Source organism: Cetorhinus maximus, chromosome 26 (assembly GCF_964194155.1).
Source record: "Cetorhinus maximus chromosome 26, sCetMax3.hap1.1, whole genome shotgun sequence".
Classification (NCBI taxonomy): domain Eukaryota; kingdom Metazoa; phylum Chordata; class Chondrichthyes; order Lamniformes; family Cetorhinidae; genus Cetorhinus; species Cetorhinus maximus.
Window position 1 is genome coordinate 5,841,705 of NC_135904.1, and position 288,358 is coordinate 6,130,062.

Sequence of the window (288,358 nt, forward strand, 5' to 3'; positions counted from 1 at the left end):
GGAGTAGAAGATTTCCATTTTAAGCAGTCGGTGTCAGTATCGAGCACACTCAGCTCAGGTACAGAGTGAGCTCCCTCAGCGCCGCTCTCCCAAGCTGGGGCACAGCACACTTTAGATGCAAAGTAAAGCTCCCTTGACACTGTCCCACTAAGTACAGCGCAAGGTTACTCTACCGTGCCCCAACGACATTTCTCAAATCTCAGATCGGCCCCCCTCGCGCTATACCAGCTGGTCCTGTGGCCACTCCGAATGACTGTCGATTAAGGGTACGGTTGTCATAGTAACTGGCTTGGGGCAGTCCAGACTCCCATTTTTGCCCTCAAGCTGGCTGTTGGCAGTGGGGTTGGGGTGGAGATCGCCTGTTTCCCCCCCGACTCTGGACCTTATGCTTCACCTAATGGAGAAAAAGCATTTGCTTGTGTCCACGCTTCAATTCACTCTCGGGATGTGAGCATTGCTGAAAGCCTCTAATTTATTGGCCATTCCTAGTTACCCTGGAGAAGGTGGTGGTGAGCCATCTTGAACTGCTGCAGTCCATGTGTTGAAGGTACACTCAGTGCCGATTGGTTCAAAATTCTGAAACTCCTGACCTATGACAATAAAGGAAGAGTGATATATTTCCAAGTCAGGATGGTGTGTGACTTGGGAGGTGACATGGGAGCTGATGGTGTTCCCATGCACTTGTCCTTCTAGGTGAAGGTAGTCACAGCTGAAGAAATTTATCTAATGCCTTGAACAAAATGAAATATCCCAAATTATATCACAAATAAGTGCGAAGAGAACAAAGGCCAGGCCAGGGTGACATTAGGTGCCTGGGAGTTTTGTCAAAGAGATGCATTTTCAGAGAAGGAAGTGGAAAGATTGAGGGAGAGTATTCCAGGCAGTAGGATTGAAGCTGCTGAAGGGTGTCTCAGCAATGGGAGGAGAGGGGGGAGGGGACATAGGAACAGAACATTCAGGAGGGGATGTGGAAACTCCAAAGAAAAGGAGGAACACGAGACAGGAAAGGATTCTGAATATTGTCATTGGAGGGCGGGCAGTTGATTCAAATTGGAAAGGACAGGATGATCGATGAGCAGGATGGGTTACAAACACAGGGCAAGTCGGAGTTTATGGAACATGGAGGGTGGGAGACTGTTGAGTCTGGAAGTGACAAAGGCAAGCACAAGAGTCCCATCAGTACTGGGATTCTGGAGGGAAATTATGCAATGGTCTAGGTGATAGGATATGGGGTTGAGAAACACAATTTGGGAATCAAACAAGATTGTCAACCAACCTAGACAATGATTGGGAGATAGGGTATTAATATTAGGCAGCTGAAGACAATGGCCCAAATGGCAGGCAGTTGGTATCAGGTAACTCAGTTGGTGCCCCTCCATCTTGAGGGGAAGATGTGGGCATACCAAGAGATGGCAAATGTGGGGGATTTGGTGGGATCAAAGACAGTAAAGGCAGAGATAGGAGGAGCTGTTAAGCAGGTCAATAGGGGGGCAGACATGAAGGGCAACAAAATTGGGCATTTGAGAGTCAGGTTGCGAAGGAAGTTGAGTCTTTTGAACGGATGGACAGTGAGGATAGAGTCAAGCTGCACCATCCCAAATAGAAGCTGCTTAGTAATGTGGAAGATGACTCTGTGACACTGCACAATGATAAGGGCCTAAAATACTGTGTTTAGTAAAAGGAACAATGATTGGATTTTGCAGTCAGAGGCAAATGAACTAGAGCACCCATTCATTCAACTGACACTCGTCCACAGACTTTCTGTGGGATTTTGCACTGGAACTTGCTATGATTGGAAAGTTATTTTCAGCTCAGTGTCCTCAATACAGAATCAGAGGACCCGTGTGAACAGGGCTAGTGACTCCCTGACCAATCAGACTAAAAAAATGAGGCGGGCAGAGACTGAACCAGGAAGTGTCAGAGTATTTAATGTTAAGTCATGTACAGAAAGTGAAATAACGAGAGAAAGATAGGAATGAGGGAGAGAAAAAGACAAAGAAAAATAACAGTAACTTTATTAAAATCACCAACAATTGTTGAAGGAATGAAACTCCACATTTGTAAAAATTAATTTTCAATGCCAGAGAGCTCACTTGGCAGTAATTAAGACTTATTGTGCTGTTAAAAACTTTACTTACAATGGAATGGACAAGCTTTCTAGTAAACTTAATCTGGAGTTATGAAGTTCGTACAGCAACATCATGGCTTCCCACATATCATACAGTACAGTTTGTAGACAAGGAGGGATACTCAAAACAGCAATGTTCTGATTTCCACGTTTAACTGTACACCTGTAGTCACAAGAAGTTGCTATCCAATCTGCTCCATAATAATTGAGTGCTGTTAGCTCAATTATTACTACCACAAAATCCTGTCCATTATAGATCAGTGATACAGCGTGGTGGGTTGTGGGGGGGCAGGTGTACCACACCATTCTATTTTCACTGCTTTCTGTCATCCAATCACTCCTGACATATGTGAGGGAGGGGAAAGACACAAGGGTTACATCTAAAAGTCTTCGCATTCCATGCCCATATCTGGTTAGCTCACAGCTACTTTAAGTAACCTTCCTGGTAGAATTGAGGAAAGGTGTGACCCATCCACAATAATGAAATGTACCTGAGCTTGAAGTAAACTGTTTAACTGGGAAAGGACAGCTGCTCTCTTTACCCAGTCTGGTCTATATTTAATAAAAGTTTTTCAGGAAAGATGAATGCTTTGGGCAATTAACAATGGGCGATAAATGCTGGCCTTGGCAGCAACATTCAGATCCCATGAAAAAGAGGACCAAAAGACCCAAGTCCATGATAGAGCCTGGTGTCTGGATAAAGTGTATTGAAGACTACGGTGGGTCCTCTCTCTCAATGGAAGTGCAGGAACAGAATATGGTGAGATTATGAAAGGATTTTCTGCTGTCGAAAGTACACTTGAGTCGGTGTATTTTTAGATCACTGACTTGATCCCTGATACTGTAGCCATCTCAGCCACCAGTTTGACTGATGGGGTAGTATTTATAGAACCCATTACTCAGGGTGTAAATTGCACCAAGAATTATGCTGAGCCTGTGGCCCCTGAAACTAGAGGCTTCTTATTTCACTGGCACAGAAACAACTGTACAACAGGGAATTGGAAAGAACCACGCAATCAACAGGCACTTCAACTATGTAAACCTGCTCTTCATTTGAAACTTTTCCTTGGATTGAGTTCTTCCCTCAATGTTCTTATGTATCAGTTGTGGCTTGCCGGGTAGAACTCTTCTCCCCGCCCCTCCACCAGGAGGTTGTGATTTTGAGTCCCTCTGCATGAGTCTCGCACACATAATGCAGTCTGACACTTAAGTGCAGTGTCGAGGGAATGCTGCACTGTCGAAGGTGCCTTCTTTCAGATGAAATGTTAAAGCAAAGCCCTGAAGTAGAAGTTAGAAAAAAAATCCCACAGCACTATTTCAAAGAACAGCAGTGGAATTCTACCTGGTGTCCTGTCCAATATTTATCCCTCAACCAATATCACAGACATTATCTGGGCATCATCACATTGCTTTGTGGAAATTGGCTGCTGCACTGCCCACAACTTTCATGACTGTAAAGCACTTTGACATGTTGAAACGTGAAAGGCACTATATAAATGCAAGTTTTTTTTTTGTTATTTAATGGGAGCCTTTTATTGTTCCACTCCTCCTCTCCTGAGGATGTTGACTCTTTGGGAGTTGGGGGGAGGTACAGTTCTATCTGCGTAAAGGTACTCAAAAGTAGCTCACTCAAAAGGCTCTTCTTCCCATGTTGAGGATATTAGATCTTGTGACCAGTCAACATCCATCCTGCTCTGCTCCGACATCCACATTTTCAGGCTGGCTCCTTTCATGAGCAGTCAGCTCACCACCACCTTCTCAAGGGCAACTAGGGATGGGCAATAAAAATGCTGGCCCAGCCAGCGAAGCCCACACCCCGGGAATGAATTTTAAAAAAGAACCCCTTGGGTGGTTTCTTTCTCTTATTAAAGCAATAATGACTTCAATTGATGTACTGCCTTTAATGCAACAAAATGGCCCAAACAGCTGCACAGGAGAAATTATTAAACAAAACCTAACATCAAGGGGCATGGGGAGATATCAATTGACCAAAAGCTCGGTCAAATTGGTAGCTTTTAAGGAGGCTCTGAAATGAGAGGCAGAGGGGTATGGGGGGTGGAATTCCAGCGCATAGGGTTCAGGCAGCTGAGGGCACAACGACCAATGGAGAAGCAATTTAAATGGATGCACAAGAGGCCAGAATTAGAGGACACAGATATCTGGGAGGGTTGTGGGAGGTTAGAGAGATTTGGAGGCAGTAACCCAAGGTCAGTCGTAACATGCCTATGATGTCCTGGCTCAGATCAGTTAAGTCAGAACAGGTCAGCGATCAAACCTGGCACCTTTCCCCTCTGGGTGTCTAGCCACTCGGAATATTGTGGGAATCTGTGGAATCCACTTCACATGAGATTTGCAGCTGTCAACTCATGCCTCTAAACTGAGAAACAAACTCTCCTTTCTATCACACTCTGCAAAGTTTGCCTCGTAAAGCCTGAAATGCGATCTTCCTGTGACTATGATACCTTGGCTATTTTAATGTATTCATCATTCTGTAGAACCAAGCTTACATTTGCTGTGCTCAATGTGTCTGGGCTGCCACATAACGTGAGGCAACTCTGCCCTCTGCTGTTCAGCACATGTGACATCTGGCAAAAATGGTGCCCATATGCTTTAATCCAATGGGAGGGAATGTGGTATTAACTCCTGATTTTTCCTCATTTTCTCTCCTTGCCCAGCATCTGCACTCAACATTCTAACAAGAGTTCTGGAGCGTGATCGAATTCTGCACATTAAACGCGGTTTTACCTCTTAGCAGTAAACTCCCAAACCTCAGTAAAATCAGTGCAAGTAAAGGTGTGGTGCTTCCTCTGAAGCATCTGAGGGGAAAATTTCGACCATTCAGACCCCGCAAGTAACTTTGCCAGTTTGGGGATGGGGGTTGATAATGACAAGGTTGATTATTGAAGCCCTCCTCAATCCCGCTGCTTTATTCAATGCATTAACCTCATCATTCTCCATCAGTGCCACTCCTTCTGTCCAGCTCAGTGAGATTGCCCTAGCAGGGTTCCATTCTTATCCAGCTGCAGCCAGAGCAGCAACCATCATCGTTCTTTCCCTAATTCCACACCGTCACCTCTGGCTCCATCAAGAATCTATCATTGACCACCCACCACCCCTATTATTGACATTTCTTTAATTCCAGCCTCTTGTGCTCCTACTCCTTATCTGGCAATGTTGTTCTCGTTGAGTATCCCCTCTCTAAACCTTCTACCTCTTTTTTTCAAAATTAATCTCCGATTTGGGATTACCTCTCAATCTCATTCCCTGGCTTGGCATCAGTTTTCCATGCTTTTTGTTAAGCATTCTGCAGCAGTCATTATAATGGAAGGGATTCATCACCTCCCAGTGACAACTAGGAATGTGCAATTGATGCAGCATTTAAACCTTCTCCCGCCATAAACAGCTCGCCTAAAATTGGCTCCTGGTCCAACACCACCTCAATTTTAAGAATTCTCACCCTCATTTTCAAACCTCTCCATGGCCTCACTCCTCCCTTTCTCTGTAACCTTCTCCAGCCTAACAACCCTCTTAAGATCACCGTGCCCCTCCAATTCTGAGCTCTTGAACATCCCCACATTTAATCGCTTCATCATTCGTGGCTGTGCTTTCAGATGCCTATTGCCCTAAAGTCTGGAAGTCCCTTCCTAAATCTCTTCACATCTCTCTCATCTTTTAAGACGCTTCTTTGGAATCTACCTCTTTGTTCAAGCTTTTAGTCATCATGTGGCTTGGTGTCAAATTTTGTTTGGTAGTGTAGCTGTGAAGTGCCCCAGACTGTTAAAGGTGCTATATAAATGTAAGTTGTTGATGTCAGCATTATCCCATAAATTGAAGTCCCACCAATTCACACACTAAACGTTAAAACATAGCAAAACTGACAACTCCACAATAATAATTAAACAGCAGATTGTTAAGGTGTAGGAAAATTTAATACGTACTATAAACAAAGTATTTACACCAAAATGCACTAACAGTGGCCTTTTCACAAATATAAATTAATATTTACTTTATTTTTAAAGTCATTTTAAAAAGTCCACAAGTTTTACAGAAACTCTGTACCGACCCTCTTAGCAAAACAAAAATTATGTGGGACTATTGGCAGCGTATTTCCTTTTATCTTCTTCCATCACTGACATCCTCTTCATTGTTGCTGTCTCTAGAATTTGAGGCAAGAGCCATTTAAAAAAGATCTTTTAAAAAAAAATTTAAAATTGGGGAATATATTTTGGCTACAGCTTCACCATATCTGATGCATGGAGGCAATATTTGGAAGGGTGACAGCAGCCTGTCACTCACATGGGAGATCTGAAGAAATCAAGGCCAGGAGGCTAGAGAAAGACAACGAAACTCTGCCCTACAGAATGTCTTGGAATTTTTCAGCAATAAAAATTATTAGAAGTTAGTTGCACTTGCGTGCTCGTGCGTGTATCTGTTATACCAAAAACACGGTACGGCTCTCAACAACTCATGACAATGGCACTGAGAGAAGGCTAACAAAATTCAGCTGAGGTTTGCCATTGAGTTTTCCTCATCACTGATGAGTTTTCTTCAGAAGCAGCTTCACAAGTGCTCTTATTCCTGGTCCTTGTTGGCATGAACTGGCATGAGTGCTCACTGTTACAAGTCCCTTGGTAGAAAAGCTTTATTCACGAACTGCTCAGCAAGGTAGGGGGGGGTCCATGAATTTTTTTTCCCCCCATGCACCAGACCACTGGGAGCATCTTCATCTCTGCCACTTAGAAGGTTCATCACACACCCATGATTTCGTACAACTTGCCCAGTGCCACCAGCCACGTTTTTGTTGGCTATTGTAACCGTAGATTTTCCACAGAGTCCTAAATGTAAACCTCAACTCTCGTCAGGTCCTTGACCCACAATTCTTGCATTGAAAAAAGGGAAAAATCAACACAATTATAGAAGTGCCTTATGGATCATTATAAACCAAGCCAACAGGCAACAAATACACACTTCCCAACTCTCATTATTCATGTATGAAGCTCTATCTAGATTCAGAATGTTGGCTCTCACAAACCTGGACTATTCTGAACTAATATTGGCCCTAGGCAACAGTGGCGCATATATAAAGGCTCAGCATAGTTGCTCTTCCTGTGTCTCTGGACTCACCATTCATAGCCTGCTTGGCGGTAAGGTATTGCCTGAGCTAGGATTCAGTGCTGTTTTGTCATCTCCAGTAAAATGTGGGAATTATATCAGGAGAGAGCATTAGTCTAGCTTCTATACAGAAAGCAGAATGGCCCAGTTAATGGAACTGTTCAGCAGCTCCACCCCACCCCAAGTGTTTCTTTTCAAACCTCCTCTTCCTGTGGTGAAGTGCCCAACCCAGGGTGACACAATTAAAATCAGGAGCTCACCGTTAAGGAGGATTGAGGTCACAAACTCATGTCTTGTCACACTCAGTTAGCGTGCTCCAGGCCTGAGAATGGTCCTGAAACAAGACCTTCAGGGGTCTTGTGGCCTACAGCAGTAAATTGTTGAGTGACACACCGGTCCATATGCACAGCACATTTTAGCATTAGGTACGGTACAGCAAAGTGACAGAACTGTACAATTAAATCAGCAACATGTCCACACTGCCGTGTTGAAGGGATGTGACATTATGAAATGTGCCAATCTGTAACCGAGATGGAGAAATACTAGGGGCTTTGAGAGAGCTGGGGTTTCCACTGGACTTGTCACCTGGGCAAAACAGTGGAGAAGGGAAAGACAGAGAAGTGGGGAGTTTAAATAACAGGTCACACAGAGACCAATGAACAGATCAGGTCTCTATGAGCACACCATTCAGAAGGGGGGACAATTCCTTCAGCCCTCCTGTGCCCCAAAATCAGTATTTCGTTGAGTTTTTGAAATTGCTCATTTAATAATTCAGACAACCAGGGGGAAAACACCGTAACAGGTCCACTGTGAAGTCAAATGCCTTCTGGTTCAGTATACCAGACATATAGAAGGCTGCACCATTAAAGAACTGTGAATGTTTTTTTTTTAATGTATTTGTTCATGGGATGCAGACATCGCTGGCAAGGACAACATTTGTTGCCCATCCCTAATTGCCCTCAAGAAAATGGTGGCGAGTTGCCAACTTGAACCACTGTTGCTTAACTCCTGTCAAGACTGCCCAGTCAGGTTGCCCCTTCCGTTAACAGGGCAATCCCTCATTAGCAGATTCCGTGAACCGTAAAGTGAGTTCACACTGAGTGTTAACGTTGTGCAGTGGAGGCTGATGTGGAGCCCCTTCCCCCACAAACTGACCCCTTTTATTCGAGGAGCAAGTAGCAACTGTGACACTCGCTGTCGTGTTCAACGCGGAACCCTACCTTTGGGGCCCCAAGACCGTTGAAGGACTGGCTGGAATTTTGGCAAAACACGAGCCGTACAATTGTCCATATTCAGCTTTTTAAAAAAATTAAATTCCGTGGGAATTTTAAATTATGATTTAATTCAAGTCATATCTGCAGAGGAGGCATTTCATTGTTTACAGTGCGATTTGGGGAGATCCAGTTTCATGCACCTTAAGTTTGCACATTTTATTCAATCTTTGATTATTCAGGTCTGAGTGATTTGTTCCTGTTATTTGGTATCACAAATAATGCAGCTTTGGAGGAGAGACAAGGGAACATGGAGCACACTGAACATCACCAAGTGCAGCTGAAAATGTGCGTGTGGGAGCAAGAGTCCAGAGCCTGTTCAGTGCATCAATATATGGGTGAGTTAATAAACACCAATTGGAAATCAGTTTTTTTTAAATAAACTGGAGTTCTTAGGAACTCCAAAAAGGGATTTTTAAAAATATGATAAATTTAGTTGGGCTGATCTAAGTAGAATGCCCACAGCCATGATCGTGGGCAAGAGAGTTGGTTGGTGACTGGGTGCATGTGCGCCTAGGCACAGATGTGCATGCTGCGTGAGTGCATGCATAGGTGGGTGTGGGTGTGTATGCAGGTGAGCGCAGCTGGATTGAAAGGGGGAAGGGGAGGGTGGAAGGTGTGTGAGGGAGACGAAGGGCCACATTCTCCATAACTTGAAACACAAAGGAACACCGCTCCGGATACCCTTCAGCCAGCTCTGCGTCCAACAACTCTGAGGGATGCTGAAACCCAAACACTGATGATCGGCTGCCTTTACACCTATGGCACAGTCATTGGGAGACCTTTTCTCTGGTAAAACAGAGCCTAGCTTCCCACTCTGGTTAAGCATTCCTCCCTCTTTCTCCACTATTTTAGATTTTTTTTTTAAACGTACAAACTATCACTCCCCGCCCCCCACCCAGCTTGTCAAACATAGGCTGGAACAAGGTTATAAAAAAATAGGTCATTTTACTTGAGGGTTGACCGATCCACAATATCCAAGGTTGAAGGAAGCTTTGGGCAGACAAGGCGAGGGGAAGCAAACAGAACAAAGTGCTTACATTGTGACCAAGTGCGACACATAGCTTCTAAAATGCAGATCGTGAAGACTGGCCGTTAGAATCAAGATACTGATATTTTCTTTCGTAATTCTTGTGTTTGTAAAGTCCTAATACTTTTGCTGCAAAATGACAACACTATATTCTAAAGACAGATTCCAGGAATCGGAACAAGGCGCATTTGTACTGAACACAAAGTGCTAATCCCCTGACCACTCTGCTTTACCGTTCCGTCCCTTCTAGTCAGACACTAAACACGCGTCTATGGAAGAATTTCAGACAATCCCATTTCCCTTTTTTTTTGGTATTTCTCGGGCAAGTTACGGTAGTGCTAGAAGACAGGGAACACGTCCAGCTACCCCCACCTCTGCCTCAACACTGGTACCGCTCTCTATATATTAGCATGGAACTGCAAATTAGTTCCTCTGCTGAATTTGGAACACTATTTAGAAAAAGAATTGACCTGCCCAACACTACTCAGCACAGAGAGAGTATTCATCACGCACATTTAGGATAAAACATAGAAATATTTTGGCAGAGACCATGAACAGACAAAGCTGACAGGAGATATGACATCTTTTGCGAATTGCACTCTCTGCTGACGTCCTATTTGGGACAGTCCTTTAACGCGTCATCAAAATCACTGGCTGCAAAGCAGCTGCCGTCATCTTCCAAAAGCCCAATCTTTTCCCCTCCCTCTCTGACCAACGAGGTTTTCAGAACGAACACGTATGCACGAATTGGATCTCTGTGCCGACGCCATCTTTATTTTAAAGAAAGGTTCAAAATTGCGAGCGTTCGTGTCCAAGCAGCAGAAATCTCTCCTCATTCTTCCTCTCTAATTTGCTTCACATTCATTGTGCAATCGATATCACAGCGCAGTCGTTCAACTTTTCGTGTGTGGTGAGAATAGGGAAAGTGGGTTTTTAAATTTATGAAATGGAGAACTGTAGAGCAGTTTCCCATTTTCCTCAGAACGGACTCTACGTTTTCCTTACGTTCCAGTTATAGTCAGGAGTATTCTTGTGTTCCAGTGAGCGGTCCAGAGGGGACCTATGCTCAAGAGGGGATTTCGAATCATGTGGCGATTTCTGAGAGAGCGGTGAACGATGGTCTGCTGTGGGTGCCTTGTGCTCCATTGGCTTTTCAAGGTGAAAGGGTCTATAGTGTTCAGAAGGTCCCTGGCTGTGGTAGGCCCCAGGGGGTCTGTGATCGGGCAATCTCCGGAAGTCTGGTTGGTGGCCCAAACTGTGGTGGTCCTGAGGTCTAAACTCGTCGGACCTGCGTCGTTTCAGATCTTGGTGACGCCTGGAAGAAAACAAAGGAAGGCTTAAGTGACTGAAGCTAATTTGTCCAAAATTGTTCCAAGTGTATTCATAAAGATAGCTGTCATATTCTAGACTGTCACAGCAGAAGGGAGAGGAATGCTGCTGACGCCCTAAAAATGATATTTCAGAGGCTGCAGCAAATGTGCAGACAGAAAGACTAATGAGGAAGCGCTGGAAATGGCTGAAGAAGAGGAAATTAGTGCATAACATCAAAGAGAGAATGCTTCGGTCACATCATTAGAGCAGATGGTAGACAGAGACACGTACTGGAGGGGGAGGTCGACAGAAAACGTAGGATAGGGAAGCTGAGGAGAAAATGGATGACGGATATAATGGGCTGGATACAGCTGAGGCAGGCGGAATGTGTAAGGGCAGCACAGGCCAGAGAGGGGTGAAGATTCACAACAGTCAACCTTCCCAGAAGACGACTCCAACAATCGAATGAAATGAATGTGCAGGAGCAAAGGAGATCGGCAAACACAGTAAAATATCATTCAAATAAGGAGAGAGAAGTAATTACTGATCAGTTAGTTTAACATCCGTGGCAGTGACCTAGAACAGTAATTATACTCTGAATAACAGGAGGCCCAGTGCTGTGGAACAGCAAAGGGATTAGTGAATATAAATTCACAGGATGTTAAAGAACTGTAGAAAAAGTGAATGAGATTCGAGGTTTACCTCAAGGGCTGTAGAATATAAAAGCGAGGAGGATAATGGCGAGTCTGTATCAAGCTTTAAGACTTGTTAGAATGCTTTGTGGGACTATTAAGTGCCACACAATCAGATGTACACTGAGGCTTTAGGTACAGTTTAGCACAGATTCACTAGGTTGCTGGCTGGTATGAGGAAATACAAATATAAAGAAGGATTGAAAAATTGGAGCCTTTTTGTTACAACTGAGGTGCTTGAAATTATGATTGAATGGGCACAAAACAGATAAAATCAATCTGAATTACGCAGATAACCTTGGCTGGCAGAGTTTGCATCGTCAGAGGTATCAGTGCCCGGTTCAAATAGTAAAGCTTTTGAGTTGCTTTTTCCCCCCCATTTATCATGCCATCATATTGTGGCACTACCTCAAAGCCACAAATAGTTACTTTGCTTTGACAAGTTTCACCAGAGTCGCGACTGCTACTGAGTAAGCAACAAATGAAAGGCACCTGTCATAGTAATCCCGGTGACCTCGGTGGTCTCGCTCGTTGCCATACTGGTTGTATGGTCTCTTGCGGTGAATGTTATTTGGCCGATAATTGCCAGAGTTCCTGTGGGGATCTCCGCGCGGCCTCCGGTCCCCAAAGTGATGGTCCTTATATCTGTGTTGGTCGTATGGGTGATGCCGGTCAGGTCCCCACTGCTGGTTATTGTTACTGTAGTTGTACATCCGATCTCTCTGTCGGTCTCCCCGATCTACACAGAGGAGGGACAAGAAAATTCTCACCTCAGTAGAAGCAATTTGGTAGATCTCATTAACCCGGTGATGCTCACATGACAGCCCCTAGGCTACTTTGGCTCCACACCTTCCCCCTCACCTGTGACAAACCTGCTGCTCCCTGTCCAGGAAATCAAGCAGAGTCTGAGGCAGTGTGCTGACCAGGTCAGGATTCAGTGTTGCTTCCTCTCCTTCTCACGCTTTCAGAATCACAGAATCGTTAACAGCACAGAAAAAGGCACTTCGGCCCATCAAGTCTCTGCCAGTCAAACAAGTACCTAACTATTCTAATCCCATATTCCAGCACTAGGCCCATAGTCTTGTATGCCATAGCATTGCAGGTGCACATCCAAATACTTCTTAAATGTTATGAGGGTTTCTGCCTCTACCACCCTTTCAGGCAGTGAGTTCCAGATTCCCACCACCCTCTGGGTGAAAAAATTCTTCCTCGCATCCCCTCTAAACCTCCTGCCTCATACCTTAAATCTATGCCCCCTGGTTATTGATCCCTCCACTAAGGGGAAAAGTTCCTTCCTGTCTACCCTATCTATGCCCCTCATAATTTTATACATCTCAATCATGTCTCCCCTCAATCTCCTCTGCTCCAGGGAAAATAACCCCAGTCTATCCAATCTCTCCTCATAACTAAAACTCTCCAGCCCAGGCAACATCCTGGTAAATCTCCTCTGCACTCTCTCTAGTGCAATCACATCCTTCCAATAATGCGGATTCCAGAACTGCACGCAATACTCTAGCTGTGGCCTAAGCAGCGTTTTATACAGTTCCAGCATAACCTCCCTGCTCTTGTATTCTATGCCTCAGCTAATAAAGGCAAGTATCTCATATGCCTTCCCCATCATCTGCGCTGGCTCTCTGAAGGAACTTTACCTAGAGCCGCTTCCCCGCCTCCTCCCCATAACCCTGATATCAATCTGATTCCCTCTTGAATGCCTCAATTGAACCTGCCTCTACCACACACTCAGCACGTCTTGTGCCATCACTGTCTGTGCTCTCCTGCAGGCTTACGGGTGAAACCACAGATCCTGCACCAAAAAAAAGATATTCATGTTTGAAGAACTGTTTAAACAGAAAACTGTTTGAATTTTTGTCTCCACAATTGACCCTTTAATACCAAAAAAGGTACAGGGCTTTCCAGTGAGAGAAAGCAATGGAAAGACATCACATAGAAAAGGATACCCCAGCTTCCACATAGCAAGCGAAAAGGACCCAATAAAAACCAGATGTTTTGTTTTTCCTGTGTTTTTGAGGAAGCTGATAAAAGGTTTCCAACACTGCAGCAAGTCTAGGCTGAATAGGATGCACACAAGACTGGAGCTGCGCGGATGGAGGAGTCTGTTGCCAGAGCACCACTGATCCCTACCTGTGTTGTTGAAAGGCCGCTTGTTGAGCTGATTGTAGGGCTCCCGGTGATGGCCATGCATTTGCTGCTGATGATGGGGTGGAAGGAGGTGAGGAGCATGGGGCCCATGCTGCGCATGTGACTGAGAATTCATGGAATCACGACTCGAACCCGAGGGCTCCGGTTTAAACTGACGTTTGCTCTCGGAATTATTCTCCTTCTTCTTCTGTTCCTCCTAAACAAAGTGGCATTTTGAAGAAGAACATCAGAGCTGCATAAGCTCAGTGAGGAAGAAATCATTTGTTTCCCCCCTTTCTCAACCTGACATTGCCCACCTCCTGCAGAAAAAGCTGAATTGGTCTGGCAGAAAGCTTCATGAGCACCCTCTATCATGCCTCGGTAGCTGACCTGCATGTATTACTCCACCCCAGTGGCTGCTGCTGGACTATTTGACTCTGTGGGGCATCACAATGAAGCCTGATCCCACTTTTACCTAGCGTCCATATGTCATTATTAGGAAGGGGAAAACACGGCCAGTTCTTCACTTACGAGATAAAGGACATTGAACTAAACTGCTGCGTCCATTAAAGCTGCCTTGGGTGAAATCAGCTAAATCGACAAAAACTAAAGATAGACTTTTCCATTCACTCTCATCGAGAGCACTACAGTCTCACTAATGTACATTCATCTGCATTTCTTGGTAAGTACACCGGCTCTTAAAATCCACTTCAATGCTTGGCCAATGCTGACACAGTTATCTGTAATGAGAGCTTTATATTTCACTCCAGCACCTGTCCTGAACAGTAAAAGAGAAGAATTCCGGTGCACCAAGTCCAAATATGAGAGATTCTACTATTCCTAAAAATTCCTGGTCTCCCCACATCCCAAGTCAGCTCAACTCCTCCTGACAGGGGGTGGAGGGAGGTAGGGCAGGACTACACACGTCAATATCATTCCTAACTAGTACTGTTCTCAGGAAGCCCATGGGATCCCATGTAGAGGAAGGGCAAGTGAATGTGAGATTAACCGGGATATCATTACCTCTTCCTGGGATCGCCTCTTCTGCGCTAGCTTGTACAGTTTGTGCAATTTTCTGGCATCAAATTCGGTGAACTTGGAGACAAAAATCCAGAGATTTCTGTGGGAAAAGCAGGAAAATATTTTAGTAAAATAAATTGTGCCACGTCCTGGGTTTAGAACGGGCTTGCATTATATTTAAACGGAGAGCCCGAGGTGAACGACTGAGGTCCTCTGTGCAGATCCCCAGGAAGACGAAGAGTAGGAGAAAAGATTAAAGGTACAAGCTCAAGTTTGGGTTCTAAAAGGCTGTCAAACGGGGGCTGATTTTGCTCTCGAGCTGAGCAGGCAGATAGAGCTTCGGTTTAACCTGCCTAAAATAATCGGTAGCAGGGTTAAAGGGGAGCTGATTAAAGGAGAATCTTTTCACCGAGTGGGACTGGAACTCTCTGCCTGGAAGGGTGAAACCCTTATTCCGTTTGAAAGGTACTTGGGATATGCACTTGAACTACAATGCTACATACCAGGAAAGTGGGATTACGCTGGCTAGCTCTTTTTCAGCCAGCACAGAAACGTCGGGCCCAAAGCGCCTCCTTCTGTGGCTTAAATTTCTAAGATTCTACAACTTCATCTGAAAGGCTGTAACTCTGACAATGTAGCAGTCCTTCAAAACTGCACTGGATTCTTAGCAGGGATTACAAGCTACAGTTGGGCTTGAACTCATGATATTCCTTTTAACGTAAGTAACCTATCCCTGCTGTCTGTGTAACAGGTAACTTACAGTAATTCACTGACAAGACTAGAATTTTTACACCTGAGATTACACAGAATCACGATCTGGAGATTTACAATCAGAAAACAAGCAGCAATCCACAAATCTATTTAAATACAGAGCCCAGGTCTCGTTTATAATAACATGCACATTTTTGCCCAACTTTTAGACCACAAAAGTTAAGCAAATCTCACTCTAATTAAGTAAGGCTTGATAGGTCAAGGGGTGATTTTAAAAACACAGGCATTAAACCGTACCTTCTCCAGATCTTGACATGCTCAGAGTCTGTGTACGCTTTAAGGCACTCACTAATTCGGTCACCAATCTTCAGCAGGCAGCTGCGAGTGTGCTGGAGCTGCTCCTTCTCAGACAGCCCATCTTCTGGCTTGTCCAGCTGCTTCAGAGCTTTCTTCACCGGCCTCATTCGTTCCTTGCACTGGTGGAGAAAGGTTGAAGAATATTCCTTCAAAGATGCTTCATGGAAGTGAAGGCGCCATTCAGCCTTGCAAGTTTAAAACCAATCACCTCAAAACCTCACTGTGCCCCTGTTCTCTTGGAAGTTCTGACTCAAACGGTGCCTCACTAAAGTGGCCATCATCCATTCAGCATGAGATGTAACTGTATGAAGGGGTTATCTCATGGAGTTGAGCTCCATCTCGGCCTTACACTCTGATATGCTCACTTCCCAGCCAAGGCTGTTGGATGTTAAGTGGACACAAATCCTTTTCTTGACAGTTGGTTTATTACCAGAATGCAACATTACATGTCTGCCTTCTACTGACGAACCCAGTGTCCTGGCAGCCTCTCTTTATAAGTGCTCTAAGTGCTTAATTGAGGAGGTCTTGTGACACAGTGGGTGGCATCCCTACCTCTGGGCCAGAAGCTCCAGGTTCAAGTCCCACTTCAGGACTCGATGGCCAAGGAATGTGGCCAAACAGGCTGAACGTCAGCCTGTAACTCCTTCCAATACACCTGATGGCAGGCAGTAAGGGCAGGAGAGTTTCCTGGTCAGCCATACTGCAGAAGGCAATGGCAAAACCACTGCAGTCATTTGCCAAGCATAATCATGGACCAAACTAATAGAAGTCCATGGTCACCAACACCCTCTTAAGGCATTGCACCTGGAGGAGGAGGAAGTACTTAATTAAACAATGCCTTTCACTTTTGTATCTTAACAATGTAATTAACATTCCATTAATACTAGATAGGGATCAGGAACAGGAATCCTAGCAGATTTCTTCTTAGTCTAGGGCACTAAAACCAACCACATCTACCTGGGAGTGTCCAACGGGATAGTGCAGGAGTTTAACTCAGTATTTAACATGAGCTGACAAGTGTTTGACGTGACAGTGCAGAGGGAGCTTTAAGCTGTATCTAACCTGAGATTTGTCAGAATGAAGGATGTGTTAACATCAAAGAAACTGAATCTCAGGAAAAGAATGCTGAGGTGCTACATTTTTCATCTATGTTATATGCCTCAGAGACATGAACAACAAAGAGACTATTGATAAGCCGAATGCATTTGAGATGTGGACATAAAGGAGGAAATTCTGCATATCCTACACACACAGACAGAAAGACTAATGAGGCAGTGCTGGAAATAGCTGGAGAAAAGAGGAAATTAATGCATAACCATCAATGACAAACTTCAATCACATCATTAGAGCAGACAGTGGACAGACAATTTTTGGAGGACAGGATCGACAGAAAACACATGAGAGGGAAGCACAGGAGAAAATGGATAACAGATATAATGGACTGGATGCAATTAAGCTACGCAGAATGTGGTAAAGGGAGCACAGGGCAGACAGAAGCGGAGATTCATGGCAGTTCACCTTCCGGGAAGATGACACCACCAGCGTGTCAACAAACCTAAAGTGGCAGAGCTTCCATTCACTACCATTAATCTTCTTCATGTATTAATCAACACAACATTCATAAAATCCCAAACGTTTCCAGGTTAATTCACGTAACTCTGTTTATTCTTGCTTTCCTTCTTCAAAGATAACTTTAAAATAGTAACAAATATCTCTTGTATACAGCTTCTCCCTTCATTCTGCTATTGTTACTTACAATACTGAATGTTTCCTGGTCCAACTCATCCTCGCCTTCCTCTCCAATCGGCACTGGGTCATTGCCTGCTGTAATATGGACTGGACCCTTGGACACAGACTTCCGAATCCTGTCCTTAGCATCAGACTTCATCTGTTTAGAAGACAAGGTGAGAAAATACTGCTCAAAAAGTGAAGCCTTCTATCTAAGCTAACACAAAGCAAAATACTGTGGATGCTGGAACTCTGCATTAAGAAGAAATGCTGGAAACACACAGGTCAGGCAGCATCTGTGGAAAGGGAAACATTTCAGTTCAAGTGGAAGTTCATTAATCTGAAGGGTTGACTATTTTACTCTTCACAGATGCTGCCTAATTTTCTGTGTTTCTCCAGCATTTTCAGTTTTTATCCAAGCCAACAATACAGAAAAGTAGGAACAGGCAGTGATTCCAGAGAATGAGTCTGAGTGTGTCAGAGGTTTGATGAGTTAAGAGTCCACCCTCCTTCAGACTGACCAAAGATGCTGGTCTAGAACCCTTTTTCCAAAGAGGCCATGTGCTCTAAATCTAATCTCTGTACAGGAGTATCTGTGGATCCCCTTTACACGTCAGAAAAATGTCAATGAGGCAAATTTCTGTCGAGATAGTCCAGCAGTTAGGTTTTCAAAGCTATTAGTTTGACTGTTTTGTATTCTCTTCCAAACCACCCCCACCTCCAGCAGGGGAGGCAGTGGCGTAGTAGTATTGTCATTAGATTGGTAATCCAGAGACCAAGGGCAATGCTCTGGGGACCTGGGTTTCAAATCCCACCACAGCAGATGGTGGAATTTGAGTTCAATAAAAATCTGGAATTAAAAGTCTAATGATGACCATGAAACCATTGTCGATTGTTGTAAAAACCCAACTGGTTCACTAATGTCCTTTAGGGAAGGAAATCTGCTGTTGACTCTTAAATGCTCTTAAGGGCAATGGGATGGGCAATAAATGCTGGCCCAGCAAAAGAAACAACACAAACAGGGATCGATAATTCTTCTGACCAGGTCAGTCAGGCGCTGTTTTGTTCGCATGAATATTGCAGAGTGTTTGCGACCTGCAAATTAAAGTCACCAGCCTGAGTCTGCACTTTGTATGTGGGGAAAATTCCACAGCAGCAGTGTCTGCGGTCCTCAGACAACAACTTACGATGTATAAATAGCACCTTTAACATAAAATGTCCCAAGGCCCCTCAAAGGAGTTTGTTAAAAAAAACAAAATGAGACCGAGCCACAAAAGGAGATATTAAGGCAGGTGATCAAAAGTTTGATCAAAGAGTTAAGTTTTTAAGGAGTGCCTTAAAAGGAGGTAGAGAGGTATAGGGAGGGAATTCCAGAGCTTAAGGGCCAGGCAACTGAAGGCGTAGCCACCAATGGTGGAGCATTTAAAACTGGCCAGAATCAGAGGAGTGCAGATATCGCGGAGACCTTACATCACAACAGTGACTAAACTTAAAAGTACCTCATTGGCTGTAATATACACTGGGGAGTTTTGAGCTTGTGAAGGGGGCTCTATAAATAAACTATCAAGCCAATGTCTCTCAGTACCTTGTCCTTCTTTGTCTTGGTCTTTTTTTTCCCTTTCTGTCCATCTTTCTCCTTCTTGGGATCACCCTTCTCCTTGTTTTCCTTGTTGTCTTTCTTCTTCAGCTTCTTCTTCACAGGAGCTCGGTCCAAGCCACCGTCCTGCGAGGAGAGCAAAGCACCCCATCCTTAAAAATCAAACTTTAAGAGGTCGTTAAGAACACTGCCCTGATGTTTGGTAGCCAACATCGTCACAGCTTCGTTTATAGAGTCATAACTGCACAGGGGGTGGCCATTCAGCCCATCAAGTCCACACTGGCTGTCTGTAGAGAAATTAATTTAGTCCATCAACCGCCCGCTCTGTCCCTTTCGCGTTTATTTCCTTCAACTGCTCATCCAATTTCCATTTGAAATGATTAATCATCTCTGCATCCACCACACATGTAGACAGTGGGGTCCAGGAGAAGTTCTTTTTTAATTCAGCGAGTAAATATAATTTGGAAGGCAGTGCCCGGAAGAAAGAAGGAGCAGATTCAAAGTTAACTTTTAAAAGGAACTGAATGAACACCTTGACAAAATTTCAGAGCTATGGGGTAAGAGCAAGGGGAATGGGCCTAACTAATAGAATAAATATAATTTTAAAAAATAAAATAACAATAATGAACAAAATCTGGATTATAAAGCTAGTCCCTGTAATGATGACCATGCAAATTGTCGTAAAAACTCATCTGGTTTGCCAATGTCCTGTCGGGAAGGAAATCAGCCATCCTTACCTGGCCTGGCCTATATGCGACACCAGAACCACAGCAATATGGTTGACTCTTAACTGCTCTGAAATGGCCAAGCAAAGCCAATCAGTTCAAGGGCAATTAGGGCTGGGCAACAAATGCTGGCCTTGCCAGCGACACCCAATCCCATAAAAGAATAGATTTTTAAAAACCGGATAACTTTTTCTAATAATTGGCACAGGCTTGATGAGCCAAATGGTTGCCTTCTGTGCTGTATAATTCTATAACATTGGACCAGAAGTAGAATGCTGTGCCCATTCATGCCCAATCTACTTAAGATAAGATAGCAAGGCAGTGGATTAGGCTTGAAGGAGGCACAGTGAAGAGAATTCTTGATTTAACATCATCGAACTAAAGATCACTGGGTCAAAATCCTGGAAATCGTTAGGTAACAACACCGTAGGAGCGCTTTCACCGTACGGAATGCTAGGTTCAACAAGGCAGCAGCTTCTTTAGGGTAATAATACTGACCCTGTTAGCAACGCCCATATCCTGAGAATGAAGTTTTAAAAAAATCAATTTGCAATGCAAAGAAGGTACAGTCTTGGAAATACTGAAGAGAACGAGCTGATATGCATGGATTCAGCAGGGAGGAGTGTGGGCTTTGTATAACATCAGTACAGGAGAAGGAGCAGTGACTGAAAGTCAAATGTCACACAAGTTAATATTTTCGGTGGCGGGAACACCCAACTAGGGGATCAACGGATCAGTGCGGAATGGAAATCAATAATAGACTAACTCGACATGGACTCTGCAAGGAATGAGATCAAAGAGCTGAATGGCCTATTCTCATTCGATTTTCCTGCATATCTGCTTCACAAAACAGGAAGGTAAAACTGTCCATTGGTCTTGGAGAAACACAGGTTGGTAAATCGCCATGATAAAGTTTTCCAGCTACATCTTTCTCACCAGTCAACTTCAAGAGGAAGCCTCCATATGAGCACAGAAACCCCACAACTCACCTTCATCTCTCCGTCCTCTTCGGAGGCATTGTCCGAATGCCGAGGGGACGTAATGTCATTGCCGCTTTCGTCCTTCAGCCTGGGTGCCTTATTCTCTTTCTTCACTCTCGGTTTCCTTTTCTTTGGTTTTGTCTATTTGTCAAGAAAGTAACTTTTAAAATACTGGAGGCAAAAGTGTGAGTAAGTTTCCACAGGGGGCTTTCTGACTGCCTGGTAAGTGAATGTGTAAAATTAACTCCCAAAAATAACCAGTGTGGTTATTTTAGTAAATTAGTAAATTTCTGCTTCAGGGCAGAAACCCTCTCTGATGCACTTTACATTTGTGCATCAGCTTGGCTTAATTGGCAGCAGAGTCATGTTTCGGCAAGGAGATTGTGGGTTTAAGCTCCGCTCCACAACGGATGCAAGGAACTAGGTTGACACTTCACTGCAGTACTGAGGGACCGCTATATGATTGCAAGTGTCAGACTTCGAACATAGATGTTAAATCAAAGCCCTCATCATCATCTACCAGTGTTTCGGTGAATGTTGTTAATCCTTTGGCACTATTTGAAAGACCAAGGAATTAGCCCACTGACCTCCCAACATCCACTAATCCCTCAAAGAAGATTAATTGACTAATCTCTTTTGTGTTTGTGGGATCTTGTGTGTTTGCAAACACATCAGCCAGTGCACTTCAAAGAAATACATACAAAGCCCTTTGAGATGTTTGAGGTAATGACAAGGTCCCATATAAATGTAGATCTTATTTTTCTTCATAAGCTCTGTACAGGGAGGGTAACCCACATAAAATTTACATCACAGAAACAGACTATTTTCCCCACCTGGTCTATGCTGGTGTTTATGCTCCACACAAATCTCCTTCCACAGTGCAGCATATCTTTCTATTCCTTTCCACCTCATGTACTTATCTAGCTTCCCCCCCGCCACCAGCTAAATGCATCTATGCTATTTGCCTCATCTACACCATGCGGTAGTGAATCTGTACATTCAGGGAATTTAAACACCCTCTTTTCCAAGTGCTGCTTCACATCTATTTAACTAACCTCCTCTTCCTGCTTCAAAGCATCCTTCTTGATCATGTCTTTCTTCAGGAGCTTAATCAGATAATCAGCTCGCGACTGGAGGTGCTTGGCTTGTGGTTTTCTGTCAGGATCATCTGGGAGAATCTGAAGGAATTACAACACCCAAGATGTTCAGTCAGTTACAGCTCAAACCACAGGACAGAGATATACCAATAAAAACAATCTTTGCAGTTTTTTTTATAAAGAATATCATGTGTTCCATGCTCTGCACCTACGGACATTTTAATTCCAGTTTAGATATTATTCAGCTCCCATGGTCACTAGTTTTCAACTCTGGGTATAGCTCCCAGGTAAGTGGACCAAGATATCACAATAGCAATATATGTATTTAATTTACAAGTACCCAGTGTCTTTCAAACATTCTCGCAAAGCACTACACTTGCAGTAGAAATCCTCGGTCTTTTGAAAGTTTACATGTAGCTCGACAGCAGTCTCACTGAGAAGGGGTAGTGGGCTTTGCACCCTCACCACAAATACACTGATTTCCAAACAAAACTATGCTCCTGTGGGAAGGCAGAGAGTGGAAAATCAGGGGCATGGGCACCTCCGTGAGGCATCAGTGCTTTCAAATGGTCTGAGTAGGCACAGCACCAGGGGAGGTCTGTTAACAGTTCATATCCCAACGCCCCCAAATACTTTTCTCATTACTTTGTGTTTATTTGGAGGGGATGTTAATGCTGGGGAGTGGAACACTTGCCCATTTCAGTCAACCAATTATCAACATCAAGCATTCCCCAAGTTAGTTACAGCACAGGTTGGATGCTGAGTAAAGCTCCTCCAACCCTATGACACAGATGAATACACACTTCCGGTGCAGCATGGTTCCACTTTCCATGCCATCCATCTTGAGGCTTCTCTGGACAGCAGTGCCAACTGGGTGCTGTTGGTTCATGTTGAGTTTGGTCAAATTTATTTCACACAGGACCCTAGCAGCCAGCAAATAGGAGACTACCCAAAACCCCCACGTCAGTCTGAGCAGATTCTGCATTGTGTTCCCGAGGTAAAAATCCAGTGTTTAAACCCCTACATCATCTGGAGGCTGATAAAACTACCTTAATGGGGGAGATGCCGTGTAGGAACAGATGTTTAATTGGTGCCCTTTCCAATTAAGCCTGGATACAAAGCAAGCTGCAGAATTATTAAATGGAACATTGAATGGCCTACCTTATTGGTAAGGTGTAGATCTGGGTCCATTTTTATCTGCTCCCAGTTGCTATAGCCACACTCATAAATCCCTATCAGCAAATTGGAATCCTCCTCCACACCCCAATCTGTATCGAAATGCACAGCCTTCGCGTGGCAGGGTAAGCGGTACCTACACAGCAGGAACAGCAGGTAAATCACTGCACTTCTCGGAGATAAAATATAAACTGACCTCGGGTATGCAATGCCCATTTAAATGCGTCAAAGCTAACAGGTCATTTCAGATTGTGGGCCGTCCACCTCTGTAAGAACGCTTACTCAATGCATGAAACAGATTATGAGAAGACAGTTAAAAATGCCGATAAACGGATAACTGAGGGCAAAGTTGACCACTCTCTTTCCTCATCTCATTCCAAAAGGCACCGATTCCTTGCTGGGATGTAGTTCCATAGGCGCCAGCTACCTTCTGGCGCCTCAACCACCCGTGTAGAAGCTTCAAAATTTAAATGTTCACACGTTGGGTCTGGCTACAGGTTAGTGTCACAGCTGATCCCAAACCTACGCTCACCCAGCTTCTACATAATTTTACCCTGAAGTTGGGGTGGGTGCTCACTATATAGCTGGCAGCAATGGGAACACTGCATTATTCCCAATCCCTCAAACCCAGGGGCACAGTGGCCAACTCTGCTAACAAACAATGCCTTGAGATCAGCAATATCGGCACATACTGGCTATCAAAAGATAGCAGTTGCCAAATTAACACTGGGCACATTAGCCTGCTTCAATCTATTTTATACAATAAAATACAGTAACGTTTCTACTCTCTCACACTTATTTGCCATACGGCGTCACCCTCAGAATTCCGTGAGACATTTACAAAAAAATACAAAGACAGTCAATTGGGATCTACAAAGAAACTTGCTGGGAGCAGGAACTAGCAAACCCAAACATCTGGAGCACCTTAATTTCCCTCACAAGTCAGAATTTTAAATGTGTGCGCAATTAAATTCTGAATAACCACAGCCAGTGCTTATTTAACAGGGGTTAGTCACCATGGATTTAAAGAGATGTGAGTTTCACCTCAGCAGCAGAACAATGCATTGTACACCACATGCTTCTATCTTTATTACACCAAAATATACTGACAGTTAACGTCATAGAAAATCCACTGACAGAAAAATAAATGCCTCAATTATCTCGGGACCGCAAATGATCAAACTCACTTTTTTCTTTCCTCAGGGTTGATGGGAATGGCTTTATGCAAAGCCTCAAACTCGTCTTCGTGAATGAGAATCGATTTGACATTGACCTGGACACCAGAAACCTTGATAGTTGGTCCCCTCTTTTTCCCAGGACCCTTTCCTGCAGCATAATGAGTCCAAAGTACAGTGTATGAGCAGCAGTTAGAGAAACTGACACCAGCCATGTGGCTCCCCTCCCAAGCCCATTGATTATGCTATTGAAATAAGTTGCTTTGGACACAGTCTCTCTCGATTTAACTGGAGATTATTAAAAACCATGCATATCGTGTGAATGTTTTGCAAGCATCTTTCGCAATTTCCGAAATATTTTAATGTACACTCTAACTCACAATGAGCTAGTTCAAAAGTGAACTGCAAAAATTCCACATAAATAGAGTGAGCCACACTCCCAAATAATAAATGTGCTGGTCACAGTTAGGATCTGTATGTAGGAAATGGTTAAGCTTGGATAACTCAAAATGAGCAAAATGCAATATGGTGAATGCCTCAGGATGGCTAAGGTTAAGGACAAACTGGCTCAAAAATGTAACAATAAGTTCAGTGAGTAAACAGGCTACAGCGACCTGCAAACACGGGAACTGAAATCATCCAGAACAGATAGAATCAGAATAAGAGAAGCAAAGACAACAGCTGAGATGCAGTCGTACACAATTACATTCAGCTATGCTTCTTTCTTGCTAATCTGTATGAATATGAATGATTTGTAACACATATTCAGTCCCAATGCTGCGAATTGCCAAGACAGGTATAATTTGCATGTCCCCAATGGGGCTTATACTTGAGTATACAGACATATAGCTTGCCTGTAGTCTGTGTGGCATTAAGTATCAAGAAATAGCGAGATTATTAATCTTATGATAACTAGGGTAGTTTTGTCCACATGGAACTGACCAAACTTACTTTATGCAGGACCCCTATAGCTGTTGACCCTCATCACTCCTGAGGGATGCATGACATGTTGAGAATTCAGAAGTAAAGTCGGATGAAGGCAGGAAACTTTCAACGTTTTCTACACCCTCCCCCACCTCCTGAATTTTGCTGAGATCAGCTTTACAGTGGGACCCCCCCAACGTGGTTCCTCAGACTATATGCATCAACATTCCTGCGAATCACAGAAGCTGGAAGGTGGGAGCAGCGAGCAGACTAAACACACAGAACAGGCAATGAGAGCTCAGGGTCCAGTACTCACCCTCCAGCCCAGGGTTTTCTTTTAGCTGCTCTTCAAACTCCTTGAGGGCCATCACACAGCCGTTATGTATGAGTTCACCCAATCGCTGGAGGTCTGCGATGGACTTGTCCACCAGCTCTGCATCACGAGCAATACCCTCGAGCCTCGAAAAAGACAAAAACCAAATTTCATTTTTCTTAAACATCACTAAATTATATTAAAATACGATTATATTAACATGTTTTTTAAAAAATTAGAATGCCCACTCCAGCAATGTCTCAATGGACATACAGGTCAGTAACACACCTGAGCTACTCGGGTTAATTCATGGTCTGTACTGAGTTAGCAAATTTCAGTCAGAGCAGCGGTTGCTACAGTTGGCCTCAGTGCCACAGAAAAGTTGCAGCCCAGAAAGAGGCCATTCAGCCCATCATGTCTGTGCCAGCCAATAAAGAGAAAATTAAAAAAACACTTGCTGCCTATTTTAATCCCACCTTCCAGCACCTGGTCTGTAGCCTTGCAGGTTACAGCACTTTAATTGCAGATCCAGGATCCTTTTAAAATGAGATGAGTGTTTCTGCCTCCACCACCAAACCAGACAGTGAATTTCAAACACCCACCACCCTCTGGATGGAGAGGCTTTTTTCCCTCACGTTCCCCTCCCCCCAGTAACTGACCTCTGCTAGGGGGAACAGGGCTTCCCTATCTAATCTATCTAGGCCCCTATGTTTTTTATCCCTCCCTCACACTCCCTGCCCAGCAACAAAGCTTTGCATTAGGCCTGTAATATTATACGTTAGTTTTCCATCCATTTTTCTCCCTGTCTCTCCTGAAGGAGGGGAAACAGGACATCCTGACTATCTAGGCCCCTTGTAATCTTGTACACCTTAATGAGGCCACCCCTCAGCCTCCTCAATTCCCAGGAAAAGAACCCCAGCCTATCCAATCTTTCCTCAAGCCCTGGCAGTATTTCGGCAAATCTTCTCTGTACTCTCTCCAGGGCAATTATGTCCTTCCTGTAATGATGCCCCTCTCAGTCAAACACTGTCAACACACTCAGGTCTGGATTCACACAGGTAATAGCCACAGGGATGGGGTATGAGGGGGCAGCTGCTTCGCACAGGATTCTTACCCTCAGCACACAGCCGAGTCCTTCAGGAGAGACAGGGAGGAACATGGATGGAAAAGCCATGTATAAATATTACAGGCCTAATGCAAAGCTTTGTTGCTGGGCAGAGAGCGTGAGGGAGGGAGGATAACACGGGGCAGGATTTTCCCATCGTCGGGAGGGCCCGGGAGCGGCTGTGTAAAGGACCACCGCCCGCGATCGGGCCCCGACTGCGATTTCACGCTGGCTGCCTAATTCACGGCCAGTCAGTGTGAAAGGCGCTCCGAAACGCTCAGTGCTGCTGGGGTGGGGGCAGAAGTCTGCGCATGCACATGGGAGCGTGCACTGACAGCTCCCTGAGGCCAGTGGGAACCGATGATTTGGACAAAGGAAAATGAAGGTTTAATAATTGATATAAACATGTCCCCACGTGTGACTCAGTCACATGTTTAAAATGAAGTGGAAATTTTTTTTTGGAGTCTTGTGCTTACCGTCGGAAACTGTGGATGAGGCTTCGTAAAAAATGCGAAGGCCACCTGGCCTTTTTACCCACCCACCAACCGAACGGCTGAGTGGGCAGCAAAAAATACAACTTAATTAATACTTTAAGGGCCTCTTAACTGTCGGCGGGGGCGCTGTCGACTCTCGCACCCACCCACCGACTGAAAGGTCACAAGAGCGCGCGATGATGTTGGGACGCTCGCCCAAATCATTGCGCGAGATTTTATGCCCGATCAGGTCAGGCGCCCGTCCACCTCACGGACGTAAAATCCTGCCCATGAGATAATTAAGGTACAGGACTGCACAGAATGGAGCCTTACCTTTCAAGAGGAGCGCCAAACTTCTTATAGCTCTTGATAAACCTGCAAGGAAAGGGTAAGAAGTGAAATGGAATTAACTTCCGTCAAATCTCTTTATTTTTCTTGATTTCCTAACACTAATTAAGCACTTTCCAAATCTCCAGGGTCTATTAAATTCAAACAGGGACATGTGGTAAGCTTGGCAGGGCAGCTATCCCTGGCCTCGTCCACTGCAACAACACCACCTACCTCCTGATTTCGGCATCTGTGAAGCCATCCACCATGTCTCTCCGGACTGTCCGTGGACGGCCTCTCCGCTTCGGTCGCTTCTCCTCGTCATCGCTTTCCTCCGTTTCGCTCTCTGACCCCGATGACCTCTGTCGCCTTCGTCGTGATCCAGCATCTGAATCGCTGCCATTTGCCTGAGCCTAAAACCATCAGTAGTGTTACGTTAGACAGGAGCTGCTTTCTCTCCTTCCCCTTTCTGAAGGTGTCGACTCCCTCATCAAGTTTCAATGTCAGAGGCGTCCCTTCAGTTCCGCACGCTCAAGTGAACGTTCTTCACTTCTGAGTGATAAAGCTCTTCAACCACAGAGCGGGCATGAGGAAGACTGATTGTCTTCACACAGCGTGCACAAATGTAGAGTTGCAAAAGGAATCGTGCAGCACTGATCAGAAATGGGGAAACGGTCCAACTTACTCCACCACAATCAAAAGGGTGCTTCAGCCAATCCCAGCTCCAATACAACTGGGCATCAACCACGGCAGCACAGGCTGTGGGCCGAATATGGGGCCTAGGTGGCTTTAGGATGCAGAGGAAGAGGCGTCACCCCTGAGGTTAACAGGGGGCATACTGGAAATGTCACTGGACTAGTAATCCAGGAGCCCAGGCTAATGTTCTGGGTACGAGGGTTCAACTCCCACTACGACAGCTGGTGGAATTTAAATTAAAAATTGAAAAGCTAGTCTCAGTAATGGTGACCATGAAGCCATTGTCGATTGTTGTAAAAACCCATCTGGTTCACTAATGTCCTTTAGGGAAGGAAATCTGCCGTCCTTACCTGGTCTGGCCTTGCTGTGACTCCAGACCCACAGGCAATGTGGTTGACTATTAACTGCCCTCTGCAATGGTCAGTTCAAGGGCAATTAGGGATGGGCAACAAATGCTGGCCTTGCCAGCGACACCTGCATCCCATGAAAGAATAAAGAACCATAACCAGTTTCACTTTTAGATATGAGAGAGAGAGGCCAGCCCATGGCGGAGAAATTAAACAACTACTTTGAGTCTGTCCTCACAGAGGAAGTTACAAAATACCTTCCAGGAATACTAGAGAACAAAGGGACTAGAGGGAATGAGGAACTGAAAAAAAATCAGTATTAATAAAAAAGTAGTACTGGAGAAATTAACGGCACAGAAAGTCAATAAATCCCCTGGACCTGACCTACACCCCAGAGCGTTGAAAGAGGTGGCTATAGTGGATGCATTGGTGGTCAAGTTTCAAAATTCTACAGATTCTGGAACGGTGCCTACAGTTTGGAAGGAAACAAATGTAACCCCATTATTTAAGAAAGGAGAGAGAGAGAGAAAACGGTGAACTACAGGCCTGTTAGCCTGATATCAGCAGCAGGGAAAATACTAGAATCTATTATAAAGGATGTGATAACTGAGCACTTAGAAAGTAATGGAAGGATTGGGCAGACTCAACATGGATTTATGAAAAGGAAATCATGCTTGGACAAACCTGTTATGAGTTTTTTGAAGAGAGAACTAGCAGAACAGATAAGGGGGAACCCAGTGGATGTGGTGTCTCAGAAGTCTTTCAATAAGATCCCACAAAGGTGGTTAGTCAACAAAATTAGAGCACATGGGATTGGGGGTAATATACTGGCATGAATTGAGAATCGGTTAATGGACAGAAAACAGAGAGTAGGAATAAGTGGGTCACTGGCAGGCTATGACTAGTGGGGTAGCTCAAAGATCAGTGCTTGGGCCCCAGCGATTCACAATTTATATCAATGCTTTGGACATGGGACCAAATATAATATTTCCAAATTTGCTGATGACACAAAACTAGGTGGGAATGAGTTGTGAGGAGGATGCAAAGTGGCTTCAAGGGGATTTAGACAGGCTAAATGAGCAGGCAAGAACATGGTAGATGGAATGCAATGTGGAAAAATGTGAAGGTATCCACTTTGGTAGGAAAAACAGAAATGGTGAGAGATTGGGAAGTGTTGATATCCAAAGGGACCTGAGTGTCCATGTTCATAAGTCACTGAAACATGTAGGTGCAGCAAGCAACTAAGACGACAAATGGTATGTTGGCCTTTATTGCAAGAGGATTTGAGTACAGGAGTAAAAGAGCTTGCTGCAATTGTATACAACCTTGGTGAGATCGCACCTGGAGTATTGTGTATAATTCTGGTCTCCTTACCCAAGGGTATACTTGCCATAGGAGGAGTGCAATGAAGGTTCACCAGACTAATCCCTGGGATGACGGGATTGTCCTGTGATGAGAAACTGGGCTATATTCTCTAAGGATGAAAGGTGGATGAAAGGTGAACTCATTGAAACATACAAAATTCTTACAGGAGTCGACTGGGTAGATGAAGGAAGATTTTTTTCCTTTGGTTTTGTGGGATGGGGGGGTCTATAACCTGGGGACACAGTCTCAGAATAAGAGATAGGTCATTTAGGACTGAGCTGAGGAGGAATTTCTTCATTCAGAGGGTGGTGAATCTTTGGAATTCTCTACCCAGCGGGTTTTGGAGGCTCAGTCATTGAATATATTCAAGACAGAGAGCAACAGATTTCTAGATAATAAAGATATCAAGGGATATGTGGATAGTGTGGAAAAATGGCATTGAAGTAGAAAATCGGCCATGATCTAGTTGAATGGCAGAACAGGCTGGAGGGGCTGAACAACATCAAAAATAAATGCTCTTATTTCCTATTTATAGTGAAACATTGTAAGAATACACCTCCCAACTCAACCTCAGCAGTTTCAGTGTCTCTTTACATGTGCTCAAGTGAAAGCCCTCCACCTGTATACAGCTAAACACAATAAATACACAATGATCATGAGGGAAGGAAATACTCCATCATGGGCTGCAGCTCTCTTCCCAGCTGTTCCAATTTGCCTCAAATTTCTAATTAGCGTTGACTCTACACTTGCATTCCACATGTGCGACTATCAAGGTGAAAGGAAAAAGGAGAAACACCAAACAGAATAGTAAAATCAGATTTCAATCCTCTTATTCTAGAGAATGAAACACACTTGACACACACTCACTCTTCCCCGATGGACACACTTTACCTTTTTAGTTGAACTTCTGCTCCTTGGAAGCATGTAAATTTCTTCCAGTTCTTTCTGCCGGGCCTCCTCTTCAATCTTTTTCCACTGGTCCTCTGGGATGATATCATCCCATTCCTTAATCTGCTTCTCATCCACTTCGGGTTCGTTCTCCTCCATTGTGGTGAAGTTCGCCACCTGAAGTGAGAGACAAGAAACAGCGAGGTTATACTTTTCAGCCAACACGGGCAAGAGTTCCCGCCCCGTCACAACGTGGTGCCACCTCGTTTAAGTGTGCCCACATGAAGGAGGCAGCCTGCTCATGACAGATTGAAGGCTGGAAACATCTATTAAACTCCTCAATGTGCAACATCAATACACCATTCCAATGAGTTCACAGTACTTCACCAATCGTACCTTGAACTGGGACAGCAGTTCATCTGTCGGACTCACAGACTGTTCATTCTCTCGCGTTTCTGCGAGGCGCAGGATCTCTTCAATATCCATTTCCTGAAAGTGGAGATGTATTTTTACTAGCCAACTACTGATTTGAGTCAGTCACAACAGGATGTGTTGAAAATAACCTCCCATCCGTCTCTGAAGACATTGACTGGGGATTTTACAGATGCTAGGCACTTGGTCATAGCCATTTTCATCTATGCGCTTGGACAATGAGTTTCAGCAAGGTGGAACTTGGTCCTGTCCTTCCCCCAAGTCTACTCAACATGCACTTTCTTGAGTCAATGGATAGCAACCAGGAACAGGAACTCTGACTCGCAATCCCCCGCACCCCCCACCCAAGCCCAGGGGTGCAGGGACCAACTGTAGCACCTTTACCACCTCCCCAAGTGACAGCCTAAGTCAGCACAATCTCAGATCGAACCTGGTGTCATCCCGGTTTGAATGGCTCCATGCTACACTAGGCAGTGCAACATTGCCAACTGAACCATGGAAGAAACTTCAAATAAACCCAAACCTTGTTATGAAACGGCCCAGTAACAATTATATAATTTTGAGTGTAGGATTATACAGCCCAGTAGGCCACTTGACCCATCGCACCTGTGCCTTTCAAGGAGCTATCCACTTAATCCCACTACCTTGCTCTTTCCCCATAACCCTGCCAAATTTTCCTAATTATTTATCCAATTCCCTTTTAAAGTTACTATTGAATCTGGTTCCACCGCCCTTTCAGGCAGAGAGTTCCAGACCATCATAATTCGAAAAGAGTTCTGATTGCCTCTCTGGCTCTTTTGTCAATTATCTTAAATCTGTGTCCACTGGTTACTAACCTTCCTGCCAGTGGAAACAGCTTTTCCTTATTTGCTCGATCAAAACCCTTTGTACAATTTGCAGCATCTCTAATTAGTATGTCAAAATGCACATCTGTTTATTCTCTAATGTGAAAATAAGTGCCCATTTCATTTTTGTTAGATGTTTATAAATGAAATAACAACATCAAAAATAAATGTTAAAGCTCCAGAATTCTTGAAGTTTTTTTTCAATAACTGGGAACACTGACTGAGTCTGGATCTCTGCAGTACCTGTGGCTCAGACTCCTCGCCCTCCGGCTCTTTGAAGAGTTCCTCAGCTCCAAACTTTAAGATTGCTGTAAGTTCTTCCTTGTTGAACGGCGTCGAGCTAAAAACACAATCAGTAGTCAGTTCAATAATCAGAGCTAGGTCTATTCTCTACGGTACGATCATCGCATTAACAGGCAGTCGCTTTGAGAAGTCTGAGGTGTTCATCTAAAATGCATGGATTTTCCCGAAAGCGGTGGCTCCTTGCCTAGGAATGGTTCCTGAGAAGCTGGGCTCCCTCCAGCATCTCATTCAAGGGAACATTATGTACATACAAGACTTACAAGCAGGAACAGGAGTAGGCCATTCGACCCCTCGAGCCTGCTCTGCCATGCAGTGAGATCATGGCTGGCCTGATTGTGGCCTCAATTCCACTTTCCTGTCTACCCCCTATACTGGGGGGGGGCTAGTGGTGGTGGACTTATGGCCAATGGTCCAGATACGGCCTGTTGCTCAATTTCATTCAGCCCACAGCAAGATTTTTAAAAATACAGACCTATGACAGTAGTGTCTTCACAATAGCTTTTATCATCATCGTTACGAATTTGCTTTGGAGAAAAGCATCAGCTAAATTACTATAATAATATTTAACAATATAATATTCAAATTCAGCCATCACATTAAAACACAGGTGAGTTGAACATTTTTGTATTCTCTCTAAAAAAAATTAAGATCATTTTTGGGCCTGTGCGGCCTGCGACTGATTTTGTCTATGTGTCAATGGCCTGTAATAAGAAAAAGGCTCCCCAGCCCTGCCCTAAACCCTTTGATTCCCTTGTCAATCAAGAATCTAACTAACTCTGCCTTAAAAACATTCAATGACCTTGCCTCCACAACTCTCTGGGGAGGAGAGTCCCACAGACTCACGCTCCTCTGTGGGATAGTTATGAAAAGCCTTTTCAACTGCAGGGGACAGCACTGGCAATACCAATTCCAACCCCAATTCTTTCTGTACTTGGATGTCCATGCCTTCACTTTCCAGCTTGGGGGGGGGTCACCGAACAGTCAGGAGCCCCGGACATTTCTACACTAATTCGTTGAAGCCAATTGTAAAGTCTCCTCTGTGGTCTTAGCTGAGTGAGGCAAATGCAGCATGAACCAAGGCATCAACCTGGGACCTTCACGGTCTCTCTGGCCATACCGCCACTTGCAGCTCTGTCTGGATGATGGGCCATCAGCACCTGGAGCAAAGTTTGGATGGTGGCGCGAGGCAGGAAGGGAGAGGGAAATAAGGAGCGTTAAAGCTGACGTTGCTTACTGCGAGGGACGAGCAGAGCTGTCCAGCACTGTCCGCCCAGTAGTGTCCATCCTCTGGATCACGAGATGATCTAGGACCATCTTTTTTTTGGCACGTTCAATGATGTCCTCTTCCACAGTCCCTTTTGTAACCAGGCGGTAAATATTAACCTGAAATACCAAAATTGAAATAGTGTAAACTAGTCAAAGCTGTAGACAGCAATGATATTCATAGTTTAACAGCCTCTGTGGGTAAAGGGGGAATAAAGCAGTCAGAAGTCCAGCTCTTGGTTACCATCCAGTGTAGGAAGTGTGAGTTTACCCATGTGTGTTTGAGCTTACATTGTCTCTTTTAACAAATAAAGGTCAGCATTGGAAGACTAATATCAAAATTATTTCCCTTTTGCCCCTTTTTGATAAGACTCCTTTCCAGAAAATCCCCACCCTTGCTTGAATCAGGTCTGTGGACACCATTTGATCTCTAGTGCTTGGTTACTCTTCGCGTGCTAGCCTAGATGGTGACCGGCAGCAATTAAACCTGAAAATACTCAGCATGTCTGACAGCATCTGTGGAGAGAGAAACAGAATTAATGTTTCAGAGTTATGAAGAAAGGTCTTTAACCTGAAACACTCATTTTTCTCTCTCTCCACAGATGCTGCCGGACATGCTGAGTTATTTTCTGTTTTTCAGATTTCCAGCATCCTGCAGTATTTTGGCTTTTGTTTTGGTGTCTGGCCACATGCTGGTTGGTCGTGCTGAACCCGATCTTGGTCTTACTTGACAACTGTATACACAAATGTGGTGCAGGTCTGTGTGCAGGCACAGACAGCAGGGGCTATTGTGAGGTAATTAAGGGCAGGGACTCTCCTGATCTTCCTCCTCCATAACCCAGGGGCACTGAGGTCAATTCAGGTGCCCAAGTGGAAAAAACCCCAACTATTTTAGTGCAGTTCAGGGATCGAATGGACGATCGATTGGTCTTAATGACCTCAATAGCACGAATTTACACATTATTCATGGGGAAGTATTTACAAGTTAAACTTCATTTCATGAATATAAAATAAAGCATAAATTAAAGCAAGAAATAATCAAATGTAATAAGCTGAAAACCAAGTCAACATGTAAATCGCTACAAGACAATTGTTCCTCAACTGGATCTTAGCAACTCCACTCCAACCCCAGGAGACTGTTTGGACGTGGGGTTGGGCAGGATGGGCCCCCATCCTTTTCACATGCTCATTCCAATAAACCCCAACTATACTCCTGCATCTCCCTTTGTAATAGCCCACTGAGCTGGAATAAGGAACAAGGAAGACAGAAAGATAAACGTTATGAGCTGGAAACGTTAAGAAATAAATATATTCCCTTCACAATGAAACACTTGTGCAAAGGGTCCAGAGAGGGGGTATCTTACAGCAATAGGTTTCTTTGGTCCAAGGAGGTTACCCTGGTTCATGTCTGCCCCCAAATCAGGTCAGGCATAATAGTGATATGTTTAAGGGCTGAGAGAGTTACCCCAAGTCCCAATGATTAAAGATGGGAATTTTAATCTAAAGAGTTAATATGACAAAGCAAATCCACAATATTATCTTTTTCTTCATTACTTTAAACTGGAGTAAAATAGTTGGGTCAAGAAGCTTGTGAACCAAACAATTCAAGAAAAGTGGTTCAATCGCCAATATGCACAGTTGAAGCAGTCGCCACTCCAATCTCCCTTCCCACTCCAAGCCCAGCATACAAACTGACCTGCTTCTTCTGGCCTATCCTATGAGCTCGAGCCTGAGCCTGCAAGTCATTCTGAGGATTCCAGTCAGAGTCAAAGATAATCACAGTGTCAGCTGAGGCCAGGTTAATCCCAAGTCCCCCTGCTCTCGTAGAGAGGAGGAAGCAGAAGTCCTGAAAACAGAGATGGACAACAAATCAAAAACTATCCCACACAGAGGAATTTTTTTTAACACAGTGAGTTATGATAATCTGAAATACATGGCGGAAAAGGGTAGTAGAATACAACTGAGTAGTACCTTCCAAAAGGAAGCTGGATAAGTGCTTGAAGATGGTAAATTTGCAGGGCTTTGGGGGACAGCAGGGGAATGGAACTAATTGGACAACTCTTTCCAAATGCGGAACAGGTTCAATGGGCTGAATGGCCTCCTTCAGTGCTGCATCATTCTATGAATTTACAAGTCCGAGGGCTCATCATGCTTGGCATTTTCTTCTCCTGAGAATTGGGCGGAAGGGCTCAGGCCTGTAGCGCTGAATACCACTCGGGTTGAAAAGCAGGAGGCGAGCTGGGAAAGTGTGAATCAGCGGCGCCCAGATACAAACCCTACAGGAGATGGGCAAAACTGGGCACCTCCCCTGAGAAATTCACAAATTTGAGGAAGTTGGGAAAGAATACATCAGATCAGGGATTGAAGAGGTAACCCCTCTGGTCTGTGCGGCCTCAGTAACACACGGAGTTAGGATGCAGGAAAGAGGAAGGAGTGTGGGTGCTTCTCAAAGATCATAAAAGGAACAAGGGAGGAAATTTGAGATGAACAATGGACTCTATTATTGCTAAAAGAGAGACAAGGGCAGAATTTAAATAAAATAATTCAATATCAGTTTAGATTTTTTTTTTAAAGAGCCTTTCAGGAAGAAAAACAATTGAGCAAATGAAAGAAGCAACTTCTAGGGCAGGAAGCCAGCTGTGTAGCATAAGTGCCACGTCCTGCAATGTGAGGCTGTGCCAGGCTGCCCGATAGCAAATCAACCCTCCTGACTCAAATTTCCTTCCTGTGAATTCTTGACTCAAAGCAAGAACTGCATGTACTGTCCTCCCTGTCAACCATACCCATACAGGACTAAGCACAAGCAAACATCACTGAGAAATACTGCTGGCAACTCAGCCCATTCCTTCAGTCTATGCAGTGAGGTCCCTGCTGAAAAATATCTGATCAAGAACAGCTAGTGAAACAAAAAATTAAGAGGAGATAAGTGCTAAACTGTGTGACAGATGTGATATTTGTTGTAAGTTCCTAAGACCCGGCCTTGTGCATGTATGGTATAAATGATAGATAAAACAGGGGCAGAGGGGAATTAAGGTGACCAGCCAGGAACGAAAGATTTGGAGAAGGATTCAGCCTCAAACTGGGATGAAACAAGCAAAGCTTTACTGAGCAATCTCAGGAAGAGTGAGGGATTACTGATCTAGCCCAGGATAAGGGGGGTTACTACACAATCTCAGAACGAGCAAGGGTTTCCTTAACAATTCAAGGAGGAGTCATGGTTTACCGAACATTCCCAGGATGAACGAGGGTTTATGAAACAAGCCCAGAATAATCAACTACATAATTTTTAAGTGGTGTCATTTATTTTTTTTAAAAAAAAGATTCGTAGATCTGGTACTGCCAGATGTTTAAATCAATACTTCCTTACCTCAGATCCTTCTGCGTTGAAGTGGTCCAAAGCCTGCTTTCTTAATTCCCCTTTTATAGACCCATCTAAACGCTGCAACAGGGTAAAACAGAAACATCTTAAACGTGTGTTTAAAGATCAGCCATAAATTCTGAAGTGCAGATTTCTCATCTATTTTTATTCTGTTACTTGGTCCAAAAATAATCCTGCTTTAAGGGACTGTGCTTAGTCAACAGCTACTGAAGAGTGTGCGTCATTGACCCACCTCACACAGACGAGTCGCCAGACCAGTCACATAGATACCCACAAAATTTGGCCGACAATATAGCTTTGCTGTCTACAAGTAATATTCGTGCCGTACAAGTGCCAGGCAATGGCCATCTCCAACAAGAGAGAATCTAACCACCACTCCATGACATTCAATGGCACTACCATCGCTAAATCCCCCACTATCAACATCCTGGGGGTTATCATTGACCAGAAACTGAACTGGGTTAGCCATATAAACACTGTGGCTACAACAGCAGGTCAGAAGCTAGGAATCCTGTGGTGAGTAACTCACCTCCTGACTCCCCAAAGCCTGTCCACCATCTACAAAGGCACAAGTCAGGAGTGTGATGGAATACTTTCCACTTGCCTGAATGAGTGCAGCTTCAACAACACTCAAGAAGCTTGAGACCAACCAGAAAAAAGCAGCTCATTTGATTGACATTCCTTCCACAAACATTCACTCCCTCCACTATTAACAAACAGTAGCAGCAGTGTGTATCATCGACAAGATACCAGAAATTCACCAAGGCTCCTTAGGCAGCACCTTCCAAATCCACAGCTGCTACCATCTAGAAGGACAAGGCACATGGGAACACCACCACCTGAAAGTTCCCCTCTAAGTCACTCATCATCCTGACTTGGAAATATATCATCGTTTCTTCACTGTCGCTGGGTCAAAATCCTGGAACTCCCTCCCTAACAGCACTGTGGGTGTACCTACACCACATGGACTGCAGTGGTTTGAGAAGGCAGCTCACCACCATCTTCTCAAGGGCAAGTGAGGATGGGCAATAAATGCTGGCCTAGCCAGTGATTCCCCCAATCCGTAAGTGAATAATAAAAAAGGTATTCTCCATAAACCTGCAGCCATAAGCTTTATCATTAAAGTGATACCGGGAAGAGAGAACTGTGTGGTTGGGTGGGCTCATCTTTGACTTTTTGCCTTTGAGACCCAAGTTCAAATGAGCCCAGATTGATAGGATATAAGCCTTCTCTACAAAAGTTCAAGATGGAATGAGTTTCAGCAGCTTAATCCACCTCCCAGTGCACATGACCCTCAGAGTCAGGACAGCTCTGTGTTAACAGGTGAGAAAATAAGAGAGCAACAGGTAAATGGTACTTAATCAGTGTTTGCTTTGGACTTGAATTTTAAAAACTCAACTGTGTCCCACAAGAGCACCACCAGTGGATCTCCTGTTGCTTGTCGGCAAGTCAGGGTGAAAAGCAAATTTATATCAGAAAACACTAATGATGCTGTAGGTATAGAGAGAGGAACCTGCAACTTTAAGGGTGCAGCTACAGGCGTGACAGTGTCACAGGATGCTGATGTCCAAGCAGGGACCCTGCACCATAACAAGAACAAATTTGGCGCATTACATTTGTGGGAGGTTCCTGCGTACAATTTGTGCAATAATGTTTTCTACGTTACAATGGTCACTACACTTCAAAAGAGCTTCAGTGCTTGGCAAGCACTTTGGAGACATCCAGAGGTATAAATGTCAATTCTATCTTCCTATCGAAGTCTATGCTTCCAGGATAGCTGGTGTGGCAAATGGAAAAATGTCTCAATTGCAATAAAGATCTTCCGATGTACACCTGAAGGACATTAACATGACAATGTCGAGGGAGCTTCCAACTCTTGACAGGTACCTGGTGTGATTGGTTCTGACACGGGGGTTGATGGGGGTCTCAGGTTCTGGCTGGAGAGCCAGCGGCAGTGCCGGGTCATCTCTTTTAGGTAAGGCCCTCTGCATCATGTTCCACTCAGGCACTTGGCAAGCCAGCAGTAGGCCTTTGCCTGCAATCAAGGACCCTGGGGGGTTGGAAGTCCCGTCTGCTGCGCACTGCCAGCAGTAGGACATAAATGCAGGCTAGCACTACTATTCAAAGTTAAAAAAGATAATGTAAACCAGGAATTGGCAGTTCAATGAGACCAAACCTGGCATTTAAAAGTCTGTGGTTTGGCGGAGAATGAGCAGAATTAGGGAACTGGAGTTTCAGAGTACCAAAACATACCAATTAGGGAGAGAAGACCACTCGGCCCCTCGAGCCTGCTCCGCCATTCAACGAGCTGTATTGAACTGCGGCACTACCGGGGAGGCGATGCCGGACCCCGGTACAACACCAATCCAAGGCCGAGGACTGTCACTGGATCCCAGGCCAGAGGTGTGATGTCGGGATCGGGGGGGGGGGGGGGGGGACTTTGGCAGCAAGGGCAGCCCTCAGCAGGAACCTCCCCATCCCAATGCAAGGTCCCTTGAACAGACACTGAATGCCTTTGAATGAGGGGCCACCCCTGGGAGCTTGCGAACTCCGCATGGGTTTGCTTGTCCTGCTCCGTTCACAGCGAGTCCCCTGCCAGTGGTGGCAGGATGAGCCCCTTAAGTGGGCATTTAGGGGCTTCAGTTGGCAGTGGGGGCAGGAAGGCTGTCCACTGGCCTTCCTACCACAGCTTTACCGGAGTGCAGGCAGGAAATGGTGGGATCCTCAGCCATCACCCTCGTATCTGATTAAACGTCTCCCCCGCCACCAAACCTGCCACGAGGGGGCACAAGGCTCCATCCTAGGTGTGTAAAACAAAGTGTTCCATTACCCGGTGACAACATCCCTCATCTTGACAAGCCATGAAGAGCAATCAGTAGTGAATTGCAAATTGAAAAAAAATCTGGAGAAGTTCTATTGGCCAAAAATAACACAATCCTAAATCGTCTGTCAAACTCTGAATTGCTCAATATCTTGTTCACATTCCATAATCCTCCATCGAGCTCACCTGGAATGGATAGTGTTTAATGGTCAAGTATTCAGCAAGGATATCCAACATTCGGACCATCTGAGAGAAGATAAGCACTCGGTTTCCTCTCTCTCGAAGCCTGGACATCAGCTTATCCAGCAGAATCAGCTTGCCGCTGCTCTTGATCAGGTTCTGCAATAAATTGAAGCAGGAAAATGCTTGGTGTTGAGAAGCTGATAAATTTGTCCCACGCTTTAACATTTTTCCTCTTACCCATTTAATACAGGGGTGGGGGATGTGGGGCAGATGATTGCATGGGTGCTGAGTGCGGCCCAACTGTAAATATATAATAACTACAAAGAACAAGTTTATGAATTTGATACATTCAAGTGTTATGGAGAAAGTTTTCACCCTCAACTACAGAAAAACAGAAGGCTATTGATCCCCACCAGCCTGTTCTGCCATCCAATTGTATCACAGTTGATCCCCATCTTAATTCCACCTATCTGTCTTAGTTGCAGTAAGTGATATTTATAGAAATCTAAAAAAAAATCAAGTGGCCACATTTGAAGATATCCAGTCATGACAGTTTTTATCAGTTCCACTGTAGTTTAATACAGTATTCGTAAACTGAATACGTTTGATTTTTTTATTGAGAAGAATATAAATGCAGGCCAGCACTACTATTCAAAGCTAAAAAGATCATGTAAACCAGGAATTGGCAGTTCAATGAGGCCAAACCTGGCTTTTGAAAGTCTGTGGATTGGAGGAGAATGAGCAGAATTAGGGAACTGGAGTTTCAGAGTACTGAAACATGCCAATTAGGGAGAGTAGACCACTCGGCCCCTCGAGCCTGCTCCGCCATTCAACGAGATCATGGTCGATCTGATTGTAACTCCAGTCCGCATTCTCGCCGACCCCCGATGACCTTTCATCCCCTTGCTCATCAAGAATCTATCCAGCTCTGCCTTAAAAAATGTTCAAAGACTTTGCTTCCACCGTCTTCTGTGGAAGAGAGTTCCAAAGACTCACTACCCTCAGAAAACATTTTTCCTCATCTGTCTTAAATGAGTGACTCCTTATTTTTAAACAGTGACCCCCTAGAAACCCAGGAAAGAATGAGGTGGAGCAGATGATGCTGCAGTGTGTCCTGATTTGCGTTAGGGGATTACACAGGTAAGAGGAAACTGGAGAAGGACAAGAATAATTAGAAATGAGAGGGGGATGTGGTATTTCTATAGCACCTTTCACAACCTCAGGGCGTTTTGCAGACAACAAAATACTTTTGAAGTGCAGTCACTGTTGTAATGTAGGAAATGTAGCATCCAATTTGAACATCGCAAACCCCCACAAACAGCAATATCATAATGACTAGATAATCTGTTTTATTATGTTGATTAAGGAGCAAACATTGGCCAGGACACTGGGAGGAACTCCCCAAACTCTTGTTCAAAACAGTGCCAATACCTCCACCTTATAGGCGGCAGGGAGCCTTTGTTTAAGCAAAGGTGACACCTCCAAAAGTACAGCACTCCCTCAGTACTGCCTGGAGTATACACCTGGATTTTTTTCTGCTCAAGTGCTATCAACTAAACCACGGCAGACACATTTACCTTAGTCATGTTCATAAATTAGAGACAGAACCGTCTTGCTGGAGTGGAGGTAGGGTGGGGGGAGAGAGCTGGCTGGATACTAGTGATGAGGAGGAAGAAGTGAGATAAAAGTATTTGGATTGGACAGAAAACAAGAATGGAAGAAACAATTTCAGTGAAAGAAATATGACATTTATTGTGGTTGATGGTACCTCCAGGTGATAACCAGGAGGGCTGAGGGTAAATTCAATGATAATGTAATAAGCAACATTGCCTATGTTTAGGTTCACTTTTCTGAGACACCCACATTTAAAAGGTATTGTGTGTGATTCAATACATTGGGAACAAAGATTTCTGAAAAAAAAAAGCTTCATCCACCTGCAACACTTCCTGGCTTGTCAGGTTCTCATTGTCCTCGCACGGTTTGACCAAGTAACAGTGATTGCAGCATTTCTTCAGCTCCATCATGATGTTGAGGAAGCTCGATGAAGACCCCCTGGTTCCCTTGGTGAGCGCTTTGTAATTTCGCGTCAATATCCACCTATATCGAGAGAGATCATGAGTACTCAGCACTCAGCCCTGATTTAACTGCAGCATAAGTACCCCAATACCACGCACTGTAGCCTCGCCATAACCAACATGGTTACAAGGAAAAAAAGGACCAACCGATGCACCGAGTCCACTCCATCCAGAGCTCATGCATGATTAATCTGTCATGGGCTCTTCCTCACCTTCTGGATACCTTCCCCTGCCCACCAGGGGAACAAAAAAATCAAGCAATTCCGTTACCCTCAACCCTACTTTCAGCAGAAATAGATACAGCTCCCCCTTTTTTATTCATTCATGGGGCGTAAGCGTCGCTGGCTAGGCCAGCATTTATTGCCCATCACTAATGGCCCTGGAGAAGGTGATGGTGCGCTGCCCTCTTGAACTGCAGTAGTCCATGTGGTGTAGGTACACCCACAGTGCTGTTGGTACACCCACAGCGCTGTTAGGGAGTTCCAGGATTTTGACCCAGCGACAGTGAAGGGACAGCGATGTATTTCCAAGTCAGTATGGTGAGTGGCTTGGAGGGGAACTTCCAGGTGGTGGTGCTCCCATGTATTTGCTGCCCTTGCTCTTCTAGATGGTAGTGGTCGTGGGTTTGGAAGGGCCATCTAAGGAGTCTTGGTGAGTTCCTGCAGTGCATCTTGTAGATGGCACCCACTGCTGCCACTGTGCGTTGATGGTGGAGGGAGTGTATGTTTGTGGATGGGGTGCCAATCAAGCAGGCTGCTTTGTCCTGGATGGTGTCAAGCTTAAGTGTTGCTGGAGCTGCACTCATCCAGGCAAGTGGAGAGTATTCCATCACACCTCTGACTTGTGCCATGTAGATGGTGGACAGGCTTTGGGGAGTCAGAAGGTGAGTTAGTTGCTGCTTAATTCCTGGCCTCTGACCTGCTCTTGTAGCCAGAGTATTTATGTGACTAGACCAATTCAGTTTCTGGTCAATAGTAACACCCAGGATGTTGATAGTGGGGATTCAGTGATGGTAATGCCATCGAATGTCACGGGGCAATGGTTAGATTCTCTCCTGTTGGAGATGGTCATTGCCTGGCACTTGTGTGGCGCAAATGTTATTTGCCACTTGTCAACCCAAGCCTGGATATTGTCAGGGTCATAACTCATTGGGACACGGACTGCTTCAGTGTCTGAGTCTTGAATTGTGCTGAACATTGTGCAATCATCAACCAACATCCCCCCTTTCTCAACTTATGATGGAAGGAACGTCATTGATGAAGCAGCTGAAGGATGGTTGGGCTGAGGACACTACCCTGAGGAACTCCTGCAGTGATGTCCTGGATCTGAGATGACTGACCTACAACAACTACAAACATCTTTCTTTGTGCTAGGTATGACTCCAACCAGCGGAGAGTTTTCTTCCTGATTCCCACTGACCCGTTTTTCTAGCGCTCCTTGATGCCACACTCAGTCAAATGCTGCCCTGATGTTAAGGGCAGTCACTCTCACGTCACCCCGGGAGTTCTGTTCTTTTGTCCATGTTTGAACCAAGGCTGTAATGAAGCCAGGAGCTGAGTGACCCTGGCGGAACCCAAACTGAGCAATGAACAGGTTATTGCTAAGCAAGTGCCGCTTGATAGCACTGTTGATGACTCATTCCATCATATTACTGATGATTGAGAGTAGACTGGTGGGCAGTAGTTGGCCGAATTCCATTTGACCTGCTTTTTGCGTACAGGACATACCTGGGCAATTTTCCACATAGCCGGGTAGATGCCAGTGTTGTAGCTGTACTGGAACAAGTCGGCTAGGGGTGCAGTAAATTCTGGAGCACGTCTTCAATGCTATTACCAGAATATTGCCAGGGCCCATAGCCTTTGCAGTATCTAGCGCCTTTAGCCATTTCTTGATATCACATGGAGTGAATCGAATTGATTGAAGACTGGCATCAGTGATGCTGGGTCATCCACTTGGCATTCTGGCTGAAGGTTGTTGCAAATGCCTTATCATTTATACTGATGTGTTGATCAAGCCATGATCAAGCTAATGGGAATCGCAGGCTTATGCACTGTCAAACACCATACCTACGTTCCACACATGGTGCAGGGTTTCCTTCCCTAAAGGACATTAGTGAACAGAAGGGTTTTTTATTGAATCCAAATTTCACCATCTGCCGTGGTGGGATTCAAACCCGGGCATTACCCTGGTCCAGCGACAATACCACTATGCCACCACCTCCCCTTTTAACCTATTAACTTATCTTATAAGACATCACATACATCCACTATCTTGTGTAATTGCTCATCTCACTCAACACTGAATTTTGTACTCATGTCCTAGTTAAGTGGTTTTCCATTCCTGCAGTCACCTCTGGTATCCCCCAAGGATCTCTCCTTGGCCCCTGTCTATTTCTCATCTACATGCTCCCACTCAGTGATGGTGTTCGAAAATGCGGAATCAGTTTCTACATGCATGCTACAGCTCTACCTCACTTCTACTTCTCTGATCCCTCCATGACCTCCAATCGGTCAGACCGCTTCCTTCACATCCAGGACTGGATGAACAGAAATTTCCTCCAATTGATTACTGGGAAGACAGGAGCCACTGCATTTTGTCCTGGTCACAAACGTCATTCTTTCGCTACAGACTCCTTTCCCTGGCAATTGTCTAAGCGTGAACAAGACTATTCACAACCTTGGTGTTATATTTGACAGAGATGAGCTTTGGATCACATATCTGCACCACAATTCAGGTGCCTATTTCAGCCTCCATAGCATCGCCCAGCTCTGCCCCTGCTGTAGCTAATCTGCTGCTGAAACCATCATTCACGCCTTTGTTACCTCTTGACTTGACTATTCCAATCACTGTTGGATGGTCTCAATAGGTCAATCCTTTACAAACTTAATTGAAGCCATTCAAAACTCTGTTGCCTATGTCCTATCTCAAATCTTGCCCTGCTTAATCATCTCCCCAGGTCAGATGACCTCATCCTAATACCTCAAGAACACATGAAATAGGAGGAGTAGACCACATGGCCTGTCAAGCCTGCTCCATCATTCAATACGATCATGACTCATCATGGATCTCAACTCCACTTTCCTGCCCTCTCCACATTTCTCTTGATTCCGAGAGATCAAAAATCTGTCTATCCGAGCCTTAAATGCATTCAGTGACGGAGCATCCACAACCCTCTGGGTTAGAGAATTCCAAAGATCCACAATCCTTTGAGTGAAGTAATTTCTCCTCATCTCAGTCCCTAAATTTCTCATTTTCTTGATAATGTTCATGTAAGGCACCTTGGGAAGTTTTAAGTTAAAGATGCTTTCTGTTCTTCCAGTCAAATGAACTTAGGCTCTCGAGCCTCTGTTTACATTACAGGCCCGAGGTTTGGAACTACTGTGGTCAGTCTTCTCCAAGCACCTCTCGATACATTTATTCTTTTGCAAGGTGATAGAAACTAGACAAGGTGCAGGTTATATCGTAGACAGATTTATAATGATCACAAGTACTCTTCCCCATGCACTCACAAGGTGCTGACCTGTTTGAATCTTGTTTACCAATTTAGTGATGCTGATGGCTGTGTTGGGATCTCACCCAATGTGCTTTGGGTAGAATGCGAACAGAGCACAGCACAAAACTGTCATGACAAAGCCGTGACCAGTACCTGAATCATCAAGAATGAGAGCCAAACACAGAGCCACAGCATCACAAATACAAAATTTTCTGGCCTAAAGACTTGCTATTGTAATGACATTGAGGCCTTATAAGAACATAACAAAAGGGAGCGGTAGACCATTCAGCCCCTTGAGCTTGCTCTGCCTTTCAATAAGATAATGGCTGATCTGATCGTGGCCTCAACTCCACTTCCCTACCTGACCCCATAATCCTCGACTCCCTTATGGATCAAGAATCAGACAATGACCCAGCCTCCACTGCTCTCTGGGGTAGAGAATTCCAAAGATTAACGACAATGTTTCATCAACCTCCTTCACAACTCGAGGTTGCAAAAATGCAGATTGTTGCAGTGTAATTAAGGTGACAGTTTAGGAGAGGACATCCTATTCATTATCTGGTTCCTGTCCTCCATAAATTAGTGATTGCAGGAGCAGAATCCAGATGCTTATTAAATGATTCAGTAATCAATTTTATTTTGGATGAATGACCGGTCATGGACTCAATATTGAGGCTAGAAAAAAATTGCCAAAATATCATTACGCTGATGCTTCATTGGGTAGCACCAGGAAGTTATAATCGCTGCTCTCTGCCGACTTAACTGGTCTCAGCAGCAGCAGTTGTCCTCAACACTAAATGTCAGGGAGGGGGAGCAAAATCAGCTAGTTATTCCACTCTAGGGTATGGATAAAAGATGAATCAAGATATGGCTTATCTGTGATGTCCTCCAGGGTAAAATAGCCCTCAAGCATTTACTGCCTACGCTCAAATCAGCAGAATGGGCAATATAAAGAAGTGTCCAACATGTGGAAACTGCATAAATTAGCAGGGAAGAGTAGAGGGATGAAAAAAAAGACAAAATTCATTTTACGAGACCATCATCAAACCCTGGACTTCCACCTATTCGTGATCTCCTCAGCTATTCCCACATCATCAGCTGAGCTCTTACTTATAATACTGCTTCTGTGAGGCTGACATTTCCACCCTTAGGATCTGTTCAACTTTGGCAGGAAGAGATTTTTCAACGTCCTTCTTTACTCTGCGCAGCAGGAAGGGCTCCAACACCCTGTGGAGACTTTGGAAACCATTTTCTCTTCCTTTCCCATGTTCCTCTTCAAAGTCCTCCCAGGAATCAAACCTAGAGAAAGAAAATTCAGATGCCAACCATATGTCTTATTGCAGAAAGAAATATGTCCTCACACAGCACTGTCAACCATGCAGCATGCCTTCAGTGCTACACTTCAGAATCGGCCCACGATCTGCGGTGCATGTCCTAGGGCTTAACAAATCACTGAATCCCAGGAGGCGGCCATTTGGCCCATCATGCCTGTGCCAGCTCTGTGACAGAACTATCCCATTAATCCCACTCCCCATTCCCTTTCTCTGTAACCCTGCAGACTTTCCCAGAGAATGCACAATGAAGGGCATTGGGATGTAATTTGTATCCCAGGGTTGCTCAGCATCTGTTCTGCTCATGCCATGCGCTAGGCCAAGTTATTTAGGCTTGATACAAACATTATTAACGACACATCCAATTACATCTGGCTAAAGGGGTAAGAAATCTGTCTAACTTCACACTCCTGACTGCTAATGAGCAACATCAGCTACAAAGTACAGACGAGGGCATGAATGAATTTGGTCATTAAAATTCCTGATACTATTCACTGTATAGGTGCATATAGGAAAGAGACTGCATGTAGCAGGTGATGAAGGGCAGCGTGTACCTGTGGAGCAGTTCTCAGTGTCAATGTGGTTAGGCTAATGGGGATAGGCAGGGGTGTTTGCAGAGGGCGGAGGTTAATTAAACCTAGTTGCAAGCCTTAATCTAAGAGTATATTTGTTTCTACTCAAGAAGTTGGCTTACTTTTCAGGCATAATGAAGTGCAGGAGTGACCAGAGCTCTTTCAGGGAGTTCTGCAGTGGTGTCCCTGTTATCAGTAGCCGATGGTTGGATCTGAAGTCAATCAGAGTTCGGTACAAGAGGGAGTCATCATTCTTCAATCGATGAGCTTCGTCCACTCCCAGGAAAGCCCAGTTTATGTTCCCCAAAACATTCTGACAGGGAAGAAAAACAGTCTTAGTAACTATTGATGAGGGAAGTTTCAGCACAAATGGAAGCCATTCAGCGAATGGGGTCTGTGCCTCTGTGGTCGAGTTTTCCATTCTAACCTCAGTACTTTGCTCTTCCCCCATAACCTTTGATGATTTTCTTCTTCCAGCATGTATCTGATTCTTGCTTAAAGCTTACAACCAACTCAGCTTCAACAGCCATTTGTGGTAAAACATTCCATAAACTTCATAAATCTTGGAGCGAAAATATTCTTTTCAACCGCTCCCTCTGTGCCAATTCTGAAATTACCCCCCTTGGTTACCAATTCAGTTTCTTCGCAAAGTCGTCAAATTCCCAGTCACTGTCTGTGGGTTTATTACCTTATCTTTCAGCAGAATTTCGTATGTCGTTATCAGCACGTTAAACTTCAGCCTCCTTGTCTCAGGATGTAACCAGTCATATTCCCGGATCTGTAACAGAAAGTTTTAATTAGCTCTGTGCCTGAGGCTAACAGTCACTGGTGGTCATGCAATGATATTTATCAATAGGCCCAGAGTCCTAGTCCTTGTACGAGTGTGCCCACTAACCAAATACTTGTTATACAGCACACGATAGGGAATGCCCTTCAGCCATTAGTAGCCCTTACCACGTCAGGCTCTACCCGCTCCTCGGAAAAAGCCCAGTTAGCTCCTTGATCACTCAAATGATTAAGGCAGGGAGTAACTGAACCACAGGGAACTGAAAGATCCCAGGTCTGTTATCTGATCTCAGCAAAGCAAGCAGAAAGCAACGTTACAATTTTTCTCAAAACTCCTTGGGGTGGGGGGTGGGGGGAGGGATTGGGGTCAGGGAAAAACTGGCTCATGCTCCCAAATCCTGATCACTATCCAGTGAGAGGAGACAACGGGAAGGGCAAAATGGCATTTGACTGTGTGCAGTCTTCATTTTCGAATAGTTGCTTAGAAGTGGAATAACATTTAGACAATTATCCTAGCGTGAACATAGTAATCCATAGAATCACATTCCAAACTGGTAACTGAATAACATCCAGATTGCATGGAAATGTAGCTGAGCTGGAGTACTAAAAGGCACAATGAGCCCACTGATCTGCAGGAGAAAAACAAATCATGTTTGCAAAAAGGCTTTTGAGAGACGACACCACCCAAGGCATTGGCCAGTTTCTCAGATGCTGATTAGCCCGCAGGGTATTTTCCGCATTTGACACAATTTCCAATTCCCACTGTTCCCGGATCTCCGCCAAGTGTTTGTCAGCAAGGTACCACACTAACCGTATTGCGGCTCATGACATCGCCAATGTAGACAACCACATTCATGCTGGGCTCCCAGATGTCGAACTCTCGCTGCCAGGAGGTGAGGGTGGACAACGGGACAACCAGTAGGAAGGGGCCATAGAGCTGATGCTGATTGAACAAGTTTGAGAGGAATGAGATGGTTTGGATTGTTTTACCCAAACCCATTTCGTCAGCCAGAATCACACTGTTACACCTGGGAGGGGGAGGGGGAGGGCAGTGAAAAGAGACAAAATGCAAACAGTGAACTTCCTGAGCCAAAGAAAGTGTGACAAGAGTCAAGAAATTAACTATTTAAACACCAAAAGTACTTACACACCAACTTGCAAGTATATAACTGCTTTGCCATAACAAAACATTCCAAGGTGCTTCACAGGGGGCATTACAAAACAAAATGTGACACCGAGGCACATAAGATGATATATGGGCAGGTAAGTCACAGTCATTTTCGGCACAGTAAGGGGTCATTCAGACCATCATGTCCAAAATCTTGGTCAAAGAGATAGGTTTTAAAGTATGTCTTTAAGGAGAAAGTGAGGCAAAGAGGTGGAGAAGTTTAGGGGGAGAACTGTAGATTAGGGTGCAGGCAGCCGAAGGCATGGGCACCAAAGGTGAATTGATTAAAACTGGGGATGCTCAGAGGCCAGAATTGGAGGAGCACAGATATTTCAGAGGGCTGTGGGGCTGGAAGTTTAAAAGATTTTGGGGGTTGGGGGGCGCGGGGTGGTGTGCGTGTGTGTGCATGAAGAGTTTTGAAAACTAGGATGAGAATTTTAAAATCAAGGTGTTGCTTAGTTGAGAGCCAGTGCAGGTTAGTAAGCACAGGGGTGATAGGTGAATGGGATTTGGTATGAATTAGGTCATGAGCAGCAGAGCTTTGGACGGTTTCATGTTTATGGAGGGTAGAATGTGAGGGGCAAGCCAGGAACACACTGGAATAGTCATATCTGTGCTTCTGTTACCAGACAAGGGTTTCAGCATGAAATGAAGGGGCAAGGTCAAGTAACGTTGTGGGCGGAAATAGGTGGTCTTAGCGGCAGCCCGGAGATGTGGTTGAAGGCACATCTCTAGTCAAATATGACTCAGAGGTTGCTAACAGTCTGGCTCAGCCTTATGCAGTTACTAGGCAGAGGGATGAAGCTGGTGGTGAGCGAGCAGAATTGATGGTGGGTCCGAAGACAATGGCTTCAATCTTCCTAATATTTAATTGGAGGAAATTTCTGATCATCCATTACTGGATGTAAGACAAGCAGCCTGACAAGTTAGAGATGGCGGAGGGGGCAGGAGAGTTAACGGTGAGGTAAAACTCAAGTGCTGTCAGCGTACATGAGGAAAACTATGCTGTGTTTTTGGATGATATTGCTGACAGTCAGCATGTAGATGAGAATGGGGAGGACCACCAAGTATAGATCTTTGGGGGACTCCAGATGGAATTGCACAGGAATGGAAAGAAAAGTCACTGATGGCCATTTTCTGGCTACAATTAAATAGCTAAGAATGGAAGCAGTTGAGTGCAGTCCTACCCAACTGGACAATGGTGGAGAATTTAATCATGAACTCTTTATTGCAGTAGTTTCAATTAAGTATACAACTTTATCTTTTTTTAAAATCCCAATGAATCACAAACTAATTACCTCTTTTAATCAACCTGTTTTGTTTTTAAAATGCATGTGGAAGGGCTGTAAGAGAAGGGTAACAACTCTCACAGATGGACTTAACACACTGTTCTGGAGTTGCTTCACCCAGCTCTGACCTGCGACTCCAAGTAGCTGTTAGGCATGCGACAATGGCCACGCCCCAGTGAAACACTTCGAGGCGTCAGAACCAGGTGAAGGTAACCATCAGGTCTCCTACCCTCGGCAACTTGGGCATTTGTCTACGCCGGCAGGCAAAGATGGATTCCGGCAGGCAAGCGGAGGAGACCCTTGTAGGTCCAACCATCCTGAAGACAGTTCAGCACCGTGTTGTGGAATGCGTAGAGCTCGACAAGACACAGAAGACACACTTCAGGTCATGCACTGCATTCAGATCTATCTCCAGCCATCTAAAGTTGCCTTGCCACTGGACCAAGGTAGGTCAGGACAAAACAGTGAGGCCGATGATACAACAGCTCTCTGTCACTATAATCTAATTCATGTGCAAATGTTCATCATCTTACTCTCATCATCTGTTTTCAAAATAAGGTTGGTTGTGAAAAATAGCAATACGCCTAGTTTCCACCCCACTGGGTTTGAATTCCACCAAGTCCTTGCCACAGGGGATGAGTGTTTGAGAATTATCTGTTATCATCAAAACACCATTTTTCATCTCCTGAAGCAGCTGACTCTTGGTGGGATCCACAGGTCTCTTGTACCTCACCCTCAAAGTGGTCATTTTCTATGTGTATGCCAATCAATGAGTATTGATGACCTACGACCGTGGGAGGCATGACAACTGATGCCCATCCTGTCCGCAACCAAAGTCCATGCATTTTCCAGCTGGGGTCACTGGACAATGATCGTGGATACCTCATCCCCTCCTTAACCCAAGGACATCGGTTGGCCAGCTGTAAACCCTGAAGTGTTGCCCAGCTGAAATAAATTCAATCCAATTCGTTGCAAACACATGAATTATATCCAAATCCATACTTGCACCAGGAGTGAGCGAGCCAGTTCAGGCCCTCAAGTTGGTAATCCCTCAATTCCAAGCCGTCACTGCCAATGTAGGAAGGCTGCTTTTTCATGGCAACGAACCTAGGTCTCTGTTTCAGCACCTGGAAAAGATGAATTGAATTTCCATTTATTTCTTAATACATGAACAAGCAAAGCCCCTTGTGACTAGGCAGAAAATACAAAACAGTCAGTGAATGGATCATTTGATAGACTCGCACAGCAAACGAAGCATATACCCGTGGGATATCTGACTTGCCTCAAGGCATATACCTTGTCAACACAAAAATAAGTACCGTACCACTCATGCTTTTGTAATTATTTTGGCAGGCACACAAAAACAGTGTAATAAAGAGCAGGGGAATCAAACATTTGGAACTATTACTTCAGCAAGCAAGTGGTAAACCTAGGCTCCCTAGGGAGAAGGTGAAAGGCAAAATAAGATTTTGGAATGCAATACAGGAATAATTTGAGACTTAACATACGGTGAGTGTAGTAAGAACAGGTAGGTTTAGATCTATGTCTCCCAAAGTGGGCTACCCTCACCTTGTGTCAAGCACTGCTGTAAACTAATTGATAGAGATTGATCACCATGATTAGTCAACAACCCTACTGTTATTTTATCATGTAACAACGAGGCTGGCAGGAGGTGAGCTAGACCAGAAAATATGACATTTTCCTACATTCTTAACTATTTATATTGGGAAAGAGAAGGCGGAGGGCAGATGTGTAAAATGAGTTAGAGCTTTGATAAAGCGAATGGAGCAATTCTCCTCTGGCAGGCAAAGAGTTATCAATTAGAAATTGTCAGAGAGTGAGGGAAGGGGTTAGGAGAAATCTCTTCACAGAGAGCTTTGTCTCAGGGAGCAGATGAGGCATTGATGATTGTATCCTTTAAGGAACAGTAGATAAAATATTTGAAGTAGAACATACAAGGCTATGCAAAGAGTGCAGGATAAAGAACATAGTGTTGGACTGCTCTAGAAGACCTACACAGATACAATGGGTTGAATATCTATCTTTCTGAGGTGTAATCTGCTGCTTCTTGAAGGACACTCTATCGCCAAGGACACTTACTGATTAAGCAACAATTAACCAAACTAGATACAAAGCTGTGGTGTACTGAAAAGTGCCATCAGCTCAACTGATGGTCGAGGAAGCTCTCAGCCTGCGCTAGCAGATTTTAACCAGTGTTGATGGGAGAGATTCTACTGAAAGCTTCAGTGTTTCTGGATGAAGGAGGGGTAAATTCAGCCGACATTCAATTGCTACTAAATGACCCCTCCCACCTCAAACGTGCCTATGTGGACTTTGGGGGTAGAGCTCTGTGGTGATGCCTCTGTGTCTACTGAAAGGCACCATTCTGTGGATACTTATTCACCTGACACCTGTGCAACAAGTCAATGGCATCAAGAAAGGAGTGAAGAAAATTACTAAAAAGCTGTTACAATGCACGTCATCAGAAACACCACAAGTTACATTTCCATTTTCTGAATCAAAGAACCATCTATTTACATCTAGCGTCACAAAGCTGATTCGAACCCTCATTGTCTTGTATGTTCACCCACTACTTAGCATCAATGTGCAATTTCACTCCGCTAAAACAGGGTGAGGTGTGGAAATACATTAATAACAATCCGCGTCATTTCAAGCTGGATACATTAAATTGTGCAAAAATAGCTCAGAACTAGTGCAATATTGCACAACAACTGGGAAACAAATCGTGTAAAAGTGCATCACTATCAGCACAATTGCAATACTAGGGGTAGCCCAATCTGTAACACTCACCTCTCAGGCAGACAGGTGCGTGTTCACCCACCAATGGGAACTTAAGTAAGTAATCTGGTCTGACACACCAATGGAGCACTAAGGGGGTGCTGCACTGTCAAAGGTGCCAGGCTATGTTATTTGGATGATATGTGAACTGAGTCATCATCTGATGGAGGTAAAAGATCCTGTGGCACTTTTTTCAAAACAAACCTGTGGAGTTCTCCGGCTAATATGGAATAATAGGAGAACAGAAAACGCAGGAAATACTTAACAGGCTGGGCAGCATCTGTGGAGAGGGAAACAGTGTTAATGTTTCAGGTCAATGGCCTGAAATCAACTTGCTAAGTATTCCCAGCATTTTCTGTTTTTATTTTAGATTCTCAGCATCTGCCATATTCTGCTTCTGCATTAGAGGCCTCCAGTTATCCTGGCCAACATTTAACGTATAACTGGTCATACATCTCGTTACGCTTACAGGGACTTGCTATATGCAAATCAGCTACTACATGTGCCGAAGTAACAGAAGCTGATAAAGTAATTCATTGATTGATGAGCATCCGACAATTGAGAGAAGTACCTCGTAAATACAAGTCTCTTTAATCGGCTTTAGATTCATTTCCACTTCACCAGCAAAACCCTCCCCTTGTGACAGTTACATTGCTTTTGGGGAAGTGGCAATGTTAAACTGGGCAAAGTGCATTCAGATCTTGGATTTTATCCTTCTAATGCTGAACATCCAGTGTGCAAATGAATCATGCAAAGCAGGTAACTCCCTGGCTCGCCTCTGGTTTGTGCTGAGTTTGCCGACCTCAACCAAGACAGCAGTTGAGGTGTGACAACTGATCAAGCCTCGAAGGCTCTGAGCGAGAAAAAGGAAAGACAGAAAGAAAAGACAAATGTTTTCACTCCCAACGGGTATCCAGTAATTCCAGCTGAAAGCTGCCAGTATATGTAGACTCTGGATGAGAACTTGACGGGGTGCAGTTGTGCTTCCCAACCAAGTCGAATAGCCTGATCCAACACACCATCTACGTTCATGCAAGGGAATGTGTTATTTACTGGAGTGGAATAAGGGCGTTTGCGGCTCCGACATCCATATTCAAGAATCAACGCCTGGAAAGGAGCTGGGTGTAGAATTTGGGGATACTGTGGTTAATATTGTGTCCTACATTTGCACTAATTAAAAATTCCACTTGCTCTTCCATCTCATCTCAAACAGCGAACATACAACTTGTGAGTGAAAACCAGCCAAGTTTTTAAGTGTAATGTATTTGGGAAAAAAAAATCACATTTAACACAAACGTGGTACCTTCGCATATGACAATCACCTTGCAGTCTTTCGAGGGAATAGTTTTGGAATTGTGGCGGTTATGGAAGGCATCAATGCACGCCTGGAACTTTCTGGAAATAAGCGCTCCATCCTCCCAGCTGCAGTCCACGTATGGCAAACCCATCCACTTACACAGGTAGTCGGGCTGGCCAGAGGATGATGTTTTGTGGCTGGAATGTGCTATAGCATAAGGGGCAAATATGAGTCACTACCTTAGTGCTAACATGCACCTTACTGTAAACAGCTACCAATTTTTAAAAAATGCATCATCTGGTTGTGGACATTGCTGGCAAGGCCAGCATTTACTGCCCATCTTTAGTTGCACTGATACAACTGTCCGGCTCGCTAGGCTACTGCAGAGGATAGGTTAAAAGCCAACTACGTTGGTGTGGACTGGAGTCACATCTAGGCCAGGTAAGGGTTTCCATCCCTAAAATGCATTAGTGAACCAGTTGCCATTTTTTAAACTTGCTAATCAGACAGTTTCAAGGTCACTTTTACGAATGTCAGCACTTTAATTTCATGTATTTTAAACAAAATTCAAATTCACTAACTGGCACAGTGGGATTTAAGCTCATGTTGTCTAGATTATTTGTGCAGGCCTGTGCAATGACTAGTCCTGGAATGTAACTGCTATAATATGAAGCATTGCGTTCATTTTCCCCAGTGCTAAGTAGTTTAATTCTCTGCTCAGTGTGCTTAACCCTACAGATCATCGCCATGTCTACAATATTAGCATGGGTAAGTGACAATTGTTTATTAATTGTGATTAGTTGTAGGCAGGTGGGCATCAACTGGGGATTCAATGTGCCCCTATATATAGGCACAGACTGGAAGTGTGGTTGTTGGGTTAGGAGGCTCTTGCTTGGAGTCTGTAATTGCGTAAATAAATGCTTGCAGAAGTGTGTAAAGATGGGCTCTCGTTACATCCTTCACCAGCTGGCTTTCTGGAATATAACAGTAAGGGAGGGAATACTAGTGAGCCAGGATCTCTCTGCCAATTGCCATCTAGTCACCCTCTGCTAGAAAGTGCACACATGGATGGCGGGTGAGAATAGAATCAACCTCAGCTATGGTGCTTCCTCTCCCCGGTCATATGGACTGCTGACTTTCAAGGTCCAGGTTCACTCATGCAGTATGACCACCTGGGCAAGTTAACAGGGAATCTTGAAATGGAATACCATGCAATGTTTAATATTGTGATGCACAGAACAGCAGTCAAGAGCAATTCAGGTGGTCGCCAAGCTGAAGGGCACATGTCCCTGCCCCAGGTCTGATACCAGGGCATTAATGGAAGAAAATGCTGAATTTAAAATGAAAACTAATACATCCCTGGCTGATAGCCAACACGTTTGTATGCTTAGATATTAATGTTGTTAAAAAGGTTCTCTTTAAACAATGTAAAATCAATTTACATTCTTCTTTATCCAGAGAGTGGTTAGAACGTGGAATGCTACCAAATGGAGCAGTTGAAGTGAGTTGATATATCTAGCTTCACCTTAAAGGTGGCTAAGTCCACGAAGGAGAAATAAATAGCAGGCTGGGTAGAATGGTCTGTTTCTTTGCCACAAAGGACTGAGTTTAATGCTATGCTTTTGTCAGTATGTAACTAAAACAAGCTTAAGCCACTGAGGTTAGTGAGGTTTCTAAACACATGATTCATTAATTTCTTCTTCTGACTTGCAAAATGCTCTCGGTTAGTGCTTGTAAATAGAGACCTTCACACCCTACCTGTAGTCTAAAGCAGTGCCTCACAATGTCAGCATACCTTTGTCATGTATAGAAATTGGTCTTTGAACTGTCCAACTGTCTTACACAGTAAATAATCCCAGATGCCAACACGAGCCAGATACAAAGGACTGAAAGAGTGTACATGTCATGCACCCAGCACAGAATTATTAAGGGACACAAGAATTGAGACAGAGAAACCACCAATGGGATATGGTTTACATCCAAAGAGTTTCAGAAAATACTTACATGGGAATTCAGAGTGACTGGATGAAGATTTACTGGTCTTCATAGCTGAGGAGAAAATAAATTGTTATTCGGTACAGGCTGACTCAACACACTTAAAGCTTCGTTCAACAGACAGTCAAATTAATTCAGAAAACTTGGAAGGTCATTGTTACATCATTGGTGTTCACTATTTTTAGAATGGTTTTGAAAAAACATTTCAATACAACTAATGAGGTATTCTTAGACAAGGAATTATTTGGAATAGCAGCCCCTTGTTCCATTCATAAATTACTTCTACATAGACAGCACACACTGACAGCAGGAGTGCTTGTTTTACTCATGACAACTATTATGAAAAGGCGGCAGCCTCCAAGTCTTTGCCAACATACGTAGCTCAAATCTTTCTGGGTTCAGCGGCCAGAAGGTTGAAGTCCTAATAAAACAGCAGCTCTATTCGTTCAATGAGGGTGGATACTGTAAAATGCGCAGCATACTCAGGAGTCAAGATCTGTAATTAAGGGTTGATTGCCCCAGCCTTGGCCGCTGTGTAAAACAACCTAGTAGACGTCAACAAATGAGACCCCCACATATGCCCTGGGAAGATAGATTGGTACCAGGGATGAGGGACTTCAGTTACGTGCACAGGCAGGAGAAGCTGGGACTGTTCTCCTCAGAGCAGAGAAGGCTAAGAGAAAATTTAATGGAAGTGTTCAAAATCAGGACAGGTTTTTATAAGTAAATAAGGAGAAACTATTTCCGATGGCAGAAGGGTTAGTGACCAGAGGGCACAGATTTAAGGTAACTTATTAAAGAGGTGACATTAGGACATTTTTTTTTTGCACAGCGAACTATTGTGATCTGGAATCCACTGCTGGAAAGGAGGAAGTAGATTTAATGAATTGGACAAATACCTGAAGGGGAAATAAAACTTACAGGGCTATGGGGTAAAAACAAATGATTGGAACTTGCTGGATAGCTCTTGCAAAGAGCTGGCACAGGCACAATGGGCCAAACAGCCTCCTTCTGACAGCAGTGAAATTGCATTTTATTGTTTACAGATATCAGAAATACTGTCACGCATAACATTATATGCAAAACTCAAAATGAATCAACTCATGCATAGAAACAGCTATACAGATTATTGGCTTGGAGCGTTTTAAAGAATTTTTTTTTGGTAAACAGCACAAACAATGAGTATTCTGTTGGCTACAACGCTAAAGTTCTTGGAACTCTTGCCTGGAATCTAATTTCAGTCTTGCCTGGATCACTGAGAGGAGCAGGAACAGGTTGAGTAAATACCACAGCACATTATGGTTTGGAAATGTGCAAGTTGGCATGGAGCAAACTGGCAAAGAATGGGTGTTCTAACCGAGGTGGTTTGGCAGCTTTAGCTGTGGACCCATTTTGCTGACCTCAGCATGGGAGTGGGGTTGGAGGGTGGGAGTGGGAAAGAGAGAGAGGAAAAAAGAAAAGAAATGAGCTACTACAAATAATGTCGGAGAACCATTTAAAGCAGCCTCAATAAGGAAAGAATATTAAAACAATTTAAAAGCAGGTATGTTCCCATCTGTTTAGAAAATCAGAGCGAGAATACACAATGAACACATAGTTCGAGACACAGTGTATTTTGGGTTTGTCCCGGAACCATTCTGTATTTCCCGCTCTCTGTGCAATCAGCTTCACCGAAATTCGAAAGGACAAACTTAATGAGCCAATTTCAAGTTTGACATAGGTTAATAATCAAAACAAGTTAAATCCGAAGCTAAGTTTTCTGGAATCGGCAATTCTTTTGCATCCTAGAGAAGTCTAACCTCAAACTGGAGTCCTTGCCCCATCCACCCCTGCCCCATTCCTTGCCCAAAAGCAATTGTGTGTGGTGGGTGCAGCTCCGTGGGCACCTCATTGTCCTGGTACCTAAACACTCATTCTTCAGATGAGCCTATCGATGAGCAAGCAATTTGACTGTGGAGACATCTCAACTCAATTCATCTGGATCCTCAACCTGGTGCACATGCATTTCTCAGGTCACTATAGTGCAGAAAGAGGCAATCCTGCCTATTTTTTTTAAACCATTTGTAACCCAGGATGCTGAGGTCAACAGACATTCCTACCGCTTTCCCAGCAAACTTACAAAAGGCAGGAAAGGATTCTGGAACTTTGCATTTTGTACGGTTGTTATACTTATAAAGTCACTGAGAAACTTTAACGCCAGTCTCCAACCAGTGGCTCCTTTTCGTCTGCATGACAATTGTGGTCTCAGAGATTAATAAATTGTGTTATCCAGGCCATGACTGCATCTCTACATCTCCAGGGAATAATTTGTTTGATGAATTTAAACCACAAAACAGAGAGCTTCTTTTCATATAAAAGATTAAAAGTCCAGATCATTTGTAAATAGCACTTAACTTTTCAAAACCATAAAATAAAGATGCTGAGCACAAACTTTGTATAATTGTACTTCCTTTCTGACTTACTTCCAATTTGGATTATTGAAAAAACACTTCCAACAACTTTAACAGTCTAATTATTCCTTTTGATATTCAAAAATACAGAGCTCATTCCTTACCAATCACTCTCTCTACGATCTGGTATTGCTTATTGAGGTCAAAAGCCATTTCCTGCTGACAGTTGTAATACTCTATATCTTCTGGAGACGCTTTGGCCAGCCTGAAATTAAGAACACAGAATAACTCACAGGCGACCTTCAGGTGTAACAGGTTCACAACTGAGAGGATACCAGAACTGCTTTGATGCTAAGACTTTTTGATGTGACTCTTAATGTTTGTCTCATTTCATTAGCTGGTAAATGGAATCTGATCCAATCTTCAGGCATCAGTACAGACACCACCCCCCCCCCCCACCCCCACCCACCCCCGCCCCCCCCCAAAGTACAAGCATCCCAAATTCACTTGCCAATGAAAAACGGTCTCTGAGCGGTCAGTATCTGCCTTATTTGCCCTTAAACAAAACAGCTGTCAGACAGACCTTCCAGCTGAATTGTTGGTCATGGAGGTGATTAATTGTTAAGAAGGTTTTAAACAAACAACAGTCCAGAACTGCACACAAGTATTCTCCGCCATCAGCTTTACATTTTCTCCTTTAATAATTAAACAGTGACCTACAAGCTGGATCTTAGTTGCTGATCTCTCACACACAGAAAATGACTGCCGCTGAAGCACGAATTCACAAGATCTCAGCGTTACTGCTGCCATTCAGATTTCAGCCAAAAGTGAGCCAATGGAATTTTGTACAATGCCCGCTTCCACACTGAGAAGGACTCTAGCGCAGTTCTAGACGATGCCCTTCCAAAATCTGGATGCATCTGTGGAATGCCTTTCACGATGTGGCATCTCAGTTAACCCGGAGACACGGTTAAGGAGACTTTCATCCCATCAGTGCAGGTTCTGGAACTCAAATCTGGAATCCAAAGATCAAATCAAGCTCAGCGAGCACAGCAACCAGTCCTAAATGACATTTGACTTCAAATCAATGTTAAAGCCATTCTGAGTACACTACAATTTGCACATCCTTATGTGGCAAAAAAATGGAAGTCTATCTGCTCTGACGATGGAGCTCCACTACACCAGTTGCGATTTAATGAGAGCGCCATGCATTACCACTGGTTTACTTCTTCCTCCTTTTTGATGAAGTTCTCTAATTTCTTCAGTCCTTTCACTTTCTGCTGTCTCAACGACTCTTCACTCTCCCAGGTGTTGTGGATGTATGACCAGCCCTTCCACTTGATCAGATAATGCACCTCCTTCTCGTCCTTCTCCAGATCAAAGTCTGCCCCTGGATTCCCATCAGCCTCCACTGCATAGATTGTGGTTGGGGCTCCGACAACTGCCAATGGGGGAAAAAAGAAATGCAGTAAAACCGAATCCAAACCACCATCTCCTCCAAAAGGCTCAACTACTAAACGTGTCATGGTACAGACGTCCCGGTGGTGGTGGTGGGGGATGTGAAGGTATAGGTGAGCGTGTGAGAGTGAGACCAGGGGATGGGGGTTGGGTCAGGGCAGGTGGGATTGGGAAGGGGTAAGAGAGGAGAGAGGAAGATGCACAAAATTTTCCTTCTGCCAATAGACCAAGTGATGCTAGTTTGTATAAAAACAGTACATGTAACCATACACAGCAAGTCAATCAACATCAGAAAGACTAGGTTAATGATTTCAGTGGACGCTTGACTGGCACTGATTTATCATGCAAACTACTAATCTCTCTTTCTACAGCCTATTACTTATTTCTAAATTTTTCAGATTTCCAGCAGAGTGTTTTTTTTATTTATCTTGTGCCCTGGGGAAACAGAAATCCTACTTCTATATTCAGGAGATCTTAGCAGTTTTCTATTTCCAGTCCAAAGTTTCCATAATCCTTAAGTAGCCAGAAGAGAAACCTATCATTTCAAAGACATTTTAGATTCAGAAACAGGGGCTTTTTCTTCTGCCAGCTGGGGCGATTAACAGGGAGGGATGGCACGTGCCATTCTGCACTCATCTCACCTCCTTTTTTCCAAATGCGGGATTCAATCACTTTCTCAATGGTTTCACTGTCATCATTCTCCTCCCGTGCTGGCTCTCCTGTAACTTCGATGAGATCATCTGAATCAGTCTCAAAATCATCATCTTCTTTATAACTGAAAACATAATGATAGTCAGATTATGACAAGCCATCCTCTGCCTCCCTTGGGACTGCAAATTAATCCTTTCCAAACCCAGTCAGGGGTTGCTGCACAGTTCCCATGGTTATCTCCCCTCATCGCCGATTTCAGGAAATGGGGGAGGGTGAAACACAAGAGGGCAATTACAATTCTCAGATTAGCATGGTAAATAGAATGCCGAGGAATGTGAATGTAGGAACTGAACAAATGTCAAATGAGAGGCCAGCCAATTGTCCAGGCTCAAATCCAAGCATAATGAGGTGTGCCAGTAAGGTCTAGTCAAGAGAAATCCAGAAGGATCCTCAAGACGGCAAGAAGCAAAGACCAGCTGAGGCTCAGACCCAGACTCTGCAAGCACCTGGAATAAGAGGAATAAAACTTTGAATCCTTTAAATAGGTTGCTCACCATGCATGGGATTTGTAAATTTAAAACTTCCTTTCCATTTATTTTCTTTTATTAACCTTTCTCCCTCAAAAGGTGGATTGATGCATTTCTACCAGGAGCAGCAGCCCTTTAGTGCCGTGCCCAGCTAGCCAATTTTGGACACATCTATTTTACAATTGGAAGGACAAAGGCATGGAAGATCGTAATGACCAACCTCAACCCCAATCTCATCCAAGACAAAAACGGCAGACATGAAATGGTTCAGATAAGGTATATCCAGAATGCTAGACAAGATAAGGTGCTACACAAATATTATTAAAATTTAAAACAGGGTAAGATACGCATTAATAATACATGGAGACAGTGGCAATGTCACTGGGCTAGTAATCCAAAGACCCAGGCTAATGTTCTGGGCACATGGGCTCAAAACACACCAAGATGGAATTTAAATTCAATTAATAAATCTGGAATATAAACCTGGACTCAGTTATGGTGCCCATGGCAATGATCACCAATTGTTGTAAAAACCCATCTGGTTCACTAATGCTCTTTAGGGGAGGAAATCTGCCATCCTTACCCAGTCTGGCTTACATGTGACTCCGGACACACAGCAATGTGGTTGACTCTTAACTACCTAAAATGGCCTAGCAAGCAACTCAGTTTAAGGGCAATGAGGAATGGGCAACAAATGCTGGCCTTGCCAATGATGCCCACATACCATGAAAGAATTCTTAAAAAATTACAATAGGAAACTCCTGACACCAGGAAGTCAGAATGATTTGCACAATGGAGCCATAGGCTGATAGCTACACTGGTATAACAAAGGAAGCATGCTGAACATTCATATACTACTAATCCACAGTGTAATTACAAGGCTACAGATTGTACAGGAGTTCTAAGCATGACTGGGACACCTAGGATCTGTGATAAGGATGGCACCATTGAGGTATATGGGGTTTTCTTGCCCTTGACTTGTCTCGTGTTACCATCTACAAATGCACTGCAGGAACTCACCGAGGCTCCTTAGACAGCACCTTCCAGATCAACTACCACTACCACCTAGAAGGACAAGGGCAGCAGACACATGGGAACACCACCGCCTGCAAGTTCCCCTTCAAGCCACTTACCATCCTGACTTTGAAATATATTGGCCGTTACTTCACTTTTGCTAGGTCAAAATCCTGGAACTCCCTCCCTTACAGCACTGTAGGTGTATCTACACCACATGGACTGCAATAGTTCAAGAGACAGCTCACCATCACCTTCTCAAAGGCAATTAGGAATAGGCAATAAATGCTGGGCTACACCCATATCCCATGAATAAAAAAAACAAAAAAATCCATTCCTCATCTATACCTCAGGCAAAATTCAATTTCACAGCACCGACCCCTTAAGGTGACAAACTCAGTTCAGAGTGAGGTTTTCAAAGGCTTAAAGAAGGACTTTCAGACAAAGTCTCAGGCTCCACACTAACCTCACATTTTTTGTCACACACTTGCGTGTCTGTCGTTTGGGAGTGTCGTCGTCATCATCATCATCAGAAGAATCCCTTCTCCTTTTCTTTCCCCTCCGAGTTCTCTGTCTTTTAACTTGAGTCCTGGCTGGTGGTCTAGAGAAATTACAATCGTCAATAGGTAAGAAGAGATTTCTAAGCAATGAGTACTACTAACAAAGAGACAGTCTACCAGTGGAGTGTGATCTCAGGGTCAATCATGTCCTTTGTTTGCAGGTTGGTCTGTGGTTCCAGCACCAAGTAAAACCAACTTTCTGGACTGCTGGTGGACCCGTCTCTTTAGTGGTGCTGCTGGAAGGGTTCCTTTCCCGACCAAAACCCAACATCTTTTTTAAAAAGAGGAATCAAAGAGAGGGGTGCTCGATAAAGCATAATTAAAGCCCATGGGATTAAAAAGGGCAGTGAATTTTGTGCTCATGCAATTAGCTATAGGACAGAGAGCAGATAGTACTGGTGACAGGCTGTTTATCAGTCTGGATGAAGTTTACAGGGGGATTCCCCAGGGGTCAGTGTTGGGACCATCGCCTTTGGAGCAGGTGTAGGCCCCTCAAGCCTGCTCCACCAGTCAATGTACACTGATCCCTGGACTGGGGTGTTCAGGATATAATTCTGCAGATGACAAAACTCAGTAATGTAGTGAACAGTAAAGAGGATAAAAACAGACTCCCAGAGGACGCAGACAGACTGATGAAATATGTATAGGCACATGGCAGAGAAATGTTTCTTTTTTTTTGTTCTTGGGGTGTGGGTATCGCAGGCAAGGCCAGCATCAGGTGGCGGTGGTGAGCTGCCTTCTTGAACCACTGCAGTCCATGTGGTGTAGGTACATCCACAGTGCTGTTGGGGAAGGAGTACCAGGGTTCTGACCCAGCGACAGTGAAGGAACAGCGATATAATTCTACGTCAAGAGGTGCTGAAGTAGGAGATCAGCCATGGTCTCACTGAATGGTGGAGCCTACTCCTGCTCCTATTTCTTATGTTCTTATGGAGGAGAACTTGCAGGTGGAGGACTGAAGTGATTCATTTTAGTAGGATGAATCAGGAGTTGCAATATTAACTGTACAGTATAATTTTAAAAGCGGCACAAGAACAGAGAAACCATGGGGTGTATATACCCAAGCCTTTGAAGTCAGCGGGGACAAGTTGAGAAGGTTGTTAAAAAGGCATCACAATCTGGGGTTCAATAGAGGCACAGAGTGCAACAGCAAGGAAGTTATGTCAAACCTTTATAAAACACTGGTTAGGCCGCTGCTATTGTGGGCACCACATTTTAGGAAGGATGTCAGGGCTTTAGAGGATGGAGAGGTGATTTACTAGAATGGTGCCAGGAATGCAGGACTTCAGTTACGTGGAGAAACCAGCAAAACTGAATATTCTCCATATAGTACAGAAGGTTACGTGGAGATTTAATGGAGCTATTCAAAATCATGACTGGTTTTTGACAGAGTAAATAAGGAGAAACTGTTTCAGAGGCGGAAAGGTTAGTAACCAGAGGACATAGGTTTTAAGGTGATTGGCAAAAGAACCAGGAGGGAACACAAAGGAAAAAACATGTAGCGAGTTGTGATCTGGAAGGTACTGCCTAAAAGGATGGTGGAAGCAGATTCACTAACAGCTTTTAAAAAGGAAATGGATAAATAACTTGAAGGGAGAGAACCTGTAAGGCTAAGGATGAAGAACAGTGGAGTGAGATGAACTGGGTTGCTTTTCCAAAGAGCTGGCACAGGCATTAAGAGCTAAATGGCCTCCTTCCGTAATGGTTCGTGCTATGACTCTAAGTGAGAGGGTACAAGACAGGAAGTGTAAGCGAATGGATGAGAGCCCACAGTACTTTGCACCACAACTATTTGAATTGGTTAAGTAAATGTACAGACCACAAAGTTCCGATGGTTTCAATTTTAAAAATAAATCTAAGGTCTGATGTGAGGAAGCCATTTAATTTTAAGGCACCAACAGTTTTAAATTTAATTATGTACAGCAAAGATTTCCAAGTCAATAGCAGTCAAAAGCAACCTGAAGATGAGGAAAGTCTCCAACGACTATTTTTAGCTTAAAAAGACTGGAATTTTTATAAGGAATGTTTACAGGTGGTTACAAGCTGTGAATTGAAGTACAGCTGTCCTAGAGGAGTTCATAGCAACAGGCACGATAAAGACACTGCCCCCATCTCACCTCCTGGTAACTGGTCGACGGGCTCTGACTCTTCTTTCAGGTTCACTTTCAGCACTGCTAGCTGCCTCTTCTTCCTCCTCTTCATCCTCTTCTTCCTCCTCTTCCTCCTCCTCTTCTTTATCCTCCTCCTCCTCCTCTTCATTGTCAGATACTACATTTTTCCAACTGACACACAAATGGAATTAGACATTTAGTTCGATCGGAAAACAGGCACAATGGTGCAAAGATGACACGACATCAGTTAAAATTAAAAATATCCCAGTCACTATTGTGCCCACCTAGCACTGGAAGGGAAACTACACCCACAGTTTGCAGTTAGCACAGCTACACGTTGACAGTGACCCCATTCCATGTTTGCTTGGTTCATCATGCAAATAATTATAACAATCTGTTTCACTGCTAATGCAGCAACATGAAAAGAAACATTAAAGGAATAGGAATGAGGGGAAATGCTGGAAAAACAAGGCAGGTCAGTCAATGCCCAAGAGAAATGCTTCAATATTTTCCCTCGTTTCAAATGTTGACTTTGCTGTGTGTTTCTGTAATTTTCTGTCTACATTCCAAATTACCGTCATACTGCACAATTCCTTTAAAATCTCCTCTTGCAGGTGAGAAACCACAGTACAGCTTTGGGAAGGACAGCATAGAATTGGAAGGTGTAAAAGCATTTTTAATTGGTTCCTGGGGAATTTGAGCCAGCAGTGGTTTGCTTTAACCCACTTAACATCTTGCAACAGCGATAGCAACACATTGCACACTCTTGGATAAGACAAAAAAAGGGTTTTAATCTTGCCTAAAGTCATACTGCTGAATTTTACATTCAGTTTGCAAGGGAGAAGAGTGGGTCTGAGACTAGTATTTTATACTTAAATAAGGGTAACTATGTGGGTTACTGGGCTACAGGATAGGTCAACAGAGAAGAAGTGGCAGACACTTAAGGGGATATTTCAGAATATTCAGAGTAAGTAATTCCTACTATAAAGTAAAATTCTAAGGGGAGGACCCACCTTCCATAGTTAACTAAAGAAGTTAAGGAAAAACTTAAGGAAAAAGCATATAACTGCACAAAAATGAGTGACAGGTCAGATGATTGGTCAGAGTATAAAGAACAGCAGAGAATGACCAAAAGGTTAATCAGGAGAAAGAAATTATGAGTACGAGAGGGAGCTAGGTAGAAATGTAAAATCAGACAGCAAGATTTTCCACTGGTATTTAAAAAGGAAAAATGTAAACTGAATGTTGGTCCTCTGGAGAGTGGCAATGAGGAGTGTTAATAGTAGATAATAAGGGAATAGCAGGTGAAATGAACAAATCAGGTGGTGGAGGGGAAGTTGGTGAAATTACAATCACTAGGGAAGTGGTACTGAGCAAACTGATGGAGCTGTGGGCTGCACAAGTCTCCAGGTCCTGATGGACTTCATCCTAGGGTCTTAAAGGTGTTGGCTGAGGTAGTGGATGCGTTGGTGTTAATTTTCCTAAATTCACTAGATTCTAGAAAGGTTCCATCAGACTAGAAAGTAGTAAACATAACCCTTCTATTCAAGAGAGAGGCAGAAAACAGGAAACCATAGGCCAGTTAGTTTGACGTCTGTCATGGGAAGGTGTTAGAATTGATCATCAGGAGGTTATAGCTGGGCATTTAGAAAAGCTGAGGGTAATCGGGAAGAGTCAACATGGTTTTGTGAAAGGGAAATCATGTTTAATCAATTGATTGAGCTCTTTAAAGGAATAACATGCACTGTGGATAAAGGGGAGCCTGCAGACGTACTGTACTTGGATTTCCAGGAGGCATTTGATAAGGTGCCACATCAAGGTAATTTCAGAAAATAAAAGCTCATGGTATAGGAGTTAACACATTAGCCTGGATAGGCGATTGGCTGGCTGGCAGAAAACAGAGTATGCATAAATGGGTCTTTTTCTGATTGGCAAGATGTGACGAGTGGGGCCTCAACATTTTAACAAATTATAGCTATGGCTTAGATGAGGGGAGCGAAGGCATGGTAGCTAAATTGCAGATGACACAAAGATAGGTAGGAAAGTATATTGTGAAGAGGACATAAGGAGGCTGCAAACAGATATAGATAAGTTGAGTGAGTGGGCAAAAATCTGGCAGATGGAGTATAATGTGGGAAAATGTGAAGTTGTTCACTTTGGCAGGAATAATAAAAAAGCAGTGTTACTTAAACGGAGAACATCTGCAGAATTTCAAGGTGTAGTGGGATCTAGGTGTTCTAGTGCACGAGTCACAAAAAGTTAGGCCCCAGGTACAGCAAGTAATAAAGAAGGCTAATGGAATGCAATTCCTTATTATGAGAGGAATTGAACATAAAAATAAGAATGTTATGATTCAGTCGTACAGGGTATTGGTAAGACCACATCTCGAATAGTGTGTGCAGTTTTGGTCTCCTTATTTAAGGAAGGATGTAAATGCGTTGGAGACAGTTCAGAGGTGGTTTACTAGATTTATACCTGGAATGAGCGGTCTTATGAGGAAAGGTTGCACAGACAGAGCTCGTTTCCACTGGAGTTTAGAACAGTGAGAGGAGACTTGAATAAAATATAAAAGATCCTGAACAGTCTCGAAAAGGTGGATGTGGAAAGGATGTTTCCTCTTGTGGATGCTGCCCAGAACTAGAGGGCACTGTTTTAAAATTAGGGGTCACCCTTTTTAGGACAGAGATGAGGAGAATCTTTTCTCTGAGGGTTGAGACACTTTGGAACACTCTGCCTTAGAAGGCAGGGTTACTGAATATTTTTAAGGCGAAGGTGGATAAATTCTTGTTAGGCAAGGGAATCAAAGGTTATCAGGGGCAAATGGGAATGTGGTGGAATCCAAAATACAAACAGATCAGCCATGATCTTATTGAATGGCGGAGCAGGCTTGAAGGGGCTGAATGGCCTACTTCTGTTCCTATTTCTTCTGTCCGTATAATGCCTAAGCCAAAATGCCCTTCTTTATAGATCGTTCAGCGCCAGGAAAATCAGGAAAAAAGTCAGCTGGAAGCAGAGCCTACTGCAGCACTGCCCCTTGCATTTTACAATGGGCAGATGATGCACAAGTTTGTATCCAGGACTTGCCATGCTTAGCTCCCAATATTAGACCAATGTCATAAGGTAATAGCCATCCCAGAAACTTTCTTGAATACAGCTCTTAATGCCTGATTCCTGAACAGCAGCTGGGAGCATATCACCTAACCTCTGCTGAGTGACAGTGCAAATAGGAAGATGTAAGGGAGCGTGACACTACACCTAACCTCTGCTAAACTGAATCTCAGAGGTTGATGGGACGATATATAGGGAGCCTCCTCTCTTCATCTAACCCATCCTGTGCTTGACCTGAAAGCACTTGATGCAGACCCTAGCTGCCTATAATTAAAAATGCCCCATTCTACAGAATCAACAGTCCCTACCAAAATCTAACACACACAAATTAAAAATTAATGCATGACCTAAGCACTCAATGAAATCATATACACTCTGCACAAGACATCAGCAAGCACATATCTGAAACACAAAACATAGGGGAGGCAGTGGCATAGTGGTATTGTCATTGGACTGGTATTCCAGAGACCCAGGGTAATGCTCTGGGGACCCGAGTATGAATCCCACCACGGCAGATGGTGAAATTTGACTTTTAAAAAAAAATTGGAATTAAAAGTCTGATGATGACCATGAAACCATTGTCGATTGTTTTAATGTCCTTTAGGGAAGGAAATCTGCTGTCCTTACCTGGTCTGGCCTACATGTGACTCCAGACCCACAGCAATGTGGTTGACTCTTAAATGCCTGATTGAGGGCAATTATGGATGGGCAATAAATGCTGGCCCAGCATCGCCCGCTTCCCATGAACAAATTTTTTTAAAAAAAGACTCACTTTGTGGCTCTTCTTCTCCCTCGTCGCCTTGGAGTCTCATTCTCAGAGTTTTCACTGCTCTGTTTTAAAAGAAAAAGTTTTACATTGAGTCTTTCAGCCCATTTTCTTCTTCCACTCATATACACAATCTCCCAAGACCAGCCCCAACTATTGTCTCAGCAAATCTCAAGCACTGCATACATCAATTAAACAGATTAACTTTTTGCTACCGTCGGGCATGCTTGTAGGGGTGTTGCACCTGTAATACACTGGTCCCTCCCACATCCAATCACTCCTATTCCAGCTAGGTACACTGCCAAACTTGTCCATCAATATTATGTACCATTTGCAAATTACTGGCTCTTGCTTAACTCTGCTCCATTTTCTTTCCCCTCTCATCACCCTCCGCCACCCACTCACCCCACCACCCCCCCACCCCCCGTCTCACTTCCCACCATTTCAGGTTTCTACACACTCCAAGCCACTCTGTTGACACATAAGGAGTCTCATTCCAGCAGCAACACTGTTTCCTGATTAACAACACTTCACAGGAATCAGTCACGAATTGGAGCAACATGGTGTGAAGGGGAAGGGAAAACCCAAAGAGGTGAAACAGAGGAAAATCAAATCATGGTGGGGCGGGTGGAGTAAAAGATTTGTTCAGTTCACCTACTACTGGAGAGTATCTTAGGTTAGAAGTTATCCGACTCCACAGTGATCATGTCTCCTTTGAACAATTGCCTTACACATATTGCATATGCTGTGACATTAAAACTTATGACTGAAGTTTTCACAGATAATTTTGCAGAACTGCTGCATTCTGATTGTAAATCCTACTGCTCCCTACAGCTTGTTTTAAAAAAAAATCTTACAATCCAACTCAGTTTTAAGTCAGTCTGTCTGCTTCCAACTCATAAGTTGATAGATTTTTTAAAAAAAAACTTTACCAACAAGCAACTCTCCCCACGATTGGGAATAAACTCTTCAGTCATTGATTCAGGCAGGTCAGGTGAACTTGACATGGGATGAGCCCTCAGAAAATTACTTAAGAATTCGACCAACTACTTCGCTGAAAGGCAGACTGTAAAAGAAGCAGATCTGTGCAGAACGGTAAACTACATAACAGTGACTGCACTTCAAAAGTAATTTGGTGCATAGGAAGCTCTTTGGGATTCCCTGAGGTGCTAAATAAATGCCACAAAGAAAATGAGGCAAGCATTAAACAGATTGGATCCAGAGATCCATGTGTCAATGAGGCAAATTGGCACTTATCAATAAAAGATATTAAAGTTATTAGTGTCCCATACATTTCACAGTGAGGAGGAGCTTCAGAGTAGAACTGTATTACTAAGCATAAGATGTTTCTTGTCTTCCATTAAGAGATTTCACTCACTTCCCTTGGACATGTTCCATTTATGACTCACTCGAACAACTAGTCACCCACCAAAGGATGACTTGCATAATGCCTTGAATGCTGTACTTACTGGAAGAGGGGAGTAGGAGGAGAAGGAGAATTGTAAACTTGCTGGTGGATTAGTATATCTTCAAATGAGAAACCATAGTGAAATCTGTGTTTAATTATCTGATTCAGGAATGATCAACATGGGTTAAGAACCAACTTCAGCTGCTCTTTGTCTCAACACACAAAATAAAGTTCACTATGACAGTTCAATTATCTGTATTACACAATGTCAATTCTATTGTAGAGGCTGGAGGTCTAAGGCTTGATCTCCGCCTGTGTTGAGGAAGTGGATCTTAATCAGGGCAATCAAATGGCCTCAGCACCTTCCTCCGCTAAGAAAAAGGGGGAAGATAAGTCAGCCAGGCTTCTAGCAGTCAAAGCACACATGGTCTAACTCTACGCAAATAATATGGCTGCTCTGGGGATAAATCAGAGGACGCAATGCCAATGCCTGTGAAACAGTTTCCAGCTGCGAAAGGCAGCTACATGAAGAGGTGTGGAGGTGATGATGGGAGGGACGGGGCAGGGGGAGAAAGGAAGAAATTCAATCACCTGCCATGGGAAGAATAGGTAGAAACCGAAGCATTAGGGTACAAGTCTAAGGGCACATTATTGCCGTAGTTGCTGACTTAGCATAAAAAATTTACATTGGCATTCTACACCAATAATGTAGCATAATACTTTCATTTGCTACGACATATCAGGAAAAACCCGGACCATTTTAAACATTGCTGCAGGTACAGAACCTTCACAGAAATGTTGGGAATGATTATGTGCTGCCATTATGAAGGTGGTCACTGAATGCTTGGTTTTAAATACTTATTTTCTCCACTACTCACCTCAGGTCCAGCGTTAAGTCGAGCCGGTTCCTGTCTGCTGCGGTTTGACCTCCTAACCCCATAAACATCTGGATATTCTTCCCACATCTGCAATATAAACAGACCATCATAAGGCCTGCACCCTCCCACCACTTTAATTATACTAGAATTTAATAGAAAAATTAAAAACATGCCTTAATTAGAATATTAACAAAACACGGTTTAAAGTAGGATTTTTAAAATTGGTTTTGAGAAATTCCTATTTAAAACTATTTATATCTTCAAGTAAAACAGTTCTACTATGAAAACAAAGGATCGACACCAACTGTGGTGTGTACTGATGTGCTTCTGGGATCCGAATAACTTTAAGAAAATCCACAGAATGATACACTGGACAAATTCTTAAATATTATACCAACACCAGTGAGGTATAGGAAAAATTGCCCAAAAGTTATTAAGTTTTAACACTGTGTTTTAAACTCAGAAAATCATTACCATCACGAGTACTTCATTCAGCTATGATGCAGCTCAATGTACCCTCTCCATACACAATCCAAGTTTGGGTGATCAAAATTTGTAACTGTATCAGCAGCTGGTCACAGTATAAAACTATCACTCCTGCTGTTACATTTTACTGACAGACTAGCTTGTGATGAGTAGGAAATCACTACTGCATGAAAATTTCACAGCTCCTCCACCACTACTTCTCTGAAATCCTAGTGATGGCACTGGGACATATCACTGATCCAGAAACAAGAGGAGGAAGCTCAACAAGGGTATCCACTCCAAATATTCCTGAGGCTATTTCCTGTTTTAAAAACATGCAATCTTAGCTTGGTTATCAGTCAGGCACACATCAGTGTTGAACCCCTTTTATTAACCCTTCTCTCCGTCAGGGTCAAACCTTCAGAGAAACCGACTGATTTCATGTTATTAAATGTGAAACGTGGAGAATTGCTAAAGCTTCTCTTCGCATTGCAAATAACAAGAATTTCATACTAGGAAAAGCACACCAGCCGAATGAAAACTCCTCCTTTCACAGCTAACCAAAGTCGACATTGCCTGTGATTGCTCATGCCAGCTTTCGGAGGCAGGGGTTTGTATTCCACACTTGGTGAAGGGTCAAAGGCCAAGTGCAGCAGCACCAAAATTGAACAGAGTAGACGGTGATTGTAGTTGGGTGACACCAAACTTGGGTTTCAATATTAGAAGCAAAGACTGAGCAAACCAGTTCCACTGGAGAAGGAGGAGAATCAACCCATCTTGTTCCCATTAACACTTAATGTGAGTGAAGTGCAACATACACGTATCATAATAACATTGGAAAAAGTCACCAAGACTAAGATGGTACACTTTCTTTTGAAGAAGATGGCTGAGGTTATTTAGGGGGTGAATCATTCTTTAGAAAGCTCAGCCCCACAAGGTGATATTTTTCTACCATCACCAACTTTACAAAGAACACAAGAGCCGGGCAGAATATTAATTGGTCATTTACCTGTATGCTGTTGGGAGAATATTATTGGTATAGAACAACTGTGTTTGAGAATTGCTGAAAAAGGAGACATGTCAAAGCTTTTTGTCTTGCACTCATCAGGACACTATGCAAGAATACCAATATAAGGGGCAAAACAACAATTTATACTGTATGAGCAACAGGTGAAGCTAGCTGTTTCAAGCTGCTACTGTGCAGTAGCAACACAAGTGGCATTCACCATCAACAGGATGCTACCATCAAGGCAAAAAGACGTTCTGCCTATCACATAAATGATTACTGTGGTATATGAATTTCAGTGCCAACATGATGCCAGGTTTGTAGGCCGTACATCCCAAAGACTGGCAGATCATATGGAGCAGCATGTCCCAGCTGCTGTTCACAATGGGCAAGGTACAGAGCATACCCAGCCAGGCAGTGCTTGCAAAATTCAAAATAGTGTCCCACATTAGATGTGATTCCGCGATTGGACAGCATTTGCTAAATAATCCTCAGCTCGCTAAGAATTATGCTGAGAACCAATTTAAGGTGGTCAGTCGGGCTCATAGTATGACGCATCTGCGTGTACTGAAAGCTACATATATTAATACACAGGGCCCTGTTCATTGTAGACAGAAAGAACATGTACACACATTGCGCCTGTTTCAGCTAAACAAAATAAGTGACAGCCATTCACTGATGCATTCCTCAGGGCAATGCCTTGACTAATCAAGGTCAAGCTGCCTGGTTTAACTTTCAAGCAATGCTTGGCAGTTAACTGTCAGTCACCATCACTGGTGCATTCTCCATGGCAACGTCTCTATCAGAGTTCATTTGCCCACCAATCAGCACTCTCTTCTCATACAGTATAAATTAGTTTTTTTCCCCCTTATATTGGTATTCTTGCGAAGTGTCCTGATGAGTGCAAGATGAAAAACTTTGACATGTCTCTTTTTTCAACAATACTGAAGTTCTGCATTGCCAAATGACTAACTGTGTTTTCTAATGTTATACTGAAATGCAAAAAAATAACATTTCTTGCATGCCCTAACATGTTTAAGACATTTCAATATAAGATGGCAGAGATATGCAAGTATTATTTTAAGGGGGCCCTAAAGACTCATTACTGATTCAGCCATTACGCCAGTAAAATCACATTACAAAGGACAAGTATAGAACATGAAATACAAGTTTTATTTTGTCCAGTTCTAAGGTTTGAATATTGGAGAATTCTATCTCAAATTAGCATCCATATTATCAAAAATGTCAAATTTCACCCACAATGTGGTATCAGAGAGGAGCCCAAACCTGTCCTCTCCCAAATTCCACGTACACGCACTTTCTGGTCCAAATATTGTGTGGCTAATCATAGCACTTCAAACCTGGGAAATTTCTCTGGTCAGATGGTTGCTTTCCTGCCTTCAGGATTGAATCTACTGCTATCAGTGCTCAGCATTCCCAGCACCAAAAGTAATACTAATACTAGCGTGTGCCACATCACGGCCATACTTACTGAACAAGGAGCAAGTCAGTTCTAACTGGCATGTTCATGCTACTGAACTTTCAGATGCCATCTGAAGAGAGGACTTGTACAGAAAAAGCTCACAGGTACAGGGAATGCAGGAGGTGCCTGTGAACTTCTGTTAGACAGGGAATCCAACTCTTGATGGGTAGAAAGCATAAAAGGGTCAAAGAAATAGAAAACTGAGATTCTTCCCCCTCCCTGTAGCTCCCAATAATTAAGGTGTCCATATTTTTATTTGAAGACTGGACAGGCGACTTTGAGTAGGCTGGCCACAGATTTCTGCAATGTAAAGGCCACGATTTGGTTTCTTAAATCAAAGTCCATTTTTCCTATTTCATTCGGTGTCCCAAGATGTGACTAATAGAGTCATAGAGTTACTGGGATTTTCATCAGTGTTATTGCTATATCCTAGTTGTTATTGGGATATACCAAACATAGAAGTTCCATACGTACAAAGGGGCACTTCTAACCTAGTCTCCTACAGAAGGGTAAAGCATGCTACGAGCTCTGATACTTGAATTACAACAACCATTTATTTTCTAAAAGGTACCTTTTTAACATCCGCTATCCTCTCCTTCTTACTCAATGGCTTGTCCTTGTTCTCTGTGGCAGCTTGCTGTAATTTGGATCCAGCCGATTCACTTTCCGATTCAGACTGGGATTCCGATGATTCCGAACTGCTATTGTTAGACTCACTTCCTTGTTCACTTTCCGACTGGCTGCCTGATTCCGATCCTGAGGCAGAGTGGTTGGATTCTTCTGAAGCCGAGTTGCTGTAGAGGTAGAAAACAAAACATGAGCACAGCCAGGTCACTCCACACTTGTATTCACAGCAGGACCTGGTTCCCACGCCACCCCCCGCCCCCCACATCCAACCCCACCTCTCTTCCCCCCCATGCCACCCGCCAAGTACTCATTAGAAAAGGAAAGTTAAAGGCAAAAATAAAAATATAGGTAGCCGGTTGATGAATTTGCAAGCTGTGCAGAGAATAGGTTAATGAAAGTAAGACACGCTAACTTGGGAGAGATTCTCAGTTGGCCCTAATACAACTTTCAAGCAGAGAAAGTACACAGAAAAAAAATGGAAGGCAAATAGAAAGTCCGATTGAGATATACAAATTCACAATCACAGGGGCAGCTCTTATTTTTGTCCATCGGCAATATTATGGGAAAGCAAGCAACACCTTATTTAAAAATTAATAAGCCTTGGAAAGACAATCCTTTTGTCAACAACGTGATCCTGGAGGAAAGAATAGGAATCAAGTGAAAAGTTGCCAGAGAGGCACAGCAGGAAGAACAGAAAAGCAAAATACTGCAGATGCTGTGTATCTTAAAGAAAAACAGAAAATGCTGAAGTTTCTCAGCAAGCCTGGCAGCATCTGTGGAGACAGAAACCAAATTAATATTTTTCGACTATGATCCTTCATCAGAATTGGGGAAAGCTTAAGAAATGTAATAGGTTTTAAGCAATTGAAAGGGGGGAGGGTTTGGAAAGCAAGGGGGAAGGTCTGTGATAGGGCAGAAGACAGGAAAGACTAAATGACCAAAGGGTTTGTGGTGCAGGGCCAAAGGGAGCGAGGTAACAGGACAAATAAAAAATCCAAAGATATGTCTAGGGGAGGTGTGAATGGCAGAATGATGAACAGTTGACACCTAAAAACAAAAAAGAACAATGAAACTAAAACCGCCAAAGAAAGAGTAAACAAAATGGGGGCAGAGGTTACATTCTAAAATTGTTGAACTCAATGTTGAATCCAGAAGACTGTAAAAGTGCCTAATCACAAGATGAGGTGCTTTGCCTCAAGCTTGCATTGGGCTTCAATGGATCAGGACAGCAGGCCAAAGACAGAGAGGTCAGTGTGAGATGGTGGTGGAGAATTTAAATAACAGGTGCACAGATCACTAGTGGCACAGGTTAGTAAGGCTGTAAAATAGCGAATCAAAGCACTGGATTTCACACCTAGTAGGACAGAATTGAAAACCAGAGATCATCTGTTCAAGTTGTACAGGTGAGGCTTGGAGTACTGCGATCAGTTCTGGTCTCCATATTATAAAATTGGTAGAGGCAATGGAGAAGGTGCAAAACTTATTTACTAGCACGATATCAGAATGGAGAGATATCAGCAAAGATGAAACAAGCTTGGGACTTTTCCCTAGAAAAGACTGAAAGGTGACCAGATTGGGGTCTTTAAATTTTTGAAATGGTTTGACTTGGTAGATGTAGAGGTAATGTTTCCATTTACAGGCAAGACCAGAACTGGGGGCCATAAATACAAGATGGTCACTAATAAATCCAATAGTGAATTCAGGAGAAAATTCTTTTCAGAGACCGGAAAGGATGTGGAACCTGCTACCAAAATGATAGTGGAGACGAGCAGCATAGATGCATTTAAATGAAAGCTAGATAAACACACCACAGATAAGAGTAGAACGACACGTTGATGGGGTTAGATGAAGAGGGGTGGGAGGTGGTTCTTGTGGAACCAAATAACTTGTTTCTATGTTGTAAGTACTTGGTAATATATTGGCTGGCTGTGTATCCCCACCGAAAAACGTGCCTTCATCTCAACTGCCGGGCAGTAATTTAAATTATATTGAGGGTATGAGCAGAGGGGCAAGCAACAAAATGATAGGCTCAAGCGACATCCTGTGCAATTCTGAAACTAGTTTTTACACAAATCTACACAGCAACACAGAAATGGAATGTGAGGCCATGTCCTTTGCCATCTCAAACAGGTCCTCTGTGCAGCCAAGTCAGAACCTGACTTCAGCGCTCAATCCAGGTTTACACTATAGTACAATGTTGAGGGAGTGCAGGATTGTTGGAGGTGCAGCCCTTCAAGTGCCATTTTAACCCATTGGTTCTTAAACTTTTTAATCTGTTGACCATTTAGGTGGGGCAAAAGACCTGGTCCTACCCTACCTGCTTTCACTTGCCCCCACAAAAAAATTAATCAGAATTAATGGGGATGAATAGCGCAGCTTTTGATGACACACCAATAAGGTGATGTCTGGTTCTAAGCTGTGGGGCTTCAGTACCATGTTCAGACGGTTCATCCTCCTGGTTTTTAGCCCCACATGACCCTTCAAGGGTCACGAGGACTCGAAACGTCAACTGTGCTCTTCTCCGCCGATGCTGCCAGGCCTGCTGAGTTTTTCCAGGTATTTCTGTTTCTGTTTTTGTTTTTGTTTTGGATTTCCAGCATCTGCAGTTTTTTGTTATTATAGCCATTCCAATCATTCCTGTTTGTGGGATCCTACTATGCACAGAATAGTTGGTAAGATTAGATGGGGAGAAACTGCCTCCAATGGTGAGATACTTGGTAACCAGAGGGCACAGATTTCACGTGAAGTCTGGGGTTGAGGGTTGAGACTTTATTTTTTAAAAACATAGTTATGATGACCTGGAATATACTGAAAAGGTGATGAAGCAGATTCAACAATATTTTTCAAAGGGGAATTGGATAGACACTTGAAAGAGATGAAAATTTCAGAGTTAGAGGGAAAGTGCAAGGGGATTTAAAATGTCCTTAGCCACGGGTGAGGTGCCGGAGGATTGGAGGGTATCTCATGTTGTTCCGTTGTTTAAAAAAAGGCTCCAAAAGTAAACCAGGTAATTACAGGCCAGTGAGCCTGACGTAAGTAGTAGGTAAATTATTGGAAGGCGTTCTGAGAGATCGGATATATAATTATTTGGACAGCCAAGGGCTGATTACGGATAGTCAGCATGGCTTTGTGCGTGGTAGGTCGTGTTTAACGAACCTTGTAGAGTTTTTCGAGGAGGTTACCAAGAAAGTAGATGAAGGAAAGGCTGTGGATGTTATCTACATGGACTTTAGTAAGGCCTTTGACAAGGTCCCACATGGGAGGTTAGTTCAGAAGGTTCAGACACTTGGTATCCATGGAGAGGTTGTAAACTGGATTCGAAATTGGCTGCGTGGGAGAAGACAGAGAGTGGTAGTGGATGATTGCTTCTCAGACTGGAGGCCTGTGACTAGTGGTGTGCCTCAGGGATCTGTGCTGGGACCATTGTTGTTTGTTGTCTACATCAATGATCTGGATGATAATGTGGTGAATTGGATCAACAAGTTTGCTGATGACACTAAGATTGGAGGCGTTGTGGACAGCGAGGAAGGCTTTCAAAGCTTGCAGAGAGATCTGGAGCAACTGGAAAAATGGGCCAGAAAATGGCAGATGGAATTTAATGCAGAAAAGTGTGAGGTGTTACATTTTGGAAGGTCAAACCAAGGTAGGACATACACAGTAAATGGTAGGGCACTGAGGAGTGCGGAGGAACAAAGGGATCTGGGAGTTCAGATACATAATTCCCTGAAAGTGGCGTCACAGGTAGACAAGGTTGTAAAGAAAGCTTTTGGCATACTGCCCTTCATAAATCAAAGTATTGAGTATAGGAGTTGAGATGTTATGGTGAGGTTGTATAAGACATTGGTGAGGCCAACTTTGGAGTATTGTGTGCAGTTCTGGTCGCCGAACTACAGGAAGGATATCAGTAAGATTGAGAGAGTGCAGAGAAGATTTACTAGGATGTTGCTGGGTCTTAAGGAGTTGAGTTACAGGGAAAGGTTAAACAGGTTAGGACTTTATTCCTTGGAGCGTAGAAGAATGAGGGGAGATATGATAGAAGTTTACAAAATTATGAGGGGTATAGACAGAGTAAATGCGAGTAGGCTCTTTCCACTTAGATTAGGAGAAATAAACACGAGAGGACATGGCTTTAGGGTGAAAGGGGAAAGGTTTATGGGGAACATTAGGGGGAACTTCGTCACTCAGAGAGTGGTGAGAGTGTGGAACGAGCTACCATCTGACGTGGTAAATGTGGGCTCACTCTTAAGTTTTAAGAATAACTTAGATAGATACATGGATGGGAGAGGTCTGGAGGGTTATGGACTAGGTGCAGGTCAATGGGACTAGCGGAATAATATTTCGGCACAGACTAGAAGGGCCGAATGGCCTGTTTTCTGTGCTGTAGTGTTCTATGGTTGGTTCTGTTCTGGGGCTGTGTTCTGACTAAAGGTCATCAACCTGGCATGTTAAGTCTGCTTTTCTCTCTCCACAGATGTTGTCAGGCTTGCAAAGTACTTCCAGCATTTTCTATTTTTATTTCAGATTTCCAGCATCCACCGCATTTTGCTTTCATATTAGGGAATCGGACTAATCAAATAGCTCTACCAAAGAGCCAGCACAGGCATGACATGCTGAACATCCCCTTTCTGTGCTCTTAACATTCAGTGTTATTAAACCTGAGCGCTCAGTTTCCTGGAGATGCTGCTACCCACGCTCTCAGAACATTTAAAATGCATTCACTGTGGATAAACCGCTGCGCATGCACCAAGTTCTGTCTCGAGTGGCGAATTCCTTTGGAAGTTGGGCAGTAGAAGATAGCTACTGCCTGGGACTGAAATCTGCTACCCACAGTCTGAGACTGCGGCTTTTATAAATGTTCCCTCAACAGAAAAGCTGCACCATCAGATGAAACACCAGAGTGGAGGTAGAAATCTATTTAGTTGATTTACTCATATCTACTGGAACTAGGTGAGTCACTCACAAGGGGAGGGGGGTGAGAGTTCCAGTGGCAGTGCGTGCGCGCACGCACACCCCCACACAAATAAAGCTGGATGCATTTCAGATTAAAACAAAGAAAAGCAGGGAAACTTGACATGAAATTTAAGGGGGAACGGGTGGAAATCATTTTTCCTGGTCACAGAGGGTATTGCAGGAATAGGATCTAAACCCTGCCATTCAGATGCCACAACTCAATTTACTGATTAAGAGTCTGATTCTCAGGGGGAGGGGTAATTAATGATAATTGAGCAGCACTGAGGTACGCACGTGTCACGTCGAAGTATGAACTAAGTGTAAGGACCTGTGCTTAAATATTTAAAGAGCCAGGCCCCAGAAGACAGAAAATTGTGTCATTATTTTGTTCAAGACAGTGAAGTAATTTTTCAAATGGCAGCAGTGGTGTATGGACATGTAGCTTTATTTCTGATTCAGCAAAATGCTTCTCATCTCTAACACATCGAGGGAGGAGTTATCCTCTTTGTACGATGAAATCACAAGCAAATCATTTAAATTTTTCTGTAATGTGCGAAGAGGCAGGCTATAACTTTTAAGGTCACGACAAGCTCGTGGGGTTTGGGGGGTTGGGGGGGGGGAGGGGTGGTCTGAAAAGAAATACCATCCTCCAAGGCACCTTTTGTTTGTACTATGAATATAATTGTACAAAGATCATGCCTCTCTTCACTGATATTTCAGTAGCTCCACTGACTTGGGCCAATATCATTATCAGGCTTTGTCAATTTGCTCATGCTTTTTTTTATTTCAGTTGTATGGAGTTTCAATCAAATTCAGATTAAAAAAACAATATTAGGATTACAGGAGCAGAGACTGGAGTGCAGTATTGGGCCAGATGGACCTGACAATTATTCGTTTTATAAATATATACATTTATAGGTAAAGGCACACAAACTGAATCATCGCTTCAGGCCATACTTTGGGTTTCATTAAAATAACAAATGTTACAACATAATTGCATTAAAACACGGCATCACCAATATAAATGCCACAGCTGCAATCCTGCTGCAGATTATCACCATCATTAAAATCTAAAAATAACAAATTTACAGTAAATCTTAAGAGCCAAAGTCCAGATTTTGAGGCATTTTTCCCTTCAAATCAAATGGTCATACAGGAATGGAAAACATACATTCTTTTAAAACAACTTGATCTTCAATTAATGAAAATTAGTAATGACTGGTTCAAATAACCTGGGACAAACAACAGGATAAATCAGCCAGGGTTCCTGCACCTGGTTACTGTTCATGTTTCTCCTTGATGCAAAGGAAATGAGGTAGGGGCATGAACTGATACTGAAACAGGTTTCAGTCTAATAAATTAAAATTAGTTAACAGCCATTTATAAAGCACAGAGCAAAAGTCACTTGTAAACAATGGAAAGCACAAATCCCAAAATATTTCACTCATAATATGACAAAAGCAAGTGCAAGAATGGTCAAATTCAACCTAAAAGCTCAAAGCCGAATACTGCCATACAGATGCACCAGTATCTCTGAAATGGTTAAATGTGGAATCCATGTACACAATGTAAACAATATTTCCAAAAATCAATATTTACAGCACAGGAGTTTCTAATCCTTCTACACAAATAATACTGGAATTATTTATCATTCTAGTCTAAAGAAAGTATTCAGAGACATTTTAATTGCATGGAAGAATTTCAATATACGAGAAGCTAAAAATTGATTGTGTACAATTTGAATAACATTGGATTTTTAGTCCTCAGCATAGTGCAAGGCACAACAGAAAATATAACAGCTCTCAGCCAAGATACCCTCTAGTGACAGGAATATGCACAGCACAACACTGCATGGAGCAGCAGATGCTCGACGCAGCTCTGAACATAATTTACTGCTTTTTAGAAAAATAAAATTGTTATTAAAGCACCCAACCTGTGGAGGGGTTAATGGTGCCCTCATAAATGTAAAGATTTCAATCGACCTCCCAAGAAAAAGCAGCTAAACTTGAGCTTCTCTAAGAATTTACTGCCAGAGTGAAATATAAACACTATGGCTATTGTCTGAATAAATTTATAATGAACATTAAAATAAGAATTCATTGAAACTATAATGTCTCAGACCATCTCTTATTTGCCCATAAATGCCACCCAATGATAATCCTGATACTGTAGGTCTGGCTGTTTCTTCCAATCACTACAAGATGGCAGCACTGGAACTCAAACTGTTACAGTTCCAGAAAGTTCCCTGGATCTTGGTATTTTGCCAAGTCCGATCGCCATTTTAAAGCATTTTACTTCCACCATTTCAGAACTACACCAGTACCCAATCAAAGGACTGAAGTTCTTCTGCTTCAACCTGTAAGGGGTGTGAAAAAAACACTCAAATGACTTGAACACCCAACTCCTTGGCCCAACAAGGAATCCTTGAATCCTACCATCTAGCCTTTTTATTCCTGTTGTTTTGTCAATTATAATGATAAGGTTTACTTTGCTCATATAGTAATAACCTAACTTCCATCAAACCTAGCAATCATTTGTGGGAGGAACAAGCTCATTTGGTGATGCTTTCTCTTACAGCCAAGATTAACACTGTATCCAGTGTCCTAGTATTCTTTCCTTCCCCTCTCCAGGGTTCCGACGTTGAGAGGCAATTTTCATCTGGTTTATCAGATGGGTCCTAGCTAATGCCTCATCAGCGAAAAAGAGGCTGATCTCTGCGTGATGGCAGGGTTGGATGTGTTTCTGCCTGTGGAAAAGATGTCCAATGCCTTTGCGGTAATCAGCGATGTAAAATAAGAATACATTGTGGCTCTTCATCTCTTCAATCTGTTCTTTGCCTCCATGCATAAGACAACCAACAGAGACATGCCTGCAGGCATAAACATGAGGTTTCATTGAGAGAATCTATTCAATCTCTCCAGACTGCGTGCTCCCACCAAATTAACAGAGGCAGATGACTGCGCCCTAGCTGCCACAACAGGAAGACATCCAGACCACAGCAAACAAAGTCCCGAGTGCTGCCAAAAACTATGCTCTCCAAATCTATCTCCAAGTCCGAGGTTATGTTCCAGCCAATAACAACAGTCACATGCTATGAAGCGCCAGACATAACTACCAGTCTCAAAATCAAACTCTACCAGGCCATTGTCCTGACCGCCCTGCTGTGTGGCACATAATCCTGGGTCTGCCATATAGGTGCCATTTCAAAGATCTGGAATGTTCCACCAAAGACACCTGAGGTCTAGCATGACAGATAAGATCACAAGTAACAAAGTCCTTCATTGTGCTGGGCTCAACAGCTTGGAGACCCACCCTCCAGAAAATTCAATTTAGATGGGCGGGCCATGTCTCCTACACGCATGACTGCAGAATCCCCAAGCAGATCTTCTATGGGCAACTCTCTTGGGGAAAACGACATCAAGGTGGTCTGTACAAACATTAGAAGGGACACAATAAAAAAAAGAGCCTTACAAGCTTCTGCACTGCAGACCACCTCTCCTGGGAAAACACTGCAGCTGATCAGTCGATGTAGAGGCAAGGACTGAAATTTGGTTCAGCCTGCTTCGAGGACCATTGACGCTAACTCGCAACATTCAACATGCCCAGAGGAAGGTACAGCAGCAGGAGCTCTCCCATACATGACGACGACAACATGAACTGCCAGTTCTATGGACATGCATGTCAACTGCGCATCGGGCTTTTCAGCCATGAAGGGACCACAGGAGACAATGAAGTCACTTACAGCTTGGACGTACTTGAATAATGAGGAGTCTATCACCATCCTTTCTTCACCACTCCCGAGAATTCAGATTTGTCCAAATGGCCCCTCTTCCTCATCAGTGAAATATAAAACATCTCTACAGCTGGAACCACAGCGACACACATGGGTAGACTACCAAAAAACTAACAAGATTTAAACCAAGGCACCAGGCATTGTCAATATGGAAGTGAGCTGTACAAATCGGAGACCCCAGGTTCAATCTACCTCCACGTTCAGTTAGCAGTACAGACACTGCAATTTCCCTCACTACCTCCAGCTTGGGGTGTTGGATGTATAGGGGAAACAAGGGTGGGGGGAAGAAAAAACATCCAATATTCCCATTTCTCATCATTGTCCAGTGAACTCTGCTGGAAAGTCCAAAAACATGAATTTTGATTAATAAGATTGGCCTCTGCTATGAAGCCACTAGTGCTGAACAGGGAGCGGACACGCACAACCTAGATTCATGTTAAGCTTGGCCACTGGTTGAATCAGTGTCTTCTGATGCAGGGTGGAGAAAGTATCAAAATTTCATCGATTATGGAAGAGTGAGATCCAAGTTATTTTTTTAAAAAAGGCAATGCAGCATAAGGCCCCAAAGTACTGTGCATGCAGCACCATGTTCATCCAATAAATGATCCACTGGCAGCTTGAGAACAGTTCAGTACAAAAATTGAGGGTGTATGTCATACGCATCCAGGGATAACTTACAGAACCTAGAAACAGCAATTTAAATGACCTCCAGAGATGTATGATCACAGCATACCAAATATTTCCTAATTATAATTAATCATATGCAAAGGTATTTCCGCTTTTTAAATTCTGCCTTTTTGGTGGCATTCTCAAACATATTTTTTTGAAACTCAAAGTACAATGTGAGACTCCTCCAACAGTCTTTACCACAAACCAGTAGGGCCCAGGATCAATCCCCATACTCATACCAGCTGATCTTATACCAACTACTTTGCACATAAATAAAACCAGAGAAAGGAGTCACTAATGACTGCCCACTCAAAGTAAAATTGCATACATTACGGATGGGGTCCAAGGAGCAATAAACAAATTCAAAATTCATAACTCAGAAATGGGAGCAAATATCCTGCACAGTCTGCCTGATGCTGCTCTTCCATGCGCAGGGTTGGAGTTGATAATGATGGAATGCTTTAGGCTTCTATCATATTTCACCATAAATCGTTAGAAGACCTCATCATAGTACAAGGGCTGAATTTTTGCTGATAGATATTTTATAGAAACACAAAACTGATGTGGCATTGGAATGGACGTTCAAGTACAGCAAAGCCTAGAGTTACTTAAAATAGGCCCAATCACAACTTCTGCCAGAAAGACATTGGCTTACAAGAAGACTCCTCCTGCCACTATTACCATTCAAGGTACTCAGATGGCAGTGAGTGCTGTGTTTTGGAGAACCTCCACAAGCTTACTACACAATTGCTAGCAGAACAACTTGCATTTATGTACCACTGCTAACACAGTTAAACATCCCAAGATGCTTCATCAGAACAGAATCTGACAAGGCAAAAAACAACTTAAATACTATGGGGACATAAGAAGAACACCATCAACCAAAGGGTGATATAAACTACCAAGAAAGGGCACAAGGTTCAGGGCACAGCTCAATGTATTACTTAGATCAAAGTGGTATGGCAGAAATGCTTGTAGGCTAAGACTGATATGTAAGAACTGGATGGGCTGATGGAACTGGGCATTGTAGCTTGCAAAAAGTTTGCATTTCCATCTTTGTAAACAGAAATTTTACGAGGACATGGCCATTGCCCTAATCTGCAAGAAAACCCACTTGCCCATTGCAAGGCTAGGGTTTGAATAATTCTTGTGTCTTATTGTAAATCTCTCTGCCTCCAACAATGCATGATGATTGATTTAATCCACTCTCTGCTCAACAGAATTATTTCCAACCATCTCGGATTTCCCAATTTGTATACACAAAAACATCTAAACACATTTGATGCTTCACTGAAAGCCGATTGCACAATTGTTCAAAAATAGTAAACAATGGAAGGCTGGTTAATCGCATGAAAGGCCCCCATTAGTTATTGTACATGTCTTTTGACATTTCCTGATTGGTGACTGATGTAGGCCCTCTATTCATTTCAGTCTCCATTATAAACTTTAGCTTATGTGTAACCCAGAAGGTTTTGTGTTGTTTTCTACATTAAACTGCACACTACTTTGCAGTAATTTGCTGTATTAGAGAGATGTGACTCTCACACCAGCATACTTGTTAAAGAAAATCTGTTTATTTAATTAGAAAATTGAAAATTTGCTGCCCACAAGGCAACACCTCAGAACAAAAATGAACTTTCCATCCAGATTTTAAAAACACATACAAAATAGGGTGAAAGAGCAGAAAGGAAACTACACATCATGGGCAATCCCAGAATTTGATAGGAAGAGGAGGCATTACTCATGGTAAACAAAGTTAAAGTCCATGTAAATGTGTGCATTGGGAGAAGTAATGACATATCCCACTCATTCTCCTGCCCCACCCACAGTGGTTGCATCCACTTATTCACTGTTCCCTGCCTTATTAAACCACCAATGATCCCAGAAATTCCACTGTGGATACATGATAGCTCATAAATCGATGTTCCCATTTACATGATCTCACACTATGAAACGTTCGAACACCGAAGACACTCTGAAAATTTGAAAGTGTAAATGTAATTCTGAGTGACTATACAATTAATTAATTAATTAAGTGTTTTAATAACAGTTACACATAACCAATGACCCTATGTTGAAGAGACTACTTTGGTTGAGAAGGGAAAAGCATCATTATAAACAGTTAGGGGATTTGGGTACAAATCTAACCCAAACTGATGAAGTCTCCTGCTCACTCATAGCAACTACTGTAGAATTCCCTACTCACCACTGTGGAAACACCATTGCAAGTGGCTCATTCTCACATACTCAGGACAACCGGGAGAGCCAATTACAATCTTGCAAGCATCACCAAATGAAATCAGTTCAGATAAGACTAAATCCAAACCTTTTGGACAGGGGTCAACAGTAAAAACATTACTTGGCAGCTGCACTCAAGAAAAACCACATAGATTGGATGGTGGGGGACTTGGAAAATGTCATACTGGGATAGGAAGTGGTGTTCTAAGCCCAGGGAAGGGATACATCATTGGAGAGTGCACAGGAAATGCCCAACATCAACCACCTAAAATGGAAAGTTTTCCATTTCCAGGACAAAGAGGCACTTAAAATTCAGGAAAAAAAGGCCAATAAAAAAAACTGAAAGTTATTTCTCTGTATAGAAGATTTTAAAATCATGGACAAAGCTACAATTTATACATATCTATTTAACAAAGTTTAGTAATAAATGTCATCAGATTCTGTAACTAAATTAGTTTGAATAAAGGATTGATAGATTTTTGCGAGGCAAGATTTGGGTGTAGTATCCGTTTTCAAACAGTTACAAAGTAACGAGGTCAAGAACATACTGATTACGGCATTTAAATCTCTATTATCGATCAGGTAGTGCGGTTCTTCAAGTACATTTTGAATCATTCTGCCAGGGTAGTCTTCAGAGCTGCTTTAGTACAATAAAAACTGCCAGCTACCCTGAAATGCTGGAAATTTCACAGTATTTACACATGGAGCAGAGGGGCAATATTTTGTTTGGAGCATTAATCCCACATCTTGTATTGTAAATGCCTTCAGTTGACTGAATTTGACCATTTTTAAGTGAACGCAATTTTCATGATTAAGAAAATTTACAACATAATGCCAGATCCCTGATATCAAAGTAATGAACACTGGAAATGTCTATGTGTGGGATCGGGGAAAGAGCAAGAATGCCTTTGATGATGATCGGTTTAGCATCAACTCTGTTCCAGGGCCTTCATCCACAACATTCACTTGCTTTTTGTCTTTCAGGTGGCCAATGAGTATTTTGCAGCCATCATTTTTCTAACTATAGAGCAAAATAATTTGTTTACTGAGGCAAGATGAGGACCAGCCTGGCCACTGCAGCATGTTAGATACAGCAAATAAGTAGAATCCATACAAACACATGACAGATTCAAGCAAAGGATCCCAATGTACAATCCTGCTCCCTTTCATTGCCGCAAGCACGATTTGCAATTGGAATGGATTTTATAGATTTTTATTGGAGGAGTACGGGATAGAGATGAGGAATTTCAGCATAGGAGGCATGTCACTGTGCCAGTGCTAGTGAAGCCTCACATCAGAGTTCCCTACTCTATTCCTATTTCAACTCTACCCTTGCCACCTTATTTTTTTTAACCTGTTTATTTAATCCCCGCAAAATGTTGCTCGAGTTCAGTAGCCACTCTTGGTACGCTACATTCTAACCGTTCTAAAACACGGCAGCCAATCTGCCCACTGCCAAGCTCCCACAAATAGTAAAAAGCAAAGTGATCATCTGTTTCTGTATTTCTGAAGAGGAATCATATTGGACTCAAAACATTAATTCCGTTTCTCGCTCCACAGATGCTGCCAGACTTGCTGAGATTTTCCAGCGTTTTCTGTTTTTATTTCAGATTTCCAACATCTGCAGCATTTTGCTTTCATGTGTTTCTGTGATGTTGATTTGAGAGATAAATATCGACCAGGATGCGGAGGATAAAATAGTGCCTTCAGATCTTTTACATCCCACGAGGGCAAAATAATGAACACTGGAATTGGTTTTTTTGGGGGGGGGGGGGGGGGGAGGCGGATTAAGCCTTTGAAGAACAGGTTAGTTTTAGTTGAAATTTAACAATTCTGATTCAGGATTTTAACCCAAGACATTCACTTGCTTTTTGTCTTTCAGGTGGCTGATGGGCATCTTGTAGCCATCATTTTTCGGTCTGTGAGAACTCCTTAATGCTTCTCTTCCAGTCATGCACGTCCCCATGTCAATAAACATACACAATCTATAACTTGCTATGTACGATTACATAAACAATGCCAATTTAAGTATGCTGACAGGGTTAGATGAAGCAGGGTGGGAGAATAGTGTGGAACATAATCAATGATATTGCATGCAGCACTGAGGAAGTGCTGCATTGTTGAAACTGGCCTGTTCTGATGAATACTAAAGGCTTCATAGCAGCAGTTGAAGAGCAGAGATGTAACACTGGCCGACATTCCTCCCCCCACCCCCCACCCCCACCCCCACCCTCCAACTATCAGGCCAATTCACATTTCTATCTGTGCTATTTGTAGGCCCTGCTCTAGTAGTGGCTACCCTTCAAAAATATTTCACTGGTTGAAAAGTAGTTTGGGATGTCCTGAAATTGTGAAAAGCACTTTATAAATGCAAGTTTTTCTTATAACAGTCACTACATAGCGAAGTAATTGCATGAAGCACTTTGAAAGAATATAAGCTTTGGTCAGTTGGTAGCACACTCGCCTCTAAGCCAGAAAGTTGTTGATTCAAGTCTCATTCCAGGACTTGATCACAAAATCAGGCCTGACATTCCAGTGCAGTACAGATGGTGGGGGGGAGGGGTGCCTTTTTTGGGATGAGACATTAAACAGGTGGATGAAAAGATCCAATGGTACTATTTTATCCCCAGTATCCTGGAAATATTTATCCCTCAATCAATATCACAAAAACAGATGATCATATTACTGTTTGTGGGAGCTTATGGTGGGCAAATTGGCTGCTGCATTTCCTCCAATACAACAATGACTACACTTCAAAAGTGCCTTAATGGCTGTGAATTGCTTTGGGACATCCTGTAGCTACGAAAGGCCCTATATAAGAGCACTTATTCATTTTTTTAAACCCAAAGATCAAAACTTCTGTAAATAATAAAAGACAATTTTATTGCAGTTACAAGATATATTGTTACAAAAGACGGAACATTTTTCTCAAAGGAGGAGGAAACTGGTTGAGGGATTGTCTTAGCTGCAATGACACGGAAAACTTTTACTGATTAGTTTGGGTTTATTCATGGCTGCATGTTTGCTAGAAGGGGTGGGGTGAATTGTTTACCATGATATTTTCTGTCACTTGTATGAAACGGAAACAGCTGTTTAAACTTGCAGCTTAAAGAGCTGTGTCTATATAAGGATATCAAAAGTACTCAAAAGTTGTGGGCTGTTGCTCCAAATTTTCCTTTGATCCTCCCAGCATAATAAATGCGTTAGCAGAAAAATTGACTTGTTCTCCTCCACGTCCCCCTTCTAGATAGTTTGATCTGTTAAATCCAAAAATACAAGTAATTCATCAACAAAATGAAAGTAAAAATGAGACAGCAGGTGGTCTGCTTTAAAATTCAAATCACTTGTGCTCATAAAGTGCTTAAGAGCAACTTCTTGAGGCTGTGTTTAGATGACGACTGAATGATGGATTTATACTTCACAGCTTCTGGATCCTCACTCCAAAGGAGTAAAACAAGGAGATAGTGAACAATTAGATCCCAAGCAACAGCAGCTTTCAACTATGCAATGAGCTGACAAGAAGTGTGCAATTGAGAGGCAGGTTTTAGCTGAAAAACTGATTCATTTAATTTTAAATGTGCCAGCAAAAACTAGAATCAGTGTGGAAAGGATTCATGCCTGCAGTTTATATTTAATGGGGTATGCTTTTTAATAGGTCAGAGTAGAGTGGCATAAAAGTTAAATGCATCATGTGATCTTCAGTAAATTTTTGTAAATCATAACATACATTGTTGCAAAATTATTTTCTCAGCAACAGCTGATTTTACTAAGGAAAGCAAGAATCTGTGCAAGATCCAGTTGTCCAGGAAGTTGCATCAGTTCTCCACTTGCTGTACCTGAATGACCAGCATTTTCTAATGGCTGTGTTGATTAAGCACATATACAGAAGCACGGAAGTCCTATTACTGGACTAAGTGATCCTGAAATCTGGACTAATAATCTAGAGAATGCGCATTAAATCTTATCCTGGTAATTTGAATTCAGTTTCAAAAAATTGTGGAAATAAAACCAAAAAGCTGTTATCAGTAAACATCATGAAGCTATTGGACTGCTGTAAAAACCCAACTGGTTCACTAACTCTGCAGGAAAAATCTGCCATCCTTCCCTGCTCTAGCCTGTGACTTCCAGCCCCACACCAATGTGGTTGACCCCAAACTGCCCTCTTAAGCAACCTAGCAAGCTTCTCAATTGTACTGAACCACATCAGCGGTTTATAGAAAATGTATCACCACCATTTCAGCGCAATAAGGAATAGGAAATAAATGCTGGCTCTCCCAGTGATGCCCAAACCCTGAGAACAAATAAATAAATTGATACGGCAACAGATAAGCACAGTTCCTGTCAACACTTGTCCAGTAACCGACCCAAAATGGTTTGACCTAGAGGCTTTAATGATACAGTCAGCTCACCATGATTCAGACTGATACAGTACACCGATGATCAGCATAGCCTAAGACAACTGGCAACCCCAGTGTACACCGGACAACTTCACAAATTTTGGTAATGTATACTAGACTATTCTAAACTGCATTTAATTGATTTTGACGCAGTGATGGTTTTAGAATATTGTTTTCAGAAGATTACAAGTAGCTGATAGCACTAATTGGGTACTTAACTGCTGGTATTGCGCCACATACACACACACGATCCCTTCATGACATGCCAAATTCGTCATACAGTACTCTTGGGGGTGGGTGGGTGGGTGGAGAGGAGATTGTCAACAAAAAAAGGTGGCATGGTTTGTGGAGCAAATTCCCGAGCTTAGAGCCTAGATAGTTGCAGGCACGGCCACCCATAGCGGAATGATTGAAATCAACAATTCACAAGATGCCAGAATTGGAGAACATTGGTCTCGGGGAGGGCAGGAGAATGTTAAGAGATAGGGAGGGCCAATGTCATGGGGCAATTTGAAAACAAGGATAAATTATTTTAAAATTGAGTTGATGCCAGATCTGGGTGCAATGTAGGTCAGCAAGCACAGGGGTGATGAGCGAAAGGAACTTGGTGTGTGCTTTGTTTTATTCTTTCATTGGAGGTGAGTGTCACTGGCATGGCCAGCATTTGTTGCCCATCCCTAAATGCCCTCGGGAAGGTGGTGGTGAGCCGCTTTCCTGAACTGCTGCAGTCTTTGTGGTGTAGGTACACCCAGTATTGTTAGGGAGGGAGTTCTAGGATTTTACCCCTTGGCAGTGAACGCTGCCCTAGTCCTTCTAAGTGCTAGAGGTCACAGCTTTGAAAGGTCCTGTCAAGGGAGGCTTATTGAGTTGCTGCAGTGCACCTCCTCGTCTGTTGTACACACTGCTGCCACTGTATGTAGACGGTGGGGGGAATGAATGTTTAAGGCGGCGGGTGGGGTACCAATCAAGAGGACAGCTTTGTCTCGGATGGTGTCGACCTTCTTGACTGCTGTTGGAGCTACACTCATCCAGGCAAATGAAGAATATTCCATCGCACTTGTGCCTTGTAGATGGATGGACAGGCTTTGGGGAATCAGGTGGTGACTTAATCGCTGCAGAACTCCTAGCTTGTGACCTGTTCTGGTAGCCTTGGCATTTATATGCCTGGTCCCGTTTAATTTCTGGTCAATGATAATCCCCCAGGATGTTGATGGTGGGGTATTTAGTGATGGTAACGCATTCAATGTCCTGGGGAGGTGGTTAAATTTTCTCCTTTTGGAGATGGTCATTGCCTGACACTTAAGTGGCAACTGACATTTATGCCACACATTAACCCAAACCCAAATGTTGTTCACATCTTACTGCATATGGGCATAGAATGCTTCAGTATCTGAGGAATCATGAATGCACAATGTTCAGTACCAATCAGTGAACATCCCCACTTCTGATGTCCTGATGGAGGGAAGGTCATTGATGAAACAGCTGAAAATGGTTGAGCCTGGGGCACTACCACACTGACATCCTGAGACTGAAATGATAGGCTGCCAACAACCACAACCATCTTCCTTTATGCTAGGTTTGATTCCAACCAGTGGAGAGATGTTTCCCACCACCTCCCCACCAATTCCCATTGATTTCAATTATGCTAGGGCTGCTTGATGCCACACTCAATCAAACACTGCCTTGATATTGAGGGCAGTCATTCTCACCTCAAGTTCAGCTCTTTTGTCCACGTTTAAAATACGGCTGTAATGAGGCCAGGAGCTGAGTGACCCTGGTGGGACCCAAACTGAGTTTCAGGGAGTAGGTTATTGCTGTGTAAGTGCTGCTTGATAGCACTGCTGACAACACCCATCATTTGATGATCATCTAGAGTAGACTAATGGGGTGGTGATTGGTTGGATTTTATTTGTCTTGCTTTTTACGGACAGGACATACCACATTGTCAGGTCGATGCCAGTGTCGTAGCTCTACTGGAGCAGCTTGGTTAGGGAGTGCTGTTAGTTCTGGAGCACAAGTCTTCCGTACTACTGCTGGGATGTTGTCAGGGCCCATATCCTATGCTGTATCCAGTGCCTTCAGCCGTTGTTTGATACCACATGGGTGAATCAAATTGGCTGAAGACCGGCATCTGTGATGCAGGGGACCTCAAGAGGTGGCAAGATGGATCATCCAGTCAGCGCCTCTGGCTGAAGATAATTGCAAATGCTTCAGCCATGCCCTTTTCACCAATGTTCTGGTCTCCCCCATCACTGAGAATCAGTGTATTTGTGGAGCATCCTCCTCTGGTTAATTGTTGAATTGTCCACCATTGTTCACGACTGGATATGGAAGGACTCTGCAGAGTTAGGACATGGGCAACAAAGCTTTAGAAGATCAACATGTGGATAAAGCCGGAAATAATTTTTATAGACAAACTGTCAAAAGACGCCGCATATTAATGCACTATTTTCGGTTGCACTGACCTCAAAAATTAAAATGCCTAAGTAGCTTCCTGTGAGTACAGCATACTTTTTGTGCAAACTTCTGAACAATTATTTTCATCAGAAATTTTAACATTGATGCAACAGCTAAACACAGATCAGCCACTGTAATTTTCAGCTCCTTTGTTTTTGCATGTGTTCGGTCCCAAAATACCGTTTCACCATCACTACTAATATTAAGTAGTGATGAAAGATCCTGGTGCCCTCCAGGCCTCAGTGGGTAAATATACCACATATTGTGATACTGACCCAGAGAAACAATATTGAAGGTTTCATTCCCAGTCTGTGCTAAGTGATAATACAGACTTGACCAGTCAGGGCATGAAACAGCATTCAAAGGATCCTGCCTTTTGTGTTTTTTCAAGAGAATGCTATGTTTGCCAAGCATACTAGACTCATTAACTGATCTCACCCAGGGTGACATTAAGGGTGATACAATTTGCTCAGCGCCCCTGAAGGAATAGGATATGGGCATTGCCTCTTCTCCAATCACAATTCAACAACTCCTTCTAGAAGATGCCTGTGTAGAAATAGCAAACGAACCAAAGCAAGCTTGTGCTGTCGAGTGCCCTTACTTAGGTCATATTATGAAGAATGGCCACTTGAGCCAGGTAGCAGGTGACTGATGCTAATGGAACTATATCCAAGAATCTCCAAAGAGAAATGGTGGAATGTAGACAAAAAGGGTACATTTTACAATTATGGTAAATGCAATTGATGATTCTTTTAAAAAGTGATTGTGCCAAGAGATTTATAAAATGACTAATCCGCCTTCAAATACAACGAGTATTTCTTTGCTGGACCTCTAACTGGACCCTTTTGGCAAGGAGTGGGTTAAATCAATCTATATTCAGACAATCGCTAGTCACAGGAGGAGATCTGTGATCCTAACCAGCTGTCCACCCTGAAGAACCATAATATCAAAGAACACATCTGGATGAATTTGTTCTAATCCTTGAGAGCTCACTTCAGTTAACAACAAAAGGGTTGGTTCTAATATAGGAACTGAGCTATGAGCAGCCAAGGGCATAATTGAAGCACGGGGTTGTTTCCTGGCGCAAGGCTAATTTTTTTTCTTTAAACTGATAAAATAAGAAGTGCCCTTGGAAAAAAAATCCCCCGAAAATATAAAGCAAAATGAGGTCACCAATTCAAGCACTTCTAAACGACTGCATTTGAATCTAGCGATTATACAGAAAGTAAGATTAAATTTAAACCTTAAAATTAAGAAGGGTTTACAAAAAATATTTATAAATGCACATCATACAGGAAAATAGCTGATTAATCCTAGTCACTTTGTTTGCCATGCTGTGTAAGCCTAGCAAGAATTCTCACAGCTAAATACAGCGGCTTGCCTGACGAGGGAGGCTTACACAGGCAGCAGTGACGTCAGTCTAGGGCAGAGCTGTTGAGTGCTCTGCTGCAGGCAGTTCTGTTACTACGCAGAGAGCCAATCACATTCCAGAGCACAACCTTTGAACTCAGCTACATCATCACCAGCTTCCTGTACTTCCTAACTACACTATGCAATGCAGTATGTCTGTCTAGTTATGCAGCGTAAAGCAGAGCCATTTTGTCTCTCTGAAGTTGACTGCAGCTGACTAAAAGCTCAAAAAAGACAGCTACACTGTCCCTCTAAACAATACACCAAAGCCTTCACTTATCACCAAATAGTCTGACACATGCATACAGGTTTCCAGTTAGTCACACAAGTTAATTTACTAATAGAAAACTAACAAAAACCCTTGAAGAAATGTTGAAAACAAGCTCTGTACAAGTGATTTCTACCTTCATAAAATGGCTGCCAAATAACTGACTTGATTCCAATGCAAGAAACACGACTGCACAACTTCTTTGGAATAAATACAGGATCTATCACCAGCCACACATTCCAAGTGAAATACATTACCATGCCGACAATAAAGTAACTCATTGTATAACGCTGAATATTTATATTTGGATCAGTTTCTCTGAAACAACATAGTATGCTGCACAACAGAAATTAAACATTCCATTCTCCCTTCACAGATTGCTAGATGCTACCAAATGGAACACAAAAAGCTTGATTTCCATGTACATGTGGAATCTGAGAGAAAAATTGACACTCATTTTTTATGGAACATTTTAATCATATCCACATAGATCCATCATCCCAGAAGATGCTGCTTTCCTCCCAAATTTTCAACCTGTTCTTGGGCAGGCATTTTATTGGTAAACATTTGTTACCAGTGACTTGGCTGTAAAAAAAACTATGCATTGTATGTACTTGGTTGGTTCTTATTTCCAAAGTATGAATTCAGTTCAAACTGAATGTTTAACTGTATTGTTCAATAGTCCAGTATCAAAGTACAGTAAATCTATATAAATATCCACACTTTTGTATTTATACATAATGCTTCAGAACTTTCCAAACCATGCAACAGCATATAACTCAAAAAGCATGCACACTGCTGGTGAAGATCAGAATGAGAAATTGGGGCTATAAAATCTCAGCACTGGGTTACCAGTTTCAGTTAAGCTCAAGTTTCTGTACTGCATGCCCCTCAGAATAAACTGCAGAAGTATGCGTTAAAATTGCTTGTAAAACCAAGCCGTTCACTTCAGGAACGTTAATGATCAGCAAAACTTTGTTATGATAAAAACATTCATGGCTGCAGTTAGGTTTGAAACTACCATTGCAGAATACTCCCAAGTTATTCAATCAACACTACATTCATCCTTGCAATTGTTTCTACCTAAGGGATCACAATTTAAAACCCCTACTCCAATTCAGTGACAAGCTATTGTTATATAAAAGCTGGGTCAATGGCTACAGGAGCTTGGCAGGTTATTTTCTTTCACAATTGTGAACCCTGAAAAGCATATGCAAACAGTGCATCTGCAAGCCAGAAGGTATTTTTTTGCTATGATTATCAGCCCCTCTCAACCTTCTTTCTTTTAAAAATTAAACCATTTTCACAACTGAGCAAAAGCTCCAGTATGCAGAATGAAAGCCCCGTGGGTGTTGAAGCTGCTAATTCCATCCAAACTACATCTGTTTGTTCAAAGGTAATGCAAAGATTTAGTTCCTAGAGTTTTGTTGTTCAGCAATTGAGAAGTTACCATCAATGCTATACACTATAGTGGTGTTTTTTGTTTTAACTTTGCATTTTTTATTATAAAGATGGAACATAATCTCTTCATTTCACAATTTTTAAACATTCTGCAGACTTACCAGCCATCTTTAAACATGCATGTATAGACCAACCTTTTCAAACTTCTCTCTCTCTCTCTCTCAACTATAGTGGCCTAGCTGATTTTCCCACCATAACTAAGAATATGAAATGAAATGGTGCAACGTTCCAAAAGTGATTGCAAATTTCTAAACTTACCACATATAGCGGCATTAGTACCATTTTCATTAAACATTCCAAAGGCAGTGAAAATGTTGGCATCTCCAGAATATGATAAATTGCTCGCTGTGACAAATCACCTACCCTATTTGACGTGATGTACTAGTGATGTGTAAATGGTCATTTTCTCAGACTATGTAATGATGACACCAGAACCCAAGGTGTGGCAGGGTAACTTTATTGACACAAAATAATCTTTTAACAAGCTTTGTCTGCAAGAATGAACTCACATCTGTAGCTGTTTGAGTGGCAGAATTAGATGGACACTGGAACTTATGGAGTTTGGAGGTGAAGGATCAGGTTTGGGACACCGATCACTGTGCCTTACTGGAATGGGCAGATGTTCCCATTCCAGATGTTGGTCCAGCATGGACAACTTCAATGACCTTTCCTTCTCTGTGAAGCAGAGGAACCACAACTAGAAAGAACCTATCTGCCAGTAGTGGATAACGTACTTGGGTAATATCTCAAGGCACCTTACCAGCATCTGGAATGGAATTCAAAGCCCTGCAGATATATGCAAGCCCATAGGGGACATGCCAAATTACTGGTAGGTTTTTACAACAGGTGGAGTGCATCTTAGCAAAGGATCTGCTTTCCATCCAAAAATCTGTTCCCAACATCCCAAGATCAGACAAGGCTGAGGTGGATTGGCATCAGTGCTTCATTAGAAGCCACTGTACATCCATAATTCCTAAAGGAACCCACTAAGCAGCAAGCTCCATGTAACTAGAGATGTATGGGACTTTTGCTCAACAACTAATGGTTACAATTGTTCAAGCCACCAGGTTGATCTTAGTTCAGCAATGAATTGTTCCACACAGTGAAACCAGTCCGAGAGTGTACCCAAGATCAATCCTATCGTAACAGAGAATGAAACTTAAACCTCAGGTGACCACCCAAGGGAAAGGTCCACCTGTCCACCTAGACCAAATCCCAGGAAAGGCCATTAGAGATAGTTTCACTGAAATCAGCAAAAATATAAATGCACTCATCTTCAAGAAAAAAAATGAACATTGCATCTTTAGTATAATACACATTTTTTGAAATAAATTAACAGTTGACCATGTCCATCCTTCTGTAAATTCTGTGCAATCTCAGTTAAAATACCTTCAATGCGGTATGTTTATTTCAAAGAAATGAAAATCTTCAAAGATCACATTAAAAAACAGCAAGCAATAAATATTACTTCCATTGAGGAACATCTTTTAAAGATGACACCATATTACAGTGCTTCAATCTTAAATCACAGGTCAAAGGCAACTGAAATTCAAATATTGCCAATTGTTAACTATGCTAACTGCTGGAGAATTGGTATTTTTAAAGATGATTTTCATTGCACCCACAAATTTACAAGCAAACAAAAAATTCTAAATCCAGGTTAACATTTTTCAATTAAAGCACCATCTATGGCCAGGTGTCTGGTAGGCAATAATATCCATTGACCTGTTAAAAGTTCAACAATTATTAAAAGTTATAGAATCTTTCAATGCAAAGTTTCTACAGTTTAATGCCATCGAGAAATATCTTTTATTTTTGCAGTATGAATGCACCATCTACCCAATGTCATGAAACTAACTGAGATACATGTATATAAAATCTAAAAGGAATGAAGTGTTGCAAAGTAATTAAAACAATTATAATAAAGTTTAAAAGGTGTATTCAAGATAATAAACATCTTCAAGAAAGACAAAAGTATTTCAGGGACACAGGACATAGAAGCATAGTCGAAGCAACCCAGTTATATAGCACATACATTATTATTCCAATACAGGAGATGGGGACAGAAGCATAGTAAACTTTTCACCAAATTGTAATAAAAATTTACAAAATACCCTAAGACATACAGTGAAATGGTATGGTGGTGATAAAAATATAGACGAAGAAGCAACTTTCCAACAGGCACTTCCTAATTTATCTATAAATATGAATTTTTTTTCATTCATGCAACTTTTTGTAGTATATTTACTACAATTTACTTCTATGGGTTTACTATGGACACCAAATCCTCAAATTCTCAAACCCGTCTGCATTGTGAGTAAAATGGTGCATTGCAGCAACAGCAATGACAAGGTCATCTTACTACAGCAACAAGAACAGAAAGAATATATTCGCTATAATATAAAATAAACAATAAAAGTGGACTCGACAGGCTTACATTGTACTTCCACTGCTGAATATAGGCCCAAATGGCATATCATAAGTTGGAGAAACTGCGAGCAAAAAAAACAGGGTGGGGCTTTTTAGGAATCTCAAGGTCATCGATTAAAGATTGGGTAGAAATTGGAAAAAATAGCTTTAGATATCGAGGATAGGTGAGCATGGTTCTCGAGTAAACAATGTGGACCAAAGCCCCCCTCAAAAAAAAATGGGACATGAAAGTCGAGAGCTCGTACCTGGAAGCATTGCTGCGGTCTGATCCGTCGTCTTCGGGGGTTTTATCCTCGTTAGACATCATTTTGGGATCAGGGAAGGTTCGGGGCTCGGTTTTGTTCTCGGGTGCACGTGGATGTGGGGTTCCCAAGTGCAGATTTGCCCTGTCAAAGTTGCTGGAAGGCAGGCGGTCCGCTGGAGTCAGCTGCTGGCTGGTCGAGTTGGAAAGCCCTGACGCAGCATCGACATTGTTCAAGCACTCAATACCATTGTCGGCCTCCGACAAGGTCTACAGAAAACACACACACACACACACGTATATATATATTTTTTTTTGAAAAAAAAAATTAAGATTAAGCACACCAAAACTTACAACAAAGCTTTTGGTTTTTCTCTCTTAAAAAAAATAAAGTCACACAACACAAGTCCAATTTTAATTACGTCATCTCAGACTATCCTAATTTTACACTAAATATCTTTTTTTTAAATAAAAAACGTGTAACGAAGAGGTTAGCACTGATTGTAAACATACCTGTTCCATAGAGCTGCGAGGCTCCGGGCTCCACAGTCACCGCTCCCCGTCGACCAAACTTCGCTAAATCGAAAGCGATTCCTCCTTTTCGCTGCTCTTCAAACCCTCGCCTCAGAATCAATTCGGTCTCAAAAAGCTGCAATTTTTCATCTCTTTTTTTTTCCACCCCCCCCCCCCCACCACCTCACTCTCGTTTCTTTTGATCGGTGGTCCACGCGTTGAGAGACAGAGAGAGATAGAAAAAAAAACAAACACACACACACACACAAAAAGTCGTTCAAAAATGGAGGTGCGCCATGTCTGCAAATCTCAAAAACAACGACATCTGGGATCGGTCCGCTTGCCGGGAAAAAAAAAATTTTTTTTAACCCCCCCCTCCCCCCCCAAAAAAAATAAGAGGGGGAAAAAAAAATATAAATGGGGGGGGTGGTTGGAAAAGCTGCCTGGGGAGGAGGAGGAGGGGGGGTTGGAGGTGGTTCTGTGCGCCCCGCTCGGGAGGGACGCCTCTGCCCGGGAGTTTGCACTGGGTTGGGGCGCAGTCTGGCTGGAGCGACGCGGTGAAGTTGCGAAAAGTTGCATTAGGTGTACTGGAAGTGCCGTGAATCTCGCCCAGCCGCCGCCGCCATAGGAGCTTCTTCTCAGCTCTGAGGCTCCCTTCCCTCCCTTTGATTGACAGCAACGACGCTGCGAAATAATTGCAACATTTTCCCCGGACTCAGGTGATGGACCAAGTGAAAGACCCACCCCTGCCACACAACAGAGAGGGGGAGGGTGGAAGAGAGGAGTGGGGGGAGGAGGAGGAGGAGAGGAGGAGGAGGGAGAGAGAGAAATGGGCTTAAAGGTAGCCTTGCTCTTGGAACAGTTAGCCCCTTTGCACCCCCCAACCTCCCTCTCTCTCTCATGCCCCCCCCCCCTTCTCTCTCTCTCTCATGCCACCCCCCCTTCTCTCTCTCTCTCTCATGCCACCCCCCCTTCTCTCTCTCTCTCTCTCATGCCCCCTTCTCTCTCTCATGCCCCCCCCCCCCCTCCATTCTCTCGCCCATTTGCAACTTTGGCCTCCCTCTCTAAGCAAATCTTATGCTTTGTTATGTCTCCTTTTCTCTCTCTTCCTCCCCCCCACCCTCCTTCTTTAACAATTAAATGCATCCATGGATAAAAAATACTTCCTCCTGTGGCCGGAAGTGGATTTACAAGGATATTTTCTTCATTATATATGGGGGGGAATGGAATTTAAATATGGGGGGGGAACTCCACTTTGACTAATGGTCAGGTCACATGAGCCACCTCCTTCTGAATGATTAGTCATTTCTTCAACTATTTATAATCTATGGCTAAATATTCTCCATTTTACTATCAAGGAGTATTTTAGAAATAATCTAGTCCAGATTTTGGTTGTCTTCCATTTTCTTTTGAGCAGCACAACCCTTAGAAGGTCCTTTTCTCTGTTCTCCCACCCCCCCAAAACAAAACAAAATGCCCATTTTTCAGTGTTTCTGCTTTTCTTGGAAGTTTCTTAAGCCCAAGGCTTGAATATAAATGCCAGTTTGAAGCAAAAACAACCTTATGAATTGTCCATTATTGAATCCAAAAGAGTTCAAGACCCCCAAGCCTGTACCCAATGGATAGGTTGGACACTGGGTGCCAGTGTTAAAGCAAATCTTCGACCTGCATAGTCACAGAAAAATCCCAACAAGTTTTAACTGCTATTGCTTCCTCAATTATATTTCATGGTCCACATGGTGCAACTTGTTTGATTGGCATAAAGCAACTAACCCATTTTTCTTCATGCCAGCTGAAGATGTACCCTTGAAAGGTTTGCAGAACTGGCTACTGGGAAGATTACTCTTTTATGAGTAAATATGATGGATGCCATAAATGCATAGGTAAGAAAAAGCAATGGGCAAGAGTAGGACAAGAAATAGATGCCATCCACTTGCTACCATGGATGCCTCAAAAGAGGTACCCATTGTTGCAGATGTCCCATTTGGATGGCACAGCAGCTCAATGCTGCCAAGTTTCAGTTTTGATGAGGTAGCAATGTATCAGCTCATCCTTAATCTTCATGAAGACCATTAGAGGTTTTGTTCATCATTTATAATTATGAAGTTTGTTGGGATAGCTTGTAATGATGGATGTTAAAGGACTGACCACTCATTTTGTAATTTACATGGAATTAGCAGTGCAAGTCACCATCATTTCCATCACAGTCCATGAATCCTAATTTGAATGATTTGAACACTGCAAACAATCCTCAGGGTCATCAAAATTTCAATTCAGCTGCAACCAAATGATTATACTTCCATCTTCTAGACAATTTTTCACAAACAAGAGGTAAAGGGACAACAGTTTCCCATTATCTTCAAAGTCTCCTATTATATAAATTATCAATCATCGTCCCATGAAGAGCTTCCTCCATGTGGTGACTGTTGAAAATTGGTGAACAATATCCAAGATGATTTTGGTCAACTATTCATAAGAAATGTAACATGTTCCAGCAATACAAGTAAAAACCATGCATTGTTGTGATACAAGTATTTTCCTATGGATATAGTCAAGTAATTTTATACAAAACCAAAATTGGCAACAAGTTATTTGCAAACAAGAACAAAAGCCATTTCTAAACACATTAAAAACACCATCAGCATAAGTAAATCCAGAAGTCAAGATTGGGCAGACACAATGTTTTCATTTTCTTCCAATGTAGAGATTCTAAGCATGTACATTGTGTCATTTACAATAGCTCTGCTTGGAGGTAACAGCAAATCTTATGACATTTTCTTTTAGAGACCAGAATCATGTAGAATCCCCAAATGGTAAACGTGTGCACCAAGACAACCTAGTCAAAGAACAAAGGCTGTTGCACCGAATATAGTCAGCTTTTTTAACAATTCATTCAAATCCACCGCATGTCAACCACCATCGCAGACAATTTTCAACTCTTTACTCAACTCAAAGTTAAACACTACTCCAGCAAGATACCAGGCTACCAGTCCCTCCACAAGTTACATGTTCCTCCATTACAATGAGAACACTTCAAAAAAGGTACTTAATTGGCTGTCAAACATTTTGGAACATCCCGAAGTTGTGGAAAACAACCATACAAATCTAAATCCTACTTTTGAGAAATTAATGGTCAACACATTCTTAGCTTCAATCTTCTCTTTCCCTTTTATATTCTGCTACATACTTTTTCAAGGGTTATTGAACAAATTTGACTCCCCTGCTCTGCAGTATGAGTGATGAAGCATTCCCTAAGGATGCTCATTTTCAGTATTAATTTGGTCTGATGTAAACAGTTTGATCAGGTTTATTGTTTTTGGCTGTTATATTATAACTGGGATTGCAAAAACCTGGGTAAGCCAGCATCTGTGCAATATTACTTCCATATTATAACAGTTAACTTTGTGACCTCTGAACACATTACTTGTTCAAAACCAGTAATCCTCAAAATTTCAAACCTGCCACAACCATGATGAAAGGCAGTACCTTTTAACCCAAACGGACTGTTCAGGATTGTACAGATAGTATGCTTTTCTCAAGCTGTATACTATAAATCAGTTAGTTACATTTCCGTAGCATTGCTACAGTGCATAAGTCTCAACAAAATGCCACAGGTTGATGCCTCACTAATTTGTGGGGTGATAATAGACCTCATACTGACAGAATTTAACTTTTAACTCCTATAAAATACTGTAGTAAGATTTTGGGGTATTGTTGTCTATGCATAGATTCCTAAAGCCATATCAGAACAGAACATTAAAAGGTGACATCTCATCCAGAATGTAAACAATATTGTTTCTCTCCAATACATATTTCTTCCATTAGGAAGCTAGTAATTGCCACACTGCATATTACTATGGGATAAATACAACCATGCACAGTACTGCACAAGCCCACAAGCACTTCACTGCACAAGCCAATTCACATGAAAAATGAATCAAATCATCTTCCCTTCTGATTACTACACATCCAAAATTTCATAAGTGAAAAGTAAGCAGCATAGCCCTTAAGAATACCAAAGGTATTTTACTATTCTACGTATAGGATTTTTTTTAAACTAGCATAGATTCACATTTTGTTCTCAACATTTTCCAGGATATATCTTATAGACACTTAGAAGTCACAAATCTACCAGGGGGTAAAAATAGCATGAATTGGTCCAAGATTGACAATTGAAAATTATAGATATGTCCAAGTCACATTCAAACAGAGAAGAGAGAATCAAAATCATATAATTCTGGATGTCAGGAACTGTTATGGTTGTTACAGTAAGTTAATCCAACAAAATTCAACTTCAGTACTTAATGACCTACTGAACTCTATGTAAACAGCAATATTCCTGAACTGTTCTTGTACAGTTTCATTTCCTCAGAAGGTATGTTCTATGGTGGCTTTACTATCAAGACTTGGGGATAAAACTTTTAGTTGCTCTAAAATTGGAACTGGCCACCAAAAAGGTTGTGGGTAGGCAAAATAACAGACACTGTAAAAGTAAACCAATTTTTTTGATTACAATGAGCTCTGTATAATCATCTTTCACCAAATATTATCAAAATGGTCATGATTAAGTATCGAGTATTATCATCCTCAGTCACTAGGCTTGTCCTTGGGATGCTGAGATACACAAATAAATTATTGGCTATCCATACCCAATACTTTCTTTTGCACCAGTTCTGTGAACAATGTTTTTGAGGTAAAGTAATTTAACGCAACAAGAACAAAGTATACAACCAATTAATGTTGAAAAAAAGTAATTTTATTTTCAAAATAAAGAATTATACATGAATATGGAGGTCAAAGAATGATACTGAAGCAAAATGAGTATTTTACAATCTGAATTGCTCCAACTATTTTAAGACAATGAAGTTTATTTTTTTTTAATATAAGTAGCAATATAAAATACGGAATTGTAGTGGCATATAGTTAAACTAGTCAATTTAAATCAACTTGATTAAAAGGTGTTTTTCTCAACAGGCGGTTGTGCATCAATTATTTTCACAGCTTGCAATGCTTTTGTAAACATCAACAAAGTCAATTCTCTTGATTCACTTGAGGGATTATTTCTTGGTCTATAGTTGCATAGTTAATGCATTCCAATAACCATGCTATTGGATCAGTCTATCATTTGCCAAGTGGCAAAGCATTCGATAGTCCACTTCCTTTATGTCCAAACAGGTCAAAAACAAGGCTGGTGCCATCTTGGTCATATACTGGTGGTCTCCACATGTGAATGTCCTCAGTTGAAAGGTTTCTTTTTAAGAAAGAGAAAATCTTGGTGTTGATATGAAATTGGCATTGCAGGAGCAGAACACTTATTTACACTATACTGGCAACGTCTATCTGACGTCATACCGCGTGAGGGACAAGTTCTATATTTCCTTGGTAGTTCAAGGCAAAGATATTTTCTATTCTGATTGAACCTAACTTTTTTGTGTTTGCAATCAACGGATCCAAAACATCAACCATTTATTTTCATAATACTCAAATATTTGAACTCCTTACCTTATATGGTGAAGTCAACACACCACACCTCAGGTGATTTTTTTTATCTCAAGTTATTCCAGACATCTCAATAAGTATATATTTTACAGTATTTAAATTTCATGTCAGAGCAACACTATGAATTGAGAACACTAAACCATTTTTCATTGAAGATAGCCACATTTCCAGAAAAATGTGGAGTGATCATATATCATATTATGATGCAATGTTCTAAACACATTATGGAAACCACAATTATCTTTGTGTTAAGTCTATTTTACTCCGAAAAGAAAAACAGCATTCAAACTAAACAATCAGATTTGAACTCCATCTTAACTTAAACCGATGGCCTCTGAAAAGTCTATGATATATCATACAAATAATATAAACATATACTGTAACATTTTTTAGCCTCAACTGTTCAGCAATTCCCCAATAGCTGAGCAAAAGAATTCAAACAAGCCAGAACTCTTCACATTTCGATTCTGTTATCTGTGAGTTTGATGGACACAGTATTACTAAAGTGACATGTTCACATCTCAATGACCATGTCAGAGTTTAGAAATAGGTAACTTCTGATTGAAAAATACATTGCAAGATTTACTATGGGTCCAATGTACTCTGCCAAAACCTTAATCCATCAGAAATTTACTATCCAACAGCCCCATTCCACATACTGGTACATTTCCCACACTATTGCTGATTGCAAACTGAGGTGAATTTTATCTGTACTAGGCAAATTTGCTCAACAAATACAGCATTCCATATATGTATTTTTTTGGTGGGGAGAGAAAAGAGGAAAAGCAAGATGGAGACAGAAGATTTCCCTTCAGTTTACTTTTTTTTCAGCCCAATCTAAAACACAGATAGAAAACAGCCCCTCAGAACTGTGCCAATGCTACTGTACATGAGGTGGTACATACGTATGGGAAGAATACCACAAGCAAAAGGTATTCAGCTAGATTCTCCCACCTTTCTTGTATGCAAATGTGGCCTTCTTTTTGCTCCCCAACACCAGTACTGCAGGCATCAGGAAATCGGGAGTTGAAAGTCATGGACATTAATCCATTCTTATTGCTCTGCAGAGCTATATACCGATGCTCCAATACATTAACTACCAAATCAGTGGTTCGGTGCGCCTTAAATAATTCTCAGAAAATGAATGACATATGAAATATATTTGTCCTTTTACAATTTCATCTGTTCATGTGCAATGATCTTTGTTCTTTAATCCATTTAAAAACTGAATTCAGAACCTTCCTTTATGCCTATTTCTAACCTTTTCTACAATTTTTTAAAAATTCTACAGATTTTTAAACCAGTAAGGTCTCCTTGCAGTAAAATGACCCAGTATTTTTGCAGTACTGAAGCAAAAGGTTGACAAACCTAAATGAGAAATCCCACAGTTAATCGGAGTGCCAAACCACTTGCTACTACCTTTGCCAATTCCTATGAAACCAACCATTTTCATTTAGAAGTGATCGCAGATTATTGGAAGACTGCTGGAGAGGGTGAAAACGTACTTAAGCCACAGCTGCTGACTACATTCCAGGCTGTGCAACACATAATCAGGATGACTAATTATTATTGTCAAGGCTACCCCCAGGAATAGCAATTATTCTGCCTCAACAACTGTCATTATTTGAACCCCAAGATTATAGTGGTTTCAACTGTGATTCCTCCATGACTAACACATACTGAAAAGAGGCCATTTATATATATTTTTTTAAAAAGTCTGCACCTGAAAATCAATCAATACTGAACAAAAGACTGATAAGAATTTATTTAACAAAAGTTCCACTTCCTCACCCCTTATAATTCTACCGATTTATCTTTTAAAGGAGAATCTATCTGGCCTTTATACATAACTAATATATCACTCTTGATTTTTCTTGCTACCAATTATTGATTCACCTCAATTTTCTTTATTTCTCTCATTCCCTTTAGTTATTTTAAACAATTGAAATAATGATTCCCAACTTAACTAATTTTAAGTTTCTTTATGCATCTTTTAATAAGATTCTACTTAGATCTTGGGTTATTTGCACCGCCTTATTTAACCACTGAAGTCTTGCACCTTAGAAGGGCATGGAAAAAAGACCAGCAAATAGATCTTAGTGGTAGATCTTTCAGAGACCTGGTGCAAACCAAATGGACCTTTGGTCTCGTGCTTCTCCTTGATCCCTCCCATAATATGATTCACTTCATTTCTTATTTAATTTCCCATTTATTCTTTTCATAGCTCCAAAATGTACTTGTTTGAAGTCCAGTACAACACTAGATTAAACATAGGGACTATCTATTGAAATACAATATAGTAATCAGCCTGAAGTGCAAGATATTTTAAATAGTAGAAGCGAGTACAAAAGGAAGGCACTGATGTATTTACGTACATGTTAGGTACTTAGCACATGGTTTTTGGCCAACTCACAAAAGGGCATTATAGCCAAAGAGCTTTCAGGAAACAGGGATGGGAAACTACATTTATGAGAAAGACTCGAGACAATGGGACAAGTTCCACTGGAGAAATGATGACAGAAGATTAGAGGTTTTTAAAATTATGAACTTTGGTAGAATTAATTAAAATAATCACTTTTTGGGAGTTTGTGGTGAGTGGACATGAATTTAATATCAAGAATACATCATTAAACAAAATGGAACATGAAATGCGCTATCACAGGAAGTCGTCAAGGCAAAAAAGACCATTGTTCGTTTTTAGGAAAAATTGAATAATTAGCAAAGATAGATACAGTACAAAGCTATGAAGAGATAGCAGGGTGATGAAATGAGTTTTAGATTCGTTTTGCCAAAGAATAAACAGGCACAATGGGATGAATAGCTCCTTTCTGTGCTGTAAATTTATCTGACTTTATGGTCAGTCATCTTGCTAACTTATAATGCATAATGCATAGTGTGGTAAGTGTGCAAGAATGTAAAGGAATATACATTTACACAAATTAAGTTAATAGAAATATAAAATTTACAACACAGAGGCCATTCAGCCCATCGTGCCTGTACCGACCACTCAAAGCTATTCGGCCGAACCTGACTTTTCAGCTCTAGGTCCAATGCATACCCAAGTATTTTTTTCAAATGCAATGACAGCTTCTGCTTCTACTGTCCTTTCAGGCAGCAAGTTCCAGACCCCAACACCCTCTGGGTGAAAAAAAATGTTGAATTTCCTCTAATCCTTCTGCCAATTAATAACTTTTGAATTTATAAAAGGGGATAAGTGGGTTCTTGCCAAGTGCTATTGCAGTGTTTCACTTTACTAAGAGTGGTCAATTCCCCCATGAAAGAGCAGTGATGTTGGCTACATTATAGAAATTTTAAAGTTATAACAATGGGAAAAGCCTAAAATACCAGGTAAGCATCACTTTCAAACTATAACAAGCTAAAGTGTATCACTAATACTTGTGATTCAGGAGTTATATTGAGAAATAATGATTGCAAGGTAATGGATTCTGATGAAAAGAGGATTAACCAAGTCATTTGAATTCAAAGGCACATTTACAAGGGAGCACATCTACAAGAGAATTCTTTTGAACTTTAGTGCAACGCTGCCACACCAATGGAACTGATAATACGACACTGCCAGAGAAACGTTCACGCACTAAATCAGATGGTCTCAAATTTCAAGGCTGCTTTGATGGTTAATCTGCTCCTAGTCAAGAGCAATGCCTCCTTTAAACCAGGCTTTTTAAGGGACAAACTTATTCAATAAGTAAAACTACTATAACACAACATTTACAAGCACTATAATATCATGTTTCCTTTACCAATACTTTGGGGAAACAATTAAGACCATTTCTCAAGTGGATGGAGGATAGGCTGCAGGTTAAAGTACGACTAAAGAAAGAATGGACAGTTACGATGCCAAGAAATCTTTTTTATGAGCCAGGCAAAATGAATGCACAAGCATGAGGTAGATAAAGTGAACAAAGGAAAGATCAAAATAAATTTCAAAACAGGGGCAAAGGTCTAAAAAAGTAAATGGGCTAAAGGAGGTCAGGTCCAGAGAACAGTCTCTGAGGTTTAAATCAATTATCTTATCGCAGAAACAGGGTCCAGCTCCTTCTGCATCATAACAATTCTGTGATTCTGAGAGTCCAGGTACTTCCAAGCAATGCTAGACTGACTGGGAAAACTATCCCAATATAATAAACAGAGACCTTTCTGATGATGATAATGGGTTGGCATGACCCACATCCACAATGCTTTGAAAATGGTCACTTTTTTGGAGGGAAAACATGGAGAACTCCAATTTCTTCTATGAATGGCACCAATTGGTGAAAGGAAATTATCCATTCATGCTCATGTCAGGAAATGGGTGAAGCCAATCCATTCCAAAATGATACAAAAACAAAAAATGCTGGAAAAACTCAGCAGGTCTGACAGCATCTGTGGAGAGAAAGACAGAGTTAACGTTTCAAGTCCCTATGACTCGAAGCTCTGAAGAACTCTGAAGAAGTCATTTGGATTCTAAACGTTAACTCTGCCTTTCTCTCCATAGATGCTGTCAGACCTGCTGAGTTTTTCCAGCATTTTTTGTTTTTGTTTCAGATTTCCAGCATCCGCAGTATTTTGCCCATTCCAAAATGATGTTTGCCAGTGTGGCATGCTAAGCTAAAACAAACAAACCCAGCTAGTGCCACACTGCTGCTATACAGACCTTTCTTTACCCCATCACCCTTCTCACTGCCTATCTCATTATGAGATAACACAAGTTTGTCTAGAACATATTACATAATGGCATCAACTGGACTTACGGCATCAACTGGAGAGGGGAACTGCCAATGCCAAGCAAGAATTTCTAAAGAAGTCTTCAAAAGAGATATACTGAAAGCAATTGTTGTAGGTGTAGATTGAGAAACCAAGCCAAACCTGATACAAAATTAACATTATGCATGAATGGGAAGCATCTGATGCTCTGATCTTTCCTATCAGCAATTTTCCACTGTATTTGCTTCAGATTCAAGCATTGCATTAAGATTCCACATTAACAAATCACCATAGTTGAAACCATTTGGAAGCCCTGAAACATTATTCAGCACAGGAAGGTTGAATGCCAGCAACTAAAAAGTTGCAACGTCACATGTATGTGGTAAACAGACACCAAAGAGGATGAAAATAACTCAGGCTAACCACAATATAGGCAAACCTAATTTCAGTCAGCACCAACATACAAAAAGCAAATGCAAACAGGTGTTCTTGCCTCATCACATAGGATGATTTTCCTCATACCCATACTACACAAGCATGAGGTCACATTCTATTACAATTATATTAAATAGCTTAAAATTAATTCAAAATTGTAAATTCTCTCCCTTCCTCACCATGTTGATCTACTCTAAGTGTGTAGAAGACAACAAGACAAAGTGATATTAGAGAAAAATATGTGCAAAATAAAAGGCAACAGGAAAAAAAATCCCTAATTCAAATAATACTAATTGACTTCTATTACAGCCAAATTAGTTACCTGTGCAAGTCATAACTTGCCATTAAGGCAGACTCAAGTTGAACATTAAAAAGGTTTAACAAATTTTGCTCAGCTCCTTCAATGTCCCAGTAGTGAAAGTTACCATCCAGAGTAGCACAACTTATACAAATGAACAACTTCTAGCTTTGGTTACCAGTCTATAGTGAGTTAGCTGATCTGCTTTAGCCATGCCCCTAATGACATTGAGGAGAATATCATCAAGAAGGGCTCCCTCTCCATACTGATACTCTGGGACCCTTCTGTAAAATGTATTCATGCATATTGCATAGACTGAATCAGGTGAATGGCCTGCCAACATTCAATACATTGACTCATGTATGAAGAATGGATATTTGGAAAATACCAGAAGACTGTCAGCAGTTTTGGAACGAAAACCTGAGTCAATGGCTTCAGAAGAAAAAAAAAGGGAAGAATATTCAAGCAGCAAATCTGCTCAATTAATCCACTTTTTTTTTTTAAAAAGTACTCAGATATGAAAGAGGGCTGGATTGTAATCTGGTCATGCAAAAGACCACCAGCAACACGCTTTTGATGTATTCATTTGAGCAGATAAAGGTTCCTTCGAAAGTATTTGCTTCTCTTTTCACAATGTACCCCAAAATCAGACACCACACGGCCATGAATTAGCATGGATCTGGCGAACAGGGATGCAGGATGCTTTGCATACAGACTTCCAAATAGAGACTAGTTGCAAAGATTAAGGGCAAAGAGTGAAGGAGAGAAACAGACAGTAGGACTCGATAGACTTTATTCGATTGCAGTTCTGATGAGCCCAAGAATCTCCATTAGGACCTTGTTCTCCAAATACACAACTGATTTGACATGTCAAACTATGAGGAGTAATGCAGGAGACTAGAAGGCACAGACAAGTCAGGGAAATGGGTAGATAGACGGAAAGTGCAGTTCAATCTAAATACATTGAAACTCTTTCGAGTTATCAACAGTCACAGATTGCAACTCTTTCGAGTACAATCACAGTTCTTGGTTTTTCCGGGAGTGGGACATGAATCCACAACCCTCTGATTCAAAGGCGAGGGTGCTATGAACTGAGCCACAGCTGACACAGGTGCACATTTTGGGAAGAGATTGTAAATATATACTTAATTGGTATGGTTCTCAATGGAGTAGAGAACAGGGAGAACCAAAGGTACAGATATACAGGTTCTGAAAAATGGGGACTGCAGGTAAAAGCAGCCACATAAAATAGAAAATGGGATTTTGGGTTCTGAAATAACAAAGCAAGGAAGCGATACCGAATTCTGTCCAACACACTTGTTATTTCAGTTAAAGCATTTTGTCACTCCATTAAGGAAAGTAAATCGCAGCCATGAAATATAACAGATTCGCTAGAATGACATCAGGGCTGGCAGAATGTGTAATTACAATGAGATGAGATTCAAAAGACTTGAACATAGAAGGCTACGGGAAAGATCACACAGAAAAAGTGTTCTAACTTATTTATCCTGTCAAAATTTTATGAAAAACTATTCCTTGTGGTCACTGAATCAGTAAGATGGGGCAAAAAACAAAGATTAGTACTAGCAAAGAAACTGGAGCTTCCAAAGGACCTTTTCCCTTCCATCAAGAACTAACAGAATGCAATTGATTCAGTTGGCAGTACTCTTGCCTGAGGTTGTAGGATCAAGATTCGATTTGAGTGCATAATCTAAACTGGCACTCCAGTGCCGTCTCAAGGAAGTGCTGCACTGCAAGAGGTTTTATCCTTTGGTTGAAATATTAAGCTAAGATTCAGGTGGACGTTAACAATCCTAAGGCATTATTTGAAACCAAAACGGAGTTTGTTTAATGTTCGATCTCAACAGCACTAAGATCAATGACTGGTCATTCATTTCATTGGTATGTGATAGTTTCTGTGCACAAAATGGCTATTGCATAGGCATGCATTAGTGACTGCACTTCAAGGCACCGAAAGGCTTCCTTCTGCATCAAACTTTCTACAAGTTTATCAAAGGGAAATCAGGTAACCTGCTCCAGACTTGCACCTGCACCATTTGCTAACATGGTAGTGCGGAATTAGCTATGGGGCGTCACTCTCTCAATTATCCCTCCTATTAAAATCACATGACCTCCTAATAGGGTGATATTCTCTGACAACATATCCAAAATCCAAAACAGAACTCAGCACAAACGTACAACCCAAAATCTCTTGAGTGTCACAATACTCCAATACACCTCACCATCAAATAGTATCATTTGAGCTATCAATTCTATTCAGTTGTCATCTCTAGTGTCAGGGAGTACTGACCTAGTCCTAAGGGAGAGATTTAGTCAGAAGGGACAAGCCATAGACTTACTTTGTATCAAGGCAATGAAAGTTGCTTCCTGGACTAAAGCATTAACCTTGGTTCAGTGGTGGCACACTCTTCTGGGTCAGAAAGTTGTGGGTTCAACAACTACAGAGACCAGAGAACATAGCCTACAAAACCAATGTCCATTTATATAGTGTCCTTAGCATAGTAAAATATCTCCAAGCTCTTCACAGGACATAATCACAAAAAACTGGAAAATGAGGCGAAGGAGGATGTGAGGATGCACTCTAGCAAAGAGATAGGTTTTAATAAGCAACCTAAACAAGAGAGGTGCAGATGCAAAGAGGTTTGGGGAGGGAAATCCAGAACTCGAAGCAAACAGTTTGGTTCAGCATAAGACAGTGGCCAGGATGGGGGTGGATTCAGTGCCACAAAACAAGAGTTTCTGGGAGTATCTGAGGCAATGGTTTCACTCTTTGCAAAGTTTAATTGCAGGAAATTTTGGCTCATCCACGACTGAATGTCAGACCATGCAGCTTGGTGACCAAGACAGCAAAGCAGCTGAGTGATAACATGAGGGACAGCTGGTATCATCGGCATATACATGGAAACTGACATCATATCTTTGGATGATGCTGCCAAGGAGCAGCACACAGGCGACAAATAGGGGTGAACAAAGGATAGGTCCTTGGGGAAGTCCAGGGGTAACGGTATGGGATAGGAAGAGAAGTAATTGAAGGAGATTCTTTGGCTATGGCTGGATAGGCAAGAGTAAAACCATGCAAGGGCAGTCCCACTCTGGCCAGGAAAGGCAGTGGAGGAGAATGGTGCGATCACCTTCAAAGACTGTTGTCAGACCGAGAAAGATGAGAAGGGATCATGGACCATGATCAGAGGATATAATTTGTGACTTTGATCATGCCATTTCAATACTTATAGCAGCAGCTTGCACCTTAGTACAGAATTGAGAGTACATGGCACTGTCAGAGGTGCTTTGTTTCAGATAAGATTTTAACCCAAATCGGTCTCCCCTCTCAAGTAGGAGTAAAGTTGCACTATCTGAAGAATACTTAGTAGAGTTCTCAGTGTCCTGGCCAACATTTATCCATCAAACCAACATCACAGAGAGAATATCTATTTAAATCAGTATTTAATAATTATTTGTGGGACCTTGCTTTGAGCAAATTGGCTGCTGTGTTGCCTGCATTACAACAGTGGCCAGACTTCAAAACTAATTAATTGGCTACGAAGCTGGTGGCGTGTACAGAAGTCATGAAAAATCGCAATACGAATGCAAATCCATTCCTTCTTTACCCACTGAGTTTTCTCTTTTGTTTTGGAGATGAAGAGAGAACAAAAACCTCCACTTGGCTTCAACTGGCAGAAACCACCTAAATTTCCTAGATTACTTTAGAAAAATTGTATACCCACTACAAGTAAAATGTAAGTGTATCACCAATTCCATGAATACCAAATGCAGTCCCACCCAGCAATTGGAAAATCCAGCAAATGCTAGAGACCCAAGTTAATCACTACTCGAAGTCAACTATTTATGGAGAAATAAATCATTCCAAATACAGCCTACAGGTTTCACATTCTTTATTCTTACCCAATGGACAATTAATTCCCCTTTTCCTAAGCAGGCAAAATAGGATACCCTCCTCAATAATATTAGGACATCTTATCATGGTGTAAAGGCTAATGATTTCAGACTATGAACCAGACCACTTATATTGTCAATAAAAAGTAAAGTTCACTGCTGTAATTTGCAAAGAAACCAAGAGAAACTATCACCTCAAAACCGAGCATGAAACAGCAAAATTTGGAATTGTGAAATTATTTATTTAACCAAGTTCATACATTTTCTACTCAAACAAAATTAAATTTAAAAAGTTTCATCTGGGAAAGCCTAACATGCGAACAATGCAAAATGAAATAAATATCTACATTCACTGTCAAATCATTTAAAAATCACAGCTCCTCGTACAACTTTTAAGTCTTTCAACTGTTAACCATTTGTAACATTTCAACTTGGGTTTAACAAATTTCAGTCAGCAAAGAAAACCAAAACTCATAATTCCAAAGCAGTCCCATTAATATTCTCACACCAAAGTCATCCCTTGTAACAATAGGAACATCACCATTAAAAGGAAAAGTGGAAATAATTTGAACGCGTGAAGATGGATGTGAGTCCTTCACGGGGGATTTTTTTATATGGCAACTTCTTGATCTGAAGCACAATTTCTGGAAAGGTGCTAAGTGGAGCAAATGAGCTTCCACTGAAGGAGGATGACAAAACATTCCAGGTCTAAATAGAAGCCAACCTAAACACCATGCTCTTGTGCATGTTCCAACAATCTGTTGGAGAACAGCACGGGTGGAACATGTTCACAGACAAATGCGCGAAGTGGGCGTACAAAAATAAATAAGGAGGGTGGAGAAAAATCACTTTAGGAAACGGGGGAGGTGGGGGGGTAGAGAAATCCCAGTTCACTGGTTACAGAAATATAACTAACTGACCTCAAAGTGTGGTCTTAACTTGTCGGTTAATTGTATTAAGGTAACATACCACAATAGAGAAATGAACCTTTTTCCAACTTCTCTCCCTTTCTGAAGCATCAAATGTTGATGTTGCTTCATGGGCTATGGCTGCCCACTGTGCCTCTCCCAACCTTCATGCACGAGTTCGGGTGGCAGGCCGTAAACAGCATCATGGCCAAAACTAATTTTGTCCACAAACAAGTGCTTTGCAACTGGGCTGACCGAAAACCGATGGAGGAATAGATTTTTGATTTTTCTCCACCTCCCTTGTCATATTGATCAACTGAATCAGGGAGCGACAGACCAGGATAAAAAAAAAAGAGATACTTGTTGGTTTAACAGATCAAGATGATCTGTGCCACATGACATCCCCTAGCTGCGGCAGTCACAAGCTTCTCTAAAACTGAAAGGTAACAGCTACGCAACAAATAAAACTGCAGTATGTTTATATTCATACACAAAGGAAAGCAATGAGAAATTTGAAATGGTGCATTGTATTATCAACATCTGAAATGCTCAACATATTACCAATCGTAGGATTATGAGTTCCAAGCTTTACAGTAAAAATTTGATTATTTGATGCCTTGACAAATTACAGCAGTGTTGATGTCTCTGGGCTTTACATCCATTTACAAACAATTAGAATGGACAAATTTAACTGAAGTGCTAGATGTATTTGTGCGGTATTACACGAAGGATGGTATACAGCATTTTAAATGGAGTCTTCATTAATTTTTTAAAATTCATTCTTGGGATGTGGGCTTCGCTGGCTAGGCCAGCATTTATTGCCTATCCCTAGCTGCCCTTGACAAGGTGGTGGTGAGCTGCCTTCTTGAACAGCTGTAGTCCATGTGGTGTAGGTACACCCACAATGCGGTTAGGGAGAGATTTCCAGGGTTTTGACTCAATGACAGTGAAGGAACCGCGATATAGTTCCGTTTCAGGACGGTGAGTGCCTTGGAGGGGAACTTCCAGGTGGTGGTGCTCCCACACGTCTGCTGCCCTTGTGCTTTTAGATGGTAATGGTCATGGGTTTGGAAGGTGCTGCTGAAGGCGACTTGGTGAGTTCCTGTAGTGCATTTTGCAGATGGTACACACTGCTGCCACTATGCGTTGGTGGTGGAGGCAGTGAATATTTGTGGATGGAGTGACAATCAAACAGGCTATTTTGTCCTGGATTGTGTCAAGCCTCTTGAGTGTTGTTGGAGCTTTTTTTTTATTATTCATTCATGGGATATGGGCTTCACTGGCTGGGCCAACATTTATTGCCCATCCCTAATTGCCCTCGAGAAGGCAGTGGTGAGCTGCCTTCTTGAACCGCTGCAGACCATATGGTGTAGGTACACCCACAGTGCTATTAGGAAGAGAGTTCCAGGATTTTGACCCAGCAACAGTGAAGGAACGGCGATATATTTCCAAGTCAAGGTGGCGAATGACTTGGAGGGGAACTTCCAGGTGGTGGTGTTCCCATCTAACTGCTGCCCTTGTCCTTCTAGATAGTATTGGTCATGGATTTGGAAGGTGCTGTCGAAGGAGCCTTGGTGAATTCCTGCAGTGTACTTTATAGAAGGTACACACTGCTGCTACTGTGCATCGGTGGTGGAGGGAGTGAATGCTTGTGGACATGGTGCCAATCAAGCAGGATGCTTTGTCCTGGACAGTGTCAAGCTTCTTGAGTGTTGTGGGAGCTGCACTCATCCAGGCAAGTGGGGATTATTCCATCAAACTCCAGACTTGTGCTGTCAGGAAGTGAGCTACTCACTACTGGATTCCTAGCCTCTGACCTGCTCTTGTAGCCACAGTATTTATAGGGCTAGTCCACTTCAGTTTCTGGTCAATGGTAACCACCAGGGTGTTGATAGGGGGATTCAACGATAGTAATGCCGTTGAAAGTCATGGGGCAGTGGTTAGATTCTCTCTTGTTGGAGATGGTCATTGCTTGGCACTTATGTGCCACAAACGTTACTTGCAACTTGTCAGCCCAAGCCTGGATATTGTCCAGATCTTGGTACATTTGGACTTGAACTGCTTCAGTATCTGAGGGCTCATGAATGGTGCTGAACATTGTGCAATCATCAGCGAACATCCCCACTTCTGACCTTATGATGGAAGGAAGGTCATTGATGAAGCAGCTGAAGATGGTTGGGCTGAGGACACTGCCCTGAGGAACTCCTGCAGTGAGGTCCTGGAACTGAGATGATTGGCCTCCAACAACCACAACCATCTTCCCTTGTGCTAGGTATGACTCCAACCAGCGGAGAGTACCCCACCCCACCCCGGTTCCCATCGACTCCAGTTTTGCTAAATGTGCCAAACATGTTTTATCAGTGATCATGGTGCGAATTCAAGAGTTTTGTAGCAAGAGATTACTGTGTTATACATCTCGGAATTTTTAGCCAAGTTATGTTCCACTAGACAGATGTTTGAGCTCATAAAATTAGAGTCCAGTGCGTCAACTGGAGTGAATTTGAAGGATTCCTCGATTTCTTTTTTTTAAAGAGCCAAGAGCTTGGTGAGTTTTTGGTACGCCACGATCACAAATTACATTTTAACATTGTTATATTTACAAAGTTATCCTAACAGCTTTACAGGAAGACCTCTTTGGCGGAGTCAGTGTGAAATGAAGCAACACCTGTCAATTTCATTTTTATAAAACGAACAGGAGGGTTAGGCTCAGCCAAAAGTGACAATTAAAAACGGAAACAGTGAACTGCAGATTTGTAATACTGCAAGTAAAGATAATCAATAGAAATTGACAATGAATGTTAAGAGTTTCTTTTATGGGTAGCACATCAATGGTTGTTGCTCCATCCACCGTTGCCACCCCGTCAATTTTGCATCAAACAACCATGTAGAAGAATGAGAACAGGGTAACTTACCAGTCTGTCCCAACTTGGGTTTGCCTCGCGAGTCAAATCTGAAGACAAGTTGAATGGGTCTGCAGACAATGGTGCTAGTACAGATTACTCCAAGGTACTGCATTAGGACATCTCCAATTGTCTCTTCATGCTACAATTCAGAAAAACAAAGAATTAAGCTCTCATTAATCAGACTGTATCACATTTGATTATATGTAATTATTCACTTTCTAAACACTTTTTGAATTTGTTCTTCCCTTTAACAGAATGCCAAGCATTCTGCTGATAAAATGGCAACCCAAATTAGAATTCTGATAATTATAGACTAATCATACTTCAAATTATTGGCTTCAAAAGAGGAATTTCACCAATACATTGCCATTTATACCTAAAAAAGTACAAGAGATTTCTTTGTTGTTGGAAAACAAAAATGGAAGATCAAAACCTATTAAACTGGATTAACATTAAGGTTGAAGGGTAAAAAGAGAAAGTAAGGCAAACTATGACTTGGTAATGCCAAGTTCAGGAACACTGACCAAACCAATATTGATGAGGATGAATGAGAACAGGAGGGAGAAAGTTTGTGACAGAAAAGTAATGAAGGTTGGAGATGAAAGACTGCCTAAATAACATTTTCTTGTATCAAGTTCAGGAGTGCCAGAGTTGTTAGAGAAGCTAACTCAGATACAGGAACCGTGTTCAAGGCTTAACAGAAAGAAAAATAATTTGCATTTGCATAGCACCTTTAACATCCTTGGAACATCTCAAAGAGCTTTACACCCAAATGAATTAGCTTTTGAATTACAGTCACTGTTAAGTATGCAAAGTTGGAGTCACTGAAAAGCTACATTTGACACAAAAGCAGAAAACTATTTTCTTTGAGCTAACTTTAGCAAAGGAAATAAAAGTTCCATTTGAAATGAAAGGAGGAAGGGCAAAAATGTTGGTAAAGTAGGACTGGGACCAAGGGTAGAACTGAAAGCAGGAGAGGGTAACAGCTGGCCAGTCCTGCAAGAGATGAAGAAACTCTCTCTGTGGAGAAAAGGAGGAAAAGATTTTCATGGTCCTACTAAAGGTCATGGAGATGATTATAATATAGTGTAGTCAACCACTTCACTTGTGGATTGGAGAATGGGTGCACTCAGAACATGCAACATGAAGGAAGTCTGGATAGGGTGGATGCTAAATGGAGCAATTCATCAACAGGCAGAATGAATAAATTGGGAGGGAGGCAAAGCTATGGCCTGATGGAAAAGAAAAATGTGGAAGGTGAGTAATCAACTGCAACAGAATGTGATTTGACAGAAAACCAGGTAGTCATGACTGTAGCTTTGGCAAGAGACCATACAATTTTAAATTTTTTTAGAATTACATGGTGCCATATTGTTTCAAAAAATGGTGGCTGATTCACTATGTGTCCTAGTACAAAGTCCCAGAAATATGAAACAAAATTGTTGTAATTGCAATGCTGAAACCATACGTGGATTAGGCCAGGGCATTCAAAATTAACTGTTTAAAGATGGCAAGCTCTCTCAGGTATAGGTGGAACAGAATAACATTTCTAAGGACTATTTATTTCCAAGAACTCTCTCCATTGTTTCAAAACGAGAACATGGGAATGAGTGTGGCCTCAGTGCCCCACTGCATAGCATGTTTTAGCTAAGGTGAAATTAAAATAAATTTTTCACCTTTTACCAAATTATTTCAACTGCAACTTGCATTTATATAGCAGCTTTCATGTGGTAGAACTTATACATCCTCAAGTGAGTCCCTAGACAGCACAATGCCTTAAGGGTGCAAGGACAGTTGCCATTGTTTTTTTCCGGTTGAAGCCTGTAACAAGTGATAGTGGAAAACGTCCTGGGGACTATCACAAATGGGCTCTCTGTTACCAGTATAGCATGAGAAGCTTTCCGCTTGGCATTAAATTGTTTCAGTATTAGGTTAAACACTGGGGCTGTAAAACATGGCTAGAATAGTGAAATGAATTTGGTTGCATTTTAGCCAGAATACACACTGCTCCACCTTATTTATCTTCATTGGTCGTAAACTGGATACGGAATTATTTTAAAAAGTAATCAGGGATTTCAAATAAAATCAGTATGAAATTATGGTTTTTTTTAAAAAGTGGACTGCTTTTAATTCCTTGGCTTTTTTCAGAAAGCAAGAGATGCTCCATATTTAACAGCAAGAGATGATGATGGATGTGTTAAGCCTGTTGAGGATGTGTCTTAAACATATGTAGTCTGCCATGAGTTAGGAAATGGATCAAAATTGACAGTGCTAATTGGAAGGAAATTTCAATACAGTTTGTAAGTGAAGCAGAAGATTTGAGAGTCCTGGTTTATATTTCTCACACAAAACACCAAAAATAGATTAATGGGTTGTCATTTCAACTCAGTTTATGGGACATTACTGTGCACAAAATGGCTGTTGTGTTATCCAACATAGCACTAAATTTAGATTTAATAGATGTGAAGCACCATCAAACCTTTCAAAAAAGGTGCTATATCAATACAAGCATTTACTGTGATTTGGTGTCATTCCCGTGAATGTACAGTGAAAATGCAGAGAGAAATTCTGTATCCAAGGTTAAAGATAAGGTTGTTTTGAAAGCCAATCCCGGATAAAGGATCCTCATTTAAAAAAAGAGAAAAAGGCATTCTCACTTACCAGTTCGTGTCCAGTGCGGCCCTGGTACTGAAAGTACACCTTCCCCCGTGGGCCAATGTGTTGTTGTAGTCCTTCCCACTCTGTTGAGCTGAGTGCCAGCAGGTCTGCCACCTGTTTATCTTTACAGTGCACTCGTGCCTCTGCAGTTCCATCCTCCACAATAACACTGCAACAGAACAGTTCCCAGTATTAGTCTAGGTCAGTTCACTGGCCACTGTAAATCACTAATACTCTTCTCCTGGTGCAAATCTGTACACCCAGGAAGAAAATTTAGCCAAGAAGCCCAGCAGTAATTGGAATGGGAAAAGTTGAACAGCTTATTCTATTAGGAAGGCCCCACATCCTAGTACAAAAGCCATATGGGTTATCAGGGTTTTGCTAGTGACATAACTCAGCCTTCAATTTCCTCATGATTCTGTTTGTGTATGATCAGCAACCGAAACTGGGTCTTAATTGGTTACTTCAGAAATTTAAGAAAACATACAGCTTCAAGGTTGCAGCACTGGAAAGCAGACTGTTATAGCAGGGACATCAGTTAAATTTGGGGAGGGGGAGGGAGGAAGAGAGGCGATGTTTCAAAGATAGAAAGTCAGGAGTTACGCTGAAGGATTGTTAATGCAATTTAAATCTCAGATTGTGCACTTACAGGTTGAGCTTCAAGAGGTTTTAGACAGTGGCAGGATCAGGGGCTTGAGCATATAGTTTCTTATAGGGGCCAAATAGGACGGCTTCAATTTTACCAATGTTTGGTCATAAAAGAACTGGCACATCCATAACTTGATGTCATATAGTCAACAGAACACCTCACAATCATGGAATCAAGATTAGTTGTGGGGCAACGAAAATGTGCTTTGTTAGCATACACATCAAAGCTGACCCTACGTTGTCACGATGATGTGTCATGCGTAATTTGGATTATTATAGCTTCATTAGGTGGTGTAATGCCTTGGATTGTTTTTAAAAAAGAAACAGCTAAAACTGCAAAGACACTGTTTTAAAATGGCTGCAGAAGTCGCCTGACCTACAAATTGGCCAGGTTTCTAGAAGCCTCTGAACTTGGATTACTAGGGGACATGTCTAGGCAGTTGCTTGATGGACTTCACACTTGACATTGTTTGAACTTCCTGCAAAACATAAGGACAGTAGGCCACCAGACTTCCTGACTCCAGAAACAGCCAGAACAAAGGAGGACTTACAGGACTCATTTAAGGGTCCCTTATCAGTTTCAATGGCATTTTGATGGCTTTGACCATGGGAGATCAAAGCCCTTTTGTCAATATCGATTGTTCTCCATTGTGTGCCAATGGCAGCAGTTACATGATCTAGAACACCACTTGTGAAAAGCTATGATTATAAGCTTGTCTGTTTGTTACAGCATAAGAGGAGTCTGCAGAAGGCACCAGTAAAATCCAGCTGATGACTGGAGAAAGTATCATTTCTCTCTCCCTACTATTCTCAAGCTCAGGGCCCATCTCTGTTACATTTTAGAATACATCACAGTGATAGAGAATTTTAATGAAAAGGAACTTCCAAGTGCCATAGTATCCACTTTGGAAAAAGATGGATTACAGTTTAAAAGAGCCTGTCTCCAGAAGAACAACTAGCTTACATCAACTGCAATGCCACTGGAGTTTCAAGACCACCAAAGGAACAACAGGAAGTTTTTTTTCCTTACTGACTTTAACTCTTACCAATGCCACCTTCTCCAACCTGTAATTTGTTGTTTTATATGCTAGTTTGTATGCGCATGCATATGTCATGGGATTCGGGACATGTCTTTACCTTATTAAAAAGTATTTTTTGCCCAAGTGAGTTTTTTTAGCAATAAAACTAACTCCTTACGTGTTAACTCAAGAGATCTGGCTGGCTTATTTCTTCAAATAGCTTTACATACAGTCAAGTGCATATTCAAACTCGGTTATAACCAACCTCAGGTATGGAAGAGAGGGGAATTTATTCACCCCTCCGGACTTGGTCGTAACAACGTATACAGATAACATCGCAGAGCAGAAAGACTGAAGCCTTGAGTTATACTAGAATTGACTGGGTGGATATGGAGGAAGGAGTGATTACTGGAAATGTTCCACAACACTGGGACAGAGACAAATGGAACCCACAAGAGATCAGTATCTGACCACAAAGAGCAGCCAATGGAGTCAGTGTATGGCCAACTGCATCAAAACATACAGTAGGTCCAAAAAAGGATAAAGTGCATGGTCAGTCACACAAAATGCGCTTGGTGACTGACCAATGTGCAGTCTTGTGGGTGAGGCAGAAACTCAAGTAAAAGAACATGAACAGATTAGACAAGGAGGTGAACATGTAGTCGGGATGTGATGTCACATTTCAGAACCAAAGAGAGTAAAGGGAGGGTGAAGTTGGGTGACAGTGGGAGGACAGATGAGTCAACAATGGGTTTTTGAAGGAAGCTGGGTTTTTTAAAAATGGAAAGAACAATGGCTGAGGGGCAAGCGCCTGACTGTATCAATGATCACCAAGTTGGGAGAAGTGCAGTGCTAAAGATCAAGTCAAGAGAAAATCAAGAGAGCAGGAGGTTGAGCCCATGATAGAGATAACTTTGGTGAATGCTGTGAAGGTGATAGGGAGAAGTTATAATGCTCTGTCAGAAATGGGGCAGAATTACAAGCTAAACTTCTAATAAAAAATGTTCATCTGTAACCTCACTTGGTCTCTATACCAGTCCATTAATTTGTATTAACTTATTCCCCACAGTACACAGAAACTTTGGAACAGATACCTGCATGTTCAGGTGATTGGCCCGAGTACATTAAAATCCACCACAAAAAAACGCAGCAAACTGCTCCAAGGGCTTCCTTTCCCATCCTTGTCATGTTTCAAAAAGTTAATCTTAACAATGCAAACTGCAGCTAGTCAGGAATGGATTCAAACTTTTAACTACAATGGCAATTTTGCACCAACTTGCACCTTATTCCTTCTCAGGTGCACACTTGCATGCAGCCAAGTGCTAATTAGCAGTAAATGCAAAAAATATTTGCGGACTTCTGAGGAAAAGTGTGTTTAAATAGTAATAGTTTATAAACAGTACTGCTGCGTGCTTGACATTTCAGCAGTTTGTTTCTGACAAGAGTAAATGTTTGAGGTAAAGAAGAGACTGTGTAATATATTACCTTGGAGCAGATTGGTTTAAATATATTTGCCCACTGATAACAAGTAAGCAAAAATATTAAATACCCACTGTAAGTGGCTTTGTATTGACAAGCCCCAGATCAAAAAGGGTTTTCAGAATTACTAAAAAACTGAGGTGATTGCCCAATTCCATAGCCAAAGACACCAACAACTTAAAGAGAAGAATGAGATGATAATAAATCAGAAAGAAGTGATTCGTTGATGCAAAGCTTGAGGATTAAAAGCTTTAAAATTGTCAGGGGGGAGCAAGAGCTAAGGAGTTCCACAATTTCTAGGTGCTCAAAAAGAGAATGGGCGAAATAATAAATCGTACAACTCAACATGAATACAGGGAAGGAGAAGTTTTTAGGGTTAAGTGCTTGCAGCTGTGTCAATTCCTGACAAAAAGCAGCTATCAGACTGCAGAAGTTAACCATCTCAGACAAGAGGAAAAAATATTGTTTACTTGTCATTATGCAAATAAATGACTTCCAGCTCCTAATTGAAGAAAGATCATGTGGGAAAAGATGCTCCGTAAAGTGAACAGCAAAAGTTTGAAAGGAGATGGGGCAACAAGAAAATATCATTGATATTGTAGTATAAAAACAGAAGCCAAAATTCAAGTCCACAGTATGAAGCAACCATTGGTTTCCCAAATCTAAATGCCCCAGTGAAATGAATGTTGTGACCATTTTGTGGTATGGGGCATTCCAACTCGCACATGTTGTCTAATGATCATCAAGTGCATTAATTTGGAGCAATATGTTATAGTTAATAGTCATCTATCACTGGGATAAATTAACATAGGAAACATTATGAATCAATACTCTGCCTGTGGTTATTTCATAATAATGAATGTTTCATATTGAAACATGTGTAAGAACCTGTTAAAAAAAGGATAAGCATGCCCAGTCAAGACACATTCCAATTTGTAAAACACTGCTGATCTTCTTGGACTTGCTTTGGTGATTACCATAATAAAGTATAGAATGATTCTTGAGGTGATCATTTTGGTTCCTAATCCTTGATGCTTACCTTGCATTAGCACGAAATACACCAACTGCAGACAGACAAGGTCCAGAAATTCTTGTGCACTTGTCCTAACCATAGAAATTGAATAATAACTTGTCATTCCAGTTGCATTTTTGTAAATGTATCTACAAGACTACTTTTTGAAAAATAATGCATCTGATCTTTTTGCTTTCAAATTTGTTGTAGCTGCACACACTTTTCTATGATTCATGTTGAACTACAAGAAAGATTTGGATATGTTATCTAAATTCATGAAAATGCTGGCTTTTAACTTAACTTTATATTTTGATGCCCCAAGGTGTTATTATTTCCAACTTGCTTTGTGATGCAAGTGTTTAGGTATACATGTTGTGTGTCTTTGGATACGTCTTGTGTGTGACACTAAATATTTTCCCCACACTGGAGAGATCATTTGCAGAGAATTCCAGTAAAAATATCCCTGCGTGATTTTTTACTCCATCTTGTTATCCAGGAACACATGAAACTGACTTTCTGTAACTGAATTCTATGCAGGATTGCATAGCAATAGCTCAGCATGATCTAGGCACAGGAAGAAAATAGAATCTTCCTAGTATAAGGCAGCTTAACACTTCAGCTGGAAACCCCTTACAAGTTAGTTAACTTGTATTTTTCTTTAAAGATGCTAACAGACCTGTTTTTTATCCTCCCATTTTCTGTTCTACATAGCAACTTGGGTTAAAATATGTCTAACTAAGAATCTTTTGTCATTTCTAACTTAAAATTAAAACATACCTGTTTAAAAATGCTGCTGCAACGACTGCAAACCCACTGGAGTTTCAGCCACTGAATATTAACCACATGGCAGCAAACAATACCCTGTAGGTGATTCTCTCGCCCAGAAATTAAATTTCCAAGATACAGCTGAGGCATGTCTGCAATAGCAGTATTTATGGATAAAGTGGAAGCAGACCTGAAAAAAAGTCCAACAGTTTCAGATGAGATAATGAAACTTAAAGTCATTAATCTCAAATTCAACAGCAACGGTTCAAGAAGGCAGCTCACCACCGCCTTTCTCAAGGGCAACTAGGGATGGGCAATAAATGCTGGCCCAGCCAGCGAAGCCCACAGCGTGTGAATGAATAAAAAAAAAGACTGATTAAATGAGATCACCAAATCACAACTGTTAAATAAAAGTAACTGCGATGCTGAATATCTGAAAGCAAAATGTTGGAAGTACAAACGGCAAAGGGCAAATTTTGTTAATATTCCTCATGAGAAATGAGGATGAAATGATGCAGGTCCAATACGTCAAAACCTGTCTTTACAGGTGGTGACCTTGTTTTTATATTGAATCGCACTGACAAATTTTAATTCTCCATTTAAACGATTGAGAACGGAAGTTTCCAAATCAGACAATTCAATTTGAGACACCGATGGGACAAGTTAGTATCCAAAAAGAGACAGTAGAGCTTCACTCTGCCCATTATATTTACAATTTGTTTTCTTCTTGCACAAGACCAAACAGGTGAGCAAATGATATGCTCTCAAGGTTTATTCATTTCCTGACTTAGAAGTTGGAGTGGCAATCTCCATGCGTCTTTTGATGGAACAGATAGCCTCCAATCTGTACCCTACATTCCCAAGCAGCAAGGATGAGATTGAGAGCGCTCCATGGGTTTCTCATGCACGGGTTAATCTGCTCATTTTTAGTGCACCTAAATTAAATGTGATTATAAATTGTGATAAAATAACAGAGTTAGAAATTTTACACACGGATGTAGAAAAGCATCCGCAGGATTTCACCCATGATGCAGGAAACCACAACACCATGTTTTCTCGTAAACAGACGATGTGTCTTAAATTTGGTTTGAAAAATCAAATGCCACAGTTTCACCATCGTAGCCCAGATTAGTCATGTTGTACAGCAAGGGTCTTGAACCCTAACTTTTTTTTTTTAAAAAGGTGTCAACAGAATTCTACTTGTTTCCATTGCAACAACCCTTCTCCTTGGTACTAAGGCTAATTGCATCAAAAATATCAGTTGAAATTTCACAGAACAGGATAATGGAAACTCACTAGAAGTGAGAACTTCCTGCTGTTCACTCAAGAAGCTTTGCAGACAGTTGGTCCTGTTAAGACTTGCATTTCTAAATCCGACTTTGCACTTCATTCTGTTTAAGCCAAGTTCATCTTTAACGTGGCTTTTTAAACCAACCTTGAATTCGACTTTCTTTCTAAGAAAACGGGTTGAATTTTCCTCCTCTCAAACTTTCGTTCCCCCCTTCCCCCACCCAGCAATTTATTTTCCTCTCCTTTTTCTTTCTCACAACCACCACATTGACAAAAGTCAGCAAGACTCCTGACCCAAATTTCCATTTGCTGGCAGTAGCAGCCAGATATTTTAACCTTAGTAAAATAAACAGCAGCTCTCTTTGATATTGCCAGTGGTGTGACTCTGTCCCTCTGGACACAGTGTAGCAATGATACTTAGTTGCACCGCTCCCACCTCATTTTATGAATGGTGTACAGCAAGACATAAGGATTGACAGACAGGGGCCAATGCTTGACTGTGAAGGCACTTTGTTTCTCTATGCTGGGTGGTGAGGCACTAGTACAGACCTGTGGTTGTGTGAGGGGAAACTGGGTGAACTTAAGAAACTGAGTTCTTCGAAATTATTGAAGGGCTGAAATTACAAGTCAACATGGAGCCTGAAAAACCCAGGTTAAATTTCTAACAATTCAAAAAGATTTTGTTTCCCATGTAGACCAAGTTTAAGGGAACACAATGTGGAAAAAGTAGCTTTTTCTGAAAATGTTACTAAATTATCTATACTAGATATTGTGAAGTTAAATAGCAACTACCAAGGTTTGTGATACTTTCCCCAATTGGAACAGGCTGTACTATGTTTATTCCCTTTGGAAATCTGCATGAAATGCAAAGTTGAATACAGCTATGGATGTACAGATTCTTCCATTTTAGTACATTGAGCTTTCACAGAAGATGAGCAAAGCGAGAATCAAAATACTAACCTTACAGCCTCCAATGAAGGAATTGCAAGGACAGACACACTGCTCGAGGGTACATACTTGCAGTACACATTGTTGTGCCTGAAAAACAGTTTGGAAAGATTCAACAGAAATGGATTTTTCTGAAATGTATCTTAACTCGACTGGATGGCTTCAATTTATTCAATTGGATTTGAGGACACTTTTAAAAATATAATTGCACACATTAAGCATTGGTGTCAAAAGCAATAAAAATCAAACAAAAACCCATTTCTCAGTAATAAGAGATTCTGGGAATATTCAGCAAGTCAGGCAGCACCTATAGAGAAATGAACAGTGGTAGAACTGAAATGAGGTTAACCTACTTTCCTCTCTCCATAGATGCTGTCTTATCTGCTGAGCATTTCCAACATTTTCCGTTTTGTTTCAGGTCTGCAGTATTTTATGTACATTTTTCTCAGTCATGGGGATTCACCCGAATCCTACAAAGGCCCCCTTTTGAGGGTTGAATGGCACTGTGATTAAGCACCTCTGAGGCCTGGATCTTAATGCATGCAGGACTGATGAAATGAAAATGTCAACACTGTGATGGCTGCGAGGGTTTTCTATGAAATGAATTTGGGTTAAATAAGTGGGAAAATTTTTGACAGTTGGGGGATTTTAATGTGGACAAGTATGGCATCACCCACTTTGGACCCAGTGAACTGCAGTGTTTGCTAAATGACAAGGAACTGCAGAAGAGCAAATAGATTTGGAAGTCCAAGCGCATAAATCATTTAAAGCTTGTAGACCAGCATAAAAACCAAAAAGGCTAATGGAATAGCAACCTTTATCTCAAGGTGGGCAGAGGGGAGGATTACGAAAAGGAGGAAGTTATGCTTCAGTTGCAAAGAACCTTGAAGTTCTGCAGTCTGCTTTGAGCATCGCACCTCAAGAAGCATATATTGGCTTTGGAGCCAATAGGTACAACAGGGATCCAGAATACTGGAGGTCAGGCGATAAAATTATGACAGGTTGCCTAAATTTGGCTTGTATTCCCTTGAGTTTAAAAGAACTGATCTGATTAAGATGTTTAAAATGTTAAAAGGATTCAATGCTGTAAATAAAGACAAACTATTCCTCTAGTGGGGCAAGAATGAGGGGACCTAATTTCAAAATTAGAATTAGCCCATTCAGGAAGCCCTTTTTCCACACAAAGGGTCGGGGAAAATCTAGAACTTACGCCCTAAAGGTTTGTAAATTGTAGGACAATTGAAATATTCATGACAGAGATTGATAGGTTTTTGTATGGTAATGGTAGCAAAAGGACATGGTGCTAAAGCAGGTAAATGGAGTTGAGGTACAAACCAATCAGGATATAACTGATTGGTGGAGCTGGCTCAAGGGACTGAATGGCTTACTTCTAAATAGAATACTAACCTCGATGTGGTCCTCTCCAAACCATAAAACACCACCATGGCTCCTGGTAAAATTCCAAGGGTGTAAGATAACAGCATGAGATCCACATAGATGTGCAGAGTAATGGCAGTATTTTGAATGTCTCCAACAAGTAACTTCAAACCCCAATCACCAGGAACAGAAATACCTATAATCAAGCAAGAGGCAAACAAGTTAAACATAACAAAATAAAATCACCAGTCAAGTTGGAATAAACACCTTTTATACTCATCAACTCAGTACTGCTACTAACAGGAAAACACAAAATGGCAGTTTGGAACAATTCTCCACCCAACAGGTGATCCATTCCTCAGCCTTTGTCGGTGTTTCTATACACAAGAGCAACAACCGTCTCATATTTACACCTTATTTTCCCACTAATGAAACAAAAAACCTATTCTCGGCATCTTCCCTGATTATCTCATTCCTAGCATCAACCTGAGAGAAATGCTGGACGCACATCGGCATCCCATCACTGTGACGCAACATTGCTTCAGTATTTCAACCAACTGTTGAACAATCCAATTTTGGCAATACACAGTATGTCTAATAGATTTGATACTGATTGGAATATTACTACATTCTTACCTTGTGTATTTTTATCAGTTATAACAGCTGCAAAATTGGCTCTTCTATTGGGTTCATTGCAGATCCTTTCCAATATAATTCCAGTGAAAGAGACAAGTGATGCTGTGAAACTGCAAAACCATCCAAATATTAGAAGACTAATTCAAGCTCATACAGGCTGTGTTTCTCTAAAACAGAGTGTGTGCTAAACTCTATTTGAAATTGGCAAAACATCATGCAGAACTTTCAAAATTTCAAGCGTGAAAATAAAATTCAAAATTCATTTCAGAATAATCCTTTCAGTGCACAGCAACTTCTTAATTTCGAATATAAATAATGCCCAATCAAAAACATATTAGAAGTGTCTTAAACAGCAGAGCCAACAGGATTGGTTTGTGTTTATTCACTAAGAAGTTTTTTTAAAATATTGGCTGGGAATCCCACTTCTTTTGCTGCCAAGTGATCCTATTCAAAGCGCATATGATACAAGGTTTGATCGGGCACAGGGACAAAGTTGCAATGGTCCACAGTCCAAAAGCCCATCTACACTTGCTGTTTAAACTTACGTGCAATAGATAGCAATTTAGGGACTGGGTTTGTGACTTGTAGAACTGTGCGGCAGACAGTTTCATAATGTAAAGTCGGCGTGTAGCCAACCCACTCCACACCAGCCCACCCTCTTGCCATAACACGGTGTGGATGGGCTCAATTGGAGCAGTGGGGGACTTCCACCTCTCAACTGGGAGGAACTCCCACCCTCAGGAACTGCCAGCTAATCCAATTGGCCACCAGCTCCATGAGCGCATCAGCAGGCATTGTTGGCACGGCAACGAGGAGGAAGGCAGCCCAACGGAGCCCGGAAACAGGCAAGTCCGGGGTCTTGGGCATGGAGCGGGGTGGGTTTAATGCAGTATGTAGGTAGGAAGATAGTGGGTGGTGGGGGGTGGGGGTCTATCTTGGGAGACAGCCCCTCAAGATAGAACACCGCCCCCCCCTATCTTCCCGCTCTTTGAAAATTTTGTTTATAAAAACCGGCTACATATTATTGGGATAAATTGGCTTGGTAACAAGCCTGATTGGCCCTCAACAATCTTCTTAAATATGAAGGGTGGGCTACCACTTTCAGCATGCGCCCACACACCCATACAATAGGGGTGAGCGGGTAGGTGGTGGGCACCTGCCATATTTAATGTGCCCCCACACCCCCCCTCCTGGCAGTGGCATGTAAAATGCAGTCGGTAGTCTAGCATGAGTCACCAACTTCAGTAGAGACGACAAAGGAGTAATCAAAGAAAAAGTTGAGCCAGGAAAAGGCAGTTCTCAACATGTAGGAGTGCATTTTGTGCTTACCTGTGAGAGAGTATTTCTTGAATAGAGTTTATACGAGGTATTTCTGAAGGCAAGTTTTTAAGGTAAGCAGGCAGGTTTATCTGATTTTCGAAAAGCTGAAATCAAAATTTTACCAGTTAAAAAAACCTGATGGAGAACTATATCTCAAAGGCAAAAATATTAACAGAAATAATGATACAAGCTCTATAAACATAAATCAATGAAAAATCATGGAACCTTTCTTATCCCCATCAACAATTATAAAGTGAAAGATATTGGCTCTTTTATTTTCAAATATCAAAGCAATATTGTTCCGTTTATTATCTCTCATAGCCAGTCACATTAACTGTGATCTTTAACTATCAAGGTGGATCCCAGAGTACTGTAACAATGCATTATTATATTTTACACAGCTACATCTTTCTCTTAGAAAACCCCCACTTTCCAATGCTCTAGAAATTATTTCTGCAAGTCATTGCTATTTTTGAATGACAAGACTAATGTTACATGGAAACCCAATTTATCTCTGCTTTTCCTTGATTTCCAAATTACTAACCTACCTGGGACTGGTGTAAACAGGATAGAGTGGAAATATATTGAAACTTCCAATCAGGTTGAACAACAAGGTTGAGCGGACAATTCAAACTCTGCAGAGTCTTCCATGGAACTGAGGAGGAACAGTGTCGCTCAAAAACAGATGTGTCCTGGATAATGAAGGGAAAGATTGCAAACATTCCAAACTACTAAGCACAGCAAATATTTTCAGATTTTTAAGTGATAATTGAACATAATTAACTTCTTCAACCATTCACTACTGCAAAATAAGAGTCAGAATACACTATCATAATTCATGCTATTCCTTTGCATCCAACTAAAATCCAAAGGCAACAGCATGCTAACTTCTAAATTTTGTCACAGGTTAAGACTTTTGTTTTCTATGCTTTAATATTCCTCAAAATAGCAGCTTTTGATTCTCTTACCAGCTGTTTTGGTGTAATCAGTCTGTACACTCCCCCCTGGTTTATCAGATGGTACCACTTCACAGCTTTGTCCATGAAATCCAACAGCACCTGCAATGGCATTGTGAGAAAAATTACATACAACTGGTTGAACTCTCCCAAGTGGGTACAAATATACCAGAGCCAAGATGTTGAGTCAGTCAGTCCAGAGGAGAAATCTGGTTTCAGGAACAGGCATCTAAAATGTTTTTTTTCATATTACAGAACGCAAGCAAGAAGGAAAAAATCAATGGCAAAAGATCCCCAACAAAACACTGAAATAGTGGGAAGGAACAAAGATCAACACAAGGAAATTTGAACATACAAATACCAATTTGAACTATTCACGCATTAATGGTTGTTGAGCAGCACTGACTGCTCTCAAGACTGATGGTAAGAGATCAAAGATGTGCATTACCTGTTTAATAAGCATCCTTCATTATTAATAGCTGTTCTTATTAAATGCATATGCAATCATGTTTTAGCACCTTCAGAACAACAGGAGACTAAAACGTGAGAAAACTGGCAACCAAGTGCCATCTGGGTAATCCCATGGAGGGATTTGAAAACAAGGATGAGAATTTTAAAATCAAAGCACTACATTCTTGACCAGGAGCCAATCTAGGTTAGCGAGCATAGGGGCAATACGTGAGAAGGACTTGGGGAAAGTAAAGAGTAAAACAATTTAAACAACTTTCATTTGCAATTCATCTATCAAATACACTTATGACTGTAGGAATCACATCTAAAGAAACGGGCAGCTTCTCAGTTTTGCATCCCTTCTTCACAAAACATATAATAGTCAACTACAAGCTATTGCACTTCTCAAAAATTTGGTAGAGGCAACCTATCTGCCATTACTTCAATAGGAATTAAATTTCATTATACAGAACTGCATTTTGGCCATCAACAACAGATTTTGGTTATATTTTTCAGTTGCAGTGAGGGAAGCAGCAGGGGGGCTGGTAAGTAGATGCCAGTGTATATTACAGTAGGACACTGCAACACTTCAAATATATTAATAAGACGAGTATAACCAACACAATAAAATCATACTGCAAGTTCAGTATATTGCATAAAACCTTAGGTCCCCTGACTTACCCCAACTGCTGCCATTTACAAGTAAGCCATTTTAAAAATATTTACGTTACATTAATTCACATTACACTAATTTTCCTTACATTTGCATAAAATTAAATGTTTTGTAAATGTAACAACCATATTAAGTGGTGTTGGCACAGGGGTTTAAAAACTAACTTCAGTAGTGGAAATTAAGCACCCCACTGAGAATAGGTGTAATGGAAAAAATGACCCCGCACCTACACTCAAGAGGTGAACACAAATCTCGGAGAAGGTGCGTTGCTCAATTCATAAAATTGATCTTTGCCATGCAAAGATTTTGGAAATCATCCATTGATTTGCCAAATATCAGTCTTTCCCTACATACAGAACCCATAAACCCACCACTAAAGACATGGCACAAGATGACATTTTTCTCTTAACAAATCCCAAGGGTGTGGTAACTTTTTTTTTCAGAAGAGGAACTTGGCAACGACACTAGCATTAACATTAGGTTATACAATTGGCCATAAAAGTCTGTCATAATTATTAGTGGGAAATTAAGGTCATGGTTTTTTTTTGAAAATAATGACACAATATTCTTCACCTTGTAAGCATTAACAAATGTCATGGTATTCACAACCACAATTTTGATGCTCTTTGGTGGTTTCAATAATACTGTATATTTGTTTAGCTTCTAATGTCTTCAGATGAGATGGCATTTACTATTTCATCAATCAGGAATTCAGTTTTGGCTACCAACCACAAGAAAGTGTTCAAGAGGCTTAGTTAAACATAAATATGCTCTCTCACACCATTTAACCATGTAAAAGATGCCCTTAGCACACAATGCACCCAACACATTGCACACAGTTCACTAATGTCCTTTAGGGAAGGAAGTCTGCCTTCCTTACCTGGTCTGGCCTACATTTGACTTGAGACCCACAGCAATGTGGCTGACTCTTAAAATGCCCTCTGAACAAGGGCAATTAAGGATGGGAAATAAATGCTGGCCTAGCCAGTGACACCCACATCTCATGGGCAAATTAAAAAATTTTTACTTGTAGAAAAAAATGTTTCCTTAGCCGCGCAATCACTATTAACCATGTATGACAGTGGAATACTTGTAAAGAGACACATTGTCAGCCATTTTAAATTGGAAGCTTTTTCCATTTGTCAGAACTCTGACTGTACAAATAGCCCACCAGCTGTAAGTTATGTATATTTTAACTCCTGATATTTTGCTAATATTGCATCCTTAATCAAAATATAGATCAAAAGTAGATTTATACTTTAAAAATTAAGTCACATTTTTAGCTCAAGTCCATCTTGAAGGACAAGTGTAACAGTACATTACTGCTCTAAGTAATTCCATTATGACCTTTGATGCAACATGAATATATTTTTCTAGGATTACAATTTAGACATTGAAGATCGGTTGTAAAATTCTCATTTACGTTAACTGAAAAAGCACCAATTGGAGAAAGTTATATTTACAAAAATACTAAACGCTCAGCATTAATCCATGGTATAACATTTCAAAAATGTAGTTATCATGTTACTGAGTATATAAAATATGAAAAGCTATTCTAAAATAAATCCCATTGCCACCAAATAATAGTGTCTGGAAAAACAAGTTACTCCATTGCTTTCTGGCAACAATATGCAACAGAAAATGTGCTGAGAGTCATACATCATCATGGTGAAAATGACAGTCAACTGTCTCTTCCTCACAGGAAACAAAAAGCACCTTGAACTTCAAGGAGAATTTACCTAGGGACTATCATTTGCAAAACTACCTGTACCAACAAGTCAACGATCTTATTTAAGGTTTCCACGTATTTCTCATTATGAATGTTGAAGAAAAAGTTTTAAGAAACATGTTGAATAGAAACTACGCTCAGAACTAGTGTGTGCCCGTAACTATCTCGGATCTATGCAAGAGACTAAGCAAAAGAACTCTAAACTGGTCTTTCAGTGCACTTAATTTATTATTTTCCCTCCTCACAATTGCAGACCATGAATTAAGACCTTTATGTTAGTGTAAGATTCTTGACATTCCCAAGAAAAGTGGTGAGCAAATCCCCAAAACTGCAAACCCATTAGGTATTAAGATACTTTAAACAAAATGATTACGTGCAAAAGCTTTGATAAATTTATATTGGTCACCCCTTACTGCTCCACTAATGTCCAGAGTTTAATCTCAGCCACCCTCCTCAAATGTGACTCTTAAGACAGCATTAGGTGGAACTTTTTAAACAAGAAGCTGCATTGTTTTTCCAGTAAAATATTGGTTCAAGGTTATTTAACTTTGAAAAGCTGCACTGTAAACAATAATGGCCATTTGCCAGAACAATTTGTATACAATTCAAAGCTTACTGGGAGTAAGTTTTCCCTAACACCAATAAATGCAGAATAATAAGTACTGTGTTTTGCCACCTTTGATTTCCTCGAGAATGCAAGGGTTAATTTTGCACCCTTTTACTGAGGGACCCAAACGAACAATGAAGACACACATTAGGCAAACTGCAGTTTTTACCAGAACCTTAGGAAAAGCACTTTCTAGCACAAATAAGTATTTTCAGTATTTTGTGAACCAACCAAAATTATGTTACAGTAGTTTTCCTCCCACACCTATACCTCCCACACCTATACAAGTGGAGGCATGAATTTGCACAAAAATGGCGCTTCCTCAAAGCTCGTCGTCTTTGCTATAAAGACTAGGTGAAGCTGTGCTTACTTCCGGACACCCATAAATTGGCGGGAAATATCACAAGAAACACTTGAAAGTAATTCTCCCAAAGACATAAAAAGATCAAACAAATATTCTGGCCAACACTAATGAGACAGTAATCCTGATCTGCGCACTCAGATCTTAAATTCACCCTGGAAAAATTAAATGCTTTTTTCAACATTTAACAGATAAAGCCCAATTAATACATTTTTAAAAAATACTACGGGAAATTGGGTCACAAAAATAAGTACAAGTCAAAGTTTAATTCTAATTTGCATTTTCTGTTACAGGTTCGATCTTGAAACAAAATGGTGGTAAACTCAGAAATTAATTTTTAAAAATGACAGAAATAAACAGGCTCAAATAAGGGTTTGTTGATATATCAAACCACAACAATGAAATTCACAAAATTTAAGCCAAAGCAAAAGGGTTTGATGCATTAAGCTACAAATATGCAGATTTGAAATTTGGTCAGTTCACAAAATACTGCAAATGAAAACATGTTTCACACAGCTGCAGTTCTGAGTTATTCACCCATGGAAATTTACACTTATTTTTGTAGTGTACTCACTTCAAAATATATTTTAATACTTCAAAATATCAATGTTTCAACAAGAGAAGACTGCACTTTTACTGCTGCACAATGACTGGTTTCGGTGTTAAACATTACCCATACTTTCCTCACTCCATTGCAAGTTTACATGATGAAAAGGTAACTTTCAGACTCAGACAATTAATCTACTCAATATAAAAAACAAGTGGAGTGTTAATCTTTTGAACATAACTTATGTTTGCAGGGAAGTTGATCAGTACAATAAACTGAAATCGTGCAACTCTTCCAAAAGAAAAGTGAATGCAACAGGAGCAATTGTGTCCAGTTCTTATTGTTTTTATATTTGACTGAGCATAGCTCAAGCTTTTGCTTAAAGGGATTCTGAAGTGACTTCGTGAAGCTATCAATATTCATGTTTGGTTAACAATTGCACATTTACACTTATTCCCAGTGTTCAGTGATTCAGAAATTACATGACCAATCCAAACTTGAAAAACACCAAGGGCTCTGGCATACAAAAATGCTATTTTTAATTAACTCTTTTCCGTAATGCTTATTCTGTTTCCATCTTACTATCATAGCGCTTGAACATATCCATGAGACTTAACTGTAAACCAATTTCTCAGTTAAACTGAAGTGTTTAGGTGCAAAATGCAGCCAAAATTTGTAACTTCTCAGGATAGTTTCTGGGAGCGAAAGATGATTGAAACATTTTTACTGTACCTCCAACCAGCAACTTTAGTTTTATGAAAAAAACACCACAATTTACAAGATGGGGATGAAAATGAAATTAATTTTCAGTAATGAAAGAAGTCAAGGATAAATGACATAAGATAGATGACAAAAAAATGCTCAACTCCCCAAAAAATGCAAGCTTAATGCAAAATTATCACAACAGAACCCATTTAGGGTTGAATTAATCACATGACCTCCTCAGCACAAAGAGTTAACAAAGCCAACACCCAAACAAAGAAAGCTTTTTGGTAAGTCATGGGTCACTTCAGATTTACTTGTATTCAGTAAACAACCTAAATCGATCACAACCTAGCCAACACATGTTCACAACTATAGCCTTGCAAACAAATACTCTGAAGGTCGTTGCTTATATAAAAATGCAGGCATTCCTTTATGATGAATCTTGTGCCACATAGTATAGCCATTAGTGATTTGATCAAAATCATTAGTTTTTTTAGAGACTTGATCTTTGTCCACAATTTTTCATTGAGATGTTCTGTAAGATCAAAAATTGAATGTGGGTTTTTTTTGGAAAAAGAGTAACTAAAGGGTTAATGTTGCAGTTTATTTTTGATTTAGGGAATTTATCCAAATAAGGTTTGTAATCGACCACCAGAAGTTTGTGTCAAATTCGTTTCCATTTGAGAGAGATTAGGATAGTATGTAACAGTCATAGCTGCTATAATTAGAGAGCTGTAATTGTACTGCATCGCAGCACTAGTTTTCAAGGACAAAGTTCAATTAAAACAGTACTTACTTGTGTACGCTTGTTGTATTCAGAACAAAGAGAGGGGTCTGCTTCCAGCTCAGGCAATCCCTCGATTTTTCCTGCATCTTTCCACTGTCTGGGTCTTCCCATGTTTACTGCAGAAGCCCGGAAAGCCAGTCCCAGCCCCGTTTTAGCTCTCTGGGTGAAAGCCTCTCCAGAGCCATTAGTATGCTCACAGCCTTCGTTTCTGCCATATTGACAGTTCCTCAGCATCAAGGCATCTTTGTGAGTTATTAGCACTAGCTGAGCAAAGCAGCCCGCGCCGCGGGTTCTCCCCTCCCTCTCGCTCGGCCGCGCTGCCCAAGGTCCGGGGCGGGTACCTGTGGTGTCGCCCGGCCGCCTGGGCTCGCCCTGGATGCCCACCGCTCGCCCGCCAGTCCATGATGGGTGTGAACAGACAGTTCTTCCACTTTCACCAACATGGCCTTCTTGCAGCACAACTTCCTCCAGCCGAGGCATTTTGGGAAGGGAAGGGCTGTCTCGGTGCTGATTGGACGTGATGCCGTTGACCTCATCGGTTTTGCATGCCTCACTGCAGCTGCCGCTGCTCGCAGCGCTTGCAGCAGACGACAAGCTGGCTGGCAGCGCCGGGCTGAGCAGGGCTGGTCTTGCAGCAGCAGCCCCATGTCTTTTGAGCACTTGCAGGTCACCCACACAGAACTGGGCATAGATCCTGTTAAAACAGCAGATTTTTTTATTTTTCAATTAATTGAATTGGATTCAATTACCAATCAAGTGCACTCACAAGAGAAGCTACATTTTTGTTTCCGGCTCTTGTTTTTTTTTTATTGCAAACAAAAAAAAGAGCTCACGCAGCTGAGGCTAAAATGGAGCAGCAACAAAAGCGAAGAGAGCTGTAGTCGAAACCCGAGAGTTTCAGTAACCACAAAAACATCTGCTGCAGAGAACTACCCCGCCCTCTAACGCTTCCAGTTCAGACCAATCACATTCCCCAGCAAATCCCCAAGGGTTGATAAATGACGTGCATTGCAGATAATAGCCACTAAATGTGCCCTGGTTCTGAAGCAAACAAGCCGAGGAAGGACGTTTGGACATTTCTCTATGCTGCAGTTATTTTTTAATTAAATTTGCGAGGAATCTTAAAAAAGGATTTGTCACTGAAAAAAAATACATTCCAGATTCTAGCCTCAATTACAAAAATATCACCGTTCACCTCTAACTACAATTAAGCATTCGCTTTCAGCTCAATCCCTTCCCAAATCCTCTCCCATCATGCCCGACAAAAGACGACAAGCCATGCCACGTCGACAGGCTGTAATGGAAAAATACTGCAGAGCTTCTTAAAGGGAAACTAAATCCTGGACAACTTCGTTTTGCCCAATTCGTGCGGGAAGAGAAAACTTAAGTTTCTCCTCAAGTTCACATCTTATTCCGATTACAATCCTGTTTTAATTTCGCTATTGCATTAAAAAAAACTTCAGCCATACCCATATCAATGTTAAATCTTTAACCGGTTTGACAAGTACGTTTTCACCACGACTTCTGTGCAATGGCTGTGCATGGTCCGTGTAATTATATAACTGGATAAGGCATGCAGTAACGACACTGAACTTTTCAGCACGTTAGTTTACACATTCAGTAGAAAACTTGTCTGTCTGACTGCAGTTGAAGATTCTCTTTTAAATCAAGTCTTAAACAAACCAAGTCTAGCATTCACACATGTAAAATAATCAGATTTGTCGAATTATTCAAATATGATAAACAGATTTCTCTAAACAATCGTTAATTTTTAACCTCCTAATTTTTCTGCCTCCTCTCCTGAAAGGTAATATTTCAAACAGCAGGGCGAGTTTCTTGCCAGTGTCCCTCAATAAACTTCATAAAACAAGGTTATCCAGCTATTATTAATTACATTGCTGTTTGTGGCAGTTGTGTGCATTTTGGTCACTGTGTTTCCTACATTACAACAGTGAATACACTTCAAAAGTAATGCATTAGCCAAGTGTAAAGGAGGTTATGAAAGGCAGTATATAAATGCAAGTTTTTCTTTCCAAAGTGTACTTCTGCAGTATGTTACAGAATGATGTGGGTGCCAACAATTCTCTAAGCACTTGCAGAAGCAACCATTCTCTGTAAAAGTGAATAATAAATCAAAAACAAAAATACCTGGAAAACTCAGCAGGTCTGGCAGCATCTGTGGAGAGGAGCACAGTTAACGTTTCGAGTCCGCATGACTCTTCAACAGAACTAAGGAAAAATAGAAAAGGGGTGAAATATAAGCTGGTTTGGGGGTGGGGGGGGGGTGGGACAAGAAGAGCTGGATAGAGGGCCAGTGATAGGTGGAGATAACCAAAAGATGTCACAGACAAAAGGACAAAGAGGTGTTGAAGGTGGTGATATTATCTAAAGGAATGTGCTAATTAAGGGTAGAAAGCAGGATGAGCAAGGTACAGATAGCCATAGTGGGGGTGGGGTGGGATGGGATGAAGGAATCGAAAAAGGCTAAAAGATAGAGATAAAACAGTGGATGGAAATACATTTAAAAATAATGGAAATAGGAGGGAAAAGAAAAATCTATATAAATTATTGGAAAAAACAAAAAGGAGAGGGAAAATTGGAAAGGGGGTGGGGATGGAGGAGAGAGTTCATGATCTAAAATTGTTGAACTCAATATTCAGTCCGGAAGGCTGTAAAGTGCCTAGTCAGACTGACATGTCCTCCTTCTTCCTTAACCGAGGTTTTCCACCCACGGTGGTTGACAGGGCCCTCAACCGTGTCCGGTCCATCTCCCACGCATCTGCCCTCACACCTTCTTCTCCCTCCCAGAAACATGACAGGGTCCCCCTTGTCTCACTTATCACCCCACCAGCCTCCGCATTCAAAGGATCATCCTCCGCCATTTCCGCCAACTCCAGCATGATGCCACCACCAAACGCTGGCAGCATTCCGTAGGGATCGTTCCCTCCGTGACACCCTGGTCCACTCCTCCATCACCCCCTACACCTCAACCCCCTCCCACGACACCTTCCCATGCAACCGCAGAAGATGCAACACCTGCCCCTTTACTTCCCCTCTCCTCACCATCCAAGGGCCCAAACACTCCTTTCAAGTGAAGCAGCATTTCACTTGCACTTCCCTCAACTTAGTCTACCGCATTCGTTGCTCCCAATGCAGTTTCCTCTACATTGGAGAGACCAAACGCAGACTGGGTGACCGCTTTGCGGAACACCTTCGGTCTGTCCGCAAGCATTACCCAGACCTCCCTGTCGCTTGCCATTTCAACACTCCACCCTGCTCTCATGCCCACATGTCCGTCCTTGGCTTGCTGCATTGTTCCAGTGAAGCTCAACGCAAACTGGAGGAACAGCACCTCATCTTCCGACTAGGCACTTTACAGCCTTCCGGACTGAATATTGAGTTCAACAATTTTAGATCATGAACTCTCTCCTCCATCCCCATCCCCTTTCCGATTTTCCCCCACCTTTTTGTTTTTTCCAATAATTTATATAGATTTTTCTTTTCCCACCTTTTTCCATTATTTTTAAATGTATTTCCATCCATTGTTTTATCTCTACCTTTTAGCCTTTTTCGATTCCTTCATCCCATCCCACCCCACCCCCACTATGGCTATCTGTACCTTGCTCATCCTGCTTTCTACCCTTAATTAGCACATTCCTTAGATAATATCACCACCTTCAATACCTCTGTCCTTTTGTCTATGACATCTTTTGGTTATCTCCACCTATCACTGGCCCTCTATCCAGCTCTTCTTGTCCCCCCCCCCGCAACCCCCTCCCCCTTAAACCAGCGTATATTTCACCCCTTTTCTATTTTTCCTTAGTTCTGTTGAAGAGTCATGCGGACTCGAAACGTTAACTGTGTTCCTCTCCACAGATGCTGCCAGACCTGCTGAGTTTTTCCAGGTATTTTTGTTTTTGTTTTGGATTTCCAGCATCTGCAGTTTTTTGCTTTTTGCTTTTATCTTAGTGAATTGTAAATGTTGCTGGACTCACAGAGTAGGATTTTCAAACCTAGAGAACATCAGTGTTGCGCCTAATCCTGAGCTTGTGGCGATCCCCATGTGCACGTCCAAACACAGATAAGTGATTATGCTTACTCAGCTGGGGAGCCAAAGCTGACCATATTTCTCAGCCTAGACATGTTCAGGCCAATTGCACCACCCATCATAGGTGAAATCAGCCAAATCAGCTGGAAAAAGCTGTCACCAAAACGTCAGTCTTTTTCTTTCAGATGGTGGATCAGATGTGTATTTCCAGTGCTTTCACTAAAACAGACAATGTGGTCATCATCACATTGCTGTTTGTGGAAGACTGCTGTACAAAATTCACTGCTGTATTATACTACATTACAACAGTGAAAGCACTTCAGAAATATTTAATCCGATGTAAAACGTTTTGGGACTCCCAAGATCATGAAAGATGTTACATCAATGAAAGTTATTTTATTTTTGCTTTCAGCGTGTGATTTTTTTTTTCTTTTATGTCAATACCACAGCATCTAGTTAAAAAAGGGAATTATTGTGGACAACAGTATGGCAAAAATCTGATTAGCAGCTGTTGTTGGAAACGAGCAGTGTAGACATTGGTAAACTTGGGGCTTCTTTTAAAATTTTAAACACTGCAACATTTCCATCATCACAAGAACAGGAAATCCCTCAGAGATGAGGTTCCGCAGAAATGTCTCCCCTCCTCCCATTAAAGGATTGACTTCTTCATGGAGTACAGTTCCAATGATGCTGGCGTTCTTCCAGTACCTTGCCCAAAGGCCACCTCTCCATATACTAGCTTTGATATTGAATATCAGATTATTCACACACTGATCAGGTTTCTTCCCCTGCCAAAAGTCACAAGTGACATCCTGTAAGTGACCAGGGTGCACTATCCCTCCTCTTCCTCTTGCATGAACTGTCTGCAGCCTTTGATACAGTTGACTACATCATTCTCTTCCAACACCTCTTCTCTGTTGCTCAGCTGAGTGGCACTGCCTTCACCTGGTTCCACTCTTACCTATCCAGTTGTAGGCAGAGACTCTCTTGCAATGGCTCCACTTCCCATCCCTACACTCATTAATTTTGGAGTCTCCAAAAGATATACCCTTGGCATCTTCTATTTCTCAGCAACATGTTGTCCAACAGAGGCATCAGTCACCCGAAAACATATGTGTTCACATGTACATACACAGATGATACCCAGCTCTACCTCACCGCCACCTCATTTGACTCCTCTACTGTCTCATGTTGCCAAATTGCTTGTCTGACATTCAATGCTGGATGAATCTTAATTTCTTGCAATTAAACATTTGGGAGACTGAAGCCAGTGCTTTTGAGTCCTGATCACAATCTTCATTCCCAAAACAGTGATTCTGTTCAGGCCACCAATTCAGTCTGAAAGAGACTATTCAGAACCTCAGCATGCTACTTCACTGATGTTATGGACAGGGGAGGAAAGATAAACTTGGCTCTCAAGTCTCTTCTCTTACAGTCCATATTAAGTATGTGTTTTTTTGGAAAAGGTAAACGTGTGTGTTTCTTAGTCCCCTTCTGCGTGTGGTCAATTTAAATAATTAGCAGCAGATTTTTGTGGGTTTAAAAATTAAGATTTATTCACACACTCCTCAAGAGTCGGTAAACGCTACATTAATAACTCAACAGTCACGCACACACACTCGAGAAAAAGTACAGTTAAAGGAAATGGTTCATAGTTCATGTTTCTAGCTCTTTATGGAAAGACAGTCTTTGAGGGTCTGGTGAAGAAGGAAGTCTTTTCCACTCCTGAACTGCTGTTTAGATGAGTTCAGGTAGCTGGAGTCAGATATCAAAATTATTGTAGGATTCCCTTAAAGAGATGAACGTTCAGCAGATCATAAAGTTAGACACTTGTGGCTTTCAAATCAGGAGGTCCAATTTCTTTACATGTGGACTTGGATTTTGGAATTAGGCTGAGAGGCTTTTAAAGACTTTACAGTCCCCAGGTTCTTAAAAGGCAAAGATGGCTGAGCATTTTGCTGCAGCTGCTGTCTCTTTCGGTGTCTCCTGCAGACTGCCCAGGCCTGTCTGGGTCCTTAGATTAAAACTCGTTATCTCCAGCCAGTTTCGGTCACGTAACCAACAGTGCTATTGTCCAACCAGATTGGTTTGGAAGTCCAAAGCCATTACCATACAATAAATGTATGGTGGTCTTTCACACTTAGCTTATGGATAACTGGTCTCATCAGCTGTCTTTTGTTAAATTGCAAACTTGGAGAAATAGAGTCGAGAAGTCCATTGATTCTGTGTTCAGAGTAAACAATGAACAATGACAATTGTCAATTCCACAGAGGGGTGCTGTCTGGATATGTCCATTCAAAGGGTGAGTGATTCAATTAGAACTTTCAGGAAGCTGGATATAGTCTGTGTCGAATAAACAAAGGTCACCTAACCCCTTGGTAGCCATCTTAGCACCTTATGGGTGTCCATTTTAAAATATAAAAGACAGCTATTAAAGCTTCCACAGGAACACAGTCCATGTTTGAAGTTATGAATAGGATATGCCTTCACTAGGCATAACAGCAAGCTAAGCTTCAGGTACCATGTACTTTCCATTACAAAAAACACCTACTTCCACCCCCATAATAACGTTCAGCTTGAGGTGAAATCATCATCTCTTCTTTTGTTATCTCCAGACTCAACTATACCAATGCTCCTTTGACCAACCATACATCTTCCACTTCTCATAAATATAAGATCATATGAATATACAAATTAGGAGCAGGAGAAGGCCATTCAGCCCCTAGTGCCTGCTCTGCCATTTGATAAGATCATGGCTGATCATATTGTGGCCTTCATTTTCCTGTTTACCCCCCATACCCTTTGGCTCCCTTGTCAGTGAAGAATCTATCAAACTCAGCCTTAAAAAATATGCAACGACCCTGCCCCCACTGGTCTCTGGGGAAAAAAATTCCACAGACTAACGACCCTCTCAGAGAAGAAATTTCTCCTCATTTCAGTCTTAAATGAGAGCCGCTTATTTTGTAATCTGTGCCCCCTAGATCTAGTGTCTCCCATAAGGGCATATATCATTTCAGCATCCACCCTGTCAAGTTCCCTCAGGACCTTCTATGATTTAATAAGATCACCTTTTATTCTTCTAAACTCCAACGGATACAAGCCCAACCTGTCCAACCATTCCTCATAAGACAACTTCTTCATCCCCAGAATCAATTAAGTGAACTTTCTCTGCGCTGATTATACAAAACTCTACTGTCCATTTCCTAATCAAGTCCCATTCACACACAGCTCCTGTGCTTGCTGGCCTACATTGGCTTCAGAGTCACCAAGGCATCGATTTTAAAATTCACATCCTCGTATTTAAATCCCTCCAATCGAATCACACTCCCTTTCTCTGTAACTTCCTCCAGCCCTGCAATGTTTAGAGAACTTAGACACTCCTTAAAACCTACCTCTTTCACCATTCCTAACATTATCTCCTTTGGTTCGATGTCATTTTTTTTGCCTGACTACACTGATATGAAGCACCTTGGGGTGTTTTACTATGTTAAATACATTATATAAATGCAAGGTGTGGTTATTCAAGCGTAGGGTTATCACAGCCCAGTCTTCACCTTTCATTCACTCCACACAACCAAACACACTCTTCACAGCACAATTCTTATTTCAGGAAGAGAAACCCTGACTGTTTATTCCCCCCACTATCAAAAGGCACTAAACAATGTAACATCCTAACTGGAAACTTAGTCAAGATCACAGCGGAAACTAGAGCACAAAACTAGAAGCTTCTTGGTCTAGATGAATCAGCTACTTGCTGTCTTAATCAGCTCAGCCATCAGGGAAATTACACTTGGAGCATTTCAATCCACAATTGATTGATAGTTTTGGAATGAGGAGTTTGATATAGGAGCTAATTCCCTTGTTTTGGCAGTTTGGGGGGCTGTTGCCCTCAAGACATGGCAGCACTAGGAGAATGGAAGGCTCCAAGGGCTAATTGATAAGTGGCATGGGGGAGAAATCACAGTAAATGGTAACACTTTGCAGGGTACCAGGTAGTGGAGCACTGGGGGCACCAGAGATGACACGCAAAGAAAGAGCTGTTGTTCATGGTAAATTGGAGGATGGCCTGTTTTATGTAGTGTAACATACATTTTGTTCACCCCAGTAATTCACATTAATTTAATAATCAAATAGCATTTTTAAAGTCTTTGTCATGTTTTGACATCTTCATCTGGAGGGGATTTTGTGATTAGCTTATATCATAATGTTGCTATGAAATTAAATTTGGTTCACAGGGAATTAGCTTCCAGGAAAAAAAGTGATTCAAGATATTGATTTATCCCGGCAAAGTAGTTAAAGGAATGGTGCACCAATATCACACCAATTTAACAGCATACCAGTTCAAGACAACATTGTTAACAGATTTCAAAGGTTCCCACTTAAAACTCCAAGGTAATAATCTCTGCATTACTACCTGAGCCACGGGCAAACTGGGCTAGGGTAAATAAAGTCAAGGAGTTAAATGCATGGCTCAAAGATTGGTGTGGGAGGAATGGGCTTCAGTTCATGGGGTACTGGCACCAGTACTGGGGTAGAAAGGAGCTGTTCCAGTGGGATGGGCTTCACTTGAACCATGCTGGGACCAGTGTCCTGGCAAATCGAATAACTAGGGCTGGAGAGAGGGCCTTAAACTAAATAGAGTAAAGGTTCTGGAGAGGGAATACATAGGCTTACAAAGCAAAAAGATATGGCAACATTGCAGGGCAGCTATTTAGGTAATGATACCCAAACTGTGACAGGAAGGGACAGAGTGTACAAAAATAAAAAACAGCAGATAGGGTCAAAGGGGGAAAACATGGTTAAAAAAAACAAAATTAATGGCTCTTTACTGAAATGCACGTAGTATTCGGAACAAAATAAATGAATTAACGGCACAAATAGAGGTTAATGGGTATGATCTTATAGCCATTACGGAGGCATGGTTGCAAGGAGATTAAAGCTGGGAACTAAATATTCAGGGACATGTGACTTTTCGAAAAGACAGGCAGGAAGGAAAGGGTGGTGGGGTAGCTTTGTTAGTACGAGGTGGGATAAGTACGATAGCAATAAATAATGTTGGATCAGAAGATGTGGAATCCATATGGGTGGAGGTAAGAAATAACAAGGGGAAGATGACACAAGTGGGAGTAGTCTAGAGTCCCCCTAACAGTAGCTATGCTGTAGGAGATAATGAGGGCATGTATAGATGGCAGTATATTAATTATGGGTGACTTTAATCTTCATGTAGATTGGGAAAATCAAATTGGCAGAGAATTCATAAGAGCAAGAATTCTTAAGAGTGTACTCGGGACAGATTCCTAGAACAATATGTTGTGGATCCAACCAAGGATCAGGCTATTTTGGATCTGGCAATGTGTAATGAGGCAGGTTTCATAAATGATCTCAGAGTATAAGATCCCCTAGGAAATAGTGACCATAACATGGTAGAATTTAGCATTCAGTTTGAGAATGAGACACTTAGTTCAGAAACAACTGTGCTAAGCTTAAATAAGGGTAATTACAAAGGAATGAGGACAGAGTTGGCTGGACTGGACTGGGAAAGGAGTTTAGCAGAAAAGACAGTTGATGAACAATGGCAAACGTTTAAGAAAATAGTTCATGACTCACAACAAAGATATATCCCAGTGAGGAAGAAGGATTGTAGGAAGGAGATAAACCAACCATGGTTAACCAAGAAAGTTAAGGATAGTATCAAAATGAAAGAAAAAAATACAATGTGGCAAAAATTAGTGGTAAGCCAGAGGATTGGGAAAGTTTTAAAAACAGAAAATGACCAAAAAAATAATGAAGATGGAGAAAACAAACTTTTGAAGGTAAACTAGCAAGTAATGTAAAAGCAAACAGTATAACAGCTCCTTTAAATATATAAAAAGGAAGAGAGGAGCCAAAGTCAATATGGGCCCCTCAGAGAATGAGGCTGCGGAAATAATAGTGGGGAACCAGGAAATGGCAGAGGAGTTTAATAAATACTTTGCATCATCTTCATGGTAGAAGACACTAATAGCATTCCAAAAACACTAAATAATCATGGGGCAAAAGTTGGGGTGGGGTGGGGGGGGGGGGGGGGGGGGGGGGGCGGGGGTGGTGGAGGAAATAAATACAATAACTATCACTACAGAAAAAGCACTAGGGAAACTAATGGGGCTAAAGGCCGATAAGTCACCTGGACCTGATGGGTTGCATCCTAGGATATTAAAGGAAATAGCTGCAGAGATAGTGGTTGCACTGGTAATAATCGTCCAAGAATTCTTAGATTCTGGAAAAGTCCCAGAGGATTGGAAAACTACCAATGTAACACCCTTATTCAAAAAGGGAGGGAGACAAAAAACAGGTAACTATAGGTTAGTTAGCTTAACATCCTTCATCGGAAAATGTTAGAGTGTATTATAAAGGATGTAATAGCAGAGCATTTAGAAATACATAATATAATCAAGCAAAGTCAGCATGGCTTCATGAAGGGGAAATCATGTCTGACAAATTTATTAGAATTCAACAAGCAGGATAGATAAAGGGAAACCAGTCGATGTAATATATTTGGATTTCCAAAAGATGTTCGATAAGGTACCACAGATAAGATTACTTAATAAGATGAGAGCCTATGGCGTTGGGTGTAGTATATTAGCACGGATAGAGGATTGGCTAACTAAAAGAAGACAGCAAGTTGGGATATGCTGGGGGGGGGGGGCAATTTTCAGGATGGCAACCTGTAACTAGTGGAGTGCCACAGGGATCAGTGCTGGGGCCGCAATTATTTACAATATATATTAATGACTTGGATGAGAGAAATGAATGTACTATCGCCAAGTTTGTGGATGACACAAAAATGGGTGGGAAGGCAAGTGGTGAGGATAACACAAAGTGTCTACAGAGGGATATAGACAGGTTAAGTGAGTGGGCAAAAATTTGGCAGATGGAATATAATGCAGGAAAATGTGAGATTATGTACTTTGGCAGGAAGATTAGAGGGGCTGAATATTACTTAAATGGAGAAAGGCTGAAGAAAGCTGCAGCACAGAGGGACTTGGGGGTCCTCATGCATGAATCCCAAAAAGCTAGCATACAAGTTCAGCAGGTAATAGGGAGGCAAATGGAATGTTGGCCTTCATTTCAAAGGGAATGAAGTATAAGAATAGGGAATTCTTGCTAAAACTATACAAGGCACTAGTTAGATCACACCTAGATATGGTGAACAGTTTTGGTTCCCTTATCTAAGGAAAGATGTACTAGCATTGGAGGCAGTCCAGAGAAGGTTCACTCGGTTGATCCCGGGTATGGAGGGATTTTCTTATGAGGAGAGGTTGAGTAGGTTGGGTCTGTACTCATTGGAGTTTAGAAGAATGAGAGGTGACCTTATTGAAACATATAAGATTCTTAGGGGGCTTGACAGGGTAGATGCTGAGAGGTTGTTTCCCCTTGTGAGAGAGTCTAGGACCAGAGGGCATAATCTTAGAGTCAGGGGTCGCCAATTTAAAACAGAGATGAGGAGGAATTTCTTCTCTCATAAAGTTGTTAATCTGTGGAATTTTTTGCCTCAGAGGGCTGTACAGGCTGGGTCATTAAGTATTTTCAAGGCTGAGATAGACATATTTTTAATCAGTAAGGGAATCAAGGGTTTATGGGGAAAAGGCAGGAAAGTGGAGTTGAGGATTAGTAGATCAGCCATGATCTCATTGAATGGCAGAGCAGACTCGATGGGCCGAATGGCCTACTTCTGCTCCTACGTCTTATGCTGGATTGGCTTAATTTACTAACCACTTCAGGAGACCTAAGTAAGCAGACAATATATTGCCACAGCTCCTACACAAAAGGGATGGCTCCTGTATTTCAGGTAGTAGTTTGGCAGTTCCTGAAGCTGATGCTCAACACACAAAGCTGGATGAAGGGCAGAGATTAAGCTTTTAGCTATTCTCTCTCTCAAAGGAAATATGCTCAGCTCAACTATCTCAAGCTATTTCATCAAGCCTTCTACTGATTAGGCCAAGAAAACTGTTGAAAATTCCATTGCATTCGGCTCTAATCACAACTCCTCCAACAATGAAGTCCACACCAGCCTACAACAGGATTCAGATAACACCCAGGCCAACCAATGGCAGGTAATGACCATTCCAAGACCCACACAATTAACCAGGAGGCTGAACTGAATTAGCAATATTTGTATCATGGCTACTAGATCAGGACAGATGACGGGCACACTGATGAATGTCTCACACCTGAGCCCTCAATACCTCTCCATCATCTACAAGGGGCTCACAACAGGAGTTTGGTTGACTCCTCCACTCGCCTAGATAGGTACTTCCACAATCAGATGTTTGAGTCACATAATAAAAAGCAAGTTTGTTTTTTCCCTGCGATTTCAACTTTAAACATGAATTGAAGCCAACCACACAAATATGTGAAGTCAAATCCACAATTTCTTAAATGGTGATTATCAGGACATATATAGTGGCAGATATCATTTCAAGAGTTTGGTTCTAAATGAATAAAGATGAAATAAAACAGAGGACTTACTCTATATTTACAGTGTCAGAGGGTTATTGGGAATTTGGACGTATTACAATGAAAGATGGAGATGTGTTTTTGGGATATATGCATCCTTCAATAGTTGAGATATTTTACATCTTCCACTGTATAATCTTTATGGAACTGCTTTTAGAATAGCAGGTTTCCTAATATACTTCTCATATTTAATCAAAAACTGACGCTTCCAGAAGAGTAGCATGAGTAACGGCAGCAGGGTGAAAGATGCTCACAGTCTGCCTTCCTTGTGGAAGGATGCAGTCACACTGCTAGAGGCCATAGCCACTGTTGGGCAAAAAAAAGCCAGCAACATATGAATGTGCTAAGACAATTTCAACAACATATTTATTTTGAGCACACTGGTCTTTAGAAACTGATTAATTACCATCTTCCTTGTGTGTTTGGCAGCAGAACTGTGATAGGTAGATTGGATTTACAAGTGTAGTGTGGCTTCATTAAGCACTTTTTATTTCACTGATTGATAATCTTATACATACATGAAGCAGAACTTGATGAATGGGTTCTTTGTTGAAGGAAAGGGAGGAGGAGGAGGGGAGGGGAGGAGAGGACAGGGAGGGATGGAGGGCAGACGGATGGATGGATGCTTTACAGTTAACTCATTTCAATACTCACAAACCTCTATTTGAATTCCACAAATCATGAAATCTCTAAACAATAATATCGATCAATCACCAATCTTTGGTAAATTTCAAACTTCATGACCAAAGGCTTCTTGACAGGTTTTGCCTATTCTCAGTCCATTTATATTCTTGCTGCTATAGCCTAGTATTCACACAGACACTGGGAACGCAAAATCACACCTACAGTAAATTAAGAGCTTACAAAATTGACATTAACTTTCTGAACTCCTCGAAAGCACTTCATAGCACACTGACCTTGTGTGTTTCTCTTTGATAAATCTAGGATCATCAAGGTGTTTAGAGGATGGGAACTCACTAGATATAAATCGTTCTATAACCAGTTGGTATTTCTGCAGCTGCACCAAACAACCTGAAATAGAAAAAAAATAAATTCTATTTCCAGATAGATTAAGGAGACAGATAATGCAGGAAATCATTAGAGAAAACACTGAAAATGCACAGGTAATCCAACAGTAACTTGGAGGATGGGAAAGAAGTGATCATATTGATGAAATTGTCAGTTGCGTTTTTCCTTAAATGTTGAAAGATTCGCTATAGTTCCATACATTTATACAATTATTTCATGTATATTTTCAATTTATGTTATATCGTGCACATTTCTTGTACTTATTTTATTGTACATGTACGAATAGATCAGTTCAAATATTTACTTACTTATTTACTGATGAATCACCTACAGAAACGTTCATGCATAGATTCAGGTCTTAGCATGAACGTGATGTTAAACTGATGCTCTGTATAATCTAGCTTGTCTCTATACTACCACTGTTCAAGTGTCCCCTGTGGAGCAATGATCTGAATAGGCATATGGAGAAAACTGTAGCTGTTTGTAAACTCCTGATATCTTGAAGGAGGTAATTATATTTGACTGAAAATTTCAACTCCAGCTCATGAATGATTATTTTTCTTTCTTTCCTCACTTCTCTTTGAACATGCAATTAAAATGTAGATTTATTTATTTTTCATTTCTTTAAATTTAATGTCAAAGTAACATTTATTGTTAAATAACCTGTCACTGTAGTTGTCTAAGTTCTTACCTATATACGAGGTGTCACTAAAAGCAATTTGATTCATTTCATTGGGGTTCTGCACAATACAGTCCAGTGCACCCGATGTATCTAGAAGCTGCAAACAACCCGTTCTAGAATTTGCCCGGAAGACGCCACTCAGTATCTGGAAACAAATGAAGTTGTCATGAACACTTTGATCACAGAAAGTGATTCATCTTCAAGGACTAAGAACATTCTAGAAGAATTTGTGTTCGCTAAAAGACAGTCCCTTAAAAGGCTAAAGTGAGGACTCTGCTGCTATTCCTGGACAAGACAACATCTTATAAGAAAAGGTAATGAAGCAGTTTTAAATAAGCTGAAAACCTCTTGACTCAGGTGGACTGTTATAAAAAGGGATCACATGGTGGTTTATGGCTTTGGGAAAAACCATGCCTGGAAAACTATTTAAAAGCTTGTTTTGATTTTGCTTTGGAGAAAAAGGAGGATCAACTGCTTGTGTAAAGAAGACCACAGCTCTTTACAGTCCAGAGCCAGCCCAGAGCTGGAAATTAATAAAATCTCTCCTAAATTGATCTACATGCTGGAATTGTGTATCTGTAAGTGTTCCTGAGTCCGCCTGAAAAGCAGTGCCAGAGTCATCAATTGTTTTGCAAAACAGAGCTTAAGAGACTAACCGTAGAACCCGGACGCCATTTCAAGGTCACCATCATCTATACTTTTCCCTTAGGCCATTGACTTTTGGACAGAATTCTTCTTTTTTTTGGCGGGGTGGGGGGGGGTTCTGTGTGTGTGTGTGTGTGTGTGTGTCAGTGTGAGAGAGAGAGTGTTAGCGTATTTAGAAAGAGTAATTATTATACTTTCATATTTCATGGTGTATGTTAATAAGCTTTGCCTTTCTACCTGACAAGACTGGTTTTATAATAAACTAATAATCTTGGTGTTTATTGAAGAAACCTGGTCATTCAGTGGTCATTCTGAGATTAACAGGTAAAGCATATATTTGGCTGTATAGCTAGCTGGAAACATTATTTAAATTTTTGTCGTGACACGTGGAGTAATGGGACTAGAGACAGACATTGCACTCCTCCCATCTCAGTCATAACAATGTAAACACTAGAAAGTTGAGCATTCTTCATTCCACAAGGATTAATTGAAAATTATACTTGACCTTGAGATGGTGGAAAATGCACAAGTCAATTCTATTCTGACCTACTTTCCTTTGAAGTAATAAAAAGGGATGTTACTACTCCTTTTTAAATGAACAGTAGTTAACATTCCCTGGATAAAGAAGCACTCCTTGAGTAAGATAACCTGATTAACAGGGAAGGTCTGATTTTGAAAGCTATGTTACCAACATAATTTTTAGAAGGGACCAATGTCAGCTTGCTATTGGGTGTCCCACAAGAACATCTATGCACCAGTAACACCAAGAAAGAGGAGATAAATCTAATTAGTGTAGTTGAGCCAGATGGTCAAACAGTTGGGGAGGAGTGGGAAGTAATCGCTGCAAAGTATTGCTGAGTCAAGGAATGTCAAAGTATTTTTTTTTTCATTTTCAACATTCCCACTTGAATTTTAGCGAGGTGGGTTTCTGAGATTTCACCCTGCTACACTGGAGCCATTTATTCTACTAGGATTTCAACAACATATCATGGCAATGGCCCTGTGAAATTGTAATATTTTGCCTCAAACTGAGGAACTGCACAGCTGAAAAATTATAATTTTGGCCCTTCCACATCTAGGTAGAGCATTTTGAGTTGTAGAACACTAGATTGCATCACCTGGAATAACATCTAACACTCTAATGGTGAGCTAAACAGAGAAGGGGTATGAGCTGGAACTAAAATGCACTCCAGACATCCATGGGATTAAACTGAACTGAGAGAAAATATTGGAAATCAGAAATAAAACAGGAGTAATGTTCCCAAGTTTCAGTTCTAAAGAGTACAGTATACACTCAAAATCTCAGCCTGTCTGTTCTATTTAGAGATGCTAACAGATCTCTGTGCAATTCCTGGTTCTAACTTCAGATTCCTAACAAATGTTTTTATTCGTTCATGGGATGTGGGTGTCGCTGGCTCAGTCAGCATTTATTGCCCATCCCTAATTGCCCTGTAGAATGTGATCATGAGCTGCCTTCTTGAACCACTGCAGTCCATGTGGTGTAGACACACCCACAGTCCTGTTAGGGAGGGAGTTCCAGGACTTTGACTCAATGACTCAGTGAAAGAACCGCTATATAGTTCCGTTTCAGGATGATGAGTGCCTTGGAGGGGAACTTCCAGGTGATGGTGTTCCCACATGTCTGCGGCCCTTGTCCTTTTAGATGGTAGTGGTCATGCGTTTGGAAGGTGCTGTCTATGGAAGCTTGGTGAGTTCCTGAAGTGCATCTTGCAGATGGTACACACTGCTGTTACTGTGCATTGGTGGTGGAGGGAGTGAATGTTTGTTGATAGGGTACCAATCAAGTGGGCTGCTTTGTCCTGGATGGTGTCAAGCTTCTTGAGAGTTGCTGGTGCTGCACTCATCCTGGGCAAGTAGAGAGTATTTCATCACACTCCAGACTTGTACCTTGTAGGTGGTCAACAGGCTTTGGGGAGTCAAGTAGTGAGTTATTCACCACAGGATTCCTAGCCTCTGACTTGCTCTTGTAGCCACAGTATTTGTATGGCTAGTCCAGTTCAGTTTCTGGTCAATGTTGATAGTGGGGGATTCTGCGATGATAATGCCATTGAATGTCAAGGGGTGATGGTTGGATTCTCTTGTTGTAGATGGTCATTGTCTGGCGCTTGTGTGGCGCAAATGTTACTTGCCACTTGTCAGCCCAAGCCTGGATACTGTCCAGGTCTTGCTGCATTTGGATATGGACTGCTTCAATATCGGAGTTGTCGTGAATGTGCTGAACATTGTGCAATCATCAGTGAACATTCCACTTCTGACCTTATGATGGAAGGAAGGTCATTGATGAAGCAGCTGAAGATGATTAGGCCGAGGACACTACCCTGAGGAACTCCTGCAGTGGTGTCCTTTAACTGAGATGATTGACCTCCAACACTACAACCATCTTCCTTGTGCTTGGCTAAGGGCACAGCTAGTTCTGGAGCACATGTTTTCAGTACTATGGCCAGAATGCTGTCAGGGCACATAGACTTTGTACTATCCAGTGCCTTCAGCCATTTCTTGATATCACATGGAGTGAATCAAATTGGCTGAAGACTGGCATCTCTAATGCTGGGGACCTCCAGAAATAGTACTGAAAACTTGTGGTCCAGAATTAGCTGTGCCATCAGCCAAGCTGCTCCAATACAGATACAACACTGACATCTACCCTGCAATGAAGTGTTCAGGAAGGCATGTCAGGAGCAGCCCAGGCATACCTAACAATGAGGTGTCAACCTGGTGAAACTACAACACAGGATTACTTGTGTGCCAAACAGCATAAGCAGCAAGTGATAGACACAGCTAAGTGATTCCACAACCAGCGGATCAGATCTAAGCTCTGCAGTCCTGCCACATCCAGCTGTGAATGGTGGTGGACAATTAAACAACTCACTGGAGGAGGAGGCTCCACAAATATCCCCATCCTCAATGATGGAGGAGCCCAGCACATCAGTGCAAAAGATAAGGCTGAAACACTTGCTATAATCTTCAGCCAGAAATGCCGCGTGGATGATCCATCTCGGACTCCTCCAGATGTCCCCAGCATCACAGATGCCAGTCTTCAGCCAGTTCGATTCACTCCACGTGATATCAAGAAACGGCTGAAGGCACTGGATACTGCAAAGGCTATGGGCCCTGTCAATATTCTGGCAATAGTACTGAAGACTTCTGCTCCAGAACTTGCCGCACTCCTGACCAAGTTGTTCCACTACAGCTACAACACTGGCATCTACCCAGCTATGTGGAAAATTGCCCAGGTATGTCCTGTACACAAAAAGCAGGACAAATCCAATGTGGACAATTACTGTCCCATCAGTCTACTCTCGATCATCAGTAAAGCGATGGAATACGTTATCAACAGTGCTATCAAGCAGCATTTGCTTAGCAACACCCTGCTCACCAATGCTCAGTTTGGGTTCCGCCAGGGCCACTCAGCTCCTGGTCTCATTACAGCCTTGGTTCAAACATGGACAAAAGAGCTTAACTGCCGAGGTGAAGTGAGAGTGACTGCCTTTGACATCAAGGTCGCATTTGACCGAGTGTGGCATCAAGAAGCCCTAGCAAAACTGGAGTCAATGGGAATCAGGGAAAACTCTCTGCTGCTTGGAATCTTTCATAGCACAAAGGAAGATGGTTGTGGTGGTTGGAGGTCAGTCATCTCAGCTCCAGGACATCACTACAAGAGTTCCTCAGGGTAGTGTGCTAGGCCCAACCATCTTCAGTTGCTTCATCAATGACCTTCCCTCCAATATCAGCCATGATTGAATGGCGGAGCAGACTCAATGGGCCGAATGGCCTAATTTCTGCTCCCATGTCTTATGATCTAATATAAGGTCAGAAGTGGGGATGTTCACTGATGATTGCACAATGTTCAACAGCATTTGCGACTCCTCAGATACTGAAGCAGTCCATGTCCAAATGCACCAAGACCTGGACAATATCCAGGCTTGGGCTGACAAGTTGCAAGTAACATTCATGCCACACAAGTGTCAGGCAATGACCGTCTCCAACAAGGGAGAATCTAACCATTGTCCTTGACATTCATTGGCATTACTATCACTGAATCCCCCACTATCAACATCCTGGGGGATTACCATTGACCAGAAACTGAACTGGACTAACTATATAAATACTGTGGCTACAAGAGCAGGTCAGAGGCTAGGAATCCTGCGGCAAGGAACTTGCCCCCTGATTCCCCAAAGCCTGTCCACCATCAAGTCAGGAGTGTGATGGAATACTCTCCACCTGCCTGGATGAGTGCAGCTCCAACACTCAAGAAGCATGACACAATCCAGGACAAAGCAGTCCACTTGATTGTCACCCCATCCACAAACATTCACTCCCTCCACCACCGATGCATAGTAGCAGCAGTGTGTACCATCCACAAGATGCACTGCAGGAACTCACCAGGCCTCCTTAGACAGCACATTCCAAACCCACAACCACTTCCATCTAGAATCACAAGGGCAGCAGATCCAAGGAAACACCACCACCTGGAAGTTCCCCCTCCAAGTCACTCATCATCCTGACTTGGAAATATATCGCTGTTCCTTCACTGTCGCTGGGTCAAAATTCTGGAACTCCCTTCCTAACAGCACTGTGGGTGTACCTACACCACATGGACTGCAACCCACATGGACTGCAACAGTTCAAGAAGCCAGCTCACCACCACCTTATCAAGGGCAATTAGGGATGGGTAGTAAATTTTGGCCTAGCCAGTGAAGCCCACATCCCTTGAATGAATAAAGGATGGGGAAAATTGCCATGTTTTATCCTGTACACAAAAAGCAGGACAAATCCAACCAGTCCAACAACCGCAACATCAGTCTACTCTCGATCATCAGCAAAGTGGAAGGTGTTGTCAATAGTGCTATCAAATGGCACTTGCTCAGCAATAACCTACTCATTGACGCTCAGTTTGGCTTCCTCCAGGGTCACTCAGCTCCTGAACTCACTACAGCCTCAGAGGAGGCTGAGATGGATCATGCACTCAGCACTTCTAGCTGAAGATGGTTGCAAATGTTTCAGCCTTCTCTTTTGCACTAATATGCTGGGCTCTGCCATCATTAAGCATGGGAATATTTGTGCAGCCGCCTCCTCCAGTTAGTTGTTTAATTGTCCACCACCATTCACAACTGGATGCAGCAGGACTGCAGAGCTTAGATCTGATCCGTTGGTTCTGGGATCGCTTAGCTCTATCTATGGCATGCTGCTTCCGCTGTCTGGGAAGCATGTAGTCCTGTGTTGTAGCTTCACCAGGTTGACACCTTATTTTTAGCTGTACCTGGAGCTGTCCCTGGCATGCCATCCTGCACTCTTCATTGAACCAGAGTTGATCCTCAGCTAATGGTGGCGTGAGGCATATGCTGGGTTAAGAGGTTAAGATTATGGTCGAATACAATTCTGCTGCTGCTGATGACTCTCAACGCCTCTTGGATGCCCAGTTCTGAGTTGCTGGATCTATTCAAAATCTATCTCATATAGCACAGTGGTAGTGCCATATAATTAGTTGTGAAGATGGGACTTCGTCTCCACAAGGACTGTGCGGTGGTCACTCCTACCAATAAAGTCATAGACAGATGCATCTATGGCAGGTGGATCTGTAAGGATGAGGTCAAGTAGGCATTTCCCTCTTGTTGGTTCCCACACCACCTGCCGCAGACCCAGTGTAGCAGCTACGTCCTTTGTAACTCAGGCAGTTCGGTCAGTAGTGGTGCTACCGAGCCACTCTTGGTATTGGACATTGGAGTCCCCTACCAGAGTATATTCTGTGCTCTTGTCACCCTTGGTGCTTCTTCCAATTGGTGTTCAATATGGAGGAGTACTGATTTATAAGCTATGGGGCTTGGGTGGCTGCGGTAGGTGGCAATCAGTAGGAGGTTTCCTTGCTGATGTTTGACTTGATGCCATGCGACTTCACGGGGTCCAAAGTCAATGTTGAGGACTCCAAGGACAAATCCCTCCCGACTGTATACCGCTGTGCCGCACCTCTGGTGCATCCGTCCTGCTGGTGGGACAGGACCTACCCAGGGATGGTGTCTGGAACATTGTCTGTTAGGTATGATTCAGTAAGTATGACGATGTCAGGCTCTTGACTAGTGTGAGGGACAGCTGTCCCAACTTTTATTAATAAAGAAGACTTTGCAGGATCGAGGGGGCTGGGTTTGCCATTTGCCATTTCTGGTGCCTAGGTTGATGCCAGGTGGTCCGTCCAGTTTCATTCCTTTTAAACTTTGTAGCGGTTTGTCACAACTTAGTGGCTTGCTTGGCCATTGCTGTGGGTGTTGAGTCACATCTAGGCTAGACCTGGTAAGGACGGCAGATTTTCTTCCCTAAAGGACATCAGTGAACCAGATGGGTTTTTACAACAATTAACAATGGTTTCATGGTCACAATTACTGAGACCCGCTTTTAATTCCAGATCTTGTTCATTGAATTTAAATTCCACTAGCTGCCATGATGGGATTTGAGCCCTTGTCCCCAGAACATTAGACTGGGCCTCTGGTTTACTCGGCCAGTGACATCAGCACTTTGCACCACCTCCCCCACAATTATTATTCAGTTAATAAGAACAATGTAGTTAAATATCTAATAATGTAAAGTAAACACTTCAAAGACAAGGCACACTGGAATCCTTTTGGAGATAGTGCCAGAATTTCACGAGGTTGAAGCTCAAACACTTAATTAACCACATCTAATGTTAGGTCCATAGCACTCCAATCTGTGGTATTCTACCTGACATATACAGGAATTTGAGAGGTAGTTTTGTCTTCTGGGGTGGAAGGCTCCCAAAGGTAAATTACATGATTTGAAATGAAGTATTACTTTACCTTATACTCTGGACTGCAGATTTTCAATTGTTGCACTTAGATTGGAATAGTGCAGTCTTTATGCATTATAGTTTGTAGAACATAGACCGTATGGCCACAATAAATGTTGTGTATTTGGCCATGTATAATGTCATGACAACAACACTAGTGTTCATTTGGATATGGAATATCCAAGGCCTCAATAAGATGGTTTGTTGTAATTGCACATAATAGATTTTTTACAATTACAAAAAACCATTACAAGGTTTTGTATTTGTGCTATTGCAATACCCACTTCAAGCACTGGATGGCATTGCACATTAAACAAGCACACCTAGATTTCTGGTGAAACACACAACAAATTCAATACAGCTCATCACAGAGACACCTTGTGGCAGAATAAATTAGTTCAGCGACTTATACTTCCATCCATTTTCTCTTCTCAAATTAACTCCTTGGTGGTGTAACAATACACAACAGTTTACAAAACCTTGCCCAAGTGACCATTATTTACAATCTCTCAAGTGTTAACAGGCTAATCCACCATGTTGTGGTGGTGCATCACCAAACCTATTCATGTCCTCAACCAACATCCAAAACTGGTCATTCTCCTTGTAGCAAAGGAGATTAAGGAGAGATTTGATAGAGATGTACAGGATTAAGACAAGCTTAGATAAGGTAGACAAGGAAAAACTGTTACCATTAGCTGATGGGACAAGGACGAGGGGACGAAGATTTAAAGTCTTGGGTAAGAGATGCAAGAGGAATATGTGAGGAAGACATTTTTTACGCAGTGAATGGGAATAACCTGGAACTCACCAACCATGAGGGTGGTGGAAGTGGAAACAATCAACGCTTTCAAAAGGCAGGCGGATGGGCATTTGAAGAAAATAAACTTGCAGGACCTGGGATATTGAGCAGGGAATGGGATTGTTTGGATTGTTCCATGGGAGCTGGCATAGACCTGATGGGCCAAATCATTCTGTGCTGTAAATGTCTTTATGCCTCTGTGTGTCCAAACTTAACAACAAGGATACCTTGATAGTGCTGATAGAAGTAGCAGCTTTTAAGCTTATTTCCACCCCATCCTATACCTCTCTACCTCAGGGACACTGAGGCAAACTATAGCTCCTTAACCACTGCCCTAGCTGACGTCAGTTAACTTAGCACAGATCCAACATCAAACTTGAGGCCTCCTGGTCAGAATGGCTCAGTGCTAGAGCAAACAGTAACTTTATTGTTCACCAAGCCCCATAGGAGACAACATCAATTTCCAACCAAAAACATTGGGCCTCGTATCAAAAGCATTTTGACCTCAGTGTTCGATCATGATTGAATTAAATTGTCAAACAAACCACTAAAATCAAGGAACAAAACAGTTGTAATAATTTTGCAAACTATTAATCAAAGTTATTGGCATTATTTAAGTTGAAAGTAATGTTGTTAACAATGAAGAAGTACCATATGGGGTTGGAAATCTTCAGGCTTTAAAACTTCAAACGACCAAGCAAGCTTACTGTTAAGCTGCTGAGCTATCAAGTGTTTGATTTCAGCATCTGGTAACAAGGAGGACAAGTCAAGAGATCTCCAAACTCGTTCCTCAGCGAGAGTTAACAATTCTGATAATGACGGACTCTGACATGGAAAATTTGGTTGTGAGATCTAAAGAAAAACAAGATAAAATTAAAATCAATAGTTGATCAAATCATAAGTTAATGAAAATAGAAGAGCGCAGATGTGGTTCAGTAGGAGCACTCCTCTCCTTAGTCAGGCGACCAGGGGTTCAAGTCCCACACCAGAGACGAGAGCACAAAGATCTAGGTAGACATTCCAGTGCGGCACTGAGGGAGTGCTGCATTGTCAGAGGTGCCATTTTTAAGATGGGATGTTAAACTGAGATCCCATTTGTTCTTTTAGCTAAATGTAAAAGATCACATGATGCTGTTTCAAAGAAGTGGGGAGTTCTGGTGTGTTAACAAATATTTATCATCCAATAAAAATAACAGATTCTGAAGGGTCATACAGACTCGAAACGTTAACTCTGTTTCTCTCTCCACAGATGCTGCTAGACCTGCTGAGTTTTTCCAGCATTTTCTGTTTTTGTTTCAGATTTCCAGCATCCACAGTATTTTGCTTTTACATTAAAAACAGATTATTTGGTAATCATCACATTGCTGTTTGTGTGAGCTTGCTGCCTTGTTTCCTACATCACAACAGTGACTGCACGTCACAAAATACTTCACTGGCTGTAAAGTGCTTTGGGGCGTCCTGGACTCATGAAAGAAACCATATAAATGCAAGTCTTTCTTTCTTTAGGAGACAGCAGTGATGTTGGTATTTAAACCAATAATGCTGGCCAGGAGAAATGGAGTACTAAGAGAGCTTAAAAGGCATACAAAAAAATTATATTTAGCATAAAGCTGAAAACAAAGGAGGCTAAAAAAGAGCAGATACATTAACTACTTCCAAAAGATACAGCTAATAAATATTACCAGCATTTATATATAACATTGAAAAATCTCTCAAAGCACTTGAGAGGTGCAATCAAAAAACAGTCACCAAGCTGAGGAAATATTGGGAGGAGTGACAAAAAAAATTGGTCAAAGTGGGTTGAGGCAAAGATTGAAGAGGTCGCAAGGCTTAGGTACAAAATTTCAGAGGAGGGACCTGGCAGGTGAAGGCACATCTGTCGGTGACAAGGTAAAGGAGGAGGATGCACAAGAGACCACATGTACAAGTTAATCTCCAGCTTAGTAAATACAATTCATGCAGTATCAGCTCCCTCATGCTCAGTTGATTAACCCAATGGGTAGCTGAACAATACAGACCAGGCAGATCCCAGTTATACTGGCTCAGGAAAAGTATTAAAATTCGCCTTGGCTTCTGCAGGTTAGGGAGGAGATAATAACTGGCCAAGGTTCTTGGTTCTAATTCTTAAAGCATGGAGAGACTGGGCTCAGCTCCAATTCTCCTCTGACAGGACTCACTTGCCTAAGCTCTCTGATTAACAACATTCACATGGACGAGATATTAAAATGCTGCTGAGACCCATAGAAAAAGAGTTGCTGGAGAAAAGATCTGCAGCACTAAAATACTTTTTTAAGAGTAAATATAAATTAAGACACATTAAATAAAATGCAATACTTAATGTACAGTAACCTGGCAAAGTTTAATACAGGATTACCTCTTTAAGTGGACAGTGATGCAACTCCGCCAATATCTCCTGGCAGATGTCTCTCGTTGGTCTAGCTACTAAATTCCATTTGGTATATTTCAGAATAGAGTTGAAAAACATCCCAGTGACCCCAGTATCAATATCACACATTAGCACATGCTGCTTTGTGAGGAAGCGAGGACAAAATCTACAATACAAGAGGAAGGAGATGACAGTGACTTCTTATAAAACAAGAGCAGTAAAAGGTTTCTTTTAACTTTCCCCATTTAATAATTGTCCCAACTCTCTACAAAATATATAATTAAAGGAATAGAAAGGTAGCGAAGACAACAGACTTTGTGCTTGCTCTGTGTTTACCAAAAGTGTAATGGTCACAGTTAACTATGAGTGTGATCTGCATTTTATATGCTTAAAAGCAGGCATTTCAGAACAACTGTAAGGTAGAGGGAAGGAAGCAGAGAAAGGTCATTTACAAAGCTAAATAGACATATCAATAGAGCTACTTTGAATGACCATACAGCAACTTCCTGGATTTATAGCATACAGGTCGAGCAAAGAGGGATATAAACACATTGGAAAATTAAGATATGTAATTTAAAAAAATACACTTTCACATATCACGCATGGAGTAATAATCTGCATCAGGGTTCACCCAAAGGTAGGAAAATAATGATTTGGACTCAATGCCTGAAAGGGCAATAAGAGGCAGAAACCAAAAACAAAAACTTGGAAATGCACTTGAGGTACCATAACCTACAAGATCAAGAAGATGGGATTGGACTGGATAACCCTTCTTTTTTTAGCTGGCACATTCACGAAGGGCCAAGTGGCCCCCTTATTTCTGTTTCTAACTGCTTTGCAAAGAATATTTTTGTTTTGAAAAAAAAAGCACCTGGCATGTTTGCATTGAAACTATTGATATATTTGTAAATGACATAAAAATGATATGTTTAATATATTTGGTCCTCTCATCCCAAAAAAGGAGGAAAAATGAAAGTGAGGGTTAAAAAAAGGGCAAATGAAAGCGAGAAAAAAAAGAGTAAGTGAAAGAGGGAGATACAAAAGAAAGCATTATCCTGAGTTTATTCTAGATAGCCACTGATGCAGTCAAGCACATAACCTGGAGGGCATCAATGCATTCACATGGTTCGTCACTTAATTTGTTCTTTTAATAAAACTGGATGAACTGCTCCCTTGTAACATTACTGCAGTTTAAAATCGCATCCACCAAAGGTATAACAATATTGAAAATACAAAAAACCACATAAGGCACCCTCCTCTCACTCTACTTATAGAACACTCTGCAAATTATCAACTGGTGCAGTATATTTCAAGTACTTAAACTATTTTAATAAAACCCTTAACATACTGCTGCATGTCACACTCTAGCCAAATCATATTTTATTAATTCAACCCATTGCATCTTCCCTTGCTTTGATCTTCACAGTTGAATTGATTATACAGATCAGAAAGCAACAAGGAAAGAATAAAGAAACATGGCAGCCTCTCAAGGTAAAAATTACAGGAAGATAATCTGTACGTTTGCAATTTAATATGTATACATACTATATGCATACACATTTATATACACATACAAGCAGATTTACCTTTTTATAAGTGTTTCTACAGTGTGAACCATCCACAAATAATTGGGCAGATCCAGGTTATACTTGAACAACAGACTGATGTATATATTGCCAATGAAAGAGAAGGGCTGATGTTCCGTACTAAGCCTGGAAAATTCTATGACCACCAAAACACTCCTCAGGCAGCAGCAAAGTATGATGCGTGGAAAATGGTCAGATGCCTTCAGGTGCAAGTGGGCATTGTGGATCTACAATGAAAAAGTCCAAGGCTTCATACAGAATGAGAAGCATCAGTGTTTTCACTATATATTTACTTTTAACTTTTCTGGAGTTTTTCAGCTTTACATTACTATTCATTAATGAATAAAACATATTCCGCGCCCCTAATACCACAGATTTGGAGTTTATCAAAAGCTTTGATATTAATTCTCTCAGATAGGTGCTACTAGGATTAATTGTACTGTAGGTACTGGTATCAATGCCTTAAAGGAAAAAACACTTAATGCTTTAACATTGTTTGAAAGCCTTATCCTTTTTAATTGCTTCCAACACAGTCATCATCAGATCTGTACAACCAGTATTTTGTCCTTGTGTTATACAGTTTAAAATGTTCCTTTGTTTAAAAAAATATTCGTTCATGAGGTGTAAGCATTGCTGGCTAGGCCAGCATTTATTGTCCATCCCTAATTACCCTCGAGAAGGTGGTGGTGGTGAGTTGCTTTCTTGAACCACTGCAGTTCATATGATGTAGGTACACCCACAGTGCTGTTAGTGAAGGAGTTCCAGGATTGACTGAGCGAGTGTGTTCGTTGCACCTTCATACTAACTTTTAGTGACTCATGAATCAGGACACCCAGGTCCCTTTGGATACCCGCACTTCCTACCCTCTTACCATTTAAGAAATATTCTGCCTTCCTGCTTTTTTCTACCAAAGTGGATAATTTTACATTGATTTACATATATTCCAACTGCCATGTTCTTGCCCATTCACTTAGCCTGCCTAAGTCCTTGGTGTCATCAGCAAATTTGAAAATATTACAAATGGTCAGAACATCCAAATCATTTATATAGATTGTCAACAGCTGTGGACCTAGCACTGATCTTTGCGGTAACCCACTAATAAAAGCCTGCCTTCCTGAGAATGATCCGTTTATTCCTACTCTGCTTTCTGTCTGCTAACCGATTCTCAATCCATACTAGTAAATTTCCCCCAATCCCACTCTAATTTTATTTACTAACCTCCTGTGTCGAACCTTATCAAAAGCCTTCTGGAAATCCAAATACACCCCATGCACTGGTGCTCCTTTACCAATGCTACAAGTAATTTCCTCAAAAAACTCCAACAAGTTTGTCAAACATGATTTCCCTTTCATAAATCCATGTTGACCCTGCCCTATTTACCATTCTTTTCTAAATGTCCAGTTATCACATCCTTTATAATAGGTTCTAACATTCCATAAGACCATAAGACATAGGAGCAGAAATTAGGCCATTCGGCCCATCGAGTCTGCTCCACCATTCAATCATGGCTGATAAGTTTCTCAACCCCATTCTCCCGCCTTCTCCCCGTAACCTTTGATCCCCTTATCAATCAAGAACCTATCTATCTCGGTCTTAAATACACTCAATGACCTGGCCTCCACAGCCTTCTGTGGCAATGAATTCCATAGATTCACCACTCTCTGGCTAAAGAAGTTTCTCCTCATCTCTGTTCTAAAAGGTCTTCCCTTTACTCTGAGGCTGTGCCCTCGAGTCCTAGTCTCTTCTACTAATGGAAACATCTTCCCCACGTCCACTCTATCCACGCCTTTCAGTATTCTGTAAGTTTCAATCAGATCCCCCCTCATCCTTCTAAACTCCATCGAGTATAGACCCAGAGTCCTCAAACGTTCCTCATATGTTAAGCCTTTCATTCCTGGGATCATTCTCGTGAACCTCCTCTGGACCTTCTCCAGGGCCAGCACATCCTTCCTGAGATACGGGGCCCAAAATTGCTCACAATATTCTAAATGTGGTCTGACCAGAGCCTTATAAAGCCTCAGCAGCACATCCCTGCTTTTATATTCTAGTCCTCTCGAAATAAATGCCAACATTGCATTTGCCTTCCTAACTACCTACTCAACCTGCAAGTTAACCTTAAGAGAATCCTGAACTAGGACTCCCAAGTCCCTTTGCACGCCAGATTTCTGAATTCTCTTCCCATTTAGAAAATAGTCTATGCCTCTATTCTTCTTACCAAAGTGCATGACCTCACACTTCCCCACGTTGTATTCCATCTGCCACTTCTTTGCCCATTCTCCTAACCTGTCCAAATCCTTCTGCAGCCTCCCCGCCTCCTCAATACTACCTGTCCCTCCACCTATCTTTGTATCATCTGCAAACTTAGCCAGGATGCCCTCAGTTCCTTCATCTAGATCATTAATGTATAAAGTGAAAAGTTGTGGTCCCAACACTGACCCCTGCGGAACTCCATTAGTCACCGGCCGCCATCCTGAGAAGGACCCCCTTATCCCCACTCTCTGCCTCCTGCCAGACAGCCAATCTTCTATCCATGCTCATCCTTCCTAAAGTGTGGTGAAATTTTATTCCGTATTCCAATATCCAAGTCATGTATTTTTGCAAAAAAAGCAGTGGTCCTAGCACTGACCCTTGGGGAACACCACTGTCTACCATCCTCCAGTCTGAGAAATAACCATTTACCACTCAATGTTTTCTGTACTTAAGCCAGTTTTTATCCAAGCTGACATAGACTCCTAATTCCATGGGCTTCAATTTTGTTAATCAACCTTTTATGTGGCTGTCAAATGTTTCCTTGAAATCCATATAGACAACATCCACTAGATTGTTTTCATCAACCTTCCCTGTTACATCATCAGTAAATTCAATTAGGTTCATCAAGCACAATGTGCCCTGTACAAATCCGTGCTGGCTCTCCTCAATTAACTCAATCTCTCCAAGTGCCTATTGATATTTTCCCCCTCGATTATTGTTTCTAAAACCTCACCCACCACTGATATTAAACTAACCAGCCTGTACTTGCTAGGATTGTCCTAACACCCTTTCTCGAACAGCAGTTTCACATTTAATGCTCTCCAATCCTCTGGTACCTCCCTGGGGCCTAGGGAAGATTGGAAGATTATGACAAGCCCTTCTGCTGTCTCCACTTCCTTTAGTAACCTGGCACAAAGGCCATCCGGACCAGGCAACTTATCCACTCTTAACATAGCCAAGCTTTCCAGGACGTCCTACTTATCAATTTTCCATTACCTCGACCATCTCTGCTTCTACTGATATTTTGTCAGCACTCTCGTCAGGCTGCCATCCTATTCTTTTATTCTCTATTTACCAGTCTATTTTCCTCTTCACCTCCCCTCTCAACTTATTGTATTTGGCATGGCTCTAGCTGGAAAGCTCACCTGACATGCAGCATACATCCTCTTTTTTTGTTTATCATATTCTCTGCCTCACTTGTCATCTAAGGAACCCTGAATTTGGTTTCCCAACTATTTGGCCTTGTTGGAATGAGCTAGGCTGGAGTATGGATCTGCCTAGGGCAGAGCGCCATGCAAAGACACATTGTTCACCTTCCCAACATCCTGTGTGTGAGATTATATTGTCTGTACTTCCTCATTCTTTCCAATGCTTTACAATTATCCGCCCTTCATTCGCTCTTCCTCCTACAAACTCCAGACTTTCAAAGCCCAAGCTAGGTGTTTCCCAATTGTACTTGCATCATCCTCCTCCTACACTTTAGGCTTGTGCATTTCTTGTACAAAGTGTCTTGGCCTTTCAATTATCAGAGTGTAAAGAAGATATAACAATGTCTGTTATTGGAAATTATTTTAAACACAGTTTAGTGGTGCCTGTGTGTGTGCGCGCGTGTGTGTATGTATGTCTATCTTAATTGGATTAAAGACAGCTGGTCTAGAGGCTTTGATGTGTAGAAGAGAAGTAGGTTTGAAATGGTAATTAGATAAACATAGGCAAATAGAAGGTGAGGTGTAAAGGGAGCAATTTGCATTTTTAAATAGATCATTCAAAAGAGCGGGTGAAATATTACACCTAACCAGGTGAAGCTCAGAAACAGTGCATTTTTTTTAAAGCTTAAACTGGGTATTATGAAAGGGTTTTATTGTTAGAAAATTTAAACTTTAAAAAAACCTAGTGACAACGAGAATTTGCATTCAAAGAGGAAAATATGTATAAAGGAAGAGAAGGCTGTTGATATAAGGAGGAGGGATTCTAAGATCTAAAGCCTCCAGCCTGTAAGCCACAAGTTTCTCTGCCAAGGACCCAGTGCTGAAAGAAACTCATTTTGAATGCGACTGTCCAGGGTGTGCTCTGCCAGGGGTCTGTTTAAATTTATGCGTTGTACTGTTGCCTTACTGGGGGTCTAACTGAGAGTCAGATTAATTAGGGAATTTTTGTAGTTATTATAGTGGTAATTTTGTAGACAGATGTATGTGCTTACAATCTTTCTTGAATTAATAAATGTTTAATTTAGTTTTATGAAAAAACCTCTTGAGACTCGCTGGTCTTACCACTACTGAATTCAAAGCCTGCATCTCGAAACTTACAAATTGCAAAAATGGGTTATGACAGTTGTTTCAAGTTTCCCTCTGGGATTTGAACAACTCAGCCCTTACTTCCCTATTACTGACGTCAAACTAACAGGTCTGTAATTCTCCGTTCTCCCTCCTCTTCCTTTCTTAAATAGTGGGGTTACATTTGCCACTTTCCAGTCTGCAGGGACCTTTCCAGAATCTACAGAATTTTGAAAGATAACCACCAATGCATCAACTATCACTCCAGCCAACTCCTTCAACACTCTGGGTTAAAGCTCATCTGATCCAGGGGATTTATCAATCTGCAATCCAGTTAACTTTTTAAGTACTACCTCTTTACTAATACCAATTTCTTTTAGTTTCTCAGTTTCACAAGTCCCTTGGCTGCCAAGTCTTTCTGGGAGATTTTTATATCTTCGTGAAGTCAGATGCAAAATAACTGCTTAGTTTCCTTCCCTGTTCTCCACTATAAATTCCTCTGTCCCCACCTGTAATGGGCCCACATTTGTCCTAGCTAATCTTTTCCTTTTCACATACCTAAAGAAACTTTTACAGTCCGCCTTTATGTCCTCGCTAGTTTGCATTCATGTTCTCTTTTCCCTTTCTTAATCAGTTTCTTGGTCCTTTGCAGGGTTCTAAATTGTTCCCAATCCTCAGGCTTACTACTTTTTCTGGCATCCTTATAAGGAACTTCCTTGGATCTAATGCAGTCTTTTAATTTATTTTGTTAATCACAGTTGATTTACCTTTTCCTTTGGATGCCTGTGCCTTAGAAGAATGTATATCCGTTGCATGAAGTATTTCTTTAAATAGTCATTGCCTATCTACCTTCAAATCTTTGTGTATTTTCCCATTCTACCATAACCAAATTGCCTCTCATAATTTTCTTTCTTCAGATTCAAGGCCCTAATTTCAGAATGAACTATATCGCATTCAAACTTAATGCAAAATTCTATCATATTATGATCACTATTTCCCAAAGGCTCCTTTACAGCAAGGTTATTAATTAGTCCTTTCTCATCACACAACACTAAATCCAAAATAACCCAATCCTAGTTGGCTCCTCAACGTACTGCTCCAGAAACCCATCTCGTACACACTCCTCCAGAGCATGAGTGGTGATTTGGTTAACCCAGTCTATGTGTAAACTGAAGTCGCCTATTATTACTGTATTACTCATGTTACATGCAGCTCTAATTTCTACCATGCCCAACATTAGCACTACAGTTTGGTGGCCTATAAACAACTCCCACCAAAGTTTGCTGCCCCGTGTTGTTTCTTAGCTCCCCCCGCCAAATTGATTCTACATCTTGATGCTTCGATCTAAGATCTTCTCTTACTAATGTACTGATCTAGTCCATTATTAATGGTGCCACCACACCTCCTTTTCGTTTTTGCCTATCCCTCCTGAATGCCGAATATCCTTGTATGTTCAGTTCCAAATCTTGGTCACCCTGTAGCCACATCTCTGTAATGGCAATTACATCATACCCATTTATCTCAATTTGTGCATTCAAATCATCAAACCTTCCTCGAATGCTACGTGCAATCAGGTAAGAGTGTCTTTAATTCTGCTTTTTGACATTATTCTCTTTTCTGATCCTATTTGATGCTTGCCTATGCCTCACCCGTCTTCTATTTTTGCTTTGTACTTTTCTTCTTCCTTTTATCAGTTTTGCTTCCCTCGAATCGGAACACCCTCTCTGGTTCCCACCCCCCCTGCCAATCTAGTTTAAACCCTCCCCAACAGCACTAGCAAATCTCCTTGTGAAGATGTTAGTCAGAGTCCTGCTAAGATGCAGCCCGTCCATCTTATACAGGTCCCACCTGCCCCAGGACTGGCCCCAGTGCCTCTGAAATCTGACACCCTCCCTCCTATACCAGTTCTCAGCCACGTGTTCAAATGCTTAATTCTCCTATTTCTATGCTCACTAGCATGTGGGACTGGAAGTAATCCTGAGATTACTGCTTTAGAGGTCCTGCTTTTCAATCTCCTTCCTAGCTCCCTGAAATCTGCTTTCAGAACCACAACCTCTTCCTACCCAAGTCGTTGGCACCAACATGGACCATGGCTTTTGGCTGTTCACCCTCCCCAGAAGAATGTACTGCAGCTGCTCAGTGACCCTAGCACCAGAGAAGCAACATACCATTGTGGAGTTACAGCAGTTATATAGCTGGTCCAGTTACACTTCTGATCAATGGTAACCCCAGGATGTTGATGATAGGGGATTCAGCAATGGCAATGCCATTTAACATCAAGGGGAGATGGTGAGATTCTGTCTTGTTGGCGACAGTCATTGTCTGGCACTTGTGTGGCACAAATGTTACTTGCCACTCATCAGCCTAGGCCTGAATGTTGTCCAAGTCTTGCTGCATGCGGGTATGGACTGCTTCAGTATCTGGAGTTTTGAATAATAATGGACAATATGTAATCATCAGCAAGCAACCCCACTTCTGACCTTACGATGGAGAGAAGATCATTGAAGATGGTTGGGGTTAAGACACTACTCTGAAGAACTCCTGTAGTAATGTCCTAGGGCTGAGATTTTTTTTTAAATTCTTTCATTGGCCTCCAACAACCACATCCACCTTTATTAGTTATGATTCCAAACAGTGGAGCAGTTTCTCCACTTGCCAGGATTTCAAGTTTGCTCAGGCTCCTGGGTGCCCCACCTGATGCAAAGCTGCCTTGATGTCTTATTTCACCAAACAAGCATAACTCAAGTTCAGAAGGACAAAATCTGTAATTGCACTGCTGGACATTTTAAATCTCACATTAAAAATTTCACATCTCTATTATACTTTACTGAAAACCTAGTGAGAAAAAAAGACAATGTGACTGTATCAAAATGTCATCTATTATTAAGCTTTACCAGCTTCATAGTGCTAGTAAAGGGGGGAAATGGTCATCTGCTTCATTGATATTAATACTACTTTAAATTTTCAAAATCAGACTGTTAAAACAGGAGATATGTGCTACTGACTCCCAACTGGTTTACAGCTCTTAACTTAGAGACTTGATTATCATTGATGCTTCTCTCTGGAAGCTCTGGGCTACACCACAAGATGGAGCATTTTGCAGTCTTCAGAAGGATACAAAAGCTTGCAAGATCAGGTCAGCATCAAAGACTTGTGAGCTGATCAACAAAGAGCATCAAGAACATCCGTGGAGAAAATGAACCAGGCTTATTCAGAAAATGACAACCCGCTTATTAGTTGACAGTTTTTCAAAGCAGCTTTGTTTAAAGTTATTCCTCTCTTGTAAACAAACAACATAAATAATGTAGAGCTACAGGTTACTGAATAAACAATAAGTAGCACTGTACCACTTAACACTCAAGACTATAAAGAAAGTTAAGAAGTATGGTCCAATGTGAGCAGGTGACTAATCTTTCAGCATTCCACCACTTTCAACTATCACAATTACAGCACACTTTCTTACAGTCTCACTTATATAGGTAAAGGTATTCCTATCAGCTAGGAGGTTTAGTTCAGCATTATCCGAGATAGATGTACAGCCATCCTTTACCCTATCGATACACATCTTGGACAACCAGCAGATACATTGAAACTACCTCCAGTGCAGGATATCGTCAGCTCTCCAATTTACCTTTCCAGATCAAAGAGGATACAGTCCATTATAAACTGCACAGGGAAGATAGAAGGAAAAATACATTTAAAACACCAAATATTTATACCTCCACTTGTGCTCCAGGCCGTAAACCACGTCCACAATTTACTATTTGTTGGTAGGCGACACAAAGACCAAATTTGCCATCTAGTTCATAAAGGCCTGCTGTAATGTTTAATACCTTACTTATCATACCCTAAAGCAAAAAAAAGAGAGAAATTGATAGACTAGTCAACACTCCACTAACACAATCTTCCCAAGCAATACAGAGCTTTGAATTTCCGAGGGATAGGACACCAGTTAACATCTGCAATTTATGACAGAGAAAGCTCCAAACTCTTCACTGAAAGGCAGATCCAACAGTAAAGTTCCATTTTGACCTTTGGTCCCTGGTGTGTTAACTACCATCAGCAGGGGCAGAAATAGGGTGCTGCGAGTACTTCCTTACACAGGAAGCCGTGGATAATTCTGGCGAGCAGTCACTCTGACCAGCTGCATCTTCCAGTGACCAATTTCACAACGGTGCTGAACGAGCCAAGCAAGGAGCTCAATCAGCCACATTCCTGGCTTTGGTGTCAGAAGACCAAAATCAGGCAATATAATTATCTTAAAGAGGAGATTTTGCCGCTCCGAGAAAAATATTTGCTCCCTCCTCTCCATCCATATATGTTTGCACTCTCTTGATTGCAAAATGGTTAACAGGGCTCTCCTAATGCCTCAGATGGTTAAAGCATGTACATCTGAGCCAGACACAACAGTAAAGTTCAATTTTGATCTTTGGTCCCTGGTGTGTTAACTACCATCAGCAGGGGCAGAAATAGGATGCCTCTGCACCCCTGAATTTTGAAAAACCGGTAGGGCTCTCACTTTGAACAGCTATCTAGCACCCATTGCTGGAAAGTGCCTGTATGGGGACATCAGAATATGGCAGAATTGGGCTCAGTTGTGATGTTCCCCATGGTTGAATGGCCTGTTGTTCAGGCACATACAATAATAAATTGTGAGAGTTCCTCAAAGGTATAGAACAGTTAACTACTTGAGCAATGAAGGCAGGAAAAAAAGTGGTAAAAAAACAAAAAACAAGGACAACTCTCCCCCAAAGACTCCCCCCTCCTTCAGTTTAAGTTCACACCCTATGACTAGAGAATGTTGAATGACATTGCAGAGCTAGATTTTAAAATTAAAAGTCAAAATTACTCAAGCATTCAAAATAAGGCATAACGCTCTACCCACTAAACAGAAACAATATAAGCTATAATTAGGTCATCAAACTCCCAATATGAGGTTTCCATTCAAAAAACAGAAGTTAATTTCCCACAGTCAAGTGACTTTGTCCAAAAGATCATGGAGGACATGAAACCCAAAAACTTATCTTACAATCCTCTGCATATCCAACCCCACATTCAAAACCAACACAAACATCAAGTACTCACACGGTAAGAGCATATTTTGGACTCTCTGCTCTCAAACACTTCTTCTATGAAGCTTTGACTTGACCAGTCCACAGAAGATCTATTCTGAAAAGATTCTTCTTTTGAAGCAAGTGATGTTAGCTCATGTTTAGAAGTCTCCTTCGTATCTGAAGCATGCATAAATTCTGCCAGTGTTTGTCCTTTTACAAACCCCTCATTATAAAGGTAGAATTCAGAAGACGATGACACTACAAACACCTTATAATTGGTGCCTTGCAGGCTGGAAACGAAGACCTTTGTTATGACGTATTGTTTTGTAACTTCTAAGCAGCGATGCCACGTTACTTTGGCAGGAGCCTAAAATAAGAGCACAGTTGGGACATTCAGGCTGAAACATCAAGATTTCAATACAATTAAGTTATACAGCATATAATAGTGCAATTCCCCCTCATCAAAACTGCAAACAACTTATTGGAAAAACTATGATGTACATCCTTTCAAAGGCAAAGGGCAAAATGTAGGCGAGACTATGAGAATATTTTGTGTCTAAAAGAGAAATGTACTGCATTCTATATTTTCCAATGAACCTCAGCCCTTTTAGTTCATTTTATAGGATTATTCGAGCACTCATAGCTGTAAAGGTAGGGAGGAACACTAATTGTCAGGCACATATCGATTCTATGCAATGTCACAAAAGCCAGGGCTGCCTGCGTGCTATTTTACTCAGAGACCACTAGGATCGTGTTGAAGAGAGAGGAAAAATCCAATTAAAGCCAAGGAAAGTACAGAGATTCGCAAAGTGGAGTCAATAATTACTATGTTTCATGGAGGACATTGCAGATTTACTGCGAGCTAAGTTCAAATAGCAATCATTTATAGTTGCTGTTCAGAGGCTCAAAGTTGATAGAGTAAAAAGCATAATTTATGTGACGATTACAGGCAAAGACAATTGTCATTTTCGCCACCAGCACACAGGTTTTTATTAATTTTAAATATGGAAAATGTTTACATTAAAGCAGTGATTATCAAATGTTTGGCCACTGCAACACACAAATATTAAACATTAAATATTAAACTGTTCCGAAAAACAGCCTCAGCTACCCAAAGGAAAACTACTGTCAATGCAGAAGTTCTTTTTTTATTAACACAGCATCAGAAATAACGTGGTAATAAATCAACAGATACAGAAATTTGATGACAGCTTGATAGAAATTTGATAAACTTGGTTAACCCTGGCATTTCCTTGAAGGTTTTGAAAATGGGAAGCCTATAGTTAAAGCAAATCACTGCACAAAGGTGATAAAATTGAAAATGTCAACTGATAAACATTGTGTACTGTAAAATCAAGCCTATTACACATTTGAGGTATTCCAAAGTAGCTCATATTTTTGTTGAAAAACACACCTGAACTACAACTGGAAGACATGTTTCAGTTTCAAAGGAGCTGAGAAAGAAGAAGAAGGTGGTTTTCCCTCGGATATTTAAAACCGAACTGAGACGGCTGAGTTCTCCAGCTATGTTCAGCTTCACTTTATGGCAATGAAACCTTGACAAGATCAGAATACAATGACTGTCACATACCATCCATAACAGAGGGTTGCAACACAACAAGAGGAAATCAATATCTTCCCAAGAGATGGTGACAAGTGACAAGGTCAACCATCTGTCATGTGATTCCATAAGTGAAGATATTGATCAATTCACACTGAGTCGCGCATATTTGTGTGTAATAACATACTGTATAATTGTACAAAAAGATGAATTCATTGCAAGTATCAGGACACAGAAATTTCCCACAGACCACTTCGCTGGCAGTCAAAAAAAAGTATTCAAATAATCCTATAAATCAACCTGAGCAGTTCATAACATCAATTATCAATTGATTTTATCCATCTTCTAGCTGTTACCTCTCATTTCCTAAGCACATGATAAGCAGAGGTAAAAAGTTTGTGAGCTATTATTTTAGCAGACTGGAATGAGTATTAGTAAGCATGTTATACTGTATCTCATAATCCAACAGGGTACCCAGTGAAAGGTTCTCTCTCCCAATGAAAGATCAGATCTCTCATGGGGTGGGATGGGAGCTCTTATATTTAAAACTACAGCTGAGAGCAAATCCTTTACTTCCTTTGCCACAGCTGTAGTTATAAATATAAACTGTCTCATTCATCTGGTTTTAGTGAAAGCCTACTTTTTTTTGTGGGTCTTGGGAGATGCTGTTGGTTCGCTGGCTTTCTTTTGCCTGCTGCAAATACGTAGATAAAGAGGCCAGAGTGGCACCGGCATGGTACAATGCCACGCTCTCAAAAGGGACAACGGATTGTAAAAGAGAGGAGCTGAGTGAATTGATACTCGAGTAGAATATCTAAACCAGAGTAATGCTCTTTCTGTTGAAATCTGCATGGAGTTAAAAACAACAACCTGCCCATAGTGCCTTTAACATTGCAAAGTTTCTCAAGACGCTGCTTAGGTATGTAAAGAACCAAAATTGACCTAACCAATGAAGGCAACATTAGAAGGGCTGACTAAACGTTTAGTCAGAGATATCTTTGAAGATGCTCCGTAAAACTGGAGAGAATGTTTAGGTAGGATTTTAACACAAGAATGTAAATTTTCAAGATTGAGGCATTGTCAATTGGGAGCCAATACAGATCAGCAAGAGTGGGGGTGATGGACGAGCAAGATTCAGTGCCCGTTAGAATATGGGCAGCATAGCTTGGAAGAGTTCAAGTTTATGCAGTTTGGAGGATGAGAAGCCAGTTGGGAGAGCATTGGAATAGTCAAATCTGAGGAAACAAGAACACAAATGAGGGTTTCAGTAGCAGATGGGGTGTGGTTGTGGCAGAGACAGGGAATGTTACGTAGGTGGAAGTGGGCAATCTCTGTGATAGAAAGGATACGACAGCATGGGGAGGGGGCACATATCAAAAGTTCAGCTCAAGGGTCTCAAATGAAACACTGAAGTTGTAAATTGTCTAGTTCAACCTGAAGCAGTGTCGGAAGGCGAAGGGAAGGTGGGCTAGAATCAGAGGTGAGGAAATGGAGTTTGAGGAGGGGGCCAAAGACATTGGACTCGCTCTTCCCAATGTTGGACTGAAGGAAATATTAATTAATACCATGATAAAACCTTGTCTTTATTTTTAAGCACAGTACATAAACAATACTTCCAGATCACAAAGCTGGCTTGTTAAACTACTTTCTAATCATTCACCTGATTCACAACAGACAACAATGGTTAGAATTAGCAAAAGTGCCTCTTTCTCTTCCACAAGTGGTGTTTTTTTGCTTTAAGACATAGGCTTCATTAGGTTATTTTCTGCTCAAGACTTCATCTTGGGCAAAATATTTTGGAATTTAGGCATCAGTTTGATAAATTTATTGGTACAATTTGATAAATTTATAGGTACATTCTCAAAAACATTTGCTGGATGACCAAAGAATTCCTTCAGTATGTTTTCACTTATTTAACTGCTAATGCCTTCTTACTTTCAATATTAAATGTAAAATTCATCCCGTTAAGTATTTCGATTGCTTTAGTTTTGCATAGATTGTGGGCTCTTGATCTTATCGCGGTAAGTAGTTATCTCGAGGTTCACTGCCTAGTAAACTTTGCCATCCATGCAGCTCTGATATTTAGCTTTGAATCAGGTGCCATTAGGAAGTGGAGTTCCAGATTTTTGTTTGCAAAAGTATACCCTGTTTTTAAAAAAGTTGAAAAATGCGTGGCTCTAAACCGATCAGGAATTATCAATGTTTCAAGAACCACATTTAAATATTGCATGAGATACATATTTTCACTTCACTCTCTTGTACAGAAACACTGAGCACTGTACGTAGTGCAAGTTATTAGTTGCTCTGACGACATCAAATTGAAGAGGAACAACACCAAACAAACTTTTTCAGCCAAAAAAGCATCCTTTTGAAAACAACAAGATGAAATGAATAATTACATTGATATACACAGATTTTACCACAGGAACACATGAAAGAAATCATGATTTTCCTCAAATTAAAGGGGGGAGAAAAACTTGAGTATTACCTAATTATTAAAAGTGTATTTAAGCATCTTTCAATGTGCGTGTCCTACCCTTTGTCCAGGAGATGAATTGCTGAATCTGGCAGTAAAACTTTTAGTGTGCTTGACACCAAAAGGCTTCCAGCCAGCCGTTTTGGAAACACCAGGAAGGGTGCTTCGATTATCTCAAGATAGCCAGCTTCAGCTCCACTGGGTCTCCAAACTTCACTGCTCTGTGGAATATAACTCCAGCTTGGAAACAGTACTAAGTGCCCCAACCACCGAGAGTCCAGTTTGATAATCTAGCCAGCAATTGCATTATAAAAGAAAAGACAAAAGCATAAATAACATTAAAGTGACGTGTAAGTTCCAAACAAAGTTCCATAGTAAATAAATCACAAATACTTTGCACTCCAAGGGTAAATGTTCAGTGAAAAAGTCAATTTTTTCACATTATTTGAAAACACGTTCACAGGAATTCTGGCTTAGAGACCATCTAAAACAGAAGTGGAATGTTTAAACTTTTCCTCAGACTGCAAGTTATTGATCCAGCAGGTTAAGTAGTTATGTACTGCCATGTAAAACTGACCATTTATACAGGTCTGATATTTAACTTAGGACCAGGAGACTGGCAGGAATCGGGTGGCCAAGTTTTATTTTAAGCCGGGAATGATCAATATAAAAGAACAGCCAGAAACTAAAACCTCACCATGTCAGATTATATAAGGGGGCCTCTTCATTTTTTGCTTATGGAGTAATGGGTCTCCTCCTTTAGGGCAAGTCATTGATAGACTGTTGAGTTTGTTTTGCAGTGATCACCCTGAATGTGCCTTTTCTATCACATTGGTACATTTCTCATTAGTTGCTGATCAGGTGTCTACTGGACAGTCCCATAAAAAATTCACTTCATTCATTGTTCTGAGTCTAAAACTGGCATTGAACACACAGCTCAAGCACAAAGCATACTGAAATGCTGGTGAACAGCACCGAATAGCAGTTTCAAACGGCTGATCAGTAAGATCTGCAATGGTTCCAAAGTATTCGCCTCACCTCCCATTCAGTCTACCAACAGTACTGCAGATATACAGCAGCTGGCGAAACTCACTGAAGCTTGCTATTCATTTGCATTTTAAACAGCTGAGCAGAACTCTGTATCCAACAGTAGTTTTAACATAATAACTCTCCCTTAGGCCATTGTGGAACTGCCATCTTCTGATTTGGTGTTCATTTTGGGACCTATCAATATTGATCACTAAAACCATCTGCCACTGCCTCACAAAACTGCAATTTTAAAGAAAATTGTGGGACAATTTTACCTAAATTTATACCTATCTTGATATATATCTCTATATAAATAAATAAATGGGCTCTGAAGAAACTGTAATTCTACATTCATTTTATCCAACCTCATGAACAAAATCAAAATCACTCCTGACAGCAAATAGCATTGTCACTTCCCAACATCGTGCCACGTAATTCAATAGACTAGGTAAGGCACCAAAATTAGTCAATAGTTAAACTTATCTGTAAGTTTAGGAATTTCAGTTTACCTCACAAGGTATAAACCCATTCTTGTCCTGTAAGTACAAGTTCCCACCACTCTGCCGTTCTTCGCTCTCTGAAGCACTTGGGGTAATAGAGATCTTGTCTGTCAGGATACCACATAGCAGCAAGTTTGTGCGACTGAGCGCCTTGTGACCAACTAGAAATCTCTCTTTATGCAGAGCCCACTGCTTAAACCGAATGGTACTCCACGTTAACTGACTACAACACGGGGTCTTCTGCTGAGACTGAAGTTCCGTGAGCGATATAAATCTGCAACATAATCATCTTTAATTATTCAGCAAGAAGGTGGAGACTATCTGAACTCTAACCACGCTAAATGAACACTTAATCAACATGACAATGATATGCAGGCCTTAATCACTGACATGTAAATAGTGACAACTAAAATACAGAAAGTTCTGGAAATGTAATGTAATGTAATTCTGTCAACATATGAAAGAGGAAAATCAAATAGAACCTTGATCAGACATAAATGGGCTGCAGAATCCTCAAATCCCTTTCAAGAGCACTGAATAAACCAGCATATGGCAGAGGCTTGGAAATACAAAAAGATAATTACTGCTGATGGAGACCACCAGCCCATCTAATTCTTCATTATACAGAAATCTATGGTCACTTCATTATCATAACTAACTGCCGTTTGAATGATTTCACTGTTTCTGGCTGCACAGCTTTCACTGGAAGATCGTGGGACATCACGAAAATAACAATTTGTATTTGCTTAGTGCCTTTAATGTAGTAAAACATCCCAAAGCGCTTCACTGGAGCTTTTAATCAAGCAAACACGACGCTGAGTCACATAAGGTGGTATTAGGGCTGGTTACCAAAAGCTTGGTCAAAGACACAGGGTTTAAGGAACGTCTTAAAGGATGAGAGAGGCAGGAAGGTTTAGGTAGGGAATTCCATAGCTTGGGGCGTTACATTAAATACTGCAACGTAGTGAACACTATACCCTTTCCCTAGCAGAATAATGTTACAATTTGTATATTTAAGTATATTAGTTGATTACATTCCCAGAAACATTGTATTCACAAGAAACAGAAGCAGGCGTAGACCACACAGCCCATCGAGCCTGCTCCACCATTCAATACAATCATGGCTGATCTTGGGTTTCAACCCAACTTCCCCGTCTGCTTTTCATATCCCTTAATTCCCAGAGAGATCAAAAATCTGTCTTTCCCAGCCTTAAATATATTCAACAATGGAGAATCCACAACCCTCTGGAGTAGAGAATTCCAAAGATTCGCAACCCTCTGAGTGAAGTAATTTCTCCTCATCTCAGTCCTACATGATCGGCCCCTTATCCTGAGACTGTGCCCCCACATTTTAGACTCTCCAACCAGCGAAAACAATCTCTCAGCGTCTACCCTATTAAGCCCTCTCAGAATTTTGTAGGTTTCATTGCCTCATACTCTCTGGAGTTTAGAAGAATGAAAGCCCAATTTACTTAACCTCTCGTCGTAGGACAACCCCCTCATCCGAGGGACCAATCTAGTGAACCTTTGCTGTACCACCTCCAATGTAAGTATATCCTTTCTTAAATGTGGAGACCAAAACTACACACAATACTCCAGATGTGGTCTCACCAAAGCCCTGCACAACTGTAGCAAGACTTCTTTATTCTTGTACTCCAATCCCCTTGCAATAAAGGCCAACATGACATTTGCCTCTCTAATTGCTTGCTGCACCTGAATGCTAACTTCCTGCGTTCCTTGTACAAGCACACTCAAGTCTCTTTGAACATCAACATTTACAAGTTTCAAACCTCTTTAAAAATATTCTGTTTTTCTATTCTATTTTCTATTTTTATGACCAATTCAAATGCAAGAAATTTATAATGATGGTTTGAACACAATTCAGGAGCAGACGTTTATCCCATTGGACATCATACATACTTTTATCTGTGTGGATTGCATTTACTGCACAGTTTTGGGGCTGGAAGGGTTTTCCTCACAACATTCGCCTTTTGTTCCAACAAAACACTTACACCCCAGATGGCCTGGGAGGTTGCAGCTTTGGAGGCAATCAACCGCTTAGCCCTCCCTGCTGCAGAATTATTTCTTTGCTCAAGAGCTACAACCCATCCAGAGGCGCGAGACAAAAAAATCATTCATAGCACCAATAAATTCAAGTAAGCTTTGGGACTCAAAACTCCCAAGCATCATAGTTTAAAACAAATGTTCTTAAGCTTGGCAGCTATATTGTTTCATGGCTGAAACTGTAGCGCTATAAACATACTAGCTAAAAAAAAACATGAACGCTGGAAAGAAAAAATGCTACAAATACACAAGTCAATTAGTAGCTGAAAGAGAAATATAGATGTTATGTACTATAGACCCCTTCATTATAACAGAACCATGCAACGAATGTAATAGATTTGTTTACAGTACCTGTAGCTTAAAGGTAGAATAAGTCCATCTTTCCCTTGATGGCAACAGGGATTACTGCAATTATGACAAATTCTGCACAGACATTGAAAGAGACAGCTGCTCAATTCTTTGCAGGTAATTTCAGAATCTACAGCTACAGGAAGGATGTTCTCTCCTGTAAATCTGTATAAATTCTGGAGCCACTGAACATCCTGTGAATTGAAATGCAAGAAAGAATATCACAGCCAGGAACACAATGTGCGAAGTTATTCGAAACCACACCTCAAAAAACTACAGAGATCCTGTCCTGTATTTAGGACATTCTATCAAAATGACAACAATATGCAAGCCTTACTCTGTTCTGACAGAGGTTTTACAACGCAAAGCTTGTAATGTCATCAAAGCAGCCAGAAACCCAGTGGTAAACATAAATCCATGACATACACATGACCACATACATCAGAAACTATGATCCCATCCTCTACTCCTATTCTAACTCCACATGGAAGTCATTGAAGAGTCATAGTTGCATTCATGCCACAGGAGGGCATTCAGCCCATTGAGTCTGTGCCGGCTCTCCTCAGAGCAATCCAATCAGTCTCACTCCTCTGCTCAATCCCTGCAACCCTGCAGGTTAATTTTCTTCAAACGCCCACCCTATTTCCTTTGGAAATCATTGATTGTTTTCACTTTCATCTCACGTGGACAGCAAGTTCCAGGTCATTACCACCCGCTGAATAAAATAGTTTTTCCTCACGTTCCCTTGCACTTCTTGCCCAAGACCTTAAATCTGTGCCCTCTAGTCCATGTACTATCAACCAATGGGAACAGTTTTTCCATACCTACCTTATCTAAACCTGTCATAATCTTGTACCCTTCTATGCAATCTCTCCTCAATCTCCTTTGCTCCAAGGAGAATAACCCCAGCTTCTCAAGCGTAAACTTGTACCAAAATCCCCCATCCCTGGAACCATTCATGTTCTGGACTACTACCTTTGATTTCTTCGTCATCATTCAGTCCTTATGAGCAGAGGCAAGGGGGCATTATTCTGCAGCTAACGATGTACTGTAGACAATTTGGCAGCATGTACTTAATGGAGGCGTATAAATATGACTCTTATGGCGAGATAAACTGCTGGCCCATTTCTGGAACTGTATCACTGGCTCAAGTCTCTTTGGTTATTCCAGAACATTTTCAGCATCGGAGCCAGCCTCCAAAGCTGGGAGCTCAAAAAAAATGAGTCATGGTGATCACGGCTTCTTGGAGACAGACAGCAAACCAGGAACTTCAACTAACTACAGTGGAATAAGTGCCATTGCTTATGTTATGAATACTGCTAAAAATATGCAGAAAACACATGGCCCCAGCAGCAACAAACAGCCATCAAGTACAGGATCTAACCATCTCCCTTAGACATTCCATTGCTGAATCTCCCACCATCAAAATCCTGGGGGAGTTACCATTGTCCAGAAACTTAACTGGACCAGATAAAAGTATGCTGTGGCTACAACAGAAGATCAGAGGTGAGTAACTCACCTCCTGACTCCCCAAAGCCTGTCCACCATCTCCAGAGCACAAGTCAGGAGAATGATGGGATACTTTCCACTCGCCCAGATGAGTGCAGCTCCAGCAACACTTAAAAAGCTCAACACCACCTTAAACATTCACTTCTTCCACCACTGGCATAAGTAGCAGCCCTGTGTGCCAGCTACAAGATGCACTGCAACAACTCCTTTCACAGCAAGTAGCTCAAGGCTGGCAGGCACAAGGGAACACACCACCACCTGCTAGCTCTGCTCCACGTCACACACCATCCTGACCTGAAACTATATCAGCATTCCTTCACTGTTGTGGAATCAAAATTACGGAGCTCCCTCCATTTCAGCACCATGTACCTACAACGTGTGGACTGCAGCGGTTCAAGGCGGCGGCTCACCACCCTCTTCTCAAGGGCGATTAGGGATGGGAAATAAATGCTGAGCTTACCGGCAACGCTCACGCTACGAGGAGGAATAAAAATAACAGCCTGTCCCCAAAGCCTGCCCCACCGCCACCCCCAACAAAGTCATCGCCCACTGCCTCAAGAGCACTATCAGCACAGGCTGGCGGTTGGGAAGCAGCCTGCCACTAATCTTCTTACAACGAGTCTTATTAAACCAGAATCCTAACCCTCTGCTTTGGTTTAAATGGGAATCCTAACCCTCTCTTTTGCTTCTGACCCTGGCAATGGAAACTAACCTGGGGGAGCCATGGGTGATCACGTGCGGCCAATCAGTTGCCTAGAAATGGACTTATTGGCAGGGTGGGTGACATTGTCAATGTTTAAAAGGTGGATTCATTCATAAATGAAGGTAAAATGACGGGTATTACGAAGGGAAGTTCACACTCACAGCATTGCTCAGCTCCCCAAACTCTGACACAAACTCTTCCATATCAGTCAACGCCCCTCAGGAGGGGGGTGGGGTGGGCATCATCAGTCAATTCAATACAGAACCCTTTTTATAAAAAAAAACAAACAAATGTAAAGCTGTCAAGGCCTCACTCCCTAATGAGATTTTGAACCCGCGCCGAAACGGCACCAACATTCACTTCAAGGCAACTGCCAGGTCTCGCGCTGCGCAGGGGTAAGATGGGCCAACTTCCGGCGCCACTGCCCCGCAGCCGGGCCAGCTTCCGGTTCCCGTCACCCGCAGCCGAGGCCAGCTTCCGGTGCTCATGATAAAAGCAAACTACCGCAGATGCTGGAAATCTGAAATAAAAGCAGGAAGCGCTGGAAAAAAACTCGCAGATCTGGCAGCGCCTGTGGAGACAGAAACAAGAGTTCGCATTTCGAGTCCGTTTGAGGCTTCTTCCGAGCCGAGTCATCTTCCGGTGCCCCATGCGCAGCCGAGGGTAACATCCGGCACTTACGCCCCGCAGCCGTACCAACGTCCGGTGCCCCTGCCCCGCCACAGAGCCAACATCCGGCTCCCTTGCCCCGCAGCAGTGCGAACTTCCGGCTCCCTTGCCCCGCAGCAGAGCTCATATCCGGTTCCCGTGCCCCGCAACCGAGCCCACTTCCGGTTCCCGTGCCCCGCAGAGCCTCCATCTCCTTCAGCGCTGACTGGACTAACAGCTGTGGGTCGCCGTCCCGACCGGTTCGAGAGCCGCGAAATTAAAGCCGAGCAGCCTGGGGAAGGCAGAGGGTCCGTCCATGTGTTGCTGGCGGTTGTGTGCGTTGGCGCTGCTGCCTCTGCTGGCGGCCGAACTCTCGTCGGTGCCTGAGGCGAAGCTCGGCCCGCCCGCCCCCCTCAACCGGAGCGCCTTGGCCGGCCCGCTCCCCGGCAACAACGCCACCGGCACCGCCAGCACCACCGCCGCCGCCTTCGGGAATATCGCCTCCATCCTGCGCCACTTCTCCACCCTCAAGAACCTGGTGCTGGTCGCCTGCGCCGGGGCTTTCCTCCTGATTGTGGGCCTCCTGGTCAGAGTCATCAGGTAAACCGTCCGGGGGGGGAGGGAATGTGCCCAGTGTAAATGTCACCTGTAGCGTCAGGTAACCCCCGGGGGGAGGTGGGGTCATTGGCGTTGAGAAGCAAACGGACATTGAGCGGCCAAGGTCCTGGACCGCCCACAGCAAGCGCTGGGGGGAAAACCTCAGCAGGTCCTGGCAGCCTCAGAGTTAACCCTTTGAGCCCAGCTTGACCCTGCTTTGGTGGGGAGCTAGAAGGCACTGCCCTGAGAGTGGGAGGGAGGGAGAGAGGGAGGGAGGGAGAGAGAGAGGGTGGGAGGGAGGGAGAGAGGGTGGGAGGGAGGGAGAGAGGGTGGGAGGGAGGGAGAGAGGGTGGGAGGGAGGGAGAGAGGGTGGGAGGGAGGGAGAGAGGGTGGGAGGGAGGGAGAGAGGGTGGGAGGGAGGGAGAGAGGGTGGGAGGGTGGGAGCGAGGGAGTGGGGGTGGGAGAGGAGAGGGAGGGAGGGAGGGGAGAGGGAGGGGAGAGGGAGGGAGGGGAGAGGGAGGGAGGGAGGGGAGAGGGAGGGAGGGAGGGGAGAGGGAGGGAGGGAGGGGGGAGGGAGGGAGGGGAGAGGGAGGGAGGGAGGGGAGAGGGAGGGAGGGAGGGGAGAGGGAGGGAGGGAGGGGAGAGGGAGGGAGGGGAGAGGGAGGGAGGGGAGAGGGAGGGAGGGAGGGGGGGGGAGGGAGGGAGGGGGAGGGAGGGGAGAGGGAGGGAGGGAGGGAGGGGGAGGGAGGGGAGAGGGAGGGAGGGGAGAGGGAGGGAGGGAGGGGGGGGGAGGGAGGGAGGGGGAGGGAGGGGAGAGGGAGGGGAGAGGGAGGGGAGAGGGAGGGGGAGAGGGAGGGAGGGGAGAGGGAGGGAGGGAGGGAGGGAGGGGGGAGGGAGAGGGAGGGAGGGGGGAGGGAGAGGGAGGGGAGAGGGAGGGAGGGGGAGGGGAGAGGGAGGGAGGGAGGGGGAGGGAGGGGAGAGGGAGGGAGGGGAGAGGGAGGGGAGAGGGAGGGAGGGGGGAGGGAGGGAGGGGGAGGGAGAGGGAGGGGAGAGGGAGGGAGGGGGGAGGGAGAGGGAGGGGGAGGGAGAGGGAGGGAGGGAGGGGGGAGGGAGGGGGGGGGGAGGGAGAGGGAGAGGGAGGGGAGAGGGAGGGAGGGGGGAGGGAGGGGGGGGGGGAGGGAGAGGGAGAGGGAGGGGAGAGGGAGGGAGGGAGGGGGGAGGGGGGGAGGGGGGGAGAGGGAGGGAGGGAGGGAGGGGAGAGGGAGGGAGGGAGGGGAGAGGGAGCGGGGGAGGGAGGGAGAGGGTGGGAGGGGGAGGGGGGGAGAGGGAGAGAGGGGGAGAAGGAGGGAGGTTCAGCCTGGGGGGCATTCAAAAGGCAAGTGAGATCTGGTTGCCCGAAAAGGGTCAATGCGCAGGGTCACAGGGGAGGAGGCGCACTGGAATGCTCACTCGGACAGCTGGTGAAGGCGGGGATGGGCTGAATGGCCTCCCCTGACCTGAGCTGTGAGAATTTGCCCCCCGGTGTTGGTGACTGTCAAAGGGCTGGAGAGAGAGACAATGTTAGACAAGTGAAGGTGAAGCTTCTGGGAACAATAACTAGGGACAACGTTATTTGAAGGAAGCCAGCATAGATTTAAAGGTAAATGGGGTTTAACTAATTTGAGGGTTTTGATGAGGCAATAGAGAGGACCTGGGTGTATATGTGCAGAACTAATTAAAGGTGACAGAGCATGTTGAGAGAGCAGAAAGCATCTGGCACCCTAGGCTTTATTAATAGGATACAAAATCAAGGAGTTTACGTTAAACTTGTATTAAACACTGGTTCAGCTTCACCTGGAATATTGCAGCCAGTCCTGGGCACCACACTTTAGAAAGGTTGTGAAGGCATTGGAGAGAGCGCAGAAAATATTCACTAGAATGATCCCAGGGAGGAGGAATTTCAGTTATGTAGGTAGATTGGAGATGTTGGGGTTTTTTTCCTCGGAGAAGAGAAAGCTGAGAGGAGATCTGATAGAGGCATTCAAAAGCATGAGGGGTCTCGATAAGGAGAAACTGTATTCATGGATGGAAAAGTCGAGAACCAGAGGGCACAGATTTAAAGTAATTGTCAAAATAAGCAATGACGATATGAGGAAAAACTTCTTCAAGTAGCGAGTGGTTAGGATCTGGAATGCACTGCCTGAGTTTGTGGTGGAGGCAGATAGAATTAGGACGTTCAAGAGAGAATTAGATTATTATCTGAAAAAGAAGAATGCACAGGGTTACAAGAAGATGGAGTGGCACTAGGCGATTGTGCTTTTGGAGAGCCAGCATTGGCATGATGGGCCAAATGGCCACCTACTGTAATATGTGTGCATGTAGAGATGCAACTCATTTGGCCAATTTAAGGTCATGAAGATTCTTTCTATTTCCATTACAAGTTCCTATGTCAACATTTTTAATTGAAACCCACTATTTATAACCTTTCATTGTAATTGCACCTTCCTGGTGTTTAAATTTTATTGCACCAGTATCGGCATGCAAGTTGAGGAATTAAAAACAGGTCTGGCAGTGTCTGCGGCGAGACACACAGGCTTAACATTTCAGGTCAATGACCTTTCAAAGGTGATCATCAACCTAAATGTTAACTCAGTTTCTCTCCCTGCAGATGCTGCCAGGCCTGTTGAGCATTTCCTAGTTTTATTTCTAATTTCCAGCATATGTGCTATCTTGCTTTTTAAGTTGAGGAAAAGGTGAGAGATATAAGATTTTTAGCACTAATCGACTGTGGGTGTGATACATGGGGTCAAGCTGGGTTTAATGGGTTGGTGTCTGGGGATAATTTCATGAGCATGTACAGATTTAGTTTGTGTCTATTTTCAAGTCATGCATTAAGTCCTTGTATTTACGTTTTCTATATTCTTATGCTGACGTTTGTCATGGAAAACTACTTGTAATGGTATTGCAACATCTTTACTAGAGAGATGTAATTACACTGACGAGTTTCCATTATGTGCTTAGGCAAAGGAATTTATAATGAGAAAAGTACCAGGAATTGCAAACAGATGTATGATTTACGATAGATCACTAATTTAATTTGATGTGCATTCTGTGATGAACTCCAATACTTTCCTTTATCGGCAGCCGGATATCAGGAGTTCAGAGGCCAGGAACTACAGTTCCCAGTGGGCCTCGGGCTTCCTGCGCATGTGCCAGCCAAGAGATGTCCGCACATGCACAGTTGGTGGTTTTTCTCATCTTTAGGCCGGAATCTGGCCCCTGCGCATATGCGCAGAAGAAAAAGGAGAAAAGTGAAGCAGCATGAAACTGCAGGTCAGGTGACCTGAAAAGGAACGCCACTGCAGCGCGTGTGTCCCAGGGAGCAGGACACGGGTGGGCGACAGGGAGAAGGTCCCAAACAAGGGTGCCAGACAGAAAGAGGTCCCAGAAGGAAGTCCCAAGTTAAGGGACCAGGACAGGAATCTTGAAACAGGTCCTGTTAAGTAAAGTTAAAAGTAAGGAGCAGAGAAATAGACTCCAAGTTAAAGACAAAGCTGCAGGGAGCAGACTTGAAGCAAAGTGGGCTCGAGAGAAGCCCAGAAGATCCAAGAAGGAAGCTGAAGGTTGGTAACCCCGTGCTGCGGGTCATAAGGAGCAGTGGTGTTCTGCTTGGCATGGCCGAAGATCTGAAAGTGTGCTTGGAAGGTGAAACTTGAATGTACACGGCGATCCAGAGGAAAGGAATCTTGAGGCATTTATTGCTCATCCCAAAATGCCCTTGTTCAAAGGGCATTCAACAGTCAATCACATTGCTGTGGGTCTAGACAGACCGGGTAAGGACAGCAGATTTCCTTCCCTAAAGGACATTAGTGATCCAGATGAGTTTTTACAAAAATCATTTACATGGTCATCATATTTACATGGTCATCATTAAACTTCTCATTCCAGCTTTTTATCAAATTCAAATTCCACCATCTGCAGGGATTCGAACCCGGGTCCCCAGAGCATTACTCTGGGTCTCTGCATTAGTAGTCCAGCGACAATACCACTATGCCATTGCCTTTGAGTGGGAGTGACTTTTGGAGAGAATTACAAGGCAAATTCATCAAATATAGAGATTAAAAACCCTTGTGAGAAAGAGAGTTTCAGTGAGACTGGTTGGCTGATGATATGGCAAGTGTCTAGGTGGGTTGTTGACAAATCCATAGAATCTGCTTTGGTCATATCTGTCATTTACTTTGGAGTGTGGTGTGTCTGTCCACAGTTTACCAATTGGTTCACATGTACTGCATACTTACCCTGAGTATTAGAGTATAAGGTAGATATGGTAAATTGTTTTATCTTTCCGAATTGGTATTGGTCTGTAAACAGATAGCTGGGGTTAAGGAATAGTGAATATTTGAATCATTTTGTGTTTGTACTGGAACCTTTCCAACCTTTTTGTCTGATGTAATAGTTCATTTTTCCTTGTTTAATAGATGCTTTATTGTTTATGTTAAAAGTTCATCAGGCTCCTGTGAATTTGTTCAGTAACTTTACTCCACGATTTCTTTTAAAAAAAGTTAGGATCTATCATGCCAGGTTTCACCCTGGGATCTGACATGTCGGTTATTAGCTAGGATCATAATTCATAATGTTAGCTGTTCAGAATGTGGTGAGAACTGCGATAAACTGCTGAAAGAACAAGGCAAGCTAGCAGTTTGCTGTCCCAATTAGGTCACAAGTGACTGCCTAAAAATTCTGCTTCAAAATTTTGATTGTATTCAGAAACTGTCATGTTTGTGGATGAGTCAGCCATGTGCAACAGAGGTTTTAGAAATTTGGTACTGAATTGTAAAATTGACCCTGAACCCAATCTGATCTTGGACTGGGTGAAGATTGGCCAGTCTACATTCCCTGTCTCAGTCCTTCTTGTCTGTGTTCTAATTTCACTCACTACCATGGGCTACTATTCCACCTTCGTCCCAAACTCTCTATACCTCCATCTTACATTCTGTCAATTGAAATTGGAACTCGTGATACTGTCCTTCAGGTCAAATTATTTTCTGAGGATTTGATAATGGAGCTCTGCACCACTCTTATATCTTCTCTTCCTTCTGAGATGTACAGGCTTTTAAAACCACCTTTGTCACCCTGCCACCAGTAATTATCTTGTCTGTACTTCGTTCTTTTATTAACCTTGGTTTTCAATATTGGCTCTGTACTTTCACCAGTGTTTCTCAATAGAAATGTGAGAGAACATCTTTTTATAACTACATAAGCATGTCTCTCGTGCATTTAAGAAAAATAAGATATGGTGAATGCCGTCTATTGTTTACCAACCTACATAGCCATGGAGTGGTAACATGGTTTAAGCCATTCGGTTAGCTCCCCCAGTATTTGGAGAGAGGTGATCTTGTTTATTTTTCACCCCTCTACAAGAGCAAACTCTTGCCAGCTTTTCCTTCCACAGCAACTAGCAACTGACCTGAGAGGCAAATAAATACCAGTAAAATAAAAGCTCAATCTCTGTGTTCTCTCTTGACACTTTTATCAAGGAAGGCAAGTGACTTGTGTAATACTGCCAAATCTGTTGTGTTCCAGACTGCCCAGAAATGCCCGAATCTAGATAAGTACACAAAGTACAGATACAATAGGTTCTTTCATTCTGTCGTAAAATTCATTTATACGGCTGACCTTGTGTGTTTATAACTAGGCCATGTAAATACATAATCCAAGTATTTATTCAAATTTGCGAAAACAAAATACTGGAAATCTGAAATAAAAACAGAAAATGCTGTAAACACTCAGCGGGTCATGCAGATCCTGTGGAGGGGGAAACAAAATTAACATTTCAGGTCAGTTGAGGACAAAGGAAGACATTCTGGAGACACAGGTATGGAAGGTGAGATTGCCAGAATTGGTACAACAGAGAAACTGGAGAATGGAATAACCTCCTTGTGGGAAGAAGGATGGGAATCAGTAGATTTATAATGAACAGTAGTAAATAGCCTCTCCCCAGAAATGGAAACAGGGAGGTCAGGAAAGGGAAAAGTCAGAGCGGGATCATGTAAAGAGTGGAAACTGGAAGCATAAGTTCCAATGTGGCCATCAGTTTACTGGGAGGAGACTTCGGTAGGACTGGAATAAGCGTGATCAAGATGGTTCCAAAGATTAGACTTTTTAAATTATAAAGAGAAACCCCTAGAATTTAGTGTATTTTTATTGGTGACAAGTCTACTTAGAAGCAGCATAATCCAAGTCTCAAGGTTCAGGACAAGTACAATATAGGTACATCAGTTGTTTTAACTTGGCCTTTAGGACAGAATTGGCAGGCACAAATACAAAATTAATGAGCCTCAAGTCAAAGTAGAGATTAGGAGAATTGTTTCTCTCAAAATAATTACATATGGATCAGACTCCCAATAAGGTCAATTTAAGGCCATTAGAAAAAGGGTTTTACTGAACAAGGAATTGAAAACTAAAGGAGGTATGTAGACTGATGGTCCAATATTTATGCAACACTATGGTCCTTGTATAGCACTTTGGGAGAGCCTGGGACATTTTAAATGCCCTATTCATATTGTAGAGTTTATGCTGAATTGCTTTTGAAAATCAGGGAGAAATTTTCACACTTCTATCTTCTTTTGAGTGTTCCCTTGTCTTTCATAGACCTTGGCCCCTCGAAAGATTTAAATTGGTGATGAAAATTGTCTATAGCCTTTATGGAATGTGCAGACTGAGTGGGCCAAATCACTTTTCTTTTTGTCCTTTTGTCTATGACACCTTTGGCAATCTCTTCTTTGCCTCCATCTATCTCTGGCCCTCTATCCAGCTCAGGTAGTCCCACCCCCCTCAACCAGCTTATATTTCACCTCATTTCTATATTTCCTCAGTTCTGATGACGAGTCATACGGACTCGAAACGTTAACTGTATTCCTCTCCGCAGATGCTGTCAGACCTGCTGAGTTTTTCCAGCTATTTTTATTTTTGTTTCACTTTTTCTTTGTTCTACTTTTTTTTCAGGCTGTTATTTGTTGAGATCATTACCAAAAGCAAGTTATTTAGAAATAAATTTGGCTATAAACTAAGTGGTGTTGCAATTATTATCATGAACTTTTCTACATCACTGTGGCTCAATACTGAGATTGGATGTGTGTTTAGTGTCAGCTCCCACCATCATTGCTACTGTTCTGTAACAGTGGCGAAAGAGGCTCTTTGTCATGGTGGATTCTTGTAAGCTTACTATTCAACTGCCAATACTTTCTAGCACTTCAACATTAAGTGGTCCTTTTTTCAGTTGGAATGGACACATCTTTGATCACTTCTGTCTTATAAATAATTAAATGTTCTTGCCCTCAGGTCTGGAAGAAAAATCAAGAAAACGAGAAAGTATGATATAATTACGACTCCAGCAGAAAAGGTGGAAATGACCCCGCTCAAAGAGGATGATGATGATGATGAAGATGCAACAGTGTTTGATGTAAAATACAGCAGGTACATCATGGAATTTTCCAGATTTCCCTCAAATCTCAGCACTAGTGTTTTTAGTACAATGATTTTAATATTTGAATTACTCAACTATGTGCGTTCTATACCAGCGGAAGTTGCATTCATACATGTGTCATTAAGAAAATATTCCTAGTGAATCAAAAGCCCAGTCAGATTTCAGCCATGGATTTATGCAGTATTCCTTCTTGTACCCATTAAGACTAACCTCTCATTTAATCAGGGACACAGACTTCATAAGAGAGAAGACAGTTTAGATTTAACTACTTCATGTGGATAATCTTGAATGTGTGATATAGACCACACAGGGACATATGTATGATTTGGAAGATTCCAAATAGATTAAAGAAATGTTGAGGGACAGAGAGGTAAAAGCATCTTTTAACTTTGGACTGACTAGATTAACTGCAATGATTTTGTGCAGTCCTCTACTATTTCTCTAATCTCCTTTTTTTAATGTATGTATCAAATGGGAAATATACTGTGGCATAATATTTATTAATAGATGTTTTCATAATATAATTCTGAACAGTACTTGTTCATCTCTTAGAAATTAAGTGTAGAAACTGAATAGAGTCTTTCAGTCCTCAGAAAGTTAATGGGGGATAGATTAGTGCCTAATGAGGTATATTGGTGGCATACTAAATAAAATAATTCAGTTGATTATTCCTATAGTAACTTCTTTGTTGAAGACTTTCAGATTTCAATGTGAAAAGCAGCATCTCTGTAATGTGATGATACTTAATGGATTATGGCAGTTAGCTGAATAACATGAGGTGAAAAGCTGCCTCATGTACTTTTTAATTTGCATATCGAAGCCATTAGCTGCAACTTCCGACATCCTAATTCCATTTGGTATGAGCTGTTAATTTCGTGGTCAATGATCATTCAAAAGCCAGCTGCTGTAAATTTTCTGAATGTTTTTTTTGTTGGGAAATTTTGCCCCCAACCCCCACCCATGATTTTCATGTAAATTGACAAATAACCTTTGTTTCAGTATTCATCAATAAAAAGTCATTTCTAGTTTCACACAAAACACATTGGGGTTATTTGCAATGGCAGTTTATAGAAGGGACTTTGCCATCAACAGGGATGCTGTTACAATTCAGGCTTTTTTTCCATAACAGTAATCTATGTTGACAGCTAGAAGACACTCTATACTCAGGCAGAACCTCTTATGAACTAAAATTTGTGTCTTTATTCTCTAGCAAATAGGTTAATCCCAAATTACAGTAAAAACTTTCTGGATGTTGTATGGAATACCTATCATGTTTTCCATTATAGAAGAAACTTTAAAAATGCCTATAAACAATAAATTCAGACTCTCATTATTTGACCAGTTTTACCTCTAGAAAAATATGACGCAAAATACAAATGCAAAAATATGTTCCTAGATTCTAATTCGATACAATAACCAAAACTTAAGTTTTGTGGTGGACAATAGCAACAAGCCATAAAGCTGTCCCAGTAAAATTCCACCATTTTGGTGAACCACACCAGCTGGGAGTGTGTTTCTCGGGACTGAGATGGCAAGTTCAAGCTTTGTGTCTCAATTTATGATTTGCAGAACATCTTTTGGAAGCATATAATATCATTAACACAACAGAGAAAGGAAACTTAAAACCGGTACTTTGTTTTGCCAGAGAAGCAAAGATAAGATGGTACACATTTTAGAGTTATGAAGACTTATTTGGGACTGGTGCCAGGAAGTACATATTAACACAGCATGATCAAACAGTTGGAAAGCTTTGACGAGAAGGATGATGAATACTGGACACTCAACTCATTTAAAAGAAACAGCTGCAAGGTCTACTAGAAAAACATAGAATATAGGAGCAGGAGTAGGTCATTTGGCCCCTCGAGCCTGCTCCGTCATTCAAGATGGTCATGGCTGATCCTCTATCTCAATGCCATACTCCCGTGCTCTCCCCATGCCCCTTGATGCCTTTAGGTTCTGATGAAGGAAGCGCATCTTGTGCTGTTACTGCATGTCAGGGGAGTAGCGAACTCTGTAAATATTGATAAGTCTTTCTCTTACCCAAAGGTTCAGACGATGTGGTACAAAAGCAGAGTTCCAGCAGTTTATAATTGGGTTCCATAGCTTCTTTGATGGTTTGGTACATGTTCCCAATTATTTATAATCCAATCTCATTGTGGGAAATCATCCTTTCTAGGAAATGGCATTTGTTCCACTAGATTAACTATCTGTAGTGCCTTTCAGGCGGACAGACAATTATGTAGAGAGAAGATTTTTCTTGCAGATTTTTTACGTCGCCTGTAAGTGAAGGTTATATAAGATTGGACTTGTGTCAAAAGTTTTGATATCAGCTGAGAAGAGAGCTTTCTACTGAAAAGAAATTCATTCTGCATCTTGCAGAAAACAAATCTTGTTTATAAGTTATTATTTTGATGCCACCCTCCACAGTTGTAGTCAAAATGCCATTTGTCATCCTTGAAAGGACAGGGAATATGATGGAAACTACTAAATGGCATTGATAACAATTGATCTGCTGATTGCAAAGATGCATTAAAAGGGAGCTAAACTGATGGTGTGGGGAAGATATTTCTTGTTTTTAAATATTGAGCGCTCTGCAGTAAGGAGAAAAAGGAAAATGTGGGGGAAGAATGGATTATAGAAAATTGCCAAGAAGAAAAGGCTTAACTCTGGTTGCAGTGGGGGGTTGCCCTAAATGTTAATATAATGAACACAACATGAAAATTGGCCTTGTAATCTTCAGGTCTAAAAATATTTGAAAGCCACAGGACATGTTTCTCAGTCTGATGCACTTTCATATCATGCTTCATAAACCTAGCCATTTTGTACAGAATAAAGTCAGGCAAATTGAACCAATGCTCATTGCAAAGATATAACAATGGGTAGAATATAGGAACAGGTGTAGGCCTTTCAATCTCTTGAGATTGTCATTTAATTAGGTCATGGCTGATCTGCACCTCAACTCCATTTATGTCCTGTTGCTCCATATCCCTTGGTAACCTTGCCTAGTGAACAGAATTGAGCAAACTCCCCTAATAAGTCATCTTGGGTACCAGCAATAATGTTGGAAAATATTTCATCCAATAAAAAGACTTCATTCAGACCACAAAGGGGTGCTGTTCCTGAGAGGAAGGTGTGTATGTTACATCAGTGTACCAAACCTCCCTGGCTTAGAGTAATTATGTTAACTGTGTGTTAAGTGACAAAAAAAAAACTCTCATTCCACTTTCATCAAAGTTTAGATGATAAGATTTTGATAAGCTATTCCCCTTCCTGCAGCAGGCTTCATTTTTATGCAGTTGCTTCTGATGCCAGCTGTGTGTGTGTTCAGTTTTCTTTTTGTTTCTTCAGAATTTGGCAATGCCCTGTCCTAAATCAGCTAAACCTGTCTCCTTTCCCCTTAAACGCAATCCACTGAGAAGCGGGATCAGAGAGGATTATGACACAGGTGAATGAGGATAAAGTAATGGATAGGGCAAAAAAAAAAAATCACTTGGTAGAATTAATAAAATTATAGACTGGTTGCAACATAGGAGGTCATTTGGCCCATTGTGTTTGTGCCAGCCCTCTGCAAGAACAATTTAACTAGTCCTTGTTCGTTCCACTTAGCCTGGCATTTTTTTCTCTTCAAGTGCTTACCCAATTTGATTTGAAGGCCTGGATTGAATCTGCCTCCACCCACCTCGGTTAGTGAATTCCAGATCATAACTACTCGCTGCATAATAAGAAAAGTATTTCCTCATCACCGTTGGTTCTTTTTCCAATTCTGTCTTGCACTCTATCGCAGACCTTCCCTTTTAGTCTTTAACCACCCCCCCACCAACCTTTTTCACTTACTCGAGACCTATCACATTTCTACCTTTACCCAGTTCTATAAAAGGTCATTGATTTGAAACATTAACCCTGTTTTTGTCTCCACATGCACTGCTTGACCCGCTGAGCGTTTCCAGCATTTTCTGTTTTTTACTTTGGATTTCCAGCATCCACAGTATTTTGCTTTTGTGAACTTTACTGTGCTATGCAATGTTATAGACTATCAGGCCAGGGTGATTTGGAACCGTGAAATGAGGTAGGAAAGGTGACTAGTAAGGTACCAATGATACTTATTGAAGATTCCAATTTGCCAGACATTGGCTAAGATAATAATGCTTCTACTGGTCAGACAAGGAAGGAATTTCTAGACTTAATGAAATACTGTTTTATGACTTCATTTCTAAAATAATGAACAAGTGGTGAAAACATCCTGGTTTTGATTTATTATTAATAGGGACAATTTTTTAAAAAATCATCAACACAGTGGTGGGTGAGGTTTTAAATACCAGTGATCATAAGGTGATCACACTTGACATAACAAGAATTGGAAAGGCCACTAAAACCAAACAAAATTGCCAGATTTTAATAACACAACTTTAAGTGCCTCACAGGTTTTGTCAGAGTGAGCTGGAATATCTGAAAGTGGCTGGGGAAGTGGAGCTCCTTCAAGGTAGTGACTCTGGTCCATTGCGTTCATTGTGTACCCATGCGAGGGAAAAATAAAAGCTCAAAAGCACTCCAACCTAGTTGAATGGGCAAACAAGCAACACCTAAAGAAGGCCACGAAAGAAAATGATACCAATTAGAAAAGATTCATGCTTGAAATTTAAAAAGGGTTCAAAAGAAAAACAAGGACGAGAGTGGGGCCACTAAAATTGGGATTGAGTGATGGCATGATGACTGATGTTACGCAGGTTGTCAAAATATTAAGTGCGTTTTGCTGCCTCCGGTGGTACCACAGAGGAGACAGGTGACCTGTTTGAGTTGGAAGAGGAATTATAGGATGTTGTAGAGGTAAATTGTGACACAATTCACATTACTACAGCAAGGTTGCCAGACAGCCATGCAGACTTATGGCAGATAAATTTCAGGGTCTGAATAAGATGCAGCTGAGATCGCTTGAGGAAATAAGGGAAGAAATTGAAAGAACTCTTGAGATTTCTGGAAGATTTATGCCAAAATATTGGAGGGGTACCTGGGGACTGGAGAATGGTGGATGTTTACCCTTTTTGTACATAAAGGTAATAAAAGTGGCTTGGGGAAACTACAGACTAGAGCATTTGACATCTGTTGTTTGTAAGGTTCTGGAAATCCTTATTAAAGAGGAATTTATGGATATAAATAAAAGCATAAAAGATGGGCTGTGTAGTTTCATGAAGAGGAGGCCTTTCCAATCTAATTTGTTGGTTTTCTTTGAGGGTGTGTCTAGAGTTTGATGGTAAGGCAGCAGATGTAGTTGGGATTTTAGGAAGTCCTTTTCGCACAGTCCCCTAGTGAGGCTGAAGCTGTGAATAAAGCCGCAAGAATTAATGTAAGTAATTTACAGTGAATGTGTAGAGAATACATTGTGCCTTTATTACCTCCAATGCTCTCCTGGCCAGCCCCCCACCTGCTACCACTGAACTCCTTGAGCTGATCATGGTCGGAAGAAAATTAGTTGGATCTTGGCCTTCCAACATCCAGACGTTCCTACATTCTGAGAGAGTTTGTCCAAAACCCTCTTGGCAGTGGGATTTTCATCTGATGATTCTAATGGAAATGCTGCTGGCAATGAATATAAACAGTTTACCACAGTGTCATTTGGCCCTGACTGCAGGCAGTTTGCTCTGTTGCCTTAGCTGTACAAATTAGCATTATGCTTTTTCACTGCTGCCCTGCACATCCTACCTCTCCTGATTTGGGGAAGTTCGCAGGCAGGTTTGCAAAATCACATTTGCGATTTCATTGCAATCGTACAGATGCAAATTTCACACACACATTTCCCTGTCATCACTGAATTTGCATAAATTGGCTAATTGAGCAGAAGAGCAACCAGAATATTAATGATGTAACTGCTTATAAAAGGAAAATAGGTTTAAAAGGAAAGTCCTATGTTTCAGAGCATTGTTTTAATGAGTTCTCGATAATTTATTGAATGAGAGAACTTTACCATAATTACTGATTTAAAGTATGCACATACTGTAGTGCAATTGTGCAGATAAAGTCCCACCTTCACATTTAAGAATAACCTCCATTGTGTTGTGTGGCACCATTACCATGCTAAATGGGATAGATTTCAAGTAGATGTAACAACTCAAAACTGGGCATCCATGAGGTGCTGTGGGCCATCAGCAGCAGAATTGTATTCAATCACAATATGCGTCACTTCGTGGCCCAGCATATTCCCCAATCTGCCATTACCATCAAGACAGGGGAATCAACCTTGGTTCAATGAAGAGTGCAGGAGCACGTGCCAGGAGCAGCACCAGGCATATCTGAAAATGAGTTGTCAACCTGATGAAGCTCCAATGCAGGATTATTTGCATGCTAAACAGCATAAGCAGCATGTGATAAACAGAGCTAAGTGATCCCACAACCAATGGATCAGATTTAAGCTCTGCAGGCCTGCCACATCCAGTTATGAATGGTGGTGGACAATGAGACAGCTAACGGGAGGAGGTTCCACAAATATCCCCATCCTCAATGTTGGAGGAGCCCAGCACATCGGTGCAAAAGACGAGGCTGAAGCATTTGCAGCAGTCTTCAGCAAGAAGTGCCGAGTGTATGATCTACCTCGGCCTTCTCCTGAGGCCCCCAGCATCACAGATGCCAGTCTTCAGCCAATTCAGTTCCCTGCACGTGATATCAAGAAATGGCTTAAGGCACTAGATACTGCAAAGGCTATGGGTCCTGACAACATTTTGGCAATAGCTCCTTGAAAACTTGTGCTCCAGAACTAACACGCCCCTAGCCAAGCTGTTCCAGTGCAACTGCAACACTGGCATCTATGCAGCAATGTGAAAACTGGCCCAGGTGTGTCACGTACACAAAAAGCAGGACAAATTCAACCAAGCCAACTCCACCCCATCAGCCTACTGTCAATTATCAGTAAAGTGATGGAAGGTGTCCTTGATAGTGCTGTCAAGTGGCACTTATTCAGCAATAACCTGGTCATTGACGCTCAGTTTGGGTTTCGCCAGGGTCACTCAGCTCCTTGTCTCATTACAGCCTTGATCCAAACATGGATAAAAGAGTGAACTCCAGAGATGAGGTGAGACTGACTACCCTTGACATCAAAGCAGCATTTGACCAAGTGTGGCATCAAGGAACCCTAGCAAAACAGGTCAATGGGAATCAGGGGGATAACTCTTCGCTGATTGGAGTCATACCCACTCAAAGGAAGATGGTTGTGGTTGTTGGAGGTCAATCATCTCAGACCCGGGATATTGCTGCAGGAGTTCCTCAGGGTAGTGTCTTGAGCCCAACCATCTTCAGCTGCTTAATTAATTACCTTCCTTCCACCATAAAGTCAAGTGGGGATAAGCGATGTTCAGCACCATTTGCAACTCCTCAGATACTGAAGCAGTCCGTTCCATACGCAGCAAGACCTGGACAATACTCAGGCTTGGGCAAATAAGTGGCAGGTAACACGGCACAAAAGTGCCAGGCAATGACCATGTCAAGCAAGAGAGAATCTAACCATCTCCCCATGACATTCAATGGCATTACCATTGCTGAATGTCCCACTTATCAACATCCTGGGAGTTACCATTGACCAGAAACTGAACTGGACTAGCCATATAAATACTGTGCCTACAAGAGCAAGTTAGCTGCTGGGAATCCTGTGGAGAGTAACTCACCTCTGTCCACCATCAACAAGGCACAGTCAGAAGTGTGATGGAATACTACCCTCTTGCCTGGATGAATGTAGCTCCAACAACACTCGAAGCTTGGCACCATTCAGGAAAAAGCAACCCGCTTGTTTGGCACCCCATCCACCACGTTAAACATTCACTCCCTCTACTATCACCGCACAGTGGCAGCAATGTGTGCAATTTACAAGATGCACTGCAACAACTCGCCAAGTCTCCTTCGACAGCACGTTCCAAACCTGCAATCTCTACCACCTCAAAGGACATGGGCAGCAGATGCATGGGAACACCACCACCTGCAAGTTCCCCTCTTATTCACACATTAGCTGACTTGGAGCTATATTGCTGTTTGTTCACTATCGCTGGGTCAAAATCCAGGACCTCCCTCAACAGCACTGTGGGTGTACCTACACCACATGGGCTGCAGTGATTCAAAAAGGCGGCTCACCACCACCTCAAGGACAATTAAGGATGGGCAATAAATGCTGGCCTAGCCAGCAGCGCCCACATCCCGTGAACAGTTTTTTAAAAAATGGTTTAACCAATTATATTTCTGAGCCGTATTTCCGTGCTGCATGAAACAGAATTTGCAATTAGCCTGAACTTTACTGGAAAGTTTTTAGAGCCTCAACGGCTCATTCTGCATAGTGCCGAGCTTTACTCATGATGTATTCATCATAGGTGTAGCTAATAATTGGAACTGCCGGAATTTCGCGCTTTCTTTTCCACTGGTTGTGATATTGATTCCTCTGCACTTGATCAGTAGACCCTCAACAACTGCTCTATAAAACAGCAAGAGAAAAAATTTGTGCTTTGATTCGTGATTCTGATATGGAAATATAAAGTAACATTTTATATGACGCCTGTTTTGTTCTTCCAACAATGAGGACGTTAAATGCTGTATAAATGCAAGTTCTTTCAGCTGACTGCATTCACTTAGAGAATTGGCTTTGCATTTCTGCGTTTGGCAATTATCCCAATGAGAAAGATTTGCCTACATAGTTAAACTGATGTGATTGTTGAAGTATTACAGTATAATAGCTGTATCTCCAACAGACTCGATTCTGTGACAAAAATTAGGTATTCATTTCTAGTTTTGATTCAAATCCACTTGCAGGGGCTAACCAGATTTTTAAAAAAAGGTAATCAGATTCCTGTCCTAAATATATTTCAATATAATGTTGCAAGCTTTAATTACAAGCTAATGAAATGAATAATTCAAGTTTCAGCAATACTGTGTGGTTCAGTTTTCCTTTTCAAATGTGATGTGATCAGGTATTCAAAATCCAGATAATCTTATTTACACTTAAAATATAAAATAATTGAATTGAAGTTTCATTGAAAGAAAGGACCAGACAGTTTGCAGTTCCTGAAATAGAAATTGATTTACAGTTTCCAAAAAGCTATTAGATTATTTATAAGCTGGTTTCTCTGTGATTGATTTTTTTTTCCCTCTCTTTTGTCCTTAGGTGAAGATTTGTATGAAATGACTGTATTACATCGATGGCCAATCACACTGTGCCAACCACCAGTCTCAATAACCTTCTGGATGAAAAGTGGGTTTGACTTGTCATCTGTGTATCAGCTTTCCATTCAGCTTCTTGCATATCACAGACAGAAGTGTATAGCAAAATTTAAATTCTCTTTGTCCAGTTTATCACCAGAGCAATACTCTTGTCTGTCTCATGTGGACTTTGTAGAAAGCTTTTTTTAAACTCTATTTTATTATAGTAGTATGTGTTTTGAAGTGCATCGGATTTTATTTGTATGTATGACACTAGTTGTGTGTTTGTGCTCTGTCCAAAGACTGAGGTGAAATGGAATGTAGTTTAGCACTTAAATGGGTTTGCAGGGTGAGGTTTAGTGTTAGATCTTTGGTTTTAAAATAGTATACACACTGAAAGATTGTGACAGCACGTGGTCACTTTTTAACATGTCTGATTCTTTAGCTGTCAATAATTTGACATGAAATCTTAAATGTCACCAAGTATCCAAGTTCAGATTGACCGTTTTCTATATAATACTGTGAGCATTCCCAGGAATATTTGCAATCCAAGCATGAATACTTTTGGGGTGGTGGAGCAAATCAATTGATTAGCAGATAATTGGTATGTATTTTGTAGGAAAATTGGCTCTACATTGTCAATGTGGACTATTCATAATGATCAATGCTCATGTAGGGCAGGACCTAATCCTGTAGGTTATTTGAGAATTAGTAATATGACATTTATAATTTAACACTACATTAACTTGCTTCTGCTTGCAGGAGACAAATGCACAGTGAAAATTTAAGCAGGGTGCAACATAAATGGCTGTGGTGAAAGCAGTTACTAAAATATGGATCAAGGTGGTGCAGTGGTGTACACTGAAGTACTATTTGGTTTATTGGCCATAACACCCAGTTTGAGCCTCCACTTCCAACATTTCATTCTAACTGGCTGCGTCAGTTGATGCTGTTCAAACTACAACCAGATTAGGCTCTGTATACAGGAGTACATATAATTATAGTTTAAGCAAGGCTACTGTAAAAACTGAATGCTCGACAGTTCTTCAGTTTTTTTGCGTTGGGCAGATTTCCTCTAACCACAAGCACCTCCATTTCGGACAGTACTTTGTTAGATTCCAAGTTTAAATAAAAAATCATGCTGTGCCCAGTTGAGCAGTTTCTGGTTCAGGGCTGGGCTCCTGGAACTATTCTTCACAGCAAATAATGCACTACGTTGTACCACAGTATTGTTACTAGGTTGCTACAGTGTATTGGTACCATTACACTGCATGCAAATTTGCACTCATAGCAATACTTGTGCCAATACCTTCCATTATTCAATGATCTTAATTAATCATCTTAAGCTCCTAATACTGGCATTACCATTAATTGACATGCAACCAGTGCCTCATCCAAATTTTCCATTACTCGCAAAGTTCTTTGCAGGCTCAATCCATGATTCAAAAATGCAGTCTAATTCAGAGTGGAAATTTCTCATGCCAATCACTGTTTTACTGGAATTTAATGAATGGAGGGAAGAGTGCATCTATGCAGTTGTGTGTATTTCACACATTCATTGTTACATTTTAAGTAGCTCCTCGTGTGAGCACTGCATTTTTAGCATTTTCCATTTGTTACTAGAAGCGGTTAACTCAACAGAATGCAAGTACTTTAGTACTTGATGAGAGGACCAGTATCACCAAAGATTTTTTAAAAAGACAATCCATCATCAATTAAGTGTGGAAGCCCAAAATGATCGACGCAAAGGAACTGGAGCATTCTCAAACTTGTTTTTCCCTCAAAGAATTAAAAGCCAGATGGATGCAGGACATGAATACTTTAAGTTTTGTCTCACTGATTTGTGTCATCAAGAAGATTGAGAACATGCCCTCAACCATACCTCTTAACTGTCCTCTTTTAATCCAAGTGGACTAATTATAAACAGTACAGTCAAGAAAAGCAGCAGAGCCCTGTGGTAGTGAGAAGCTGATAACTTCTGCTGATTTACCATTTCTACCAAAAGCTACATTCCAGCCTTCAAGTGCCAACTCAAATTGTACCCTTTCAAGATATTGCATGCTGAACTAATTAGCCTGTCACATCAGTTTAAATTGCTGCTCTGTCAATAACTAGTAAACCAAAAGAGCTCAATATCTTCACACCACCATGGTAAAATCCAGCATTTGCGCATCAATGCAGGATTGCTAAATCTGCACTAACAAAGGGGTTCCACTATTTAATTATGTAGATTATGTCACAAGGTGCTTGACATTCTCATTGCTATCAAGTGTTTGTGCATGGTTGTTGAGCAAGAAGAGGATGGCACCTTGCTGTGAGTTGTGTTAAGAATGACCACTTGGATGAGGTGCCAGAGGGTGAGGGCAGGGTTAGACTCTGCCATGATGTCCCTCAGACTCACTCTCCCAATGCTCCTTGTCAAGGAAAGACTTGTAGTGTCTTTCACAACCCCAGGATGGCATAAAGCATTTTACAGCCAGTCAGCTACTTTTTGGAAATGTCACTGTTGTAATGTAGTCTTGGCTTGGACCTGATGAATAACTGCTTAGATGAGGGAGGTGGTGGCATAGTGGTATTGTCGCTGGACTGGCGGAATTTGAATTCAGTAAAAAAAAATATCTGGAATTAAAAGTCTAATGATGACCATGAAACCATTGTTGATTGTCGGAAAAAACCCATCTGGTTCACTAATGTCCTTTAGAGAAGGAAATCTGCTGTCCTTGCCTGGTCTGGCCTACAGACTCCAGATCCACAGCAATGTGGTTGACTCTTTTAAAAAAAAAAAAAGCCCTCTAAACAAGGGCAATTGGGAGGCAACGACACATCCCTGAACAAATAAAAAAATTTAATAAAAAAAGGTATCAATGGGAAACTGATGTCCTTACTCCAAAATGAGTCAACGCTTTTGCGGCGGCGGGGGTGGGGGTGGTGGCGGAAGTTGAGGAAGGTAAATAGGAACATTTTAACTGGTATGAGAACCGTCTCGCAAAATAACATTGATTTAGTCGATGACAAGGGAGTGGACTCAAAATGGCCAATAACCCTGGAATCTTTCTAATAAAGTGAGGTCCTGTTATTCGTAGCTTACGAAGTTATCCTGAGATTTTATTTAACCCACGTCCAAATCTATACTAATTAGAAGATATAAGTATATGTGTGTACATTACCTTACCTGCAAAAATGTGCCCCTACTTAATGACATTTTGTCCACTGGTCAATGAATTGGAACCAATGGGGCATAAAGGCAAGGTAAGCACTAGAAGAGTAAGGGCAGCCATTAGTTTTTTATGCTAAGGGTTTAATTTAGTGCGGAGCAGCTTTATCACGTGGGTATGTGTAGCACATGTGTACGTTACCTCATCAATTATCAGTTACACATAGGTTTAAATTTTCCATTTTAAGTGCCACTTTGTACCGTATATTGACAATCAGCATCGCTTATTAATGAGTATTGACATTTTAGTCAATGGTCTTTTATGTCTATTATACAACCAATGTTTAAAGAGAATTTGGAAATGAGCAGGAATTTTATGTATTTGAAACTATCTGAAGTTAGTTGATAAGGTCAATTTTACTGATTTTTATCAAAATTTTATTCTGTGTTACACTACTGGTTTTATGTTTACGTCTTGTTTATACAGAAGGAATGATTTTAATATCTAGATTTTAAGCCAAGTACATTTTGTTTTTGGAAATTGTTTGTTTAGACATTGTCAGAACAGTAATTTGAACTTGTTTGTGGAGCAGATTGCAATATTCACATTAATGTTGTTTAAATTCTTCAATGTTCCTAGCCAATACAAAATGAGCTTGTTACTGACTTGATGAGGCTGTTTCTTCTTGGACTTTTTAAATAGGCACAAGGTTCCTCAGAAGTGATTAATTTTTGTTAAGGCACAAGACAGTGAATGATGTAATTTTTAGGGGGCACATGTTTAAAAGTAATTTAAACTTCCACAAAATAGGAGTAAGAAGGGAAATCGAATATTTTTTTCACCCATGGGATGGCAGAGTTGTAGGGCAACTTAGCAGGGAGGGACTTTAAAGCAGACAATATAACTGAATTCAAAAGAGGAACCATCACATCTCAGAGTTGAGTGGGTGTAGTTGATCTCTGAAAATAGGGCAGATTTGCTGGATCCAAAGGCTTTTTGTTTCTACACATTACATTTGTGGCATGATTGTACAGCTAAAGCTTTTCAAACAATTCTCAACCATTTTCTTAATTTAAAGGCGTGCGTGACAATTTTTAGAATGTTCAGGTGCAGTTGGAATGCTGAATTTGCACTAATGTAAAAGGAGTTTGCATGCATTTCATTACACGAGCAGTTGTGGTGTTCAGAAAATCACAAACTGAAAGCCCCAGAACTCCTTTTATACTGGTGTAGCATGGCCTCCCAAATCAACAAATAGTTCATGCAGGTTGGCAAGTTACAATCTTTCAGTGGCACTAACTGTGAAATTATTTTTTTAATACTACTCATATCAGACCCATTGTAAAGACAAACGTTCACTTTTTTTTTATTTTTGGATCATTAAACTGGTTCAACAAACACATCGTTTTGGCTGTTGCCACATGCAAAAATGTGCACCTACTTATTAATAGTGACAGTTTGTCCACTGGTCCGTGAATTGCGACCAATGGGGCATAAATGCAAGGTTATCACTAGAAGAGTAAGGGCAGCCGTTAGAAGCTTTTTTACGCCAAGGGTTTATTTCAGTGCGGAGCGTGCAGCTTCATCACTATTGGCTATTGGAAGTTGTCAACCAGTATGTTTGAAGAGGCAATTAGATAGTCACTTTCAGAAAGATATTTGTGTCTGGGGAATGAGCAAGGAAATGAAATTAGAGTAGATTTTCTGTTCATGATGAAGGGGCAGCAATTCATTACAAACCAAAGATCCTAAAGCAAGCTAGATAATTAAAATCCTGCAGTTACTTTAATCATGTTTTTCTCACGTTCAGTGAGAGCGAAATCTTTCAACTGTTATTTTCCTCAAAAGAATGAATTTGAGCAGTTGGTTGTCTCCATATTTTCATCCATTCCGCCTTCTGGCGATCGGTAGTTTCTTGTTCAAGGGTGGAATTGATTTGAATTTTAAAAATGCACAGGTAAAGCTTAATTAAACACCAAAAACTATTTTCCTTTGAATCTGATAACAACGTGGGAAAGCCCATGATTAAAAGTTTGCATTGTTCATTCTGAAAATGTGTGAAACTTTGGCAGTCTATTTGGAAAAAAAAACATCAATGTTTTATCTTTGGAAAACTCCTGCCTTGGTAAAATTCAATTGAGATGCTCAAAAGATGATGGCCTTGTTATGAAACTTTAAAATACTATTTGAATCTCAATATCATTAGAAATAAATTGAATAATTGTAATTCAATTTTCTATAAACTGGGTAGCCATTTTTTAGTACACAGCAGACTCTCACAAACGTGTTGGTTAAGGACAATAGAAGAACTTGCTTTTTAAGTGTTTTGAGATCTTTAATGCCTACTAAATTGCTGGAACAGGTTTAACACCTGTTTTGAAGGATGGCATGTCCAACAATACTTCATTCTGTCAATACTGTACTGGAGTTTTTCAGGTCCTATAGTGGGATCTAGTCAAAACTTGCCAATTCATAGGCTGGTTTTTAATTCATGGCTTTTTTACTTTAAATGTAGCTGAAACTAATGACAAATGTGCACTGCAATGGTGCGCCAAGTTATGTAGAAATGACGGTTGATGATTCAGTTATTCCTGGTCTGATATTTTTTGGTTAGATGGGTGTATAATTCAGGAAACCATCGCCATGCTAATCCACATATACATACCTTTTGTTCCTCTTTTTCAAGCAACTTATAAATTCTTTTAAAAGGGAATTTCAGCGCATTATTTCAACAACAGTTCCTGGAAGAAAGTTCCATATTCTACCAACCCTCTGCTTAATTTTTTTCTTACCTGCTATACAGTTTGTGCCTTCTAGTTTCCAGTGGCTGACATTGTAATAACTTCCACAGTTTACCTTATCACAGCTCCTAATCTTGAAGACCTCTATCAGGATGTCCTTGACCTTCTCAGCTCTTGTGAAAAAACCCTTGCTCTAATCTTTCGTGCCTAGCAGTATGTATTTAAATAGCTATTTTGAAAACCACAAGATAGGACAGACTCATAACTTTGAGCTGTTCAGCCTTGATTAGAGGGAACGAAGCCAGGATCTCATTCAGATATGTAAGATAGGTAACTGTATAAAACATTAAATCCAGGCAAGGGGCCATCAGTTAAAATTGACGAAACTTAAATATTGGAAAATTTTCACCCTGAATGATCAACAGCCTTACAAATATGATAATCGAGACAAAATCTCAGGAATAATTTAAGGAACTATTGTAATGGGGGAAAACTAGATTCTCTCGGGATGGGTGAATTGAGAGAATCTGAATGATTCCTCTTGCGAAAGGTACACTGATAACCACCTTGAATAAAAACAAGAAGCGTTGGAAAAACTCAGCAGGCCTGGAGAGAGAATCAGTTAACTCTTCTTGTCCAATATGGCTCTTCTTTCGAACTGAGGATACCAACTTAGCCACTAGAGGGTGATCTGCTCATCAGCGGTCTTGAATCAGGTTCACTGCAGTTAGAGCCACTGGCTCCACAGGCTAATCACCCTCTGCCATGTGTAAAACTAACCTCAGAGGCAGCTTTAGTTTTTGGATAGTAATGGGACCAAGGGAATAGGGATAGAATTTTTGAGGCTGTGTTAATGATTGAGACAAAAGTATGCATGGTAAGAGATAGGCACTAAACAGGATTCTCTCTTTCTATTAAACCAAAGTGTCTTAGTTTCAGTAAACTGCTCCTTTAACTTTGGCTCCCAGCATTAATCCTTTTAGCAACTTTTTTGCTGTCGCATTTTATGACTTCCTGCACAAATAGATGATGTTGCACGATAAAAACTTATTTCAAAGTAATATCTCATCTCGTCTTCCTTCTGATTTATCACTTTCTGGATTTATTATTAATAATGAAAGGTCGAACTGCTTAACCTTTGGTCTTGGACCACACCAGAACAGAGAAGTGGTTAAGTTTCTCATTAGAACATCTGTTTCACTCTAAAGATGAATTCAATGTCCTCATTGCATATTTGTAAGAATATTCAAATATCAGCATGTAGAATGTTCCTAGGGGAAGTTAATTTTGGGAAAGTTACCATATCACTTAAAATTTTGAATACAGAAAGTGAGGGAGTTCAAAACTAGCAGCCATAAATAGTCATCTCCAAATATTAGCGGTCACTTTTGCACATTAAGGATGTGCAAAACTGAAGAAAAAAAGTGGAAGGTACAGCACCAGTAACTGATTTTAAACAACATTGAATATGCAAGCCAGGCACCCTCACAATTATGGTGATCCCTTCTTTGAGCTAGAATGTTTCTGTGAATATACGAATCAACCTAAAGCACTTTGCATCCATGTTAGTTCCTTTTGATCTTCACTTACATTTTGTATGTTATAAACAAAATATATCTACAAATGCCCATGGTTGTGACCCGTCTCTCACTCAAGCTGACCAAACATGCCACACTAATGTTAACCATGTTCCACTGACTTAAGAAATATTAATTGTATCGAGACGCTTCTTATTATACCAAATTAATCAAGGGATTGGGAGGACAGAATTTAAATATTGTTTTGCGCTTAGAAGTTGTGTTTTAACTTTTCACATGGGTGACATTCTGTACTTTAATATCAATTTGCTCAACACACCCACACTTCTTTTCAAAATTTTTATTGCAATGATTATAGGACACTGGCTGTTGAACTGCACTTGATATGCCACTAATTTATGGTCCATTTTGGTTTGTTACGCTGGAGCATTGTTATATCAGAGTAAATTTAAATTGTATTTGTCTCTTATGGTTTCTGGAATTACTAACTGGATATTTTGGGTAGATTTTTAACATAAATGTCTCTTTTTTTAAATGTGTATGTAAAACAGAAACTGGAATGTTAGCAAATCTGTGATTTGGTTATCTTTTTTGTTGCAATCATGCTCTCTTATTAATAAATCATTTATATCTTTACTCTGAGAATTCTTGCATTATTTATTTTGGTTCTTGGAAATCCAACTTAATTCAGTTGACTAGAGAGACTGGTCAATTTTACATGTTGTGCTCTCCCAGAAGAAATCTAGCATGGTTTAACAGTTTGTAACACCCGTAGTCAATTTGTTCCATTTCCACACTAGAAATGTCAAATTGCCAGTTGAGAGAAGAAAAATATTACATCCTTATCAGAATGGTCACGTACTCAAGATATCCCAAATCACAATAAACAATACAGTGGCTAGTATTTTTGTTTTAGAGGTGGTGTTTGAGGAATAAGTGTTGCTAGGACATTGGAAGAACTCTCCTGTGCTGCTTCAAAAACTATGGGGAATTTTTTGTATCCACCTGTACAGGAAATTAGGGTTAACGTCTCCTGTAAAAGATGGCCCTTCTCATTAATGCATTGAAGGATCTGCCTAGATTACATATTCCGTTTATAGAGTGGAGCTTGAGCCCTTAATCTCAGACTGACGAGTGCTACCACTGAACCCAACTCCAGCTGACGGGCCTGTGGTCTGATCACTGGCCTATGCTTGCTGTACTTGCATGTTAACTTTAAGTAATCTGGAAGGCAAATGGTATGTTATCCTTTAGTGCAAGGGTGATGGTGTATAAGAGTAAGGAAGTCTTCCCTATCCACCGACAGCATCTCTCTCCTGGCAAATGTCTGAGGCTCAACCAGATGGTTCGTAACTGTGATACCATATTTGACTAGGGATGAGTTTCTGCCCACATTATCTGCACCATTAGCAAGACTGCCTATTTCCACCTCTGTAACATCACATACTCCTGAAAACCTCATCCGTGCCCCTATGTTACCTCTTGACTATTCCAAAATAGCTGTAATATCTCCGTAAGTGGCTTGGTGTTACATTTTGTTTTATCATTCCCTTGTGAAGTACCTTGGGACACCTTATTACATTTTAGGTGTTAAATGGAAACAAATTGTTATTTTGATACAATTATATAGGGCTTTGGTGAGACCACACCTGGAGTAGTGTACAGAGTTTTGGCTCCTTATCTAAGGAAGGTTACATTTGCCTTAGAAGGAAGGGATGCTGCTGAGGTTCACGATTGATTCCTAGAATGAGAAGGCTGTCCTATGAGGAAAGATTGAGGAGAATATAGGAGGGCCTATATTCTTTAGCGTTTAGAAAAATGAGTGGCGATTTCATTGAAATGTATAAAATGCTTAGAGAGCTTGACACAGTAGATGCTGAGAGACCGTTTCCCCTGGCTGAATAACCTAGAACTAGGCATCGTAATCTCGGGATAAGGGGTTGGCCATTTAGGACTGAGAGGAGGAGAAATTACTTGAGGTTTGTGGACCTTTGGAATTCTGCACAGGGTGCTGTGGATGTTCAATTGTGTAGCATATTCAAGATTGAGATTGTTAAGGTTTTGGGTGTTAAGGAGATCAACGGATATGGGAATAGGGCAGGCAAGTAGAGTTGGTGTAAAAGTTCAGCCATGACATTGAATGGCCAAGCAGGCTCCAGAGGACACATGGCCTACTGTTCGTTCTTATGTTTACTGCTCACCACAGTTGAGTTACTACAGTTAGCTTTAGTCCCCCTAAGAAGGGAGGGGTGAATTCAACCAGGCTTTAATTTCCTGACTGCCTTCCATGGAGCCACATACCGGAAGGTCCTAAAGTTTCATCCAGGACTGCGCCAAGTTTAGTCGAGGTGAACTTAGGCAATGGTGGGGATGCTACAAATGACCTCTTGTGTCCTTGGACTAAAAGAGAAAAATCAGCCGGAGCTCTGTTCGATCACACTTTGTGGGGAAAAAGAGATGGATTTTGTTTGCTCCCAGTGAGATTCCTTTCTCAACACTCAGCTTGATGTTGAAAATTAAACCATTGCCTAAAGGTTTCAAGTAATTTACACCAGTTTGAAGGAGGTGGGGAACCATGAAAGGCACTGTCATTAAACGCAAAGAGCACAATGTTTTTGTTTCAATGTGCAGGTAGAAAATAGTACGGAAACGCTGACAGTCTAATGGTTTAAGATAAACCAGCATTTAACGTGCAAGGCTTGCCAGAATTACACACCTCTCTAAATATTGCAGAAAAGCAATATTGTACCAGAGAGTTGTTTTCCTGCAAAAGGTCACTTCGAAAGAGCCATTAACCCTGAAAGGCAATGTAGCCCTTTGGCACCAATTAGAACAGGGAAATTGAAAAGCCCAGCAAGAAGCTTTCTGAATAAGCCAGAAGATCACTGACTGACTCTGTCATTGTAGAGAAATAACACATTGCAGCAACCTAGAAAAAACACAACAAAAAAACATTTGTCAGCAGAATCACTACCTTTCACTTATGAAGTTGTGGACAAAGTGGTTTTCTTTTATTACTGCTTACCTTGAACTTTCACTTGCAGCCTGCATGATTTATGTGGAATATAATGTGGAAATAATACAAAAGGAGTTACTAGATTAATTTTTATTCCTCAAGTGAAGGAGAGCTGAAAACATGTACAATTCAGCACCCCTGAAGGGAGGACAAGAACAACCAACTTCCCTGCTCCTGATTTATATCCAGTGATGTCTGGTGTGGTGGTTGTGTTGTTGGTTGGGGGGGCGGGGGGGCATTAGAGAGAGCAATATTGGAATCAGCTGTGGTGTCATTCTCTGCCCCCCACCCCCCACAGCTCCTTCCTTCAATGTCAAACGCTGCCTACAACCACAGCCTTGGCCCATCCATTAACAACGGTCCATGGGACAAAACATGTTGGAATCTACCATGATTATCCATAACTCCAGGCTACAACGTGCATGGAAAAAAGTATGCTGCCATAGCAGCCAGGACTCCGCATGTGTGTGTGTGTGGCCAGTGTGGATCTGATTGGTGCCAACAGCATAGGGTTCAATCCCTGTTCTGGCTGGGGTGGATTGGGGACCTGCCTCCTTACCCTACTGTGGTGGAGGTTGTGGTGCTGTTGATTGGACCTGCCTTTGGGCAGAGAACTCTGGAAAGAAGGGATCACTTTAGCAAAAAATTGACCATGGTGTCAAGAGGGTGTCTCTGCTTCATAATCATGTTGACAATTGTTTTGTGAAAATAGAAAATGGAGGAAGATAAACCCCAAGCTGGAAAATTCGACAATTTTCCTTTGGGTGCATTCGTGCATATAGTTGCAAGACAATTCAATCATCTGGTTCATTTTCAAGGAGCAGCAGGGAGCTTAAAATATAGAAAAGGAAGTGTGACTATTTTTAGAATATGCAAAACCACTTTAAGTATTTGGAATATATCAAAAGAATCTTTATAGTAAGTGAAGCATACACTGCAACTTTGCATGTCACAAGCCACTGAACACTAGTTAATGCCTGAATTATTCATCTGCATTGAGCATTCACTGAAGCATTGACTCAGATATAGCTCTAGAGGTGGATGCATTTTAAAGAGATGTATCCTTGTTTCCTGGGAAAGGTAAAAAGCCAGAGAAAACCCCTGGGACAGTAAAGGAAAAATACTCTGGAAAATTGTTCTCTCACACCCTCAAGCCATCAAAATCAATCCAAGGGATCGCATGGAGCAAGTGTTTGTTTTCTGTTAGATCGCTCCCATGTCCACATATGCACTTCCTAGGGGTATCATGAGGACCCCCTACTGTTGTCCCATGTGTTCTCACTTCAATGCTTTGTGTTTAATTTATTGATTATGTTGGTGCCTAATAGCTATGAATTTGTAAATTGCCTTCTTATCTGCAGTTCATAGGGTTCCTGATCGCAGCTACATTTTATTGGTAAATGTGCTATGTGTTTAGATGGGTCTATTGATTCAGCAATGCACCACAGTCCCACTGTTAGAGATGTGGTCAATGAGCTCTCATTTCCCAGATTACGACCTGACTCTCCCCTCTTTTTCCTGAACCTCCTCCAAAAATAAATCAACATTTATTTGCATTTATATGGCAGAGTTAACATAGTAACATGTTCCAAAATGCTTCACAGGAGCGTTATTGAACAAAATTTAACACTGACCCACATTGGAGGTATTAGAGCAGATGAAGAGTGCAGGTGCGCATGCCAGGAGCAGCACCAGGCATAATAAACAATGAGGTGTTAACCTGGTGAAGCTACAGCACAGGACTACTTGCATGCCAAACAACATAAGCAGCAAGCAATAGACAGAGCTAAGCAATTCCACAACCAACGGATCAGATTTAATCTCTGCAGTCCTGCCATGCCCTATTGTGAATGGTGGTGGACCATTAAACGACTCACTGGAGTCCAGCATATCAGTGCAAAAGATAAAGCTGAAGCATTTGCAACAATCTTCAGCCAGAAGTGTTGAGTCTCATCCTCCTCTGGAGGTGCCCAGCATTGCAGATACCAGTCTTCAGCCAATTCGATTCACTCCACATGATATCAAGAAATGGCTGAAGGCACTGGATACTGCAAAGGCTGTGGGCCCTGACAATATTCTGGCAGTATTACTGAAGACTCGTGCTCCAGACCTTGCCACGCCCCTAGCCAAGCTGTTCCAGTACAGCTACAACACTGGCATCTACCTGGCTATGTGGAAAATTGCCCAGGTATGTCCTGTACACAAAAAGCAGGACAAATCCAACCTGACTAATTACTGCCCTTTCAGTCTACTCTCGATCATCAGTAAACTGATGGAAAAGGTCATCAACAGTGCTATCTATTAGCACTTGCTTAGCAATAACCTGCTTACTGACGCCCAGTTTGGGTTGCGCCAAGGTCACTCAGCTCCTGAGCTCATTACAGCCTGGGCTCAAACACGGACAAAAGAGCTGAATTCCAGAGGTGAGGTGAGAGTGACTGCCTTTGACATCAGGGCAGCATTTAACCGAGTGTGGCATCAAGGAGCCCTAGCAAAACTAGAGTCAATGGGAATCAGTGGGGAAAATTTGCACCGGTTGGAGTCATACCTAACATACAGGAAGATGGTTGTGGTTGTTGGGGGTCAATTATCTCAGTTCCAGGACATCACTGCAGAGGTTCCTCAGGGTAGCCCAACCATCTTCAACTCCTTCATTAATGACGTTCCTTCTATCATAAGGTCAGAAGTGGGGATGTTCACTGATGATGTGCCCAATGTTCAGCACTATTCACGACTCCTCAGATATTGAAGCAGTCCATGTCCAAATGCAAGACTTGGACAATATACAGGTTTGGCTGATAATTGGCAACTAACATTTGCACCACACAAGTGTCAAATAATGACCATTTCCAACAAGAAAGAATCCAACCATCACCCCTTGACATTCAATGGCATTCCCATCACTGAATCCCTCACTATCAACATCCTGGGGGTCACCATTGACCTGGACTAGCCATATAAATACTGTGTCTACAAGAGCAGATCAGAGGCTAGGAATCATGTGGTTGAGTATAGTCATGTGGTCACCTCCTGATTCCCCAAAGCCTGTCCACCATCTACAAGGCACAAGTCAGGAGTGTGATGGAATACTCTCCCATTTCCTGGATGAGTGCAGCTCCAACAACACTCAAGATGCTTGACACCGTCCAGGACAAAACAGCACACTTGATTGGCACCCCATCCACAAACATTCACTCCCTCCACCATTGGTGCACAGTGGCAGCAGTGTGTACCATCTACAAGATGCACTGCAGGAACTCACCAAGGCTCCTTGGACAGCACCTTCCAAACCCATCACAGCTACCATCTAGAAGAACAAGGACAGCAGATACTTGGGAACACCACCACCTGGAAGTTCCCCCACAAGACATTCACCATCCAGACTTGGAAATATATTGGCCGTTCCTTCACTGTTGCTGGATCAAAATCCTGGAACTCCTTCCCTCACAGCACTGTGGGTGTACCTACACCACAGGGACTGCAGCAGTTCAAGAAGGCAGCTCACCACCACCTTCTCAAGGGCAATTAAGGATGGCAATAAATGCTGGCCCAGCCAGCGAAGCCCACATCCCGCGAATGAATAAAATAAACATGATCAAAAGCTTGCTCAAAGAGATAGGTTTTATGGAATTGCCTTAAAGGAGGAAAGAGAGGTAGAGAATCAACAAAGCTTCTGCCCAGTGAGGTGCTGAGGTACACAATCGAAGGAGGTTGCAATTCTATTCCTGGACTATGCCGATCTCCTCCAGGCAGCAGTTGCAGCATTGTAATTGGATTCAATTAAGGCTGGGGAGGTAGGGAAAAATCCAGCACTACTCCCAATCATTATCCAGATGCTTGCTGTAGAGTGTATGGATATCAGATCTTTTTTTTTCCTTATTCATTCATGGGATGTGGGTGTCTCTGGCAAAGCCACCACTTATTACCCATCAGTTGAACATTTCAGAGACAACCACACTGCTGTGTGTCTGGATACACATGTAGGCCAGAGACCAGGATGAAGAAAGCAGATTTCCCCCCAAAAGGGGACTAGTGGCTCTTTACACAATAGTTTTGTGGTCACAAGGGTTAGCTTTATATTCCAGATCTATTAATTGATTTTAAATTCTACCAGTTGCTATGGTGGGATTTGAATCCATAGCCCAGAGCTTTAACCTAGCCTCTGAATTACTATCTCATTGACATTACCACAACGCCACCACTACCTCCCCTTAAGCAAGATGAATGAAAGATCAGGCTAATCACTGATACCTCCCCTCACTACACCACGATGTTACCAGAACTGAGAAGATATATTTATCAGAGAAGGCTGAGCAGGCTGGTGATATTTTCAAGTATGTAGAAGAGCAGGGAGTGTTCCTGGTGTCCTGTCCAACATTCTTCCCTTGGTCATTACTAACAAACGAAGATTAGCCAGTCATTCATCTCAGTGCTGCTTCTGGAGTGACTGCCCAATGTGCCTGTATAACAATTGACAGTTTCAAAAGTAAGATCTCACTTATCAGATGGCCGCTTGGGGATAGCTGCAGGATTATAAAATTGCATTTTCATTTCAGAAATTTATTTTAGGGGTGAGGAACTTCACTTATATGGCGAGACTAACAAAGGTGGGATTTTTCTTCTTCAAGCAGAGAAGGTTAAAGGGAGATTTAGAGGTGTTCAAAATTCAGATACAATCTCAGTCAAAGTAACTTTTTTTTTCCCAAGAAGAAATCCGATATCCCAATTAATTACTGAAGGAATGATGCACAAGATATCACAGTTTAAAGCAAAAGAATTTTTTTTTTACTATACAAGAATCAAACAAAACAAACACTAAATACTATCTTAGGTAATCACCTATACTCTAAAACGAAGAATCAACATAAGTTAAACATGAATTAACAGGCAAATTGTGGTTGATTATAGGAACATAAGAACATAGGAGCAGGAGTAGGCCATTCAGCCTATCAAGCCTGCTCCATCATTCAATATAATCAAGACTAATCATCCACTTCAATGCCTTTTTCCCACACCATCCCAATATCCCTTTTCATTATTGGCATTTAGAAATCTGTCAATCTCTGCTTTGAACATATTCAATGACTGAGCTTCCGCAGCCCTCTGGGGTAGAGAATTCCAAAGATTCACAACCCTCTGAGTAAAAATAAATCTCCTCATCGCATCCTAAGTGGCTTCCTCCTTATTTTGAAATTGTGTCCCCTGGTTCTAGACTCCCCAACCAAGGGAAACATCTTACCTGCATCGCCATGTCTATCACTTTATTTTAAAAACTATAAATTACACATTAGATGGCAGATGGCAACTAAGGCAGATCTTACAGATTGGGTCGGCAGTCCACTCAGCATATATGTCATCAACATCAATCACAAAGTTTTTCAGATCCTGTCTTCCTCATGAAGACTTTCAGTTCCTCTTCTAGGATTTAGCCTGATTCTCAGATGACAATAGTGTACAACTAACTCCAGTTCCACAGGCATGGTCTTCACCAAAAATGGCATACATCTGCAGAACACCCTCAACTCTGTTTATGGTGGACATAGATCCACCAATGCTATCTTCAAGTAACAGAAACAGCCATAGCGACTGTATATTTGCCTATTCTCAGCTTCTGGATCGAACTCCATTTTCTTCAACCTGCCTGTACTGCACCATTGGAATCATCACCTCAGCTCTGATGGCTCTGTGCCCTTTTATATGCTTTCAACCAGTTTCAGAGTCCCCAGAAGTTTTGGTTTCCAATCTCAGTTTCAGTCTTAGTTTCCATGGAAATTGGAAGGGTCAGGTTTCTCAGATTCCGTTTTCAATTAGGGTCTGTCTCAAAAAATACAAACTTTGATTCCATCACAGTTCTGAGGGGTTTTATTAGAGTTGCATAAGGAGGAACTTTTTCCACTGGTGAGGAAAGTTATAAACTGGAGGAATCAGATTTAAAATAACTGGGAAAAGCACCAGAAAGGAGGTGAGAACTTTTTGTTTAGTTGTTGTGCACTGTGTGAAGGAGCAGTGGAAACAGATTCAGTAACTTTCAAAAGAGAATTGGATAAATACTTGAAAAGGAAAAAAATTGCAAAGGTCTCGGGAATGAGAAGAGGAGTGAGACTAATTGAATAGCTCTTTCAAAGAGCCAGCAGAGGCATGATGGGTCAAATGGCTTCCTTCTGTGCTGTATCATACTATGATCCTATTCTATGATCCATGTTATGTTCCCCTTGGTCCAGTGGGTTAATGAACTATCTAATTTGCACTGAACCATATGGGCTAGTGAGATCCCATCTCCCCTCCTCCAATCCCCATAAATCTCAGCTGGGCAGTAGCTGGGGTGCAATCATTGGCATTTGTCTTTGGTATAACACTGTAGCACCTCTGATTGGCTAGCTCAGCAGAAACCATGGAGCAAACCAGGACTCTTTGCTATTCTGTGTGGTTCAGCTGGATAAATTTGCCAAGTCTTCGGAGGAACCAATTCTAGATGCTTAGACATGTTTCAGATCATGTGTTCCCTAACAAGAAGCACCTTCAATTAATGCATGTGTTTCTGAAGCCTAGTCATTTTGTTTCCAATTCGTGGTCTTTGCTTCTAGTAAAGGATCCAGAAGATCCCACATTCCCACATGAACAGCAGAGCTTTGGAAAATCAGTACTTCTCACCAAAGCCTGGTATTGTCAAAGCAACAGATTAGGCATGGCAATAGGCTTTCTACTCAGGTCACCCACTGGCTAGAAGGGAATTTGCTTTTTGAGACGTACATGTAATTTTCCAGTCACTCTCACTATGTGCTCATAAAATCTTAAATAAGAGTAAAATAAAATTGGATATGCTAGTTTAGAACTGAGGGAGCACTGCACTGTCAGAGGTAATGCATTTTCCATGAGATGTTAAACCAAAGCCCCATCTGGACATAAACGATCCCATGGCACCATTTCGAAGAAGAGCAGAGAAATTATCCCTAGTGTCCTGGCCAAAATTTATCCCTCAACTAATATAACTAAAACAGATTGGTCACCTTGCTGTTTGTAGAGCCTAACTGTGCACAAATTGCTTGCCGTTTATCCTACATTGCAAGAGTGACCACACATCAAAAGTATATAATTAGCTGTAAAGCTCTTTGGGATGTCCTTGAGGTCGTGAAAAGCATTGTATAAATGCAAATCTTTCTTTCTTTGCTACAACAACATCTACAGTATAGATTGTTACAAATGTGACATTACATAAAATGATTATGTTTAAACTATCTCCTTTAATTCAAGGTAAAATAGAGTAGTGGAGGGGGACATGTGACCTCACTAGTTATCTGGTTGCCATGGAGAAGGGGGACCCAGGTCAAAACTTATTGAAAGTCAAGTAACACCTGGACACAAAGGGAGGGGCAGCTGGCCTTGCTGTGTGCAGACTTACAGACTCTCAGTCAGTCAGACTCAGAGACCCTAGAAAAGAGAGAGAGAGAAAGGCGTCACTGGGTGTGTGAAGCAGGGAAGCTACAGCTGTGAGAGCAGGAGGAGTCTGGGAAGAATGGGTTCCATTGTAGAGATTTAAAGACTGAGAAGTCGCCAGAAGGTGCATTGCTGCTGGAAGTCAATTTGGATATGCTCAGGAGGATTGAGTGGAGGGGCTTTTGAAAGGACTCTAAAAGACTTGCCCTAATGCAACAGGGAGAAGAGAACCTGTTGAATAGCCAGGAGAAATTCTGGACTTTAAAAACAAGATTATATATCTGCTGAGAGTTCAGCTTAATGTATAAATATGGCACGGGGTTTTTGGTTGTGTTAAGACATTATGAAGACATTTTTACTGTCGTTTTTATTAGTTGCCTACTAAGAAAGCTTAGTCGATGTTGGATTTTGCCTGTTACAGTAAATGTGTTAAAAACTGAAATCTTGTCATGTGATCCTTTCAGTTCATCACTGGGAAATTCATATTCCCTTTTTAAAAGTTATTGGTCTCTATGGGGATCAGAACAACATTGTACCATTGAAGAATTCTTATTCTCTTTTTGCTGTGGATTGATTTAATAAATTAACCCTTTTATTTAATATATTTTATATATTTTCTAACGCAAGGTCACAGACCGGAACTGCTCTCTCCACAGATGCTGCCAGACCTGCTGAGTATTTCCATCATTTCTGCTTTTATTTCAGATTTGCAGCGTCAGTGGTATTTTGCTTTTGTGTTTGAATGGCCGTTTTTGCAGGTCAGCCAGTTTGGAAACATAATAAGTCATGTTACTGACAGTACAATACATTTTTGAACCAAATGATCCATTGCATTACGCATTTAAGCATTGCCACTCGGATTTCAAAATGTAATTTCATGGGTAATTCCAGTGGGGACTCCCAGTCCCAGCAAATCCAATCATCGCGGATATTTGAAATCTGGCAAACTTTACAATAAGCTGCAGTAGTTCTTGACTGCGCTGGTACCTTGTGGTGGGAGTGCATTTCTGTTGAAAGGGTAGAAAATACACCGTGGACAACTATCCAGCCCCACACAGTAATGTTCCCATTCAAGCACCATTGCTTCCCCTAAAGACGGAGGGTGTAAAAGTTAAAAACTTCTGTGCATTGTGCAGAATAGCAAACTCAGTGTATAAAGGAACAGGCAAAAGAATCAGAGAGGGCGAGAAGAATTTTATTTTATGCTGTTTTGGTCTGGAATTCGCTGCCTGAAAGAGCGATGGAAGCAGATTCAATAGCAACTTTTAGAAGGGAATTGGATAAATACTGGAAAAGGAAAAATTATGCAGGCTGTGGGGCTATGGGGAAAGAGCAGGAGAGTGGCACTAATTGGATAGTTCTTTCAAAGAGCCAGCGTAGGTGTGATAGGCCGAATGGTCTCCTTCTGTGCTGTATTGTATTACAATTCTAATACCAAATTAATCAGGCTCAGTGCATGTTATAGAAATGATCAGCTTTACTGTATATTAGAGGGAATAGCAAACGCTTGCATTTGATAGAGAATGGTAAAGTAGTCCCAGGGTGTATTACAGAGAATATCAGCCCTACTGCACATAATTCATAGCAAATCCTGTGTATATTATAAAGATAGCAGCTCAACTGTATGTTATGCACAACAGTGGATCTATGTATTTTATGGAGAATATCAGCTCCAGTGTATATTATAATCAGTTACATACCCCGTTATCAGCTCACTGACTGCTGCATTATCTGTTCCAGAATTGTCTTTCCATTGGTTCTTTTAACGCTCGACAAGAACTTTCAGAATTTTTGTTACCCTATTGTGATACTCCCTTTTAATTTTGTTCATGCCTTTAAATGTCATAGCACCCCATTTTCTGCTCCACTAGGGTGCTTGTTGGACCCATGCAGATGAGCACCTAAAGTTATGCTACTGAGGTAACCATACAGAACTGGAATAAAATAGCACAGTTCCATATGAAGCAGTCAAAAAGATGTCAATATTTATATACCTTGCGATATAGGGAATGGCAAGCTCCATTTGTGATCTTGGGAATAGCAAATCCCATACCTGTTATAGAGAATAGCAAACCCTTTGAGTATTAGAGAAGAGTATATCCTCTGAATATTGTAGAGGATATTAGTTCCTTTCTTACAGGCAGTATCAGCATGAGTTTATTTAAGAGAATAATTATTTTGAAAAATAGTCCATGTATCATAGAGAAAAGCAGTTGTGTGTATTTTATAGAGCACGTAGACCAGGTATTATAGTGAACTGCAGACACTGTAAGAAAGTGAATTGCACCCCTCCGTAATCTAGTGAACTATAGCCCCTGTGTTATAGTAAATTGGAGACCCTGTAGTAGACCGATCTGAAGATCTTGCATTATAGTGAATTGCAGATCCTGTCTGTTATAGAGAACTGCATTCCTTCTATTGTAGAAAATAACCGACTCTATATTGTAACAAATTGCAGCCCAGCCTTGTTGTAATATAGCATCTGCAGCTTTGTCCATTGTAATATAGCATCTGCAGCTTTGTCCATTGTAATATAGCATCTGCAGTTTCTATACAGAGGGCAGCAGACCTTTTGAGATAGCGAATGGCAGATTCCGCATAACAGTGATCTACAGAATGTGCATGAATCATTTGATTAAAACTCTTACTTTTGGAATATTCGCTTGAATTTTCCTTATTCAATAAACGCTAATTTTCAATGATTTTGTTCAAGCTCCCAGGTTCATGAGATTGAGTTCCTCACATTTTTAAGTGACAGAAACAGAGAATCTTCCAGCATACATTCCAACTAAACAGTTTTGCTTTTTGTAAGTAGGTTCACATTGTAGTTGCTGGTGATAATGTTCACTTGTTTTTCTGGAAGTCCCTCACAAGTTTTACTGATCAAACAAAACTACATTTCTTGAAATTTAAGTGCTTGTATATTTCAAGTTTCTTAAATTTGTATCTGCTTTGCAAGGGGGTCTAATTCTGCATGAAGCAGGTTCCATCCTGACAGATGAAAGCCTGGCTCCTTGAAGGAACTTTCACTGCACTTTGCATGCAGGAGTCCAATCCCGTGGTCGTACCTTCGGGTTGGTCCTTCTCTCTTGTATCAAAGACAACAAAACGTTTGTGTTCCCATACTTATGTTAAAATTCTCAGGGTGTGTCCAGATGTTGACGGCTTGTCCACCAGAATCTATTCACACAGCGATTGAATCCATCTGTGTAAGGTTGGCTTTTAACCTTTCATTTCTCCTATGATGCCACAGCACTGGCCACAAAAAGCGAGTCTCCCTCCTCGCTTTGCTGTCTTGCTAGTCCTATGTTGTCAATTTGCACTCTCTGACATTGAGTTTCAATGCACCTTGGAGGTGCATATTTCTCAGTGTCTTGAACTCCAGTGGCATTGTGTGTGGAGTAGCCCGTGAGTTATACTCATACGTCAGACTGTCGTAGTAGTGATACTTCACCGCATTTCCCTTCTGGTCCTTAGGGAAGGGCCAGAAGCCATAGAGGTGGATTTCGTCACAGAACCGGGTGGCAAGAGTATACATCAAGAGGCCAGTGGTAGGACGTTTGATCAGGACCTTGTTGGTCAGCCAGTACCTGGGGAAAAGGAAATTAGTAACGTTACCAATCCTCATTTGAGACTAAACCACAGTTACAGAAAGTAAATCATTAATATATATCAGAAAGAGCTGGGTCCTAACACCGACACCTGGAGAACTCCACTATAAATCTTCCTCTAGTCCAAAAACAACCGTTCACCGATATTGTTTGTTTCCTGTCCCTCAGCCAATTCCATATCCTGTTGCTACTTCTCTTTTAATCCATGAGGTCTAACTTTGCTCACAAGTCTGTTTTGAGGCACTTTACTAAATGCCTCATGCGCACCACACCAACAGCATTACTCTTATCAACCCTCTCTCTTACCTCATCAAAAATCTCAAACAAGTAAGTTAAACATGATTTCCCCTTTACAAATCAGGGGACAGTGGCATCGTGATAATGTTACTGGACTAGTAATCCAGGTACCCAGGCTAATGAAATGGTTGAACGACATCTGGTGGAATATAACTTCAATTAATTAAAACCCATCTGGTTCACTTATATCCTTTAGGAAAGGAAATCTGCCGTCTTTACCTGGTCTGGCCTACATGTGACTCCAGACCCACAGCAATATGGTTGATTCTTAACTACACTCTGAAATGTCCTCACCAGCTGCTCAGTTCAAGGGTAATTAAGGATGGACAATAAATACTGGCCTTTCCAGTGACGCCCACATCCCGTGAAAGAATTTTAAAAAATTCATGCTGGCCTTCCTTGGATAACTTGCATTTGTCCAAGTGACTATTAATTTTGTCCTGAATTATTGTTTCTAGAAGCTTTCTGACCGACTACTGAGGTTAGCTGGCTGGCCTGCAGTTGCTGGGCTTAACTTTACATCCTTTTTGAACAAGGTTGTAACATTTGCAATTCTCCAGTTCTCTGGCAGCACCCCTGAGTCTAGAGAGGATGGAAAAACTATGGCCAGTGCCATAATTCATTGGCAGTGAGCGCTTTGAGATGTCGTGAGGTCAGGAAAGGCACTAGACAAATACAAGTCTTTCTTTCTACCCTATTCTCCATATGAAAAGTTCCCATGTTCCTTTAATGTTCTTTAAGCAGTCTTGCCCCATTTCCCTTTGTGTTCTCTGTCCCAGTTCTAAGGCCCTTAATGAACTGGGCTGTAGTTTCCAAGCAGATTGATGTAACGATTAATATCATCCCTCTAAAGACAAACCCTCGAACTGTCATGGTTGATGTCTGATTCTTTCTTCTCTTTTTAGCCATCGCGATTCATAATAGACTTCTCTCCAAAGGCTTAAAACAGCAGGGTACAGTGAAAGACTTCCCACTGAGAGCATCAACACCTCTGGTACACAGCACTAACCTCTGCAACAATATGCAGTCAAATCTAAAATGTTATAGTTAGAACTGGACATTGATCTAGGTTGCTGGTGTTGCTGGCCTGGGTTGCTAGGCAACTGGATCTTAATGGGGTCTGAAGAGCTTAAAAAAGCTGGTTACCTAGCAAATGGCAATGAATTTCTTTCAGCTTAGCTTTCTAGCCATTAACTTAGGGGGAGAAAAAGGTTATCTTTAAACAAACCACAGCAGAGATATAAAGATGAGGCTAGAAGAGAGCGGAATGAGTAAATGGGGTTAAAATCAGGCAGGGTGTACAATAGGCAACTGATCTGAACCTCCCTGTTCCCTATGGGTTAGGTCAAAATTTCCCCTCGCAAGGGAAGGCTCTCAAAACTCAAAGATCGGATTTGTAAATTTGAAGCACTGAGGATTAGGAAGACCAGTCTTCAGCCAATTCAATTCACTCCACGTGATATCAAGAAACGGCTGAAGGCTCTAGATACTGCAAAAGCTATGGGCCCTGACAATATTCTGTAAATTGTACTGAAGGCTTGTGCTCCAGAACTTGCTGCACCCCTAGCCAAGCTGTTCCAGTGCAGCTACAATGCTGGCATCTACCCGGCTATGTGGAAAATTGCCCAGGTATGTCCTGTACACAAAAAGCAGGACAAATCCAATCTGGCCAATTGCCACTCCATCAGTCTAATCTCGATCATCAGTAAAGTGATGGAAGGGGTCATCAACAGTGCGATCAAGTGGCACTTGCCTAGCAATAACCTGCTCATTGACACCCAGTTTGGGTTCCACCAGGGCCACTCAGCGCCTGGCCTCATTGCAGCCTTGGTTCAAACATGGACAAAAGAGCTGAACTCCAGAGGTGAGGTGAGAGTGACTGCCCTTGACATCAAGGCAGAATTTGACAGAGTGTGGCATCAAGGAGCCCTAGAAGGAACTGGAGTCAACAGGAATCAGGGGGGAAACTCTCCACTGGTTGGAGTCATACCTAGCACAAAGGAAGATGGTTGTGGTTGTTGGAGATGAGTCATCTCAGCTCCAGGACATCACTGCAGGAGTTCCTCAGGGTAGTGTCCTCAGCCCAGCCATTTTCAGCTGCTTCATCAATGACCTTCCTTCCATCATAAGGTCAGAAGTGGGGATGTTTGCTGATGATAGCACAATGTTCAGCACCATTCACGGCTCCTCAGATACTGAAGCAGTCCATGTCCAAATGCAGCAAGACTTGGACAATATCCAAGTTTGGGCTGACAAGTGGCAAGTAACATTCGCGCCACACAAGTGCCAGGCAATGAAATCACCAACAAGAGAGAATCCAACCATCACCCCTTGATGTTCAATGGCATCACCATCACTGAATCCCCCACTATTAACATCCTGGGGGTTACCATTGACCAGAAACTGAACTGGTCTAGCCGCATAAATACTGTGGCTGCAAGAGCAGGTCAGAGGCTAGGAATCATGTGATGAGTAACTCACCTCCCATCTCTCCAAAGCCTGTCCACCATCTACAAGGCACAAGTCAGGAGTGTGATGGAATATTCTCCACTTGCCTGGATGAGTGCAGCTCCCACAACACTCTAGAAGATTGACACCTTCCAGGACAACGCAGCCCGCTTAATTGGCACCACATCCACAAACATTCACTCCCTCCACCACCAAAGCACAGTAGCAGCAGTGTGTACCATCTACAAGATGCACTGCAGGAATTTACCAAGGCTCCTTCAACAGCACCTTCCAAACCCACGACCACTATCATCTAGAAGGACAGGGGCAGCAGATAGATGGGAACACCACCACCTGGAAGTTCCCCTCCAAGTCACTCACCATCCTGACTTGGAAATATATCGCCGTTCCTTCACTGTCGCTGGGTCAAAATCCTGGAGCTCCCTTCCTAACAGCACTGTGGGTGTACCTATACCACATGGACTGCAGCGGCTCAAGAAGGCAGCTCATCACCACCTTCTCAAGGGCAACTAAGGATGGACAATAAATGCTGGCCCAGCCAGCAAAGCCCACAACCCAACGGTGATTGGCAAATGGGATTGGGGCGACACAGGATAGGGGCAGCAGAGGTTCAGATGAACTGAGTCAAAAGGCCAGCCAGAAGAGCGTTGGAACAATCAGATCTGAACATGACAATGGCGTGAATGGTACCACGTAAAAAAGTAGTTAATTGGGCTGTTAAGCACTTTGGAACATCCTGCGATAATGAAAAATGCAATATAAATGCAAGTCATTCTTCCTTCAATATACAGTCTTTCATCCTCAGCCTGTCAGTTGCTGTGGAGGTGGAGAAGCAGGGGGATTATGGTGGCAATTCCAATGTATCTGGGGAGTTGAAGGCATGGCCAACAACTGTGGAATGAAAGATGGGGATGCACAGGGGGCCAGAATCGGAGAGACAGAGATTGGGGAGTGGGAATTGGGAAAGGTGTGAGGGGCAAGGATGGAAGGACTGGAACATATAGGAACATAGGGTATGGGGGTAGGCCATTCAGCCCTTTGAACCTGCTCCGCCATCCAATAAGATCATGGCTGATCTGATTGTGGTCTCAACTCCACTTTTCTGAGGAGGTCATAGAGTTAGCGAGGACTAAAGCAACGAAGCAATTTGAACACAAGATAAGAAACATGGGCCAGGATTTTATGGCCCCACCACGGCGTGTCTCCCCGTCTCCGGCAGACGTGGTGAGCGAGCCATTTAAATCTCCATTCATTCTGGTGGGACCATAATATCCTGGCCATGAGCTTGAACTGGTGAGGAGGAAAGAATAGTGCCGATGAGAAGATGAGTTACCGGCTGAACTGGAATGGAGATGGAGAAATGTGCCGTGGTGAACTCAGGGGGCAGGATTTTGCCCTTGGCAGGGGTGCTTGGCGGGGGCGGTTGGGCAGCCGACCGCCGCCCCCGATCGGCTCCATTCCACGATTTCACGCGGGCGGGCACATTAAGGCAGCGGCAGCACTGAGTGGCAGCTCTGAGCGCTGATGTGCGGGTGGGGTGGGGGAGAAGGGAGAGCCAGGCCTGGTGCATAGTTCGTGCGCGGAGCTGCCTCAGGGAGATTGAAACGCTTTTTTAAAAAAATTATAACGACAGTAAAAATTTAATAAAACATGTCCCCTCACGTGTCTCTGTCACATGAGATGGGACATTTTTAAATTCCAAAATAAAGTTTTTATTTAACGTTTACTTGCTTCAGGAAACCTCATCCCGCTCGTGGATGAGGCTTCCTAAAAAAATGTAAAGGCCGCTTGGCCTTTTTTCCTGCCCGCCAACCATGAGGTTGGACGGGCAGCATAAATTTGGAACTCAAATGTTATCCCTTTAGAATGTGCCATCCACTGAGACTCAAAGCTATTGAAATGTGACACAAAGATCTTTGCCATGCAACAGCAGGCCGATTATTAAGAGCTATTTTTCACAAAGAATTTTACTCTGATTCTCACTCTTTACCAGCTGCCAGATTCTCCATGAATCGACAATGAGCCATTCATCCCAAATCACTGGAGCACAAATTGCTTAAGCGCCTCCATTTTTAACACCTTCACTTTAATCTCATTATCTCCCTCTGAGACTGTGACCTAATTAACTGACGGCAAGCTCTAGCTTGTTGCCAAGAGCATTGCGCGTGTGACAGAACCCAGGCAAGTCTGTCTGAGCAGATAGCATTCCCTCTGGGGGGCAATGACTTTACAATGGAAAAAAATCAAGCAAGCAGTTTGGAGGCTAGGTCACACGACATACATGGGCTTCTTATCAGCAGAGCTGGAACTCACCCCCGTACAGCGTGTAGGAGCCTCAGCGATGGATAGGCTGTCTGCACGTGGATTTTGTGTTTTATGATGAGCTTGTTCACCCATTCTACTCGCTCTTCTCCCCCTTTAGCCATAAATGCGGGAATCCAGAGAATTCCGCCATCCAACATTTTTAGCCGGTGAAGCAGCTTCTCCTTCCACGTCTCATTCTTCAAATCTTCGAACGCACGCTGCACCACTGAAGGGTTCATAGTCACTAAATCGGTCTTCAAACCAACATCTTGTGCATACTCTTCTACTGGGGCAAGATTGCATCTTAAAAGGAATTAAGTTGCAAATTAATCATTCATTATTTCCACAATAGAGTATGATCTAGCCCTAACATTGCACTGGAACTTAAGAACACAGTAAGAATATAATGAAGAAAGGCTTTTGGTTCATCAAGCCCCTTCTCTCCACAAGTCATCTACAAGCTATAGTGTCAGCTTGCCTTAGTTGGTAACAATGAAGGTTCAAGCCCCAAGTCAGGATTCGAGCACATAATCTAAGTTGATGCTTCATTGCGCTACTGAGGGAGTGCTGCTGTGTCAACGGTGCTATCCTTCAGATGAGATGTTAGACCAAAGCCCTATTTGCCCAATTTAGCGAGCTTTTATATGTTACTATTTGAGGGAGAAGTTAAGTGCTCTCCTGGTGCCCTGGCCAAACTTTCTCAATCAGTACCACCAAATATTAACTAGTCTTTATTCTCATTGTTCTTCTGGATTTGCTTAATGAGTGCACTTCAATGTCATTCATACTTTCAACTTTTTCCCTCTTTCCGCTTTTTACAAAACCACTTCTCCAAACACGTAAAGCCTTCCTGAGAAAGGCATCAGCAGTCCTGACTCTTGACTCTGTCCCACACCCTTTACTCCATTCAATCCTGTAAACGGACTCAGTTCTCTTCCAGTTTCCAGTTGTGATGAAAGAGGCCACACCCCAAATCTTAACCTACCTATTCTCTTTCAAGATGCTGACGAGTTATTGTGTGTTATCGTCATCTTTATTTATGTGGCAATAAACATGATGTTAGGGGTTGCTACAGTTCCCAACAGCTATTTGTCAACTCAGATCAATTTAAAGGGTGGTGTGTGTTGTGGGGGGTGGGGGCGGGGGGGGGTGGGGGGAGGGGCATCAGGGCAAAAGCTGAGGACAGTCCTTGTTATCTATGGTTATCAATCTTCCAGGATGGACATCGAGTCTCCAGGAATTTTAGATTAATCGCCAACCAACCCAGGAGTAAAATTACCAGGTCATTGAAAAGCATCTTTTCTTCATTTTCTTTGATCATTTTCACTTACTAGTTAGAAAAAAAGCATAGATGAGGGGAAATGGCTGATTGACCGAGAGCCAAAAATCATCCAATCTGGCAACAAAGTATTTGGTGACTTCTGAATTGACATGGGAGGTGGGGCACTGTGAAGATAGGTGTGTTGGGCAAACAATGGTGGGAGTCTGGGGGTGGAGGGGGTGCTAGAAGTGGGAGGTGATATAATGAAACCTCCAGGAATACACCCAACCAGAGTTGGCAACCGTACTGTTTCCAAGTATTGCAGGTTTCACACTTTTTTATCACTAAGTATAAGTGAGAAGGTAAAATTCACAAAGGAGCTGAAACAAAAGGAAACTCAGCCAACAATTCTCTACAGGTTGGCAGGAAAACAAAGCAGAGTCAATTGATGCTTCTGTTCCTCTCAGGGTGCAAATTAAAAAAAAAATCTGGTGCACGGAGACCTTTCTGAGGATGGGTGTCAACCAGAAATTATTGCATTTCGAAAACAGAGTCCCTCGAGTCTGCTCTACACAGAGCCAGAGCAAGAGTATGAGAAGCCCTAGTCGAACCTTCAGCCTTGTGCCCACTCTCCCCTACAATTAACTTTCGAAAATGAATATTGTGCATTAGTATGAATAAAGCTTCTGCATTTATAATTACAGATTTATTTTACATGAAAAAGGAGAATATTATAATACTGATTGTACGTTCTCATTGTTCAACACTTTTCACAGAATATGTACTTGAAGAAAATGCACATTATAATGTGTAATATGGCTCACATGATGTAATACTATGTGTCCCTACAACAGTTACTAGATGAGTTTATGCACAATTTACACAATCAACAATCATTTTGATGGAGTGGGCTAGATCAAATTATGTTCTTTGCTGTTTTGGAATAGTCATGTAAATGTACAAATTTGTATTACTGTCACATAAACAGAATGAGGAATATAATATGACATTTTGGGAACGACTGCAATGTAAGTCCATGGAAATCTATATTATGCCAATATATGTGGAAGAATATCAATAGATCTAGATCTTTCATTCTCACTGCTGAAGCCCCATTGTTTACTTATGTAATTCATTCAGTTTTTGCCACTGCGCACCCTCCCCCGCCCTGCCCTCCCAAATTTTGCCACTCTAGACGACCGCCTAGTTTGCCAAGTGGTTGCCCTGGTTCTACCATCCTGAGAGATCATTGGCTGATCCAAACCTCAACTTCATTCAATCAAGCCAGAAAAAGAAAATGTTTGTGCGAGAGAGAAAAAAGAAAGAGAGCAAGAGAAAGAAAATAAAACATATGTGTCTTTCACAGGATGTTGGAGGTACAGAACAGGTCAGCCAGCATCTGAAAGAGGAAGGTAGGTCAGCGTTTTCGGTGGGACACTCTATAAGAATTGGCACAGTTCAGCCAGTAACTGCATCCCTTGACAACCAAAACAGTCGGAAGACAAGATCAAGAACAACATTCAGGAGTCAAGAGTTCAGATACTCCAACTACTTGCATAAAAAGGTGTTAATGAATTTAATTGACTGCACAACTTGATCGAGTTTTTCGAGGAAGTGACAAAGATGATCGATGATGGAAGGGCAGTGGATGTTATATACATGGATTTCAGTAAGGCCTTTGACAAGGTCCCTCATGGCAGACTGGTACAGAAGGTAAAGTCGCATGGGATCAGAGGTGAGCTGGCAAGATGGATACAGAATTGGCTTGGTCATAGAAGACAGAGGGTAACAGTGGAAGGGTGCTTTTCTGAATGGAGAGCTGTGACTAGTGGAGTTCCGTAGGGATCAGTGCTGGGACCTTTGCTGTTTGTAGTATACATATATGATTTGGAGGAAAATGTAACTGGGCTAATTAGTAAGTTTACAGATGACACTAAGGTTGGAGGAGTTGCAGATAGTGAAGAGGATTGTCAAAGGATACAACGGGATATAGATCGGTTGGAGACTTGGGCGGAGAAATGGCAGATGGCGTTTAATCCGGACAAATGCGAGGTAATGCATTTTGGAAGGTCTAATACAGGCAGGAATTATACAGTAAATGGCAGAACCCTTAAGTGCATTGACGGGCAGAGGGATCAGGGTGTACAGATCCACAGGCCATTGAAAGTGGCAACGCAGGTTGGCATAAGGCATGCTTGCCTTCATTGGCAGGGGTATTGAGTATAAAAGCTGGGAAGTCATGCTGCAGCTGTATAGAACCTTGGTTAGGCCACACTTGGAATATTGCGTGCAATTCTGGTCACCACATTACCAGAAGGATATGGAGGCGTTGGAGAGGGTGCAGAGGAGGTTTACCAGGATGCTGCCTGTTCTGGAGGTTATTAGCTATGAGGAGAGGTTGGAGAAACTCGGATTGTTCTCACTAGAGCGACGGAGATTGAGGGGCGACTTGAAAGAAGTTTATAAAATTATGAGTGGCATGGACAGAGTAGATAGTCAGAAGCTTTTTCCCAGGGTGGAAGAGTCAATTATTAGGGGACATAGATTTAAGGTGAGAGGAGAAAACTATAGAGGAGATGTGAGGGGCAAGTTTTTTACGCAGAGGGTAGTGAGTGTCTGGAATTCGCTGCCAGAGGAGGTGGTGGAAGCAGGTTCGATAGTGGTGTTTAAGAGGCAGCTTGACAAATACAAGAAAAGGATGGGAATAGAGAGATACGGACCCCGGAAGTGCAAAATGTTTTAGTTGACAGGCAATATGATCGGCGCAGGCTTGGAGGGCCGAAGGGCCTGTTCCTGTGCTGCACATTTCTTTGTTCTTTGTTCAAACAGAATTTAAGATGCAGGGAAGTGGTATGAAGGGTGGAATGGAAAAGATATTACAATCAGATTGTGAATGATAAATCCTTTCCCAGAGAGGCGACTCTATAACCAGGGCCACAAGCCCTTTCCCCTGAATTATATATTTCCTTGTTACTTGTTGAAGGTAAATGCAAAGTACTCTGATGAAGATTTGAATTCCCACAGAATCATGAGAACAATTTCTGTGTGATTAGCCGCTAACTCAATTAAACCTGATGATGGAAATTAATTCAATGCTGTCAGAATTCTGTAGCTCACACCCGTATAGATTTGAGAACAGATGATGTCCTCAGAGCATCCCTGGAGAGGTCAAATATTCCCACCAACTCCTGGGAGACCCTGACTTGTGACCGACCAAAATGGAGAAGGTTCACTCAGGAAGGCATCGAACACACTGAGAGACTTCGCTAGAACGTGCAGAGGTGAAGTTGAGTCGTCAGAAGGAGCGTACAAACCTCCTAACGGCCCATCTACCCAACCCTTGAAGCACCATCTGCCCCGCATGTGGCAAAGTCTGCAGGCCACACATTGGACTTAGCAGCCATTTCAGAACCCAACCCACTGGAGTGGAAGCAAGTCACCCTCAATGCTGGGAGACTGCCTGAGAAGAAGAGATGAGATTTGAGAGTGGAATCGGGAGTGAAGAAACATGCATAGTAGTTGATGCGTGCTGTTCTTTAATATTAAAGGGTGTGTTAAACATGACTGTAAAACGCTCAGGTGTCCCATGGAGTATGGAGAAGATTCTGCAAGATATTCAGCAAAGAGCCAAGGCTTGATATTGTTGATGTCAGTGTTTAGACAAGAGGGGTGAAGTGTACAGGCTAAGATATTGTTATAGAGTTTTTACAGAACAGAAATAGGCCATTTGGTCCTAAAGGTCCATGCCAGAGTTCCTGCTCCACATGAGCCTCCTCTCACCTTTCTTCATCTCACATATCCTTCTATTCTATACTCCTCAAGTACTTATCTAGCTTTCCCTTGAATACACCTATGCTATTTGCCTGAATGATTTCTTATGGTAACAAGTTCTACATTCTTGCCACTCTGTGTAAAGAAGTTTTTCCCGAATTCCCTATTGGATTTGTTAGTGTTATATTTCTTATATTTATGGCCCTTCGTTCTGATTCTCCACAGCTAGCCTACCAAACCCTTCCATAATCTTAAAGACCTCTATCAGGTCACCCTTCAGTATAACCTTCTCTATAGAAAGAGCCCCAGCCTCTTCAATCTTCTCTGGCAAGTATAACCACTCAGGTCAGTTATCATCTGAGTAAATCTTTTTTGCACCTTCTCCAGTGCCTTTTTATCCGATTATATGGAGACTAAAACTGTCCATGCTACTCCAAGAGTGGTCAAACCAAGTACAAGTACAAGTTTAACATAACTCCCTTGCTTTTCAACTCTATGCCACTAGAAATGAACCCAATGCTTCGTTTACAGTTTTTAAATGGACTTATTAACCTGTGTCACTACCTTTAATAATTTGTGTATCTGCACTGTTACCTTAATACAAACTAAATTAAGACAGGGTCAAGATGGTATAACTGATATTTGATAAAAATTACTCCCAAAGTTATTGGTACTGAATAATTCCACCTTTGATTACATTGTTAGCAGCCCGTTAAATAGAGTAGCACAGCTTGCCAAAGGCAGCTTTAAATCGAAACCAGCTTAATTTAGAAATATTATCTTTTTAAAAATCTTTTTTAAGAAGGACCAGAAATTAGCATTTGTCAATGATCGATGACTTGTTACTTGATTGCAATTCGTCTCTCAAAGTAGTTGTGGTTCAGGCTTGGATATTGAGCAATTAATTCAACCAAGGTGGCATTACAGCTGAGCGGGACCTTGTGCTCACTCAAATGTTTACACTCACAAGCTTTTGAATAGGGTTACTGAATAGCAAAAGGATCTGATTTGTTCCCCTCTTGATACCAATTGCTGGACCCCAAATGCCACCTCAGCTAAAATCAGTACGGATCAGGGATTAAACCAGGGACTTGCTCAGCACTGCACCGGGTAATACATTTACCAGCCAGTCCAAGGGGGAAGCTAGTGTTTTCATGAACTGATGTGAAGGGAAGAGAAAATCGCAGCGTCTGATCCAAGGATGAATGTGGCTCAGTAAAACAATTGTGTGGTTATGTGTTCCACAGTGAATGTTATATTATCCTATATTATTCTACTGGGTCAGGGTAGGAAGCAAATAAATGAACTTGCATTTCTACAGCCCTTTGCAACATTCTCAGAATGTCTTAAAATATTAAATTATTTTTGAAAGGTGATTGTTGTTATACAGGCAAACACAGAAGCCAAATACAGATTCTACAAACTGCAAATAGAATGTATTTTGATAATGTCAACTGAAGGAGGAATGTTGGCCAGGACAGCAAATTAACTCTGTTTTTTTTTTAAATAGTGCCACAGAATCTTTAAAATCCACCTAAATCAACCTGAACTCCTTACCTAACAGCATTGCGGATGTACCTGCAGCACATTGGCTGCCGTATTTCAAGAAGGAGGCAGCTCACCGCCACCTTTTCAAGGGTAATTAGGGAGGGCCAATAAATGCTGGCCTTGCCAGCAGTGCCCACATCCTGAAGAATGATGAAGAAAAAAAACCAAAGAATCTGAAATCTTACCTAAGGGGCAGCGCCTTAAACAGTACAGCACTCCCTCAGTACTGTTCCTGACCAGGGCTTGAACCCATAAGTTTGTGATTCAGAAGTGAGAAAGACTTCACGCAACCAAGCAAAGATTCCCTTCAAAGGACTCCAAATACCTTCTTTCACAGCTTTAATACAATTAAAACTATCAAAATTGATGTGCTCTTTTTTGTGATTTTCCTATTGTACTGTCCTCTACATGCACACCAGTCTTCTAGGCATTACCTTATCACAAACTCGTGAGTGTCAATCTCTTGCCCACAGCCACTGTTGAGCAGAATCCCAGAATTTCCTACAATTGCGCACTGTTTGAAATGCTTATTTTTCATTGGCGATGTCCTTGGTAACAGCTCATACAGGCTGCGGGATATATTCAGGGTCCTGTCCCTGTCAAATATATAATGAATAATATCCCCTGCCTTCAGTCTGCCCTTTAGGACTGAAATGTCCTTCTCTGCATCCAGAAACTTTAGTATGTCTTTCCTAGGAATGGAAAAGAGAACAAAGAACATTTTAAATGATGGGAAAACAAAGGTTTATATGATGCTGCATCCATAACACAACTGCCAGCAGCAGCCCCAACCTCAGCAGCAGTGGCTTCATCATAAACTCATACACTGCAAATGGAGGCCATTCAGCCCCTCATGACTGTGCCAGCTCTTTGAAAGAGCTATCTAATTAGTTCCCCTCCCCTTCTGTTTGCCCATAGCCCTGGAACATTTTCCTTTTCAAGCATATATCCAATTCTCTTTTGAATATGCAGGGGATAACATCATATATACATGAAACAATCTGTTAATATTCGTGAGGCAATGTTGTGATATACCAGACAGCATCATAACATACATGAGGCGTCAGCCTGGTACATCTTTTGCAGCATGTAACATGCATGGTAGAGTATTATAATATACAAGTCAGAATTGTAACATAGACGAGGTAACACCGAAACAAAGAAAGTCGCACTGTAACATATGTGAGGCAGCATTTTATTGTACAAGCCCCAGCACTATGAGACACAATATATACAAGATACTGTAATATACAAGAAGGGGATCTGTAACACATGTGACACAGTGTCTTAATATACAGGAGGTAGTAACTTAATGAACATGCAGGATCACTACTGCCTCTGATGGATGGAGTACAAGCTTAAGTGTTAATTAACCACTGTGGTCGTAAACAGCTTCAACAGATGGCACTAAAAGCCACAGAGTCCCTTTCTGGCCCTTATTGGGTATGTCCTGTGCTCTCATTCCAGCTGTGTAGACAAACATCGCAGGCCCCACCCTACCCTGTCAACCATTACCCCCTCCCCTTCCCCCCCCACCCCCAAATCACCACAGAGGGAAGGTCTAGATTCAGAGAATTGGATAGATACATCAAAAAGGTAAAAAAAATTGAAAAGCTCCAGTGGAAGTGCAGGGGAGTGGGTAGCTGTTTCAAAGAAACAAAACGTGAAAGGACAACATTTAGGCAATTTGTGTGGTGGCTTTTGTGTCAATGCCCCGAAAACAGTGTCGTATATGTAAATGTAGTACCAGCAGCCACAACAAGCAGAACGATTACACCTTGATTAGCTCCACTCTCTAACATCCCTCATCTCAAATATCTCTGCAATACTCCCAATTCCCCTTTCCTCAAACTTTCAAATTAATTTTGTTTGGGAGTTCAGATTCAGTTTCACTCAGATTCAATGGAGTAATTTTTATTCACACCCTGGGTTCTTGACCCCACAGGTAGTTATTATCTGGGCATTCACTTCCTGGTAGACTTTACTGTCCATGGAGCTTTGAAGAAAGATTTGCATTTATATAGTGCTTTTCATGGCCTGAGGGCATCCCAAAGCACTTTACAGACAATTAAGTAATTTTGAAGCTTTTAGCTTCAGGCTCTGGCTATAGGATTCACATTGTCAAGACCCTTTTCAAGAACACTTCATTTGTGAAATGGAAGAACGTGTCCTTATCTGTACACGCTGGGACTTTCCACTAGGTAATCTAAATAAAAGTACCATCCTGGGTATAGGGTCTCTGGGTTATTTGCCAGTTTCTGTTATCCACCAGAGGTCCCTCTAATAGCAGGCAGTGGAGATCCTGCAGTATAAATCATAGAAATTACAGAACAGACAATGCACAATGTACAAAAGCAAGAACCCTGGGCACAACACTTTAGGAAGGATGTCAAGGCCTTTGTGACATAAATAGATAATTGGCATGAGAACCAAAGGGAATGAGAGGAATATATTGTTACACAGTGAGTTATGATGACCCGGAATGTATTGCCTGAAAGAGTGTTAGAAGCAGATTCAGTGCTAAATTTCAAAAGAGAATTGGATAGATACACCGAAAAGGAAAAATTTGCAGGACTCCAGTGAAAGTGCAGGGGAGTGGGACTAATTGTTGGCTGTTCCAAAGAGCCAGCACAAACATGATGAGCTAAACACCATCCTCCAGTGCTGCACAATTCTAAGAATCTAAGGAGACTATTTTCCCAGAGTGCTATTTTTTTCAATTGAAGAACCATTCTAATCCTATTTGCATCCTCTTTCTATATAGGCTTTTATATTCTTCCTTTTCAAATATTTATCCAGTTCCCTTATGAATTGGGTTATTGTCTCTGCTTCAGTGAAGCAGTATTCTATGTTCTGACAATATTTAATGGAAAAAATAATTCTTCCAACTTTCCCTTTCATTCTTTCAGTGCTAATCCTGAATCTGATTCCCTTGTTATTGAGTATCCAACCAGTGGAAATAACATTAGTACTAGCATTAAGGAACAATAATCTTTCACCATTAACTTTCTCAAACCTTTTCAGAATTTTGAAAACCTTCCTCACCCTTATCCTTCCGCTTGTGTAAAGGCCTAAAATGGCTTCATTCACAACTCTAATCCCACATTCCTTGTATTATCCTAGTGAATTCTCACTGTCTTCCTTCCATGGCTCTAATATCCTCCCTATAATGGGATGTTCAATACTATACACAATACTCCAAACATCACCAATATCTATTGCCCAAGTTCAACATAATCTCCTTGCTTCTATAATCAATGCCTGGGTGTATAAAACTAATAATCCCATTTGTTCTATTTATAGCCTCTCATTCCTGCACTGCCCCCTTTATAGATCTTATTATCTGCATCCCTAAACATCTCTGTTCCTCCATTCATTAAGAATTTTGGTATTTAGGGTATCCTTCCTTCATTATTCTGTTTCCATAAATTACTTCTTAATATTTTGCTGCAATAATCTGCATCCGCCACCCTGCATCCTGCTTACCTGTTTACATCGTCCTGCAATCTGTATTTGCCATGCCTCCAACTTGGTAAGAATAGCAATCTTCATTAGCATCCCTTTTTGTTCCTACATCTAAATTATTTATATAAAGAGAAAATGAAAGTGGTCCCAGGATAGATTATTGGGACATAACGCTCCAAGTCCTGCCAATTTTAGAAAACATCAATTGCATTCTCTTCGGGCACCATCTTTCTGTTCAGCCTTGCTGAAGTTAAGGTTCAGTCAGCATTACAACCTCATGTCACTCCATTCCAATTAATGGCTCCAATTCTCCAAATTTATTTCTGATACATTGCACATTTGCATATACACACTGCAGCCCTGTCACATTGTACATCCCACCACCCCCATCCTTTCAATTTATCTTATTCTTTCTTCCTCTTTAACCTCTGGCTATCTGGCATAAGATGCACTCCTCCTGAAGCCTATTATTTCAGATTTCTGTGGAACTTTGCTACACTGTACCCATCCCCCATTTGCTCAAGGTTTTCCTCTCACCAGCCTTGCCAATTTAAGTGTTCCCCCATGAGAATGAGCCAGTTGGGATCTGGGTTCAGCTGTGCCAATGATTCTTGACTGGTGCATCCTTTGCATAGTGTGTTAGGAGCAACAATTAGTGTTGTAATGCTGCAGCCAGGTTCTTGCCAGCAATCTGTGAGTACTGGCACTCTGCCTGTCCTAATTCCTTAGACCATTAATTGAGATCACAGTGTCAGTGCCCCTCCATTAAGGGTAAACACGGCTCAGGCCTAATGAACAGAAATCTGAAATGAATTAAATATTTGAACCTGGAGTCACTATATGTTCTGTTCATGCTCTATTTTCACACAGCATGACTCATAACTCAATTCAATAGGTGAAAAGGAATGTAAGGCCTTTTGACAGTGGGAGATGACTATAAGCACTATAACAAGCCTACACAGAAACACACCTACAGACATATGCCCAAATGGCAACAACAACTAGTATTTATATAGCATCTTTAATGCACTAACATATCCCAAGGCACCTCACAGGAGTATAGTCAAATAAAATTTGACACTGAGCCACATAAGGACATTTGAGCAGGTCTTGGTTAAAAAGATAACTTCCACAAGGAGCACCATATACTAGGAGAGCAAGACAGAGAGGTTGAGGGAGGGAATTCCAGAACTGAGGGCCAAAACAACTGAAGGCATGGCCGCCAAAGGAGGGGAAATCAAGGGTGCACAAGAGGCCAAAGTTGGAGGAGCGCAAGATTCTTGGAAGGGTTGTAGGGCCAAAGGAGGATACAGAGTTAGGAAGGGGAGAGGCCGTAGACAGATTTGAACAAGGATAAGAATTTTAAATTTGTGTTTCAAGAATCAGGAAAATTGACCTAGTGCAGGAAGTGCAACAGTATGATGAACTTTGGCCAGGAAGCAGTACAGTAAGGAAAATTTGTAATTTCTTTAAAAGGTCTGTGGAATCTGTAATTAAGAATATTTGAAAGGCTTTTAATAGTTTGCAACAATTGTAATTTTTTTGGATAATAAGAAATACTGGTCAGTGAGACCATATCCCTTGATCTGAAATCAGTACCAACAAGAATGAAGTTAATAATGAAGCCCTGGGGCTGGCAGACACAAAGGAGAGCTGCAGACCCAAAGGAGTGCTACAAGCAGACAAGCTGGAGGGTGAAAGCAATCCATGCAAAGATGCAGATGCAAAAAGAATTCAGACAGAGACAGAAAGAGGAACATAGAGAATTCTTGTGAGGAGAAGAAGCAAAACACGCTCAGGGGGAAGTCAGCTTTTCTAATTGGCAGAAAAGGAAACAGGAGCTCTTGGAGGCACTGTGCGAGCTGCCTAAAAAGGTCTAAAATCTGGAAAGCTGTGTGAATAGCTTGGGGATGCTAGCGAGCTGGGTGTTTTCCCAGAAATGGCCACGAACCAGAGTTTTACTGGTTGGTCAGTTGAAAAGGAACTCTGGAAAGCTACACCCTCAGGACTGATGTGACCTGAGGGAGAGAGGGTTCGTAGAAGCATGCCTTGCTGATCGTAATTGTACACATGAAACTCAAAGGTGAAAGCTGTTGTCAGATAGGACTCCTACCTACCCTATGTGAATAAAGAACAGCATATTGTAGAACTGTGTAGCTACGTAGTGTCACATTTGTCTGGGGAGTGATGAGAATACTTGCGGTTGCTTAAGACGTATCTTTGCTGCATCAACTATTCAAAGAGAAATTTACCTTTTTTATTTGAAATATCATTTGCCTGCTAATTCACACATAATTTGTGTTTGTTCTAATTCATGTTCAAAAATTGAATCATGTTAGTAATTTCTTCATGGGGCGGGGGTTCATTCAATAAATTTTGTCATTTTGGTTTATGGCTCCCTATGGAGATCGTAACAAAGGTAATTTCTGATTTTTTGGGTGGTGGAGTTGATGGCCCACTAGAAAGAAATACTTGCATTTCTATAGCACCTTTCGTGACCTTAGGACTTCCCAAAGCACTTTACAACCAACAAAATATTCCTCAAGTGTAGTAACTGTTGTAATGTAGCAACGCAACTACCAAGTGCACACAGCAAGCTCCCATAAAAAACAATGAGATAATGACCAGATAACCTGTTTCAGTGATGTTGGTTGAAGGATAAGTAAAGGCTGGAAGGAACTCCCTCCTGCTCTTCAACAAATAGTGGCCGTGGGATCCTTTACATCCACCAGAAAGGGCAGGCAGGGCCTCGGTTTAACGTCTCAGCCAAAAGAGGGCACTTTTGCCTTTGCAACAGTTCCCCTGTGCTGCACTGGAGTGCCAACCTGGATGGCACCATCAGATTAAAAGCAAAAATACTGAGAATGCTGGAAATCTGAAATAAAAACAGAAAGTACTGGAAATGCTCAGCATCTGTAAAGGGAGAAATAGATTTAATGGAGTTTGACTCGACACGTTAGCTCAGTTTCTCCTCTCCACAGATCCTGTCAGACCTGCTGAGTATTTCCAGCGTTTTGTTTTTATTGCACCATAAGATGATCTGGTCATTGCCTCATTGCCGTATGTGGAATCTTGCCTTGTATAAATCGTCTGCCACAATTTCTGCATTAGAACAGTGGCTGCACATCAAAGGTACCTCAACGATTGTAAAGTGCTTTGGGATGTCCTGATATCATGAAAGGGGCAATAGAAATATGAGGTCTATCGTGTTTCCTTTGTTACGAGTTGAAGTAGAGCACTTGGCGGATTATTGTGAGAGGTGGGGGTGGGGCTTGGTGACCAATTGCTGTGGAACTGAGCCCTTGCTCAAGCCTCAGTGCATTTCAGAGAGGGGGAGGCATCAAGAAAAAAAATCCTGAACCCAAACTTCAGCCATTTAATTTGCTTTGTGAGATCTAGTGTTTAAACTTGGGAAGTTCAAAAGGATCCTCTGTTGTGAATAGCAGAACTTTACCTTATCCTTGCAGTTAGCGTAGTATTAAGCTTCCATTCTGGTATGTCAAGGGGTCTTGCCTGTGGTTGGACACTCTCCTTCCTCTCAATCCTCTCCTGAGGCACAGCAGATGAGGCATTTGTGATCATTTCCTCCCTGGACAATGACAAGCATTGACTTCAAAGCGCTGCACACTGTGACTGAACAAACACACACAGACACAGACACAGACACACACAGACACAGACACAGACACACACAGACACAGACACACACACACACATTTCAAACAGGATAATTCAACAATTAAGAAATATAAATATAACTGGGACTGAGGTGCCCGAGCTTTGTGGACTGAATTACCAGTATTGGTGGGGGGGAGGGGGGCGGGTTTGTAAATTGGACCATCCTGCCCTGCATAACAACAATCACTCAAAAATAAAATATATTGCCTGGAAGATGCTGAGAATTTTCAATAATGCAATAAGTTGTTATCTAAAGATTGTAAGTGAAGTAAATCAGGCCAAATTTCTTTATTCAGTGCGTGGTTAGAATATGGAACTCGCGACCACATTAATTAGTTGAGGTGAATGGCAAAGATGTATTTAAGGAGGAAGCTTGTGTGCAGCATAAACGCTGGGCAGAATGTCCTGTTTCTCTGCTCCAGTCTCGGTTGCACTGATGTAATATGGATGTAAATGAAAATATGTTTTTCTTTTAATGGAACTCAGATGATTGGAGGAGAGGAGCTTTACATAAAGACAAAATGTAAATAACATTGCATTACTGACATATTTGTGAACACTCCTGCAAAGAGGCAAGCTGATTGATGGGTGTAGGAGGCCTTCCTTCTGGGGATGTGGATCAGCATCAATTCGTGCTGCTTGTAGCTTGTGGTTTGATTCCCAGCAAGGTGTTGCTGGTTCACATTGTGCACGGACCTGTCACAGTGCTGTGTGCTTCTGATAGGCAGACCCTGTTAGGGTGCTCTGCTGTGCACTAACACTGTCGGGAACAACTTCTTGTTCAATGAACTGCCTGAAGCCTCTCACAGCTCCGAGACCTGCTCTGCTCCCCACGAACTGCTCATGGGCAATTCCCCTTGGCTTGTACAGGGAATAATGTGATATTTTTGCAGCAGAACTTTACATCTTGAGACTGTGATGAAGTAAGTTCAGAATTCAAAGGGTCGACGGGGTTGTGGGGGGGCGAGGGGTGAATTTTGATTATAGCGTCAATCAGGCCTTTGGCCCACATGCCCCATGTTGACATGGAACCTGATCCATTTAAGTATATGGGCATCATGTTAGTATGCACAGCGGGCAGCCAGCACTGATGGACAGTACAGCTATGAGGGATGGATATTGCAGGAGAACGCAAATTCTCAGTGAAGCCAAGTTGGGTCAGAAAATGCGAGGAAGGGATAGTGAAGGACCAGCGGGAGGCGGGAAGATATGTTTCCCTTTTGTAGAGCGAGCTTGGAGCGGTTCCGTTAATAATGGGCCGTTTGACTGCCCAATGTTCAGTCATACTGCATGCTCCATCCAGTGGAAGACCAAAATAGCACCAGAGGCTTAAACGTATCTTAGGACCTGGATTTAATTATTTCAGTTTGGCTCCTGCCTCTTTTAGCCGAGATCACTGATTGAGGAAGATTAGGCTTCAGGCACGAAATTAGAACAAAGTCATTTCAAAATGAAACAAATTGATCCATTGCTGCTCATTTGAGCCAAAGGAAAAAGCAGGTGGAAATTGCCTCCTTCGCTTTTCTGCTCCTAGTGTTGATTTTATCTGGTGTCCCAGGTGTTGGTTGCCCTCCAGTACCTACCCAGGTGACAAATCAGGGAGGGCTAGAAGGATATTCAACCACAGGTGGCATCACAGATGAGCTAGATTCTGTTCTCACTTAATGTCCACACATATGTGTAGCACAGACACACAACATTTCCACCCATCAGGATCACTGGGCAGCAGTTAGAAATGTGAAACTTTATGAAATTTTGGCCCTCCCCTATGCCAAAAGCCACTTCCTACAAGCAAGTAATCCCAACCAAGCTGCATTCAGGACACTGACCATGCCCCTTGCATCCCGGCCTCTGGAATTCTGACTGGAATTTAATGTTCCTGGTATCACGTGTGTAAAGTTGCTGTTTAAAGCTTAACCAATATTTTGACCGACTTCAAACATCACCTGATGTAAGCTGAGTGTGTGAGCAGGTTCGAGCTCTGATTAGGACAAGGGTTACTGAGGTGCACTGAAACAGATCGCCAGGAAACCACAGCTGCAGGTCAGCCCCAGCCCTCAGCAGTAGTGTCAGACCAAGCAAAGGAGGGGCACTTGCTGTGGCCCTTTGCTGTCAGTGGGGCCAGACTCTTTAACCAGAAATAGACTGCTATTTGAAGCAAGCCTGAGGCGCGACTCCATTGAATAAATGGACTCAGCAGCTGGGGACAATCTCAGCTGTCGAGCCTTGTATTTTCCGACGACAACTTTGAAAATGACACCTCGGTCACTGCTGCTTCTGGTGCCAGTTCCATTCTGCAGTTTGTTTTCTCCTTTCCTTTTTCTCTCCTATGCTCCTTGGGTTTCTGACTTTTGTTGGGAAATGCTGACTCTCGTACCTCACTCGAGTGGCCACTTATAAGAACAAGGAAGATAAGAAATAAGAGCGAGAATAGGTCCCTCGGGCCTGCTCCGCCATTCAATAAGATCACGGTTAATTTGATGTTGGCCCCAATTCCACTTTCCTGCCTATTCCCCACAACCCTTTGACTCCCCTTTGGTTAAAAATCTGTCTATCTCAGCCTTGAAACATAATCAATGACTCAGCCCCCATTGCACTCTGGGGTACAGAGTTGCCAAAGGTTCATGAGCCTTTGAAAGAAGGAATTGCTCCTCACCTCTGTCTTAAATGGGAGACCATTTATTATTAAAAAGATGCCACCTAGTTCTGGATTCCACATAAGGGGAAATATCCTCACAGCATCTACCCTGTTTGTACTCCCCAAGAGGTGCATTGCAACTGGGCCTGTTCCTACCTTAACACAAAGCATGTATTCCCTAGTTGGGGTCGCTGAATAATGATGTAGAGAAGCAATCCTGGCTGATTGTTGGGGGTTTTTTGCTCACCCCTCATGCAGGGATACTGCAGCTAATTGTGGCATCTCGATTGCTGCTCTGGTTGAGATGGGCTAACTCAGAGGAGAGACTGTGGCGTGAACCTGGGACCTTTCAACATCCATGAGGTTACCAATGACCAGAGACAGAACTCTACCAGCCATATAAATACTGTGGCTACAAGAGCCGGTCAGAGGCTGGGAATCCTGCGGCGAGTAACTCACCTCCTGACTCCCCAAAACCTGTCCGCCATCTACAAGGCACAAGTCAGGAGTCTGATAGAATACTCTCCACTTGCCTGGATGAGTGCAGCTCCAACAACACTCAAGAAGCTTGACACCATCCACAACAAAGCAGTCCACTTGATTGGCACCGCATCTACAAACATTCACTCCTTCCACCACTGACGCATAATGGCAGCAGTGTGTACCATCTACAAGATGCACTGCAGTAACTAATCAAAGCTCCTTCAACAGCACCTTCCAAACCCACGACCTCTAACACCTGGAATGACAAGGGCAGCAGATGCATGGGAACACCACCAACTTCAATTTCCCCTCCAAGCCACACACCGTCCTGATTTGGAATGATATCATCGTTCCTTCACTGTCGCTGGATCAAAATCCTGGAACTTCCTCCCTAACAGCACTGCGGGTGTGGCTACACCACATGGGCTGCAGCAGTTGAGGAAGGCAAATCACTATCACCTTCTCAAGGGCAATTAGGGATGGGCTACAAATGCTGGCCTAGCCAGTGACGCCTACATACCATGATTTAATTTTTAAAAACTGGTCAATATAGATCAGTCCCACATCAGGCAGTGCATTCACCCATTAGGCTCATAGTTCTGATGCTCACAACTGAATACGCACATCAGGGGGTAACTGTATTGGCCCCATTGCTCCGTTTTAATCTTTAGCACCAGAGTTTACATTCTGGATGTTCAGGTTTTCATTGCATTGTACATTACAGGAGGACATGAAATCCAACAGCAAGACTGCCTCGTGTTGCTACCCAATTCTTCCTGAAGTAGTGTGTGCTGGACTGGCTTTACTCGCTCCAGCAGCTGGGAGCTTGTGCGCAGAATAATTATTCATTCCAACACTTGTACGGGATATTGGCTGAATCTTGGGGCATGTGGGTCCCTGTTTTGAACTTGAATCTGTGCCATTTCTACCAACAGGAGAGGAAACGTGAGCAATTCTGAGTCAACTACTTGACACAGAAGCTGGTGAAGGAGGAAGTGGATGCAGATTACATTGGTAAATTCAAGAGGGAACTGGATAGATAATTTGGCAGAGGGAGTGAGTAGCCTATGGGACATTTTGAGCTTTGGAACTGTCCAGATGGGCTGCCTTGTTGTGCAGTAACCTCCTTCCTGCAACTGGCACATTATTCTGTTCCCAACAATGGGAGTATGACACATGACATCTCCCGCCCTCACAACTGGTGCTGCAATGGTAGTAATGGCTGAACAACCATATGCAGCATGGTTGCAATTTTTCTTTTCTGCCCCTGAAGATTGGAAAGTACTCTGTACTGGACAGAGCTTGCTACCAATCATTCAGAACAGCAGCAACTTGTCCATCTCAAGCTGCATCACGCGTTGAGTCCCAACATCTTAATGGGTGAGGCAGCAGAGAAGGAAAGAAAAGGAAGCAAATCCTGCACTCCGGGTCCCCCCACCTTGTGGGACATCCTACCCCATGTGCCGAAAGGCATGTGGGGTCAAGAATCAGCCTGTTCAGTCACACGAAGACCCATGACAGAAACTTGTGACCCTGAGCAGACGTCTTCCTTGAATCGAGGAACAGCCGACGATGTTAATGTGCAATGATGTGAAATACGAACAGCCATGGAATTCACAACACATATTAGTGACAGGCTTTGCAGAGACACAAAAACTTGTGCTCAAATCAAAAAGGAATGTTTTGTGTGTGAGCAAGCTGGAGGCAGACTGACAGATCAGAAGTCAATGTAAATAGGGTGATGATCCTGCAAATTAAACTAGTTGGATATCAGCTGAAAAACTGCCATTTAAATGGTCTACCGTTTGGAATCTGAGAAATTCAAGATATGGATATTCATAAGAGAAAAGGAAAACTTGCGTTTATTTATCACTTTTCACAATCTCAGAATGTCCCAAATTGGTGTATTTTTAAGTGAAGTCGCTATTTCAATATAGGAAATACAGCAGCCAATTTGAGCACAGCAATATCCCAGTAACAATTCTGCGTTAATGCCCGGATAAACTGTTTTCAGGTGGTGGTTAAAGAATAAATAATGTCCAGGACACGAGGGAACATTCCCCTGCTCTTTAGAATCCCTGAGAGCTTCTGTCAAAACATCAACCTGAAACGTTAACTCTGTTTCTCTCTCCACGGATATGCCAGAACTGCTGAGTATTTCCAGCATTTTCTGTTTTCATTTAGGTAAACTTTGGCTCCTTTGCTTTGTCTTATCCATTGGAGCTGCTGACTGGATCATTCATATGTTGTGGGAATTGCGACCTACCCTTTCACCTTTGATCCTCAGCAGACGGTCTATTATTTGCATGTTTGGAGCTTCTGTTCATGGCTTTCTTGGTTTTGTGATGTCGAACAAGTTGTGATTGTTGTGTTCTTCCTCCGTCCCTTGCTATCCATCAATGAAAAAGCCAGGGAATGTCATTGAGAAGCAGGGGCCCATGACAATAGATTTATTGGCCCTATATTTCAGTTATTTATTTATTTGTGGGGAAATGCCTGATTGAGACTTCACAACTGCCCAGTGATGTTGTTGAACTTGGAAAGTTATATGTGAGAAGATCACAGGTATAGACCCCAGGGCCATCACTCTGTGGCATTGTACATACAAGCAGTTACCCTGATGTTTTGGATTGCAAACTTCCCTAAAAAGTTACTAATCCCAGTGTCTTGACTAAAAAGTACAGAAAGAGGATATGCTCCCTACTTACATACCGACAACGTTTGTTCTGTATAGCATCCTTGGCTGACTTCATAGCCCTCCTTCCTTCTGAAAATCTGTGGGGAGAAAAGAACATATATTCACAGCTCACATAGTCTCACTCAACAATTTGACTGGGAGGTGAAAGAAAACATTCTGTTTGATCCTTCAGCTCTGATTTTTCTTCCCTTTATTCTTTCATGGGATGTGGGCATCAATGGCAAGGCCAGCAGTGGTTGCTCATCCCTAACTGTCCTTGACCTGAATAGCTTGCTAGGCCATTTCAGAGGGCAGTTAAGAGTCAACCTGTAGGGCAACAGATTTCCTTCCCTAAAGAGGGCATTAGTGAACCAGGTGGGTTTTTATGACAATCAATGATAGTTTCATAGTCACCATTGCTAATTAATCCAGATTTACTAATTAATTGAATTTAAATTCCACCAGCTGCTATGATGGGATTTGAATCTATGTCCCCAGGGTTTCTGGATTACTAGTATTACCACTACACCACCATCTCCCCTGATTTCTAACCTTTCTCCTTTCATCAAGCTTTTCTTGTCTCTCCATTTTATCATTACTAAGATCACTGTTTGTCTGAATCCTGTTCCCTTCCAAATACCTGGACCAATAACTTGGAGACATTAGTTTAAATCCCACCACGGTGGTTAGGAAATTCACTTAATTAAATAAAATCTGGAATAAAAAGCTGGTATTAGCAATGGTGACCATGAAGCAAATGGATTGTCATAAAATCCATCCAGTTCATGAATGTCCTTTAGAGAAGGAAGTGTGCCATTCTTTACAAGTCTGGCCTATATGCGACTCCAGACCTGCGTAAGTTTGACTCTTAACAGCCCTCTGAAATAACCTCGCAAGTCACTCAGTTCTATTCAAGAAGCTGGCTCATCAGCACCTTCTCAAGGGCAACTAGGGTTAGGCAATAGATGCTGGCCTTACTAGCAACACTCACATCTCCAGAATGAATAAAATTTAAAAAATGCCGTCCCACACTCTTTTCCTTCTCCTGTTCAATCAAGACTTAATGGACATATGAGATAGACATTACCTTGGACCCATAAAGGTTAATAGTTCATCCAAAACACACAACCTAGGGGTTACTAATGCAAAGAGTAACTAGAATTATTGCAAATTCAGTGCTAATTTTTGAAAAAAATTTCTGTTAATTTTGACTACTTAAAAAAATTACTATGTGACATTAATAAAAACCATACTAACACATCTGTATAAAATTCTTCCATCTGTTATTTTAACAATCGGTTACTGCCTCAGCTTAAATAGCAGGGAGGACTGTCATACAAACACTTTACTGCCCTTGTTACTAATATTCCTCAACCTCTAAGAGTCAACCTCCAACTGCAATCCAGTTTGGGACAAAAGAATGAAAGTAACAAACCTCGATGGAAGGTGATGCATAAAATCTGAAAGGTAAGGTCGATACACTTACAGGTAAAAATCAGCCCCTCAGTGCCAGTCTCAGCTCCAACTCTCAATGCCTCGCTGCCTACCATCTACTCTGCTGAAAATACTTTTTAATAGTGCCATTCAGGAGCATTGAAAGCCATTGGTCAATGTGTGCAATTTATTTTGCAAAATCTAAGGCTTAGATAAATTAGACAAAGAAAAGCTGTTTCCATTAGTTGATGGTACAAGGAGTAGGGGACACAAGTTTAAGGTGTTGGGCAAAAGATGCAGGGGGGATGTGAGGAAGAGCATTTTTACGCAACAAGTGGTAATGTCTTGCATCTCGTAGAAGCAGAGATGATGAATGATTTCAAAAGGGAATTGAATGGCATTTGAGAGAAATAAATTTGCAGGACTATGGGAATAGATTGGGGGAATGGGTTGATTGGATTGCGCTACAGAGTCAGCATGAACTTGATGGGCTGAATGTCCTCTTTCTATGCCATAACAACCTTATAACTCTATAATATCCTTTTGATTTTACCTTTAACAACTCCTAGCGACAACAGTTCCTTTCTCTGAGGCAAAGCTGTGAAATGAACTACTTTTGAGTTACATTGAGTTTTTTAATAGATACATGCTGTAACTATTTTGCACACAGAAATATTCCATGAACAAGCCACTAACCTTTGAATACTGTCTCAATTGTACACTGAGCACATGTAGTAACATTCAATCCCTTGAAGCAGAGGGAGGCAGGGCCTGGAAGGCAGGCTGAAAGGGTAATTGGGAACCTGATTGTTGAGGGACAGTGAGGGAGTGCCAGCAAGAACTGAGGAGGCAGAGGGGGGCGGCAGGGAGAAGGAGGAGATTGCCAGCTTGAGCTGAAAGAATCAGAGTGAGAGGAAAGTGCCAGCCTGAATGGGGGAAGGGGGAAAGAATGGGAGCTTGAACTGGGATAGCGGGGACGAGTGCCAAATGGAACTGGAACATGGGAACAGGAGTAGACCATTCAGCCCTTCGAACTTGTTCCACCATTTTATAATATTCAAGTAGAAGCAAGGAAATCATGGCCAACTTGAATCAGGAGAAAGAAGAGGTGGAGAAGAATGATGGCCCCAAGTGGGGGAGAAGACAACCAAGTTAAATTGAAGGAAAAGAGCAGAAGAATTCAAGTTTGGAACTGAGGAAGAAGCAAGTACTCTCTCTGTGAACTATCACTCTGGAGCTGTGGATAGAGTTGTCAGTTGTGATTAAATGTGTTCCTGGAGGTTTCATCACATGACTTGCCCCTATAGTCCAGCCATTAGTCAGCTAACACATTCAGCCTTGTGACCTACTGCCTGCCTAAGCCAATTGGAAAATGAAAGGAGTCATTGCCCAATTGGATGGTGCCAGACTGTCAGCCAAACAGCCTTTTCCCCCCATTTTCAATAATTTTATCTGGTAAAGAGAAATGTTCAAAGAAAACAAAGGAAAAAAACACCAACTCTTTTTAAACGTCCCTCTCATTTTTCTCCAGGTTGTCAGAGCGGTGTGCTGGAGATTGATCTTCAATTCCTGGAGACTCCAGACCAATCCTGGAGGGTTGGCAACCCTACAAGCCATAGGGTGCGTGGGTGTAATGGGGTTTTTCCCACCTTGCTTTATAATTACTGTACAGCTGAATTTCTTACTGCATTAAAGGCTGGCGATGCTGTAAACGGAACTGCAGCTGGTGCCCCAGCTCAAATCAGCACAACTGGGAATTGAGTGTGGGGCTAAAGAAAAATACTGCAGATGCTGAAAATCTGGAAGAGGAAACAAAACATTCTGGAAACACTCCGCAGGTCAGGTAATGACTGTGGTGAGGGAAACAGGATCAATGACCTTTCATCAGAACTTCTGACAAAGGGTTTTTTTATTCATTGGATGTGGGCATCACCAGCATTTATTACCCATCCCTAATAGCCCTTGTTCAGAGGGCAGTTAAGAGTCAACCACATTGCTGCGGGTCTGGAGTCATATGTAGGCCAGACCAGGTAAGGACAGCAGATTTCCTCCCTAAAGGACATTAGTGAACCAGATGAGTTTTTACAACAATGGCTTCATGGTCATCATTAGACTTTTAATTTCAGATTTTTTTATTGAATTCAAATTCCACCATCTGCCATGGTAGGGTTCTAATCTGGGTTCCCAGAGCATTACCCTGAATCTCAGGATTTTTAGTCTAGCAACAATACCACTACACCCTGTAAAGGTTATCGACCCTATCATTGAATGTGGTGCTTGCCCACTTTGTCTGGTTCAGTATCATATTCAGACAGTGCATTTATCAAGCCTGCCAGTTGATCAATGGAAAAGCAGACTTGTTAACCTGTGAAAGGTTATCTGTCGGTGACGGCAGAAAGTAACCTGGTATTGGACAGATGAAGACAATGAGCATGGAAGGGGCCTGGGCAGATGAGAAGGCATCAGGGCTCATCCGATGAGCCCCAGCTGTATTACTGGCACTGGCTGCCAGTTTCCTGGGTATATTGTAGAAATACAGATTTTTTGCATCCAGTTTCTGTTTAGCAATTTCTGGGGAGACTGTTCCACATTTAGGTAAGTGGCAACCCCTGTGAAACAGAAACAAGCATTTCTATTCGTATCACACCCCTCAAGCAGTGCAATTTCTGCAAGTACTCCCTGAGGTGAAGTGGACAGTGCAGAGCAGGTGATGTGAAGGTTGGGCAGGGAACTGAGCTGATATTCAAAGGGATGGGATTTTTACAGGATTTTGAGACAGCAGGGTAATTTAATTTAAAAAAAGGGGTGGGGGGGGGGGCGCGGAATAATGACTTGCATTGACATAGCACCTTTCATGACCTTGGGACATTCCAAAGTGCTTCACAACCAATTAAGTACTTTTTAAGTGTAGACACAGTTGCAACATAGGGAGTGCAACAGCCAATTTGTGCACAGCAAGCCCCCCCTCTCTCTCTCTCTCTCTCTCTCTCTTTCCGTGTGTATTTATATCTGTATCTAACAGCAATGTGGTAATGACCAGATAATCTGTTTTTAGTGATGTTGGATGAGGGATAAAAATTGGCTCGGGGGATAACTCCCTTGCTCTTCTTCGAACTAGTGCCATGGGATATTTTAAGTTCACCCGGGAGGGCAGACAGGGGCCTCGGTTAAATGTCTCCCCTGAAAGACAGGAGAGTTTTAAAGAGCGGAAGCAACATGACTGAAAATCAGTGAAGGAAATAGGGAACTATTAGTAATACGGAGCCAGGGTAGGGAGGGGGGAGTGCAGCCAGAGACATATAGCTGAAGAAAATCATTTGGAGAGGGTGGGGTAAGGCTCTGGTGACAATTAGAAAGAAGTGAAGACAGACCATTAAAACAACGGGGGAAAAAAAATACAAGAATGTATCAGGCACAACCTTCTTACAGTAATTTTCACAGGTAAATCCTACTTAACGACTCAGTAAAACAGAGGCTGGAGTCACCGGCTCGGTCACTCCACTTTACAATGAGATCAAAAACTCTCGTACCTGCCTACTAGCAATAAAAAAGCATTAAAATGCTTTCAAATAGGAGGGGAAAATCAGCAGAAGTTTGTTTATTATGATGGTCAAAGCCTTTGGTCTAATATTCTCTTGTAATATATTATGAGGTTGCACAGATCAGGTTGCAATGCAAATTTAGACAAGACTGTGACATTGAACAGTTTTATTTCACATATAGTATCAAAGTGATGCCAATGTTACATCCAATAATGTTGGTAAATGGCAATAGGGAATACACTGGGAAAAGGGTGGGAATTACTAGGGCCAGAAATAAAGAAATAAGGTTAGATACCGATGTAAATACACCCAGAGAGAGAGAGAGAGAGAGGTGGGGGGGTGGTGGGGGGAGAAGGGAACAGAATAAACAAATGGAAGAGAGAGGCACTGAAACAGACAGTCAACCAGAGACTGAGAGGGAGATAGAGGCAGAAACTGAAGGAACAGAAGGTAGAGGGGAGTGAGAGAGAGACTGGTAAAGAGGCACAAAGGACAGAAGACTGAGTCAGAAAGTCAAACAGACAGAGAGGGAATGAGACAGACATGAAAAAACAAGAGGCAGTCATTGAAAGAGAATTTTACAGGGGAATTATGAAAGGCTGAAGCAATGAGAAACAAAGGGAGGAGAATGGGGAAGAAATCTCACACAAAGAGAATGGAGGAAAGACAGAATGAAGGGGGCAGAGAGAGAGAGAGAAGACAAAATTCGTTAAAGACAAATGGGCTAATGACCCAGAACTCTGCTGGGATAGGGGCAAATTCTGACTCTGCCGCAAAATCGATTCACCTCCCAACTGATTGGGGGAAAAAAGAAGCTACAGAAACACAAAGAATAGACAGTACCAGCCAGTCCCTCTCCATCCCCGGCTGGGTGAGGAATCACGGAATAAAGTAGCAGACAAACCAGTCAGCGTTTAAAAGCGGACAGAAGAAATGTGAAATAAATGTGCACCCTTTCAGAGAGAGAGGAAATCATTAAAAGGCTCAACTGACACATCGACAAAGAAAGCACATCGCTGATAAATACACGAATACAATTTACCCGAATTCCATCTCCACTTCGGAAATATCTGCTAGGATCAGGAGAATTGCGAGGACAGTGAGGAGTCCAAACATCCAACTAAATTCCAGGCGCATCCTGTGTCACTTTGAGATGTTTCAAAGGCTCACTTTGCAGGGGGCAGAGAGGACTGGCAGCGAATTGTCACCCTCGCCTCTCCGGAACAACTTGTGGTGTTGATCCCTGTGTGTTTTGGTGTCTCTCTCTCTCTCTCTCTCTCTGTGATTGCCTCCCATTCACACGCAGTTTCACTCTGCAATCCTACAGCGTAATTCCCATTTCCCCCCCTCCCCTTCTCTCTTCCTCCCTGCGTTTCCAAGGTTTCTTGAGTCTGGAGGGACTTAGGAATCCCAGCTCATGTTCATGTTCATTTGCATAGAGCAGAAGGAATGTGAAAGCTGGGAGGGGGGGGAATAAAGTTTGAGTTAAACGCCCCCTTCCACGTACGACAGAGAGCGGTGGCTTCTAAAGTGCAGATGTGCCCTCCCTGAATCCGACTTAACCCCTTCAACCTGGTGCCTTATGCCAATATCCTCTGTGAAACGTGCAGAATTCAGGGCAATTTTTTTTTAATTCATTGGATGTGGGCATCGCTTGCTAGACTTAACATTTATTGCCCATCCCTAATTGCCCTTGCTCAGGGGGCACCTGGGTCTGGAGTCACACGTAGGCCAGATTTCCTTCCCTAAAGGGGCATGAGTGAACCAGATTTACAACAATCAGCAATGGGTTCATGGTCCCCATTAAACATTTCATTCCAGATTTTTTTATATTGAATTCAAATTCCACCATCTGCCATGGCAAGATTCGAATCCAGGTCCCTAGATTACTAGCCCAGCTGCAACGCCACTACACCGTCAGCTCTCCCTAACTCCTGCAGCATTTACCCTTCTAACCCCGTCAGTTCATTGAGAGGTCTAGGTCAAAGGCGAAGGGTCATTGTCCCAGTCAACTAACACCAAGATTGGAAAGCGCAATACAACAAGGCTTGGCAGGTGTTGATTCCCTGTTCCTTCAGAGAGGGAATTCGGCTGGTCTTGACTGGGCCCAGAGATCACATAGAATTGTACAAATGAGGTCACATCATATAGAAAGCAATAAGTGTTTTTTACAGTTAAAATTTCATCCCTGTGTTCTCATGGATGGTTTCGATTGCCCAACGGTGTTCAGAGAGGAACTTTCAAGGATATTTTTCCTCTTATTGGCTCCATTTATTGTTTTTGTTTTTTTTTCCAAGTGATTACACAGCTCGTTGGGAGGGCGGTGGTGGGAGACGGGAGTGGGGGTGGTTGCTAGGGCAGGGAATATTTAAGGAGTGCCTGCTCATGAAGCCCCAACCTAGGTGTGAAAAAAATCCTATGCACAATATAGAACAACGTGTGTGGACCAGTGATGGAGCAATACTCAGCCAGCTATCTGATGGTGGCAGAAAGAAACAGAGTTAACATTTTCAGTTGAATATGACTTCTTCTCCTTCAGAAGAAGAGGCGTCATATTGGACTCAAAATAACTGTTTCTCTCTCCACAGATGCTGCCAGACCTGCTGAGTTTTTCCAGCATTTTCTGTTTTTTAAAAATTCTTTCATGGGATGTGGGCATCACTGGCAAGGCCAATAGTTGTTGCCCACTCCTAATTGCCCTTGAACAGAGTGGCTTACTAGGCCATTTCAGTGGGCAGTTATGAGTCAACTATATTGCTGTGGGTCTGGAGTCGTATGAATGCCAGACCAGGTAAGGTCGGCAGATTTCCTTCCCTAAGGTGAACCATGTGGGTTTTTACAACAATTGATGATAGTTTCATGGTCACTATTGCTGAGACTAGCTTTCAATTCCAGATTTTATTAATGGAATTTAAATTTCACCAGCTGCCGTGATGGGATTTGTCCCCAGAGCATTAACCTGGTCCTCTGGATTATTAGTCCATTACCATTACACCACTGTCTCCCTCAACTCACCTCTCCCACCATCTTCAGGTTTCCAGCATCCACTGTATTTTTCTTTTATTATTTGATGGTCTGGGACATTGCCGTATGAGGCGGGTTACCCTGTTCACAATCCAGGGCACATTCCTGCCAGAGGACAGAGTGGCCATTGCCACCAGGCCTAAGAGTCTGTATAGTACATTAGTGGCATGTGCGTTCCTTTGCATTCTTGGGAACATTGCCGCCCAAGAAGAGTTTTGTGCCATCAAACAAATGCATCTCTTCCGCAGGGAAACTCTTTCGAGTTATCAACAGTCACAGATTGCAACTCTTTTGAGTACAATCACAGTTCTTGGTTTCCGGGAGGGGGACATGAACCCACAACCCTCTGATTCAAAGGTGAGGGTGCTATGAACTGAGCCACAGCTGACACCAGGCGATGAATGTGTTGTCCCTTGTAAACAAGGCCTCTACCACTAATGTGACACACCTGTGAACAACCAATCATTTTGATAAATGCCACTGGTGGCACCTTGAGAGGAGCCAGTGGCTTAAAAATTTAACCCGGTTGTGACATTGCGACCTGAGGAAAGAGCCTTCCTGGGAAACAAGTCTGCAGGGTGATGATCTTTGTTATATGGAGGCATGAAGACAATTCTCCCTTAACATGCCCAGAATGGCTCTTGGGGCGTGTTAATGCTGGTGAGGCTGGGTGACACCTATTGTACAAGGCACAGCCGCTCGTGCCTGTCTTTTCCATTCAAGAACTGATCTTCCTCCTCCGAATCCAGAAATGCTGTTGGAATCACCAGAAAGGGTTCCCATCCTGCCCACTTTGGTTCTTGCATACGGAATAGGAGATAGAAGAAAAATCGATCAAATAAACTGCAACAAAAAAACCCAATTACAACTAAAACTAATTAATAATAAGCAAAATAAACAAACTTTTCCAATCCAAATTTTAAAAAAATATATACCTCATTTCTTCTTAAGGAACCTCGAAAGATTAGGGCTTATCTGTAAAACACATTGGGAATTACTGAGACACAGGATAAAGTGTCCAGGTAAATCAATCCTTCCTTTTAAATAACTATCTTCAAAATCAGGGGTTAAATTGATTCAGCGCTTCTGTCAAGTTGTTGATGTAACGTGCAATGCACTGATAATACAAAGCAGTTAGCTGCTGGTAACAATGGGAATGTACTACCTGCTCTGTACTTTTGCGCTCTCTGTCACTTTAGATTTGTGCTGAGCTGCCTGTAGGGTCTAATAATGGGCAGGAGACTCAGTGGCCAACAGCACAATTGGCTTGTCTGACTGACTTGACCATCTTGTTCAAGCTTCAAACTTCAACTTGCCACAAAGTAGCAATAAAAAAAATGAATTAAGTCATTTAAATCTCGATGCTGTTAATTAAAGTTTGTTAACTTTCCAGAGTCGTTTTGATTTGATTTTTTCCCTCCTGCTCCGATCCCTGTGGAGACCAATAATGTGAAAGAACTGAACCCAAACAACCCCAATGGACCATATTTCACTTTTAGAAACTTTTACTGTAACAATCAAACCAAAATCAAAGTAATGTAAACATGAGCGAACTGGCAAATTGTATCCAATAGAAACCGTAAATCACACTTTAAATAGCTGATATAACAAGGGTGAGTCTCACAGATTTCTTAGGCAGCCCTCTTAACACAGATGTAGCACCATGTGCAGTCCCCATGGGTGGGATTTTCCAGTTCCCCCCCCACCCCCCACGGCAGGTTTAATAGCAGGCGGATGGGAGGAGTGAACAATGTGGCGGGAGCTGAAAAGTCGATTTCCCGCTGACATCAAATAATCTTCTGCTCTCGTCCATCGTGGTGGTCGCCATTCCCGTGAAACCCATTTGCATTTCGTTAATGGGGGTGCAGATGAAGGCCCGATCGGAATTGCACCCCCTCCCCCACCCCACCTGACCGCCCACCCCACCAGCAGGAAATCACGCTGATCCAGAAAAGTTTGGATAAACATGGCGTGTACATGTCAGCACTTACCTGAAGAAGGCCTGGGGCAGCTTGCGGAGATCTGGAGGCCCCCAGCGACCAAACCCCGGAAACACCACGTGGCAGCAGTGGGCGGGTGGAGTGTCAACCATGTGGATCTGCTCTGCATGGCAGCATCCAGGGCGTGGGCGTTCTCAGCACAGCAGCTTCTCCCAGGAGATGCTGCCAACGGCTGCAGGAGGTCCTGGTGGGCAGGGAGGGGAATTTGATGGGGAGGAGAAGAATGAAGATGTGGGGCAGCTGCGGATGCCTAGGGCGGCAGGCAGGTTGGGTGGCAGGGGAACGAGAGAGATTCTGCAGGGAACATGGAGTGGGTGAGGCGGTGTGGAGTGGGATGGTGGAAAGGGCCATGCTGGGTTGGGGGTTGGGGGATATGCAGGCATGAAGGGGCATGACGTAGCGTGAAGGTGTGGACGGGCATGGGGGTGGAAAGAGGGGAAAGGGGTTCTGACGGAAGGGTCAGTGGAATCAAAGGAGAAATCCTGGGGGGCATACTGAGTGATAGGATGGGATGGTGATGGTTAAAGGGGGCAGTGGGAGCCGGTAGTTTGGGAGGGCGAGAGTGCAGCGATGTGGAGTGAGGGGGCACTGAGGGTTGTTGGAGGGGATAAGGAAGGTGATGTGGATTCTGGGGGTCGGCTGGATGAGGCAGGGGCATATATCGTAATTGGGGTGGGCTGTTAGGGAAGGTAGGGGGCTTCTCCATTGATCTGCATAGGACAGAAGGTGATGGGCAAGGGTTGAAGGGGCACCATGGGGAGGTCAAAAATGATCCCTGAGTGTCAATGGTTATGGGGGGACGGTGTGGGTGATGGGGGCAGGGGAGAAGGTATTAGACTCAACCTTGAGGGGGGCGATGACCATAACTGCAAGTCATTATGCAGAGCCTCATGGTGGAGATGCTACGTGGGAGTTGGGTCACCAGGGGTGGCAGAGTGGCAGGTCAGTTCAGGAGGACAACTGAAAGGAAACCCCAGCCTCTCGTACTTACAATGCTAAGGCCTTTGGACAGACGAGAGTGTGAAAGGCAAAAACGTGTGCGGGGGAGTTCTTGCACCTGGCTCATAAGAGCCATGGAAAAGACCTTTGCCTCCATGCACATGGGGGGACATGGGGTGTCCTTTGGAAGATGGCGAGTGGTGGGGTAGGTGCGCATAGGCTTAAGGACTGTCACAAATAAACCACATTAGACATGATTAAAGTGCAAGTGAACTATATTTACAAATGTGCGATATGTGTAACAATCATAGCACACCCGTGCAACACTTGTGAAATCAGAACTTCTTAATTTTTCTTTCCCTACCACTTCTCCTAGGTGCTCCCCCGACATCCGCGGAAAGGGTGGAGGAAGCCTGCTGACCAGTTGGCCCTGTTGCCTTGGATGACCTTGGCGGCCGTCCTTAAGGGCCCCGGCTTACTTTGGCTGTCCTGCTGTGGGGCAGCTGCACCCTCTGTGATCACAGAGGATGAAGCTGAAGGGGTCACAGACAGGGGGATTCGGAAAGGCTGGACACCCTCAGAGAGTCCTGAGTGGAGGTCCCAGGGTTGTCCAACAGCCACTTCTCCTCCCTTTGGGTGCCAGAGGGCCCCTGCCTGACTCATTGAGGAGAAGGGGCACCTGGAGGAAGATCGAGATGCACCATCCCACTCCCACATAGCCACTGCAAAAGCTCACCCACGGCTACAGCGATAGAGTGCAGGTCTGTGTGCATCTTTGGCAGAACCCGCTGGACTAGGTTCTCCATGGAGTCTGCCACCCTCCCCATGGAGACCGCCATGTGTGCACTGGTTGGCACCGCTCATCAGAGAGCAGATGAATGGACTCCTCCACCTCATGTCCCGCTCTGTTGAGGGCCTCTGACATCTCTCCCTGATTTTTCCCTGCCTCTTGCTACCTCTCCAGCATCTCTTGGAAGGCCGATTCCAGAGGCCCAACATTGAGCACTAACCTCGCAGATGCCTCTTCCCCAGCACTCCTCTAAGTGCCGGTGAGCTTGGCTGACCCTGCCTGCTCCTGCTTTGAACACAGATCCGTGCGGTGACCACCAGAATGTGAGACCCTGCCTGAACTAGATCTAATGCCCACCAAGGTGCATGTCTCAGGGCTGGTGGAGGGTGCTGGTGTCTGCTGTGATGCCTCTACAGGTGCATTTTATTCCTTCGCAATGTCCTTGCTCCTCTCCAGGCTAGTCTGAGTGCTGGACAGGACTTTGTGTTTTTCAGGCCTTGCCCTCTTCCTTGTGGCACCCGTGAGAGAGGAGAGAGTGAGTGACTGCATGGGCTGCCTCCAACATGGAGGAACGCTTGACCCTTGAGTTTCTATGACATGCATGGATCCTTTCCTGGATCGTTCCCTCCGGGACACCCTGGTCCACTCCTCCATCACCCCTTACACCATAACCCCCTCCCACGGCACCTTCCCATGCAATCACAGAAGGTGCAACACCTGCCCCTTTACTTCCCCTCTCCTCACCGTCCAAGGGCCCAAACACTCCTTTCAAGTGAAACAGCATTTTACTTGCACTTCCCTCAATTTAGTCTACTGCATTCGCTGCTCCCAATGCGGTTTCCTCTACATTGGAGAGACCAAACGCAGACCGGGTGACCGCTTTGCGGAACACATTCTGTCTGTCTGCAAGCATGTCCCAGACCTCCCTGTAACTTGCCATTTCAACACTCCACCCTGCTCTCATGCCCACATGTCCGTCCTTGGCCTGCTGCAATGTTCCAGTGAAGCTCAATGCAAACTGGAGGAACAGCACCTCATCTTCCGACTAGGCACTTTACAGCCTTCCGGACTGAATATTGAGTTCAACAATTTTAGATCATGAACTCTCTCCTCCATCCCCACCCCCTTTCCGATCCCCCTTTTTTCCAATAATTTATATAGATTTTCTTTTCCCATCTATTTCCATTATTTTTAAATGTATTTCCATCCATTGTTTTATCTCTACCTTTTAGCCTATTTTGATCCCTTCCCCCCACCCCACCCCCACTAGGGCTATCTGTACCTTGCTCGTCCTGCTTTCTACCCTTAATGTCACCATTAGCACATTCCTTAGATAATATCACCACCGTCAACACCTCTTTGTCCTTTTGTCTGTGACATCTTTTGGTTATCTCCACCTATTACTGGCCCTCTATCCAGCTATACCTGTCCCACCCCCCTTAAACCAGCTTATATTTCACCTCTCTTCTATTTTTCCTTAGTTCTGTTGAAGAATCATACGGACTCGAAACGTTAACTGTGTTCCTCTCTGCAGATGCTGTCAGAACTGCTGAGTTTCTCCAGGTATTTTTATTTTTGTTTTGCATGGATCCTTACTGGATCCTTACTGGATGGAGGCCACAAGCCAATCTCTCCATCTCCACAGTCTCTGTCCCGCTCCACCCCTGCCAGCTGGGTTGCCCACTCCTCAAAGTCGGTGAGGTCTTTTATGTGTGCCAGCTCCCTTCCATCTTCTCCCTCTCCCTCCTATTATGGCTTAACTTCTCCTGTGCAAAGAGAGAAGATGGGTTTGAGAGCAATTGGGTTTCATGTTTCTTTCCCATGCTTCCAGTCTTACAAATGACCCACTGGATCATGCGCCATGTGATTGATGCGCTGCAGGTTGTCCACAAGGGTTCTGGGGCAGCACCCTCCAGAGTAGTGAGCCCTTGCAGAAAAAAGGATAAGCTCACAGAGCCATGTCATTAGCGGTGCTTTCTGGTGCCCTCAATGTCTGAGACCCTTCCTTCCCATCTCCCAGACAGCATATGAGCTTTCTGTGTGGGAGGGTCAGGGACCCACAGTGGTCTCTCCACCTGTAGAGTAGATGGACTGTAGTGGGGCTATCAGGCATCACCTTGTCATGTTGCCACTGAGGCCCATGTCCCCTGTATGATTCAGTGAGGTGAATGTGAGCAGTTGAGGGTTCACTTACCTTAGCAGAGCAGATGAGGTCATTCATCCTTTTGCGGCATTGCAGGGCAGTCCTCTGCTGGAGGCCCTGGGCACTGACTGCCCGGAAGACTTGCTCCATTGCTAGGCTCGTCTCCTTGCTCGGCCTCCTTTTACCATCATGTGGATCAAGGATGCCATTCCTGGCTTCTACTTCACCCAGGGACACATCGCTGACTTTGGGTGCCAGACCACCATGTCCTCTTCAGGCCATCTCTTCCCTCGATGTTGTATAGGTTTGTGTCCAGGAGCCTTATAAATATGTTGCCCGGATATGAGGGCAGTGTGTGCTCCATTGAGCCTTCCCTGCCTTGCAAAATGTTGGGAAACCTCCGACTGCATAATTAATGATCCCGGGTCCTGCGATACTGCGCAAACCCATGGCGGCCTCTGCAGTAGGAAACACTCCCTGTCCCCGTTCCTGCCATGGGACTTAGTCCCAGAAGGGAAAATTCTGCCCAATGTCTCTCACAACTCTATTTTCCTCCACACTCCACACAACCACACTCCATCATGCAGGATCTGATCCTCACGTAACCCCCGAAAACCATTTTGCCCCAATTTGAGTTCCACAGACATGAATAATACCAACTTCTGCAGGTCCTCCTTCATTCTGGACACAACAGTCCAGATGGTGTAACTTTCCCAGAGACACTTTCACTTGACCACTCAATAACACCCCAGTACGAGTTCATCTCTGGTAAAAACCATTCAGTTCTTCAGCATGCCTGGACAGCCCACACAGCTTTTTAGGGTTTCAATCCTTTCTCCTGGCTCTCACACAAACACAGCTTCACACAGCCACACTCCTGTGCTGACCACTGGCTGAAACCTGATATCTCAGCCTGGGTTTACTCTTCCCAATTAGCTTCTATTTCCTAGTAACCTACCAGAGGCTCAGTTCTCAGATATCTGATGTCACAGCCAAGAAATCCAATTAACAAACCCCTCCCGGAAACACAGCTTTTGTGTTCCCGTTTCAGTTAGGGACAGTCTAAAAAAACATACAGGCTTTGAAACTATTTCAAAGGTAGTAATCTCTGAATTACTTCCGGTGCCATGCACTAGTGAGTATAGAAATAGGAGGTTTGTCCAGATGAATATGTGGCTGGAGAGATGGTGTAGGAGGGAGGGTTTTAGATTTCTGGGACACTGGGACTACTTCTGGGGGCGGTGGGGCCTGTACATGGTGGACCGGTTGCACCTGAACCAGAATGGGACCAACATCCTTGTGGGGAGGTTTGCTAGTGCTGTTGGGGAGGGTTGAAACTAACTTGGCAGGGGGATGAGATCCTGAGAGGAAGTTCAGCAGGGGCAGATGCACAGCCAAAATTAGAAGAGAGAGCAAGTGAGTCTGGAAGGCATAGAAATTATAGGCCAGTTAAGGCACAAGGGAGCTTGGCAAGGTTGGATGGTATTTATTTTAATGCAGGGAGTCTGATGAACAAGGCAGGTGAGTTGAGGGCACAAATTAACACATGGAAGTATGATGTCATTGCTGTCACAGAGACATGGTTGAGAGAGGGGCAGGATTGGCAGCTCAATATTCCAGGATATAGGGTCTTCAGGCGAGACGGGGAAGGAGGTAAAAGAGGAGGGGGTATCGCAATATTGATCAAGGGATCAATTACAGCAGTAAGAAGGGATGACATCTTAGAAGTCTCCTCAAATGAAGCCATATGGGTAGAACTTAAAAACAAAAAAGGGGTGATCACTTTGCTGGGAGTGTACTATAGTGTCCCAAACAGTCAGACAGAAATAGAAAAGCAGATATGTAGCCAAATTTTAGAGAAGCATAAAAATAATAGGGTAGTAATGGTGGGGAATTTCAACTTCCCCAACATTAACTGGGTTAGTCATAGTGTGATAGATTTAGAAGGAGTGGAATTCTTAAAATGCATCCAGGAGAGCTTTTTAAGCCAGTACATAGAAGGTCCTACAAGAATGAAGTTGGGCAAGTGTATCAGTGGGGGAGCATTTTGCAGATAGTGATCATAACTCCGTTAGATTCAAGATTGTCATGGAAAAGGACAAGGATGGGCCAGAAATCAGAGTTCTAAATTGGGGGAAGGCCGATTTTAATAAGATCAGATATGATTTGGCCAGAGTGGACTGGGATCAGTTACTTTTAGGTAAATCTGCATCAGAGCAGTGGGACTTATTCAAGTTGGAAGTAGGGAGAGTACAGGGCCTACATATTCCAGTAAAGATAAAGGGTGGGACCAACAAATCCAGGGAACCCCGGATGTTGAGGGATTAACAGAGTTGGATAAAGAGAAAAAGGGAAGCTTGTGGCAGATACCGAGGGTTCAAAACAGCATAAGCCCTAAAGGAGTATAGGATGTGTAGGGGGGAGCTTAAAAAGGAAATTAGGAGAGCAAAAAGGGTTATGAAAATACATTGGCAGGTAAAATAAAGGAAAATCCAAAATTATTTTACAAGTACATTACGAGTAAGAGGGTAACTAGGGAAAGAGTTGGTCCCATTAAGGACCAAAGTGGTAATTTGTGTGTGGAGCCGGAAGACGTAGATAGGGTTCTAAATGAATACTTTGTGTCAGTGTTCACAAGTAAGAGGGTATGGAAATCAGGCAGAAGGACTGTGATATAACTAAAGAAATTAGCATAGAAAGGGAGGAGGTTCTAAGTGGTCTGGCAGGCTTAAAAGTAGATAAATCTCCAGGCCCGGATGAAATGTATCCCAGGCTGTTGACTGAGACAAGGGAGGAGATAGCAGGGGCACTGGCAATAATTTTCAATACCTCTCTGGCCACAGGAGAGGTGCCAGAGGACTGGAAGACAGCCAATGTGGTACCGTTATGCAAGAAGGGAGGAAGGGATAAACCAGGGAACTACAGGCCAGTCAGTCTAACCTCAATGGTGGGGAAACTATTGGAAGCAATTCTGAGGGACAGAATTAATCTACACTTGGAGAGGCAGGGATTAATCAAGGACAGTCAGCATGGTTTTGTTAAAGGAGGTCATGTCTGACCAATTTGATTGAATTTTTCGAAGACGTGACCAGGTGTGTAGATGAGGGCAATGCATTTGACGTAGTCTACTTGGACTTCAGCAAGGCTTTTGATAAGGTTCCTCATGGGAGACTGATAACGAAGGTAAGAGCCCATGGGATCCAAAGCAATTTGGCAAATTGGATCCAGAATTGGCTGAGTGGCAGAAAGCAGAGGGTGATGGTCAATGGTTTTTGTGACTGGATTCCTGTGTCCATTCAGGTTCCACAAGGATCGGTGTTGGGTCCCTTGCTGTTTGTGGTGTATATAAACGATTTAGACTTGAATGTAGGAGGGTTGATCAGTAAGTTCGCGGATGACATGAAATTGGTGGGGTGGTAAATAGTGAGGAGGATAGCCTTAGATTACAGGAGGATATAGATGGGCTGGTCAGATGGGCTGATCAGTGGCAAATGGAATTTAAATCAGATAAGTGTGAGGTGATGCACTTGGGCAGGACAAACAAGGCACGGGAATACACGATGAATGGTAGGACCCTGGGAAGTACCGAGGATCAGAGGGATCTTGGTGTGCATGTCCACCGGTCCCTTAAGGTAGCGGGACAGGTAGATAAGGTGATTAAGATGGCATATGGGATACTTGCCTTTATTAACTGAGGCATAGAATATAAGAGCAGGGAGGTTATGCTGGAAATGTATAAAATGTTGGTTAGGCCACAGCTAGAGTATTGCATGCAGTTCTGGAATCTGCATTATAGGAAGGATGTGATTGCATTAGAGAGAGTGCAGAGGAGATTTACCAGGATGTTGCCTGGGCTGGAGAGTTTTAGTTATGAGGAGAGATTGGATAGACTGGGGTTATTTTCCCTGGAGCAGAGGAGATTGAGGGGGGACATGATTGAGGTGTATGAAATTATGAGGGGCATGGATAGGGTAGACAGGAAGGAACTTTTCCTCTTGGTGGAGGGATCAATAACCAGGGGGCAGGAGGTTTAGAGGGGATGTGAGGAAGAAATTTTTCACCCAGAGGGTGGTGGGAATCTGGAACTCACTGCCTGAAAGGGTGGTGGAGGCAGAAACCCTCATAACATTTAAGAAGTATTTGGATGTGCACTTGCGATGCCATGGCATACAAGACTATGGGCCTAGTGCTGGAATATGGGATTAGAATAGTTTGACTGGCGCAGACTTGATGGGCCGAAGGGCCTTTTTCTGTGCTGTAGACCTCTATGACTCTATTCATTAACCCCCTCAGTTCTCTCCCTCTGCTCCTGAAGATGCTGAAGAATAAAAGTGGCCATTTTCCATCTATAGGCAGATGGCAAAAACTGTCTGGCTTTATAACACAACCCAATTGAGCACCTTCGGGAGAGTAGGGCATTAATTGAGGGATAGAAGGTGATGTGGACGCAGGGGAGATTTCAGAGTAGAAAAGTAACATCCTAAACTCACCGAAATTTTGATTTACAAAGTGCACTCTCATTAACATGTGCTGGTGATGTCAAAATAATATTGAGATACAAGCTGCAATTAAGTAGCGAAATCAGTCCCCCACGCTGTGGGTCTATAAAATGTGAACTGAAAGGGGATCAGGCTGTTTTGAGAAAGTAAATGGCGATTCCTTTAGACTGATGTCCTCAATTAGTGTTTGACGACTTGCTCTTTGTAACAGACACATAATCAGTCTGTTGTTAAGTGACAGACAGGAGTGCCTGTAAGCAGATTAAGCTAGCATTGAGCAGCATACATTATTGAAATGATTGATACAGAAGTAATTTATTGCTTTCCTTTATTTTCCAATTTTCTCCAGTAGCTGCTGGCTTGCATTGGGTTGTTATTTCACAGCAAGTGGCAGCCTTCCAGTAAACAGCTGTTTTTCAAGGACAATCTTAGACAGTGCACATCAGCAGGACGTTTGGTCATGGAGATCATCACACCTGGCCCCAACCCTGCTTTCTCACCCACTGCTCACATTTACACTTCTCAGCAGGGGTCACTGGACGGAGATAAGGTGCCGTATGCCCAACTTCAGTTGAGTAACCTGCTCAGTATCAAGGATTATGGATACAGAATGCCCATTCATGGTGGGAGGAGATAATAGAAGGCAGTGGATAGCTGCAGACCTGCATCCCAGGAAACATTAGTGATGGAGTGAAGTGAGTGGGCAACAAGGAGTAAACTGTGAATCTCTATGGGTTTAAAATAGGTCTACACTAATTGGTCTACGCCACATTCACGGAGAGGCATTATGAAATGACCCCTAATCCTAACAAAAGCTGCCCTCACCGGGGTAATGATGATAAGGGAATTGGAATTACAATGCAGCAGTTTTGTCCCTGGTACATGTTCCCATGATCGCGGCTTCCTCCTTGGGGAAGGGATTGTGGAATCATCTCGACAGTCCCAGTGTTCTGTTTTTCTGCAATGGGTAAGCAATTTTTATTTTACTTTTTCTGCTGCCTAGTGCCAAGTCGTCCACCAGCTCAACCTAAAGCACATTCGTCTCCCAGTCAGCCCCAGTCTGTGTTGAATTAACTGACTTCAGCCTGGGTGACGGTTGGGGTTGCTGCAGTTGGCCAGAGCATCCTTGGATTAGTGTTGGGATGGGAGGGAAGCCAAGTCAGGGTTGTCACTCTATCCGGTGACTGCTGTTGGAAAGTGCTTTTGTGGGGATGTTAGATGAGAAAATAGGCTTAATTGTGATGCTCGTCACAGCTGAATAGCCTGCTGTCACTCGCGATCTCAATTAGTCATTTATTCAAGGTACTTGACTGCAGAGTGTCATCTCAGTCTCGCTCAGGAGAGGAGGATAGAAAATTAGAAAGAAGAATATTAATGATATAAGAGCATTTAATCTCTATGCTGAAATAAAAGAACAAAGAATTAGCTCATGCAAAAAGCTTAGTATCTACCACACTGCAAGCTTAAGTAGTTCTAATATCAACAATACAGAAGTCCCTTTAAGAAAACCCATGGTCATTAATTAAAATTAGACTCTTTTGAAGCAAATTGTATTGGGATTATTGCTCTTGGCCAACCAGCCGGGTTACTCCTTTTTAATTAACTACCCACTTACCATATATTAATTACTTTGGTATTGTAAGCACCTCACTTAGCTAGTGGCACTGTCTTAGTCTCTGAAAAGTGCAGGCCGAGATAAAATGCTTTCTTACAATATCGAAAATGAATAGCTGCAGTTGGCTGGTGGGAAACACATGCTGAACTTGTTGTGATCCACCTGCTAAATCAAAATGGAAACAACAGAAACACTTCAGCCACTCAGGAGCGTTTGACTATCACTAAGGCAACCAGTGCAACTACCCCAGTCAAAGGTTTACCTCAAAGAGCTGGATCACCCCTTCTGGATCCCTTTCCAAAACATGCGAATTCATAACCCTATTACTGAAGGGACGATCCACCTCCACAACATTTTCAAAATTGCAATTTTTTGTTTAAGCTTTCTGCTGAGAATGGCATGAATAAATTAACATTTATTATTTATTGTGAATCATAAAATCAGCATAAGGAACTCAGAACCCTTTCTCTGCTGGCTCTGTTTCTACTACTTAAAGATTTCTGAAGAAGGAGCATTATCCCTCTGGTGACATCCTTGTTGATTACCAATTCTTCCATTACAGCATCTGACTTTTTTTTTTTAACCAAGTCCACCCTCAGCCTCTTAGCAAGCTCTCCCAACTAACTATTGATTACCTGTTGTGCAAAATAATTACTTCCTGACACCTGTCCTAAAATTTCTCCGCACAACTCCTGAAAGGATTTCGAACGCACTTCGCAGACCTGCCCACTAACTTGAAGCTAATTGGCAACTTCAATCAGAGATGCCAGAAGATGGCTAGGGTGAGAAATTAAAATGTCACTGGATATAGTAGGAAGCAGAGATTGGGGCTGAGGCACATTATTAGGACCATGTAGAAGGAGTAGAGCTTCAGCTAACCCATGTGGTAACTGATTTGGGTGCTGGTTGAGGCAGATTAGAAGGAACTTTACTTTATACTTAACTTACGCGGTACCTGACCTGACAGGGCAATGGAGGGAGAACTTTACTCCTTATCTAACCCCTGGTGTAGCTTGTCTGGGTGAGACAGATTTTAGAATAAGTCACACTGACCTAGGAGTACCTGCTGTTGACACTGACGGCCTCAAATAAAAAAATGTCCCATTCCCCAACAAAAATATTCTTCATCTGATAAATACTAAAAAATGGAAACAGAAATGCGAAGTGTTACTTTTGAGCTGCACAATGAAAATGTATGGTACACATATATCTCCCTCAGTTTGAGAGGCCATGGTAACGTTTCACCTGATGAGTACTCCCTCCTTTGGTTAGGGGCCACAGCTTTGGATGTTAAAGGGGCCCACCCTTCCAGTAGAAGTGTATGGCAAGCATTTATTTCTGGGGTTTATGGGGGGAGAGAGGAGGAAAGAAAAAGATCAAGCAGAGCCAAGCTCCATTCTCATGTCATCAGGAGTGCTTGTTTCCATGTGATTCACTTTGTTGTGTCAAGTTTCTGTAAAGAAATATTTAACAGTTTGCTTAACACTTTCTCGTGTAGAATGAAGTAGAGGCATTGCCAATGAAGAGATGGCATTCATTGTCCATGGGTCATTGTTGCCCTCTGCTGCATTCCTGGCCCTGGTCATGTCTCTGCAAGGGAGCAGGCAGAGAAGTTGAGGAAAGAAATGGCAATAACTGAGATCTATCTGTCTGTGTCCGGACCTTAATTAAACAAGAACTGCAATGGATAGAAGCAAAAAAAAAGGACACATGACAAACTGAGACAGGTATAATTGTACTGAGCCATTCAGCACCAATCTGCAGTCTGTGTTGAGATGGCTGATCTCAATCTGATGTGGTGGCACAATTGGCATGGGTGTAATTGAATTTTATGTCAGGCAGGCGAACAGGATCAGGTGGGCTGTGACAAACTCTATGGCCAAGCAGTCTGTTGGCACCCGCTAAATACATGAAGCACGGGCAGCAGTGTGCCCCAGCCATCCAGTGGTCAACCGAAGGCCCAGCATGCATCAGTGCCTTCAGGGGAAGTAGGGGAGAGAACTGGGGGCAAACATCAAATCTTTAGAATCAGAACATTGCAATGATACTTGGTTGCTATGGCTCCATTCTTTCACCTTTGATAGGTCGCCTAAATAGGTGGTGCAACGCGTTAAACTAAAAGCAATTCTGACTTAGTTTTATGCGGCACAAAAGCAGTAAGAACAGAATGAGCTACTCTGCCATCTACTCTCCTGATTCTGGGAACAAATGTAAAATCATAATTGTACATTTGAGCTTATTTAGTGCTGTTGTTTATATTGAGGATCTCTGGGGCACTTGCAGAGGAACAAAATTAGCAAATAATGAATCAGGTTCTCTGGTGACATACACAGAAAGAGTTGCTTAAAGTCTTATCATTTCTGAAACTATCATATTTGAAGGAACTGGGGTGGTTAGGTTAAATTTTTGCCTTTCATCTCTGGGACCTGGGTTCTAATCGAGCACAGACTGAAGGGTTAATGAACTCCTCTCTCTGATGGTCCTAATGTTCCTATTGGAAATAAAAACAGAAAATGCTGGAAACACTCAGCAAGTCAGACACGAACCTTAACCTTTCCCCTCTCCACAGATGCTGCCTGACCAGTTGTGTGTTTCCAGTATATTTCGGATTTCTGGCATCAGTAGTATTGTGCTTTTTTTACTGTTCCTGTTTGAGTTGAGTTTGAGCATTCCAGTTCCCAGCTTGTTTGAACCTCTAATACAAGACCATTCCGAATCTAGCTTCAATTGACAATCTCATTCAGAGAGACCGCTTGATGTCTAGTGTGGCAAATTGCAGAATGTCACACTAGTGCATTAGTGTCCAGTGCCTTTCTGTGAGTGGGATACAGAGAATCCAGAAAGCTTTACATTGCATCTAATTCTGCTCAAGTGGGAGTGCGTCATGGTGACACTAGAAGCCAGATTTGGAAAGTCTTCCATTCACTTGTACTCACAGCTTGATGAGTAGAGAGCTCATTCAAAAGCCTCTCTAATCCTTGTTCCGCACAGCAAAACATAATCTTCCTTTACACAGTGGTGGCTATATCTTATACCAGTTGTAAACCTATGGCATAATGGAGGAGAAAACAGGCAATCACCCAGATTTCAGTCAGAGAAGCAAATACCATATCATTTCAGTTTAATTTAATTCTTGCCCTTTACGCTGCTGTTACATTGGTTTACAGTTGTTACTGGTTCCTGATGCTCAACAATCAGTGATCCCACTAAAGAAAGCTCGTCAGATTTACGAAGAAAGAACTTGCATTTCTATAGCTCCTTTCGTGAAATCAAAACAGCCCAAAGCACTTTACAGATAATGAGGTACCTATGAAATGTAATCACTGTTGTAATGTAGGAAATGCAGCAGCCAATTTGCGCACAGCAAGACCCCAAACCAGCAATGTGGTAATGATCAAATAATCTTTTTAAGAAATCAGTTGAGGAATAAATATGAGCCAGAACACTGGGAGAACGCCCCTGTTCTTCGAAGTAGTGTCATGGGATCTTTTACATCCAACCAGGAGGCCAATTGGTGCCTTGGTCAACACCACCTACCCCCTCAGTACTGGAGCGTCAGCCGGGGTCTTTATGCATTGGAAACTGGTGACACAAGCATAATGCTACAGCTGTGTACAAGCAGTCAGAGGTGCATCACTGTTCTGGGAAATACAGTCACAGTATTATCTCACTGCCTGGCAGTATAAAAAAAGGAATGATTCCTTTGTGTCAGTGGTTGTATTTGTTTCAATAAAACTCTTTCAAAACTAAACAACTTCTCAGAATGCTGATCACAATGACAGGCATATGACAACACCAATGCTTTAACAGGAACAAAATGTCTTTCTGCCTCTCCATCACTGCCTATTTGTCTATCTATTTCTTTCTATTGTCTCTGATTATGTTAACCTTTCTCTCTATCTATCTATCTACCAATCTATATGTATGTCTAACTTGCTTTCTGATAGATGGATAGACAAGACAAAATAGACAAAACTGATACTATTTTTTTCTATCTACCTGTCTGTATGTCTATCTTCACTTTGTCTGTCTGTCTGTCTGTCTGTCTGTCTGTCTTACTGTCAATTTATTTTATCTGTCTATCTCCTTTCCTTGCGGCCTTTTACTGTACAGAGATAGATATGCAAATATGTATCATGGCCAACATTAACATTCCAGAGCTGACAACCTGTTGATGCTGACCCACAAATTCATGGAGCAGCACGTCTGAGGTTAAGGGGGTGCTGGGCTACAAGTGTCCCATTGTCAATATTATGAGTACCAGAGAGATATAGCAACAGCATGGTGTACGGTGTCCCACGGGGGCCAGTAGAAACATAGAAACATAGGAAATATGAGCAGGAGTAGGTCATTCGGCCCTTCGAGCCTGCTGTGCCATTCAATATGGTCATGGCTGATCCTCTATCTCTACGCCGTACTCCTGTGCTCTCCCCATATCCTTTGACGCCTTTAGAGTCCAGAAATCTATCTATTTCCTTCTTAAATATATTCAGTGACTTGGCCTCCACAGCCTTCTGTGGTAGAGAATTCAACAGGTTCACCACCCTCTGAGTGAAGAAATTTCTCCTCATCTCAGTCCTAAATGGCTTACCCCATTTCCTGATACTGCGGCCCTTGTTCTAGACCCCCCCACCACCACCAACCCCCCCCTCCCCCCACCCCAGCCAAAGGAAATATTACCACTGCATCCAGTCTGTCCCTCCCTGTAAGAATTTATATGTTTTAGTGAGATCTCCTCTTATTCTTCTAAACTCCAGTGAATACAGGCCTAGTCGGCCCAATCTCTCCTCATACGACAATCCTGCCATCCCAGGAATCAGTCTGGTGAACCTTCGCTACACTCCCTCTATGGCAAGTATATCCTTTCCTAGGTAAGGAGACCAAAACTGAAATCTTGGAAGGAGATGGGGGTTGAGTTTTTACATTAATTGCAAATTGCTGTTGCTCCTTCTCTCTTCATCATTGGTGATTGATCCTTCAGTCATTACATTGTGAACTCTCTAAAATTACTTCTTGCCCACCCTTCAAGTGCCTCTAACATTGTCTCTTTTCAAGTGCGCTACCAGTTTCCTATCTCTTAAGTCCATCTTGTAAACACTCTAAAGTTTCCTTTAATGCAAACTGTTGAAATGGTGTCAAATTGAAACTGGTGCTAGACTGTCCTCTGTTTAATTTCAGTCTGGTGAGCAATCAGAGTGCCTGGAAATTGGGCTGAATACAGAATTAGCACCATGTGCAAGAATTTCTGCCATTTGCAGGTGAGTTGGGTTCTTAGATTTTTGGCTGTCGGGGGAAGGGGCCAATCCCTCAATGCCCTGTCAGACTTGTTAAATGTTTTGCGTTTTACTGCTCAATCATTGCAATTTCAATGTATCACTAAGGCCTATTGAGCCGGTTGTTATATAAAGATTAGGTTGTGTTACTGGTACTACAACATTGATTTTGTTTCCTCCTGGCTATTAAGATACAATTTTCAATTGTTTTCCAAAGCAGTTCAGTCCTGCAAGCCTATTGATATACACCATTGCAATAAACATGAACGACAGGTTTTTTTTCTGCTAACTTCTTCATAGAATGTTTGAAAGGTTGCACGTAGGAATGGATTTAATTAACCGTGAACTATGAATCTTCTAAACCTTTGAAATCATGTATTCACGAAAGCAAACACGGGGGAAAGTAGGTTGAACATTCTGATGAATAACAGACAAGAGAGGAAGAAATATTTATGTAGCAACTTATCACATTGTCAATGCACTTGACACACCCTTGAAACACAATGTAGGCAAACACAGTAATTCTATTCCAACAATGACCAGTTAAACTATCTATTGCTAATATTAATTGATGAAAGACTATTAGCAGGATATCAGGAGGGCTCCCTACTCTTCTTCAAAGATTTTCATGGGATCTTTTATGTTCACCTGCAGTTTGGACTTCCAATTACATTTAACCTTTAATAATGTAAAGGTTCCTTAACCAACACTACAGTTTCAGAGTCTAGGTAAAATGATTAAGTCCTGGCATAAAGCTTGAATGGTCCAGAAGGGAGAAACGGAGCCAAGCTAAACGAAGGGAGACTGACCTATCTTGTCGTACCAAGCAAAGGGGAATTGACAGTATCTGGATTAACAAGATGAGGATCCGTCTGCTAATCCAAAATGTTCAAACGATAGCCTGTGGGTTGGATACAGTTCCAAATTCATCCATTTAATCGAAAACTGACTCCTTTGATATGGAGCAGAAATCAGTCATTGTTGCATGACATTGTCCTCAGGTGATTTTCAGGCTTCTAGGCCAGGTGCTAAAATAGGCACTAGGCCCGTTGCCTGAATGGCTCCAGAATGGTCTAATGCCCGTTTTGAGACCCCTTGGGGAAATTAGGCAGAGCATATTCCACTCAGGTATTGCTGATGTGGATGCGGCCTGGCAAGTGATGCCATCAAAAAAAGGAACTAAAATTAGATTTTAAATTGAAATGTAGAGCGGGGAGGAGCACTCCTGGTGGCTGCTACCAGCTGCAAGCACTCCTCTCTTTCCTTGTTCCTGGGAATGTGGGCATTGCCCATCCCTAATTGACCTTGAGAAGTTAGTGATGTGCCACCTTCTTCGCTGCAGTCTTCCACCCACCCCCCACTACCATCTTGCTGCCCATTCCAGCATCATAGGTGCCAGTCTTCAGCCAATTCGATTCACTCCACATGGTACCAAGAAATGGCTGTAAGGCACTGGATACCACAAACACCAGGAGCCCTGACAACATTATGGCAATAGCAGGGAAGACTTGTGCTCCAGAACTAGCCGTGCCCCTAGTGCCCCTAACCAAGCTGTTCCAGTACAGTTACTACACTGGCATCTACCCAGCAATATGGAAAATTGCCCAGGTATGTCCTGTCCACAAAAAGCAGGATAAATCCAACCTATCCAGTTATTCTTGATCATCTGCAAAGTGTCATTGACAGTGCAAGCGGCACTTGCTTAGCAATAACCTGCTCGTTGATGCTCAGTTTGGGCTCTGTCAGAGCCACTCAGCTCCTGACCTCAATACAGCCTTTGTCCAAACATGGATAAAAGAGCTGAACTCCTGAGGTGAGGTGAGAGTGATTTCCTTGACATCAAGGCAGCATTTGACAGAGTGTGACATCAAGGAGCCCTAGCAAAACTGAAGTCAATGGAATCAGGAGGAAAACTCTTCGCTGGTTGGAATCATACCTAGCACAAAGGAAGGTATGTTGTGGTTGTTGGAGGTCAATCATCTCAGTCCCAGGACAGCACTGCAGGAGTTCCTCAGGGTAGTGTGCTAGGGCCAACCATCTTCAGCTGCTTCACCAATGACCTTCCTTCCAACAAAGGGTAAGAAGTGGGGATGTTCGCTGATGATTGCACAATACTCAGCACCATTCACAACTCCTCAGATACTGAAGCAGTCCGTATACATATGCAGCAAGGTCTGGATAACATTCAGACTTGGGCTGTTAAGTGGAAAGTAAGGTTCATGCCACACAAGTGCCAGGCAATAACCATCTCCAACAAGAGAGAACCTAACCATCACCCATTGACATTCAATGGCATTACGATAGCTGAAACCCCTCTAACAACATCCTGGGGGTTACCATTGACCAGAAATTGAACTTTAACAAGCCAAAAAAAATACTGTGGCTACAAGAACAGGTCAGAGGCTAGGAATCCTGCAGTGTGTAACTCACCTCCTGACTCTCCTAAACCTGTCCACTGTCTCAAGGCCCAAGTCAGGAGTGTGATGGAATAATCTCCATCATGCAGCTCCAACAACACTCAAGAAGCTCAACACCATCCAGGACAAAGCAGCCCAGTTGATTGGCACCCTATTCACTGCTTTAAACATTCACTCCCTCCACCACAGACGCCAATGGCAGCAGTGTGTACCATCTACAAGATGCACTGCAATAACTCGAGTAATCATCAAGGCTCCTTTGACAGCATCTTCCAAACTTATGGCCTCTGCCAACTCGAAGGACAAGGGCAGCAGATGCATGGGAACACCACCAACTACAAGTTCCCTTCAAAGCCACACACCATCCCGACTTGGAAATTTATTGCTGTTCCTTCACTGTTGCTTGGTCAAAATTATTGAACTCTCTCCCCAACAGCACTCTGGGTGTTCCCACAACACGTGACCTGCAGTGGTTCAAGGAGGTGACTTGCCACCATCTTCTCAAGGGCAATTATGGATGGGCAGTAAAGGCTGGCCTAGCTAGCAACGCCCACATCCCGTGAAGGAATTAAAAAGGAACTTCTCTCTCCCCCAAGACTTAGCTGAAGCAGCTGACAGTCCAGTTCTCCTGAAGGGCATGTTATCTGTGGAAGACTGGCTGGCAGCTTGCATGGGGCATATAGATGGGGCCAAAAGAAAAAATTTGAGCTGGCATCAAGTCCCTCATGGGCCCACGCAGTGCCTGACCTTGGCCTGAATATTGTTATATAAAAGAATTCAACCTTTCATAAGAACAGAAGAAAAAGGAGCAGGAAAGACCACAGGGCCTATCGAACCAGTCAATATGATCATGGCTGATTGTTGGGCTTCAACTGCACTTTCCTGCCCACTCCCCATATCCCATGATTCCCCAAGAGACCAAAAAACCTGTCTGTCTCTCACTCAATAATTTCAGTGATGGCGCAACCACAACCCTCTGGGGTGAGAATTCCAAAGATTCACAACCCTTTGAGTGAAGGCATTTCAGCCCTAAATGATCGGCCCCTTTTCCTGAAACTGTGGCCCCTTGTTCTAAATTTTCCAGCCAGGGGAAACAACCTCTCAGTATCTACTCCGTAAAACCTCTTTGGAATCTTAAATGTTTCATTGACATGACCTCTCATTCTTCTAAACTCCAGAGAATATAGACCCAATTTACTCAGCCTCTCTTCATTGGACAACCCTCTCATACCAGGGCTTGGGCTTTACTAGCTTGGAAATGGCTGTAGAAAGTATAGGGAAACTGAGGAACTCGACAGAGATCATGGGAAAGACTGAGTTGGAGCAGAGGATGGCTCTCTGAGTTTTTAGTAAGGTATTAGAGAAAAGACTCAATGGTAAATCTGCCTAGTTTAACTTGTGGGCGGGCTTGTAAAAATAGAGGCAATCTTAGGGAAGAATTGGAATTTAGACTCATGACCTTCTGGCTGTTTTTACTACCAGAACTACAGGGAAAAAAAACAGCCCACTCTTCAAATATTTAGTGTGTTCCAGAGACTTCATTTTAAAGTCACCACAAAGCAAACAGATTGCTGTTGTTTTTTAAATAATATTACATCTCTTCTGTTGGCCGTTAAAGAGTACAAAGCCAGATGAATTTGAGTAGGACTAGGATTCTCTTAACACTTCCTGTACTTGTATCTTTTCAGCTGTTGGACCAGTTGTGGCTCTTGTTTCATGCAATGGAACATCCGATGAATGGTATTGCTCTCAATGTTCTTCCTTCTTCCCCTGGTGGCACTGACCCCTGGTTGGGTTGCTTTCACTGGCCAAACCAACTATTCTTCATGTACAAGTCCAGGCAGCGACTGTAGTCTCACTTCTTAAGAGTTGAAGTCTTCACAAATTGAACTTACTCAACTTCCACAGACTTTCCAGCAAGAATAGTGACCAGGAGCAGGAACTCTGGCTGATTGTTTCCAAAATACTGAGTTCAGCTGTAGCACCCTAACTGCTGCCTTGGCTAAGATCTTAACTGGGAGGTTATACTTACCAGGAACAGTTGAACAGGCTGGGGCTTCTTCCTCTGACAAAGAGAAAGCTGAGGGGTAATCTGATGGAGTTCCTTTTTACATTATGAAGGTGCCTGACAAAGTAGATGTAGATGTAGGAAAGATGTTTTCACTTTCAGGATTCCAAAACTTGGGACCATAAATATAAGCTAGGCACTAATAAAACCAATAGGGAATTCAGGAGAAACTTCTTTGTCTGGAGTGGTTGAGACAAATTTAAGGGAAAGTGAGATAAGCATACATGTGGGAAAGGAACAGAAGGATAAGCAGATAGGGGTAGATAAAGAGGGATTGGAAAAGGCTCACCTGGATCATAAACATAGACCAGTTGGATAAAAGAACCTGTTTCTGTGCTAAGTAGCATAGCACAGACTAGGAACTGACCATGGACTGACTGGGAATGGTTGTAGACTGACTGGGATTGGCCGTGGACTGACTGGGATTGGCTGTGGACTGACTGGGATTAGCTATGGACTGACTGGGATTGGCTGTGGACTGACTGGGATTGGCTATGGACTGACTGGGATTGGCTGTGGACTGACTGGGATTGGCCGTGGTCTGACTGGGATTGGCCATGGACTGACTGGGATTGGCCGTGGACTGACTGGGATTTGTTGCGGACTGACTGGGATTGGCTGTGGACTGACTGGGATTGGTTGTGGACTGACTGGGATTGGCCATGGACTGACTGGGATTGGCCGTGGACTGACTGGGAGTGGCTGTAGACTGACTGGGATTTGCCGTGGACTGACTGGGATTGGTTGTAGACTGACTGGGATTGGCTGTAGACTGACTGGGATTGGCTGTAGACTGACAGGGATTTGTCGTGGACTGACTGGGATTGGCTGTAGACTGACTGGGATTGGCTGTAGGCTGACTGGGATTTGCCGTGGACTGACTGGGATTGGCTGTAGACTGACAGGGATTTGTCGTGGACTGACTGGGATTGGCCATGGACTGACTGGGATTGGTTGTAGACTGACTGAGATTGACTGTGGACTGTTCAGCACAATGCACCACCTCATCAGGGGAACTCGTGGTCCAGCCTTAGCCCTCCGGATTGCTAGAAGGGGTGACTGGGACAAGTGATCTTTAACTATCAGGTTTCCCAATGTTAATGAAAAGTGTTTGTGTGAAGTTCAGGTCAATGTAGCCCACACAATGGTTTTAGGGGCACCCGTTGAAGGAAGGACTGCAGATTCTAATGTGGCTTGTCACAAGGTAAAAGGAGCAAAATGCTGCTGATCCTGGGGTGGTCAAGGATGAGAATCTACTAATTTAATTTTCCTTATGTCCTGTCAGTTCCTTTGCAACATTAATCATTTAGAATTAGAGGATTTGCTGTTTTATTATGGTTGATGATTATACTATGTAACATACAATAGAATATTCCATAATAAAGAGGGAGTTTTTTTCCATCTTAATTACCCTTTCCTAAACGAAAAAGGTGAAAATCTCTCCCCAGGTGTAAAAATGTAGATTTTCACAGTAGTATATTAGAGAATGTGATATTATCACTTGCTGCTATATCATACTTAGAGACTCTAGCTAATGTCGAGAGTTACTTCTGAGGGAAGGTCATTGACCTGAAATGTTAACTCTGTGTCTGTGTCCACCGATGCTGCCTGACTTGCTGAGTATTTTCAGTATTTAATACCAAGAGTTACTTCTCAATTGTGCAACGTATAGATGCAAAATTCCCTCAAATGTGCAATTTTCTGTGATACCTTTCTCATGGTTGGAGCCTTTTAGTAGCCTTCATGTCTCTGGTGCTAAGGTGGGTAAACGGAAGTGAGTTAAGATCAGTCATGATCTATTTAAATGGTGCAACAGTCTCAAGGGGCTGAATGGCCTACTCCTGTACCTAACATTCCTGCTTATTGAGTTTGAATGTTCTGCCAAACTATTTGATGTTATCCTAATGAGTTTATATCACCACAGGTACCCCTTGCTTTCTACCTGGCTGCCTACATCATTATTTCAATTTATGTAGGTTATTAGATGACTGGTAGCCTGACGTCAATCACTGATTGAAAGGGTAGGCTTGTTTGAAGGCAGAAGGGAAATTCTATGAAGAACTCATGCATAAATTTCTCAGGGAAAATAATTCCAGATTTATTTTGTATCAAGCTGCTCACTGTGTGTGACAGACAGATAATTAAAAATTTGCATGTGTGCTTAAGTGATAGACAGGATTGCCTGCAGCCAGAGAAAGACAAGTGTTAGCAACATATGTCATTGTGACTGACATGACTGTTGTGTGGAATTTAATGCTAGTCTACTGCATATTTTTTATACACCTGCAGTAAAAGCATAAAAGAATAGCACTAAAAATAGCCTGGAACTTAACTCTCTTTGGGCATCTAAAACTCAAGTAATTGGGTCAACTTAAGTCAGCATCAAAGATTGCATAACATTGCAGAGATTATAGAGCACAGAAACAGACCATTTAGCTCAACCAGTCCATGCTGGTGTCTCGGGTCCACTTGAGCATCCTCCGCTCTTTCTTCATCTAAATATATCAGCATATTCTTTCTCCCTCTTGCTTTCCCTTGTGTGCATTGGTTTTATTTGCCTGAACTACTCCCTGTTGTAGTGAGTTCCACATATGCACCCACTCTCTAGGTAAAGAAATTTCTTCCGAATTCTCTGTTTGATTTATTGGTGATTATCTTCTTTTGATGACCTCTAGTTTTGTCCTTCTTTGCAAGTGTCTGTTCTGTCAGCACCTTTCATAATTTTAAAGTTCTCTATTAGGTCAACCCTCAGCCTTTTCTTTTCAAGAGAAAAGAGCTTCAGTTTATTTTCTCCTGTTTTCTGCTTCCCCTAGGACTTAGCATCATGAACAACTGGAAAGGCTGCCACATGAGATTGCTTGGCCTTTCTCATGTACGTTCAACGTAATTTATTGTATTAAGATGTGATAAGGCAATATTCCTATCTTTTGTCTGTTTAATCATAAATTCTGCATTCTAATTATCTGAATACCACTCTGGTGATACTAATGAAGGATAGTCCAGCTAGACTTGGTCCATTACAATACCAAGTGTACTGGGTACAGTAATGTAGTAGTTGTAGCACTGGACTAGTAATTCAGAGATCTGAATTAATAATCCAAACAAATAGTCTGGTCTAATAATCAATTTTAACACCAATTTGTTCTAATAATTAAGGGCATGTGTTTAAAGCCCCTTGTCACAGCTTGAGAATTGGAATTCAATTTTTAAAAACTTCAAATTAAAAAGCTGATATTAGCAGAAAAGTGGCCATGTAGTTGTTGGATTGTTAGAAAAAAACAACTGGTTCATTAATGACCATTAGGGATAGAAACCTGCTTTCCTTTACCTAGACTGGCCTGTATGTGACTCCAGTCCATCATCACTGTGCTTGGCTCTTAACTCCCCTCTGAAGTAGCCAAGCAAGTCACTTAGTTTTATCACCATCTTCTCAGGACAAATAGAGTTGGTGAATAAATGGCAGCCTTGCCATTTTCCCCACATCCTATGAATTTTCAGTACAGCAAATCTTGGATCAGTGAATTCTGTACCAAGATAAAACCGTATCTCTCCTTCGGAGGGAGATGTGTCAAAGAAGTTATTTAGGTATCTGGGGATTATATTTCTTACTGGGAGCCTGAGGGGCAACATATAAGTACTATGAGCACATCTTGATGCTAAATACAAGTGAAAGCTGAAAAGTTATAAGTAGGAAGACATATAAAACTACAAATAATACAGATTCCAATTTTACAATACGCAGCATTGAGAATAGGGTGGACAGTTAAGGACTAAATTCAGAACCTCATCTTTCAATTTTCCATTGGGTAGTAGATGTTAATTCTTAATCCCTGATATCAAATTTGTCAGCAATATTGAAACTTTATAAATAGTCTTCTAGATTGGCTATACTGTCATAACGAGCTACTATTTTATCAAGTACTGAATATTTGATTCCTTGGTCAGTTAGGTGCTAGATATGGGTTGGCGGGGTGGGTGGGGGGGAGCATTCAGCTTGGTTTCGAGTTTCAGGTTTCAATCTTTTGTCCTCCTGAGGTGAAGAGAACGAATGTCATGTGTTACTCAGAACATGGAGACCTTGTAGGACAGAACAGTGGGTGCCACATTGCTGGAAAACTCCATGAGCCACTTGAGGATCAGGTCTAATGGAGATTGACCTCAATGGGTAATCTCATTCTTTACATATTTAAACTGATTTAACTAATAGGCCGGAATTTTCCAGCACCCCGGAGCGGGGGCGGGGTTGGCGAGCTATTGAAATCTCCATTCACATCGGCGGAATGGAAATCCTGCTGGTGTGAGGGGTTGGAAAATTCCGGCAATAGTAAAAAAGCTGACACTTTTATTTCTGTAACAAAAACAGAAAATGCTGGAAAAACTCAGCAGGTCTAACAGCGTGCTAGCACGCTGTTAGACCTGCTGAGTTTTTCAAGCATTTTCTGTTTTTTTTCCCAGATTTCCAGCATCCGCAGTATTTTGCTTTTACTTTTATTTCTGTGTTGTTCATAGTCCAGAAGTCAGCCATTATGGCATTATGTTAAATATGTTCCCCCTCAATTTAGTCCCCTAGTATTGCACATCATCACACAGGCAATCTGCTCCCATCTAACCTGTAGCTGATGGTCAGACAGTAAGAACTGGTGGGGGGGAATGGGTGATGCTGGTGACGAGACAGGCTAGAGTTTCATCCCTGCGCTGAAGAGGCCTCTGCTCGGTCCCTTTGCAACCTGAGTAGAACATGGAACTTGCACGGGCATGGCAGGGAATAGGGAGGGAACTAGAAAAGTATGAGCGGGTCCCATGGCTGTCTGGTGCAACACGTTGGCATAACAACCCCTATACCCTTTTTAATTAATGCAGTTCACAGCCGTACATCTCTCTTATGATCCCTGTGGAATGTGTCACGCTAGATTTAGCCACTAGCAGCTGAGTTGATGATGTGGGTATAAATAACAAAATACTGAGTAGAACAAGTGCAAAGATAAAGAACATGAACGTTAAAGTGTCCACAGAGACTGGGAGGGTGATTTTAAGCCTACCCGGTAACTAGCAGAAACTGGACAGGATTGCAGTGCCAGTTGCCCAAGTTATACTTACGCACCCTGGAGTTGCCAGGAGCTGACAGATTTGTATTTTAACCTGCTTTCGTGAGCAGGTTAGCAGAGACAGGCTCTCAGGGTCCTTAACAGGCAAGCTGGGCTGATAATGCCAATTTTGTTGCTAGAGGCCCCGTGTCTAAATTGACAGAGCTTCTCGGCAGGCTTATCCAGTGCAGGAGTGGATCGAAGGCAAAAAGAGCCCAAATGGGTACATTTAATTCCCTTGTGAGGTCTGGAGGAAGAGGAAACTTCCCCACCCCACCCGACCACTAACCACCAACCGTTTCCCCAAGCTAATGACCTATGAAACAATCAATTTCGGATTAGTTGGGAGGTGGCAGGTTGTGGCATGGGGATGGGTGAGTGGCTTGAGGCCATGCTATATTATCACATTGTTTTTAATTAATATGATGGATGACAAAGTAAACAGGGGATTTCTCAATGCCCAAATGAACGAAAGTAACTTCTGTACCGAAGGATGTAGACTGGCTCAATTCTCTGTGCAGTACTAACTGCTCTCAGCTGTTTGCAGGGTCGGGATAGGAAGGGAAATAAAGTTAGCAGGATTCCCACTTCTGATTGCCAGACAGGAATGAAATCATATATTAAATATGGAGGTGGAAGGCAATCAGTCCCACTTTAACTGAAGAGTCTAAAACAACTCAACCCTCTTCTCTGTTGCTGCATCGTGTTGCTTCCCAAATTATTTTTGGGCTCTGCCTCTCCCACTTGGACCCCCATTCCGAGAGCTGATCACTCTAGGTGCAGAAAAAACTGCTGACATCATTCCTAAAGCTACGCTTTACTTGTGTTCCGCAGTTTAACTTAAATAGTATTCCAGATTAACCATTGTGCATCATATACCTTCTCTGAGATCACCACTCACACTGCTCACTGGGTGGAAAAGCCAAAGCTTCTCCCAGTCTTTAATCTCAGCTCAGATCACGAGCAAGACAGGGATTAGCCAGATTGCTTCTCTCTGCACTTCCTCCAGGTCTCTCTTGCTTCTTTCTGGCCAGTATGGACACAGTGCCCAAAGTGTGGTCTGACCAGAATGGATACTGTACCCAGAGTTTTTTCCACACATAGAGTGATCAACACTCAGAATGAGGGTCCAAACGGGAGCAGCAGAGCCCAAGAGCCTGGAATTATTTGGGAAGCAACACAATGCAGCAACAGGGAAGAAAGTTGAGTTGTTTTAGACTCTTCAGTTAAAGTGGGACTGATTGCCTTTCACCTCCATGTTTAATATATGATTTCATTCCTGTCTGGTAATCAGAAGTGGGAGTCCTGCTAACTTTATTTCCCTTCCTATCCCGACCCTGCAAACAGCTGAGAACAGTTAATACTACACAGAGAATTGAGCCTGTTTCCTACCAGTCTACCTCAGTGGGTACAGAAGTTACTTTTGTCCATTTGGACAAACCAGAATGGACACTGTATCAAAAGTGTGGTCTGACCTAGATTTTGCAAGAAAATAAAATTAGACTATCCCTTATTGGCTTACTGAGACAGGCTTGCTATCAGGACTCTTTAAAAATCAAACTAGTACAAAGTTCTTTGATCAACTTGAAGTCTTGGACTTTGATAAGAATTGTTGCTCCTTAAGTAGTGAGTTCTGACAACAACCATTGGAGAAATGGATTAGTGCACAGGATACGTGAGGCCTGCAGCCATGCTTGCGCCTGACTCCACTCTGTGTCAGGGCTAAGTATGGGGAAGCTGGACCCTCGATCAGCTGGAAATTCATATCAGCCCCTCTCAGAAATCCTCTGTGCCATTCCACTCAGCACAGAGCGGTTTTTGTAAAGGTTATTCCTGCACACTCTCTACTCCATCCAGACACACCATGGCATGCTGACTTGTTGCCCAGTGGAGCTGGGTTCTCGTGGTAGAGGGCTTGTAGCACAGGAGACCTTTCCTGCTCTATGGGCATGGTGTTGCATGGAGCAGTCTTGTGAAATAGGATTTTAAGCAGATTTACAAACTCCCATTGGGTCTGTAACTTCTGCAGCCTCGATGATTTCATGTTCCATGTCTGTCTGGATTGTGACAGGTTCCTCCCTCCCACTATTTGAAGGAGTGTTCCTCATTTTTAAAAATTCTTTCATGGGATGCAGGCACCCCCGACCAACATTTGTTGCCCATCCCTATTTGCCCTTGAACTGAGTGGCTTGCTACACCATTTCAGGGGGCAGTTAAGAATCAACCACATTGCTGTGGATCTGGAGTCACATGTAGGCCAGGCCAGGTAAGAATGGCAGATTTCCTTCCCTAAAGGGCATTTGTGAACCAGATGGATTTTTATGACAATTGATGGTAGTTACATGGTCACCAATACTGAGGCTGGCTTTATATTCCAGATTTATTTATTGAATTTAAATTCTACCAGTAGCTGTGGTGGGATATGGACCCATATACTCAGAGCATTAGCCTGGGTGCCTGTAATACTAGTTCAGTGACATGACCACTACACCACTGTCTGGCTGCACTTCCCTTGTTCCGGATCCTTGACCACCTGGTGTAGAGGGGAGCAGGGAAGCCAAAGGATCTCCTGGCCAAGGTGACCATCCACAGTTCCAGGCAGTGGGCGGTCAATGGGATCATTTGGCCTGATTGTCCATCTCTCTTCCATGGCTACATTCACACCCAGATGTCCCTGGAGAGGAAGCGCATAGTGTCTGCTGGTAAATTTGAGACCTTCCATGAATGTGGGCCCCACAAGGACTGGAGTGCATTGAGGACACTGATAATAATATTAAGATTTAATTTGTTAAGTTTCCTTTGTTTTAATTTCTAATTTGGATTATATTGCTTTTGCCCCTTTAAAAGGGGGCACATTTGTTGATGTTTTCATTGGTGATACTTAATTGACCAATAGAAGAGGAGAACTGGGTCATTAATTGGATAATGGAACCAAATTAGCATTCACACAACTAATGCTGAACCATCTGGAATCAATAACAAATCAACTGATGTTAATTCAGCTCCCTATAAAGCCAGAGGTGTCAGCTGTGGCTCAGTTCATAGCACCCTTGCCTTTGAATCAGAGGGTTGTGGGTTCATGTCCCACTCCTGGAAACCAAGAACTGTGATTGTACTCAAAAGAGTTGCAATCTGTGACTGTTGATAACTCAAAAGAGTTTCCCTATAAAGCCATTTAAAAAAAACAAACCAACCACTGACATTTTCTTCTTAAGCGAAAGAATTGGAAGTGGCAAAATTGTGTTAATTTGGCATAGAGTCTTGGAGTACTGTGTACAGTACTGCTCTCCATTTTACAAAAAGGATCTAGTGGTACTGGAGAATGTGCAAAGAAGATTTGTAAGGATGAAACCAGAACTGAGAAGTTATACCTTGTTGCGAAAGATTGAATAGGCTGGGTTCATTTCTCCAATAAAGAGATGGCTAAGGGATGACCCAGATTCTTAAGGTTATGAAAGAGTTTCAAAGGGTTGATGTAGAAAAAAATGCTTCCTCCTGAGTGTCTAAAACAAGGAATCATAAATATAAAATAGTCACTAAAAAAGTGAAGCGAGAATTCAGAAGAAATGTCTTTATCCAGAGAATAGCGGTTCGAATGTAGAGCTTGCCACCATGTGCTGCAGTTGAGAGGAATAGCATAGATGCAGTTCAGGGGAAACAAGTAATTATTTGAGGGGAAAAATGAATGGAATGATACATTGATAAGTTTGGATGAAGTAAGGTGAAGAGAAACTTGTGTGGAGCATAAACACTGGCATTAACAAATTGAGCCAGATGACCCAGTTCTGTGAAATTTGATATAATTCTACAAACATGCGTAACACCCAAACAATGGGGATTCTGATGAAGTAACCGGAACTAGTTACTGATCAAAGTAAATGGATGTCAAATTTAATCCTAAAGCTGTTCAACTGAATAATCTTTCAAGAGGTTAATTAATAGCAGGAAATGATTACAAGGATATAATTTAATCTTTGGGTACAGTTGACATTGAAAATGAAAGCATGAACCTGAGTCAAGAAACATAACCTGGATCCCAGTATATTCAATGTTTTATAACTTTTAGTCTTTGTTCAAGATTCCTAGTGCGGGCTGGACATTGTTTGTACCAAAATCAAAAGTAAAGCAAAATTTTATTTATTTTTTAAATGGCTCCTTTAAAAAGTTTCCTCAGAAATAGCTTAAGGTTTAAAAAATATCTTTTGCCTTTGCACTTGGGTTTAAACGGAGGCTAAATTATTGGGATGCAATTCCCTCCATTGGGTCCTCTTCTCTCTAAAGAAATCAACCCAGCTCCCAATCAGATTCAGAACACTCAGTAATACGTCACATAGGATGGATTGTGGAGCGTGGAAGAGTTGAGAGAAATGCAACGGAAGGTGACAACCGTTTGAGCAGCAAGTGATTAAGGTTCATGTGGTCCAGTATTTATGGGAATTTAAAAGGTTAGATGATGTAGTTGTTTTGCTTAAAACAGGAATAGAAAATAAATAATGGATACAATTGTAAATTATAGAAGCCATCAGCTAAACATAACTTAAAAAGGCTTCATAAGAAATGCAACTAAAGAATCTTTTATGCCTTTTCCCATGTTTGGTTCAAATCATTGAACTCTCACCTGACAAGCATATTGTGTATCCCAGCCCCATATTAGAACCTCATCATTTAAGGTAACGCTCCAGTGCAGC

General features: G+C 42.2%; 4 protein-coding genes across 8 annotated transcripts; 1 reads left to right on the forward strand and 3 right to left on the reverse strand.

Annotated features, from left to right (window-relative positions):
• Positions 1-9,439: 9,439 nt before the first annotated feature.
• chd2 (chromodomain helicase DNA binding protein 2) lies at positions 9,440-100,660 on the reverse strand. Of its 2 annotated transcripts, XM_078530023.1 has the most exons (39): positions 99,998-100,660; positions 99,489-99,754; positions 75,115-75,337; positions 71,590-71,676; positions 69,310-69,368; positions 65,436-65,600; positions 63,225-63,359; positions 61,208-61,341; positions 60,324-60,549; positions 59,273-59,373; positions 56,728-56,772; positions 54,749-54,930; positions 51,630-51,754; positions 48,982-49,198; positions 48,073-48,162; positions 47,507-47,697; positions 46,592-46,780; positions 41,848-42,010; positions 39,917-40,069; positions 36,898-36,969; positions 35,227-35,376; positions 33,502-33,650; positions 32,208-32,304; positions 31,084-31,176; positions 30,691-30,864; positions 27,626-27,804; positions 27,398-27,439; positions 25,490-25,632; positions 24,262-24,400; positions 23,060-23,210; positions 21,857-21,979; positions 20,811-20,942; positions 19,085-19,222; positions 17,528-17,659; positions 15,712-15,890; positions 14,707-14,803; positions 13,687-13,900; positions 12,037-12,283; positions 9,440-10,856 (listed from the first exon to the last, which is right to left on the reverse strand). In XM_078530023.1, exons 1-39 carry the CDS (start codon positions 100,004-100,006, stop codon positions 10,532-10,534), a joined length of 5,736 nt encoding a protein of 1,911 aa, XP_078386149.1. In that variant the 5' UTR covers positions 100,007-100,660; the 3' UTR covers positions 9,440-10,531. The 2 variants fall into 2 exon arrangements, with proteins under 2 accessions (XP_078386149.1, XP_078386150.1); XM_078530024.1 differs by lacking the exons at positions 71,590-71,676; positions 75,115-75,337; positions 99,489-99,754; positions 99,998-100,660 and adding an exon at positions 70,236-70,295.
• Positions 100,661-104,733: 4,073 nt separating this feature from the next.
• On the reverse strand, positions 104,734-185,275 carry ctc1 (CTS telomere maintenance complex component 1). Of its 3 annotated transcripts, none has more exons than XM_078530025.1 (24): positions 185,043-185,275; positions 182,673-182,863; positions 180,267-180,531; positions 178,789-179,018; positions 176,106-176,247; positions 174,723-175,058; positions 173,357-173,485; positions 165,115-165,341; positions 163,517-163,694; positions 161,794-161,994; positions 152,891-153,026; positions 152,088-152,202; positions 138,636-139,320; positions 132,780-132,869; positions 132,360-132,503; positions 131,821-131,915; positions 130,492-130,601; positions 129,886-130,051; positions 128,491-128,568; positions 126,253-126,430; positions 125,503-125,567; positions 121,321-121,486; positions 118,669-118,798; positions 104,734-105,248 (listed from the first exon to the last, which is right to left on the reverse strand). In XM_078530025.1, exons 1-24 carry the CDS (start codon positions 185,082-185,084, stop codon positions 105,103-105,105), a joined length of 4,245 nt encoding a protein of 1,414 aa, XP_078386151.1. In that variant the 5' UTR covers positions 185,085-185,275; the 3' UTR covers positions 104,734-105,102. The 3 variants fall into 3 exon arrangements, 2 of the variants coding, with proteins under 2 accessions (XP_078386151.1, XP_078386152.1); XM_078530026.1 differs by lacking the exon at positions 185,043-185,275 and adding an exon at positions 184,308-184,331; XR_013573460.1 differs by having other exon boundaries at positions 104,740-105,248; positions 126,249-126,430.
• A 530-nt stretch (positions 185,276-185,805) lies between these two features.
• fam174b (family with sequence similarity 174 member B) lies at positions 185,806-210,826 on the forward strand. Its single transcript, XM_078530017.1, has 3 exons — positions 185,806-186,129; positions 193,447-193,581; positions 202,722-210,826. The coding sequence occupies exons 1-3, from the start codon at positions 185,846-185,848 to the stop codon at positions 202,723-202,725; spliced, it is 423 nt and encodes a 140-aa protein (XP_078386143.1). The 5' UTR covers positions 185,806-185,845; the 3' UTR covers positions 202,726-210,826.
• Positions 210,827-222,095: 11,269 nt separating this feature from the next.
• On the reverse strand, positions 222,096-255,065 carry LOC144668240 (alpha-2,8-sialyltransferase 8B-like). 2 transcript variants are annotated; one of them, XM_078530019.1, is made up of 7 exons: positions 254,861-255,065; positions 254,662-254,771; positions 248,878-248,940; positions 242,821-242,955; positions 236,336-236,593; positions 229,331-229,624; positions 222,096-224,230 (listed from the first exon to the last, which is right to left on the reverse strand). In XM_078530019.1, the coding sequence occupies exons 3-7, from the start codon at positions 248,916-248,918 to the stop codon at positions 223,945-223,947; spliced, it is 1,014 nt and encodes a 337-aa protein (XP_078386145.1). In that variant the 5' UTR covers positions 248,919-248,940; positions 254,662-254,771; positions 254,861-255,065; the 3' UTR covers positions 222,096-223,944. The 2 variants fall into 2 exon arrangements, with proteins under 2 accessions (XP_078386145.1, XP_078386144.1); XM_078530018.1 differs by lacking the exon at positions 254,662-254,771.
• Between the last annotated feature and the right edge of the window lie 33,293 nt (positions 255,066-288,358).

Bases quoted from the DNA above. Each gene is read 5' to 3' on its own strand.
- LOC144668240 (XM_078530018.1), bottom strand. From the start codon at position 254,955: ATGCGCCTGGAATTTAGTTGGATGTTTGGACTCCTCACTGTCCTCGCA. The intron at 242,956-248,877 runs GTATGTAAGTAG...GTCATTGTCCAG, and splicing joins ATACAGAACAAACGTTGTCG to GGAGGAAATGATCACAAATG. The intron at 229,625-236,335 runs GTAATGCCTAGA...ATTCCTTTTAAG, and splicing joins ACTCACGAGTTTGTGATAAG to ATGCAATCTTGCCCCAGTAG.
- chd2 (XM_078530023.1), bottom strand. The intron at 25,633-27,397 runs GTAAGGCTCCAT...GTCTTTTTCGAG, and splicing joins TTTGGCGCTCCTCTTGAAAG to GCTCGAGGGTATTGCTCGTG. The intron at 20,943-21,856 runs GTTAGTTAAATA...CTTGACAAATAG, and splicing joins CTTTGAAGCAGGAAGAGGAG to ACAAAACCAAAGAAAAGGAA.
- fam174b (XM_078530017.1), top strand. From the start codon at position 185,846: ATGTGTTGCTGGCGGTTGTGTGCGTTGGCGCTGCTGCCTCTGCTGGCG. The intron at 186,130-193,446 runs GTAAACCGTCCG...TCTTGCCCTCAG, and splicing joins CTCCTGGTCAGAGTCATCAG to GTCTGGAAGAAAAATCAAGA.
- ctc1 (XM_078530025.1), bottom strand. From the start codon at position 185,084: ATGGAAGAGTTTGTGTCAGAGTTTGGGGAGCTGAGCAATGCT. The intron at 180,532-182,672 runs GTACTGTAAACA...ATTATGTTGCAG, and splicing joins ATTCTACCTTTAAGCTACAG to ATTTATATCGCTCACGGAAC. The intron at 121,487-125,502 runs GTAAGCATCAAG...GTTCTGTTGCAG, and splicing joins GTATTTCGTGCTAATGCAAG to TGTTATTGTGGAGGATGGAA.